General features: G+C 38.3%; 4 protein-coding genes and 1 pseudogene across 14 annotated transcripts; 3 read left to right on the plus strand and 2 right to left on the minus strand.

The window, feature by feature from the left end:
- Positions 1-19,895: 19,895 nt before the first annotated feature.
- On the minus strand, positions 19,896-88,987 carry SOSTDC1 (sclerostin domain containing 1). 4 transcript variants are annotated; one of them, XM_019825544.3, is made up of 4 exons: positions 88,864-88,987; positions 86,579-86,724; positions 23,850-23,930; positions 19,896-21,344 (listed from the first exon to the last, which is right to left on the minus strand). In XM_019825544.3, the coding sequence occupies exons 2-4, from the start codon at positions 86,580-86,582 to the stop codon at positions 20,929-20,931; spliced, it is 501 nt and encodes a 166-aa protein (XP_019681103.1). In that variant the 5' UTR covers positions 86,583-86,724; positions 88,864-88,987; the 3' UTR covers positions 19,896-20,928. The 4 variants fall into 4 exon arrangements, with proteins under 4 accessions (XP_019681103.1, XP_006929291.1, XP_006929290.1 ...); XM_006929229.5 differs by lacking the exon at positions 88,864-88,987 and adding an exon at positions 87,099-87,219; XM_006929228.5 differs by lacking the exon at positions 88,864-88,987 and adding an exon at positions 86,949-87,092.
- LRRC72 (leucine rich repeat containing 72) lies at positions 87,266-129,183 on the plus strand. Of its 4 annotated transcripts, none has more exons than XM_006929230.5 (9): positions 87,274-87,431; positions 93,239-93,312; positions 98,002-98,071; positions 108,990-109,071; positions 111,258-111,368; positions 119,957-120,046; positions 120,714-120,866; positions 127,417-127,444; positions 128,953-129,183. In XM_006929230.5, exons 1-9 carry the CDS (start codon positions 87,339-87,341, stop codon positions 129,116-129,118), a joined length of 867 nt encoding a protein of 288 aa, XP_006929292.2. In that variant the 5' UTR covers positions 87,274-87,338; the 3' UTR covers positions 129,119-129,183. The 4 variants fall into 4 exon arrangements, with proteins under 4 accessions (XP_044908379.1, XP_006929292.2, XP_044908377.1 ...); XM_045052442.1 differs by having other exon boundaries at positions 87,275-87,431; positions 93,158-93,312; XM_045052443.1 differs by having other exon boundaries at positions 87,298-87,508; positions 93,158-93,312.
- Positions 129,184-135,402: 6,219 nt separating this feature from the next.
- ANKMY2 (ankyrin repeat and MYND domain containing 2) lies at positions 135,403-175,397 on the minus strand. 3 transcript variants are annotated; one of them, XM_011280417.4, is made up of 10 exons: positions 175,038-175,397; positions 169,484-169,548; positions 162,596-162,734; positions 159,255-159,353; positions 150,086-150,246; positions 145,037-145,251; positions 144,098-144,233; positions 140,108-140,236; positions 138,014-138,143; positions 135,403-136,574 (listed from the first exon to the last, which is right to left on the minus strand). In XM_011280417.4, the coding sequence occupies exons 1-10, from the start codon at positions 175,102-175,104 to the stop codon at positions 136,390-136,392; spliced, it is 1,326 nt and encodes a 441-aa protein (XP_011278719.1). In that variant the 5' UTR covers positions 175,105-175,397; the 3' UTR covers positions 135,403-136,389. The 3 variants fall into 3 exon arrangements, with proteins under 3 accessions (XP_011278719.1, XP_044908381.1, XP_044908382.1); XM_045052446.1 differs by lacking the exon at positions 175,038-175,397 and adding an exon at positions 173,706-175,001; XM_045052447.1 differs by lacking the exons at positions 140,108-140,236; positions 175,038-175,397 and adding an exon at positions 173,706-175,008.
- Positions 141,276-141,455, plus strand: LOC111559668 (annotated as a pseudogene).
- Positions 175,398-175,589: 192 nt separating the features above from the next.
- BZW2 (basic leucine zipper and W2 domains 2) lies at positions 175,590-239,017 on the plus strand. 3 transcript variants are annotated; one of them, XM_045052445.1, is made up of 13 exons: positions 175,590-175,604; positions 175,793-175,830; positions 198,510-198,574; positions 206,794-206,970; positions 211,528-211,631; positions 214,028-214,093; positions 217,660-217,795; positions 220,830-220,939; positions 225,849-226,019; positions 227,887-228,033; positions 229,353-229,491; positions 236,987-237,109; positions 238,562-239,017. In XM_045052445.1, the coding sequence occupies exons 3-13, from the start codon at positions 198,517-198,519 to the stop codon at positions 238,588-238,590; spliced, it is 1,260 nt and encodes a 419-aa protein (XP_044908380.1). In that variant the 5' UTR covers positions 175,590-175,604; positions 175,793-175,830; positions 198,510-198,516; the 3' UTR covers positions 238,591-239,017. The 3 variants fall into 3 exon arrangements, with proteins under 3 accessions (XP_044908380.1, XP_003982869.1, XP_006929293.1); XM_003982820.5 differs by lacking the exon at positions 175,590-175,604 and having other exon boundaries at positions 175,682-175,830; XM_006929231.4 differs by lacking the exons at positions 175,590-175,604; positions 175,793-175,830 and adding an exon at positions 195,632-195,707.
- Positions 239,018-280,081: the final 41,064 nt, after the last annotated feature.

Genomic DNA, 280,081 nt, shown 5'->3' on the forward strand with positions numbered 1-280,081 from the left:
TTAGCACAAGAACGCATGTCAATCTCAACTTTTCCAACTTGTCTTTATATAGTTAAAGACACAGAGGCCTAAATAAACCAAATTAGGTTCCCTAAGCTTAAGAAAACATTCTTGGCATTTATAAATGGACATATGTTTTGTTTCTCTAAAACTTTGGGTTAAATGATTATTTGACATGTATAAAATGTGTTTGGCCAAGAACAGACTGGAGATTTTATTTCATTAGTATAAGATTCATATTTTTACTGTGATTGCCCTCCGAGACCCTTTTCTTTTCGTTACTTAAATAGAAGAAATTATTTTTGTAAAATTGCTTAGATTGTCCTTTGGGATGAGGTTTGCTCTCTTTTTCACATGGTCTGATCAAAATCAGTTTAAGGATTAGTGGGGTTTTTTGGATGAACTTTTTATTTGTCCATTTCTTTTTGCCAAATGTGTCTAACAAATCAAATCATGTTGAAGAATAATAAAGTTTTCAGTCTTTTATCTAAAGAATCGGCACTTCATAGTACATGCAATGAAAATGGAGAGACTCAGTTCCACATTTACTGTGCTCTTCCTCAACAACTATAAATACACTGAGGAGGGTGGAGTCTGAAGGGTTTCAAGTTCTGGGACAAAGACTGAATGTGGATAAAGATACACGTAGTATATTCTACTAATTGCATCAGAACTTTACCCCGTCTAGAGTATCAACACCCTTTGGCATGTTACATGCAGTTTCTTCCAGTAAAGAAACAGAGTATACTTCCCCACTCTTTGACTTCAAATTCAGTTATGTGACTTTCTTTAGAACATGGAATGTTAAGGGACATGAAATTATTTTTTGTAAAATTATTTTTGTAAAATTGCTTAGATTGTCCTTTGGGATGAGGTTTGCTCTCTTTTTCACATGGTCTGATTAAAATCAGTTTAAGGATTAGTGGAGTTTTTTGGATGAACTTTTTATTTGTCCATTTCTTTTTGCCAAATGTGTCTAACAAATCAAATCATGTTGAAGAATAATAAAGTTTTCAGTCTTTCATCTAAAGAATCGGCACTTCATAGTACATGCAATGAAAATGGAGAGAAACTCAGTTCCACATTTACTGTGCTCTTCCTCAACAACTATAAATACACTGAGGAGGGTGGAGTCTGAAGGGTTTCAAGTTCTGGGACAAAGACTGAATGTGGATAAAGATACATGTAGTATATTCTGCATCAGAACTTTACCCCTTCTAGAGTATCAACACCCTTTGGCATGTTACCTGCAGTTTCTTCCAGTAAAGAAACAGAGTATACTTCCCCACTCTTTGACTTTAAATTCAGTTATGTGACTTTCTTTAGAAAATGGAATGTTAAGGGACATGAGTGACCAAATTCTTAAAAAGCACCTCTGCTACTAGGCTCTCTTGAGCCTCTCCTATAAACCTCTCCATGTGAGGGTGGAGGGTGGGGGGGAAGAAAAAACAAACAAACAAACAAAAAACCTCTCCATGAGATACCCTAGCTAGCAGGCCAGTTCTTGCAGGAAAGCAGGAGGCTGAGCTTAACTGCCCCAGCTGAACCTAAACTATATCACCTGAACTCCAGCTGTCCTCCAGATTTATAAATGATTACCCTGATAGCAACCAGGCTAATCCAAAACCCATCCAGATCAAGTGACCCCCAGGAAACCCTTAGACCTATGATCTAAATAAGTACTTATTATTTTATGCCATTGGAATTCTGTGGTTGTTGTAAAGGAGCGGCATTGAAGACAGTTAACTGACACAGTATCATTAGGTAAGCACAGCTTGATTATGACCATGTTTACCAGAAGACGGTAAAAGGCACGGGTGCCACAGCAAGGCAACTTGTCAGTAAGAGGCTTATCTAAGTAGAGAGAATCTTAAAAACGGGACTACAGTTCAGCATATAGAGTTTAGAGGTCACATTCTGTTCTAACAACAAGTAAAAACACTAAACAAACTGAAAAATCAACAACTCTTCTTAGATCTTTCAGAGAAATGAGATCATGAGGCATACCACCAGCCCCAAAGTGATTTTTATAACGTCTTATAGCTCTGAATCCTTTCCACCCATCTAATCTTATTACTAACACATTTTATGTGCCATGTTTGTTTTTCCAGAAACATACTAGATGCTGTGTAAGAGTAAACTACTGACTCACCTTAGGCCATTACTAAGGCCTATTAAATCTCAGGTCTTGACTGTAGTAGAAAAAAACAACTTTTTCAAGAAATAACAAATTGCAAAAAGCAAGGGCTAAAGTGAAGGACTGTCTAAGCTATCCCAAGTTTCATCAAGTTAAAAGAATATGTCAGTACTGACACTTTATTTGATATGGTTTGAAAACAGATTTTTGTATGAACATCCTTAAAAGAAGCTTAGGACTAAGAAAGAAGGAACCAAACAATTAAAATACAACTGACTGATTCAACTAACCCTATTTTGATATAGAAAACCATATCAAAGAGAACATGCATCAGTTAGACTTGCACAAAAACCTACTTTGTTTCATCCGCATTGCTAAGATTTTTCTGTTTTATTAGACAATGATTCTTTGTGTTAAGGGCGGTGCATATACACTGTAATTAGTCATCTGTCTGGGCTTCAAAAATCTGCTTGAGATGCTGATTTCACCTCCCAAAAGGACAGAATTATAGAATCAAGAAATATAGAAGGGAACTGGGAGAGTGGAATAATAAGTTGAAGTAATAAGCCTGGGAAAAGTTGGAAGAAAATAAGAAACATTGGGGAAAACACCATCCACATGAAACAGACTTTCCATCAATCCTTGACAAAGGCTGGATCCAATCTTAGCATTGAACCGCCTCTTCCAGCAAGCCTCACCAGCACTTTTTGTTTTTTGTTTTTTTCTATCGTTAATTTACAGCTGTCTGTAGCATTCATCTGCTCAATGAGATCCCAACCAGCCAGGAATCCGGGATTGTGCAAGGCCTACCATCAACAGGAGGGTGGAGTCTCAGCCCTCATTTCCCATGGCGGGAAGAATATGAGGTGGCAGCTCTGGGCATCTTGCTGTCTCAACAGGGTCTCAACAGCCTCTGCCTGTCTCATAGCAACAGTCAGTCCCAACTCCCTCATCCACTAAGGGATTCTCTGGTTTGGGAAAAACTAAGGAAATTGTTCCTCCCCAGGAGGCTACCAACTTGTTACGTAAGAGCTACACAAATGATACAAAACATCGCTTACCTCTCTAAGAGACTTCAGTCTAATTGAAGGGTAAAAAAACGATGTACACAAAACCTGTGCGACGAAGTGGTTGATTACATGGTTGCAAAAAATGAGACAGACATCTGATAATATTATTTCTGTTTCCATTTCAAAAGAATTTGATTGTTATTCCAAGGTTTAGGTGTTATAGGGTAATCGAAATAGCTTACTAGTCATAGCTGCTATACCTTGTATGTAATTTCTAGTTTCCCCTATGGAAAGCAAATACCAAACAGGAGGGGAAAAAAGTGATTAATAGCCAACTACTATTTCAAAATTACCAAGTCATACTCTATTTCTAGTATAGAATAATTAAAACATGAAGTTTTTTTCATCTATAGAAATGAAAATTCTAATGTTCCTAGTGTTCCTTCCTTTTCTAATGTAAAAGACACCAATGGAGAGTTAATATCCATATTAAATGAAGGCATTAATTAGGAATGTAAGGTTTCTAAAAGATATAAAACAAATTTGCCAAGTATATTAAGGTTATACTGGTATAAAAAAGTTTCATCACTTTCTTTATGCCAATAAACTATGTTGAAAGAATCTTTAGTAACAAAGCCTCTATTGATACCTTCTAAATATCTTCTTGTGAGGCCAAGGATAAGATATACTTCCAGATACAGCAGGCACATTAACCTGGAATTTTGCCATTACTTTTTAGAATGATGTTAAATATTTTACTTCTATTTATGTCATTGTCTTCTGGATTTCTCTTCATAAAATCATCTTGGAATATAAAAGAAAATATATATGACACAGAAATTAGTAAATAAGGGAAAGATTAATCAGGGTGTCAAAGAAGACTATAATTTATTTGTAAGGCATAACTACTGATAGCATAGAGCATTTTAAGGAGGTTATAATAGAAGACTGAGAAATGTGCAAGAAATACTTAGAAGTGTAGTTTAAATAAACTATAAAATCTTGCACAAGTTTTCCAAAATTATATGACGTTTACTATTTTCAGAGAATATACTCAAGTTCATGTGTTATTGTCTTATTTTGCATTATTAATTATTGTTAATGTTATTAAGCTTTAATGATCCATTGGAATACAGGAAAAATAATTTGTATTCATTTTAACTCATTTTATTCTATTCCTGTTTTTAAATTTATTTCATAATGTATATAACACATTAATATGGTTATATAATTTGTAAGTAAATAAATAAATGTGTATTGGAAAAAGGTAATCATAGTTTGCTATTTTTTCTTGTGGAGAATATGCTCAAAAAATTTAGAGAATGACTTTAGAGGGTTATTAGCCATCAGTCAACACAGATTATAAAAAGAAAAAATAGACTAAAGCAATAGTTTGAACATTTAAAATTAGATTGATACATTGCATTGGAATTATGAAAAAGCAGAAATGAAGCGAGAAACTACTATTTCTGTTGTTGAAGAAATGAATAATAAAGTGTGAGCCTTTGGTGACCTATTGGTAAAGTAAACAAATAGAATAGTTTTCAGGATTAAGTATAGGGGTGAAAGGAGCATAAATGCATGAAAATACTTCCTACCTCAATTTTTGTATCACAAGATACATGAAATAAATAGGAAATGACAACATAGCCAAGAAAAACAAACTTAGGATGATTCAAAAAGGCAATGGATAAAGGCATTAACTGTGTGTGTGTGTGTGTGTGTGTGTGTGAGAGAGAGAGAGAGAGAGAGAGAGAGAGAGAGAGAGAGAGAGGAGATCTCCTTCCTTGAAAGATGCCAAAGCTTTTCATTTTTATTTTAAATTAAATAAGATCAGCCCAGGGGTGCCTGGGTGGCTCAGCTGGCTAAGCATCTGACTTTGACTCAGGTCATGATCTCACAGTTTGTGTGTTTGAGCTGTCAGCACACAGCCTGCTCCAGATCCTCTGTCTCCCTCTCTCTCTGCCATCCTCTATTCGCATGCTCTCTTTCTCATTCTCTCTCTCTCTCTCTCTCTCAAAAAAAAAAATTAATAAAATAAAATAAAATAATAAAATAAAAGAAAATAAAATAATAAAAGAAAATAAAAGAAAATCAGTTCAGAATATCTTCCAAAAATATTTCTGTCCTCCATCTTGCATTCTCCTATCTTGCTAACTCTTCCTTCTTTAATGTGCTTCTCCCCTTCTTCCTCCTAGTCTACTTTCTGGATCAAGAGCTTGGAGAAGAAATCCCTACCCAAGTCTACATTCTCCCCCACTCAGCTAGCTGGTCTTAACAAAGAAACATAATAATAACAATAACAATAGCAGTAACCACTAACACTGTCAGCGCTTACATTCAGAATCTCGTTTAAGCCACATATAATTACCCCATTTTATAGATGAGGAAATTGAGGTACATGTTGTTCAAACAGTACCTAAGCACAAGGCCAGGATTCATACCCAGGTATTATAGCTCCAGTACGTGTACTCTTGACTACTATTCAATACTAACAGTATGCCACATAAAATACAAGTGGTTTGAATAGATTCCACATTTAATCTTTTCCTTGTCTTCCCATTCCTAGGATCTTAACATTTTAGAACCTTTGTTTGATCAAGTAATATTATCATTAGTGGATTAAGCCCAACATATGGCCTTTCAAGTATAAGGGAATGGAAGAGGAGGAACAGGGAACTATTCCACTTACAGATGTTATTGCTATGCATTCAGATGTAGGTAAAGAAGAAATTGCAAAGTTGGCAGTACTTCTTATCCTTTGTACATCTAAAGGCTCTGCTCGGCAGTGTAACCACTAAGCAAAGCCTGGCACAGCTGTTCATTCTTTCTCCTCGTCTTTTATCTATGTAGTGCTTCCTCTTAAAGTGAGTCTTTGAAATTCTGAAAGCCGAGTGCTTCATTTCCCATCATTCCACACCTAAGCCAACTTTCAAAATTGGCTTTGATGTGTATTTAAAGTGTCTTGGCATTCCTCTGCCATCATTCCCTGGATCCGTCCCACTCTGTGAAACTGTGATATGATCGTCCCAGTCCCAAATGAAGAAGCCAGCTGCATGTGGAACCATGATGATAATCTATAACTTCGTGTAGGTCGTGGGTTACACTGATGAGTGCTGCAGAGTATAGCGTGAATGGGTAAGGGTTACATGTTTTGAAATCATGCAGGAGTAATGTAGCCACCCTTCTTTTAATCTGGAGACCTTCAACCTTGTGGTTTTAGATCTTAAGTTTCCTTCTCACCATAGATCACGACAGCTACCAAGCTTAAATGCTGCCTGATTCAAATGCTTTATTTTCTAAGGTTGTGGAACAACCCTAACATAGTATATATTTGTATTCTAGATAATGCCTTTTAGTGAGCATTATCATATGTGGTGAATTGTTCTCATTTGATTTCCAGGGAATTTATGGAACAGATGGTTCCTTCTTCTTCCAATGAATAGACTATTTCAGAGTTTGAATGGCCTTCATGAAATAAACTTTCAAATAGAAATTGATTTGTAGTTAGTCATTCACCTGTGACTGCTTGTTCTAATGACATGGTTGTTATTAAAATATGTAACAACAATAATAGCAAAAATAAACACCCAACTACTACCTCCTACATAGAATGTAAGTGTATAAAAATTTCTCAGAGGCTATAGGAGTCTACAGTATACATGGCCCACTTTTTCAAGCTACATGAGATATTGCTCAAAATATTATCTCAGATTTTGTCTTTTTGGCCGGTTTCTTGAATCACATGATATCGAACCTTAAGGCAGGGCATCTAAAACTCTCAGAATTTCTCCCAAATGTCTCTTTCAGATTTTTGCCTCGAGTATAAAATAATGAAGTGGGGAAGACTAATGAGGGAAGGGAACTTGGAGAGCATCTTAGTACAGTAAAACCTTGGCTTGAGAGCATAATTCATTCCGGAAACATGTTTGTAATCCAAAGCACTTGTATATCAAAGCAAATTTCCCCATAAGAAATCATGGAAGGTCAGATGATTTGTTCCACAATCCAAAAATATTCATATAAAAATGACTACAATACTGTAATCTAATACAAAATAATAAAGAAAATATGAAATATAGAGAAAAATAAACAAATTAACCTGCACTTACCTTTAAAACCCTTTGTGGCTGGTTTGAGGGAGAAGAGATACAGGGGGGTTATTGTGTAGGACGACTTTCACCATCACTAACAGAATCACTGCTATCTATGGGTTCAATGGAATCTTTTTCTTTTCGTGCAACTTTAACAAGGAACCTATCCAATAACACTTACTTTTGCCTTCTTTTGAGGATTTCAGGGAAATGGGACATTGCATTGTCATTAAACAGACTTGCCCCTTTCACTGCTACTGCCTTATTTGGGTGGTGCTTTTCTACACAATTTTGCATTGTTTCCTACATTTTACACATCTGCCTAATCTCATTTGAACTAAGTGATTCCTCCACCTTTTTCTCTTCTTCCTCTGCAGACGAGATTTCCTCCATAACCTCTTGCTGTTGCTCCCAATGCAGATCCATCAGTTTGTCAGTGGTCACCTCAGCCTGAGGCCTGAGGCGGAGCACAGGAGATGATCACCCACAATCCTGTAGCACGTGAGAGAGAACCATTGGCTCAGCTGTGATCATGTGACATTCGGCATCACGTGCTACTTGTATGGCAAAACGTTGCTCGTTTATCAAGTTAAGTTTTTTAAAACGTTTGTTCGTCTTGCAGAACACTGGCAGAACAAGTTCCTTACAATCCAAAGTTTTACTGTATCTATATTCTAGGAATTAAAAACAAAGAAAGATTCTATAACAACTCAGTGCCTACTTAATGTAACACACTGTTCCAGACGTTGTAAAGAAAAGTATGCTAGAGGAGATTGTGCCAGACAACTTAGGTTTTGCTCTCCATATCCACCCTCTACTCTTCACCCTCCCCTAAGATTAATCTATATGGATTACATCCACCACTCCCAAGCCCACAGCCTCTGGTGGGGACTGCCAACGGAGAGACCGGCCAGGGGATCAATCAGAGGAGGAAGGAGAAAGGAAAGTGAGGAGGCTATTATTCTCTTGGTTCCCTTGATTTGCAGGTTCCTCTAAATGACTCCTCAAATCGACCATAGCCCTCTGCTCCTCTTCCTGGGTCTCCTTGCCTGCCAAAGTCCCATACCTCATCCTTCCCTCTTTTCTTATGGTCTCAGGCTGTGACAGCTTTGCTGTGCTCCTCTGCTGCTCCTCCACCATTGTCTTGTGCTTTCCTGACATGCCCACCCCCACCCCAGACTTGTATAGTTAATCCCCCTGTAAATAAATCCTCCTTAACTTATTCTGAGTGTGTTGTCTGTTTTCTTTTGGGGATGCTAACTAATACAGAGATGTCAACTCAGATCTCGAGAGGTTTATACTTTAGCTGAATTTTCTAAAGCCATTCAGAAACAGTAGACTTGAGATTGGAATTAAGGTCTCCTAACTCCTGAGGGAGAAATCGTTTAAGTAGCCACATGTGGCCCACAGACCAGTTTGGCCTAATTTTAAACAGCTTTAAAAACTTAAACCCAATAAGTAGATTGGTATGCAGAGTTCAGCAGGTACAGGGCTGTTGTTGTTGTTGTTTTTAAGTCTAATATTTAAAAATTAGGAAAGTTCATACAAAGTATTTGGACTTTTGGTGGAATTTTTGCTACTGTATGGCAGAGCACTCTGTTATGCAGGGTTTTTTTTTTTTTCTATCATCCTCATCATTTTCCCTTGTCTTACTTCTAAGCTACTGGTGCTAGTAGCCACTGACTTTGCAAACCTTCCCTTCGTGTACTTTCTCTTCCAGACACGTTTGTATTTGAGAGGAATCAAAAATGTTAAAAAATGGAAATGACCTAGTGTAGGATACTAGGTCTCAGTAGTTAAAAAAGGGCTGGAGAGAGGATTTTTGTTTGTTCATATTTGTTTTGTTTGTTTGTTGTTTTCACCAGGGAAGGAGAGGAGCAGGTCATCTCATGGCCTTGAAATTGAACAGCATCTGAAAATTCCTCTTCTGGGCAGCAGTCCTGAGAGACTGTGGCTTTTCGGAACTCATTCCAAAGCTGTGTTATGGTGTTGATTGTATGCCCTTACAAGCCTTTTTCCCCTGTCATCAGCGTTTTCCAGCTCTTCATTTCAACTTAACACACAGCTCTTCTGGTACTGTGGTCATCCTCCCATTGAATACACTTATCACGACTACTGGTAATAAAAGAGACAATAAAACAAAACAGAAAATCCTTAACCCAGAAGGTCCAGAAAGCACACCTGTTTCAGTTTAATAATATTACTGAATCATAAATGTCTTAACTCCAAAGGAACACAATGATCAAAAAAGAGCCTTCTTCCAGTTCCAACATCTGCTAGAGGCATTCTCTTGGCTTTTCTTTCCCATTATGTGGATTGAAGAATGGGGATATGATATAAATTTACACAAATGCATGTCACGTCTTTAAAAAAGTAGTATCCTCAAACATAAGTTAATGACTGAGAACCAACTTAAGTTACGCAAAGCAGTATGGTTTGCACGGTATCACTGCGACCTACTGCTGTAATCTATAAACATCTCCACATTTGGGGAGATTACTTTGCTGGGAGTTTACCCTACTCAGCCAGCCAGATCACCCCACGACTCCTCTCCCGAGCAAATTGATTGCCATGACATTATTTCTAAAGTGTACAATTATTTTAAAATATCTATGCAAATGTTGGATACAAGCAATATTTGGTGCCCTAGATGAACAAATACCTAAATATTTTGTTTGCTAAGGTGCCTGGGTGGCTCAGTCAGTTAAGCGTCTGACTTTGGCTCAGGTCATAATCTCATGGCTCATGAGTTCAAGCCCAGAGTCCAGGCTCTGTGCTGACAGCTGAAGCCTGGAGCCAGCTTCGGATTCTGTGTCCCCCTCTCTCTCTGCTCCTCCCCCGCTTGCACTCTGTCTCTCTCTCTCTCTCAAAAATAAACAGTGAATTTTTTAAAATAAATAAATAAATAAATAAATAAATAAATAAATAAATAAATATTTTGCTGAAATTGTCTATAGCCATTGCCTTTAGTCATGCTATCATCAGCAAAATAAAATGATTCCATTTAATATATGGAAGCTATTAAGAAACAGGAATTTTTATATTTAATATTGTTCAGAAAAAAGATGGTCTTTTAAAAAACAATTTATTAGGATATCTAAATAAGGAGAAAATTCTGTATAAAATTGATAACAACTTTGTACAAAAAGATAGGTTCTTTTCAGGAAGTTAGTGCTAAGATTATGTCTGCTTGAAAACAAAGGCTTCAGCTCAATTTGGCCGACCTAAAAATCATAAGGAAAAAACAAACTTTTTTTCCAGTATACATTTATTGTTTGTTATAGTCTACCTCAAATTTTTATGACAATGTTAGTGTTCCCTTTTTAAATATTTTTTTTTCCGTTCTAAGTCCAGATAGTGCAATTTAGATAATGGATCATAGCAATGATGTCCTATGAATCTTGCTCAAAAACGAGATTATATGTAATTACTTTTGCATTTTGCAGGAGGGCATTTTTTTATCTTCTTAATTGGATTACCATTTGTTTACCAATATGTTCTTAGAACCTAGTAGACACAGACTAGATTTTCAACAAATATTAAACAAATGAATAGATTAATGAATGAATTCCAAATATCACAAAATATTTTGACCACTTACATAATAATATGTATTTATATTTAAGGTTTTCAAAATGAAAACTGTCAACAGAACATAACATTATTTTCCAATAAAACCCATTGCTCTGTATTAGATTATAGCTGCTTTCTCTTATTATTTTTCTAGAAATGAGTAGGCAATAGAGTAGCAATACTATTTTTTATAGAGAAAATTTCTAGTCTGTTTTGTGCAAAGTTGCCTCACCTTTCCCTGGTCTTTAACATGTTCCTGGTGTTTGCTCAAGTGTAGACAAAATGTGAGAGATGTCCAGTAACAGGCTATAGTTTCAGCCCTCCTGGAGCTGGGTCTCCAATTTTGTTTTATATTGCCTACCTTAACAAGGTATTGATTATGATGAAGTATGTCAATTCCATAACAAGTCTGACCAAAATCTTACTCTGAAATTTCACAATTGAATGAACTGGAAACATCATCAGAACCAGAGAGTAGCATTAGTCAATTCTGCCTTTGTGGGTGTCAGTGAGGTTGAAAATATGGCCTAATTTTGGAGGATAACAGAATGTGAATATTTTAGGATAACAGAATGTGTGTTATCACATTATGTGATAACAGAATGTGAACATTAGACATTATCTGGTCCACGTCGCTTATTTTATAGATAAAGTAATTGAGCATTAGGAACATTAAGACACAAATATAATTTCACACCACTGACTAGCAGCAGCAGAGTTTAAACTATATCCCAGATCTTCTGTTTACAAGTTTACGTCAGCATTTTTCACAGAGTTAGAAAAAACAAACATAAATTTATATGGAACCACAAAAGAACCCAAATAGCCAAAGAAATCTTGAAAAAGAAGAGCAAAGCTGGAGACATCACAATTCCCAACTTCATTAATCCCTGACAAAGGAAGCAAGGATATACAATGGGGAAAAGACAGGCTCTGCAGCAAATCGTGTTGAGAAAACTGGACAGCAACATGCAAAAGAATGAAACTGGACCACTTTCTTAAATGATACATAAAAATAAATCCAAAATGGATGCAAGACCTAAATGTGAAACCTGCAACTATAAAAATCCTAGAAGAGAACACAGGCAGTAACCTCTTTGACATCGACCATAGCAACATTTTTCTAGAAATGTCTGTTGAGGTAAGGGAAACGAAAGCAAAAATAAACTATTGGGACTACATGAAAATAAAAAGCTTCTGCACAACAAAGGAAACAATCAACAAAACTAAAAGGCAACCTATGGAATGAGAGAAAATATTTGCAAATGATATATCTCATAAAAGACTAGTATCCAAATATATTAAGTATGTATGGGTGCCTGGGTAACTCAGTTAAACAAACATCTGACTCTTGATCTCAGCTTAGGTCTTGGTCTCAGGGTCATGAGTTCAATCCCCATGTCAGGCTCTGCTTTGGGCTCTGCATTGATCTCCACATTGGACATGAAGCCTACTTAAAGAAAAAGAAAAACTTGTAAAACTCAGCACCCAAAAAACAAATAATCCAACTAAAAATGGGCAGAAGACATCAATAGACATTTTTCCAAAGAAGACTATAGATGGCCAAGAGACACGATCATCAGGTAAATGCAAATAAAAAGTATAATGAGATATCACTTCACACTTGTCAGAATGGCTAAAATCAACAACACAAGAAACAAGAGGTGTTGGCGAGGATGTGAAGAAAGGGAAACCCTCCTGCACTGTTGATGGGAACACAAATGGTACAGCCACTCTGGAAAACAGTGTGGAGGCTCTTCAAAAAAGTTAAAAATAGAACTACTCTGTGATCCAGCAATCCACTACTAGGTATTTACCCAAAAAAATACAAAAATACCCATTCAAATACTCACACACCTCAATGTTTATAGAAGCATTATTTACAGTAGCCAAATCATGGAAATAGCCCGTGTCCACCAACTAATGAATGGATAAAGAAGATGTGATATGTGTGTGTGGTGTGTAGTGTGTGGTGTGTGTGTGTGTGTGTGTGTGTGTGTGTGTAGCCATTAAAAGAATGAAATCTAACCATTTGCAAGTACATGGATGGAGCTAGAGAGTATTAAGCTAAGCAAAATAAATCAGAGAACTACAAATTATTTCACTCATATGTGGAATTTAAGAAGCAAAACATATGAGCAAAGGGAAAAAAAAGAGAGAGGTAAACTAAGAAACAGACTCCTAACTACAGAGAACAAACTGATGTTTACCAGAGGAGAGGTGGGTGGGGCGAATGGGTTAAATAGGGAAGGGGATTTAGGTAGGCACTCCTGGTGATGAGCACCGGGTGTTGTATGGAAGTATTGAATCACTATATTGTACACTTGAAACTAATATTACACTGTATGTTAACTAACTGAAATTTAAACAAAAACTTAGAAACAAACAAGTTTGCATGTCTTGAAGTCACTTGTATAAAAAGACTACATAAAAAAGCTGCAGGGGGGCCTGCGTGGCTCAGTTAAAAGTCCGACTCTTGATTTCCTCTCAGGTCATGATCTCACAGTTTCATGAGTTCGAGCCCTGCATGAGACTTCGCACTGACAGTGCAGAGCCTGCTTGGGATTCTCTGTTTCCCTCTCTCTCTGCCCCTCCTTAACACTATCTCTGTCTCTCTCAAAATAAATAAATGTAAAAAAAAATTTTTTTTAAGCTGCAAATAAGTTAAATTGAAAACTTCATTGTTTATTACTTTTTTAGAATGTCAAATTAAGGGGTACCTGGGTGGCTCAGTTGGTTAAGCATCCAACTTCGGCTCAGGTCATGATCTCACAGTTTGTGGGTTCGGGCCCTGCGTCGGGCTCTGTGCTGACAGCTAGGAGCCTGGAGCCTGCTTCAGATTCTGTATCTCCCTCTCCCTTGGCCCCTCCCCCACCCATGCTCTGTCTCTCTCTCACTCTCTCTCTCTCTAAAATAAACATTAAGGTCAAACTAAGTCACAGATTAAATGTAAAACACTTCTTAATCAGTATACAAACTTGTCAAAATTAACCAATTCTTAGGAAAGACAGTATTGAACAAGCAAAATGGAACTTCATTTGATAATTAAATGAATCTGGCACGTTTTATCTTTGGATTGCAACAAAGAAATTCATAGCAAGGAAGAGTTGGTTATTTTTTTTACTTTAAACTTGAGGAATTAAAAAAACTTGAAATATTTTATAACATATAAGCTACATATGAGAAGAAAGAGAGGAAACAAAGCAAACAAATATATTGAAAGCTCTAGCTGGTAAAGATTGTCAGTCAAAGCTGACCCTTGAACAACATGGAGGTTAGGAATACCAACCTCTTTTTTTTTTTTAATGTTTTTTTATTATTTATTTTTGAGAGAGAGAGAGAGAGACAGAGAGAGTGAGTGGGGGAGGGGCAGAGAGAGAGGGAGACACAGAATCCAAAGCAGGCTCGAGGCTCTGAGCTGTCAGCACAGAACCTGATGTGGGGCTTGAACCCATGGATGCCAGATCACTACCTAAGCTGAAGTTTGATGCTCAAACGACTGAGCCACCCAGGAGCCCCTAGTGATACCAACCTCTTGCAGTCAAAAATTCATGTATAACTTGTGACTCCCTCCAAATTTAACTACTGATAGCTACTGTTGACCAGAAGCCTTATCAATAACAAAAACAGTTAACACACATTTTTATGTTATATATATTATATGCTATATTTTTAAAATAAAGTAAGCTAGAGAAAAAATGTTAAGAAAATCGTAAGAGAAAGGCAACTGACAGAATGGGAGAAGATATTTGCAAATGACATATCAGATAAAGGGTTAGTATCCAAAATCTATAAAGAACTTATCAAACTTAACAGCCAAAAAACAAAGAATCCAGTGAAGAAATGGGCAAAAGACATGAATAGACATTTCTCCAAAGAAGACATCCAGATGGCCAACCGACACATGACAAAATGCTCAACTTCACTCATCATCAGGGAAATACAAATCAAAACCACAATGAGATGTCACCTTACACCTGTCAGAATGGCTAACATGAATAACTCAGGCAACAACAATGTTGGTAAGGATCTGGAGAAAGAGGATCTCTTTTGCATTGTTGGTGGGAAGGCAAGCTGGTGCAGCCACTCTGGAAAACAGTATGGAGTTTCCTCAAAAAACTAAAAATAGAACTACCCTATGACCCAACAATTGCATTACTAGGTACACTTTATCCACAAGATACAGGTGTGCTATTTCAAAGGGACACATGCACCCCAATGTTTATAGCAGCACTATCCACAATAGCCAAAGTATGGAAAGAGCACAAATGTCCATCAATGGATGAATGGATAAGAAGATGTGATATATATATATATATACACACACACACACACACACACACACACACACACACACACAATGGAGTATTACTTGGCAGTCAAAAAGAATGAAATCTTGCCATTTGCAACTACGTGGATGGAACTGGAGGGTATTATGCTAAGTGAAATTAGTCAGAGAAAGACAAGTATCCTATGACTTCACTCATATGAGGACTTTAAGAGACAAAACAGATGAACATAAGGGAAAGGAAACAAAAATAATACAAAAACAGGGAGGGGAACAAAACAGAAGAGACTCATAAATATGGAGAACAAACAGAGGGCTACGGGAGGGGGTGTGGGTGGGGGATGGGCTAAATGGGTAAAGGGCACTAGGGAATCTACTTGTGAAATCATTGTTGCACTATATGCTAATTAATTTGGATGTAATTTTTTTACAAAATTAAAAATTAAAACAACAACAAAAAAAATCGTAAAAGAAAATACATTTATAGTACTGTACCACAACAAATCCATGTGTTACTGGATCGACACCTTCCAACCCATGTTGTTCAAGGGTCAACGGTATAGACATAGAGTGCAAATTAAAGATTGCATGGATTGTCAAAAAATTCTGGTTACTAGACTGCTGGGTTCTGTGTTTTAGTCTGTCTCTCAATGCCAAATTTAGATCAACACCTCAATGAATAAGAGGACTCAAATGGTCACTGTGTGAAAATTAACCAAGATTGCAATGTAAAAGAGTTTTAAATTTGTGTGAATTTAATAACAAATTCCCGAAAAAAGGCATTTATTCCTACTGAAAAAAAAGTGATAGTTATAGTTTTAACAGTGAATAAATAAATATCTTTAAGCCTATCAAACCCTTGATCCGTTTTAATAACAATGAATTTGGGTTGAATATATTTATATCACTGATGATATCATTCAATTTAGACACTGTGCCTCAGATTCAAGGGCCTAATCCAATTGCTAAAAAAATGAAATCACTAATATAAGGTAATCCTTAGTGTGTAGTTACTAAAATTCAAAGGAAAACATTAAGGTTTCTTCATAAATCTCCCAAACTGTTTCATTCTTCTTTGTTTGTGACAGAAAACAAATCCTTCAGCAAGCAAGCCTGCCAATGTGGAGGATGAACACTCAGTCTAATTTGCACTGGAAATAATTATGCAGTCAGTTTGGCATTCATTTTAAACAATTCTTGAACCAGGAAGCTAAAACATCCTTCCATTGGGATTTCTGCGGTACTTGCCATCCTGTAGCTCTTCAAGACAATTTACAAACTATGCAGGTAAAGGCACCAAATGCAACGTTAGATAAAGAGTCAGGAATAATAGATAAACCAATGGAATTGAAAATGATACTAACAAGGAGAATGCCTTTTGCAGTATCTATTCTAGAAGGTCTCCCTTTGTGAATGTAATAATAGTGGCCAAATGTCGACTTAGTTCACAAGTCTCGACTCATTTAACACAACACAGAGCTATATTTTAATAGGTTTCAATAGGACCAAGATGGAAGTCACCGGTCTACACTTAAGGGAAGTAAACATCCTAACAAGAGAATGCACTCTAGCACTGAGGATCCTAAATCATTTTCCCTCTGAATTCCTTCTGAGTGTCTCCAAGGATTTCATCAAAGATTTTCCATGCATTTCACTTTCCATTAAAACTGTATGACTACAGGAAGTATATAAATGCCGAATTTAAGGTATGCAATGAGTTGCCACTTTAGTGCTAAAAAAATTTTCAAGAGTTACATCAAATTCAAATAATGTTTTAAATCCAACTATAATGAATTTGATTTTGATACCTAAATTTCATAGTGATTGCAAAAAAAAGGGTATTTCACATGGCAAATTTAAATGTTCAAAGACTTTATTCAGCTGTTAGGAAGTTTCCTGGTTTTGCTTTGACAGAGTGCTATTCTTTCCACCATAACTACCTAGTTTAACCATTCTATTCAATACCTATTCAAGTAAATATCATGCTAAATAGATATATCAGGTTATGTAATTAAAAAATAATAATTCTAGTAGCAGATAGAATGATATAGCAAGACCTTCTAGTAAAACCTTATTAATTTGATATTGAGCTGGAATAGATTAAGTTTCTTTTTAATATTAAAAAAAAAAAGCGGGTCACCTGGATGGCTCAGTCAGTTAAGAGTCCGACTTTGGCTTAGGTCGTGATCTCACCATTTGTGTGTTCGAGACCCACATCGGGCTCTGTGCTGACAGCTCAGAGCCTGGAGCCTGCTTCAGATTCTGTGTCTCCCTCTCTCTCTGTCCTTCCCCCGCTCACTCTCTCTCTCTCTCTCTCTCTCTCTCTCAAAATTTCACACACTCTCCCTCTCTCTCTCTCAAAATTAAATTTTTGAAAGCAACTTAATTTTCATTGCTTTTCAAAAAAATACACAGTAAAATAAACATGGCTGATAGAATATTGCCAATTAGCAATTATTTGTAATTAATGTAAATGAATAAATATAAGTAATTTGTAGAAAAATGTTAATTCTTTTGTAAGTAGGTATTTCCAAAGGTTCTATGTGCATGTTTAACTAGGGTATAGCACACTACCTGTATTATTTATTTGTATATGTGCTATTAACTTTTCTTTCATTTTTGTTATTAATATACACATCTATCTATATATCTAATGTATGTATAAATATCAATATTAGTATCTATATTCTATCTACGAAGCCTCTTGAAAAAGTCCTTGTTCACAGCAACAAAAATAAATTTGACAAACAAATCCTTAATGGATAGATATTATGAATGTGAACTAGAGGTCAGAATCTGCTGAAATTATCACAATTCACCATTTTGAAATGATAGCTACTAAGGTGAGAGGACAATTACGCATAGTTTAATCAGAAAAAAAAACAACACTGAAATAAAATCAGCAATTCAGATGCAAGTGCTTTTTCGCCTTTTTAAATAACTGTAAAGCTACTCTTTCTGTTGACTTTTAATTTGCACTCTTCTCTGGGAGCTTGATTGTATCCTAGGCCTTTCTTATTGATTGCTGACCTTTTCCTCTCATTTGATGTCAAATACCACACAATGGATGTATCATCAATGTAACACCGCCAGAAACAGATCAGTAAATTAAATGTGACCATGAGAAATCGATCTAATTCTTGACTTAGCAGAGACGAGAGAGGTCTTATAATCTTTTTACTCCATTTCATTTTTCCTAGTACATTTGTTTACTAATTCACATTAGCAATCAAATCAGTGATGATTTTAGCATTTCATTATCACCCAAACTTATGTTTCAACATTTTCTTACTAAAAGGTAAACAACAAGGGCATCTGGATGCCTCAGTGGGTAAATCAACTCTTGATTTCAGCTCAGGTCATGACCTCACAGTTTGTGAGATCAAGCCCTGTGGCCCTGTGTCAGGCTCTGCGCTGACAGCTGGGAACCTGCTCCGGACTCTCCTCTGTCTCTCTCTCTCTCTGTCTCTCTCTCTCTCTCTCTCAAAAGTAAATAAATAAACTTTTTTTTTTCAAGGCAACAGCAGAATCTTCTTGATTATGAAAAGCCATTGTCAGGTCAAGTCCTTTTTATGCCTCAGATCTTGGAACACACTAATTTTTAAGATTAACTCTAAGGCTATTAAAAGTGCCTTCTTGTTGAGACAGAAGAAATGGCTACAGTATCTTAAATGTCTGTTATATGAAATATCCCACATTGAGCAATGTTAAACCACTGAAATAGACATATGAAACAATACATTTTTGGTATATTCAACCTGTGATACAATTATTGTAAGTGTCTCAAGTATTAAAATATGATATAATATGACATAGTTTAATATCTAGTTAGTAAGACTGGAAGATAAATCAATAGTGGACTATGAATTGTTACATTATCTGATGGTATAATAGCATTATTATAAAATCTAGAGAGGTTTTCTGTCTTCATATACATTGAGACTCTCCAACCTCTCATAGGAAAGGGACAAAATGTCCTTATTTAATTTATAATGCCATGTATGATATGCATGTGACGTTTAAATTCACAATTACAAAAGCACGACCTGCTACAGAAGAGGACCAAAGACCCCTTTGTGTTCAAAATCCAAAAGGGAAAACCCAGAAGATCTTATCAGCCCATAACCAAGCCCCTTTGGTTTTCATGTGGAGCGATGGGCTCAATTATTTGATTGAATTGGCACATCAGTTATATAACCGTACAATCTGGCTTAAGACTGGGGCTAGGTTGCTTAATGTTTCAACATGTCAGACTCGAAAATACTGAAAAATTAGTTTTTGTTTCCTTTGTTGTTTTTATTTGGTTTTATTTGTTGTTTGGGGGTGGGGGAGGGGCACACAGTAGTATTCAAAATTCCCCTAACAGATGATAGTAGTTTTTTCACAAGTCCTTTCTCAAACTTAGCTGCATGCTGGAATCACCTGGAAAACCTTAAAATCTGCTGATATCTGAGTTCTACCCCCAGAAAGTATGATGTAATTTGGATGCCAGCCTGGATATTGGGTCTTAAATTATCTCCTCCAGGTGATTATAATGGGCAGCAGACTTGGCATCCCAGGTGTATATACATATGATATTCTCATTACAACTCACTACAACTGGATTGTCACCCAACTTTTTAAATCATCCCTTTACTGAAAAGATTGTCTTTCTTTCTCTCCTCTGTTACTGAAGAACTTTTTTTTTTTCAAAACTTGAATGTGCCTTATCAAAGAAATCAATTATTCTGATACATAAATTCTAATTTTGGTATACGTGCACCTTTTTCATACATGTTAAAGGCAAGGACAACAACTTTTAGCAGTGTTTATTTTTGTTAAAAGAAACTGATGGAATTGAAGGTTAAATCACCTTCGGATTGCACAGATTAAACAAAAAGGTATTACATATTTCAGTTTTACAAAGCATCTTATTGATTTAAAAGGATCCATACTATTGATAAAGTTCATGATAAAACATATATGTAAAAAGGAGACTAAAATATTTATTTTACATATCTACATGTATTCTCATATTTCTAGATCAACCACAAATCATACAGGAAAATATTTAGGTACATGGAAAAGCTTCAAAACATAAAAAATTAACAGTTTGAAAAAAATCACATGTGAAAGCTCATTAAATAATAACATTGACAAATAAATAGTTCATCAGTTTTACTTATTAGCTGCTGCCATGCATTTCTGGCATTCCATTGTAAGCAAGGGTCAGCATGCAGGGTATAATTTCATACTATGAGACTGTAAAAAGCTACAGGGCTTATTTTTGAAGTGAAATGTCACAATATCTTTCACTTTTTCAAAGGAGATCACTCATGGCTGCTAAACTTCCCATGAAAATTACCAAAAAAAAAAAAAAAAAAAAAAAAAAAAGCACCTTTCTGAAGTGTTACTGTGAAGATTCATGGCAACAATTTTTTTTAACTCTTTAATTATGAAAGGGTTTTGCTGGGGATGGTGTGGGGTGGGGGATGGGCTGGGGAGTGGAGGATAACCAAGAAGCCCTTTTCTGCTTTAAAAAGTAATGATTCAGTGATGTATATAGTATCACCAGTCTTTCGAGAACCATGGGGAATTAAAACTACAGGTTGCATGGAATTTAAATGCAAATTGCACTCAAGGATATGCATACATCTTGAAAAACTTGAAAAAGAAAAGCTATTCCCAGAGAAGGTCCTGATACTTAGGACAGCTTGGTGGGTTTGATCAAAGCACAAAGCATCTATTTTCAAGTAAGAAAATAGCAATGGCAGGCTTGAGTCTTCCAAGCAATCAGATCTGTAAAGCAGATGGTTACTAGCCAGTCTGGTGTCGAAAGTCTGAGTTCTAACTCAGGCTGTGCTTGCTGGATTTGCTGGCTCTTTTCCGCTCTCTGTGATGCTGGGCTGGCTTGGCAGGCGACATGCTCTCAAAGTTATGACTGGACTCATTGTGCTGCCGAGTGTACCTCTTGCACTTGCAGGCGGTGACCACTGTGATTTTGTAGGTGCGCGTGCTGCCATCTTGGCACTGAAGCTGGATTCTCTGGGTACGTGTTTTGTCATTGACACACCTCCATTCCTGGGAGCTCCTCCTGCTCCAGTACTTGGTTCCATAGCCTCCCCCTATCCAGTTGGGCAGCACCGGCAGGGGCAAGCACTCACCAGCACACACCAGCTCTTTCAGGGGGCTGATGCTGGTGCACTGGCCATCAGAGATGTATTTGGTGGAACGCAGCTCCCGGCAACCCACTTGAACTCGACCTACAGGAAACGGAAGAGCGTGCATTAAAGAGAAGAAGCAAATGAAGCTTCAAAAACAACAACAAAGGCATCTGCAATGGCAAAAACTGTATCCAAATGATAGCAAATTGTTAAATAGAAAGGGAACATCTATTTCATTTTCACAATGCAAAAATCTGCCTGGATGAGTGTAGAGATAACTTCCGTGAAAATGATCAGTTCACATGGCTGTACATTTTTGAAATAAAATGAACTAGGCCTGATTTTTGTTTTCATGGATAACATTAATTAATTGCTTACTGAAGTGTTTGAAAATCCCATTGTTTTTTAGTCTTACTCCCCAGTAAGGGTTAAACAGTTCTTACACTTGTGTAAATATTCCTTCTTCAGTGAGCTAAGAGACTATAATGTTCTTTTTCTCACAGGTCATATCAGTTAATATCTGCAAGTGCTTTTAATTAGGTTTTTAAAAAAATCTCCTGGGAAAATGTGAAAAGTATTTAAATATTGTGTACAATGTGTATGCTCTCCCTATATTTTGTTTCAATTATAAAATTCAGCTGCAGAGAATCATACATACATGTGTGTACAAAGTCTGACATTTTGCATATCAACCTTAATAACTACGTTTTAAACCTAAATTCCCAAGCTATCTTTTAAAAACAAATATTAAAATGTTTGAAAGGCAAAATGTCACTACAACTCAAAATTTGAAGAATATAAAAGCCCCTAAATCAGGAACGTATGGTTGCCATAACAACTTGGCTACATTTCCATGAATTTTATGGCAGAAAAATGCCTAACATGTCTGATTTACAACTGCAAAAGGAACCATGGTGTTCGTTTCCTGAAGGCTGGTCATGGCAAACTTTTTGTTTAGTTATTTGAATCTGTTAAGTATGTTCTCTAATCAGCTGTTTCTTGTTACATGCCTTATGCAATTAAAGCAAAAATTAATCTTGAAATGTTTGAGTGTTCCTTTCCATTGCTTTGTTACCCAAACTTGAGGAAAATTGCCTGTAACAATCTCGAAAAGAAATCAAAGTTTGTTAACCAGAAAAAAAAAAATGTTTATAAGGATAGACTGCTGAAATTTAAAAAATAAAAATGCTAAGGACCGGTGAAGTAGTCTTGCCTTGAAGTGGAATCCTGAAGGCTAATTTGAAGTAGATCCTGAATGAGGAGGTGGACTTTGTCTCTCGGCCTCAGTAGCTCTGAGGTGGGAGACATAGCCTAAAGGGATGCAGTAGCTGTAAAACAATTTATGTAGACACACATACATCCGTACAGAGCGTGGGATTAAAGTGAAAGGGTAAACTAGCTGACTGGTCAGTGTGCTCTGCCTGTCTCATTCTGATTCCAGCTTCCCTTCCTGCATCTGCCTTAGGAATGCACCTGGAAAGAGCCGGAGATGGATTTGACTTGCCTACCTTTTTGTTCTCCAAGTATATACCGACTTGGCATTTTTGCAGTGACAGCTCATTGACCATGAATACCCACCACATTGCTCAGTAATCTAATAATAATCAGATACCGCCTTTGTACATAAGAGCAACTATCCTCAAGAAAGTGAAAACACCTTGGTTTTCTTAGAAAGACATTAGTAGCCCTATTTGCTTGGACTTCTCAAAGGTCAAAATTACTTCTAGCAGTTGAATGGAATTGAGGTGGAGCAAAAGATTTGTGTAAGATTTCCCGTGCACTGTTTTTCTGTGTCTCTATGAAAACCTGTTTGTTAGCATGTGAACTTTTCTTGAAAGGAGTGAAGCAAAAGTTAGGAGAAGAAATTTGAATCCCTCTAAGTAATGTTTGATTAGTGTGTCAATTCAGCAAACAGAAAAGAAAACAAATACTCCCTGTACAAAATATTATTGTACTGCTATTATTTTAAATCTCTAAAGTTATAAAAGTTTCCCCACTCTTTCACAGAAGTATACAATTAGCCCAATTTGGATCTGGTTAATAAGTAATTATGTTGGAAAAATTGGATTCTCCAATATTTTTAGTTACATCTCTCTTTTACATTGGTCATCATCAAAACTTTCAACCATTTCACTAGACATATTTTAGAAATCCTTGTGAGCCATTTTTTTTTCCCGGAAAGCTTGTGATTTCCTATACATACTTTGGTTAGTCACGTTTATGCACTTTACCACAATTGTACATGTCCTGAAATACACAGAAAACAACCCGAATGTACACTACGTAGAAGAACACTTTTTTTAAAAAAACTCTCGTTTTGCATGATTTTTTAAAAAGCAACAGTTTAATTCCTAGAAACATTTTCTTTTTTGGATGTTTGATAGAACTTAAGTCCTCGCCTGCATTATCAAATCACTGTTTTAGTTACATTAACTTTGTAGGGAAGAATGCCAATCTACACATGCAGTAGATTACTCCCAGATTGTTTAGCAAAATATACATGGTTCAGGTTAGTTAGCAATGAAACGATTCTATAGGAATGTGAGCTAATGCTACCAAAAGAGAAAAAAAAAACCAAAATCCATGCAAGTAAAACACACTTACTGTTCCGATCCAGTCCAGTGTTACTGAAATGCCTGCCTCCATTTCTGGCTTGATTCATCGTGCTGTTGCTGCTGGGGTGTGCTGGAACAGGTTTAACCACATGTGAATAAAGGATTTCTGTGGCATCATTTTTAAAAGCCAAACAGCTTTTCATTAGGATGCATGCAAAGGGAATGAGATAGAAATGAATGGCAGGAGGAAGCATGGTGAGGAGAGGATTTGCTTGGCTGGAGAGCTGGTTAATTCCTTTCCCTCTGCTTCTGCACTGTAACTGTGAAATTCCTCTTCAAGGTTCCCTTTATATATCCAGTGAGGTTTGGCGTTCATTCAGGTGTAAAGTTGTATAGAGCTTCAGAGTGAAAACACAGAGAAGGGGTGGGATCCCTACATGACCCTGCAAAAGAATTTTACCAATAGAAGAGAAGACTACAGAAAAGGAGGAGCTTGGTATACAAATGGCCTGAAATTTCAGAGTTGCGCTTCATCAGTTGTCTGGGAGCTAAAGCAGCCAGGCACATTCTATAGCAACTCCAGACTATCTCCCTCTCTGCCATTTCCTTTCCTGAATCTAGTTCACATTCGGGTTTAATTTAAATGAAAATACACTGCTGTTCATTTGAAGAGATTTACATTCCCACAATTGTTCCGCACTCCCCCCAGATTTTAGAGTATTTAGGGTAGGGAGCGGGTTCTTCCCAGATAATAGGAAGGAGTTCGGGTGAGTTTTGCTAGACTTGCAGTAAGCACCTATTAAACATATTTTGTTTCTCAAGAAGCAAACCGATATATTTTTTTTTTTCCTTTAAAGTATAAGGCATATGGAGCTAAAATCTGCCCCCTGGACACACTTAAATAATGCAGCTTTGATCTGCATGAACTGCTGCTCCGCTAGGTAAATTATTGCCAGGGGTTCTGTGTGGAGAATAATGAGCATAGCTCTTTCTGCAGTAAAGAAATACTATCAATTTTCATCTTAAAAATATGTCACAATTGTGAAAATTCATAGCATTTAGCATTAAAAAAAGCCATTCCTGACAAATCATTGTTTAGCAAATTCAAAATAATTTTTTCTAGGATTTTCATTAGCTGCCCAACACATGTTCTATCTGTATTTACTAAGCATTTTGTTCATTGCTGCCTTTGACTCTGCTGCACACATAAGAAACATACTTTCCTGACCTTCTTTATCCACACCTGCAACAGATGTTCCATGAATATTACTTACCATTCTCCATTCTTTTAAAAAAAGTCACGAAATTTCCTCTGGTTTATGGGATATTTTGATTGGAATAATTACACACTCTGAATCATCTTTTCAATTTTAGATCTATTTTTGCCTTCTGTGCGGTTACTGACATGACCTGATAGCACAGATCTTTTGTATCTCTCCCCTTTATAAACTTGGGTCTGTTATAGCTGCTATTCCAATCTATCTACCTACCTACCTGCCCACCTACCTACGTATCTATTCAACTATCTATCCATCTATCCATCTATGTTTCTCCAAATGGCACTATTGACACTTGGAAATAGATAATTCCTTATTATGGAGGGCTGTTCTGTGTATTTAGCAGCATACCTGGCTGGCTTCTACACACTAGATGCCAGTACTATATCCCCACCCCCTCCATTATAACCAAAAATGTCTCCAGACTTTTCCAAATATCTCCTGCAGGCCAAAATCATCTATCCATCTATCTCTCTCAATATAAAAAGAAAGTAAAATTAAGAATAAAGACTAATTATTTAATAATACGAAGAAATTACTGAGTTTTTCAAGAAGGAAAGTATTATTATGGTTTTGTTTAGAATCAGCATCTACTTCTCTGTTAGAGGTATATGCTGAAATATTCTTAGACAAAATGATAGGATGTCTGGAATAAACTTCAAAAATAATTTGGGAGGAGGTTAGTTAGAGGTGTAGGTGGGGCAAGACTGGTCATGGGTTAAGGGTTCAAATGTTCAAAATTCTACATAATCACAATTATAAAAATTAAAGTAAAAAAATTCAATTTAATGTGTATGTCTGCTTCATAACAATCAGATCCCTATCCTAAGGTTGTATGTAGTCATTTATTCTAACATCCTTCCTGAAAAACAATACATCAGTTTACTGTATGGGCATGGAGATTATATACTAGGCATCCTCTTAAAATACTAACTGAAGAAGTTTTTATCCTGCTTATCAGAGTACTTGATATTAATTACATGAAGGATGTTACTATTAACCATTTACCAGTAGACCCAATGCCTAAATGAAGCAAGGGGGTCAAAAGAATCTCATCTCTTCACCATTACTCTGTTGTGTGTCTGTGTGTCACAGTAAAATAAGATATTTTAATTTGCAGTTTAATTCCTTTTTTTCTGATTTTTTAAAGTTTACTTATTCATTTTGAGACAGACAGAGAGAGAGAGAGCACTAGTGGGGGAGGGATACAGACAGAGGGAGACACAGAATACAAAGCAGGCTCACACTGTCAGCACAGAGCCTGACACGGGGCTCAAACTCACAAACCATGAGATCATGACCTGAGCCGAAGTCAGATGCTTAACCAACGGAGACACCCAGGCTCCCCTTGCAGTTTAATTATTACGGTGGATTAATCAGATTGACCAAATTTATTTATAATTGTTAACTCTGTTTTGCACCTGGTATTCTGCAGACTCAGCCTTAGGATATTACCTCAGGCAGAAGCAAAATTGCCAGGATGAGGGCAATATGGTTGGTGCATGTGGACAGGAAAAATTTAGAGTTCTTAGATCCAATACGTCATACAGGATCAAATTAGAAAACTACTTTGATAAAATAGAAATCATCACAAATTTGCTATTTAACAGTTCTTCTGAGCAGTTTAACAGTACTTCATTAAGAATAACCACAAACTCTAAGGTTATGGGTCTAAATGTTTGACATAATTGATTAAGAAAGTATTCCCCTGAACAAGCTATGTTCTTTCTCATCTGCAAAACTTCATATGCACATGGTTCTCCTTCTATTTGGAAAATCTCCCTCTATCACTTTCCTCATTCCCTTCCTCATTGGCTAATACATATCTTTCCTCCAAGACTCACTTTAGATAGAACTAGGAGTAAGGAAAGTCCCTTGCCCTCTACCTCCTCAAGTCTGGAGTCAGCACCCCATCCATTGTATCAGAGTGGCCAATTGTCTGATGGCTTTGAAAGCCTTGTGATACAAGAATGATTTTTATCTTACGAATAATGTTCAACAAGTGGATAAATTATTTAAGAAATATAGAAAAACTGTCCTTTCACATATTCAAAAATTGGTTAATATTTATGGTGGGCAATCAGAAAGATGGCCCCTAATAACCTTCAACTCATGATATTCACACCCCTGAGGCAATCTGCTTCTCTTCAGTGTACATTGGACCTAGAGACTAACTTCTAATGAATATAATATCGTGATGAGATGTGAATTTCATGCTTAGGTTATACCAAAAGACTGTGACTTCTGTCTTCCTTACCTGCTGTAGCTCCCTCCACTTGCTTTGCTAGAAACCAGCTGCCATGTTATAAGTTTTCCTATGGAGAGTTGGCCCAAGTGGCAAGGAATGGATGTCTCTTGCCAACAAGGAAGGGGAGCCTTCCACTAAACAAACCATGAGGACCTGAATTCTATCAACAACCACATGGATAAGTTTGAAAGCAAATCTCACAGCCCATCTTTCACGTGAGGCCTGCAGCCCCAGCTTATACCTTGTGGCCCTTATGAAAGACCTTAAGCCAGAGCCATCTCAGCAGCTATGAGATAGTAAATGTTGTTCTAACTAAGATTTGGGGTAATTTGTTACACATCCATAGATAATTAAGGCAATATTATGTTTGAAAGTGAAGATACAGTAATTAAGCTATTAATTTTGTGAATAATGCTAGAACCTTGAAAGCATTAGATGCGGCACCATTCAATATGGTGGTTGGGCAACTTCTGTTTTTAGGCTTTGAAATCTATTCTCTGGTCCTCCGTTGAGTCATCGATGTTGTTCTATTATTAATAATCAAATAATGGTATAGAATTACCACTATTACTCTGATGTGCAAAAGCTGGAATTTAAATGCTCTAATAGTATTGTTGATCATGTGACTCCTAGCACTGGAATCAGAAATTCTGAATTTGAATCTTATTTCTGGCATTTGTAATCTGTATGAACTGGTTATATTTCCTGAAACTAACTTAGTTGCTTCATGTGTAAAACATCACCGAACTTACCTATCTCAATAAGAAATTAAAAAAAAAAAAAAAATGAAAGTGTCTAGCACAAAACCAGGCCCAAAAGAAGTGGAAAAAATAGTCATTGAATATGAGTTTAAAAGTCCTGTTTCTCATTAGAGTCTTTGAATTTAAAAATGCTTTTTCAAAGATTAGAGAAGTCTCCAACAAACACAATTATTCAATTTAAGATGGAGAACAAAAGTTAAAAGGAAAGAGATTGTTTAGTTTGATTAAACACTAAAGAATGTGTAAATGTTCTTTCGTTAAAAATAATTAGACTGACCAATTGTTTTTTATCTCTGACAGGGGAAGAACCAGAATAAATATAAACAAAATATGTTTACTGAATGCAATAATGAGCTATATCTCGTTCTCTATGGACTTAAACTATGTTCAGAGTGTTCCAATTAATAATAGAACTTATGGCATTGACCACTGTTAGTTTAGAAGAGAAAGAAAACTACTATAGAATCTTCATGCATAAAAATCCTTAAAAGAGGATGGATTAACATCTTTCATTCATTTCATGTCAATATGTGTCGAGTCCAGTATTTGTCAAAGACGCTGCAGTTCAGGGTCTGCAAAGCTGAATGAGGCACAGCGCTTACCCTCTTGCCTTTTCCCTAAAGCTCCTGTTTAGAATTCCACTAAAGGAATTCCCCTTAACTTGATCCTTCTGTAGGATTTTCTTCCTCCCTCACCACCGTTATTAGTTGTCTCTTTACTTTTATTTTGTTTAAATGTTTTTTGGTTTTATTTGTAGAATAAATGTGTTTTTGTTGTTGTTATAAGCATCCCCAACACAGATAATGTTGATTTACATAGTGCTGTTTATAAGGCGCTGTGTAGCCTGACACAAGACCCAAGTGGAAATTCAAAATCCAGTGGGTACATCTCTAGATATGGTTCTCAATCTTGGCACTAGCGACATTCTGGGCCAGATCATTGTTATGGGACCTGTCCTGTGTATTGTAGGGGGTTTAGCGGCAACCCTGGGCTTTCTCCGCCAGATGCCACTTGTACCTCCCTCACCCAGCTGTGAACAACAAAAATATTTTCTTCAGACATTGTCAAATGTCCCCGATGTGAAAAACGGTCCTGGGTTATAAACCACCAGCCTAGGCAAATTCTCCAGGAAACTTCCTAAAAATGCCAGCAAGCTGCTATTAAGGAAAACCTTATATGCAAGCTCTAGGGAACATGTCAAGACAGTAAGAAGAGGGCTTCCATATGGTTGTAAAAATTAGGGAGACTAGTAAGTTGTCCTTCTCACTGGCGTTTGCTACCTTGCACAGTAAGAACTGATCTCTTCACCATACATGCAGCTCACACAAGTCCCTGAACTCAGTGTAAGCATGGTTGGTAGCATATTAAATATCCTGTCCCCAATAACGGGAGCTAGAATTCGTTTTGTTCCACACAACCCTGGTAGTTCTTCTAAAACCGTATTTTAGGGGCACCTGGTAACTCAGTTGGTTAAGTGGCCGACTTCGGTTCAGGTGGTGATCTCGCAGTCCATGGATTTGAGCCCCACATCCGACTCTGTGCTGACAGCTCAGCCTGGACCCTGCTTCAGATTCTGTGTCTCCATCTCTCTCTGCCCCTCCCCACTCATGCTCTCTCTCTTTCTCTCTCTCAAAAGTAATTAAGCTTTAAAAAAGGTCCTCAGACCTTGAATCAGAACCCCCTGGGGTAGAATCCAGGAACCTGTGTTCTAACAACTCTCCCAGTCCTTGTTCTGCACGCTAAGGTGTGAGATGCACGACAGTAGACTGCGCACATGCCCTGTCCCCATAGTCTCCATCGCAGTTACCTCATCTGTTTAACTAGGACTCTGCTCCAGACTCTTCCAGTTTGTACAGTCAGATGGAAGCCCTGTCCTAAAGCTCAGCTCAGTTGGCCAAAACCCGAACCCATTTCTTTTTCCTGTATTTATTTCTCCCTAGGGCCTGGGTATTCTTGGTGTCTTCCAGTGACTGATTAATGCTTTGTTCCACAGAGAGGGACACAACAATTACCACCTACGGTGATACCATTGCTCACTAGAAATTTTGGCAGCCATATCTGATTCTCACAGCTATCAATGTTGACCCAGATTTTGGCAAAATACTTTGATCATTGTGGTTTTGATTGTTGTCCACCAACCTCAGGAGCATTCCACAGCCAAGTCAGGCTCCTAGCCCCGGCAGCATGCAGTCTCGTTTCACTCTTTCCTGAGGAATCTCTTATTCAAGTACCAATGGGTTTCCTGGCCAAGCCTAAACCTATTAGGACCTTACCTCACGAGTAGTAGAGGCCTAACAGTCTGTAGTTCCCTGGTATGTCAGAAAACTGGAGGACAAAAAGAACGTAGCAGAGAATCTGGCCCAATACCACTACAGCTTTTCTGGGAAATAAAGTTGCTGCAGAAACTTCCTAATTTCAATTCTGGTATGTTTTAATGAAGTAATTTGCTTCCAAGTTCTGTGTAGATGGGAGGTGTGGTGTAGGGGTCCCACAGCTACTATGTAGCTGGAATGAAGGATATGTGCTAGGGAACATGGAAAACAATTGTGTCTACATTGATTGGAAAGGCAGATTGGAGCAGATCATTAACTACAGTCCTGCTTTGCAGGTTTAAAAGTTTGGAGATAATTTGGTAAACAGTGAAGAGTCACTGAAGGATGTGAATGTGAATATATGTGTTTGTTTTTTATTTTCACAAAGTAAAAACACCATGTAACTTACATACAGGTAAAGTGATAGAAAATTTCCAGTACCCCAAAGTTTCTCTCCTGTCCCCTTTCCTAGTAACCACTTTCTTCCTCCTCCCTAAAATAAAATTACTATTCTGATTTCTGACACCAGTTATTAATTTTGCCTGTTTTAGAATTTGATATAAGAATGACTTTTTTCATTGTTGTATACTATTGAATTGCATTGACATCCACAATTCATTTATCCAGTCTAGATTGGATTGGTTCTACCTTGTGGCTATTATGAATAAAGTTGTTATAAACATTCTAGTGCCTGTCTTTTGATGCATCTATAGATATATATTTTTGTTAAATATAAATCTAGTTGTGAAGTGGATGAAATAGAGAATTTGTATATTCAACTTTAGTAGATAATAACAAAGTTTTCCAAAGCAATCTCATTAAATGAAATGTTCACTCGCCCTGACAGATTATAAGCAGGGGAAGGTCAAGAGCACACGGTTTCAGAACACTGATTCTAGATGCAATGCGTGATATGGGTAAGGCAGAGTTACACTCCAACATAGGAAGGAGGCACATTATTTCGAGAACTCAGGTGAAAAAAAAAAAAAAAATCCTGAACTTGAAAGAGAGAGGGAAGGCTAGGACAAAGATCAGAGACACTGAGAATAGGTTGGCAGTTGATTGGAAATGAAGGCAAAGGTGAAAATAAAGTTGTAAAGCTGGGTGACTAGGGAAATGGTGGGGTCAGGGGAACCAGGCTGGAAGAGTTTAAAGTTTAATAATGAGTTTAGACTGCATTACGATGTGGTTACGGTGCTGGTGGAAATCCAAGAGAAATTGTCTAACAGACAGCTAGAATCAAAGCTCAAGAAACCTATCCAGCGACGGGCAGCAAATTTAGTCGGATGCTTTCTTAGAGTAGAACCCTAGAACTTGGTTTAGAAACCTTTTGTCAAGTAACACAAACACTTTCATTTACATACCTACTGTCATGTAATCCTGCCCCTAGATTTTTTAAACCTAATTCCCTACTTTCAGGAATTCTCAAGTAGTATAAACTATAAGCTTATAAAACTTATGCCCTGTGTTTTTTGCAAAACCATAAATAATAAACATCTCTCAACATCCCTTCTTTTTTTATTACCCAGATAGCAACTGGCTTAGTTCAAGTTTTCATCATTATTTGCCTGGGCTACTGTCATTAACTACTTAACTGATCTCTCATCTTACAGGCTCATCACCTTAAAATGCACTCTCCAGAATAAGATACAGCAGGATCTTTTATTTATTAAAAATTTTTTTAATGTTTATTTATTATTGAGAGACAGAGACACAGAGCATGAGCATGGGAGGGGTAGAGAGAGGGGAGACACAGAATCTGAAGTAGGCTCCAGGCTCTGAGCTGTCAGCACAGAGTCTGACCTGGGGCTTGAACTCATGAACTGTGAGACCATGACCTAAGCCAAAGTTGGTCGCCTAACCAACTAAGCCACCCAGGTGCTCAACAGCAGGATCTTTTAAAAATGGATATCAGAGCATTTCATTTAAAAATGTTAGTCGAGGCGCTCCTGGGTGGCTCAATGGGTTAAGCGTCTGATTCTTGATGTGAGCTCAGGTCATCATCTCCATGCTCACAGCACACAGTACGGAGCCTGCTTGGGATTCTCTCTCTCCCTCTCTCTGGGCCCCTCCCCTGCTTGCGTGCTCTCTCTCTCTCTCTCTCTCTCTCTTTCTCTCTAGAAAAAAAAGTCAGTTAGATCCTTTTACTTGCAGAACAAACATCTTCATGAGCCAGCTATCCTCCTTTCTTTCCATTCCTTAGACTTATGTTTCTATAGTAGTTTTTCATGCTCACCATTCAATTTAATGCCCTTATGCCTTTCATTCCTGCAAATGCTCTTTTCATTATTCAAAATTCTGTTCTTGGAAGCCTTTATTGAAAATATAGGACTAAATTAACAAATGGTGAAATACAAAGGAAAGGACAATTGGGGGCAAAGGAAGAATATTTGGGAGATGGGTCTCTGAGGATTAGGTATTACAATTTAGAATAATATAAAGACATTTATTTTTTTTATTTTTTTATATTTATTTAATTTATTTTTTTTAATTTACATCCAAGTTAGCATATAGTGCAACAATGATTTCAGGAGTAGATTCCTCAGTTCCCCTTACCCATTTAGCCCATCCCCCTCCCACAACCCCTCCAGTAACCCTCTGTTTCTTCTCCATATTTAAGAGTCTCTTATGTTTTTGTCCCCCTCCCTGTTTTTATATTATTTTTGCTTCCTTTCCCTTATGTTCATCTGTTTTGTATCTTAAAGTCCTCATATGACAAAGACATTTATTTTAATCTCAGTAAAATCAGGTGATTTACATTTCCAATCCTAATATACAGCACAATGTATTTAAGATCAGTAAAATTATTTAAAATATAATTATTAAAATAGAGAAAAGGATATATGCAGATTTTCAGCACAGAATATTTTATTTATGAACCTTGAAAGAGAATACTGCTTTATATTTTTAAATTTTCTAAACAAGTGTCCTCTTTAAGGCTCTCATACGATTAACAAGAAAATTAAGCTGATTACTTCATAATATTTAAGCTTATTGTATTATGGAAAAGAGTTGCATCATCAGATTTCTACCTTTTTAAGAAATAGGATTATAAAATTATGAAAAGGATACATGCATGTTATAAACTGTGTCAATAGTTCATTAAGTAGGATAAAGTCATGTCTTCCCATTTCTCCTCCAACCCCACCACCCAGAAATAATCAGTTAGGAGTACCTTGTGATGTTTTCCAACATTTTCTGCATTTATAAGCTAATTTAAATATGATTTGCATATACATACACATATATATTTTTAACTTTTGTCATAAAGACAGGAACATGCTATACATAGGATTTCTCAAATTACATATTTAATGACCTATCTTGGACATTTTCCTGTATCAGAACATACAGGTTTGCCTCATTCTTTTCAACCTTAGCATTGGATGGGCTACATGGATCTTATATAAACTATCCATTAATTCTCTTCTGATAAAATATTTAGATTGTTTTTAGATGATCTCCTTTATATATGTTGCAGGATATTTGTTCTAGACAATCACTTAGCGTCCATTTTTTTCCTTTGCCTTCATCCAGGAAGTTGAGGAGGAGGTAGAATTGGGAGGGAAGGACTGGGGTTGGGTATATGTTCTTCATGAAAGACCAGAGGCCAAGCCCTACTCCCTGACAGTGTCCCAGACAGGTGGCTAATATTCAGAAAGGCACAATAACCACCTTCATTAAAGTTCCAGTAGGATATGTAATTCCAGAGCCTCTGTGGTAGAGGCTAAAGTCTGGGATTGTGATGCCTCCTGCTTTGGTCTTCTTCTTCAAAATTACTTTGGCTATTTGGGGCCTTTTGTGGTTCCATACAAATTTTAGGATTGCTTGTTCTAGCTTCAAGAAGAATGCTGGTGCAATTTTGATTGGGATTGCATTGAATGTGCAGATAGCTTTGGGTAGTATTGACATTTTAACAATATTTATTCCTCCAATCCATGAGCGTGGAATGTTTTTCCATTTCTTTATAACTTCTTCAATTTCCTTCATAAGCTTTCTATAGTTTTCAGCATACAGATCTTTTACATCTTTGGTTAGGTTTAATCCTAGGTATTTTATGCTTCTTGGTGCAATTGTGAATGGGATCAGTTTCTTTATTTGTCTTTCTGTTGCTTCATTATTAGTGTATAAAAATGCAACTGATTTCTGGACATTGATTTTGTATCCTGTGACTCTGCTGAATTCATGTATCAGTTCTAGCAGACTTTTGGTGGAGTCTATCGGGTTTTCCATGTATAATATCATGTCTTCTGCAAAAAGTGATAGCTTGACTTCATCTTTGCCAATTTTGATGCCTTTGATTTCCTTTTGTTGTCTGATTGCTGATGCTAGAACTTCCAACACTATGTTAAACAACAGGGGTGAGAGTGGACATCCCTGTAGTGTTCCTGATCTCAGGAAAAAAGCTCTCAGTTTTTCCCCATTGAGGATGATGTTAGCTGTGGGCTTTTCATAAATGGCTTTTATGATGTTTAAGTATGTTCCTTCTATCCCGCCTTTCTTGAGGGTTTTTATTAAGAAAGGATGCTGAATTTTGGCAAATGCTTTTTCTGCATCGATTGACAGGATCATATGGTTCTGTTCTTTTCTTTTATTAACGTCATGTATCAAATTGATTGATTTGCAAATGTTGAACCAGCCCTGCATCCCAGGAATGAATCCCACTTGATCATGGTGAATAATTCTTTTTATATGCTGTTGAATTCGATTTGCTAGTATCTTAGTGAGAATTTTTGCATCCATATTCATCAGGGATATAGCCTGTAGTTCTCTTTTTTTGCTGGGTCTCTGTCTGGTTTAGGAATCAAAGTAATGCTGGCTTCATAGAATGAATCTGGAAGTTTTCCTTCCCTTTCTATTTTTTTGAACAGCTTGAGAAGGATAGGTATTATCTCTGCTTTAAATGCCTGGTAGAATTCCCCTGGGAAGCCATCTGGTCCTAGACTCTTATTTGTTGGGAGATTTTTGATAACTGATTCAATTTCTTTGCTGGTTATGGGTCTGTTCAAGTTTTTTATTTCCTCCTGTTTCAGTTTTGGAAGTGTGTGGGTGCTTAGGAATTTGTCCATTTCTTCCAGGTTGTCCAGTTTGTTGGCATATAATTTTTCTTAGTCCCTGATAATTGCTTGTATTTCTGAGGGATTGGTTGTAATAATTCCATTTTCATTCATGATTTTATCTATTTGGGTCATCTCCCTTTTCTTTTTGAGAAAGCCTGGCTAGAGGTTTACCCATTTTGTTTATTTTTTTCAAAAAACCAACTCTTGGTTTCATTGATCTGCTCTACAGTTTTTTTTAGATTCTATATTGTTTATTTCTGCTCTGATCTTTATTATTTCTCTTCTTCTGCTGGATTTGCGGTGTCTTTGCTGTTTTGTTTATTTCCTTTAGGTGTGCTGTTAGATTTTGTATTTGGGATTTTTCTTGTTTCTTGAGATAGGCCTAGATTGCAATGTATTTTCCTCTCAGGACTGCCTTCGCTGCATCTCAAAGTGTTTGGATTGTTGTATTTTCATTTTCATTTGTTTCCACATATTTCTTAATTTCTTCTCTAATTGCCTGGTTGACCCATTCACTCTTTAGTAGGGTGTTCTTTAACCTCCATGCTTTTGGAGGTTTTCCAGACTTTTTCCTGTGGTTGATTTCAGGCTTCATAGCATTGTGGTCTGAAAGTATGCATGGTATGATCTCAATTCTTTTATACTTATATAAAAGGCTGCTTTGTGACCCAGTATGTGATCTATCTTGGAGAAAGTTCCATGTGCACTCAAGAAGAAAGTATATTCTGTTGCTTTGGGATGCAGAGTTCTAAATATATCTGTCAACTCCATCTGATCCAATGTTTCATTCAGGGCCCTTGTTTCTTTATTGATTCTGTGTCTAGATGATCTATCCATTGTTGTAAGTGGAGTGTTGAAGTCCCCTGCAATTACCACATTCTTATCAATAATGTTGCTTATGTTTGTGATTGTTTTATATATTTGGGGGCTCCCATATTTGGTGCATAGACATTTATAATTGTTAGCTTTTCCTGATGGATAGACCCTGTAATTATTATATAATGCCCTTCTGCATCTCTTGTTACAACCTTTAATTAATTAATTAATTTATTTATTTATTTAAAAAATTTTTTTAATGTCTATTTATTTTTGAAACAGAGAGAGACAGAACATGAACGGGGGAGGGGCAGAGAGAGAGGGAGACACAGAATCGGAAACAGGCTCCAGGCTCTGAGCCGTCAGCACAGGGCCCGACGCGGGGCTCGAACTCCCGGACCGCGAGATCGTGACCTGGCTGAAGTCGGACGCTTAACTGACTGTGCCACCCAGGCGCCCCAAGAGACTCATTTTAGACCTGAGAACACCTTCAGACTGAAAGTGAGGGGATGGAGAACTATCTATCATGCTACTGGAACTCACAAGAAAGCTGGAGTAGCCCTACTCATATCAGATAAACTAGACTTTAAATTAAAGGTTGTAGGGGCACCTGGGTGGCTCATTCAGTTGAGTGTCCGACTGCAGCTCAGGGCATGATCTCACACTCTGTGAGTTTGAGCTCCACGTCGGGCCCTGTGCTGACGGCTCAGAGCCTGGAGCCTGCTTCGGATTCTGTGTCTCCCTCTCTCTCTGACCCTCCCCTGTTCATGTTCTGTCTCTCTCTGTCCCAAAAATAAATAAACGTTGAAAAAAAAATTTTTAAATGAGTCTCTTGTAGACAGCAAATGTATGGGTCTTGTTTTTTATCCATTTTGATACCCTATGCCTTTTGGTTGGAGCATTTAGGCCATTTGTATTCAGTGTTATTATAGAAAGATATGGGTTTAGAGTCATTGTGATGTCTGTAGGTTTCATGCTTGTAGTGATGTCTCTGGTACTTTGTGGTCCTTGCAACATTTCACTCACAGAATCCCCCTTAGGATCTCTTGTAGGGCTGGTTTAGTGGTGATGAATTCCTTCAGTTTCTGTTTGTTTGGGAAGACCTTTATCTCTTCTTCTATTCTGAATGACAGACTTGCTGGATAAAGGATTCTCAGCTGCATATTTTTTCTGTTCATCACATTGAAGATTTCCTGCCATTCCTTTCTGGCCTGCCAAGTTTCAGTAGATAGGTCTGCCACTAGTCTTATTGGTTTCCCTTTATATGTTAGAGCATGTTTTTCCCTAGCTTCTTTCAGAATGTTCTCTTTATTCTTGTATTTTGCCAGTTTCACTATGATACATTATGCATAAGATCAATTCAAGTTATGTCTGAAGGGAGTTCTCTGTGCCTCTTGGATTTCAATGCCTTTTTCCTTCCCCAGATCAGGGAAGTTCTCAGCTATGATTTGTTCAAGTACACCTTCAGCCCCTTTCTCTCTCTCTTCCTCTTCTGGAATTCCTATTATACGGATATTGTTCCATTTCATTGCATCACCTAGTTCTCTAATTCTCCCCTCAAACTCCTGGATTTTTTTATCTCTCTTTTTCTCAGCTTCCACTTTTTCCATAATTTTATCTTCTAATTCACCTATTCTCTCCTCTGCCTCTTCAATCCAAACTGTGGTTGCCTCCATTTTATTTTGTACCTCATTTATAGCATTTTTTAGCTCCTCCTGACTATTTCTTAGTCCCTTGATCTCTGTAGCAATAGATTTTCAGCTGTCCTCTATACTTTTTTCAAGTCCAGCGATTCATTTTATGACTGGAGTTTCTTTTGAGGAGAATTCTTCCGTTTTGTCATTTTGGGTAGTCCCTGTGGTGGCTCCAAACTGTAGGGCACTCCCCTGTGCTGTCTGGAGTAACGTGTTGATGGGCGGGGCTGCAGTCAGATCTGATGTCTGCCCTCAGCCCACCGCTGGGGCCACAGTCAGACTGGTGTGTACCTTATCTTCCCCTCTCCCAGGGGCAGGACTCACTGTGGAGTGGTGCGGCCTCTGTCTGGGCTACTTGCACATTTCCAGGCTTGTGGTGCTGCTTTGATGGGATCTGGCATACTAGCCGGGGTGGATCTGCAAGGTGCACAGGGGCAGGAGGGGCAGGCTTAGCTCCCTTTGCCATCGGTGGTCCCCTGTGGGAGGGGTCCTGCAGCACCAGGAGGGAGGCAGGCAGACCCGTTGGAGGGATGGATCCACAGAAACACAGTGTTGGGTGTTTGAGCCGTGCAAGCAAGTTCAGTGTGGGGAACGGGTTCCCTTTGGGATTTCAGCTGGGGGATGGGAGAGGGAGATGGCACTGCCCAGAGCCTTTGTTCCCCACCCAGCTGAGCTCTGTCTTCCAGGGCTCAACCCCTCTCCCTCCCATTGTCCTCTCACCCTCCCGCTCTCTGAGCAGAGCTGTTGGCTTATAACATCCCAGATGTTAAGTCCCACTGGCTGTCAGAACTCATGCAGTCCAGGGGCGCCTGGGTGGCGCAGTCGGTTAAGCGTCCGACTTCAGCCAGGTCACGATCTCGCGGTCCATGAGTTCGAGCCCCGCGTCAGGCTCTGGGCTGATGGCTCAGAGCCTGGAGCCTGTTTCTGATTCTGTGTCTCCCTCTCTCTCTGCCCCTCCCCCGTTCATGCTCTGTCTCTCTCTGTCCCAAAAAATAAATAAACGTTAAAAAAAAAAAAAAAAGAACTCATGCAGTCCGGCCTCTCCACTTTTGCAAGTCAGACTCGGGGGCTCTGCCTTGCTGGGTGGGCTGCCCTTCCACCACCCTGGCTCCCTCCCACCAGTCCCTGTAGCACCCACCACCTCTCTGCCCTTCCTACCCTCTTCCGTGGGCCTCTCGTCTACGCTTGGCTCCAGAGAGTCTGTTCGGCTAGTCTTCTGGCAGTTTTCTGGGTTATTTAGGCAGATGTGGGTGGAATCTAAGTGATCAGCGGGACCCAGTGAGCCCAGCATCCTCCTATGCCGCCATCTTCCCCCCAAAAAAATGAAATTCCATAGCCTCTGAACCTGAAGGGAACATGTAGCCTAGAAATGGGTATCCAGTAGGGAATGACTGCTGATGACCACCAGTGCCTAGAGGAACCTTCCCAGTGCCTTAGCCTTACGGAGAAAACTCTGCAAAGCCCTTGATGAGGGGCAAGGGAAGGAGCGAAAGGAAAATGAGGGCCAGGTTTTTAAATTAAATTGATTTAAAAATATAAAGAAATGCATACATGTATATATGCATTATATACATATGCATACATATATACATACATATATATCACAATATATATATATTTATATCTAAGCTTCTACACCAGAATTCATACCATCTTCATAAACATTTGCAATTTCCAAAATACCAAGTTATTTTATCTATCTTGATATTTTAAAGTTGCATGTCAATTTTCGAGACTTTTTATCCATAAGAAGATAGTTCTTTTACGTTGATTAATGAAACAATCCCCACTTAAAATAGTGTTCCTTTATCTCGACATAGTTACATGTGGAATTTTCTGACATCCATTTGCTCTCTTAAAATATAATTCCAACAAAAATAAACCATGCCTTTGCTACTTTAAGGATTTATTATATCACTTTGATTTCATACTGACATCAAGCATGGCTTGGAACACATAATATGAAGAGAAAAGATTTAATAGTTTATTTTGAAGAGAAAAAAATAATTTCTTTATGGAAAATCCATGTCTGCATTATGATCATTAATTTTTTTTTGTTTGCCATTGCTTTTACCTTTAATTGGTACTTTTGCAATCTTTATTGAAGGCTTTAGCTTCGTTTAAGGTTGGCAAAAGATTAAGTCAATTAAAAATCTCATGGAAACAATTTAACCATTATTCTCTGATTAAGAAGCATTGATTAAAATTGCTTTCAACAAGGAAAGACAGAGAGGATCCTTAAAACGTCTTATGGCTTAGAATTTTATTATGTCAACTAACAGTTTAGATTGCCTTCGGGCCTAACTCTCCAGCCTGTTTATATAGCAGTTGGGGCTGTTGGCCTGACGGTGGTCGGGGAGACAAGGCTCTTCTGACAAACAGCCAAAGAAGAAGTTAAAACAGACTGGGGAAAGTCCGCTCCTGCCAGGACATTGCAAGCTGTTTAGTGACCATCGAAATGTTCTGCTGGTTTTGTTGCCATACTTGGTAGTCCTGGGAATCTTGCTAGTCTCAGAAGTTGAGCAAAACAAAATACAACTGTGCACAGCCACGCCCTAGGGTGACTGTCTCCAAATACCATACAAGTCCGAGGCTGAAGCACTTGAAAGGCTTGCGTCCCTCCAGATGAAATCTTCATAAGATTGAGCCTTTAAAGACAACCCTTAAGCACATAAATGTTGTCATTTACGGCACGATCTCAATGCTATTTTCCCTTTCCAATTATAAAGGTGGCTAATGCACTTGATAATTACAGTTCCTTAAAATTTATTCACTCTGGAGTAGATCAGCTCAGAAATGTTGGCACTGTTTCAGTGTTCCTTAACAACTGCTTGCCAAACCACTCTTTGATCCAGTGAAATCATCATATGATTCAAAACAAGGCCTACAGCCTTTCAAGAATTCACATCTTAAATCCTCATCTTCATTGCTCAACCTCTCCACGTTGAACCTAAAAATTGATTTTTCCTTATCAATGCCAAAGGGATACATTTTTTTCACTGTGGGATTTACAATATGCTTTCTTTGTTGCCCTTCATTTATTTACCACTACAGCTAACACATACTGAGTACTTAGTATGTACGAGAGATTGTGGCTTGCCCTGCAGTGATAGAATAAACTACCTCCCCTAAATTCACTGCACAAGATTAAGACAGTCAGTTAAACAGATAATTACAGTATAGGGCTAGAAGTCAGGGCAGGAGAGAATCAAAGAATTGATCTAGAGCTCAAAGTCACTGGTGAGGACCAGAAAGATTTCCAGGGGGTGTGAATTCCGAGCACAGTATTCAGGATAAACAGAAGGAGGCAGATTAAAAAGCAAGTAAGTCGCAGTATTCTAGACAGAAGAAATAGTATGTGCTCAAAGATCTGGCAGTGACAGAAAGCACAGCAAACTTTAGAAACTAAACCCGTCTTGCTTGCCTTGAAATGCCTCCCATGGAGTAATTAGAAGAGGCCAGAGAAATAAGCACTGGAAGAATCTGAACAACATTTTCTCAGCCTAAGGAGTTTTAATTTGATTCTTTATTTTGTTTATTTTTTGTTTGAGAGAGAGACAGGGTGCAAGGGAGTGAGGGGCAAACAGAGAGTGGGAGAGAAAGAGAGAATCCCACAAGGGGCAGAGGAAGAGACAGAGAGAGAGAGAAAGAGAGAGAGAGAGAGAGAGAAGCAGGGCTCACCTGAAGCAGGGCTCCGAATCACGAACTGTGAGATCATGACCTGAGCCAAAGTCAGATGCTTAACTGACTGAGCCAGCCAGGCGCCCTTTGAATTTTACTCTAAAATCAACGTGAACTCCTAGAATTTTGAGCAAAGAAGTGACATGAGTAGTTTGGGGTTTTGGACAGATAACTCTGAGGGGTTGTAGAAGAAATTTAAATTTCAGAAATATTTAGCATAGGGTGAGCATAACTCTAATCAAATGGAGGACTGAGGAGAAAATCCAGGCCTGAAAACAGGGCTGGGCTAAAAGCTGAGGGTTGAACCATCACCTCTGTAGGTCAGGAGTATCATTAAGAAAGAAAAACTAGGGGCGCCTGGGTGGCGCAGTCGGTTGGGCGTCCGACTTCAGCCAGGTCACGATCTCGCGGTCCGTGAGTTCGAGCCCCGCGTCAGGCTCTGGGCTGATGGCTCGGAGCCTAGAGCCTGTTTCCGATTCTGTGTCTCCCTCTCTCTCTCTGCCCCTCCCCGTTCATGCTCTGTCTCTCTCTGTCCCCAAAATAAATAAAAACGTTGAAAAAAAATTTAAAAGAAAGAAAAACTAAAGAGGGAAAACTGAAAAGGACGGGGGGGGAAGGGAAAATGAGGGGACTGACGAACTGGAGAGAGGAGAAAAGAAAAAGAGGGAGGGAAAGTGGAGGTGATTTGGAACAAACTCTGGCTGCATAAATCATAGCTCTCCTACTGGCGACAGACAAGGGGCTGGGAGGGCAGAGTCAGGATATTCCAACGGTGTTCTATGTCTTCAAAAAGACACAAATTATTTTCTTTTAGAAAAAAACACTTTATTGAGGTACGATTGACATATAAAAAGCTGTACATACAGAATGTACACAACTTGGTGATTTGAAGATAGATGCACACTGTGAAACTATCACCCCAATCAAGGCCATAAACTTATCTAATCACCTCCAAAGGTTTGCTCCCACTTCCTTGATTTTTTCTTAAGTTTTTGTCCGTGTGTTCTGTTTATTTCTGTCCTTTATTCAGGTTTTGTAGTTTTATTTGTATCTGTCTATACATTTTTTAAGTTTAATCAGAAGCATATTTTATGTTTTAGGCTGCTGTTGAAATGAGAGTCTCTTACATCATATTTTCTAAATGTTCATTGAAAAGCTACAGAATTGGATAATTGATCTTGTAACTGACCACAGTACTAATGCTGTTTAATACATTTTTAGTTAACTATCTCAGTATTTCCTGATAATCACATCATCTGGCAATAATGATAACTCTGTTCCTGTCTTTTCACTATTTTGTGCTTTTTTTTCTCATCCAATGTTGTTATTTATGCCTCTGGTTAAAACTTTCCACCGATGTTAATTTAAAGCAGCGATGATGGGTAGGCAATCTTAGATTGTTCCTGACTTAACATGGAAAGATTCTAATATTTCATCCTTAGGTTTCATGTGGATAGATATTTCAAAGTGTCTGCATTTCAAACAGACACTTTTTAGTTGTCTCGAATTACTTGACAATTCAAATATACTGAAGAAAACATCTTTGTGCATCAATATTTGTATCTCTTATCATTTCCTTAAAATGGGCTCCATAATGTTTGGTTCCGGATACCCAATTGTTTCCAATGCTTCATGTACAAACTTACCTACACTGTAGACGTCCCATCTTTATAAGCATTTAGGATTGTCAATTTTTAATATTCTCGTGATTTAATTGATAAAGAATATTTTTAAATTAAATAGGTAATAAACACTATAAGTTTTCATTTCTTTGCTCATTATTGCATTGGTTCTTTTTTCATTTATTAATTGGCAATTTTAACTACTCTGAAAATTAATCCATATTTTTATGTAGTTTAAGTTCTGAAAACTATAGTAAAAAAAATGATTCCTTGATTATTCTGTGCGCTCACTTTAGCCTATTTGTGAATAATGCCAAGTTGCTCTTCAAAAATATTCTATTGAATAATCATCAGCCATAAGTGAAAGGGCCCATTTCTTTCGATCCACCCTAAACCTGAGAAGAATAATTTTTTTATTGAATTGCCAATTTAATGGGTGAAAATTGTGTATGTTGAATATTTCACTTCATCTCTAAAATTGTTCATGAATGGGACCATTTTTCATGTCTGCCATCAGGTTTTTTCTTCCTTTAGAACTTGCCTCTTCATCTTTAAATTGTATTTACTTTATTCTTTCCATGTATTTGTAAGAGGTCTTTACCTATGAAGTTATTACAAATGCTTTATCATAAATAGACAGTGTTTTGTTTTGTCTGTTTGGTTTTTTTTTCAACTTAATCATGCTGGTGGTCTTCCTTGTTTGTAGCATTGAGCATTTCGTGGGCACCGTCTCAGGCTCCAGCCTCCTCTCCTATTCCCAGCACTGTTGTGAAGGGCATTTCCCTGCTGGCTTCACCCAGCTTCCTTTGGGTGCAGCCTGAGAACACTCACCTGAAGACCTTGTCCCTGAACCTCTTGCTTCCTGCTCTGGGCTGTCTTTGCCCTGATAGTAGCACACCCCCAGGAACTCATTTGTGCTCAGTTTTGCAACGTGAAAACATGGCAGAATCAATACTCTCTGGTTACTGCCACCGTGGACTAAGAAGGTCTACGGGCAGTGAAACTTCTTCCTTGTGCCTCCAAGTACAAGGATATTTGTAGTGTTCTCAGAACATCTCTAGGTACAGAGTAATTTAACACACGAAGAGGAGCAAACTGAATGATGTATCCTTGTATTGACTTTTTCTGCTTCTGTCACTCACTGCTGCCATCTGGGATCACATTTCTAAAAAAAACCCACACATGAATCTTTGTCTTAGACTGCTTAGAGGCTAAATCATATATGGTTTTTACATATAAGACTTAGTCTATGTCTGCGCGTGGCATGGGTATATATGATGACATATATAATTCATTTATTTTATAGTTTCTGATTATATCTTCATGTTTACAAAAGCTTTCCCTATCACCAGGGTCAGGTATACATATATGCACATTTTACTTCTTTGTGATTCACAGACTTTATTATATAACATTTATTTGATAGGGTGCAAGGTAGCGAGCTTATTTGTTATGCTTGCCCCCCAAATTTTTAAGTAAATTTTTAAATAATGTCTTACTGAACATCTAAACCTTTCCCACTGATTTTATCCATTAACATTTCAGACTTACACAGAGTTACAGATTAACAAGAAGAAACTAAGCCTCTCATGCCTACTCTACTTCATAATACTAGAATTATGATTTAATTAGCCAAATATACATAAATGCAAAGATCCACACAACTGGAGCAGATGTACTATATCTTGGTGCTTTTTCTTGGTTTCCACAGTGGACTCACAGCTGCTGGTGACCTACCACACAGACGCTTGTCACAGCAGAGTAAACAGCCGACTTACAGCTTTCTGTGTCTTAAACATTTGGGGTTTATATCCTCAACTAAGAAGATCTTACATCAACAACCTAATTACCTCCATTTATGGACATTTTTATGAACGTGAAATTATTGGGGTTTTCTTTTTTTTTTAAAGAAACCTGATTATCAGCAAGGCCACTACAACATGGAGGTCGACAATAAGAAATGGACAGTACCCTGATATTCATGATATACATCATTGCCTTAATCTGAGTATCTCAAAAAAAAATAGCTAAAAATAAAACAAACAAAAAATGAACTGCTGTCCCACAATCACTCACTAAATATTCTGGTGCAGGTGGTTGTTTTTGGCCTTCAGATCTGTGTCACTGAGGTTTCAGTCTATTCCTATGACAAGGATTACTGAGGATTTTAAAATATGTTTTAATACCTGAGAGAGCAAATCCTTTCTCACTCTTCTCCTTTTTCCAAAACTTGTTGGGTCTTCTGGTTTGCTTATGCTTCCAGTTGAGATTTAAAATTACTTTGTCAAGTTCTCTTAACAATGTGGCAGATGCAGAGGTGCAACCCTCCACCCTGATGCCCTTTCAAGGAAGGGCTTGTTGCCCATCTGTGGAGACTGCATAGACACCTTCCGGATGTCAGCAACTCTTCCATTGGCCACTTCCAATGAGTAACTGGGAGAAGTACTAGTTGTCAGAAGTTCAGAAACAGTCACAGTGAAACCGATGAAGCACCAAAGTAGTAATTAGTGAAATTTTATTGTGCACACACCAAAAAAAAACAGTTTGCAAGTGAGAAGCACTCAAACCAAAATGTCGAATGAGGCTCAGGGGTATTTTGTTATAAAGCAGCTTATATAATGAGAAACCAGTGACTTTATTCTTCACAGTGATTGGTCATAATAGTAGAATTTTCTTAAATGATAGGGAACTGGTCAGGGGTTACCTCATATCAACCTTGAGAAACAGTTTAAGTTTTGCTTTTGATTTTCAGAGGCATAAGCAAGAAATAGCCCAGGTCAAGTCAGTCTTGCAAAATATGTTAAATTAAGCTTTGCTTGAAAGACTAAACCGGTTTTGTCTGCTCAGGGAATTTTCAAAGTCAGTCTCTGTTTTTTATTTTAACAATTCTCCCCTGTTGGCAGGCTGAGAATATGACCAACCAGAAGAGCATTAATAGTTCTTCTCGGTTAGCACCGTTGATGTAGTCAGACTGAAGAATCACACATTCGCTGTTTCCATTAGTTGAGTCATCAGGCTGGAGGGTCATGTAGTCACCGTCTTCATCATTTATGTGGTTATTGTTGATTTCATCCAGTTGTTCAATCCTGATGGACACCATTTGGTGCATGAGCAGCTGACGAGAGGCATGTAAAACCCTCAAGAGTATACAACACACCAGAGAGGTTAATATGAGGACTATAAAAACAACAGCCAAGGATTAAAAATTGCCCAGAGTAGAGATTCCCAGGAGCCAAGATTTAAACAAACAACTCAGATGAATTATAATTTTTAAAAGTTTTTGTCTTACATTGGCATAACATGATATATTAGCAATCATATATGCCCATGATTATTTAGGACAGAATAAATGGGAGGGTATTTTATTTTGGGAGATGGTAGTGCATAGATTAGGCCTCTATGTGATGTGAGCAGTCAAGTACTTTAATAAGATGCCTTCCTACAGAAACAAAAAGAAAACAAATGTTCATAGTTTGAACAAATTATACATTCAGTTTCTGAGTATGGACAGCAATCAGTTGAGAAAATTTCTAGATGTCGGTTCAAAGCATGTTCAGATAGAGTGAGGGCAGACAGGAACAATCAGACAGACTTCCCTAGTTTGCGGTGTCAACGTCTCTGGTGCTCTAAGTGGTCACAGAGCAACAAGGCATGGAGACTGTCCACACATAAGCTGTTGTGATTTCCCTAAAGTGTATATCAAGCTGTCTAGCTTTACCTTGCCTGGATTCAGGGGAATGGCAGTTTTAGTCTTTTGTGATTCCAAGTCAAAAGAGTAGGAGAAATTTGGAAATGCTATTTTGGAGAGTTCTAGGCAGATACTGGAGGAAATCAGAAGAATTAGGATTCGGTCCATTTTATGGATGGAAAACAAAACCTCAAAGATAACTAATAGCCCTAGATCTGGTATCCACAAAGGAGTATTGCTAAAACATATGTTTTTTCTGTTTGTAATCATCTCCTTTCTATCAAAGATAACCATAGTAAAAGTAATTTGTTTGCAAATCAATTCTAGTTTCCAGTTTCAATAAACTTGGCCTGAACACATAAACACAGAACAAAACAGGGTAGGGGCAGAGAGAGAGAGAGAGAGAGAGAGAGCGAGAGAGAATACTAAGCAGGCTCCACACTGTCAGTGAGGAACCCTACAGGGGGTTGTATCTCACAAAGTGTGAGATCATGACCTGAACCGAAATCAAGAGTCAGTCGCTTAAGTGATTAAGCCACACAGGCACCCCAATGTTTATTCATTTTTTGAGAGAGACAGGGAGGGAGAGAGAGAGATGGACAGAGAGAGAGAAAGCATGCACATGGGTTCTCACACAGGAGTCTGGGAGGGGCGTAGAGAGGAGGACAGAGCACGAGAAGGGGACAGGGAGGGGCAGAGAGAGGGGGACAGAGAATCTGGAGCAGGCTCTGTGCTGACAGCAGAGAGCCCAGTGTAGGGCTCAAACTCACCAACCCTGAGATCATGACCTGAGCCGAAGTTGGAAGCTTAACCAACTGAGACACCCAGGCACCCCTCATATAGGTTCTTTTAAATATTTCTTGCTGGAACTTTTAATAAGGAATCTCAGATGGGACTTTCAAAAGCCTCTTTAGGCTAGGAAGCCAAGCCAAGGACTTGTTCAATTGTGTCTTGTTACAAGAAAAACAGATTCTTATTGAACATATGTAACATACATACATTGTCATGATAAATAAGAATATTTAATAAGACTTTCTGAATTCTGGAAGAATCAGGTAGGGAAAAAAAAGATAAATACTTTCTTTTTTTTTTTTTATGTTTATTTATTTTTGAGAGAGAGCACAAGCAGGGGAGGGGCAGAGAGAGAAGGAGACACAGAATCCAAAACAGGCTCCAAGCTCAGAGCTGTCAGCACAGAGCCTGACACGGGGCTCAAATTCACTAACCACAAGATCATTACCTGTGCTGAAGTCGGACGTTTAACTGACTGAGCCACCCAGGCACCCCTAAATACTTTAGCTTTAAAGTATTTAAATACTTTACCAAACTACATTAAGTTGCAGACAGCTTAAAAGAGAATAGAAAAAGCAGTACTTTAAATCTATAAAACAACACATTAAGAACCAGCAATGTTTTAAATGAAGTCATATTTCCTTGTGTCTTCTTCAATTTCCTTCATAAGCTTTTTATAGTTTTCAGCATATAGACCTTTTACATCTTTGGTTAGGTTTGTTCCTAGGTATTTTATGGCAAAAACATCCCATGCTCATGGATTGGAAGAATAAATATTATTAGAATGTCAATACTACCCAAAGCGATCTACACCTTCAGTACAATCCCAATCAAAATTGCACCGGCATTCTTCTCAAAGGTAGAACAAACAATCCTAAAATTTGTATGGAACCACAAAAGACCCCAATAGCCAAAATAATATTGAAGAAGAAAACCAAAGCAGGAGGCATCACAGTCCCAGACTTTAGCCTCTACTACAAAGCTGTAATCATCAAAACGGTATGGTATTTGGCACAAAAACAGACACACAGACCAGTGGAATAGAATAGAGAACCCAGAATTGGACCCACAAATGTATGGTCAACTAATTTTCTACAAAGCAGGAAAGAGTATCCAATGGAAAAAAAGACAGTCTCTTTAACAAATGGTTCTGGGAGAGCTGGACTGCAACATGCAGAAGAATGAATCTAGACCACTTTCTTACACCATACATAAAAATAAACTCAAAATGTATGAAAGACCTAAATGTGAGATAGGAATCCATCAAAACCCTAGAGGAGAAAGCAGGCAACAACCTCTCTGACCTCAGCCACAGCAACTTCTTACTCGACACATCTCCAAAGGCAAGGGAATAAAATGCAAAAATGAACTATTGGGACCTCATGAAGATAAAAAGCTTCTGCACTGCAAAGGAAACAATCAACAAAACTAAAAGGCAACTGACAGAACAGGAAAAGATATTTGCAAATGGATAAAGGGCTAGTATCCAAAATCTAAAAAGAACTCACCAAACTCCACACCCGAAAAACAAATAACCCAGTGAAGAAATGGGCAGAAGACATGAATAGACACTTTTCCAAAGAGGACATCCAGGTGGCCAACAAACTCATGAAACGATGCTTCAATGTCACTCATCATCAGGGAAATACAAATTAAAGCCACACTGAGATACCACCTCACGCCAGTCAGAGTAGCTAAAATGAACAAATCAGGAAACTATAGATGCTGGCAAGGATGTGGAGAAATGGGAACCCTCTTGCACTGTTGATGGGAATACAAACTGGTGCAGCTGCTCTGGAAAACAGTGCGGAGGTTCCTCAAAAAGTTAAAAATAGAAATACCCTAGGACCCAGCAATAGAACTGCTAGGAATTTACCCAAGGGATACAGGGGTGGTGATGCATAGGGACACATGTACCCCAATGTTTATATCAGCACTTTCAACAATAGCCAGATTATGGAAAGAGCATAAATGTCCATCAACTGATGAATGGATAAAGAAGATGTGGTTTATGTATACAATGGAAAACTATTTGGCAATGAGAAAGAATTAAATCATGCCATGTGCAGCAACGTGGATGGAACTGGAGGGTATTATGCTAAGTGAGATAAGTCAGTCAGATACCATATGTTTTCAATCATATGTGGATCTTGAGAAGCTTAACAGAAGACCACAGGGGAGGGGAAGGGGAAAAAAAGTTACAAACAGAGAGGGAGGGAGGCAAACCATAAGAGACTGAGGCTCAGCCTCTGATGGAGGCTGAGGGAGAGGGGAAAGTGGGTGATGGGCAATGAGGAGGGCACTTGCTGGGATGAGCACTGGGTGTTGTACGGAAACCAATGTGACAAAAAATTATATCTAAATACATAAAAATAAATAAATGAAGTCATAAAAATTATAATAATTTTTATAGTTCATTCATCTTATGTATATAATTCTTGTTTTGTTTCATCTTGGGTTAACAGCTTTACGAATCAATCAGTTTTCCATTGGAGTTTTAGAAACTCTTACTCAGTTTAATGTTATAATCTTAAAGTTATCAGAAACCTGTATTTTAGAGTATATGTCAGGGTCTTTTCCATGAATCTCTTTGAAGATGAAACATTTTTTCAGGAGCACTTTTGCAAAAGCATCAGAGTAAAACAACTGTAAATGGCAAAAGGCAAATAGCTGTGCTTGGGATCTGCTGAAAGTTTATACACACATACAAAAATGATGCAATTGACAAACATTTTTATGACATATTATTAAATTATATCCGATAATGTTATACTAGAACTCATCAGATTTTTAGGAATTTTATATAATTTGTGATATTTTAATTATCTTAAATTAATCTTAAAATTATTTAAGTTATTGGTTTAATTTATTTTAATAATGAATCGTAATTATTTGTTAATTAATTTAGTTGTTAGCTTTAATAATTAATTTTAATAATAATTAATTTTAACCCATATATATGATCTAAGATGATTAAACATTACTTTTTATTTGATCTTCCTTAGATAGGGTTGACAGGGTTTAGAGTCTTTTTGGTTCCCTTGTGTTTGCTGCTATTACTGATTTCTTTATTATGAAGAGAACTTTTTCATTTTATCTTCTATGTGATACATAAAATTATAAACTAATTTTATTTTTTTAAACATTTATACATTTTTGAGAGACAGAGAGAGAAACAGAGTGCAAGTGGGGGAGGTGCAGAGAGAGAGAGAGGGAGACACAGAATCTGAAGCAGGCTCCAGGCTCTGAGCTGTCAGCCCAGAGCCCAACGCGGGGCTTGAACTCACGGACTGTGAGATCATGACCTGAGCCGAAGTCGGATGCTTAACTGACTGACCCACTCAGGCGTTCCCTAAATTAATTTACAAATAGCATCATATATATTATAAAGCATTTTTAAAATTTTTTTTAATGTTTCCTTATTTTTGAGAGACAGAGAGAGAGAGAGAGAGAGAGAGAGAGAGAGAGAGAGAGAGAGAGAAAGAGACAAAGTATGAGTGGAAGAGGGGCAGAGAAAGAGAGGGAGACACAGAATCTGAAACAGGCTCCAGGCTCTGAGCTGTCAGCAAGGAGCCCAATGAGGGGTTCGAACTCACAAACTGCAAGATCATGACCTCAGCCAAAGTCAGATGCTTAACTGACTGAGCCACCCAGGTGCCCTGTTATAAAACATTTTTAATTGTAACTTTACTGAATTCATTTACGAAGTATGCTTATTTAAAACATTGCCTACATTTTTCCTGTCAAGCTCTGTCTTTCCCTACATCATAATTTTTTTTCCTGGCTTAATGAAATTATAACTATGATGTATCAAAAAGGTTTAATTTCAGTTTTTCACACTTAAGAATAATCTCAGTAATAATAGCATCCACGGACTGCCTCTAATGTACCAGTCGATGGTGCATGAATGATCTGGTGATATTACCTATAATACTAACAGCCAGTCTGCAAGGTTACATTATAAACTATGCTTTTCAAATAATGCATTTAACTCACCCATTAGCTGTTTCCAGCAAATTATTGAATGAGGAGTCAAACCAGGGATGATTTTACTATGAAGTAAAAAAATCTAAAATCTTTTTCCACAGGCAATATAGTTAAACTAAACCTTCTTGAGTTTGCTTTTACTTCTATCATATATAAATATATAAATATTTAATAAGTAATATGATATATATTTAACTTTGATGATACATATTTTTATTTCACTATACACATACATATAAATAGAAACTCCCCGAGTAATTTCTAAATGCATATTCATTATATAGTATTCAAACAAACGAAGCACAGGGACTAAAAAATTATGTATCGCCTTCACCTAACTCCCTTCCCAATGCTTGCTCTTCCACAGAGGTAACTACTATTAACAATTCTCCATATACTGTTAAAAACAGTTTCTATTAATTTATACATTCACATGCATACACACACCCACACATACATACACTCATATGAGTTGGCATATATGCATGCCAAGCTATACATAAATGTATTTTGTACTTGTTATTCTACTGGATTTATACTTTATGCATTATTTTGTAACTTGCTTTTCTCACTTAACATTGTCTCTAAGTCTTTCATGTAAGTATAGGAAATCAACTTTATTTTTTTTTAGCTCTTCAGGACCACCTTACAGGCACTCAATCTCCTCGAAAGGCCAGACGGAGATGGTCCAAGCAAGTATTTGATGAAAACTGGAGCTCCAAAATCAAGAGAATTATGGCAAATTATTTGGAAGATAAATATTTAATTATTATAACTAGCATATACATACACATACACATATGCATGTATATATATAGGTCAACGATTCCCACCTTACATTAATTTGTTCACTGAAAAATTAATGAGTTCTTACCATATTTTTGTCCAAAAACATTCTATCTTGGGCATTGCATTATTTAGAACCAAAATTTGGTTGTATGTACTATAAATCCCAAATCACAGGCACTTTTCTACGATTAATTTTTAATCTTCTACTTTTAACAGTGCAATCTGAATCGTATATGTCACTTCTGCTCATATCTTATTGGTCTTAAAATCTAGTCACATGGCCACATCTAGCATCAAGAGTGTCTGGGAAATTTAACATGGGTCATCATGAGCTCAGCTAAATTTTTTTTTTTTTTCTTTTTTACTGAGGATTAAGGTAGAGCTGGTGGAGTATCAGTGTTGTGCTCAATAACTTCATAATTCCGTTTACAAAAGCACCCACACAACCACTTTTCCAGAAAAGTTTCTTACTTGTTTTCTTTAAATTCTTGATCTAACCCCTTTTAAAAAATTGTTTTAAATGTAATTGAAAATGCTAGTAATGCAAAATGAGAAAGCTAATTTTGTGAAGTTTCTTCACCTAAATCTATTATCCATTCTGAGGTGAATTAACATCTTCATGAGAATGCTCATAAGTTACTCACAGAGTCATCTGTCCTAACAAATATTTATTGAGCAATAAGTTATGTCAGTTCTGAAAAACACGCCAAAAATAAAGTAACAAAGTAGGCTCCCAGTGTGCCGTGTGTGTGTGTGTGTGTGTGTATGTATCTGTATTATATATTTTCATCCAAATCATCAGAATTGATAAATTTTAGTCACGAAATGGAAGCCATTTTATCTACAGAAAAAAAGAATTGTGTATTTCTGACTTAACATTTTGTTACAGCACGCAGAATGTAAGGTCTTTAGAGTAGTAAAATAAAACAAAAAGGAAGATTTAATATTCCAACAATCTTATAGCCAAGAAATTCTTTACAAAATCTGAGTAATACATCTGATGGAGTGAAATATGCAACACATCAAAATTAACGTGTCTTAAAATGAAAAAAAAAAACAACAAATTTTAATTGAAAGGATAATAGAAGTTTAAAAAAGAATGAAAAATGAGTTTGAAAATGAATTTCAAGAATTCAGGACACCCTACCATGATGACTTTACACATTCAACTCCAGTTATTAGAGGGAAGGCATTTCTTTTATTTGAGTTCAGCTCATCAATATTGAGGGTACATATTGATGACAGGTCACAAGAGAAGATCCTTGGGAACTGAGTGAGAGTATATCTCTGTATCAAACCGACTTTATGAGATAACACAGGTAGCTTAAGCTACTGTACATTTTTCCAATAGGGATTTGTTTTTTTTTTTTAATTCTGGATCATAAATCTGACTCTGTCAGATGACATTTGTCATTAAGTTCTCTGCACCTAACAGGACAATGATGAATTTATACACACATTTCTTCTGCTTAGTCTCATGTAGCCTGATGTGCGTTCCTTTAAGTAGCATTTACTTTCTTGGAAAAGAATATTCAGACAGTAAAGTATATGCCTTCCTAAATTAAAAATAAAATCTTCAGGGAATACCCCAACCAGGTTATGCTAAATGTAACAATTTGCACAGTATTTGTGTCTGACCTAATTCCTTACCGCCCATCTGCATATAGCATTTAGTGACCTGTAAGAGCAGTATTCCATAGACCCGCGATGTGTAGGAGCCCAGCAAGGTTCAAAGCAAGGACAAAACAAATGTGTTCATGTCTGCTACGGAGTGACAGGTGTGGGGGTGGGAAGCGCCGACAGCCCTGAGAAGCCACACTTCCCCATTCGAACCAGATCTTGCTTCCAAAACAGAAAAAAGACAATGTCGTTCCAAGAAACACAAACAACCAAGGAACCTTCTCCTAGGTCTTCTCACTCATGTTATTCCTCTGCAGTAGCCAACTGACAGAACTGTGACAGAAGAAAAGGGACAGATGGGGCAACCCAAGTCTCCTTTTCTTATCAGTCCTTCCTGCTTATCAGGATGCCTCACAGAGTGAGTTTTGGTAGAATGCCCACATATCAAGAAGTCAAATAAAAAGTTAATTTGGGGCAATGTTTGTACTCCTCTGGTAAGAATGAAATACATATGCAGGTACAGATATAATAGATGAATTGAGATTTCAGTAATTCTGCATATAAGCTAAATGCTCCTATATCTGCATTTAAGATTGACATGGTACAACATGAAGATGAATAAAACTCATAGTAATTTTTTTTTAAATTTCACTTTGCTTTGAACAACGTGAAATAGCAAATAAAAAAACAACAACAACAACAAAAAAAAAAAAACAAAAAAAAACACCATGACAGGTGGTGAGGGAGCCTGCAGGAAAAAGGAGAGAGCTCTCTATTTCAGTGCCTTTAAATGGAAATTTTCCTACTTTTTAAACAAGCGGCCTCATATTTTCACTTTGCATTGTGCTCCACGATTTATGTAACTCCTGTGTGAGCTCCAGTATATATGCCCCTTGGCAGCCTCGTCAGAATGACTTAGGCATTGCCTGTTTCGTATCACTTCCAAGTCAGATTCTCCACTGGAGTGGAAGTACCTTCCACTTCCAAAATGTATGAGCCATTTGGTCTCCTTTAATACATTTTTTTCCTAGAAAATAAATATATAAATACATCTTCTCTTTAATCTAGCTGGGGTGGGTTCTTCTTCTTCCTTTTTTTTTTCTTTTTTTTTTTTTTTTTTTTTGCAGCTAAGCAAGCACACTAGTTAATAAGAATGAAAACAATAGCTAAAATTTCTAGCTTCTTACTTTATGGCCAGCATATTTTTGCATAATAATAAGATAAACACTAATATCCATATTATACAGATGAGAAAATTGAGGGTTAAAAATCAAGTAAGTTGTCTGAATTTCACCATCTAATACACCCAGGGTCAGGATTTAAACCCAAGTAGTCTGATCCCAACCCTGTGTGGAGCCACATTTATATTACCATTTGTCCTTTTAAATATTGTTGATCCCTATGGCAAGAAGTTGACTAAGTTTTAAATAGGCACTGTGCCACCTAAACAAATAGCCATTGTTAGAAGCAAAGACAGTAAATGTTTAAATCAAGTCTTATTGCTGAACTCATAATTCATAGGGACGATCCAATAAACTGTCTTTTCTGAGAATCACATTGGTGGTGATTAAGAATGTTCTATGACTTTTATGTTTCTGGGGTTCACTGTCTCTGGATTTTATTTCCCTAGATTTTACAAGATTTTATGAGCATATGATTACTGATTAGGAAAGACAGACAATGTGAGGAATTTGGATGGCTTTAAATAGAACTATTCACCTCTTCTGTTAATCAGAGGTGTTAAAATAGCTTTCTCAGTAAGTTGTTTTCATGCTGATGGTGATATTTTTGCTTTTATTGAGGTTCATGCAGACATCCTGGCAGAATATAAAATTACGCAATTACAACTGATTCTTGGAAGGTTCTGCACAAATAAATGAGGGACAAAAAGGTTGAAATGTTTAGAATTTGGAAGCTTACACAACACCTGCCTGTATGAAGTTTACCATTCTACCATGGCCCCCCCCCCCATCTGAAAATTAAATCACCCTACCTTAGGACACAGGTCATTTCAGTTTTTAGATGTCTCTAATTTTTGCTGATACAAGGGAACACAGGCATGGCGTTTTTTAAAAAGGTATGTAACTTACTGTTAAAAAAAAAAAAAGACATGTAATGTGGGCTAACCTGTGCAAGTTAAAACACTACAAACCACAAAAGTGAGGATCATAGGACAAATATTTCTTTACCAGCTATGGGTGGGATGGTGTCTTTATGATTTATTCTAAAATAACAAAACAATCTGAAACAATGAAGTGTTTCTCTGGGCCTCATGAATATATATGAATTCAGTTCATGACAGAACAAGTCATTGGCTGTCTCTGCCAAACAGCCAACAGGGGATGATTGATTGTTTTATGCACAACCTCGCACAGTCTAAAAGTACTGGAAAACTGTGATGAAGTGCAAAACAGTGCCAAAAATGAATGTAACTCTTCAATAGTAACACAATATTTATACTGATAACCAGAAGTACTTGAGAGCTAATAATCGCAAACTTCCCAAACCCTCTACAGACACCCATACAAACTGTTTTTTATCACTTCTTTAAACAAAACTCATATTGCCTTCAAAGTGCATATATTAGAAAATGGATTTGCTTAACTTCACTTGCTCCCTTTTTACATACTTGTGGGTTACTGTTTTCATGAGAATTTTTTTTTGACCATAAATTAATGTGTGGTTTATTTTATTTACAGCCAAATAAGGAAAATGGTCTTCCTGAAAGGCAAATTGCCTTATTTTTTCTTTACTAGAATCTAAAATTATATCTTCATATAATTAGGTGACCATCTATTTATGCAAACTCATTTTTCAGCTTTATGAGTGCTTGGAATTATTTTTGGGAAAAGGGATTGCATATACTTGCCTAATGCATAATTACGTTGTCTTAATTTAGATCCCTCCAAATGCAGATCCTAAGACATGGAATTATATTTGTCAGAAGGACAATCACAGGAAGCAGGAGAGGTGAAGCAGGGGGAATAAGAAGGCAAGGAGATGCCAGTATAGGCTTGTGTTACTGAGATTGCTGCTGTAGGAAACAGAGACTCGATATTGCAGGGACATCAGAAACAGACACAACGCTCACTTCTCCTTTGGAAGGACAGGTTGCTCAGTATTGATCCCTTAGCTTCCGTTCTCCATTAGTTGAGGGTTACTCCTGGGACATTAAATCCATTTCACGGTCAGGCTGCATCGGTTCAGGGTGAGAGAGCTCCCATGGCCTCAAAAAAAGCTCCAAGACAGAAAAGTGGAGACCTTCCTGGCTAGGAGTGCCAGTAAGATACAAGATTCCAGGTACATTAGGACTTCAGATAAATAGTAAATATTTTGTCAATACATATATTACATGAGACATATTTACACTAAAAATTATTCATTATTTATCTGAAATTCAAATTTAATTGAGTGTCCTGGATTCCTCTTCTTCCTCTCCTTCTCCTTCTTTATTTTCTAAATCTGGTAACTCTTCGCCTGGCATGTGCTTGAGGTAGGATGCTGTCGTCACAAGTCTGAGTCTGTCCAGAATTGTCCACACCTGCCACAGCTAAAATCAGAAATGGGCCGAGGGCAAGATAAAGCAGGGCACCAAAAACATCTGCTATATGTGAGTATTCTTTATTTTAGATGACTAAATGTACCTAACTTTATCAGACAGACCACGTACCCCCATCCTTACATATCATCATTTTTTTTTGATCAACAATTCTATTGTTAATAGGGTTCCTCTTAACTTCCCCATAAATAATCTTTGATTTGTTTCTAAGCACAGCATGAGTTTTGCTTAACCAAAATTATACAATGTGTTTCTTATCTTTTGAATCCTCCCCAAGTCCTTTTAGGCTTGCTCATGATATCTTCTCGTCACATTGTCACCATAGATGCTTCATGTGCTACCACTACGAGCCAGTCCATGCCTTCTAAGGAGCAGATGCCAAGACAGAACTAAATATGCAGGAGATAAATTTGAGGCAACCACACCTGTGAGAGGCCTAAGGAGAGGGAAGGGGGAAAGGGGTGCTTTTTAGACCGTTATGCATGTCCAACCTCAGGTGAATGAGAGAGGCAAGGAGACAGGATGGGTAGGAGAGTATGAGACTGCAGTGTAGTCGTGAGAGATTTTGGCAGGACCATCTGGCATCAGCCTTCAGAGGAGCCCTGCATCCCACAGAACAGGAATGTATTGCTGACCCTGCCAACTCAATCACTGGCCAGGAATGGCTCATGGGAAATAGGAATTCAGTGCAGACAGGGATGGATGGAGGAGCACAGCAGCTGGCACCCTCGTTCCGCTGGGCTCCCTGGAATCGCAGACCTGTATGCCTCGCTTTCCCGGGCAAGGGCCACACACCCGTTTTCCCAAGAAGGGGTACGAAACACATCTGCTAAACATATATCCATGAAGTGACCAACTACCCTGTTAAGAGATTATTTTGAAAAACATTTAAGGCTCGTACTTATGAAATAGAAGTAACTGTGATGTGTGATTTGTACAGATATTTGGGGGCAGAAAAGTCATAGAGCATTTTTCTTAAAAACTCACAACTACTTAGACATCAGCTTACTTTGCCAGCTCCTTAGAGCTGTCTTGCAGTAAACTGGAAAATAAGAATAATAGCTACCTCTTAGGGCTATTAGGAGGATTATATGACGATAACTCAGGCAGAACTCTTAGCATAATGCTGCCACACAGTAAAAGTTCAATTAATATTAGCTATTAAAGAATGATAATTAAAAGCCAGTGTGACATGGGAAAAAATATGACATGGATCCATGTAAGATCACCATGCTTTCTACATGATCTCTAGCTTCCATTCCTGAGGAAGAACAAAACATCTTTATCCCCATTGCCAAAGAAACTGGGAGGGTAAATCAGTCAATGGATGTGTTAACTCTTACTGTGGCCATAGTTTCACAATATGTACATATATCAAATCATCATGTTGTACACCTTAATATTACATAATACTATATCAATTATATCTCATTAAAGCTGGGGAAATTTCTCTTTTTTAATTAATTAATTAATTAATTTGTTTTTAATTTAAAAAAATTTTTTTAACATTTTTATTCATTTTTGAGAAACAGCACGAGCAGCGGAGGGGCAGAGAGGGAGACACAGAATCCGAAGCAGGCTCCAGGCTCTGAACTGTCAGCACAGAGCCCGACTTGGGGCTCAAACCCACGAACAGTGAGATCATGACCTGAGCCTAACTCGGATGCTTAACCGACTGAACCACCCAGGTGCTCCAAGTTTATTTATTTTTGAGAGACAGAGAGAAAGAGAGCGCAAGTGTGCGCACAAGTGGGGGAGGGGCAGAAAGAGGAGGCAGAAGCCCAAGCAAGCACCACGCTGTCAGCACAGAGCCCAATGTGAAGCTCGAACTCACAAACCACGAGATCATGACCTGAGCCAAGGTCAAGAGTCAGGCACTTAACGGACTGTGCCACCTGGCACTCCAGAAAATGTTGTTTAAAAGGGAAACTGAGAGGAATGGGTCACCAGGATTGATTGTTCTACTCCTTTTAAGTAATAGACGCCTGCAGTTGTGGATTTACAGCTCTAAATCCACCAGCTTTACTTGTCAAATTATCTATTGCTGCCCAGCGAATCTCCTCTAAAACTCAGTGGTTTAAAACAATACTAAGCATTTATTACACATCAGGTTTCCATTGGTTAAGACCTCAGGTCTTTTGTGGGCAGAGCTCACCTGAAGTCTCTCATTCAGTTTTAGTCAGCTGTTGGCTGGTCCCATAGGCATTTGAAGGGTTGGTTGGAACTGGAGGATACATTTTCAAGATGGCTCACTCATCAGAGTGGCAGGTTAGTTTGGGCTGTTGGTTGGGGGCTTCATGTCTTTCACACAGGGCTGTTTGAGGTTCCTCACTGCACAGCTGCAGCTTCCTCCAGAGCGAGTGATTTAAGAGACAGAGGGAAAGCTGCTCATGACTTATATGACTTAGCACTGGAAGGTATGCATCCTCATCTCCAATGTATCCTTCTACTCACAGAGGCCTAGCACATAAGGGCATGAACACCAGGAGACAAGGGCATGGAAGGCCATCTTGGGGCTGATGCATACATTAAAATCTCCTGCAGAAGATATGAAATCTAGACAAACATCTTTCACCAGAGTTAAACTAAGACTTGGGTATTCCACTGTATGCACAGGCAAATACAACCTTATTAACATGTTCTACCCTGGTAGGAAGGCCTATAGCAAGGATGGAAGTGGGCAGCTCATAAGCAGAATTCACCCCAAAGTCTTCATTGGCATGGCCTCACCAGTACATAAAATGACGATGCAATTAAATGCCTTCGGAGGAGCACTGACTCTCCACTTTGCCACCACTCCCTACAATCTCAAATCCGGTAAGTTATGTATTATCCACCTAACCCCTAAGGCATTGCAATCTTTGCCTTAAAAGATGGAAATTGTGAGTGTAGAAAAAAGGAGGCCAAGGGGAACAGAGGTACAAAGATCTCCTGAAGACAGTCGTCTGCCTGCCTTCCCTTAGAGGAAATTATACGAACAAAATCTTGGCAGTACCATGAAAGATTTAACACAGGCGAAAGAGCAGTATTCTTGAGCGTGAAGCCTGTCAAATACTAAAGTAAGGAAATGGAAACTCCTTCTCAGGAGGTCTTTGGAAATAAGAAAGATTCTAATCTGTCTGGAAGAAGTTAGGTGTGGTTTTTCTTAGGGGTAAATGGGTTGGTTTACATAACTCACAAAATTTTTTCTATGTTTTTTTTTTTTTACTCCCTTCTATGACTTTTTAAAAAGTCATTCCCCTTCCCCTCCACCTTCCCCCCTACACAGAGGACTTTTTGGTGCAGAGTACATCATGACTATCATGAAACTCAGTGATTCTCTCTTCTGGGAAATGGGAGACCACCCAGGCAAGCAATGATAGGCTACTGCCGAAAATCTATGTATTTGGCATGCTGTAAATTCTCTGTCATTTTATTCTTCCATTGGTAGAATAACTGTCAGAGTCTGGTCATTGGTATTGTTAACAAAATGTTCCCATTATTTTGTATCTTTTTTTTTTTTCTCAAAAGTATTCCCTATGCAAAAATATTCTGATTTTTAGTATTCCCAATAATATATGCATATTTTTTAAAGCTCAACACTTCTAAGAAAAAAAAGAGTCTGTAATTTATGCTTTATCCAAGCCTCATCATTTTCAATGTGTGTGTTCTCATGTGAAGAAATCCAATGCTTCCAACATATTCTTTGAATGTTATGTTTTCTTTTCTAAACAAACAATGTGATGATCAATTTCAACCTTATGCCCAGGCTTCTATACAAGTATGTTTCCCATTAAACTTCATCATAACTTTTCAAAATGTGTTTCTCAAATAAATCAAGATTCTTTTATCCCTACACAGCTCAATAGTCTTGATTTAATTTGAGAAAAATTTCACATATCAGAGGTCAACAGACATTGTAGATGTCTGAGTGCCACTGTTCGAAATTTCAATGCACTAATGGAAACACATACATCTCCCTTTATACTCAAAATCTAAAAACACTTTCACTCGTTTTTTTCTTGTGTTATGCTATAATTTTCAATGTGTTCACTAAAGGATGCTTTTTTCACCTTTATTGAGGTATGGTTGATAAACACAATTGTACAATATTTAAAGTGCACATCATAACAATTTGACATACATATATATTTTGAAAGGATTCTCCCCATCAACTTAATTAACAAAGCCATCACCTCACATATTTACCTATTTTGTGGCAGTGGAAGGGCAGAGAAAATCTAAGCATTCTACTCTTTTAGCAAATTTCAGTTATACAATACAGTGTTATCAACTATAGTCACCATGTTATACATTAGATTCTCAGACCTTACTCATCTTACAGCTGAAAGGTGGTACCCTTTTACCAACATCTCCCTATTTCCCTCACCTCCCAGCCCCTGGTAACTACTTTTCTACTCTCCGTTTCTATGAGATTCCACATATAAGCAATACCATGAAGTATTTGTCTCTCTCTGTGTGGCTTATTTCACTTAGCATAATGCCCTCAAGGTCCATCCATGTTGTCACAAATGCCAGGATTTCCTTTTTCCTTGTGGCTGGATAATATTCCTCATCTTCTTTACCCACTTATCTGTTGACAAACCCTTAGGTTGTTTATATATCTTTGTGATTGTGAATAATGCTGCAATGAACATGGGAGTGCAGGTATCCCTTCGAAATCCTGTTTTTATTTCCTTTGGATACATACCCAGAAATGGGACTGCTGGATCATATCGTAGTTCTATTTTTAATTTATTGAATAACCTCCATACTGCTTTTCTGTAGTGGCTGCACCAATTTACATTCCCACCAACAGTGTACAAGAGTTACCTTTTTTTCATATCCTCACCCACACTTGATATCTCTTATCTTTTTGATGACAGCCATTCTAACAGGTGTGAGGTGAATCCTCATTGTGGTTTGGATTTGCATTTCCCTGATGATTAGTGCTGTTGAGCACCTTTTGATGTACCTGTTGGCCATCTGTTTGTCTTCTTTGGAAACGTGTCTATTCAGCTCCTCAGCCTATTTTTAAATTGGATTATTTGGCTTTCTTGCTATTGAGTTGTGTGAATTCTTTAAATTTTTTTCATATTCACCCCTTATCAGATATATGAGTTGCAAACATTTTTGCCCATTCTATAGGTTGCCTTTTCATTTGTTGATGGTTTCCTTTCCTGTGCAGAAGCTTTTTAGCTTGATGTAGCCCAACTTGTTTATTTCAGAGAGTCTTAACTTAATATCCAAGTTCTTTATTTTTTTTTTACCTGTGAAAAATTTCAAACTTACAACAAAGCTGAAAGAATTTTATGGTGAATACGCATATATCCACAACTTTTTATCAAAACCTTATCATTGGTCTTTTACCATACACACACCAATTTTCATAAACATAAAACAACTATCAATTCTTACTCATCAGAGTCTGACACACAGGTCACCTTAAGAATTTCTGCTCTGTCATCTGTCTATGCCCACCAGATAAGAAAATTTGGAAAACCTTAATATTCTGTTATTTGAACTACAATGGCAGTAGATGAAAAAAGTAATAATGACTATGGTGGATTGAAACACATGAAAATCCATGAATTCATATTAAAACTTTAACAAAAATTCATTGGTCATCCTTGAACATTTCTAATACCAATCCACCATTCTGAAAATGAATCAATACACTGAAAAAAATAAAGCACTTGTTCTGTTGTGCCTGTACAAACTGTATTTCTGGGTAATAAATTGCTGACAAGAGAAAGTTCTTTATGGAGAATCGACGGCTAATAAATACAGAGAGACTGCAAGAAAAGTCACCATTTTGCAACCCCTAATGAAATAAAGGAATTCAACAATATTAAAGGCTGCTACACCTTTAGCTAAAAAGTGGATAAGAATGTTACAATGTGATAACCTGGCTGGTATCTCCTGAATCTGTGGATCCCTCTTAGTATCACCAAAAACAGGACAGAAGACCTTGTGGGTCCCTTCAATATTGTAACAAGACATACAAAATGCCATCTATAATGTATTTCTCCCTAAAAAAAAAAAAAAGAGAGAGAGAAAGAAAAGCACCAAAATTTACTCAATCCTCTGAAAAGCTCCAGCTCCTATTTATAGGAAAAAAGAGCTGACAGAAGCATAAGATAAATACTATCATTTAGGGAGCAAACAAGTGCAGAAGACGAGCTATTACCAGGACCAGCGAGTTAGCTTATCCAACAAGTAGAAAATATTAAAGTGGGGGGACGCCTGGGCGGGCTCAGTCGGTAAAGCATCTGACTTGGTTTCGGTTCAGGTCATGATCTTGCGCATTTGTGAGTTCAGACCCCGCATCAGGCTCTGTACTGGCAGTGTGGAGACTGCTTGGGATTCTCTGTCTTCCTCTCTCTCTGTATTCCTCCTCCATTCATACTGTCTCCTTCTCTCTCAAAATAAATAAATTGTAAATTAAATTAAATTAAATTAATTAAATTAAATTAAAAAGTGGGGAGGGTGGTAAGTGAAGGTAGCTTGAAGAGACCAAACAAACACATTAACTAAATTCTAACTGAGGACTTTACTTGGATCCTGATTGAAACAAATCAATCATAAAAGGCTGTTTTTGAGAGAGCTGAGGAAATCCAAAAATGACATGAATATTAGATGACATTAAGCAAGGATTTAAATTATTTAGTTGTTTTAACCACATTTGTACCTAAATAATTTAAATCCTTGCTTAATGTCATCTAATATTCATTTCACATTTAAAAGTCCTTACCTCTTACAGTTACCAAATTTTACCAAAGGTAAAATGATATATTTGGGATTTGTTTTCAAATACTCTTTAAAAATATATAGAGATAGATAAAACAAGATTGGCAAGATATTCTCTCTACAGGTATGTTTGAAATGTTTTGTTAAAAGAAGTTGGGGGATGCCGGGGAGGCTCAGTTGGTTGAGTAACTGACTCTTGATTTCAGCTCAGGTCATGATCTCTCAGTTCATGAGATAGAGCCCTGCATCAGACTCTGCATTGAGCATTGAGCCTGCTAAAGATTCTCTCTTTGCCCTTTCCCCACTCATGGATGCACACACATGCTCTCTGTCTCACACACACACACAAGAAAAAACAAAACAAAACAAAAAAACATTTAAAGAAGTTGAGAAAGAACAGAAAAAAAAATGTCACCAGTAGTGATGATAAAGGAATGCCATAAGGGAAAAAGAATAGAGCCAGGATTCATTAGTTTAAAAATATATGTTATGCTTTAAAAAATTTAAGTCAGTACATAGGAATACGCTGGAAAATTATATTAAGGGCATATTGAATATGTGAGATGTGGAAGTTCTTTAATAGGACATTAAGAATTTAATGATCTAATTTGTAACAAATGTGAACCAAATAAGGAATTTTACACTGAGCAGTAAAAAAATTGACCCTATTATGAGAAAAAAAAAAAAAAAGATTCCTTTAAAAATGTTTGCAGTTAACCAATATAAAGTCACTGGAGCATAATTTTTAAAAAAGCAACACTTTTTGTTTCTTATAAAAATATACAATAATCTTATAATAGTGGAAAAGTTTTTAAATTATTTCCCGCCCCCAGAGATTCTGAGATGTTCTGTACTTTTTCTCTCCTACCCCACTTTTCCCCCTTAATGAAGTTAAAAATCTCCATTTAGGGGCGCCCGGGTTGCTCAGTTGGTTAATTGCCCAATTCTTGATTTTGGCTCAGGTCATGATCTCGTGGTTCATGGGATCGAGCCCCCTGTTGGCCTCTGCCCCTCCCTGGCTTGCGTGCATGTACGTGCATACACTCTCTATTTCTCTCTCTCAAAATAAATAAACATTAAGAAGAAATTCCATTTAATGGCAGAGGTCAGGGAGATAGTAGACAGAGCAGAGAGGCAAGTGGTCCCAGGCATCAAAGAGTAAGACACAGAGGCAGAATGAACGTGGGAACTACCACCAACATCCTCTACACGAAACCTCATCATTTTTCTCACTACAAAATATAGAAACAAAGCATCCAGGAAATCATGCCCAGACAGACTTCTGGCAGTCTTCCTTTGGTTGGAACAGACAGAACAAGGAGATGTTCTACTAGATCCAAAGCAAGAATATCAAGGAGAGGACATAATGACACTCTCAACTGAGGGTTGCAGACTTCAGGTTCAGGGGGCATTCGGCCACTCAGGTAGGCCTCCTCAGCTTTCTCTACACATGGAGGGCTCAGGTGACTCATTTCTCGGGAATGCTAAACAAAGCTTCACTGGGTACGTTACTGCACATAGTCCTGGAGAGATTTAGCTGAGCTTCAGGCTTCTCAGGGAGCTCAAGGAAGCAGCAGAGAAATGAAGTCACACAGTTTAGAAAAAGCCTCCTGACAGAGACAAGAATTTGAGATTAGAGAACAGACACAAGAGGCAAGAAAGGATGGTACTGATGAAAGGAAATACCAGAACACAAGGGAGGGCAAGAACCTCCCAGGGCGTTGATCTGATGGGTGGAGTCACTGTGGCAGGCAGGGGATCTCCTAAGTGCAGAAGGCTAGAAAAAGATGAGAAAAAGAGAGAGAGAGAATGTTGGAAAAGGATGTTAGAAGGAGAAGGGAAAAGCACGTAAGCAAGGAAGTGGGTGCCAACCCAGCCTACAGAGTATCTTTCTATACCTTTAAAGTGTAAAACACTTACCCCTAACCCACCCTAGTAGAATTATATTGAGGTACAAGATCTAGGTGAACACAGGTTACTTTCTGTCTAAAATGTGTCATTTATATGAGACATTCAGCTGCTGGAGGTTTTTCCTCATAAATGAATGATTTTCTTTGCCTAAAAAAATGTTAATATAGCCCTATTCTATTATTCAAGAAGAATAAATATAGAAACAATTTTGCTAAAGTCAGTTTTTATTACTTGCTAAGGATTGGCTTCTATTTCAAAATATGCCACATGCCATCTGCTCTTTCTTCCCTGCCTAGGCTCACTGTGCTCTTTGAAGGTGGCTGGCCCAACAATGGAGCTAGGGTCCCTAGCCTCATTGTACCATTGCGTGTAAAAATCCACCCTTCCTTCTCACCTTTGCTCAACCTCCTGACTCCATTCTGGTGTCTTCCCAATTTTTTTTTTTTTTAATCCTTTAGGCGTTGCCTCTCTCTTAATGGACTTTGCAATATGATTCTATTCGCCTAGATTTGCCTTTTAAATATTTGCTACCCTAGGAGTAGCTTTTCAAGCTCTGGCTGGAGGAGAAGAGAGAAGGAGAAGCCGGCACAAAATACAGAATCCTGGTAGACATCAAGTGTGTCTAAGCCCAACTTTTTTTTTTTTTTTAATTTTATTTTTTCAACGTTTATTTATTTTGGGGACAGAGAGAGACAGAGCATGTACGGGGGAGGGGCAGAGAGAGAGGGAGACACAGAATCGGAAACAGGCTCCAGGCTCTGAGCCATCAGCCCAGAGCCCGACGCGGGGCTCGAACTCACGGACCGTGAGATCGTGACCTGGCTGAAGTCGGACGCTTAACCGACTGCGCCACCCAGGCGCCCCTAAGCCCAACTTTGATGCACGTCAGGAATAAGATGTATAGCATGTCAGTATTCACTGGGAGGCCCTGCAAGACTTTATCTCCTAGTCCTCATTCTCCTCTGTGTCCTTCTGCAGCTAGTTTCCTTGGCTACCTGTCCTCACCTGATGCAGCACTGATGTCTACAAGAGTGACTCTCAACTTCAACTGCATATTGGAATCAACAGGAGGGGAGAGGGGGTTAAAAAATACTGATGCCAAAGTCCCGGCACAGTCATTCCATTGCAATTGGTCTGGAGTGCTGCCTGGGTCTGGAGTCTTTTAGAGCTCTTAATTCTATCAGAGAACCAATGTTGAACAATACTGCCCTAGCAACATATCCCACAGTTCTAGTTGCCTAAGTGGTTCTCCAATATTACCAATCCTCATTCATTTAAATTGGGGAGGAAAATGGAATGGACATAAGAGAACCAAAATGTCATTTACTAATAAAGTAATAATGATGAAAATAAGAAAGTCCGCCTAAGTGTATCAACATGCAATGGAACAACTGCATCATTACCTTGGCCCTCTCAAATAAATTAGCATATCAGCCAGACCGAATGACCTATTAGGCTGCAAAGAAGATGTTCATGTTTGTACTTGGCACAATGTAGAGTATCGAATGACTGAAACCAGAAATATGTGGTATCCATAATAAAAGGTCAACGCCAGCTCCAATTCAACAGCATCAGAGAGTGTATGAAGAGAAGGTGCCAGGCACTAAATAGGGAATGAACCAGAGCTGCGAGCATGGAATGTGGGGCCAGTGACCAGAAACAGGAAAATGGAAAAGACAACGAGAGGCAGTTAGTAGAGGATTCCCATGGATTCTAGTGGAAGGAATATTGTACGAAACCTGATCTATATCTGCCTACTTGTGCGGTACAAGTATAATTTGGCACCTTACTGCTCACAAATCCTAATATAACATGTTTCATTTTGCTTTCCTTTAAACGTGTTATATCAGTGAGCACAGGCTGAGCTATCCTGCAGGAACAAACAATGTGTCCCCCACAAAATCTCAGAGGATCAATATTCACAAACTGTCTCAGTCATTCAGGAGCCCAGGCTGATGAAGCAGCCACCATCTCCTATGTTGCCCACCCTCAGATCAGAGCACAAGAAGTGTCCCAGATTATCTTACACTGGCATTTCAATGCTCCCACCCAGAAGTGCCCCAAATTATCCTTATTTACAACTCATAAGTAATAATTAGTTATCTGGCCCCACTCAATCAAAAGAGATCAAGGAAGGGCAACTTAACCACGTGCTGGGAAGTGGGAGAGGCCAGAAATATGACACATAGTTCAAATTAAATACATCTTCATCGAGCGTCAACTTTTTCCTATTTTCATGGACACATCTCTGGCCAAAGATACATCATGTTGTATAACTGAGTTGTACTCACTAAAACGCAATCTTAATAAGGGCAAAAGATTTTGATTTTTAATTTTTCCTGGTTAAGTCCCTAGGGCTTAAAACAGTGCTTATAAAATAGGAGACTTTAAGCAAATACATTCGGGTAAATAAAACTCTTGTGAGGAGTAAGAACAGACAGAAAGAAGAGAGCTAATAGTAATGTTAGAATATTTAATGTTAAAAATGAAATATTAAATGTTAAAAGTGTTAAAAATATTTAATAGAATCACTATGGCTAACTTGCTATTCATTATATCAAAAATCACTAAGGAAGAACCTTCCACAGTCAAGCGATTCACCGAAGATATTGGAATAATGCTGTCACCACTTCCTCATGCTGCTCCTGAAGGCTTACTCCAAGATCAAGTACAAATTCTGTCACAGACCATGCCCAGTATCACATATCTAACCAAAAATAGCCAAGTCAGGGGGCACCTAGGTGGCTCAGTCAGTTAAGCATCCAACTTCAGCTCAGATCACAATCCCATGGTCTCTGAGTTCGAGCCCCGCGTGAGGCTCTGTGCTGACAGCTCAGAGCCTGGAGTCTGCTTCAGATTCTGTGTCTCCCCCTCTCTCTGCTCCTCTCCCACTTGTGTTCTCTCTCTCTCTCTCTGTCTGTCTCAAAAATAAACATTTAAATTTTTTTTTTGAAATAGCCAAGTCAGCCTTAAAAAAAAACAAAACAAAACAAAACAAAAAAAAAACAGAAAAGAAAGCAAAAAAAAGATGATCTTGCCCTCTCAGATACCAATCTCAAATCAAGTAAGATTTCATGCTCCTGCACCTGTATTGGAAATCTTAATAATTTATAATGATCTGTATTTTCCCTAAATTAATCTATAAATTTAGTGAAATCCCAGTTGAAACTCCAGTTGGACTTTTTTCTCCATAAAATTATTTCCATTTTAATTTCATCAAGTTCCTAACTTCCACAGGTCCCCAAATGTTACCCAAAATGTCTCTGACATTTGCTAAACAGAGAGCTCCAATACCCTTGAAACTGCAGTGAATTTGTAAGAAATGAAACCATATGCGGATAACCACCATGCCATCTTGGGAGAAGCCTTGGAGCCCTATCCTCTCCCATCCTAGGGCCACCTTCAGAGTGTAGCAATGGAGACATCAAGCATGGGGACCTTCCCCCTTTATGAGGCCCCAGGACTCTCTCAACTACCCAGTGGACCTTGTGACTAGTTAGAGGGAGCCAGCCAGAGGGGCCAGGCTGAGTCTTCCCTCTCTGATCCTGGGTTCAGGATCTGGGCTGCATGGAAAGATCTGCCATTGTGGAGTTTAACTCCAGCAGGGAAGCCCAGTGTTACTCATATGTTGACAAGTAACATCATGCAGTGACAGGTATGAAAACAGAAGAAGCCACTATGACAGAAGGGCTCCAAGTCTCCTGGCCTTACCCATTTGGCCTGACATTCTAGAAGTGGGTCCTTACTCACTGTCAAAAAGAAAACCACTCCAATGGAATGACACAAGATTCACAGGCAACAGACTGGCAAATTAACCCTGGCCACTCACCTCCCCAGGCCAAGAACTGAGTCTCATTACTGTGTGTAGCTCCCCTACCCTGCACCAGCCACGTGTTCAGAACATGATGGAGGTTCCTGAACTTCCCGTGAAGGGAGTTAAACAGAAGCCAGGTCAGGATATTCTGAGTAGACCATTCATGAGTAAGAGCTACTCAATCCCCAACAGAGGCTCCAAAAGGGACACCTGAGTCTCCTGGACCCATCTGAGCTTTTTTTGTCTCGTGAGGGACCCTCCATGAACCCAAGCTCTTTGCAGCATTTACCTGAAAGACACTGGTAGGCACAGAGTGCCTGTTAGCCCTGAAAAGATGAAGGATCTAGTTGAGCACTCCTGGCCTACATATGTCTGACATCACCCTGGAGCTGGTCTGGGCAGGTGATGTCCCTGCATGAAACTGAGAGAGGACAAGCCCTTGCCTCCAGCCTGTGGGGTCCACCCCCACCTCTGGACAGTGTAACCCTCTTGAGCATTCCTCTACCTCAGGGGATGTGTTTGACCTTTCCTTCCTGCATCATGTTGATATACCTCTACCCCCTGAGATTCCTCTTCTCACATCCCAGATCCTGCTCTTCTCCCAACTGACCCTGAGGACAATTTGCCTGGAATCTTTCCATCCTGCTTTGGGCATTTATAGGTTTACACAACTACTCTCCCTATAATCTATAGATGGTCTTACTCAGTGTTTACAGTAAACATTGGGTGATAAACTAAACACCTTTGCTTGTCAATAAATGTGACTTGGTTGCATCATTCTTTAACAGCTGTTTAATTTCCACAGAACAGATGATTCATTAACCTTTTCTCTTCTATAGTTACTTCCAAGCTTTCTCCTATTAAAGATAATACCGCAGTTGGGTATTTTTCCCACAGGTCAGCAGTCGCTACAGAGAAGGGCACAGCAGCCAGGCTGCATGGGAGTGGGTCCTGCCTGTTCCGCTTGCCTGCTGTGTGACCCTGGACTGCGTACTTAACGCTCCATGCCTCGGGCTTCTCATCTGTAAAATGAATATGCTGTGGAAATCTTGCAGCTAAGATAGCAACATAAAAGGTTTATTTTATTGCCACTCAAAGTTGCCTTCTTGCAATGCAGCTGTGCTGGGGACTACTAAGTACCATGACATCAACTCTTAAAAAGCAACTATTTTATTTTAAATTCATTTCTGGGAGAAATAGGGCCAGGTTCTTATTCTTATTTTTCTAACTGTCAAGGGTTGCTACACAGTTTTAAACATTAAAATGTTATTTGAGGCGCACCTGGGTGGCTCAGTCAGTAGAGCATCCGACTTCAGCTTGGGTCATGATCTCACGGTTCATGGGTTTGAGCCCTGCATCTGTCTGGCTCTGTGCTGACAGCTGAGAGCCGGGAGCCTGCTTCGGATTCTGTGTCTCCATCTCCCTGCCCCTTCCCCACTCACACTCTGCTTGTCCCCTCACCACCCCCCCCAAAAGAAAATAAACATTTAAAAAATTTTTAACAATAAAGAAAAGTTCAAATGTCATTTTAAATTGCTATTCTCTGTATCTCATCTGCAACATGAGATACTGCTGATGGGTTGGAGGGAATAGTTATAATGTTCTTATTCTATGAACACCATATGTATTAGCTGTATGTCTTATAGCAACAGTATACATGCACTATCACAGCTTTCCATTCTGACAACTCCTTTTTTTTTCTGTGAGTGGAAAAATCTCATTGCTTTCTTTTATTTTTACTTTGTACATAGCTATTTGCCATTCTTTAAATAGATAGCTATTTGTTATTCTTTAAATAGACTTCTATAAAAATTGCATCTGAGCATAGTTTAACTCTTTCTGGAACAGAACACGGCTGGGCAAGCAGTCAAATCTCATTGGTATGAAGGAGGTCACAGGCGTCACAGCCCAAGCAGATGAGGAAGGCGTCCATGCACACAGTGCGTCCATACAGGGAACTCAGCCTCAGCACACTGGCAGAGCAGCTCCCCAAGAGTAGGGAGAGCATAGATGGATAGACAAGTGGATATAGTGTCAGAGTTCAAGCCACATGAGGATCATGTCCTTGGGGAAGGAGGACACTCCATTGGGTGGTGTAGAACTCTAGCAGGTGGAGGAGGGCATCTATGTGGGAGTTCAGGTGGATGAGTGCAAACTATCATCTTCCCAGTTCAGTGAAGGGTGAGTCCCCCTGGCAGATAGCACATCAGAGAGGATCTTGATTGTCTACCAATCATAGCAATACCACTCTCCTTGCCAGTGATTTGATTTGATTTTTTTTTAGAGAATGAGAGAAAGAGAGAGCCAGGGAAAGGGGCAGAAAGAGAGAGAGAGAGAGAGAGAGAGAGAGAGAGAGAGAGAGAGAAACTTAAGCAGGCTCCATGCTTAGCACAGAGCCTGATGGGGGCTCAATCCCTTGACTCTGGGATCATGACCTGAGCCAAAATCAAGAGTCAGACACTCAACCAAGCCACCAAGGCACCGAGGCACCCCACCAGTAACTGATTTTAGGTGGGCATGTAACTCCATTCTGGCCAAGGATACATGGAAGGGAAGCATTTAGGGAAATGTTTCCCCTTCCATAAGGTGATAAGAGAAAGTAAGCACTCTTCTCAATCGTGGCATATCAGAAGTAAAACCTGGAGCTGCTAATACTGTTTTGGGATGGGAAAGGCTAACTGAAAACCTGAAAAGAAAATCAACTTAGAGGAGTATAGGACTTAAAGTTAGCAGAGGGGTGTCTGGGTGACTCAGGAGGTCTCTTGACTTCAGTCTCTTGATTTCAGCTCGGGTCATGATCCCAGGTCGTCAGGTCTGCACTGAGCATAGAGCCTACTTAGGATGCACTGTCTCTCCCTTTCTCTGTCCCTCTGCTCCTCTCCCCTGTTTGTGCTCTCTTTCCCTTTAAAAAATTAAAAGATAAATCAACAAGTAAAAATAAATAAAAATTAAAAAATAGAGTTAGCAGAGATCTAGAGAAAACTGGGTGGCTCAGTGGGCTAAGCATCTGATTCTCGATTTCAGCTCTGGTCATGATCTCGTGGTTCATGAATTTGAGCGCTGCATCAGGCTCTGCGCTGACAGTGCAGAGCCTTGATGGGATTCTCTCTCTCCCCCTCTCTCTCTGCCCCCACCCCCATACTCTCTCTTTCAAAATAAATAAATAAACTTAAAAAAATTAAAAATAAAACTAGCAGAGATCTAGAGCTCTGACCCTGAGAACTGATCGCCCTTTGGATTTCTTATTAATGGACACAAGATACTTCTTTACTGTTCTTTACTGTGTAAACAAGTAAAGCTTAGTGTCCTGATATTATAATGAAAATTCCGTAACTTAGGACAACCCCTTTACTCCAAAGTTAGCACCTATCACTGACAATGAATCAGTTAGTGACTCTGTACATGATAAATCACAGGGACTTATACTCAGGGTTGTTGGAAACAACAACCGAGATCATTTATAGATAAACAGAATATGATCCAGGTTATAAAAGCCACTGTAGGAAAAAGCCGTAGCCAGACTGTGTGATTTTCCAATGGGTCTCCTCCAATGGAGCTCCAGACAAGAGCCTCAGGATCATTCTACCAGTTACAGAAAGTGTCTTAAATTATCTTAAGTAATACAAAGTGTTAAGTTATCATAGCTATACAGTTTAAGTATAATCCATATCTAAGCAACAAAACGAAGTTAATAAAAAAGTTTATCCAAACCACAATAGTATATGAAGAAAATCATGCGAGAGGAAAAAATAGCTGTAGGGTAAGAAGTTAAGCTATGGAAGCTAGAATTTGTTAGCAAAGAAACTGTCAAGTTTACCAATCCAGTAACGTTCTTAGTAAATTTTCTTGTCAAGGGATTTCCGACAAGCAATTCCTGACTTCTAAAGAAAACATAACCAAAAAATACCAAGAGATCAAGTCAAAGAACAAAATAATTTTGATAGCAGAAATAATTTTCAGCATGGGCCACACCAAGATAAACAATTATGGGAGTGCACATGTAATACTTTGAGTCACTAATTTGTAAATGACAAAGATCGGAAACAAGGGATTTTCTTCACCCAACGACATCCTAGTTACCAAAGCTATGGTACAAAATATAAGAAAAGTCAACAAAAGGGAATTGAAAAAAGAATGTATAGAGACAGGATGCAGGACATTTTTCACCACCTAATATTACAATAGGTAGATGGATTAACTATACAATCTGACTTCAAAAATATAGAAAAGATTATTTAAAATAATGTTATATAAAGGGCTTAGTTGACTTCCTTTTGTTGAATGGTATTCACACTTCAGTGACAGAATTTTTAAAGTTTATGGGTAAAATTAGGAATGCAGTAAAATAGTCTTTAGACCACCTACATTTAGCATACATTAAATTACACAACACATTCCTTTTAGTAAATGCTCTTTCTATAACATTCATTCTAGTTACTGATAGAAACTGCAAACAGGATTATGATATTTAATTAATTCAAAAATGCAGCTGTACTTCAAGCTCTTGGCAGCTATCCAACTACAGTAATGTAAATTTTTAAAGAGAAAGAAAAAAGATACAATTCTACCAGAAATATTTTCACATTTTCTTATTAGTTCTTAATTTGGTGGAGGGGAGGGGCAGGGATATCAGTAGACAGAAGTTCTGGCAAGCATTATACTAGAAATTAGGGTCAGTTTGGGCCAGATATAGACCCAAGACACGACACATGCATGTGAAAATGCCAGGGTATTAAGAAGGTCACCTCAAGATAATATTACCACATCAACTAACTTGGTCAGACTTTTGATTTAAAGTAGAGAAATCTAATGTCAAGTGGCTTGAACCAAAAGGAAACTATATTAACTTCCATAACCAAACTGCAGTGAAGTAAAGCAGGAGTAGAACTAGCTAGAAGGAAGAACTAACACCATTAAACTTGACCTGCTCTTGCTCTGTATGTTACTTTCATTTTCTTCTATTTTAAGTCCACCTTCTAGGTAGAAACGTGGCTAACAGCAGCTTCTAAGATCATACACTAACAGTTTAATGATAAGACAATGGAAAGATTCTAGGCAAAAACTGATTGTACTAGCTTCTGTGACTGACCAATAGTTGTGGCTAGGGTTGTGAAATCCAGTTACATTTAGGCTGCCACATTTAGAGAATAATTTGATGGCACCTCCAACAGTTAACCAGAATTGGCATATAACCCAGTAATTCCACTCTTAGGCATATACCTTAAAAAACTGAAGACAAGTGTTCTAACAAATAACAAAGCGTTCCAATAAATTTACCTAGCAGCACTATTCACAACAGCTAAAAGACAGAAACAACCCAAGTATCTATCAACAGATGAAAGAATAAACAAACTGTGGTACTTTGATACAAAGGTTCACTATTTAGCCTTAAAAAGAATGAATTGCTGAAGCATGCTGAAACATGGATGAACCTCCAAAACATTCTGCTAAGTGAAAGAAGCTAGACGTATATTCCATTCATATGGAACATCCAGAACAAGGCCGTTCATAAAGATAGAGAGTAGATTAGTGTTTGCCAGGGTTGGGGTGGGGGAGGTTTGGGTGGAGGGAGAAATGGGGATAGGGATGGGATCTCCTCTGAGCATGGTGAAAGTGCTTTAGAACCAGATAAAGGTGATGGTTGCATTGTAACTGTACTAAATGCCACTGAATTGTTCATTTTTAAATGTTTTCTATGGGATGTCTGGGTGGCTCAGTTGGTCAACCATCCCACTCTTGGTTTCGGCTCCGGTCATGATCTCGTGGTTTGTGTGATCAAGCCCTGGTCAGACTCCACAGGGACAGCCCAGGGCCTGCTTGGGATTCTCTCTCACTCTGTCTCTGCTCTTCCCTGCTTGTGCTCTCTCTCTCTCTCACTCTCTAAATAAAGAAACTTAAAAAAAATCAAAACAATGCTTTCTATGTGACTTTCACCTCAGTGAGAAAAAAATTTTTCTAATGTTCATCAGCATATAAACTTTAAGATTCCTTCATTTTCTAGACAGAAAACTGTGGGCCTTCAAGAAAGAACTTCAGTGCTTTCAAATATAAATCCTGATAAGTAATATTCTAATTTCTTTATACTTGACTTTCCACATGGGGTGATATCTTCCTTATCCCACTATAGAATATACCTTATGTGTCTGGAGATATTTTTCCCTGTTCATGATATTGGACTATAAGCAGCCTTCTACACCTGTTATATATCTTCTCATTCTACAAGAACTGTACAGGTCACACAGTTAGGTACTTAGTAAATAAAAGGCCATTAACTTCCATTCAAATGAAGGCAACCAAATATTGACTTCACTGATTCACAGTGAGGTGACTGTAGCTGGTTCTCGATTCTGACTCACCATGTACAACTTTTCTTTCTTTACTTTTCCTTCTTTCCCCTCTTTCCCCTGGCTGCCTACATCCATCTAAACTCTTGGACACCATTGAAAGAACCCCTCATCAAGCGATAAGAAGTTAAAAAAAAAAAAAAAAAGTGGAAAACTGCTGGAAAGGCAGGACCTCAGTGGTGACTAGAGCCAGGAATTCTAAATCAGCCAGTGTCCCCCTCCCATTTTCTCCCAGTTCTGCCACTCTTCGTGAGCTACCTTTTCATTCTCAGCCCAGCTACTATCCATGGCCGGAAACATGCCCAGCAGCCCCCAGTTTATATCACAGCTTGTTTTAATTGCCTTCTCTTCAAATTATTGGTAAGGGCAGGATCTTCACCCCAGGCTCACAGGGATGACCAAATGCACAACACCTGACTCTGGAGAGATACGACGGGTAGCAGTCTATTAGTGCCCTACTCTCACAGCCAGGGGAGGACGCTGCTGCATAACATGCAAGACCACACAGGGGGGTGTGCTCTGGAACAGAGTGAATAGCCAGGGCCTGTGGGAGGCAGACTCTGTAGTGACAAGAGAGTGAGATGCCTTCGTTCCCACACAAGGATGTGATTGGATTGTTTGAATCATTGTTTGGGCTGGCAAGGAAGTGAAACCTGCCACTCAGGGACAGGCAGCAATTGTATTCATTCCGTTGGATAAGGAGGGTTGCTTGGCTAGGACACTCACTCTGCCTGTGGGAAGAGAGTGAGGAGGGGGACATGCACTTAGGTCATTCTAGGCCCTCCCAGGTTTGGATATTAAGGCAGTACGTGTAATATTAACGTATTACACCACATAGCTTCTTACACCACATAGCTTCACCACCAAGAATAGACACCCCCCCCCTCTTTCCCCTTAGTTACAACTAGAAAAATCTAGGAGTGATTATTCTACTTAGCCTATCTTGGATTATGTGCCCATTCCTGATGCCAGGAGTTTAGAGAGCTGTAGTTACCAGCCTCCCTGGGCCATGAGATCCAGAATGAAGTAATGCCTCTCTTTTCAAATGGTGAGGGTGATCAAGAGACAGTATAATTCCTGATCATCTTTCCTTTCTCTCTCTCCTGTTTCTCTAGATTTCTGCTCTCTTTTTTCTTGTCTTGACTCTGTCTCCTCTCTTCTCTTCACTCCCTTTCCCTTATGTTTTTCTCTCCTTTTGTTCTCTCTCCTTTGTTTTATTCGCTCACTCTCCTTCCCATATTTCCCCACCTGTTTTTAATAATCTATGCCTGCAAAAGTGACATGAAGCCATCACCTATACAAATGGTAGGGATCTGGTGGCCTTTAGCTTGATTTCTGCTTCTTCCTGCATAGTCCAGATCACTAGGGAAAGGCTAAATTGGACAGAGCCTAAATGAGCTGTTTGTCTATCTTTTCTATCCGAATATAAGGAAAATTGCCAAGCATCTTAGAAACCATTCCCCAATGTGGAAACACATTTTCTTTCTTCGTTATAACCTAAAAAGGATTCATGAAACAAAAATTATTTTCTAAAACTTTAGAAGCATTAAACTTGAAATGCAAAAAACCTCTCAATGTCTTTGTACTTCTTCTGAAAAAGATTTCTTCTGAACTACTTTCCAAAATGTAGTGTCTATAATTAAAATGATTATTGAACCTTTGTCTCCTACTTGCTTTGTGTGAAAAGTTGGTAATGAAAGCATCTTTAATAAGAACCTTACAGCTGAATAAAGGCAATAAAGAGCACACAGTTATTACAGTCAATAAGACAGTTTGGAATTATGTACAAGGGTAATTGAAACACTTCAGGCTCTGAGAAAATAATAGTAACATCTTTAATAATCTATTTGAATACCAGCCAATATCAAGCAGAACCAAACATAATTAAAGTATGTTTAGAGCTATGGGTACTAATACTATTTGCTTCATAACTCCTTTTCTTTGGAGAGTGCCTTATTCACATTCTCCAGTCCTTGGCAGAGTATCTGATTGATGGTAGGGATTCAGTCAATTTCAATGCCTGACTGAATGAATGAGTGCATAAAGGAAGGATGTTGGGTCATCTCAGGCAGAAAGAAGACTCCTTTAAGTGGCTTGATGGCCCAAGCTGGCCACACACGGTAACCTAGGCTTCCTGGAGCTAGTTTGGGAGTCTCTCCCTGTCACTTTAGTATGGAAGGAAATAAGAGCAACAAATAATCTGTCCCCAAGAATCCTGGATGCCACTACTAACAATGATCTTATTATGCAAAACTAATCCAAGCCATAAAGGAAAATGACTTCCAAGCTGAGTCTTCATTCTGAAATTTACTTTAAAATCTATGGGACTATAGAGAAGAAAATCTTAGCAGTTTCGGATCCCTGAGCCACTGAGATGGGGCGCCTGAGTGCCTCACTCAGTTGAGTGTTCGACTCTTGATTTTCTCTCAGGTCATGATCCCAGGGTTGTGGGATTGAGCCCTGCATTGGGCTCCACTCTGAGTATGGAGCCTGCTTAGGATTCTCTCTCTCTCTCTCTCTCTCTCTCTCTCTCTCTCTCTTTCTCTTCCTCTGCCCCTCTCCCCCCACTCTTTCTCTCTTAAATAAAGGGAAAAAAAAAAACTTTAAAAAAGAGTTTCGGAGAAAACAATGTATTGAGACATAAAACATCCCCAATATAATACCCAAAATTTGACAAAACAATAGTACTCTATTCTGTCCCATTTTTAAAAAATATATATTGCATTTAAAACGTTTTCATAAAAAGATCTTAAAAAATTGTTTATTGACTTGCCACTAGTATTATTTGGATAATGATTTTTTTTAAGTCAACACAATTTAGATTAAGTTGTAGTTTAATAAAAAAATTTTTGAAGTTATCCTTAAATTAAATTACATTATGATAAAAGAGTCAAATTTATTTTTACATCTAAACATGTGGTTGCATGTAGCTAACATTCCAAGAGTAAATTTATCTTTCCAGATTTAAATATTAATCTGGAAATTGTCAGGATGAGAAATTTTGTCAAATATTTACTACATATGGTAACAGGGACAAGGATTCTTTTGAAAATAACTGAATTGACTAGAGAAATGTGACTTTTTGGCCTTCCTTTTACTTGTAATTTAAATTCATACATACATATAATACAATAATACACATATAAATGCATTAGTTATCTATTGCTGCATAACAAATTACTTCAAAATTTAGCAGCTTCAAATAGTAAACATTTATTATTTCCATTTTGAGTGTCAGGACTCTGAGTGTGGCTCACCTGAGTGCCTCTGGGTCAGAATCTCTCAGAAGGCAGCAAGCCAGGCCAGGGCTATAGTTATCTCAAAGCTTCAGTAGAGGGGCATCTACTCCCAAACTGACTCACACAGCTATTGGCAGACTTCAGGTCCTCCCTCCGGCTGTTGGCCAGAGACAACAATACCTTGTCATGTGGGTCTATAGGTCAGCTCACAACATCATGCAAGTTTACCTCAGACCAGGCCACAGAACAAGACAGAGGGTGCTCAAGACAGAAATTACAGTCCTTTTATAACCTAATTTCAGAAGTGATATCCCATCCTCCTGCCACATTCTATTTACTAGAAGTGAGTCCATAAATCCAGCCCATGTGCAAGGGGAGAGGATTACACAAGGATATGAAAACCAGGAGAGAGAGATCGTTGGGGGCATTGAAATGTTGTCTACTAGTAAGGTGTGTGTGTGTGTGTGTGTGCACGTATGTGTGTGAATGTATATGTATAAATACATACATGCATGCATGTATATACTCCCACACATGTATAGAGAGAGAACTTATGCTTCAGATGTCTGATTGTTAAATCATATATGTGACAAAATACAGTATTCTGACTAGCATTTATAAGACTTCTCTGCCAATTTAGGATAAATTTCTCTGTATCAATAACTCACGAAGTCTAAATTGAACAAAGTAAGGGAAGAATTAGTTATTTTAATGACATCACACAATGAAATCCTATAATGGAAATTCATTTTAAAGAACCATATGACTTCTCTACCCAGTTACCATGCTAATTTCAGGTAGGAGGTCTTCTGTTCCAGGCTCCATGATTTAAAATCCCCTGCTCTCAGGATGCCTGGGTGGCTCAGTTGGTTAAACAATTTACTTTTGATCTCAGCTCAGGTCTTGATCTCAGGGTCGTGAGTTCAAGCCCCATATTGGGCTTCATGCTAGGCATGGGCCTACTTAAAAAACTAAATTAAATTAAATTAAATTAAAAGATAAAGAGGAGCGCCTGGGTGGCGCAGTCGGTTAAGCGTCCGACTTCAGCCAGGTCACAATCTCGTGGTCCGTGAGTTCGAGCCCCACGTCAGGTTCTGGGCTGATGGCTCAGAGCCTGGAGCCTGTTTCCGATTCTGTGTCTCCCTCTCTCTCTGCCCCTCCCCCGTTCATGCTCTGTCTCTCTCTCTGTCCCAAAAAAAATAAATAAAAACGTTGAAAAAAAAATTTGGGGCGCCTGGGTGGCGCAGTCGGTTGAGCGTCCGACTTCAGCCAGGTCACGATCTCCCATTCCGGGAGTTCGAGCCCCGCGTCAGGCTCTGGGCTAATGGCTCAGAGCCTGGAGCCTGTTTCCAATTCTGTGTCTCCCTCTCTCTCTGCCCCTCCCCCGTTCATGCTCTGTCTCTCTCTGTCCGAAAAATAAATAAAAAAACGTTGAAAAAAAATAAAAAAAATAAAAAAAAATAAAAGATAAAAGCTCCTGCTCAGGTCTTCCTCTGGCCTCCCCACCCCCTGATCTTGCCCACCCCATGGTACAAGTGGATGAGCTCACCAGGAGTTCTTGTCCCCTCATCTTTTCCACACTCTACACCTAGAACCCTGATGGGCATGTTCTCCTCTATTCACAAGGGATAGTCAAAGGGTGGCTTTGTGAGGGCATAGATAGAGAGTAGACATGGGGCCCACTGATCTTGGGAGAAAATGTAAAATCACACTGAAGCCAGCACAGGTTTAGAATTGAAAATTATATTATTTGGTTAAGCTGGAGTTCTGTCTAGAGGTTTTTTAGCTGTCCTAGGTAGTCTAGGAATGTTTCCAAACTTGAACCACCTCCTGTTCCTATTAAGGTAGCTATTTGGAGGATTGTGTGTGAATTTTGGGAGAAAATGGGTTTATGTAAGTAAGCACTAGAAATGACTCTTTTCCTGAGAGACGTCAAGAAAAATACATATGGGCAATGTTCCTTTAGAACCATGATGACAAATGTGTCACAGGGTTGGCAAGAGACTGATGCTTCTCTATTTGCTCAGAACCCACAATAACTCTGACAATTTAAACAATGGCAACACTTAGAACATCAGGTGATAGCATCTTGGGCATAGATTCTGGGGATCAGTGAAGGGGTACTTTGAGGACAGAGAAATAGTTTATCTCAGCAGTCTGCTAGGCAGCAGGCATTAGCCAGGAAGAGGAAAGCAAGGGAAGACAGTTGTACAGGATGCTACAAGATGACCTGAATCACTGGGTGACTTTAAGAAATAACTGGGGTCGGGGGGGGGGGGGGGGGCAGAGAGGCCTGGGTGGCTCAGTCGGTTGAGCATCTGACTTCGGTTCAGGTCATGATCTTGTGGTTTGTGGGTTCGAGCCCCGCGTCAGGCTTTGTGCTGACAGCTCAGGGCTTGGGGCCTGCTTCGGATTCTGTGTCTCCCTCTCTCTCTGCTCCTCCTCTGCTCACACTCTGTCTCTCTCTTAAAAATAAATAAAGTTTAAAAAAAATTTTTTTTTAAAAAGAAAGAACTGGGAAGCTCTATAGATCTAGCTTGTAGGGCTTAAGTCATTTCCATCTGCATGTTAAAAGTTAAACAACTAACATGAAATGAAGATTCACAGAAATGAAAGACCTAAGCATGAGAAAGGAAGCCATCAAAATCCCAGAGATGAAAGCAGGCCAAAACCTCTTTGACCTCGGCCACAGAAACTTCTTATTCAACACATCTGCAGAGAAAAGGGAAATAAAACCAAAAATGAACTATTGGGACCTCATCAAAATAAAAATCTTCTGCACAGTGAAGGAAACAATCAGCAAAACTAAAAGGAAACCGAAGGAATGGGAGAAGTTATTTGCAAATGACATATCAGATAAAGGGTTAGTATTCAACATCTATAAAGAACTTATCAAACTCAACACCCAATAAACAAACAATCCAGTGAAGAAATGGGCAAAGACATGAATAGACACTTTTCCAAAGAAGACAACCAGATGGCTAACAGATACATGAAAAAAATGCTCAACATCACTCATCGTCAGTGAAATACAAATCAAAACCACATGAGATACCACCTCACACCAGTCAGAAAGGCTAAAATTAACAGCTCAGGCAACAACAGATACTGGCGAGGATGTGGAGAAAGGGGAACTCTTTTGCACTGCTGGTGGGAATGCAAACTGGTGCAGCTACTCTGGAAAACAGTATGGAGGTTACTCAAAAAACTAAAAATAGAACTACTCTATGACCCAGCAATTGCACTACTAGGTATTTATCCAGAGGATACAGGTATGCTGTTTTGAAGGATCACATGTACCCCAATGTTTATAAACGTGCTGTTGACAATAGCCAAAGTATGAAAAGAGCCTAGATGTCCATGGACATACGAATGGATAAAGGAGATGTGGTATATATATATATACATATATATATATATGTATATATATATATATATAATACATACATACAATGGAGTATTACTCGGCAATCAAAAAAAAAAAAAAAAAAGAAATCTTCCCATTTGTAACAACGTGGATGGAACTAGAGGCTATTATGCTAAGTGAAATTAGCCAGTTAGAGAAAGACAAAAATCATATGACTTCTCTCATATGATGGAATTTAAGATACAAAACAGATTAACATAAGGGAAGGGAAGCAAAAATAATATAAAAACAGGGAGGAGAACAAAACATAAGAGACTCTTAAATACAGAGAACAATCTGAGGGTTGCTGGAGGGGTTATGGGTGGTGGGATGGCTAAATGGGCAATGGGCATTAAGGAAGGTGCTTGTTGGGATGAGCACTGGGTGTTATACATAGGGGATGAATCACCAGATTCTAGGCCTGAAATCATTATTACACTATATTCTAACTTACTTGGATGTAAATTAAAAAAGAAAAAGAAAAAGAAAAAAGAAAAAATCAAAGAAAAAATATACAGATAACTAATAGGCATTTCAAAGCTACTCATCTTCACTAAACAAATTAAAGCACTGAGATAAAATTTTTCTCCAATTAGTTTAGCAAAATTCAATAAAATGTCATCCTATAGAGATAGGAACATTCCTAGATATGACTCATTAATACCATCAAGGAATTTCACCTGATGTAACATCCAGAAGCATTTATTACAGCATTGATTATCACAGCAAAAAAGAAAAAAAAATGGCCCAACATAAAAGTCCATCAATATAGTAATGAATAAATAAACCATAAGAATAATCACAATGGAATATAATACAAAAATTCAATTCAGTAGTTGAGTTTAAAAGACGGAAGTTCATGAGATGGTAAAGAGAAATACGAAGGCTGAATAAATTATATGGACACTTTTCATTAAAAGGAAAAAACCTACACAGGCAGAAGCAAGTGAGTGAGCCACAGTTTCATAGAGGCTGGAAGATGATATGAGAGTTCTGGGTCAGAGACTAGGGACAGTTTAGTATTCACAGTAACAAGCACAACCAGAGTATGCGTATTTGCACCAATTCCTCCAGCCACAATTTCCAGAGACCTGAGAATCAGGCCAGATGATGTGGTCACATATAATGGGTTGTGTTGGAGGAGAGGAACCCTGAACTTAGAAAACCCAAATATTTTATACTAGGCAGTAAAAGCCTGCCTGGTCTCATCTTTATCATAAGGGAGACATTACATTTATTATGCTGCTTAGTAAAAAACCAAAAATACACCTACTCTTTGCTCAGGAGGCAGACACTAGATCTTCCAAGGCTATTCATTATAAAAATTTTAAATATAGTCCTGAATAAAAGCAGTCAGTGCCTCTTCCTGTAAGACTTGCAGTAACATGAAAGACTCACGGAGAATTCCATGAATTCTCAATATTCTATTTCATTCTCATTTTGTGTCAACAAACAAAAAAATTGTAGCTGTCAATTAAAATGATATATCATTTTACCAAAACTTAAAACAATGAAAATGTTGATACTCTACTTATCAAATATCATAAAAAGATATATTTATACATATAAGAATATGCTTTGATTGTGGGTGATTATGTTGCTCATTCTCTGTACATTCTTTACAGTAGAAAATGACAGATAATGATGATTTTATATAATAAATATTTTTTACTCACTTGGAAAAATAGCATCCAGACTTATTACTGCCCTAATTACTCAGGGCAAAATTAGAAAGATAATATTTAAAAAAATTATTTAGCTTTAAAGATAACCATCACATGCATATTTTTTTCTCACATATATTCCACTGAAAAATGGTTCTTAAAAAACAATTATATGTCAACAACTCAACAAGAATCTTTCATTCTGAGAATAACACACATTACCTGTCTAGAAGAATGTAATTAAATAATAGATTTTTGTGCTAAACTTTCAACTTCTTCGTTTTACTATTAAAGGAACACTTAATGCGCAGAGACATTAAGTGACCTGACAGTGGCCAACAACTAGTTAATGTCAGAGCTGAGACCAAACCCCACATGCCCTGACTTGGAGCAGAGGCTCTTTCTTCTTATCCAAAGCCACATACATGATATGATAGAGCTTTCAAACTGGGGTATGCATACCCCTGCAGGCAATGGCAGCGTGCCAGGGAGGTAAAGCCACAGGATAAACACAGGGTGTCTTGCCTCAATGTAAATATTACTCAAAGATTTGAGGGAAGTTAGGGGGAGCAACTTTATTTTTATACTAAAACAAGATTGACTGTAAAGCAGAATGTACATTTTACATGGATTTTTCAAAATTCAAGCTGAATTCCTCAGGCTAGACTCCCATCTCATGGAGGTAAAAAAAAACCTCTCTGCTCACTCTGCTAAGGATGCTTCTTTTATAAAAACGTGATACCACCCATGTGAGGATTTCTGTGATGTTCCTTTACCAAAAAAGTACTTCACTAACCTCCATCTTTGACATTCCATAATTAAATTTGCATTATTTTAGTCCTCATGATCAGTTAAATGGTGAATTTTTCTCCAAGAGAGAACACATTAAGACCCTATAATAAATGAGTTCCTGAGTTCCTTTACTAAAATAGATTTTTTTTTAATTTCTTTTTTCTTCTTAATCAACATTAAGTAAAAAGATTTTTTAAATAAGGATAAAATTTTTCAATGTAATCTTAGTAGAAATTATCTGCTTAGTAGTTTACTTATGTAAGATGCTCCATAAAAGTATTTTGCATATGATTCTAATACTCGCATGTGTATAATGTACAAAAGCGAGCAAATAGTATGTACTCCCATTTTTTCATGTAGCATCTAAATGAATGATAATCTGAAATTATATAACTCATATTAACAGCAAAAAGGGACCAATAAATTATTTTATGCATTTTCTCAGTGGATCATTCCTCTCAACTGATTTTTACTTCCGGGATAAAAACCACTTCAACAAACACTCTCAGATAATTACTCCTGTGATAACTTGGTAGACGCTTACCCACCCACCTCCACCAGACCCAAATACTTTCAAGAAGTACTAAAAGAGTGTGTGCTTGATTTCTCTACCGAGACAGTTTTGAATGCTCTATCCCAACACCAGCATTTTTTTTTAATGCAAGTAGCCTGACTTATTTCTAAAAGCTACATTTAATTTTTAGATTTCAAGTTCAAATTTGGACCCACGCAACCAACTCATACAATTGAACCAACGTTTACTGAATGCAGTGTACTCGGCCTTGGCAGAAAATAGTGATGGCACAGACAGATCTCAAGCATCCCAAGCTAGAGGGAAACAAAACTCACATGAACAAGATCACATGACAGCCTATGCAAGAGGTTCCAGTGGAACTAGGAGATCCAACAAGGAAAAAAAAAAAAAAAAGCCTTAGAGATTGGAAGAGACTTGCAAAACAGCGACTCAACTTACCCATTTTCTGTCAGAGGGAGGACTTCTCAGCTACTCAGCCACCATGCTCTTCACAATAAGATCCGCCAAGAGTTCCATTTTTCTGTGTACCTGGAATCGTGGGACTCCTCCATAATGCCACCTCCGTGCCCATCCTAAGACTAGGTCTAGGATTAAGCAAGTTAGACATTGGCCTTAGTTCAAAAACGTAAGGTATTCAAAGTCAGCAATCAAAATAAATGTCTTAGGCAATATTTTTTCTTAGAAATTCAAAATTAATACAGCAGCATTCATGAGAGGCGGAATGTCAAAATTTTAAATAAAGGCAGGATTAGCGGTACTGATTTTTTCCTTTTTCCTATAAGCTCCACTAGGGTTCTGCGGGGTGTACCTTCATCCCCAGCCTCCTCGTGGTGGTCAGTGGTACATCTAATTTTCAGAGAGCTGCGTTGATACTTAGAGCTCAAATCAATGACATTATTATTACTGGGAGACTGCCTTTGGGGTGCTCTCTCGCACTCTGGTATATATAGCTGATCACCTGCTCTCTGGCATCCACAGCACGCTTCCCCGCACCCCAGGGAAACAGGAGTGTGTCCAGGGTGTAACGTGATGGACGCTGCAGGGCCACACGTCACAGAAGTCAGCGACTGCCTTCAAATCTTCCCTAGTTTGGATTGGTTTTTAGTTGCCAAGTTTGCGGTAACTGTTGGTAACAGAACAATGAGCTGCGGGCTGGGCTGGCTGGATAGGAGGTGCTGCTGGCCTCCTGGGTGGCCGGATGGCCTGGGCCCCTAACCATCTGGCCCGTGCCTTCACACACTCAACGCGCGTAGTCAGTGTTCCGGAAACTGCACTGGAGATTAGCCTCAGGGTGAGCGGCGTCCTCTTCTCCAGGCCACGAACCCTTGGATCCCTGCGCCAAAGCCCCAGTCAGTTGGAGGCCGCCAGGTGGGGTCAGGCCGGAGAGGGTGCAACCACGGCAAACCCCAGGCCCTGCGCTGGGGCTCGGGGTCCGTAATCTCCAGGGTAGGGTTTGGGGGTGCCTCTGGTCCACACTAGTGGACCTTTTCCGGCTTGCCATCTGCCGCATATATAACAATGGCGGTTTAGGGAGTAGGCGAGAAAGACATAATCTTGCAGTCTTGACTCTCCAACAAATATATATAACCCGGAAATGCCATTCCCTGAAATGGCATTTCTTCTTTGATGGACAGTACAAGCAGAGTTGAGGGCAGTTAAGATAAAGGCTTAAAGAATGTTTGAGTGGGGAAAAAAATGTCAGAAGTGTCAGACATAGGAGCTAGCCAAGTGTTGAAGGGTTCTTGGATTTGCCTGGAAAGGCTTGGGGCTACCATGGAAATCAAGGCTGGGGTTCTGTAAGGAACTGAAGCTCCTGACAGTAAATCCTAACTAAGCTATGGTGCATGTGAGTTGCATGTGGCTATAGGAGTTTATCTATCATCAGAATACATAAATCATCAAAGAGAATCTTTCTTCTATAGATTCTGATATAGACTTCATTCTTCTGGGATTTAACAATTCCACAATTATCAAACATTTTTTTTTTCTGTTTTATCTAGATCCTAAGGCATCAGGGCAGTGGAGGAAGCTTGCTGCTATCTTCCCTGTGCCAGAACTGCCCACACCCCAATTCCATGTTGGATTGCTTTTATTTCCCTGGTTTGTTAACCAGTTAATTGGAAATCTGTTCCCACTCATCAGACAACTGACATTGTTGTCCAGATTCAACACCTTTTCTGAGTAATACCCTCTACCTACTACCTTACATAACACTGCAGATTCAAATTCTATTTTCTTGAGGGGCACCAGGGTGGCTCAGTCAGTTAAGCATCCAACTCTTGGTTTCCACTTAGGTCATGATCTTCCGGTTCCTGAGTTCAAGCTCTGCATCAGGCTCTCTGCAGACAGTATAGAACCTGCTTCATATCCTCTGTCCCCCCCCCACCCCCACCTGCTCCTCCATTGCTCTCTATCTCGCTCTCTCTCAAAAGTAAAATTAAATTAAATTAAATTAAATTAAATTAAATTAAATTAAATTAAATTAAATTAAATTAAAAAACATTAAAAAAAATAACAAATTCTACCTTCTTCAAATTTGCTTTCTTGGCTCCCACTCTGCTCTTGTTTCTCCGAACTTTGTGAGCATTCTCCCAAACCCCCTTCCTTCCGCTCTCCCAGCCCAATTCCCTCCTCCCTATAAATGGAGACACCTGCCGACCATCTAACCTGGGTCCCGCTCCCTCCTCTGTAGGGACCTGACTCACCATGCTGTGCATACCCACCCTGACATCTCTGGTGAGATCCACACTTCCACCTGCAGCTTTCTGGTGGATGTCTCGACCCGTGTGTCCCAGCCGCCAGCGCCACAATTTCAGCATTTCCAGCTGAATTCACTTTCCCTTCCAAGACACCTCCTCCTCTTCACGTCCTCACATGATCATCACCACCTGTGACTTTGCTCGCCCTCGTTCTCAACCTTCTTATTTGCCAGTTGCCATCCGTTCTCTCCGCACACCCTCTGTCCTGTCTGTTTGGCACTCATTCCCGCTTGCGACTCTCCTGGGGCCTCGCCCTGATTTGCCAGTGGCAGCCGTGCCTCCTACCTGCTGTTGTCTCTGCGCCTCAGCCGATCGTACCTGTTCCGCCTGCTAGAGTCTTCTTCCTGAGGCCTTGCTTTGTCACAACTTTTCTGCAGTTTAAACATCCCTTAATTCCTATTGCCCCAGAATGGAGTCCAGTGCTGAATTAATCACTCCAGAGTTCTCAAACCCCTTGTTTTAGAGTACCAGCACAGCAAGGGCACCAAAAGAGATGGAAGAAAAATGTCTTTCAAATAACTTGATATTGGAGAGTGTTTAAAAGCATGGATGTAGTTATGACGGGAAAAAAGAGAACTTTGTTGGACTCTCTTGCGCTGACTTTATCATGTTGCTAAAATATGTATTTCATATATATCTTATAAAATGAAATTGATTTTAAGTTACAGATTACATACAACATGTGATTTTAAGTTTGAGTTCTTCGGGCCTATAAAAGTTTTGTTTGCACAGTGAGTAAGTGCACACTTCCGAGCACAGATAATATGACGCCAATCCACCTTTCTTAGTATATTTCTCACAATTACCTTCCACAGGCCTTTCACTGCATTCAAAGACCACAAACCATACATGTGTCATACTTTCTTTCCTTGCTTCTTCTCCATTGTGTATTTGCTCCCTTCTGATTAGAAGCACGCTCATCAATATTCTGTTTTTAATTTCTCATTACCCTTTCAGGTCCAGCCTAACTGTCACTCATGCCCTGAAATGTTCGTGGAGTTCCTAGGCTGACAGTAATTTCTTCTCCCTCTGTATTCATCAGAGCATATCCTCATTGTCCCATATCCCTTAACACCTGTAACCTTCCTTTACAGCTCTGTGTGTCCTGTGCTCTCTGAGTAAAAGCTTTGCTCACAGACAGCGGACACCTTACCTGATTCATCACTACATTTATTCGCTAGTCTAATAAACTAACTAGTCACCACCTGAACTAAGCACTCGGGGGTCTGTGGTTCAGCAAATGATGGAACCACTATTTTAAAAATGGTCCATCTTAGAGAATGCTGTTTTCTGCAGCTGCTACGGAAATGGTATGGTGTTTTCTCAAAAAATTGCACATAGGATTACCATATGACCCAGCAATCCCACTTCTGAGTATATTACACTCAAAGGAAGTGAAAACCGGGACTCAAATTGATGTTTGTACACCCATGTTCACAGTGGCGTTATTGGCAAAAACCAAAAGATGGCTGCAACCCAAGTGTCCGTAGACTGAGAAATGGAACAACAAAATGTAGTAAACACCTATGAAAAAATATTATTCAGCCTTAAGAAAGAAGGAAACTCTGACACACACTACGACATGGATGGACCCTGGAGACATTATGCTAAGTGAAATTAACCAGGCATAAAAGGACAGATATTGTCTGATTCTGCTTAGGTGAGGTACCTGGAGTAGTCAAATCCATAGAGAGAGAGAACTGAAGGATGGTTGCCGGAGGGCTGGAGGAAGGGGGAAAGTGGGCAGTTAGTGTTTAACGGGTACAGAGTTTCATCTGGGGAAGAACAAAAACTTCTGGAGATGGGTGGTGGCCACGGTTGCACTACCATGTAAATGCACTCAATGCCACAGCACTGTACCATTAAAATAGTAAATTCCATGTTATATATATTTTACCACAATAGAAACAGAGTTCAGGGAATGAATGCTTGTTGTGCTTCTTTAGATGAAAGGGATATGCTGCTCGTGAAGTTGTGTGTTGATTGGGACCTGGAACTGCTCCACCACGGATGCTCTGAAACTTGAAACTTCTTGGCACGTTTTCGTGTTCTTTGGCACTTTGACATTAATACTTGTTACTAGATTCATACCAAATTTTTGGTTGGAAAGAAACATACCATGATTAAAAGCTGTGTAAATAATTACACCAGCGATTTGCATATTATGCTGATTGTTTCAATTTCCCTTTTCATCTCTTCATTTTCAAAATTTGACTCAAATCCTTACAATATTTATTCTAAATTTTCAAAGTTTGTGTCAATTTCCAATTACTGAATTAATATGTACTTCTTAAAACATCCAAAAATTATTTTCAAATGTACAGGTTAGAAAATGAAAGTCCCCCATGATCTCAAGTGATAACTTTTGTTACCAACTTGGAGTGTGTGCAAATGCACACATGTGTGTGTATACATGTCATTGGTAACAAAAATGGTATTAGCACATGTTATACTGCCAATGGCATTTTTACTTTTGGATATCTTTATATGTTTAGATATCTGTCTCTATATATTTTTAAGCTACTACACTATATTCTTGTGAAGTTACATGTTAATGTAACCTATATTCCAATAAAGGGGGCATATTTCACAAATATAGAAAATGTATGCTGAGATGAACAATGAACTTCACATTGTGTGTGTGTGTGTGTGTGTGTGTGTGTGTGTGTGCAGGTACACGCACATATGCAGACTAGTATATTTTTGAGCGCTAGGTGTAGAATGGTAGAATTGAGTTAAAAGCCCGTTTAAAACTTTCACGGAGAGCTGCGAATTGTTAATTCTACTTTGGCTGGATTTTAACATCCCAAACACTTTAACACACTTGCAATTGGCTGTTTATAGTAGAAGCTGATAGTTTAGATGGTTAAGTTAAAATATCCAGATCCAGATGCCTAAGCCTGATCCAGTGGGTTTATCCAAGCCCCCAATTCAGCTTGCTCTTTATAGAGTCACAAAATGCCCTGATGGAAATGCCTCCACCTGAGCCAATGAGTTCTCTAAGCCCCAAGATCCACCTTGTATAACAAGGTAACAAAGGAAGTTTGGGAAATACATTAACAATGACTCTCAATCCCTGGTATATCTGTCTTCCTCTCTTCTTTCAATATTTGTTCATTCCATTAAATCTAACTCTTCTTAACGTCCTCTACTAAATAACAAAGCTGTTGTCAAAATTTCATAAATCGCTGACAACACAACCTCACAACCCACGACAAATCCCAGCTGAAATTTAGTGATTGTTTTGACTCTGATAATTACAATGTTTATAAGATTCCAGTAGTGCAACAATTATACTTTCCACTTTTGTTGTGTCTTGTTAGCTTTACTCCTTCATGGCAAATTATAGATGGGCTTTAATTTTTCCGTATCATTTTAGGCCATGTGGCTTGTAAATGTTATTTTGTAATTTAGCAAAGGCTCTTAAAAAGAAAAAGCAAAGCACTTAAATTGCTGTTGTTGGATTTGTATTTTCAAAACAAAGCCTATGGGAATAAAAATTACTTCTTTCCCATCAAAAATTCCCACGGTGCAAGTATGTTAGTAACTCGTGAAAAATGAAGATACTGTTCCTTTGCAAATAAAGGGAAATGATATCTATTCACTTATTCATTGGTCTGACGTTTATTGAGAAGTTACAATGTGAAACACCTGTACAATAATATGTATTGTATCCTACTCTACCTGCAATGGTGATACCAAGGATCTTCTGTAAGCTTTATGAAAAAGCTACCAAATATGAATTCTTCATGTTTGAAAGAACATTTAAGAATATTTAAAGGCCAAATCATTCTGCCTCATAGAAAATCAAAAACTTGCTTTTGGGAGCACCTGGGTGGCTCAGTAGATTAAGCGTCCAACTTAAGCTCAGGTCATGATCTCATGGTTCATGGGTTTGAGCCCTGCATCGGGCTCTGTGCTGATAGCTCAGAGCCTGGAGCCTGTTTCAGATTCTCTGTCTCCCTCTCTCTCAGGCTCTCCCCTGTTCACATTCTCTCTCTCTCTCTCTCTCTTTCTCTCTCTCTCTCTCTCTCAAAAATAAATAAAAAATTTTAAAAAAAAACCTTGCTTTTGGTTAGTATGTACACATACAAACTTTTTTCTTTTTGATTAAAAATTATTTACACATCTGTGCCCAGGATTAAGGATAATGAAATTCAACCACAAAAATGATTAAATAATATATAATTGTAGTGTTGAAATTTATTAGTTTAGAGTGGTTGCCTCCTTATTCACCTTTCTTTTGATCTTCTTGTAGACGTTATTGTTATTGACTGAAAATGTCTCTGTATTTTTGCTCAGTGGAATGTGGCTTGACAGATTAATTATATGTTATCAGGCAGTTGAAGATCAGCTAAAGATATGTGGCCACAAGAGGGATGCTGATGTCTTTGAGCTGTTCCTTTCTCAAAAGTAAGTGTCCTTTATATAAGAATTAGAAGAGCATCATATTATAATGTTTCACAGATTCACATGTTCTTTTCCATTGTTTTCCCCAAGGACTGGCTAGGCAAGTACCAACTTCTAATTACTTTACCATTCCCTGGCGTCTCTATTAGAAAGGCAAAATTAAAATGCATAAAAACAAAGATTATGGAGCCAGGCTGAGTGTGAATCCCAGCTCTGTCTCTTCCAGCTGTGTAATCTTGGGCATGTCATAAAACTTAGGGTTGTCAGATTTAGCAAATAAACATATAGCAAGTCCAGTTATATGTGAGTTTCAGATAAACAGATGAACATAATTTTTCTTTAGTATTAAGTATGTCTTACACTTCCTTGGGTTTCTCTGAAATTCACATGTAAATGGGACTCGTATTTTACCTACCATGGCTCCTGCCTGAGTATAACAATGCTATCTGCCTCACAGGGTTGTAGGGTGAAGATTAGGTGTGATAGTAGAAAGTAAAAGGCCTGGTTGACAGTAAGCACTCAGTGAGCATTGAAACAGTTAATATTATTACTGTTATTGCAGAATGGCGGCTCATTATACCTCTGTACTATAATAATAATCCTATTATATTATACCCCTAGCCAACAACCCCTATACTAATTTTACAGGTAAGTAAGAAAACCTCTTCCTGTAACAACCCCCTTTCATTCCCCTCCAACTCCCCAAGGTGGGAGAGGCAATGTCAGCTCTTCTACAGAGCAGTCACAATGCCTGAGATAGAACCTCATGTGTAGGAGGAAGATGAAGTTATGGGTTGGACTGGACCACAGTTTTTACTAGCCAACAAGTGACATCTGTGCGGCTATACTTTGAATTTAATAACAATGACCCTACTCCTACTCTTCTTTCCCCCTTTCATGCTTTTCAATCTCTATGAATTCTATGTATTATTTTAAAATAGGCTAGACATATTTCGACTCATGTAATCTTTGGAACTCAGCTACTTTTTAAAGCAAATGTCCCACTCTATCTATCATTGAAGTCAGTCACTTTATTGCTGGTGATTTGTGGAAATCCTTTATTAATAAACATATTTCTTTTGTGATGTATAATTTTTTTGGATTATAAGTGCAGAGAAAAATATTTATCTTGATAATGTTTCTAAATCTCTTGATAGTAACAAAAAAAAGAGCTGGCCAATTTAAGATTTTTAAAAATGGATATTTTAGAATGGAACAGATATAGTAGATAATTCTGACACACTTAAAGTCATACTTTGAATCTCTCTATAGATCAACTAGCTTTATAATAATAATACATATTTTATGTGGCCAAAGATCTCATCTCTAAGCCTTTCATGATTTTAACATCTGTGTAGTACAAGGGTATGCAGATAACAATAAGAAAAGCTTTGAAACACTAGAAAAAAATAGAAATATTGATCCTCTGACAGTGAGTAATTACTGGTCTTCTCAACTAAAGGACAATACATTTTATATCCTAAGAATACTAAGTTATTATTTAATACATCTGGGTACAAAAACTATATGTATTTCTCTGCCCGGATACCATTAAACTGGGTAAACTAGGCTATTTGTTGGAGTCTCTGTTGCCAAACAGGAAAACAAAACAAAATAAAACAACAACAAAATCAATTATTTCCTTGAGTAATCATGGAGAATGCATACTGTGACAACAGAGCTAACATGTTATTGTTGCCATAAGTCATTGCCATCATTAGTCGTAGGATTTCCTCTCTTTGTCTTCCACTGGCATCACCCCGAAATAAAGGGCAACAGCCCTTTATTGATTTCTAACAGGTTTATGTGCAGAATTTATCCTTCTGACTTGAATGAAAGTCCTTTTAAAAGGGAATCAACTTTATTACCTTACATAATACAACTAGTACAAGAAAATTAATGACATTAATTTGACACAATTGATATTTCAAAGTATTAATGTATTAAAATAACTTTTCTGGGAAATCCTTGGGGAAATCCTCTAAGTGGGGCTTGAGTTTCTCTCCTACCACATAATGATTGTTTTATTTCTCATGGGAACGGATGAAGTTAATGTATTATCATTATTGCCCAGTGCAATAATTTAGGTGTACCAGGATCCAAATTCTTCTTCCCAGAAATAGGCTGCATATCTACAGTGGAGGAGAATGCATTATGCATATAAGTCTCCTATTAGGAGTTGATTTGAGGAGTCTGGAATATTTTGTGTACCTGAGAAGTGTTCAACGACCAAGAGTGCATGTCTAAAGGACATGTACTCTGCTTGAAGTCTTTTGTTTGGGATACTCTGAGAATTAAAAAACAAAACAACAACGGAAAAGGTTTAAGAAAAAACTCTTCAAATACAAGTAAGGTGTGGAAGAGAATGACTGAAAGAAAGAAAGGGCAGGGGTGGATGTTCTTTCCAAGTTTTTACTGAAATTCTACTTGGTTAACATGCAGTGTAGTATTAGTTTCAGGTGTAGAATTTAGTGATTCGTCACTTACATATAACATCTGGTGCTGCTCACAAGTGCCCTCCTTGATACCCATCTTAACAGAATACCAGCTAATAAGTGTAAAAAGAATGAAAGCATCAGAAAAATCAGCATTTTATAATCCCAAATCTTCTGATTCACTAAGTATCATCAACCGAAGCTAAATCCATTGAATAAGTTATTGGGGGACAAGACATACACACAGTCGTTAGAGTTTTGCCCCACACATAACTGCTCAATGACAACATTCATATACTTTTACAATGGAGAAACTTGGCAGATGCAGCCTGAACCCCATGACTGAACTTCCTTCACCAAGAGTGGGGCAAAGTGGCATCACTTGCTTCATAATGTGATGCGGCAGTCATTACCTTTGTAACTGAAAAATGGCCCTCCTTGAATTTAATCATGAGGAAGCCATCAGACAAATCAGGAATGTGAGACATTCTCTCAGAAAAATGTCCTGGGCTCTTCACAAAGTCAGTGTGAAGGTAACAAAAGGAGACGGAGTGACTATTCTAAATTTAACAAAACTAAGGCATTATACCAACTAAAAATGCAGTGCTTGAATACTGATGGGATTCTGGATTGAAACAAAGATGTGCAGGAGCAACAGGGACGACTTGAATATGAAAAGCATGGTAGACGATATTATTGAATTCAATTTAATTTTTAGGGGTGATAATGGTATTGTGCCTCTGCAGGAGAATGTCCCTATTTGAGGGATACGCATGCTCAAGTGTTTAAGAGCAAGAGCCCTACGATGATAAGTCTGCAATTTATGTTGAAATGGTTCACCAAGAAAACTATCAAACAATAAGGACATATATAGATTGGAGATAGCGAGCAGAGGTGTGGCAAAATATTAAAAATTGCGAGGGCTATCCAAGCTTTCAATGTACTATTCCTTCAACTTTTCTGAATTTTGAAATCTCTCCATATGAAAAGTTGGTGAGAAAGTTTCTTTTGTTTAGAAATGTTGTTTGCATGATTTAGAAAACACGTTTTCACAAAAAATAGGAAAATACTAGTCCCTCAGTGTCGCAAAGCCAAAAAAAAAAAAAACACAAAAAAAAATTTGTGAAAGGATGTTACCACAAATGAGTTAATGTATATAACATTAATTAACATTAAGAATTTTTAATGGCTTAGAAAAGTGCCTGCCACAGAGTGTGTGCTCTATGCCAGTGTTTGATAGAGACATATATGTGTACGTACCCAGCCTGGGCACACAGTTTCTGCCATTAGAAATAAAAGAGATCTGAATATTTGAGCCCATAGCAGTCAAGGGCTGACTATTCTCAGGATTTTGCCCACTTCACTGATAATCCCCCCTCTCCACCCCAGGCCTGTCCCTTTGCTGAGTGAGCCACATAGCAACAGGACTCAGGACCACCTGTATGATTCAAAAAGGATGGTGATATTTTGATCCCATATTTAATAAACAACAAAGGAAGAATAAAACACTACCTAGTCTCTGTCTTTTGACATACTGCCATTTCCACGTCTTAAGTACAATGTGGCCAAGATCTGGACAACCCAAAGTAAGAACCTCAAAGACACTGTGGAAGTAGGAGCTGATGGTATTTTCCACATTTATGTGCAAGTCCAAGGTCTTCCACACTCACTTTTCCCCCTCTGCCCTGTACCCAGTAAAACCTTTTTTTTGAATATTTATTTTTGAAAGAGAGAGAGAGAGAAAGTGCAAACGAGTGAGTGGGGTAGGGACAGAAAGGAAGGGAAACACAGATACTGAAGCAGCTTCCAGGCTCTGAGCTCTCAGCACAGAGTCCAAAGCGGGGCTCAAACTGACAAACTGTGAGATCGTGACCTGAACTGAAGTCGGACACTCAACCAACTGAGCCACCCAGGTGCCCCCAAATCTCCTTTTTTAATTGTGGTGCCAATAAATGTAATCACAATGAGATGTAAATTTCTAGGAATGTGATCAAATGTTTTCCTTAAGTATTTTCTTTAACTGGCTGACAAAATCTTAATTCAAATGAATGAAGTGTAACGATGGTATTTTGGAAATTAGTAGAGAGGTGTGCCAACAACTTTGAAAGAACAAAGAGAGAGGCCTTTACAGTTATTCCAAAGACCTACTATATAACCCACCTTACCCATGAATAAATTAATTGTTGCTAATTAATTGTTAAATTAAATTAAATTAAATTAATTGTTGCTAATGTTAATTTTTTTCTTTCCTTTCCAGGGAACTGACAGAAGTCATTGATCTCTCTAGGTTTAAAAAATTAAAATACTTATGGCTACATCACAATAAGGTAGTTCTATGTTATCTTTAAATAGCTCTATAATTAAATCACAATCTTAATTTCATGTTTTTGTTGAAGCTAATCTTTAAAAGTATTAATATTCTATACTCCTAGTTTAAGTAAGAAACAAAATTCTTACGTGATCTGTACCCTCTGGTACTAACAGGTGTGTAAAGTCAACTTTTTTTCTTTTAATGGATTATTCCAAAGTAGGTTTTTTCAAGTCTAATTCCTCTTCGTTGGCCTCTCCCAACTCCTCCTCCCCTTTTATCCCAGTGGTACCTGAAACTGACAGTTTCTGGGCTGTGGCAAACTACTCCCTTGGGCAGGATCCCTTATAAAGTACCCCAGATCAATATTCCTTCAGTGGTCTGGCATGCACTTCCCAGCACTCACACACCTTTGTCCTGCTGTCAGAAGCTAAGCGGGTGGTCACCTCCCAGTGACCTAAGCCGATCTACTTTCTCAGGAAGTGGCAGACAGTAAGCCACCATGTCCCCAACTCCAGGGAAGTTCACTGAGTATGGCCCTTAAAGGTTCTCTTGGAGGCTAGAGTTTGGGAGGCAGTGCCCTCCCACTGCCTCCCCCATAGTGGGTGCCTGGCTGGGGCTCCAAGTTCTTTCCAAGGCAAAGAGCAGAACTGAACTAAAATGCGAGCTTAGACAATCATCGGTTAGTCGGTTATTCTCAACTTTCAAAAATTTGACTTCCCAACAGCTTGTGTTTTGTTCATTATGAACTCATGATCCAATCTTAACATTCTGAATTTCGACTTTCAAATACCAGCTGATTAAAAAGAAATAATTTCAGTTTTCAGCAGTAGTCTGCTTGTCAACAGTAGTCCCGACTCAAAGCACAGAATCCCTAAGCAGCCATGTTTATACAAGCATTTCAATATTACATGGCATTTTCAGTCTTCTCTTTTTTTTTTCTTAACTAACTAAGTGGGAAATGGAAAATGAAAGTGCTTCTCATATTAAGTGTAAGTATAAGTCTCATGAGCTTGAAATGATTTCTGAGAGAACAAACAAATCACCTTCAAGGCCCAGGCGACTAGCAACTGAAATGGAAAGTGTACGCACCACTTAAGGGCACACAAGTTTAAAACTCTTTTAATCACTCTGCCAAAAATGATCCTGGGTCACAGTGTACGCCCTCTGATTAGAAAAAGATGGAAATCATCAGAAGCATGGCCAGACTGACTTATCTTTGTTTCTCACGTGTGCCTCTTGTGGTGTTCAGCTCTGAAGGAAAGAACGTGTACAAATATCAGCAATGTGTCTACAGGGAAAGATATAATTAGGGATTCTTAAATATCTTTTAGCTTTGTGTTAGTGGACACTATCCCATTTCCAGTCATTGAATTTTCACACAATTGACTTGAGACACATTATACACATAGGAAAGGATGGTACACGCGCTCAACTATGTTACTTTCTTTTGTTTCTGAAGGGCAGTGGGTGGGGAAGGAATGGAGGAGGCTGATTTCTCTTCATGTGCCTGGTTATTTACATTCAACAAACTCACTATATTATTTCCAAAATCATCATCATTTAACTTTGTTCTTTTAAAAAATAGACTTACTTAGTTCATATAGCAATGAAAAGATACCTTATCCAAAAATCCGGTGTTCATTCGATAAATAAATGAGCTCCTGTAAGTTTTCCTATTGGTCAATAATTGGCTGGTTGCTAAGCTGCTGAATACTTATAGTCCATGAAAAATTAAAGCCTTAATTTAGGGGGCACCTGGGTGACTCAGTTGGTTAAACATTTGGCTTCTGCTTAGGTCATGATCTCACGGACAGTGAGTTGAGGCCCCACTTTGGGTGAGCTCAAGCCCTGCTCTGGGCTCTTCACTCTCTCCCTCTCTTTATCTCCCTCTGCACCTCATGGGATTGCCTCTCTCTCTGCCCCTTGCTCACTCCTGTGCTCTTTCTCTCTCTCTCTCTCAAAAATTAATTAATTTAAAAAAATGAAGTATTATTCAGGATCCCAAACTCCAATGAACATACTAGCTATGATAGTACTTCAACAAAATCCATATGTAAAATTTTGATTATTACTTTTCTTTATTTTTTATTTAATTTTAATTTTTTTAATGTTTATTTATTTCTGAGAGAGAGAGAGAGAGAGACAGAGCGTGAACGGGGGAGGGGCAGAGACAGAGGGAGACACAGAATCTGAAGCAGGCTCCAGGTTCTGGGCTGTCAGCATAAAGCCTGCTGCGGGCTCGAACCCACTAACCATGAGATCATGACCTGAGCCGAAGTCAGACCCTTAATCGACTGAGCCACCCAGGAGCCCCACGATTATTACTTTTCTTTAAAATCTAGATAGCACTAGGATGACCGCAAAGAAGTTAATACACCAGCATTGAAATGATGTGTAAAAATACAGTGAAAAACATCAACACTGACACAGGAATGTAAATATTTAGAATTGCAACATTTTGTTAACAATGACCAGAATCTGTGACTGGCATTGTTCTTACATTAGAGAGTATCTTGAACTACCCTCTATTTAGGAAAAACCAAGGCACAAAGTGGTAAAGTAAAATGAACACATCTTTGTTGTTTACTCTTTTATACTCAAGAATTTTGTTGAGGAATGTGTGTTGGATATTATTGGTTGTCCATCCAATATCCATTCTCTCTTTTTACCTAAACAGCAGAATCTGAATTTAGGTTTTGGTACATACTTCTCTTTTTTTAATTTTTTTTTTTTTCTCAACGTTTTTATTTATTTTTGGGACAGAGAGAGACAGAGCATGAACGGGGGAGGGGCAGAGAGAGAGGGAGACACAGAATCGGAAACAGGCTCCGGGCTCCGAGCCATCAGCCCAGAGCCTGACGCGGGGCTCGAACTCACAGACTGCGAGATCGTGACCTGGCTGAAGTCAGACGCTTAACCGACTGCGCCACCCAGGCGCCCCCATACTTCTCTTTTTTAATCAGGTAGATGACCCCATCACCAGTTGCAGGGAATGGATCCTATACTGTCTAAGCCAATCGGGATAATCCCATCCTCCTTGTGAGTGGCTAGTCAATGAATGGGCACATAACCCAATTATGGTAATAGAGACAGAGGAGGCATCTGCTAGGAGGCTTCAGTGAGACGTTTCCTCAGTCCTAAAAGGGAGCACTAGAAGAGAGGTCCCTTGGTTCCTCGATAATTTCTTGCCTAGATATGAAGCCAGGAACCATCCTCTCAGCATGAGAATGTAAGCAACATTTAGAGAAAAGTACAGCCCAGGGACTCATTGTGATACTAGGACTGAGGCTCTCATAGCCTCTGGACTTCTTGGTATGTGGGGTAATAAATGTTCTCATCTATGTGCCAGTTTGAGTTTAGCTCAGAAGTTACCTGAAGCCAAAACATCCTATCTGATGTGGCTCATTCTGTACTTACGGTTAGGCTACTGACAGAATGTAACAATAAATGTGATGGTACCTGCTCTAATGATAAAATTAAGAAGGGCAGAGGGAGTGGCTCTCTCTACTCATGGTAAGGGCATGGCATTTGCAAACTATCTGGAATGGAATATGAGAAAGTTATACTCTTGGGAGGCAATGAATGTAGTTTGCTGTATTTGGAACCTAACATGGCTAGAAGCAGGTGTATGTTTCCTCATCATTCTCTAGTGGGTGATTAAAACTGGAGCATCTAATCTGACCCTGGACTTGCAGATTCAATAGGTATAAGTTGCTTCCAATTCCCCAGCTTTCCTAGGTTTGCTCAGGCAACTCTGGTTCCTTTATTACGCTCTCTGAGGGCCTATTTCTTCCTCATACCGAATAGATATTCACTAATTCTGCAGCACCTCCATTTCTGGGTCACCTTTTCTCATCTCTCCTCATGTAATTAGTGGGAGGTCGCTGCTCTTAGATGCACATTAACCGAGGCCTTTTAAATACTCCCTTCTTTGTCTCATCTTCTAGAATGCCTGACCGAGGGAATTTTAGGTCCACAGCTAATCCTTTCCAACCTTCCATGAGAAGTTGAGTGATTTGCATTTTATACTACAATTTCAAGTGGTCTATACTTTTGATCATTTTGTGTTTGGGCTCATCACCTCAAAAATTGTTTTTTAATTCATTCAATAATGAACTCTTTTTAAAAAAATTTTTTTTTACATTTATTTATTTTTGAGGAACAGAGTGAGACAAAGCGTGAGTGGGGGAGGGGCAGAGAGAGAAGGAGACACAGAATCCGAAGCAGGCTCCAGGCTCTGAGCAAGCGGTCAGCACAGAACCAGATGCAGGGCTCGAACCCACGAACTGTGAGATCATGACCTGAGCTGAAGTCGGACACACAACGGACTGAGCCACCCAGGTGCCCCAATAATGAACTCTTAATATTGGTGCCACAATGCTAGTATCCTTTTATTTCTGGAAGAACGGCCAGTACTTGGGTATATTTCATTTGTCTCAGATTAGAAGAAGCACTTGATGAAAAACCTGTATGTTGCTTCACCAAGCAACTGTCAAAATGGAATCTGAGTTTCTGCCATGTAGCAAAGACCAAATAGGTGACATATTTTACAAACTAAATCTAAATAAAAGTACCTCTTCTGGCAAAGGTATTGTTTATAAACTTCATCATGTAAAAAACAATTGAAATACTTATTTATAATAACATATTCCATACTAACTAGCCAGAGAATGGTCAGATTAAAATAAGCAAAATTGCTTTGAGAAAGATACTGGACTCTGGGACACCTGGGTGGCTCACTCGGTCGAGCATCCAACTTTGGCTCAGGCCATGATATCAAGATTTGTGAGTTCAAGCCCCACAATGGGCTCTGTGCTGACAGCGTGGAGCCTGGAGCCTGCTTCTGATTCTGTGTCTCCCTCTCTCTCTGCCCCTCCCCTGTTCATGTTCTGTCTCTCTTTTTTTCTCTCTCTCTCAAAAATAAATAAACATTAAAAAAAAAAGGAAGAAAGAAAGATCCTGGACTCATTCTTCTACACCATTAAGATATGTTACTCTTTCCTATCTCCCAAGCATTCAGCACATATTGAGAATTTTGTAAATAGCACATTTTGATTATTTTAGGAAGGGACATTGATGCTCAAAATTAGCAATTCACAATTTGAAAAAAGAAATAATTATTTTTAATGTGCTGTTTAAAATATTTGTAAAGAGTTCTTGAATTACTACTTTTTTTCAAGTAGCTTTACAACATGTATCATGGAATTTTAGTTGGTTCTTTCAATAAGGTTGGGGTATATATATTTATATATTCATTTATATATAACATACCTTGTTCTGAAAAACAAATTTAGAGCAGCACAAATCCCATAGCAGAGCATAAAAACTGTTAAGGAATAAAATGAACTAGCATGCATTCCATATAATTTGGGCTGTTACATGTTTCTGTTGCCTCAGGTCAACATTAATTCTATCCTTTATGTCAACTTTGTTGAGAGAATTATGTTTTGCCAAATATTTAAAACCTCTTCAAAAAAGTAAATCAACATAAATAACCTAAATAAGGCTTCACTGAATGGTTATGAAATTCATAGATATCTACACTGTGTATCTAGTTATGATTTAAAATGATTTAACCAAAAAATGTAACCTATTTTGTAAAAGGGCATATACAAAAATTTCAATAACATGGAATACAGAGGGGAAAACATGAGAATAAAAGTCTTTGTATTGGATAAATATAGTTGTTCCTGAATATTTTTAACGTATAGATTTTATTTTCACATATTGTACATATTTTGAACTAAGATACAAATGAATGCATTGTTTTCATGTCTTCTACAATAGCACCAAAAAAATGAACTTAGGAATCCTGGAAGTATATTGACTTTTTTCTTTTCTTCTCCTACATAATTCAATACGTATTATTAAAACTTTACCCAACTAATACTTAGACATTTATGTAAATTTAGGAGATATTGTGATTTCTGTCATCAAACATACAACAATATACCCTTTTAAGTAACACATAATTATAGAATTTCATCATCTTTTAAAATTTTTTAACACTTTATTTTTTGAGAGACAGAGAGAGAGAGAGAGAGGGAGACAGAACACGAGCAGGGGAGGGGCAGAGAGATAGGGAGACACAGAATCCAAAGCAGGCTCCAGGCTCTGAGCTGTCTGTCAGCACAGAACCCGATGTGGGGCTCAAACCCATAGGCGTGAGATCATGACCTGAACGGAAGTTGGACACTCAACCAACTGAGCCACCCAGGCGCTGCCCCCCCCCCCCCCCCCCGCCCATCGTGTTTTTTAATCACTGGCCTACGGTGATTTGCCCCTAGGTTTTTGAAACTTGGTAGGTTGTAGGTCAGCCAGGTGCAAGCAATTTTTGAGAGATACCCATATTACCCAAGAGATCAACATTAGATCAAGTGAATGGGGCAAGTCAAGCCAGTGACTCAAGCTGAGCCTGGAAATGAGCTTGACTGACAGCTCAGCTTCCTACTCTGGATGGTAATGAAGTGCAGTGGTTCCCAGCAAGGACGCTGGAGCCTGAGTCAACCTCAGTTCTGCCATATGCTAGCTGTGTAATCTTGGACAAGTTACTCAACAGTTCTGTACCTCAGTTTCACTTCTTAAAATAAGGTAATGATAGTACTCTTACCTTAAGAGTTTATCATGAAGATTAAATAAATTGATATACGTATCATCCAGAAGACATTAATTTGAAAATATTTTGAATAGAAAATACTCTTAGTTTGAGTAATGGAAACTTTTAGATTGAGTGATGAAAAATATTCCATAAGCCAATATATACTTTAATTGGTTCTTTCAATAAGGTTTGGGTATAAATATATTTATTTATTCATTTATGTAAAACATACCTTGTTCTAAAAACGGCTTAGAGCATTTGAAAAATGAAATAATAATATTTAATGTGCTATTTTAAATATTGGTAAAGAATTCTTTGGATTACTACCTTTTTTTCAAGTAGCTTTACAATATACATCATGGAATTTTAGTTGGCTCAGTATATACTGGACATATATGTTTAGAGATTAATTCTCTTCTATTTTTTGTTAGTTTCACACCAAATATTTTTGGGTATATTTTAAATATGATTTTTGGTGAAAAACATTGCTGATATAGTAGAAAAATAATTTATAGAGTATTTTCCATTACTTAAACTGATAATATTTTCTATTACTTCAAAGTATGTATGTTCAAATTAATGTCTTCTAGTTACTTTATATAGAGGTTCCTCTTTTTTAAGGAACCAAATTATGGTGTACTATAGGCCAGTTTTTGATCCAAGAGTCAGACAGACTTGGATTTTAATCCTTGCTCTGTTGTTACCTTGAGAAAGTTGGTTAACTTCACGGAGCCTCAGTTTCCTCCTAGATAAATAAGGGATAAAACAAATAACAAAGGGCTATTGTAAGCATCACACTAGATAATGTCTGTGAAAACATCTAGCTCAGGGGCCAACTAATAGTTAGCATTTAATAAATATGACTCTTCCCTCTCCCCTTGACTCTAAATCAGCAGTTATCAACCAGCAGTGACTGCACACAGCCCCCCACCCCCATTCTTTCCCCTGCAAGGGGACATGTGGCACTCTCTGGAGACATTTTTGACTGTCACAAGTGGAGTGTGTGTGTGCTACTGGCATCTAGTGGGTAGAGACTAGATTTGCTGTTAAACATACTACAATGCACAGGACAGCCCTCCCAACCCCAACAAAGAATATTCTGGCCCAAAATGTCAGTAGTTGTAGAGGTGGAGAAGCCCTGTTCTAAAAGAATGCCTCCATGGGGCTCCTGGGTGACTCGGTTAAGTGTCCAAGTCTTGATTTTGGCTCAGGTCGTGATCTCAGTTTGTGGGATCATGCCCCACATCTGGTTCTGTGCTGACAGTGTGGAGCCTGCTTGCTATTCTCTCTCTCTTCCTCTCTCTCTGCTTTCTCCCAGCTTGTGCTTCCTCTCTCTCTCTCTCTCTCTCTCCCCCCCCCAAAAGAAATAAACATTTAAAAATAAATAAATGAATGCCTCTTCAATTCTAAATTCATGCTGGCATATTTTTTTCTCCACTAGTACTTCAGTGGTTACCTGTAAGTGCTTTAAGTACTCTCAACTCTCTCTCTATAAAAAAAAATAATAATAATGGTGAAATAATAATAGCTGTGGTTTATTGAGCATTTGTTATGTGCCAAGTCTTGAGCTAAAATAAATGATTTGTGAAATGTCACATCCAATATAAATCCTAAGGCGATCCTTAGAATTAATAGTGTAGACTTTTCTAAATGGATAATTATAATAACGTTTTACTTTAACACTGTCAGTATGAATGTCAGAACAATCAGCATGTGTCCAATTCTCATGCCTAGATCTTGCCTTCAACAACTTACTACATTGCAATGCCTATTCAGTCTTGTGAATTCTACCTTAGAGCTGTCTCTCTCTCAATACCCTCTACCTCTCTTCTCCCTGTCATTACTTTACTCTGGGCCACCATATATTCTTCTGAATTAGCATAACACCCTTTCTTTTTCAACTCCTCCCATTATACTTCCTATCCTTTCTAAACCATTTTCTTCTCTGCCATTTTCTTTCTAAAATAAAATTGAATAGTAACACTCCTGTGCACAAAATCTTGTAATAGCTCCCAGGGTCCTCATGATCTGGCTTTATCTCTTTCCACCCCATTCTCCTATGCATCTCACCCCAACAAACAGTGCAGTCTTAAAATCCCAGTAATCATGGTACAATGACATTAATGCTCTTGTGAAAACTGTGATGCTATAATCAAGATGAAATTATGGAGTTTATTAGTATTCTTTCTGTGTTAATAAGTAATGCAAGAGAAATTAAAGCCCTGACTAATTAGAAATGTTCTGTCAATGTGTGGTCGGGCAGGCAACTGGAAAGAAGAGAAGACAAAGTCATGCTTTCCAATGGGGTTTGTTTTCTATATTTATGTCGGGTGTGGCTATCATTAGATCAGGGAGTGGTAAGGGGAAGGAAGGCAGTGAGTTGCTGTCAGGAGGCCAGAAGGAAGAGTAGAAAGGGATAGGAAGCCAACTGGGATCCGCCCCTCATTGTGTTGCTAGGTCTCCTACCTGGGAAGAACACAGCCCCTCTTATGACCTAACAAAAGCTGTGGTGAAATTACTGGTGGTCCTCCTGCATGGGCGCTGACATAATTTGGTGCAGATGAATCTGTGAAATGATGAGATAAACAGCACATGTGCCTTTTATAGCTTCATAATTTGCAAATGTTGCAAATATAACAACAACAGAAAAATAAAAAACAATTCATTAAAGAAATCAGTTGTGCAACTTGGGACACAAATCTAACATAGCTTTTCTGAGCTATGAGAGGGCGTGACTAAAATTCGCAATGAATCCTCACTTCATCACACGGTTGGCATCTATCTGAATCAATCCATCAAAGGCCAAAAACATTTCACTGATAACAATAATTCCTATGATAAGCTTTAATAAACACTTAAAACTAATGTATAATCATGAGCATATACTTTTGTATTTATAAAATACGAAGCACTTGGTCAATAATTATTAATGGGAATAGTCTCCCTGATAAATCCTGTACTAAGTAGACAGATAGCCTTATATTTCACTTACCTGCAGCTTTTAGAAGATACCGCCCTGCCTCTGACTCATCCGTCCTCACAACTCAAACAAATTGTTAAATTTTACCCAAGTTATAGAGTCAAATTTTTTCTTTTTAATGGAGTTTTGAGAGTAACAGAGCCACTTCTGGCATTCAGTTTAGAGTGGAATACCCCATTTCCTGGGTATAGTACTTAATGGTTCATTTGAGGAATTTCAAGAGTGCTTTTGACTCTTTGCAGTTCATATAACTAAATTTCAAAACTGATCTTAAAAATAAGATGTGACTTCACCATATTGTTAGGAAAATGGGGGAGGGGGTGGAGGCAATAAGATACCGAAGAAATATGGTTTTCCTTTCCTTAATGAAGACATAAAACTAGCAAGCAAGTGATTAATTGTAGAAGTCAAATGAAGTGTGGGAATGGTCAAGACAATGGAGGTTCATGGGCGTGGAGGTTGTCAAGAAAGTCCTTGTTTAAAAAGATGGGCTGTTAAGCCACAGGGTGACGTTGTGCCTTGCCCTTTCCTTGCCCTAAGAGTTGTGGCTGGTCAGGCTGTTAGCACTGGGCCTGCCCTCCTGTGTGCATTCAGATTACACCATTCTCTGCTAAACTGAGATCTGCTTACAGAAGGACAGTGAGCCAGAGGAGCAGAGATGGTTCATAGACTCCAAGAGCAGGTGCAAGTTTCATGAAACAAAAAGTGGGTCAAAACAGGGTGAGAAGAAAACAGTAGTGAGATGCCAGGAGATCAAAGGATGGTTTCAGCAAATCCCCTGAGGAGGGGACACCTCCTATGGAGGTCCACTCAAGGATGGTTTGATTCGCTCTGCCAGCCAATGGCTGATCCTTAAGAATTATGGGAAATGTACCAGAGAGAAAAGTCAAGCAGGCTAAAGAGAAGGCGTGACTCACACACAGCTGCAGAGATGACTTCACCGTTGAGGACAGAGCCCGCGGCACACACTAGTCACTAAATAATGTGTGATGGTGAATCAGTGGATACTTGGGACCACCTCCAATGAGACTGCAGGAGGCAGAACTGGGAGGGAACAAGGTTAGATAGAGCAAAGGGGCTAGGCCAGATTACAGGGGCCTCGAAAACCATGCAAAGAAGTTTGGTCAAGACATTATGAAAGGTTTGTCTTCAATGATCTGGACACATCCTTTTCATCACAAAGTCCTCAGACAGTCCAGATGTGAAAGCATGGCCCAAACCAATAGGTGACAAATAATAATAACAGCAAACATCAAACTTCTATGATCTTATTATAACTTTATACATATATGTATATACATACACATTTATATATATAATTACTATAGAAAATATATTATTATCTCTCATTTTCAGCTCCATGGAATAACATTTCTAACTAGAAACTATTGTCTGACAGAACTATATCTAAACAACAATGCCATATTCGAGATAGAAGGTATGTCTTACATTTTTTCTGCTGTTTGAATAGATTTTCAATTGAGTAATAACTGGTAACTATCATATAGCTAATGGCAGGCAATAATCTGTTTTAATATTTCTGTTGGTAATATGTAGTGAAATCTATTTTTTTTAATGCTCTTATGGGGATGCCCGTGTGGATCAGTCATTTAAGCATCCGATTACCAGTCAAGTCATGATCTCACAGTTTGTGAGTTCAAGACCCACATTGGGCTCTGTGCTGACAGGTCAGAACCTGGAGCCTGCTTTGGATTCTGTGTCTCCTTCTCTTTCTGTCCCTTCCCCACTCGCGTGCGCTCTCTTTCTCTCTCTGAAAAATGAATAAACATTAAAAAAATAAATACATAAAAATAAAATGCTCTCATATACATTTCATTTTAAGAAATGTGCTTTAGGGGTTCCTGAGTGGCTCAGTTAATTAAGTGCCGAGTTTGGCTCATGATCTCACAGTTCCTGGGTTTGAGTCCCAGGTCGGGCTCTTTGCTGACAAGCCTGGAGCCTGCTTTGGATTCTGTGTCTCCCTCTCTCTCTGCCCCTCCCCTGCTCGTACTCTGTCTCTCAAAAAATAAATAAATGTTAAAAAAAAAAAAAAGAAAGAAATGTGCTTTAGACTACAGTTTTAGTGAAATATTGTCATATACCTTATTCAAAATGTAAAAGAATGTTTTAAATAGAAATTTTGGGGGCGCCTGGGTGGCTCAGTTGGTTGGGCGGCCGACTTCGGCTCAGGTCATGATCTCACAATCCGTGAGTTCTAGCCCCGCGTCGGGCTCTGTGCTAACAGCTCAGAGCCTGGAGCCTGCCTCAGATTCTGTGTCTCCCTCTCTCTGACCCTCCCCTGTTCATACCCTGTCTCTCCCTGTCTCAAAAATAAATAAACGTTAAAAAAAATTTTTAAATAGAAATTTTGCCACTCAAACTTTATAAACTTTATGAAGATTTTATAAATACTCTTAATGATTTTAGTGGCTATAATTTTTGCCAGACAAATTCCTCTTTCACTCTGAATTAATTTTACGTATCTAAGCTGGCAGTTTCAAGTCAGATATAAAAGTACATGATGTACTATGATCATGAAATACAAAAGGTACAGCACAAAACATTTTTTTAATATCATGTATCATAGGATCAAAATACCATAAATTAAAAAAAATTTTTTTTTTAACATTTATTTATTTTTGAGACAGAGAGAGACAGAGCATGAACAGGGGAGGGTCAGAGAGAGAGAGACACAGAATCCGAAACAGTCTCCAGGCTCTGAGCTGTCAGCACAGAGCCCGACGCGGGGCTCGAACTCACAGCCCTCACGGCCCGCGAGATCATGACCTGAGACGAAGTCGGCCGCCCAACCGACTGAGCCACCCAGGCACCCAAAAATACCATAAACTTTAAGATCCACCGTGAGTTCGGGGCACCTGGGTGGCTCAGTCCATTAGGCATCCGACTCTTGATTTCTGCTCAGGTCATGATCTCACAGTTTGCACGATGGAGCCCTGCTTCTGTCTCTGCACTGACAGTGCAGAGCCTGCTTGGGATCTCCCTCTCTGCCCCTCCCCTGCTTGCACACAGACACTCTCAGAATAAATAAATAAACATTAAAAAAAAAAAAAAAAGATCCACCGTGATTTCATGTACTGTGAAGAAAGAAAATCTTCCAATTCAACTATGATGTGGCTATAGTAAAGACACAACCCACTTTCATTTATGCTAAAAATGCGGGGAAATGTGAAACTTAGAATCAACAAAAGTAATGTGAATATTCTTCCTATTGTGTGAAGAAAATATTTAGCTGCGCAATTTCGGGGAAAGTACCAATTCAAATGAGTAATTATTCCCTTGATTGGCCTTATAAATCTGAGTAACAGTGACAAAACAAAACAATAAGAAGAAGAGTAAAGAAAATAACCTCTCTGAAATCAAACAGAAAAATGATAGCTACAGGAAAAAACGTAAAACAATAACAGTGGGAAGAAATTGACTCTACATTCCCACATCACACTCAATCATTCAAATTCTTATGTTTTGTTGTATTCTCAATGACAATTCACATCATTAGTAGTGACTCCTTTTACCAGCTGAAATGTATTCTTTGCTTTTGTTTAATTGGCATGTTTAATTAGCATTAAAAGCATTTAAAATGTTGTACAAAATAATGTTTTTCAGGCCTGCACTCTCTACCTTCATTGCATATCCTTCTGCTACACCACAATGAGCTAACGGACATTGACGCAACAGTGAAGGAATTAAAGGGAATGCTCAATCTGAAGAGCCTAAGTATTCATTTGTATATTTATATGGCCATAAGTTAAAATAGTAGTAACACAGGAAAGGTTGCATTTTTTAAGTTTCAATTAGATCAGTGGTATAACTAAATACTTAAATATTCCTGAAAAGAAGACTAAATCTTATTCGTTTTAAAAATATGTTTTTGAAAGAATAACAGGTGGAAAACATTTTTTGGAGAATTGAGATGGCATGTCAAAGGGAAATGATGAAAGTGACAAAAGATTTACATGTTTACACCTGTACGTTTGGTTTTATTTAAAATATAAATGTTTGCACATATTATGTGATTCCATTTATATGATGTGTCCAGAATACATACATCTATTGTGATAACAACACTGAGAGTTTCACTATTTTTAAATAGATTTCTGTTTGTCCACTGCTGGGAGGGAAAGGGGGGACTGGGGAGTGATAGCTAAAGAATTAGGGGTTCTTTTGGGAGTGATGAAATGTTTTAAAATCAACTGTGATGATGGTTGCACAACTCTTTGAATATACTAAAAAACATGAATTGAATACTTAACAATGAGTGGTATGTGGTATGCAAATTATATTAATAAAGCTGACACCAAAAAAATTAAAAATTTTTAAAGCTTTCCAGTGGGTGAACAGAAAATTTCATTCATGTATACTGAATCACCCCCAGGAAGACAGTGTGAAATGGGTTGGAAAAATAAATAATACATAGTTCTTGCTCAATAAGCTCATACTATTTTTTTTAATTTTATTTTTTTAAATTTACATCCAAATTAGTTAGCATATAGTGCAACAATGATTTTGGGAGTAGATTCCTTAATGCCCCTTATCCATTTAGCCCTACCCCCCTCCCACAACCCCTCCAGTAACCCTCAGTTTGTTCTCCATATTTGAGTCTCTTCTGTTTTGTCCCCCTCCCTGTTTATATATTATTTTTGTTTCCCTTCCCTTATGTTCACCTGTTTTGTCTCTTAAAGTCCTCATATGAGTGAAGTCATACGATATTTTTCTTTCTCTGACTAATTTCACTTAGCATAATATCCTCCAGTTCCATCCATGTAGTTACAAATGGCAATATTTCATTCTTTTCGATTGCCGAGTAATACTCCAGTGTGTGTGTGTGTGTGTGTGTATACATACCACATCTTCTTTATCCATTCATCTGTCAATGGACATTTGGGCTCTTTCCATACTTTGGCTGTTGTGGACAGTGCTGCTATAAATATGGGGGTGCATGTGTCCCTTCAAAACAGCATCCTTGTGTTCCTTGGATAAATACCTAGTAGTGCAGTTGCTGGGTCGTAGGTAGTTCTATTTTTAGTTTTTTGAGGAACCTCCATACTGTTTTCCAGAGTGGCTGCACCGGCTTGCATTCCTAATAAGCTTATACTCTTGAAGGATAAATAACCTGTACACAGGTAGAACAGAAGACAAATTATTTTGGGTGTACCAAGGGAAAAGACACTCAGCCCAATGAGTGGGCTTTCAAACTTTAGAGTTTGGAGACTTGTTTACATAATGTCGTGAAGTTGATGTGTTTTTTTCCTATTTATTTTCTATTTATTTCTCAGACTTGCCTGAAACAGTGTTTTGAGTATGTGTAAAATGGTGTTGATGGTGGAGATTCTGATCAGATCAATTCATAGAGTAATTAAAGTTTTCATATATTTTCAGTGCTAATCAGTTACACCTACCGTATTGGAGAAAAATGACTTAGGTTCTCATAGGTAGGTTGTTCAAACCCCAATGTTAAAATGACACCAAGTTCATGTGAGCTCTATGTTTTGTTGTTGTTGTCATTGTTAATCTAAAATCTTGTTGATTTTCCCTTTGGAAAGAAGTTGAAGACAGATGTTTAGGAAACAAACAGTAATATAAGTTGACTCCTACACCCCATCCCTCCCCTCAGCACACCAACTCGGGCCACAAACTGGGCAGTTGGTCAAGACCATTTGCCCTCCCTTATTATCCTCACCCACTCACTAGTTAGTACATATCTATCACCACCCTTTCTTTTCTGCTTCCTCTATTTAGGTTTTCATCATCTTTGGTTACTTCCTGTCTTGTTCTTCTCAGAGCTCTTGCACAGCACAGGTCCAAGGGGCACATTGATATTGCCTACACACTGAATGCTGTCCCCTGGAGCTGGCAACATGGCAGTCTTGCCCCCTCAGACATCTTTTAACATGCAAATAACTCCAGGCTTATTTATGAAATGTGATAAGGTCTGTGAAATAGTCAGGATTGGCCTGCATATTGGAATTATCTGGCCCTTTTGTGAGGAACAAATGTTTCTGGGATTAAATGACTGATCTGGAACTCTCACTTACCTTCATTTTTCCGTAAAATGGGCTAATAGCTAGCCCTTAAGATTGTCTGAAATAGTAAGCTAACTCTGTCAGACATGTTTTGAAAAAGGATTTCTTGACATCAATGTTATTTTGAAGCAGCAATAAAAACAAAAATGGTATTACTGTGGTTTATGTAAATTACATAATGAATTGAGATGCATGCAGTCTAGAAAATTCTGCTAAGTTGTAAATAGATTTGAAAAACAACTTGGGGCACCTGGGTGGCTCAGTCAGTTAAGCACCCAACTTCTTGATCTCAGCTCAGGTCTTAATCTCAGGATCTTGAGTTCAAGACCTGCTTTAGGCTCTGCGCTGGACAGGAAGCCTACTTTTTTTAAAAAAAATGACATTTTAAATAATAATCATTATAATCACAACATATTTGAATGTCTTTCCTGTTGAGAATATGCTTTCTTATCATGGTCTCATTTAAATCTTCACAGAAATCCTATGATCTGATTAGAATGATTTCCCCTTTAATGGTGGGCACACAGGTCTCAGAGACTTAACCAAACTACTAAGAAATGTTAACATTTAAACTCATGCCTTGTTTCTTTGTTTAGCATCAATCCATTCACTTGTTTAATAAATATCATTTATTTATTCATTCATTCATTCAATAAATATTTATCATGCATTCACTATATGACCCTCTGCTACACGGAAACACAAAAGTAAACAAAAAAGACCCCGTCTGGAGCTTATTGTTTTATAACTTTCAGCCTAAATATTTCTTAGAGAGCGGAAGGAACTTGATGTGCAACTAAATGGACAATTTGCTAAATGTAAGAACTCAATAATTTAAGCAGATTTATTTTACAAGACAGGATTTGGAAGTTACCAATCAAGGTTGTCCTATCGGAGTCAACAGGTTTATGCCCTAAACAAAGTGCTTGGTGCAGAAGTGAGTGGAGTCTGAAATCCAGCTTTTGTCTCCCTTGTTAAGCAAGTACGTGAGCATAGAGTTGTGTCAGCCCTGAGGTGGGGTTGCCTTTTCTAGTTCTTTAGGTTGGCCAGCCTGGTCATATAATGTCCTTATCATTTCCTGTCACAACAGTTGAAGCGACCTCTACTTACAGTCATGGCCATCTAATTCAAGTTACACGACTACAATTGTTCCAAATGAGAATCTTGTAGTGGGATCATTTCTTGAAAGGGAGAGAATGCTATGTCCAATTACCCAAAAATAAAACATTTGTAGAAAAGCTTTGGTAGCAAATATGCTCACTTTGAACACTTGCCCCATTTTGGTTGAAGATATTATATGGGAAAAAGTCTCACACGTACTAGACTACTAATTGCATTTGTGCAGTAATGTGCTCAGATTAAGTTTCTCTGAGCCTCATTTGCAATCACAGATTAGATTCAGCTCATTAATTAAAATGAGAGATCCATATATTTTCAAGTGTTAACATTTTTGCCTTTTCAAGTTGTAAAACCGTATAAAATGCTAAAGTGTTGTTATTATTCCACTCCAGTTACAAGTTCTTCAGAGGGTGAGAAAATAGCCTGGAGGGGAAACTTCTAATCCATTTCGGCATTTTCCCCTCCTTTGGCGTTTAAGAGGAGGATTGCCAAGAGATGGCCCAGGAGACACAGGGCCCGGAGCTTCAGGGAGGCCTACCCCAGCTGCCAAGTGTGAGGTCCTGGAAACTGGAATTCCTGACTTCCAGGCTGAGTCAGGAGGGCCCCACCTCTTCTCTCCAGGCGGTCTACCTTTCCACACCCTCCCTCTCCAGCTCCATGTTCCTCTTCCCTCCCTTTCTGTGAACTCTTTCTAAATCAGGAGCTACGTGTTTCAAAGACCCATTTTCTGGCTAATGATGTTCCCTGACCTTCAGTCCCCCTGCCTCTCTCCCAGCACACAGCAGGAAAACACCACCAGCAGCAGCCACAAAATACTTACATTCTGCTGTTCCTAAACTTTCACTCTCCTCATTTCTCTCAAATTTTTTGTTTCGTTAAGCTCCACTATTGGGAAGTACATTCAGACACCTGCATTGCATAAGTTTCTAAATACTTTTTTTATTAATGTTTATTTATTTTTGGGAGAGAGACAGAGACAGAGAGAGACAGAGCATGAGCAGGGGAAGGGCAGAGAGAGGGAGACAGAATCAGAAGCAGACTCCAGGCTCTGAACTGTCAGCACAGGGGGCTCGAACTCATGAACCTAAACTGAAGTCAGACCCTTAACCCGTCTGAGCCACCCAGGCTCCCCAGCATTGCATAATTTTTAAGATTTGCTTCCCAGAAGCCCTTTATGGATTCACCATTAGAGACAGAGTGACCCTTTCAAGAGACGGTCTCCATTTTCTTCAGACTCCATCTTCAACGTTTTCTATCCTTTTCCACTTGGCCCCTGCAGATGGCAAATAGACAGGGGCTGAAGAGGGACACTGAGATCAGGGTGGGGCTATGATCTTGATGGCCTCTGCCTTCGAGCCTCTATCTGAAATGGCTCAAGTGGGACTGATGAGGGAGTGTCAGGCAAGCTGACACCACCTACACCACCTGGGCCCCCAGGTGGGATGTGACATTCCCCAGGCACTCCCAGCTGCCCAAGAACAAAGGAAAGGGCAGAAAACAAACAGTTACACTAACAGTCTCCATCAGTTTACAAATATCTTAGTAAATTCAAAAAAAAAAAAAAAAAAGCAATCTTATCGATAGCCTTCTCCAGGAACTCCCTACTGTCTCAATGACTAAGCTTTGCTAGAGGAAAAAACGACCTCAGCTTGACAAAAGCTAGGCCTCCAGTAAATGAACCTTCTTTAGCATATGGAAACCCTTTAAGAAACTTCCTCCTGACTTCATCTCTCCCAACTCCACGGTCTATAAGCAGTCACTCTTCACAACCCCAGTGCAGCTCTTTCTGCCCACAGGTCCTGTCCCCGAGCTTTGATAAAAATCACCTTTTTGCACCAAAAATGTCTTCAAAAATTCTTTCTTGGCCATCAGCTCCGAACGCCTGCCACCCCTCCAAACCCCATCAGGACCACCCCCCCCCCAAACAACAAAACAAAACAATCCACCCAATAACAAGAGCCAACTGGGTCTTTGCTGTTTGTCTTGAAGAAGAGAATATTCTGACCCCTCTACTGTCTTCATCCCCTGCTTTAGTCCAGGTTTGCCTTTTAATAATCAGAGATGATTTCCATATTCAGTATGAGCATGTGGTGTGCAGTGGCCCACAGATCTTGTTAAAGTAAGACAGTGGGAAACAACGGAGATGCTGCCCTTGCTAAGTAACCTTGAGCCAGAACCTCAGAATCTTAGTGTGTGACCATTGCCAGCTGAACTCGCTTCTGCAGGCTGTTCTGCACAGACACAGAACATAACTGCTTTTAACTTCCCTGTATCATTTTCCCCATCTATTAAGCGAACATGTTGGTACATTATTAATCACATCAACTTTCTTCAAAGGGGGTCTTAAAACCCTTAATGTTCATTTAAATGATGGTTTTCAATTTAGCTTTAAAAGTTTTAAAAAATTAACTGAAGCCAATTATTTAGATAACTTTTTTCTCTTCTGTTTCAAGGAGTAGCTTCGTACATGTGACTCATGTAATTCAAGCGTGCAGTAAGGTAGTAAAGACATTTTGATATATTATTGGATAGATGTAAATTGCTGAGACTCAGAATCCCAAATTAAGATAAGCAAGACAGTGCTGGCGCCACCGAGGTGTACTCTATAAGTAGCCTAGAGGGAAAGTGGATTAAATAGTATTAACCTATTGAAAGTGAAAGTGTAAGCAATTTTGCTTCATAGTTTCTAAAGGAATGTACCCATACATCATGGAAGGCTTTCAGAACTTTCAGACACAGGAAACTGATTTCATATCTTAGAAACTTAATTTATGGTAATTTTACAGCATCAATCCAAAACTCATAAATCCAAAATGTTGAGTGTTTAATAGTATGGAGGGGGGAAAAAGAGTTTGGAAATAAGATTGCTTCTTTCTAAAACTTAACAGCAAGGAAAAACAAAGTGAAAAATCGTAAAGATGAAATGCCTCTCAAACGATTTAATTCTATTTTTTAAAGTTAATTTAAGCAGAGGCTGGGCTAAGAGCCCAGCGTTCTGACTTGCTGTCACCTAGATTTTACTTTAGAATGAGATAAATGGTGAGCCACAATGAACGCATCAAGTCTTCAGTATTGAGGCACCTTCTTTATAAGTAATCTAACAGCAGTAAATCTAAATTGTATGTTTTGTTGAGCTGAAGCTTGGTTTTCAATTTACATAAAGAAGTTACTTAACTGAAGGCTAGGAAAAAAAGCCAAAAGAAATGAAATAGGAATGTTCTCAGAGGGAAAAGAGAATGGGAAGGGTGTACCAAGAGGAAACGTCATAGCTACATTTTCAATTTACATCACAGGCGACGGCAGACTACCCCCCCACACACACACTTTAATGTACGATAGGGTTATGAAGCATCAGATGTGATTCTCCAACACGCTAACCAAAGAATAGCCTTCCGCACTGAAGCATCTGTGACTTATTCTTCCTCCTAAACTCTCATTAAAAACAATTGTGTTTTGCTTTTACATCCTTGAAAGATGTTCTTTTCTCTTTCTGGCTCCAATGCATGATCCCTGTGGATCTTTTAAAACCTGTCCTTATTACTGGTTTAATATACATCTGTCCTATTCCCTGTTCAGTAGTAATAATTATTTGTTACCACTTCAAATTCCTTTCAAGTTAACAATTTAAACCATTTTTGTCACTCAAGAAATCTTGAAAATTTTCCGTTTCATTTTTTCCTCTTATTTCCCCCAATGCATACATATTTCCTTTCTTTTAAATTCTTTGTTGCTCCTGGATCTACATTTTTTTTTATGCCTTCCTCATTCTGATTGCTTCTGTTTATTATGTACCAGGTGTCTTCCATTGCCTACTTTAAGTCCCTGTAAAGCTCAAGTTTTTCACAGGGAATAGCTACATGTAATGGTTTCATTAGCCAGAAAAGTTTGTGTTTATATGATAAATATCAAAATGTTTTATGACCTACAGGGAAAACATCCAGATGATCAACTTTTTCAGTTTTTATCAAAATAGTTCATTGTCTTTGAAGCACTCCCCCACCTTCTTCATGTTGCCAACTGTTCTTTCCTGGGCTTATGATGCTTAAGGTTTTCATGCTTTTATCAAGCGTCTCTGTATTTTACAGTCCAATGCTAGAGCACTACTCCTAAATTTAACATGTACAGTACATGAGCCCCATTTTGTGATAGCGATGTAGTCGCACAACGGCTGGAACTCTTTCTACTACTGCCACCTAGTGGTTCTCCTCACCAGATATATCTTCCCGAAGTGTTTTTCTAGAAATTGCACGTTGGCAGAATCCAGTAGCTAAAGATATTCAAGTGGAAATCATGAAAGCTTTCTTTCACGTTGTATTAAAGTAACCCTGTTTCACACACCTAGGGAAGAAGAGGGAAGATACTTCACTCTTTCCACGAAAATAAAACTCTCACAACTTTAGTTGAAAAATTTTTTAAATGCACCTGCACGCTGATGTCTAAAGTATGTGACGTCAGAAACGCCAGGAGCTCTTCCACATGCGCTTGCCTCCCACCTCCGGCCACTGTACTAGACAGCGTGATTCATTAGGTATCACAGCACCTGCATAAAGGAAATCAGAAGCACGTGCTTCTGGCCAGAGGTAAACAAGACGCAAGAGCAGCACCTGTTCAGCTCTGCTCCTGCTGAGCTCTGAAGACGCCACTGGTATTTATGTAATCTGAACTGCGTGCAATTGTTTAAAGTGGAGGAAGAACACGATATTAGATCAGTGTACTGCATCTCTGCCCGTCTCCACACAGCCACCTTTGTGACCTTTGAGACTAGAAGAGAACGGAGGGAACAAATACTTCAGCAGACAGCAGCATTAAGGCCTCCGCAGAGCTGATACCTTGTCGTTTCTTTACTAATTAACTTATGGCCATGTTAAAATTTTCATCATTTGTGGTAGATGGGGTAGACGCTATGTCCCCAGCACCTAGGGCCATTCTTAGTATACAGTAAGCACTCAGGAAATATTTGTTGGATGAGTGTATTTAACAAATGGAAAAAAAAAGGGCCGCTCTGAAAAGTGAGTTTTAGTGGGGCCATTGGTTTGGTCCAGGGAGCAGAGTTTTACATGTTCTTATGTTTCGTATTAATTCTGCAATTTCCCATATTTTAGCAAGTGATACATGAAACCTGTTTTGAAATCTGACATCTTAACTTGGATTCTCTCTTTGCAGGTCTCTACCAAAACCCTTTGTGCCAATATAACCTGTACCGTTTATATATAATCTACCACCTTCCAGGAGTAGAGTTGCTTGATCGAAATCGTAAGGACACCTCTTGCAGAGAAATAAGTGAAAGGCAGTCTTCTAGCTCACTAGCTTAAAAATGCTGAAAGTCTTTGAAAATAATTTTCTTTATAAATGGACTTTCAATTATTTATTTCCAAAATGTTTGCTCTGAAATTTTCCCTAGCTTAGGAATTATTTCTCTTGATCACTGTATTGAAAAGACCATCTAACTGAGCATAAGGATTGGTCTCCTTGCCCTGATTTTGACATAAATGTGTTGGATGCCAAATCATTTATCTCCAGCATTTTAGTGTTTTATCTCAAAAATGAGAGAAATGGACTAAATCTCTTAAGGCCTATTTAAGTTCTAAAAATCGTTTTCTTTGAAATCCTGTAAATATATATATTAAGACATATATAATCAATGATAATTTCTTTGTGAATACACCTTTAGACATTGTAGATGAACTAGTATGTCCATTTATATGAACCACAAAAATAACCTCACCATGTTACATTTTACCCTTTAGGGGGCCTCTTTTACCTCCAAGGAAATAACTGTGATAGCCCTTCGCAGTTCTGACAGGATGTTCACATATGACATAGTTCAGATAAACACATTTTTCCAAGTGCTCAATTATTTTCTGAATCTCTCTGCTTCTCTATAATGCTACGAAGTAACATTACTATTTGCATTTGTCAGAAGTTACAGAGAAGGAAAGAAGATCAATGATCACCATTTTTAATCACAAAAAGGCTCATATTGTTCAATCAATAGCATTCAGAGGAAAAGTAGATGCCTCCTGGAATCCTAGATCACCGTTTAAGCAAAAAACAGCTCAGAGAATACCTCCAGGTATTTTGAAAACAGAAGAAAAATGAAATTAAAATTCCTCAGACTTTTGGTTACTTTGATTATAATAATAATGGCTGCAATTGACAATAAGCTAAGCCCCTACATGGTGAATAAATATTCTCCAATTTTATTAGTCCAATTAAAGTGATATGCAATTTTATCTGTTGATGTATATTAAATTAAATGAGGTAATGTGATAATAATGAGATATTAACTTGAAATTCTTCCTTTAGGGTCTAGTGAGTATAAAAGTCTCAGTAAATAAGCTTTGTTTATTATTATTACCACTATCACTGGACAATTTCACCAATTAAAGCTATAAGTTGTTGATTATATGGCAAAAATATTAAGAAGAAATAAAGATCATCTACAATTCCTTCACCCAGAAATAATCACTGTTACTATTTAGGTTGGATTCATATACACACACTCATTATACAAAAGTAGAATTTGAATATTTTCAGTGATGTTTCATTAGAAATTAATTTCTTACATGTAACAGCAATCCAACTTCACTGACTTAAGCAAATAGAGACTTTTCTCACACAGCAAATAGTACAAAGAGAGGGTGTTTAGGGTTAGTGCAAAGTTCAATGATATCATCAGTATTTAAGAATACATCTATCTTTTGTTCTATTCATAGTGTGATTTATGGTTACAAGGTGACTGCTATACAGCCAGGCCTCACAAGGAGGTACAAAAAAAGATGCAAAGACAAAACCCTTTTACTCATGACACTGTGCCAAAGAGATGACATAGATTTGCAAAACCACGAGCAAAAAAAAAAAGAAAAAAAATTTCTAGAAATGAAGGAAAAAAATATTAAAATGGAAAAAGATTTTGAAGAAATTACCCAGAATGTAGTATAGAGAAAGCAAGAGATAGAAAATATTAATTAGCTGTTGAGACAAGGAGACATTAGAAACAGAAGGTCCAGCATCAGTTTAGTAATCCTGAAGGAAAACAATAGAGAAATTGGGCATAAGTTGATGTTTGAGGTGATAACAACTGAGGATTTTCCAAATTTCACAAATGATATGAACCTTTAGATTTACCATAGAAAATTAATCCAAAGACATAAATAACATATAACAATGTCAAAAATCCACACCAAAGGCAAAATGATCTAAAAATAGAATGAAAATGTAGATTACCTATAACATAATAAGTTATAGATTCACAATAAACTTCCCAACTGCAATTATGGAAGTCAGAAGACAGTGATCCAATGCCTTTAAAAAAGAAAAATTTTTTTTAATGTTTATTTATTTTTGAGAGCCAGAGAGTGACAGAGCATGAGCGCGGGAGGGGCTGAGAGCAAGGGAGTCAGAATCTCAAGCAGGCTCTAGGCTCTGAGCTGTCAGCACAGAGCCCAACACGGGGCTTGAACTCATGGACCACGAGATCATGACCTGAGCCGAAGTCACATGCTTAACTGACTGAGCCACCCAGGTGCCCCAGATCCAATGCTTTTAAAATGCTGAGGAAAAGTAATTGTCAACCAAAAATTCTACAACTAGCTAAGCTAGTCAAAAATGAGCAAGAGGGATACCTGAGTGGCTCAGTCAGCTAAGCATCCAACTTCAACTCAGGTCATGATCTCACAGTTCCCTGGTTCGACGACCCCTGCATCCATCTCTCTTCTGTCAGCACAGAGCTGGCCTCAGATCCTCTGTCTCCCTCTCTCTCTCTCTCTCCCCCTCCCCCACTCATGCTTGCACGCGCTATCAAAAATAAAACATTTTTTTTAAATGAGCAAGAGGAAAAGAATGGCAAAATTAAGACTTTCCTATCAACTTTTTAATGTGAAAATTTCAAAACATAGGAAAAGTTGAAAGAATGTCACTTGAAAATTTCAAAACATAGGAAAAGTTGAAAGAATGTCACTTACATATTCAATAATTGTTAATATTCTGTCGGATTCACCACCCTTCATAAATGAGGCTTTGCCTTTTTATTCAAGAACGACCTCCTCAGAAGCTTCTACTTACATCTGATTGGCCATCCCCAATCTCCATGTTAACTGGAAAGCCTCAAAATACCACTGAACCATTTAGATGTTTCAGTAACAGGTATCACGACTCTTCACTTCTAAATAATTTAGCCTCTAAGTTTAAAAATAAGGGCATTCTTCTATATAGCCCCAATGACATTATCATACCTAAAAAACTAACTATGAGTGTACTCATACTATTTAATACATAACAATACATATTCAAATGTTCCCAGTTGTTCCAAGATGGCTGCTATAGCTGCTCTTTCAAACCAGAATCCAATTAAATTTCCTAACAACATGTGGTTGTTATGGACCTTTACTCTTTTTAAATTTAAAAATTTTGCAATTTGTTTCCACGACTCTTTTAGGGACCAGGCCAGTTAAATTGTAGAATGCATCAATTTGTATGACTGTTTCCACAAGATGTCATTAAACTTGTCCCTTTACCCACTGCATGTCCCAGAGAATGGAAGAAATGTCCATAGGACATGTTCTAGATGCAGTAGAGTGTAGAGCAGTGGTTCTCAAAGTGTGGTTACTAAACCAGTAACAGCAACATCGCATAAGAACTTGTGACCAATACAAATTCTTGTCCCAAAAGAGATCAACTAAATTAGAAACTCAAAGATGGGACCCAGAAAGCTGTTTTAACAAGCCTTTCAGGTGACTCTGATATACACCCCAGTTAGAGAACAACTAGCATAGAGGCAAGAACACAAGATTTGGGATCAGATTCCCCCTAGGTTTGAATACCAGCTGTGCTAGTAAGTAGAAGTTTTATTAATCTTGACCCTAATTTGTTTCAGCTTTCTGATTTATAAAACTAGGGACAGACAATATCTTCCTCTGGCTGTCACGACTCTTATACACACACTCATTATATACACACACTGCCACCACCTGATCTGACACATATGAAGGACGTGATAAAAACTGAACTGTTCTATTAGTCTCCTCCTAGGTTTTTTCTTTCACTTCATGTAAGATACCCAAACTGAATGTTATCAGATTAGTGCAAGTGAGCCATGCTATGGCAGGATGTGAATCTCTGGATAGAAAATCTCCACTCTTAAAAATAGGTAACACACTCTTAAAAACAATGTAAGACATTCCATCTGTTTTTCAGCGCTACTGTTATTACAAGTATGAGGAAGACGGTTGAACACTACCTTTAGCACTTTACCTTTCTTTAGTGCAACGAGATTGCAGAAAAAAACTATTATCCTTTTGTTCTCTTTATTACTTTTCATATTAAACCTCAAAAAATGAAATCAGAGGAAGAAAGAATACGGAGAGTGTTTCACTGCACCTGAGAGTTGTTCTTCTGAATTCATAGCTATGTTATCTATAGCCCTCCTAAAACTTAGGATGACCCTAATCTACTCATTTCCTACAAAATGCCAATATATCAGAGCAACTAAATAGTATTTTTAGCCCAATACTTTAGCCTGGCTTACTTTAGCTTATCTTAATAACTGAACATGTACAATGAAACTAATAAAACCCACTATGTAAGTTTTTTAAAATATGTCTTACAGTTTTATAGTTTCTATATTTGTTTTGATATAAATCTCATCTTGCTCTGACATGCACATTTAGGACTCTGAATTCTTTAACTGGGAAGAAACCATACTTAAAATTGTTCATAAGGTAATTTTAACACCACGTTTTGATTTCATTATCTTTAACCTTATACTGGGAAAGAAACCAATTATATTCTAACAGCTTGAGAAGTAAGGTCAACTTGTAGTTTCTTCAAATGCCACCTATCCATCCTTGTAAAATGGGTAGAAGACATGCACCGATTTCCATTAATTATCATGCTTATTGCACGATCACCAATAACTTCAGAATCAAAACGCTGTGGGCTTTTATACGGCTTTAAGGAAGTAGACATTGGGGGATTTCCCACCAACTACCTAAGTAGGGATAGACATTGAGGGAGATTAAAATAAATGAAAATATCAATAACATTTTTAAATGACTAGTAGTGGTCTAAGTAAAACTGCTGGATTTCTGTATTTGCTCTTCTGCCCCAAACAAGATGGAACTGCAGGGCTAAGGATGATGTCCCAGAGCCTAGGCCTAGCAGCTGAGGCGTGTTACTCAGGAAGAGAGAAGAAAACAACAACAACAACAACAAAATTCATGTAGACTATTTAGCAAATGGATAGTTCACCAGAGTGGGTGAATCCAGATATAAGACAGGGAGGCCAGAATCCAGACAAAAGTAAAAATTAAAACTTTTGAGCTGGGGGATCGAAGCCTTGGGCATCCAGGCCTTAAAAACATCTCTGACTCTGAGTAGCAACGACATGAGGCACATCCAGGAAAGCAAATGCCAAGTGCTATTTGTGCATGAAGCCTCAGAGAGGTACCAGGGGTCAGTGTGAGGACTCGAGATTGGTTGGCAATTGAGAAAACTGCAGAGTCAGAAGAATTTGTGAAGGCAAAAATCAACAGTCAGCAGAGCAGGTTTTGGAAGCCATGACTGGGGGACACTGGAGTTGTGCCACAGAGCAGTCCTGTGCCAAAGAAATAAACAAAAACCATTTTCTTCAGGAGACATCATAAGGAAAAATAAATTCCAGAGAGATTAAATATCTAAATATAAATGAGTTGAAAAGTACATGGGGGAAAAAAAAACAACTTTTATAATCCCAAGGAGACAAAGTACAATCAAAGCTTTGCACAAAACTCAGGGCCATAAAAATGAAAAGTTGACAGATTTAAACTACATAAAAATGACAACCATTATATGATATAGGAACAAAATTAAAATAAAATCTTTGCAATATATACAACAGGCAAAGGCTAATTCCTATTATAGTAAAGGATTCCTATAAATCAATTTGTAAACTCCAAATTTAAAAAAAAGTGACAAAAGCTATGACCAAGACATTTAGAGAAGGAAATAAATGTGATGTCTCATAATCAGCCTTACTAGTGAGCAAATAAATGGAAAATAAAACAATGAGATATCAATTTCGTCCTGCAGATATGCAAACATTGAGAAGGTTAGTAAAGATTAAGGGAGAAAAAAGCACAACTTATAAATTATTGGTGGGAGTATAAATTAGTTCAACCTTCTTGGCCATATGGCAGCATCCACCAACATATAAAATGTGCAAACCATTCAAAACAGCATTTAAATTTGAAGCCTCTTTTGCAAAAGTATTTGCACATAAAAACAAAGATTTATGTATAAAGCTGCTCAATGAAACATTCTAAGTAAAAGAAAAAATAATGAAAACACCGAATCGTCCTTCATAGAAGAATATTAAGTGATGGAACATTCCTACAACATGAACCATTGCACTTTAGAATTATTCCATGGGGTATTGAGTATAAGAAAAATACATCATGGACTAATAAAATGCAGAGTATGACAAAATTGGAACTGAGTTCACATATGTGAGTACACATGTGTATGCACATAGGAGGCTGGAAATCTATATACAAAACTCTTAATAGTGATCCCTCTGGTAAGAGGAATGAGAAAGATCAAAGGGAGATTTCACTTTCTACTATTTTCTAGTTTATATTCATTATCAGCAAAATGAACATTTTATAATTAAAACATATAGAAGGGGTGCCTGGCTGGCTCAGTCAGAAGAGCACAGGACTCTTGATCACAGGGTCGTGAGTTCGAGCCCCACGATGGGTATAGAGATTACTTATAAATAAATAAATAAATAAATAAATAAATAAATAAATAAATAAATAAAGTAAGTAAGTAAGTAAGTTAGTAAGTAAGTAAGTAAGTAAAATGTAAATTCTTAAAAAAATGCAGCAAGAGAGACTGGGGAAATCAGAAATGGAATGATCAGCCATTTGTGAAGGGAACAATTCCATGAACTCCTCTAAGGCAGGGGCTATGTGCTCCCTGCTGCTTGTGGTATTGTGGGCTTTGGTGGCCCAACAGGTGCTGGTACATTCCACGTCTGGCCTGGCACCAGGCCTCTGGAGAGGAATGAACAAAGCAATGACAGTCTCTGGAAGATACCATAAGAAATCCCGGCTTTGTGGACTAGCCTTTGAGCTCCAAAGCTAGGGAAGATGGAGATTCTTGTGATCTAGGATTTGTTTATTCTATTTCTTTGAAGTTAATGCCAAGAATTCAAAAGGTTTAAACTGCCCTAAATAGTTCTCCTCATTTGGTCTGGTAATCCATTTATAGATTCATGTGTCTATCTGAGAAAAAGGATCACTTTCTGCACATGAGACTCAATATCATAATTACAAAAATCCCCACTTGGATTTCACTGGTAACTTAATTGATTAAGCATTCTGTTCTCAGAGTTTTGAGAACTGTATTGAATTAAAGAACTTGCTTCAAACCTAAGGCAAACCTAAGGCACTATAACTAAGAGAAAAGTTCAATTTGAGCTTAAGCGTCAAGGCATTTTTGATGGATTGAATTATTTACCTAAATGGTCATTCAAAAATCAGAGAGTTGTGCTCTAGACTTTTCCTTTATAGCACAGTTTTACTGTTTTAAAAAGCTGAATAATTATTTGAAAAATACTAACTTTGAAATGTATTTTTTTATAGATTTTTCATTTGCGAATAATGTAGACAAGTAAGTAATTTTTTAACTTTACTTTTACTATCAAATTATTTTATAATTGTATTGACTTTAAATTATCTTCATTTCCCAAATAGATTTTAATGAGTTAAAAAACGACTAACTCTTCAATAGATGAGAAAAACTGCTGTCTTTCTGTGATAAATAAGCTCAAGCTATTTATTCATATTTTACATATTTAGGTTTTTAATATTATTATAACCAGAAATAAATGAACAGCTGATTTGGTGCATAAAAAATAAAACTTAAGAATTATTAGCAAATTACAAATGTTTAATGTTCCTCTAAATATGTTCAGTGAAAGCAGATATGTAGATTAACATTTTATATTCATGGGAATTTATATTTTCAAAAGTAAATACTTCATTAAACTATGAAAAACATTTCAAATTCAAGAACATTGATGAATTTTAAAGTCATTAATTCTTTTTAAATTTTACACTTAGGTATTTTTTTTTTTCCTTTGGATTCAGGGTTGAAAAATATTATTGCCAAGAACACATAAAATATAGCATAATGTACGGGCAGCTGGATGGCTCAGTCAGTTAAGAATCCGGCTTCAGTTCAGGTCATGATCTCACAGTACGTGAGTTCAAGCCCCATGTTGGGCTCTCTGCTGTCAGCACAGAGCCCACTTTGGACCCTCTTCTTCCCCCCCCCACCTCTACACCTTTCCCCCTCACTCTCTCAAAAATAATAAAAAAAATTTTTTTAACAAAAATTTAAAAAATAACAAAATATAGCATAATGTAGAGAAATAGCAACTTTCTAATAAAATGTAGTTAAGATACTAATAAGCATATGACATCTACAAATAGTTTAATAATCTCATTTAACACTGGTTTTAAATCATGAACATATGAATGTGGAATAGCCAATCCCAAATATATTTAAAAACTGTATTTTAAAAGTAAACAATATATACAATAAAAATTGCATTCCTTAGTCTGAAAGTCATTTATCAGCAGAAGCCAAGAGTTGTTAGTGGTACTATGCTACCAATAACACAGAAAAATATGGCATTTATTTGGGGGGGAGGGGTTGTTTCCTTATTTATTTTTTAATTTAAATCCAACTTAGTTAACGTATAGTATAATAAAGGTTTCAGAGTAGAATTTACTGATTCATCATTTACATATAACACCCAGTGCTCATCCCAACCAATGCCCTCCTTAATGCCCATTTAGCCCATCTCCCCACCCAACTTCTCTCCAACGACCCTCAGTTTGTTCTCTATAGTTAAGAGTCCCTTATGGTTTGCCTCCCTGTCCATTTTTATCTTATTTTTCCTTCCCTTCCCCTATGTTCATGTTTTGTTTCTTAAACTCCACATATGAGTGAAATTCTGTATTTGTCTTTCTTGAACTAACATTTCACTTAGCGTAATACATTCTAGTTCCATCCATGTTGTTGCAAATGGTAAGATTTCATTTATTTGTTTAAATCAAAATTTCACTTTGGCTTAATGACTTTTTTGTCTGACATTACTGCCATTTTTGCAGAACTGTGTTTGATGACCCAGAAGATGCTGTATTTGTAAGGTCCATGAAGAGATCAGCTATGGCTATTACCTGCCTCAACTGGGACACAGTTCCAACACGAGAGGAAAAATACCTTGATGAAAAAGGCACAGAATCTGCTCAAATGCTCACCATTACATTGAGATAAACCCTGGTATCTGTAGAAAGCCTAGTGGTTTCCAGTTCTTCATTAAACTTCTCTGTGATTAAGTATATTGTATGTTTAGTATATTATTTGAAATATGTAAATGTAAACAGAAACACCAATAATACAATTCCTACACATTTTAAATTTTTGCTGAAGTAATACACGTATATGGAAATGTACACAAATCATTAAATGTTCAGCTCAACAGTTTTCAAAAAATGAACATGTTCGGGTAACAGCAGTCCTAGAACAAGAAATAGACTATCACCAGCACGTGAAGTTCCTCCTCACTCCCGTTACCACTCTTATTACCTATTACCTAGCCACTGTTATGATATCTAAACCATAAATTAATTGTGTGTGTCTTTGAAAGGCATATAAATGGAATCACAAAAGTTGAATTACTTTGTGTCTGGCTTCCCTTACTCAACAGCCCTATCATTCTCATTGCTGTACGGTATTCCATTGTATGATCATCCCACAACTTATTTTATCCAGTCTATTGTCGTTTTATCTCACCTTTGAAAGCATTTGCCAGTTCTGCGTGTGGGCTAGTGGTCTGAGCTGTGCCTATCCTGAAACCTGCTGCTGGAGGAAAGAGGAACCAGAAAAGCTTTTAGCAGTTGCCTGGTACTGAGAGACAAAATGCATTGCTGGTTTTCCCCAGCTAAGCTAAAGAGCTAGATCAAAGCTTACAAAGAGCAGAGTGACATTTCCTCCTATCTGGTGATGCTGAGACACCACCACAGTGTGGGCACTATAGGTGGGGCTGAAATCAAAATAGGCAAGGGACAAAAGCCCTAGAGGGAATAGTGAACCGTCCTTGAGAATCTGTAACCTCCTTTCACCTGTGGGCACTTAGGATTCTGTACAAAGCCAGAATCTGGAAATTCAGCCATGATCCTTGGCAGAGGGTTATACTTGGGGGAAAGAAAAACCAGAGATTTGGGCATTGATGTAGACAAGTGGTGCAAGACAAAAGTTACAGTGCGTGGCTTACAAGATTTGGTTGTGGTAAGAGCTGAAATGTTCTCTTGTTGTCTCTCCTGGATCACTTCTGCAAGAAGCCAGCTACCACGTCATGAGGACACTTACACAATCCTCTGGAGAGGCTCAATGGTGAGGAACTGAGGTCAACTTCAAAAAGCCAGTGAGAGACTGAGTTCTATTGTCAACAACCATAAGAAAGAGCCATCCTGAGAGCAGATTCTCCAGATCTAATTAAACCTTCAGATGACTGCAGCCCTGGCCAAGAGCTGCACCACACCCTCCTGAGAAACCCCAAGCCAGAACCACTCAGTTAAGCTGCTCCTGGGTTTCCAGCCTACAGAAACTATATGAGATAATGATTATTAATGCTTCCAGCTGATCGATTTCAGTGTAATTTAAGCGTCCTTGATACAGCAACAGATAACAGAATAACTTGGTATAATCCATGGTGCTAAAAGTATTTATGGTAGGTAAGGATGATTTGTGAAGTCTGGCAAACTCTAAGAAAGGCACAGTGCAGCCTCAAAAGGTTCTTGAATAAGGCCATACCACCTTCAGCAGAGAGCTAGTAATTGTTCAAATAGCAGTTTTAGGCATGCTATTGCATCCATCCTAGTACAAAGAATCTGATCAAAGAACATCAGGCAACTCTGACTAATGTTACTCATCAGAAGTGGAGCACTATCAGACCCACTAAGCAATAATGTTGAGCAGGCAGAACAGCAACCTATTTCATGATGAAAATGGTACATTTGGGATCCAATTTAAGCTGGCCCATAAATTGCATAAGCAGTATTAATTTTGAATAGATTGCAGTAACTTTAAGATGAGATATTGTAATCTCCGGGTTAACTACTGAAAGAATTGTAAAAAAAAATATGGAGCCTGATATTTTATTTTCAATCCCACAAGCAACTGAAAAGGATGAAAAAATTATTCCAATTACAAAAATATGGCTAGAAAATTTTACTTAATCTCCTTTTTAAGGAACTAATGGAAAGATGTCTCATTTGTATGAAGAAAAAGATTTGCTTTAAAATGCACTCCTCAATGTTTTTTATTCAGTAATGAAGGGCTACGGAGTGGACGTGATTGTAATAAAACACCATTTAGGCAGAAACACAAAATAAAAGACATGATCCTTATTGAGGTAACCTAAAACTCTACCAAAATGGAACACATAGTGGAGAGGGTATTAAATTCTTTGTTTTAAGCAAAAGAGAACATGCAAGCTGATGCGGGTCAAAAGTATATTAGGATCCATCAGGAGCTCTCATGACCAGGAAAGAGAAAATATTACATAGATGTAGATAGGGTAGCGGCTAAAAGCTGCAGCTCTGGAATCAGACTCAGTTTAGCTCTTCCACTTAATAGTCGTCATTTGGACAAGTTAGCTAACTTCTGTAAGCTTTCATTTCCTCTTATTTAAAATGGCAATCATAGTTAACTCATTAAATCTCAAGGATTAAGTTACATAAATGGATGTAAGGTGTTAGGTAGAGTGGCTTTCTCAAAGTCAGTGCTTGATCTAATGGTTATTCTTATCCCGGGAGCAGCTGTGTCCTTTATGAACTCTATCTGATGTCAGAGTGAATGTTTGTGTCCACACCTTCCCCCCACCCCCTCATTTGTATATTGAAACCTACCCCTCAACATGATGGTATCCGGAGACGGGGCCTTTGGGAGGTAGTTTGGTCATGAGAGTAGAGCCCTTATGAAGGGGACTAGTGCCCTTTTAAGAGGACAGAGAGGTGGCTACCCTATTTCCACCATGTGAGGACAGAGTAAGAAGATGGCCCTCTGTAGACCAGGAAGAGGGTACTCACCCAAAACTTGACCAAGCTGGCACTCTGATCTCTTCTGGCCTCCAGAACTGTGAGAAATACATGTTTATTGTTTAAGCCGCCATAGTTTACCATAATTTGTTATATAACTGCCCAAAGTAAGACACCTGGTGCATTAGGGCTCTCCAAAGAAACTTTCCACAGAAACTGTATGTATATATATCCTATATATATCTATATCCTATATATATCTTATATATATATATTGTGAGAGAGAGAGAGAGAGAGAGAGAGAGAGAGAGAGAGAGAGAGAGAAGGGGGGAGAGAGATAGAGAGATTCAAGGACTTGGTTCATGCCATTTTAGGAGCTGACAAATCCAAAATTTGTAGGGCAGGCCTAGGTAGACTAGAAATTCAAGAATGAGTTGATGTTGTAGTCTTGAGTCACAAATCTACAAGGCAGGCCAGCAGGCCTTTTTAGGGACTTTTTATTTTTAGTGTTGGCATTTCTATGTTGCCAGCTTCTTCAGCATCACAACTGGGATATATGAGGCAAAAAACAAAAAAAACAAAAAAAACAAAAACAAAAATCTCAAGAGAACAAACTGAATGTCACTGCCTGGCTCTTGAGGTCCCCAGCCAGTCTGCCTTCTTTCTCCACCTTATGGAGAAGTCTTCTTATTTATGTTTGATGTATCATATCTAGGGATTTTAGTTTTACTTAGCAGAAGGAATAGAGAAAAGTATATCTACTCTACCTCTCCAGAAGCAGAAGTGTTCAGGTTATTTTTTAAGTGTAGCTGTATTTGTTTCCTTTTACGGCTTCTGGGTTTAGGATCCTATTTACGAAGGCCTCCTTCCAGGCAAAGTCATTAAGAATTTTCTCATGGTTTTTTTCAGAGAATGATCATTTTTTTTCACATTTAAATCTTACCCATGTCAACTCATCCTGGAATTAAGTGGTTCCATATTAGTTTATGAATTATCTAGATACATTGCCTTGAATTGGTCAGTTATGTAGCTACCTGATTCATTCTAGACAAATTATGATTTGGCTTTTATTCAAAAGATGCCTTCATGTATTCATGAAAGTCCTTAAAGGATTCCAAAAAACAGCCCTATAAACTAGGCCAGAATTACCTTTTAGAGGAAAAGAAATCTCCTATTTATCTGCTGAAGGAATTATGAGAAGAAGAAATTTGTTTTTTACTAAATTAAGATGTTGCTTTTTATCTATGTAAATAATGCTTTAGTATTATCACAATTTATACAAATATGCACTAATTTCGATACAATTTCAAGCAAATGAGTTTTTCTAGAAAAAACATTCATAAAGAAAAACACCTTGCATTGGTGGTTTCCTTTCCAACCAAAATGATAACCATGATTTAATTCCAAACTTGAACTGCTAAGAAAACAAAAAACAAAAAACAAAAACCTTGAACTGCTATTGTATGTTCTTTCTAAGAGCATATAAATTTCAAAATTTTAAGTTATATGACTTCATTTTCCTTTTAGTTCTATTTATATGCACTTAACTTTAAAAATTTGGTCCCATTTGTCTTCCACTTGTCACAAATGTATTAATAAGAATTCTTTGGTTTTAAATTATGGATATCCAAATGGGAAATTTGCTCATGTCACCAAACGATGTAAGCCCAGTGTAGACTGCCAGAACTCAGTGGATTCAACAGCTCAAACAGCATTCCCTCCCTCTATCCCTTGCCTGCTTGGGTGTGTTCAATGGCTGTATTCTCTCAGGTGCCTCCACATGTCAGCACAGCTCTGGAACTGAATCCCTGTATTTAATTACTGTTGTAAGAGAGAAACAAAATACAAAAAAAAAAGCCTCCCCTCTTCAGCTTCAGGAATGTAAAACCTCTAGGAAGTGCTCTGATTGGCCCGGGTGTGGTCAAGGAAGCAGGTCATGGCTACCAGTAGCAACCATAAAAACACCTGGATTGGAAGATGTACAAGCTCCCACTCAAGAAGGGCACTCATTGGCTTCAGATGCAGGTGAGATGGGATCCTGAGAAGATAAAAACACTGCAAGAATACCTACTTAGAAAAAAAAAAAAAAAAAGGAATATCTACTTGAAGAATTTCTATGAAGTACAGTACCCAGTAATATTAAAATTCAAGTAAACCCATGTACGCGATAGATGACTAAAATCAGTCATCTTTTAAAGATCCTGGAAAATATTCATTAAATCCTGTAAAAGAATGGCCTGCCTTCAGAGCTCTATTATCTTATATCTGCAGAGATACTACAGCAAAGGTAACATAGTAAAAGTATATAATGTAGTGGTCAGAACTGGAGATCTGGATGAGTTCCAGCTCTGTTCTGGATAAGTTAATTGACCTCTTCCTTGTCTGTGCTATGGGGCTTAAAATAAAGTCTAATTTACAGGCTTGTTATAAAGATTAAAAACGATAACTTCAGGGATATAGTAACTTTCAGTGTTAACTACTGTTATCACCTACTGAATCAAAAAGCAAAATCCAATTTCCTAGTAAACCCGCTGACCAATATTCTATTACATCAGCTCTAGGTATGAAACATATTGGAATAATAAGACTATCTTAATCCTTTAGGTCATATTTTTGTTTGAGAAGTTTCTTGATAGCATATTAAAAGTAATTCAACATGGTTTAAAAAAAATGAACTGGATGACCACCTATCTTAATGGAAACATCACTCTGAGATTGAAGTATGACAAAGGAAGGGATTATAATCAGAACCAACCCCATTGTGTCTTAAACTCCATCTTCTGACCACCTCGTCCCTGAATCACATCTATGGAAAATTTTCACGTTGACATGGATTATACCTGGAGTCTTCTTTGTCCACTGGGGGTTGTAGCGGTGTTAGAGTTGATTCATGTTAGCATTCACTTCAACGAAGGGAAAAGTTACCTCTACAACGCCACATCTCTCGATTTTCCTATTTCCTCCTGCTTTTTCATAACCCTCCATGTTATCCGAAGACAGGCATCGTAATGGTAACACAAAATGACAATAACACACACGAAAAAACAATCAGATCACACAGGTATAAAACAGATTGGTGGAAGAACAGAGCCTAGGAGGACTATCGCACTAGTCAAAGCGGAATGTTTGTCAGTGCGCAGACGAGGTGCCTTGACAAGGGAAGGGAGGCTTGTCATGACTGACAATTTTAGGTGCAGTCTGCCTGAATTCCCAACCAGTTAACCCTTCACACTGAATTTGCCCCCAAGAAGTCCTCCGGGAACAGCATGGTAGCGGGAGTGCAGGTGTAGTACTGGGACTGGGAGAAAAGTCATTCAGTGTAAGAGGAGAACCAGCAAGAAAGAAGAATGTGATCAGTGAAGTGAGGTGGGAATTTTAGTCACTGTGATTTGCATTTGTGCACATTAAAATACTTATTACGTTGTTCTCTAGTATTTGCCGAAATTCCTAAAATTAAGTCCTCTATTATTTCTTTAATATTTGCCACCCCTTGACAGCAATAAACCAGGAAACAAGGTGTAGAGTTGGTTATACAGTAGGCACAATTTATTTTACAATCATCACAAGAAACTCTGAAACACAGCACTGTCTTTGGCTATCACACCTTAGCCTGCTTCGGTACTGTGTAAGCTAAAAACTGGTGCCGGGACATTCTAAAAGTGACAGTTACAAATCAGTTTCTGGACAGGAAGAGCCACATGAAAAGCTTACGGGAAGATAAAAGCCTTTCAAGTGGAATATGGCACGTGAATTAGTTTCATAACTGTGGACACACTATGTTTAGCCATTATTGAATCAAACATTTCATGAAATATCCTTTTTAAAGCACATGCTAACTGTGGCTATGCCTTCGTTCCTTCTGGGAGATTTGACATTTCTGAAGGTACAAATACTGTATATACAACGTCACCGCAGGAACTATATAAAGTTCAGACTGCTCAGGATAATTTCTATATAAAACTACAATGGGCTGAACCGGGACAGATCCTGTAACATACAACTTTTCTTCATTTCATTGCATCTTAATAAGCAGGGCTTCAATATTGTAAATGCTATTTATATTCATCTTACTCGCATACAAATTATGATTCATTTAACTACCCGTCTCAGTGGCTAAAAAACCCTTCCTTCATGAAAATCTCTCTCCTACACCTATTCTGCGGGTCCTTTGTTCCCCACAGCCTATATTTTATTCCTTCTTTAAGGGATGTATTTTGCTTTGAGAACAATTGCAGGGAAGCTGGCCTCAGAAAGGGAATAAAAATGTTTCTTCTATAGTTTGAAATAAAAATTTTTCCCTTGTGTATCTGTCCAATGACAGTACAGAGAGCATGAGGAAATTAGGGCATGGTAGACAGAGCTTTGCTTGAAAGCGTCTATTCTAGGAAACATGGAATCCTGCCATGGTGCCATGCAGGTATCACGAGGCAGTGAGGATACAGTCGCATGAGCTTTCCAGCTACCTGCCAGGGTACGAACCATCCACACTGGTGCTGGCTCTGGCTTTTACTCCTCAGATGCCTGTGGACCTGCAGGAGCATCCTGTAAGCCTTCCAACCCAGCTTCACTCTGAGGACGTTCTTCCTCCCCTTCTACAGACTCTTTGGGGTTACAATCCTCTCGGGAAGTTCCCGTTTCGGCCTCTGGCTGCTCTTCATTAACACAATTAGAATTGACATCAAGTTTGCCATCTGACCAAAACAAAAAAAAAAAGTCATTTTGTTGTTCCTACCACATGTCAGTCACTCTCCTAAGTGCTTTCCGTGTATTAAATTATTGAGTCCTCCCAATAGCCATGTGAGGTAAATTATCTCTATTATCATTATTATCATGACTTTTACAAATGGGGAAACTGAGAAGAGAAGGGTTTGGCCACTCAGAGTGAAAGAGCAAACCAGAATTTGGACGCGGGCCTCTGGCTCCACAGCCGCTGGGCCTTGAAATCTAAATGGTTGTCTGGCATCTGATAAAATCTGCATTTAAATACAGCTTTGCCGTGAATTACCTTGATGTCTTTGGGTAGGTGATGGCCGGTAGGAGGTTGTTTCCTCATCTGTAAAGTGGGGGATAATAAAGGCTATCCTACCCTGGTGGGAAGTAGAGGTGCGTGAGACATTTAGAAAAGCATATGGCACCTGCTGATGCTTCGCAACTGGGAATTCCCATGCTTCCTGACAGTCTTACTCTCTCGCTCGTCTGGTACGAGACCAGCTGCTATCCTCCGCCCTCCACACAGAGCATACAGACATTTGGTCCAGAAGACACGAGAAGGCGTGGCAGAAAGCCTGGCTGTTCTCGTAACAATTTATTTATATAAATTAAATTTCATTTTGTGCACAGCATTCAATCCTACTAATAGTGTTTCTCAAGCAAGTGATAAAGGCAGTACAGCTTTTAAAGGGGTGGAGGGGGAAGTGTTTTGTATCCGAGTCACCTGGGCCACCTTTTCAAACTAGATGCGCTCCCCAGAACGTATGATATATTTTCAGGGGTGGGGCATAGAGTGGACATTGTTTTCCACCACGGTCTGTGAACCATTGCTGAAGCAACTCACTGTTTCTGATGAAAATGAGTCATATACTTCACGAGGGAGGGAGAGAAAAAATAATAGGGAACTCTATGCCCAGACACTTATAGAAACCTAATCTGTACAAGTAGGTCTGCGATGTAATCTGTAATTTATAAATTTGCTCTGTAATTTCACCTACAGCTTTGTAATTTAATTTAAATAATTAAAGGTTCCAAACCTTAAAATCTGTGGGTAGCCATTAGGGGAAATCTAATTATTTCCTTAGTCGAAGACCTTAAAATCCTTCGTGAGTAGAGGATAAGTGAATACTCACTTAAAGTCCTGCTGTTGCAGGGTACTCTCCTGAGTCCAAATGTAGAATATGGAATAAACCCTATTCCTTAAAATTCTATACCTCTTTGTTTTCCAGGGACTTCTAGGCTAATCATATTCTAGACATTATCCCAGCAACCCGAAGTAGGGACAAATTTAAGTGTGATTTTTATGCTGGTCAACTCCAAGTTTCCTCAGTCCCCAGAGAATACTCCATCCCTTGGTGCCCTGTGTTAATATTAATAATATCATTCCTCTTCTCCATGAGCTTGCTTTTTATATACGTACTGTTTTCCTCTTCACTCTTTTCTTTGGCAGCTTCCAATTGTTGTTTTTCATAAATGTCCTTTAGATTCTTACAGATTTTCTTATGTGCAAACCAGTGTGTTTTCTGACAGGTTTGATCGCAGTATATTACCTGAAAACAATTGTTAAGTTTATTTCATTTCAAGAGCTGTGACTGCATGATATTCCAACTATAACACTAAACCAACAACTATGCTGTAAAAATGCTGTTTGGTATGCTTTCTTTTAAAACCATAAGGTACATTAATTTAGATTTGTGATTTTTAGCTCATGCTTTATAACAATAATGGATATACAACGAACAGTCTACCAAAGACTCCAACAAGTGATTTACTAAGAACCTACTATGTGGGGACACCTGGGTGGCTCAGTCAGTGAAGCGTCCGACTCCTGGTTTCAGCTCAGGTCACGATCTCACGGTTTGTGAGTTCAAGCCCCGCGTTCAAGCCTGTTGGGGACTCTGTCTCCCTCTCTCTCTGCCTCTCCCCTGCTTGCTCTCTACTTCTTTCTCTCTCAAAAATAAATAAACAATTGAAAAATTTGTTTTAAAAAAGAACCTACTATGTGTCAGAAGTGATACAGTACTATGACAAGGGAGATATAGTTATCTCAGAAGAAGGTAGGTTGAGAAAGAGCTGGATGGGGCAGCGTGGAGGAAGGCAGACACTCAACAACATGATTTATATCCTAGTAAGTGTAGTAATAGCAACAGGAGCACAGAGGAAGCAGTGACTCCCTCTAAATGAAGGAAGTCAGTCAACAGAGGAATGGGAAAGAAGCATTCCAGGCAGAGATTATCTTGTACAAAAATGGAGGAAGGGAAACGAATTATATGCTCAAGGAACAGCAAGAAGTTTGTGCAAATGGACCTTAGAGTTTTGTAAGATTCTATGCCAAGCACTGTGTGAGGCCCTTATAAATAGATGACACATACTGGAGACTGTTTCACTGGTCCCAATTCTTAATTTTTCCCTGCATGTTTACATTTTCCCATGAGACTTCAAAGTTCTTTTTACTGAAGGGAAGAACTGAGCTTACAATTTGGCCATGTGACTTGCTTTGGCCAAAGGAATGAGAGAGCATGACAATTTCAAGGCTAGACTTCAGGAGACCTCATATGTTTTCACCTGCCCACTTTTACTTCTGCCATCATTATGAGATGGCTCAGGCCGCCTGCTGGTCTAAGGAGGATAAGAGACACATGGAGAAAAAGTGCCCCAGGCCCTCTCAGCCCATCTCAGCCAACCGCCAACATGGGAAATTAGCAAATTACTGCATTTTAAGTACTGAATTTTGGAGGGTTTTATATGCAGCAACAGTTAACCAATATAGATGGTCTCAATAAATTCTTACAACGCTAACCCCATTTCACATACAAAGAAACCAAGGTTCAAAGAAGTAAGTAATTAAAAGAGATGAAGCGCAGAAGTAGGTTAAAGCAAAATGTGACGAATGTTATTAATACGTTGAAGAATTTCAACCTTAAAAACAATAGGAACTTGATTTAATGGATAGGGTAAAGTGAATGCACAGATGAATGCTTGCAGATAGTATCTGTGAGGAGAAGAACCCAATTAGATATGCCCTTTCAAAGTTCATTCTGACAGAAGTGGGTAATGCAGTCCAGAGAGCTTAAAGATCGGTGGCAGTAAGAAAGGAGTTGTACTTTTACATAGAAGACATGATGGAGAGATTGCAGTTAAGCCACCATCAGAAGAGTCGAGACTGCATATGTATGAACTGTCCTACTTTAGGTTCTCAGGTCTGCACCAGCCTCAATCCCTTATGGATTATCTCTTTTGTATTCACTTTCTTGCATTCTTTTTCTTGGAGGTGGTCAGCACTGAAGCTGTGGCAATATGGAAGTTTGAGAGAAGATAAAGCACAGAACTACGTTTCTCCCATACTTTTCTCCCAGAACTACTTTTAAGGATTACATGCATAGAATTTATACCATATTAGAGTCTATTAGAAAACTAATGTCAATCACTGTATTTAGAATATTAAAACTCAGTCTATCAACTCGGATATGAAACCTAAACCAAATCAGTGAACTTCAAAGAACTTCATTCTTACCATCTTGCATACAGAACATCTTTTACTTGCTCCCTTTTCTCCACAGGTTGTGCAAAATTCAACATCCACAAAACCCACCTGACCAGTGATGGCTTGGGTAAGTACAGAGAATGCGGTGGGATCAGAACCCTAGAGTAGGCATGAAGAAGAGAAAAATACACTTTAAAATCACCATGGAGGGGTGCCTGGGAAGCTCGGCTGGTTACCCATCTGACTCTTGGTTTCAGCTCAGGTCATGACCTCACGGTTCATGATATCGAGCCCCACCTTGGGCTCTGTGCTGACGGAGTGGAGCCTGTTTGGGTTTTCTCTCCCTCTCTCGCTGCACCTCGCCAACTTTAAATAAATCAAATCAAATAAGATCAAATCAACATGGGAAGACTACGGAGGCGATACTCCATAAACAATGTTGTCCAGAAGCAGGCACACAAGAGACAAAGTCAATAAGGCTATACGTGACACAGACTTTACCTATGTTACAAGAGCACAGCTATTAGTGTGAATTATTGCTTGAGAAAAAAATTGATGGTACAACTAGACAACGTCACGGAACCTTTCTTGTCACTGCTGGGGGGACAGGAACTTTGTTATACACAACCTTGTCATCCACTTTGTTAAGTACAAATTTGTTTAGGTACCAGAGTTCATCTCATGGAAAGATATTCAACTTAAAAACAAACACTCAACACAGCCTGTAAGAACTGAGACATTAGCTAGTCTTCCAGAAGTTAAAATATATTTTGTCCATTACAAAAGCCAAACTTCTTTAAAAGTATACTCTGTTACAATGTGGACTCAACACTTCTTAAATGTAGGTATGCCTCAAACTTCCTGCTGGGATTTGTGACAGGAAGAAGCCAAGAGCCACAGGAGGCAGAGGGAATGAAAACCTCTGCAGGAGGGCTCAGGCACCCACGTGGGCAGAAAGTGCCATAGGTGACGTGGCAGGCAACCCTGAGAGTTACCGTTGTACAGGAAAAGATTAGCATTGCTTCAGAGGCTTGTAAACTTGCCAGTTTTACAAAACCCCTTAGGTAGTGAACAGTGGCTACGCGGGACATTCACAACTACCAGCATTCTAGATAAATATAGTTTCCCAGAGAGAATATATAATTCTGGAAGAACAAACATTTTTAAAGAGAAAAATGTTTTAAAATGCATTTCATATATCGCTTCTCGGCCTTTCGGCTAAGATCAAGTGTAAAATGCATTTCATACTATCTTATTTTTATTTTTCAAGTCTGTTTATTTATTTTGAGGTGGGGAGAAGGAGCAGAGAGAGAGGGACAGAAGGAACCCCAAGCAAGCTCTGTGCTGTCAGTGGAGAGCCCAACGCAGGGCTCCAACTCATGAACCATGAGATCATGACCTGAGCTGAAGTCAAGAGTTGGATCCTTAACCGACTGAGCCACCCAGGTGCCCCACTATCTTTATTAATAAACCTTTTCTCAATAACCCTTTTCTTAATAACTCAGATCGCTAGGATATACATTAATAACTGTATTGCATAAACTCTAACATTATTACACGATACAGAACTACAATGAATTGTTGAACCCCACGTTGGTCTGCTTTGACTTTTTTTTTTTTTTAATTTTTTTTTTCAACATTTATTTATTTTTGGGACAGAGAGAGACACAGCATGAACGGGGGAGGGGCAGAGAGAGAGGGAGACACAGAATCGGAAACAGGCTCCAGGCTCTGAGCCATCAGCCCAGAGCCCGACCCGGGGCTCGAAATCCCGGACCGCGAGATCGTGACCTGGCTGAAGTCGGACGCTTAACCGACTGCGCCACCCAGGCGCCCCTGCTTTGACTTTTTTTAAAGTACTCTCGGCTCCTGTTAGTTTTGCCGTTTTCCCCTTTGAACGTGTAATGTCGTCTACCACTTGTTAATGTTGAAAACACCACATGGCAGGCAGTGCTAGTAGCTTCTCTGATATCCATTCCCCCAACTTCTTCACTAAGAGAAGCAAAATTTTGTTCAGAGCAGCAGGGTTTAGATCAGCTAAAACCACTCATTTCCCCAGACAACCTGTGAACCTAAGAGTGGTCACATCGCACAGGCAGTGGGTTTCTGGGACACCTTGTTTTCTAGCTACAGACCCCTTTCCTCTTCCTGCCTTAATGGGATAAAAACGTGAGCTTGGCGGAACAGCAACTGATGCCTTGCGACCCTGAGGTCATAAGCATGTGTACGATAATCTCTATGGCTAAAGAATATTGGGTGGAGGGGCACCTGGGTGGCTCAGTTGGTGAAGCATCTGACTTCAGCTCAGGTCATGACATCACAGTTTGTAGGTTCGAGCCCCTCATCAGGCTCTGTGCTGACAGCTCAGAGCTTGGAGCCTACTTTGGATTCTGTGTGTCCCTCTCTCTGCCCCTTCCTGGCTTGTGCTCTGTCTCTCTCTCTCAAAAAAAAATAAAATAAAGGTTAAAAAACATTAAAGGATATTGGGTTGAAAATGGGAATCCATTTTTGAGCCACTGTGACATATCAGGTCTGCCTCCCTGATATGGTTCTGAGTATATGCAAATAAATAAACCCTATCAATTTAATTAATGGTTAGGTGGAGTTTAATATGTGAACAAAAGCACATTCATAATTGATGAACCACCCCCATAATTTGCTAACTTTAATCTTCCAAAAGTCTGAATACCAAATAACCACATATATTAAAAAGTAAAGGTAAAAATTATCTACATGAAATCATGGAGATCAGGGATAAATCAATGCATGAACTTCATGAAATCATCTGGTCTCTTCAGATCTTTCCTATCTTATGGTTCTGAATACATGAATTCCTAATGTATAAAGGAGCACCTGGTACCCTTATAAATAAGCACCTTGACTTGTCCTTATTTTTCACATTGAGAAGGCTGGGACAGACTAGAGAAGGCGGAAGAGAACCAACATTGCCAGAGGGAGGGACAAAGCCATGGATGTGACCAGTGTCAGGACCAATTTCTTACAAAGTAGACAAAGACTGATGAGGCTTTGATTGAAATATATAAAAGCATGACTACTGCAGATATGGTGAACAGAAATCTGTTCACAATAAGGAAGCCAGGGAGTGTCTTATGAAATACGTAAATAAATATATAACAAAAGGGCAATAAATAATTTAAAGAACAGATAATGGGGCATCTGGGTGGCTCAACTGGTTGAGCGTCCATTTCTTGATTTCAGCTCAGGTCATGATTTCACGGTTCATGAGATCGAGCCCTGCATCGGGCTCAGCACTGACAGTGAGGAGCCTACTTGGGATTCTCTCTCACTCCCTCTTTCTCTACCCCTCTCCTCCTCATGCTCTTTCTCTCTCTCTCTCTCAAAATAAATAAACTTTAAAAAATAAATACATAAAAAAACAGACAATGAAGTTAAATTTTACTTCCTACAGCTGGGAAGTAAAAATAGAATTTTGTTAAGTATGGAAAATTTATAATCAGAGGCATTAAGGTAGAATCTCAGAAGCTGGGACACACTTTGAGATTGTTTATGAAGACATACAACAAGCTTCCCCGTGACCATCCCTTCACATCCCCCACGACCAGAAACCATCCACCTAGACAATCAGTTCCTCCTTTCATCTAGTGTGGGACTTTGTACTGGTTTTTCACAAGCTGCAAGTGCACATGTGTGTGTCTGTATTACAGAACAGGTGTGAACCCACCTTTACAGGTTTCACAGAGGTCTTTAAAATGTTAAGTTTCCATACAGCCGTCTCAATTCTGACAGAGGGGAATACTATTTACTAAACGACGAGTTATATAAAAATGACAGAAGAGGATCAAGAAGGGGAGGCATATGAACAGAAACAAGGTTAACAGGCAAATCGATCACCACGTCTGTTCCTGAAAACTGTCCATAGTAATTATTTATCTATTAAATAAATAAACTAATGCTAAAGAGAACTTGCCTTTAATTGCTCAAAATACAGTAATTAGGTCTTACTGGTAGAGTTAACTAAGTGATCGTGAGGAGCCTTACAATTTCAACAGGAGCAATACTTCGCACCAGTTGCTGGAGGAGTGTCGCTTCACAGTAAGGAAATTTTCGGATACTTTCTCTTATGATCTTTTCTTGATATACCGGAAAGCCATCAGAAGCTCGGCCTTTTAGCAAGCTGTAAGATATTTTTTAAAAAAAATAACTGGAGTTTGATCCCTAAGCATTTCCTCACAGCCAAACCCATGAACTTTTAGTAGTTTCTTCTTTTCTACTTCAGATTTTCGTTGTCTCTTCAAGTCGTGATGACAGACTTAATTCAAATTGCTCTTCTAGCTGCATGCTAAGCTAGGCCTTATCAGGTTTACGGCCCCGAGCTGTATTTATAAAAGCAACCCCTGCCATAAAACACACTAACTGCCATGATCAGATTAGCTAGTTACTCATTACCATGCCAGTTATTTGTACAAAGAGCGAGAATTCTCATTAAGTTACACCCTTCTGACACAGTTCACTTTTCTCAGTGTGACTGTAAGGGAATTTGATCCCTGGTGGTTCAGAGAACAAGGATAACACACAGATCTCGCGGATTCAGTAATGGAGGTACACTGAGGGCCACGACGAATCCGGACCAGGAACCTACGGCACGGTGTACCCATCGTCAAAGCTGGACTTGGGCTACCTTCTACATCTTACACACACTACTTAACTTCTCCGAACTTCAGCTTCCTCACCTATAAACTGGGGATAACAAAAGCATCACTGTAGAAAGTACAGAACTGAATAACCACTCAGTCTAAACGTAACATCGTCTTTCGTTTCTTACAGACTAAGTGTGAGCCCAATAGTAACAACTGCTGCTAAATTGCTTAATGTTTTAATCCATAATGAGGCTTCACATAATAATTCATTATCCATTTGAGCATGTTCTACATAAGACATGGTAAAAAAAAAAAAACAAAAAAAACAAAAAAACAGTACCTTTTGATGAGAGTGTCCAGTTTATTCTCTCCATCTTTCAAAAAGTTAATGCATTTCTGAAAGATACAGCTGATGTAGTGCATTTTCATAGCCAGCACTTCATTCATGTCTCTCTGCTTCATACATTTCTCACAAATCAAATCCATCACCTTGTAGCATTTATTCAGAGCTGTTTCTTCTGCCAGTAGAGGATTCTCATTTATAAGCATCACGATCTAGAAGAAATTACAGTGAGCTTAGAAATTCCATGAGAAAAAAAAAAAAAAAAAAAAGAAATTCCATGAGAGATTTTTCCATGTACAAATTAGGCAGTCAGTTTGGGTTGATTTCAATAGATTACCAAATAATGTCTTTCTCAGGGTCATATGTTTACTACGTTAATTCAAATTAGAATGCCAACTGCCAATGATCAAAGTTATGAAACTAATACAGAGGACCGTAGCATCGTGACATCTCTTGAGCTCTTTATATCTAAGTTATCACTTGATCTGCCATCCAGCTAAACCAGGGTGTTAGTATGCCACGCAGATGATTTTAGATTCTCGGTTAAAAGCACTTCTACCAAAGATAAAAGTGGCATATTCACATATCCCTTATATACAGAATCAAATCACCAAGTAATCACTACTTTTAGCTAACATTACTGAGCTTTAGAATTTCATGGTTAGGAGTACTATAATTCTCATTAATTCTTATTAATTATAAAGAAATGAGATTTTCACAAGAAGCAGTCTAAAAATAAAAAGTGTATTACTTTCCAATTAACTACATTTCTCTGTGGAAATTTTTATGATATGCTTCTAATCTTCTATGGTAATGAGAATAGGTCAAAGCAATAATAGCTTTAAAAGGAGAAATACTAGAGAGTTATCAAATTTGATGCATTATGAGTCCCATACTTCTCATATATGTATATAGATTAAGTCCAAAATCAGTGTAATGTGGAGTTTGTTTTTTTTTTCTAATTTTTTTTTTTACTGGCTTTGTTATAGGCTAGATTACCTGAAGTAGGTCTGCACAGGACAGATGTAAACATCCGTGGGGACATAACAGTAATGAAAACACATGTGTAACACGGGCACAATTATACACACATAGCAAAAAGTCAGTATTTGCTAACCTTTGTGTTACAACTAAATACCTATCTTGGGTAATGTAAATATCAGGTAATCACAGAAAGCAGATTTCATGTATTAGATCCTTTTCTTCAGATATGAAGATAATTTGTTAACTTACATAAATCCCATGCCTAGCCTAACTAGAAATTTAACATAGATTAAGTGTTCTTGTGAAATTAAAATATGATTTGAACTTATTTTTGACACTACTAGATTGGTATATAATATAATATTTTACTTAAAATATAGCACTCAATAATAAAAGTTCATGAAATAAGTATAAGGAGAAGTCCGGTTGGTAAATTTGCTGACAACTTACATAATAACATGTATCAAAAATTAACTTTTGGCAGAGAAGGCTGGTTAATTACATGTATTTCTACTGTCAAGTGCAATCACTTGAAACTGTTGTATATTTTTGCATGAAGCGTTTATAATCAAAACATAGGATCTTAAACTTATAAATATAACCTTGTTTAAAAATTCTTAGAACCCAGATTCATTTTTTCCTTTTATGAAAATATTAGGCTTTATTTACTTTGTAATATATACCACTGTACTCAAAAAAAAAAAAAAAAAAGACATATAACCATTGCTTTATGAGCTTACTGAAACATTTTATAAACACAAAAAAATATTATTTGAACTAGTTTCCTTCCTTTAATCTTTTGAGCATTATAAAGTAATCCATTATAAAGAAAATCTCATTATTAATTATTGAGGAGGAATAAATATATTCCATTAAGCATAAAAGCCAGATATATCTCATCTCCCAAAGAATGTAAGAATATGTTTACACAGTGACATTCTGAATTCTTTTTATTTTTCTTTTAAAAAAATTACCAAACCAACAATTCTGGCCTTAAAAAGTTATGTACATCTGTCTCCTGACCACTTAGACACTCTGCTCAATTCTGTTGTCATTTTTCCTGTGATTCTGTTTTTCTCCTGTATACCTCTGTATTCTGAGCATCAGCACAATTCTCCAAGTCCCTGTTGAAAACAAACATCCATATCGCTACAGGAGCCACTTAACCTTGACGCACAGGCAGCTATGTTAAGTGCACCGCAGTGAAAGGGTGAATTGTGTATCAAGGAGGCTCTCTGTGATTTTAAAAGGTCTGTGACTCTATACAATGGCTGTTAGTTACCTTTTTATAATACGCTTCAAGAAGACCCCTGCTGACTTGAAAAGGGGAAAGCAATGAAAATAAGCCACCACAATAGCAACTGCACAACTTTTATCCAAAGTGGGCGGGGAGGTTTCCAAGTGAATAGATCATTTATAGCTACAAAAAGCAAGGTGTGGTTTGAAGGAAGGTACTATAATTACAGAATAATCTCTTTTAAGACCAAATGTACTAAAAAATATATAACGTAGGCTATTTCAGTTCATATATGTTTACAATTTATTGCCTGTATAAATATACCCTTACTCTAATTTACTCAAATATGTGCTTTTGTATTTATTTAGTTTTTAAAAAAAAATATTTTGAGAGAGAGTGCACACGGTGTCAGTGTGGAGCCTGCTTAAGATTCTCTCTCCCCCTCTCTCTGCCTCTCCCGTGCTCGTGTGCACGGGCATGCACTCTCTTTCTCAAAAAAAAAAAAAGAAGAAGAAGAAGAAGAAGAAGAAGAAGAAGAAGAAAAAATTTAAAAAAAGAAAAAGTAATAAAGATCATTAAAGAACAGTAATTACTAAAACATTTAACCCAAAGAGACTGGGTTACATATAAATATCAAAAATTACTCCACAGGGGCGCCTGGGTGGCTCAGTCGGTTAAGCGTCTGACTTCGGCTCAGGTCATGATCTCACAGTTTGTGAGTTCGAGCCCTGCATCAAGCTCTGTGCTGACAGCTCGGAGCCTGGAGCCTGCTTCAGATTCTGTGTCTCCCTCTGTCGCTGCCCCATCCCCAGTCATGCTCTGTCTCTCTCTCTCTCTCTCAAAAATAAACACTAAAAAAAAATTACTCCACAGACTCAATTATTCCCATTTATTGAGATTATTGCAGTCTCAAGGGGTAGAAACAGATATAAAAGACAGTGAATCAGAAAAATACAGGGAACTTCTTCAAATCAGTCTAAACCAGAAGATCCCATAATGCTCAGGCTGGAGGGCCTTGTAAAACCACACACATTCTCCATGTGGAGAAATGCTATATCCTAGGAAAAATCCTGTCTTCCTACCCTAGCCTGCACCACTGCTAAGAAAAAGAGCGCCACGGACAAGGAGGAGCTCCTACATGGGACTTATCTCTTTGCCTGCGTGTGCTGGGAGGGAAAAAATCCATCGTTACAGAAGGGCTACGTATTTTCTAAAAGTTAAATTCTAAGTTCCACTTAATCTCCACCATAAATACAAACATATGATTCGTGGCTGAATTTCTGTTTTTGCCCACTTAGGATCACAAGTGTTACCTCCTGGGGTTCTTTCAGAATATTAAGTACAACAATTGAAGAGGAAAGGCAGATGGCAGGTATGTTTTGTAAGTTTGTTTCTTGAGCTTCAAAGTCTGTATGCAAAGGGAAACATCAATAAAGTAATAATATTACATATAATTTGGAACTTATATCTTCAAGTAAGTGTCAGTCTTTAAAAGAGTTACTTTATGCAAACTGCCCGCTTATTTTAATGGTGTTCAGTATGTTCCACAGATTCACCAAAATAGACTTAAAGGACATCTAATTCACTGCATTTATAATAACATTTTGTACTAATGTTATTAATTTTTTATCCAATTTGTCATCTTGCTCACCAAACAGTTCTGAATTACTATCAAATCTATACGCTATGAATGAAGATACAGATCACTGAAATTTGAAAAAGGACAGCATCACTGTGGCACACACAGAGTTTTCTATAATGATTCACTGAGAAAATTATGCTCATGTAGATTGATTTATGAAAAAATAAATTAATTAAATTTAAAAATGCATTTTTTAAACAAATAAAAAAGTCTGTATGTAAACTATGAAGAAAATATTAGAGACAGTAGTTCAGAATGGCTCTTAAAGTTTCTCAGGTAAGCCATGTGAACTTCTGGGTTGTTCTAAAGAGTCTGAAAATCTATTGTGATTTAACTAATTCTGGAAGAACTATATTATTTAAAGGCATCAAATAGCTACTTGCATTAAAATATGTGGTCATGACTGAGGCGCCTGGGTGGCTCAGTCGGTTAAGCGTCCGACTTCAGCTCAGGTCATGATCTCACAGTTCGTAAGTTTAAGCCCTGTGTCAGGCTCTGTGCTGACAGCTCAGAGCCTGGAGCCTGCTTGGGATTCTGTGTCTCCCTCTCTCTCTGCCCCTCCCCAACTCACACTCTGTCTCTCTCTCTCAAAAATAAAATAAAAATATTTTTTTAAAAAATGTGCTCATGATTATATTTCAGAACATTTCCTGGAAGGATCTTTACTGTAATAGATGCTGTTGGTGCCCCACTGAGGTCCTCTTAGCAGCCTGTGTACTAAGCCTCAGTTCCTGGGAGTGCTGGCTACGATGGGCTCAGAGCTGCCTCCTTCTCCAGGGAACTGCCTTCATCCATAGGAAGCCATTGTCCTTGGCAGTAGCTGGGAGGCTGTCCTTTCCCTCTGGGAACAAGTTTCCGGCACTGGCAACTGAGTGATACAAAAGCCTGACTCCCTTGCCCCTCTGGAACCATTAACAGTCCAGAGCTGCCGTGAGATGAGGTGGAAAGTATGCTTCAGCTGAACCCACCTCTTTGCCTAGCTTCTCCTCCTGCCCTAGCCTGTGTCCCTCACTCTCAGGTTTAAACCAAGAACACTCCTTCACTGTACCAACTGAACAACAGAGCTCCATCTCAAGCTCTACACTGGCAAAGCCCAACCAAGATGATCTTACATAACCAAGAGCAGTTTCAACTCCGAAGCAATATTTAAATGAAAAGCGAAGATAAAAAAACACTATGCTACCTTGACAGGATGAAGATTTGTCGTGGTGATAATTTTGTGCAGTGGGCCTGCCAATTTTGGAGGCAGTTTTGGCTCTTTATCCAGTCCCTGGGGTTTCGTGTAATAATCCAGTCTCTCTCGGGGAAAGAAATTGTTGATTATAGTCACACAATCATGTTGACCTTTTAACAGAAAAATAGGAAATCTGTTATTTTATTATTCAAAATAGGACATTTTCCAATTTTTTATTAAGTATGTTGCTGTGTTCTTGTGAAGTAACCATGCATTAACGTCTTTCATTTTCAAGAGAAGAGAGTAGAAGAGGAGAAGGAGAGGTAAAATGTTTTGAGGAACATTTATAAGCATGTTTTGTGAGGTCAAGACATAATCTCCTTATAAAGACACAATGCACAGTACATAGGAAGATTATGGAGACTACAAAAAAAAAAGGGGGGGGGAGTTCAATTTATAATTGACCCTAAATATTTTTTAAAAGTTGTTTTGGGGGCAACCGGGTGTTGCATGATCTCGCAGTTCGTGAGTTCAAGGCCTGCATCTGGCTCTGAGCTGACCACTCGGAGTCTGGAGCCTGGTTCAGATTCTGTGTCTCCCTTTCTCTCTCTATCCCTCCCCTGCTTGTGCTCTCTCTCTCTCTCAAAAACAAATAAATAAAACATAAAAAAAAAAAAAAAAGATTAAAAGTTGTTTGTTTTTTATTCTATTTGTCTCTTCTTCCACCCCTACAGAAATGATGGTCATTCTTCCCTAATCACATCTGGCTTTCTTCACACAGAATGTAAATTCACTCTATATAGATTATTGTTGTTGTTGTTGTTGTTGTTGTTGTTGTTGTTGTTATCTCCCCTTCCCTTGAATTTGAGAAAAGCTTGGCCTCTTTGTGAATATAATTAGAGGAAAAGATTTTGCCGGCGCAGCCTGGAATCCACTTTACAGCTTCTTATAGATCCCTATGCCACTTCTCTAAGCCATCTCTAGAGGTAAAACTGGTTCTATGAAACCAAAACTGTCCCTGGAGAAGTTGGTAGCCTGAATGTGTGTTCCTGTTGCCTCCCCTTCCCAGACTCCTTCACCACTAACTCTCTGGGGTGGGGAAGAGGCCACTCTGGGCAAGCAGCCAGAACCTCGCAGGGCACAGCTGTAGGTGCAGACTCTTCCGGGATCTCTGGAGGAGAGACTTCTTCCTCTTCTCTGCCTGCCGAGGTGGGAGGGACCAGCAGCAGAAAGTCCTGGGAAGTGGGCCCACGGCACCAGGGCTCCGGGAGAGTGGTCTGGGTGGCCCCTGCCCAGCTTATGCATGGTCCTGGCAGCGTCTGCTTGAGTGAGGACAAAATATCTTCCAGTTTGTTGACCCTGGGCCCACGGGTATAGAGATAGTGGCCCTTCTCTTCACTGCTCCACAACCCTCCAGCTTTACCTCGCTGCCTAGGGGATACAGAGCAAAGTTCCTGCAGGGATCCAGCAACATGAAGACTATGTGCTGCCTCCACCAGATGGCTTCTTTCGTGGGAAGTGCACTTACAACCACGACCACTGACCCAAACCAGCACCAAACCATACTCTTAATCACCAAACGAGAACACTCAAATCAAGCAGATCGAGTACAAAATGTGAAGTCTTGCGGATTGCAGAAAGATTCAAACCTTTAAAATTAACACACAAACTCAAACAGGTAACCCAGTATAGCAGTGAGGACTAAAATAGTAATGCAGAAGATGAAGTAGATGAAATGTCTCCAAACAGGAAAATTAGGAAATGGTAATCATTATGGAAGAGATGAGAGCTGAAGGGCAGATCGAGAAACGTAGTAGTGAAAAATAACACAAGTCCCAGAAAGAAAAAGGGAAATGGATCGAGACTTAAAGGTTAAACAAATGATAGAAGAACATGTCCCTGATTTGAAGGGAAATTTTAGTAGTGACCACAATCTCCTTTTTGGTATTCAGGGCTGTTCTTAAGTACCCAAACACCAGGGTTTGTTTGTTTGTGTGTTTGTTTGTTTCTTTGTCTCTCTCTCCCTCTTTCTTTCTTTTATTCAGAAAGCTCCAATCTATGTACCTTGAGGGGATGTCAAACAGTAATAGGATATATTAGAAACATGAGGTGCTCTGTTTAGCAAATGATCATCTCTACATCCACAATATTCACGGAGGGAAAGACAGAAACAGTCAATCAAGCAAATGTACAAGCAGGACATGAACATGTCGGCATCAAAATTAACACTGGTCACCGCATGTAGGAATTTACAACTGTGCAGAAAGAAACCAGACAAGATGAAGACAAACTACAATCCTTCCTTAAAATGCAGTCTATATCCAGCTTCAATAAAAAGATGGGTATTGCTACTTAAAAAAACAAAGTTCTAAAATTACCTCCTTAAAACCTTAAAATCAACAGAGAAAAAGTTGAAGAGAAAACAGTCGGGTAAATAGAGAATTAGCTTGTTACTATGTGTTCTCATGAGCCTCTCAACTAATAGAGTCAGGACAGTCCCTGTGAGCAGTGGCAATATTGGTACATTAAAAATACCAGCTATGTATCAATGACACAGTCACAGGAAGAGAGAGGCTTCTTAAGATTCCATCTTTGTAAGAAGGACAAAATAATAATATTTTCAGCATTAATCTTTTTTACATTTTAGGTAGTGCTTACATTATTTTGATATTTTATTTTAAATAATCAGCTAATAATTTATATTAGACTGATGTATATACTTATAACCAAAACAAATATTTAGTTTTACTGGTATTTAATTTATGAATTCTGAGTAAATACAAATAAAACAGTACTATCACTGCAGAAAATATATGCTGGGGGCGGGCAGCGGGGGGTGGGGGGCAGTGTATAATCTGGGGCCAGAATTGCTATCACTAGACTTAAGTCTTCCTGATTGAATAGGGTCACTGAGTCAGTCTTAGGAAGGATTACTGAGAACACACACACACACACACACACAACTAAACACATCTTAGTAAAATGTTTTATTTTCTAGGATAGGCTGAAATTTCAAAACACACTTCCAGAATGATATATGGAAAGTTTACTAAGGAAAATAAATTCTCATTTATAAATACGTAGGAAAGTGTGAAGGAGGTTCTACAAATGACTGAGGGAAAAGCACAGTGATACAAGAACTATGAAACTACCCAGGGATGACTCACATTTCAAAGAGAAAGAGAATTTCTGTTATGATATGTTTCAAACCAGATTCAACCTACAAACCATCCCAGAAGGTCCTGTAGCCCAAACCTAAATGAGAACACAGAGAGCTCCAGATGGAGCTAGGGGGGAGGGGAGAGGAGTGGAGAACGCCTGGTAGCAGAGATGGCTAGTCTGAAAAATGGGTGGAGGCAACATGAGTTGACTATGAGGATTACTGGAAGAGAAGTAACACACTTTGAATGACACTCTAATTACATATCGGGACTAAAAATACTAAACTCCCTCAGCAAAGTCCACAGCTGGTGGCAGTGGTGGAGGAGGAAAGGAAAGTCCCAGGCCTGATAAGGCAAAACAAGAGAAATGTAGAGAAATCAATGAGTTTATTTATTTATTTATTTATTTATTTATTTATTTATTTATTTATAAAATTTTTTTTTTCAACGTTTATTTATTTTTGGGACAGAGAGAGACGGAGCACGAACGGGGGAGGGGCAGAGAGAGAGGGAGACACAGAATCGGAAACAGGCTCCAGGCTCTGAGCCATCAGCCCAGAGCCCGACGCGGGGCTCGAACTCCCGGACCGCGAGATCGTGACCTGGCTGAAGTCGGACGCTTAACCGACTGCGCCACCCAGGCGCCCCCAATGAGTTTAGAAGTATTTTCTCATGTTCGAATTGCTAAATGGGCAAATACAGTTCCTTGGGGGTGGGACACAGAGGAGAATTTTGTTCTTGTTTTTTGTTTTTTTTCCTTGCCTGGTTCTTTTTTTTTAATTCTATTTTTTATTTTTTAAAATTTGCATCCAAATTAGTTAGCATAGAGTGCAACAATGATTTCTGGAGTAGATTCCCTAATGCCCCTTATCCATGTAGCCCATCTCCCCTCCCACAACCCCTCCAGTAATCCTCAGTTTGTTCTCCATATTTATGAGTCTCTTCTATTTTGTCCCCCTCCCTGTTTTTATATTATTTTTGTTTCCCTTCCCTTTTGTTCATCTGTTTTGTCTCTTAAAGTCCTCATATGAGTGAAGTCATATGATTTTTGTCTTTCTCTGACTGACTAATTTCACTTAGCATAATACCCTTCAGTTCCATCCGCATAGTTTCAAATGGCAAGATTTCATTCTTTTTGATTGCCGAGTAATACTCCATTGTGTGTGTGTGTGTGTGTGTGTGTGTGTGTGTGTATATACATATATATATATATATATATATATATATATATATATATATATATGCATGCCACATCTTCTTTATCCATTCATCCATCGATGGACATTTGGGCTCTTTCCATACTTTCGCTATTGTTGATAGTGCTGCTATAAACATGGGGGTGCATGTGTCCCTTCGAAACAGCACACCTGTATCCTAGGATAAATGCCTAGTAGTGAAATTGCTGGGTCGTAGAGTAGTTCTATTTTTAGTTTTTTGAGGAACCTCCATACTGTTTTCCAGAGTGGCTGCACCAGCTTGCATTCCCATGTTCTTGTTTTTAAATAACCAACAAATATAGGTTTGACTGGGAGTGTCGTGAATAGGAAAGTAAGCTTTAGTGGAATGGGAAAGCATTCTTGATCTTTCGAGTTAATAAAAGAAGAAATAAGTGTACTCTAACATGACCAGGCCAGTCACATTAAGCACACACACACACACACAAACACACGCACACGCACACAAAACCACCAAGTAAAACAAAGTGTAAAAATGTGGTAAAAGAGGAGGTACGTAGTCAAGTTTATCAATAACCACAAATATGCATAAGCTGAATACCTGTTAAAAGAAAGAATATCTCATTCTGGGTTAGAGAACAGAGCACACCTACATGGGTTTATAAACATACAGGTATAGAAGTAGTTACACTATTAAAATGAAATAATAAAGATGGAAAATTAAGAGATCAGCAAAGAGGTTATTGACAAAGGCAAAAAACCAAAAAGGAATCAAGAATCGTTATAATTTATGAAAAAGTATATTAGTAGATTCTGTACCAATAAAACCACTAGCAATTTCATAAAAAGGGAAGAGCTAAAAATATTACCATTAAAAACAGGAAAAAAAACCTAGACATGTCGATTTTCACTACTATTGTTGCTTCTTACTTTGAAGCCTGAAGCAAATTCAAACAGAAAATAAATGCAATTGAACAGCTATAAAACCCAGGAGACTCTAATAAGAATGACAAGAAAAATACAGAAATCAATGGCTTTCTCCTTATTACCCATAACCAGCTAGAAATGACACAGTGTGGCAGTCAGTGGTAGTGGGAATTCTCCTTACAATATGGGCAATAACTACAAATTACCTAGAAGTAAATTTTAAAAGAATGGAGTTTCATTTAAAAGAAAGAACTGATCTGAGGGAATATAATGAATATTATTAAGGTACCAAAAATAAGTTCTAAACCACACACACATACACAAAAATCAATATATCAGCATACCATGCGATTGAATAGCATGTCTTATCATACAGTGGTCAATTCTCTTAAAATAATTATATAACTATTTAATAAAAGTCCAACAAGAACCAAAAAAATGGGGGGACAGAGGAAGGTATTCAAACGGGAAGACCTGAAGGGAACATGCTGTTTAAAGTCAATGTGATCAAACAATATGGTATTGATACAGAGAGTGACAAGCAGGCCTGTAGAAGAGAATATGGGGCCCAGAAATAGATACCAGTATATAAGAGAAATTAACTCACCACAAAAGAGGTATTACAATTTAGTGGGAAAATGCTGGGTGGTTTAGTAAGTGGTGCTATCACAATTAACTACATATCCAGGGGGAAATAAACTCTAAAAAATTAAATTTTGAAAGTACAAAAAAAAATAAAATAAAATTGAAGGGCAATTAGGAGAATCCTCAATTAACCCATATTTAAGAACTCTTCTGACAAGACAAGAACCACAGAAACTATAAAAGAAAAACTATGATTACTTAAAAATAAATTTTCTATGGCAAAAGTTCCCATAAAGTCAAAATAAGGAAATATAACTATTTGAAATACACTTGATAGAAAAAGGGTTAGCAACCATAATACACATAAAACTCCTCAAAACAGTAAGAAAAAGACAACCCAAAGGATAAATAATGAGTATGAGCGTCCACAGAAAAGAGAAATAGAAATGACCAACAGCAGAAAATAACTTAATTTCGTGAATAATGAGGGGAATATAAATTTACAATATACCATCTTTTCAACTACCAGATTGGCAAAAAAGTGAAAGCACCCAGTTCTGATGAAGATGTTCCTAAGAATGTGAATTGTGTGTGTGTGGTGCGTCGGGGGGCGGGTGCATCTGGGTGGCTCAGTTGGTTAAGCGTCCAACTGTGGCTCAGGTCATGATCTCGCAGTTCATGAGTTCGAGCCCTGCATCAGGCTCTGGGCTGACAGCTCTGAGCCTGGAGTTGGCTTCAGATTCTGTGTCTCCCTCTCTCTGCCCCACCCATGCTCGCACTCTGTCTGTCTGAAAAATAAACAAACTTTAAAGAAAAAAAAAAAAAAAAAGAATGTGAATCATGGGGCACCTGGGTGGCTCAGTCAGTTAAGCGTACAAGTCTTGATTTTGGCTTAGGTCATGATCTCACAGTTTGTTCGAGCCCCACTCTGTGCTGACAGCTTGCTCAGAGCCTGGAGTGTACTTTGGATTCTGTGTCTCCTTCTCTCTCTCTGCCCCTCCTCCAAATGCACTCTATGTCTCTCAAAAATTAATAAATGTAAATTTTAAAAAATTAATTTTTTTTAATTTTTTAATAAAAAAAATAAGAATGTGAACTGTTATGCCCTTCTTTAAAAGACAATCTAGACTTACACTGAAATTAAAAATACATACCCTGTGTCTCAGCCCTTTTACTTCTGAGAGTATGTGTTACAGGGATTATAGCACTGTCGTGTAAAAATATATGACCGAGGATCATTATTACATCATTTGTAGTGAAATGATTTTTAAAAACTATCAGTAGGGGAGAGCCAAATGCACTGTGGTACGTCTGAATCATATGGAATATGACACAAATTCAGTGGAAATAACTGAATTTATATCCACTGAGATGAGAGGGACTTCCATGGCATACTAGTAAGTGAAGGAAATAAGTTATAAGAAATATATTTGTAAGATAAATCTTTTTTAAAAGATAAAAATCTTTTTTAAAAGATAAAAATCATTCATATGCGTGCACATATTGATACAAACCATTCCGCTTGAGGGCAGTAAGAGGGGGTGGATGACTTTTTAAAAAGACTACCTATAATGGAAAATATCGTGTAGACCAAAAGGGTTTAATTTTCATCTGTGAGATTCAAACGGAATGCAAACAATTCTCTTATTTTAGGATGGGACTGGGGACAATTTCTACCTTAGATTTCTATGGATCGAGTGGTGTTAAGAGAAAGGAAAGTAAAAGAGCATCGTATTCATGTGTGAAAAAAGAGGCCTCTCCACTTCCAGCCCTGTGACCTGAGGAAAGTTACTGAACCTCTGTCTGCGCTCTCATTTGCTACATCGTGGACGTGATGAAAACTGGGAGTTCAGTAGAACCTCATTTCATCTAACTGCTAGTCCTCAGGGCACAGATCAGAAAACTGAGTCCTGCAGAGAAGAGATGTGCCCACGATCTTGTAATGAATTAGCAGCAGATGTGAACTAAAATATGAGAACCAAGCTTCCTGGATGAATCTTATTTCCCCTTTGTACTGACACCCTCAAAATGAGCCTAGTGGTAAGCTGGGGGCAACCAGGGAGACTCTAACTGTGAGAGATAAATATTTCTCTGAAGTTTGTACTGCAAGACCATACTTAAATCCTCCTGAAATTGAGATAAAATAAGGATATTCGCTCTCACAGAGCTGACTCAGTGACTATCTGACTTAATCACTGGTAGCTACTATTAGTGTTTTGAGATAATTTAGTAACAAAATTTAACAAAACATACAGTTATTGCCCTCCTGTACGAGACTAATTTCCATGGCTTAAATGTAATTTCTCTCAAAACTTCCTTGGAAGAGGATACAAGATCCCTCTATTTGATGTATTTCTATGAAACCCTTAAGCTGTGCCTTGAAGTATATTTTCACAATGGTTGTCATTGCTATTAGCCTCCAACTGCCTGAACACATGAAGAGCCTCTGTTTCATTCACCACTGTATCCAAAGCACCTACAGTGATGCTTGGTATATAGGTTGCAAACAATAACTATTTGTTTAATGACTTATCAGTCCTAAAAAGTCACTTGCTGCATCCCCAATAAATCAGAGGTTTATATATTTGCTTGTCTATTTTTGGACTTTCCTTAACTGCTAACTCAGTGGGACTAAAACACCAACGACCAAATATTCACGCCACTCTCTTCCAAAACCCTCATATTATGTCCAGTAACAGGATTAATATACCAAGAAATACTGGGCACAACACAATAAAAGTTTGTGCTTGATGAGGATGAAAATGAAACAGCTATATATTACACTATTATTAATGCTCCTTTCTATGAAAAAACTGCATTGTTGCAATTTTTATTAGCAACAGTAACTGATGACACCTATTTAGTGCTACCCCTAAAGCTCCGGAAGTCAACATCTCATTTAATCCTTTCAATAACCAGGAACCATGTTACAATGGATAAAGTAAAGGTCAGAATAATTAAGTAACCTGCTACTGACTGGCACAGCCAGGATTTCAATTGAGGACTGTTGACTTCACAGTTCATGTTCTTGACTTTAGGTTAAACTACTTCCTTAGAGAAATAAGATACAGTCATCAAAGCATTTAACTACAACTAAAATGGCCCCACTATTCTTTGTATCTCACAAGGTGGAAATTCAAGATAGCTTGCTCATTTTCTCCAAAGGGTCACTGGACGTTTCATTAAGTTAGACAAAACCCAGCAAAGTGTAAACATTTTGCTTCTTTAAAACTAAACATGACACTATTTGTACTCTGAGAAGCGAAGTGCTATTTCTTCACGGAGGACATTTTGGATACAACCTAATTAAAAAATGCCGTAAAAACTCACCCACAAAGGCTGCCATCTGAGCTGCTGTTCTTCCTACAGAGTTGACAACATCTGTCTCAGCACCAGCTTCCAACATTACCCACGTGATGTCTTTGTTACCTGACGTTAGAAGGGAACGTATCTGTTAATATTAAGGAAATGCCCAACTGAAAACACCTCCTTCAAATGATCTGTACCTTTTTTCCTCATTTAGTTTTAGGTTTCTATCTTGTGAATATTTTCATTTTCTCTGAAATGTAAATCATAACCAGAGTAAAGAGTAAAATAATACAAAAACCCATATAGAGATTAACCTCATTTTGGGGGAAAAACATCAGGCAATACAAAGACGGTATGGAACTGAGTATCACTTTTTTTTTTAACAAAATGTATTTTTTTACTGATGACGTATAAAGTGAAAAGAACAAAAAATATCAACAACAAAGAGTGATAAAATGAAAAATCTCCCCTTAATATCTACTACTAATCCATCCCAATCCTCACATCCGCAGGCCCTGGAATAACGATACAACAGGTGACGGTCTATCATTTGCTTTTATTCTATTTGCATTCTATTGCTAATGTAATCATTACAGATATTTTGCTATTATGAACTATACTTAGTGACCAGCATTTTCCATTAATTTCTGCAGGATGGAACAGTTCCTGGAAAACACTGCAGAATCAAATTTATGCCTATTTTAAAGGCATTTTGCCAGGCTGACTACTAGCAGGCTGGGCAGATGTGCATATGCCAAAACAGTGCAGAGAAGTCCCTATGCTGACGCTGGACATGATCGCTCTTCCTTAACCTCTGCCAATACAGTGAGTGACAAATGATCATTTATTTTTCCAACTGCATTTCTTTGCTAATTGGTGAAAATATTTTATATCCTTATGGGCCAGCTCTATGTCTTCTGTTCTCTGTTCAATTTTCTGTCCAATTTTCTATTGCAGTACTTTTCTGTATGATTTATGAGAGCTCCTGCTACATAATAATATGACCCTTTAAGCTATGTAATGAATATTTTCCTCAGTTTTTCATTTGTACTTTATACATTGGTATATTCTATATTTGGAAATGTTAAGATTATATATAACCAAGTTGGTCAATGTTGTCCTTTTTATATTCTATATTTTATATATCACACTTAGAAAGGCTTTCCTTCTTTTTTTCCCTCCAAGTTTTTATTTAAATTCAAGCTAGTTAACATACAATGCAATATTAGTTTCAGGTATAGAATTTGGTGATTCATCACTTTCATACAACACCCACTGCTCATCACATCAAGGGCATTCCTTAATCCCCATCATCTATTTAAGCTATCCCCAACCCTTCTCCAGAAATGCTTTCCTCTTCCAGGATTATAAAAATATAGATTACTGTTTTTAAGGTATGAGAGTATTATATCTTCCTTTTCTTAAAAAAAAAAAAAAACAAAAAATGGCACAAAAACAGACACATAGACCAATGGAATAGAATAGAAACGCCAGAACTAGACCCACAAACGTATGGCCAACTCATCTTTGACAAAGCAGGAAAGAACATCCAATGGAAAAAAGACAGCCTCTTTAACAAATGGTGCTGGGAGAACTGGACAGCAACATGCAGAAGGTTGAAACTAGACCACTTTCTCACACCATTCACAAAAATAAACTCAAAATGGATAAAGGACCTAAATGTGAGACAGGAAACCATCAAAACCTTAGAGGAGAAAGCAGGAAAAGACCTCTCTGACCTCAGCCATAGCAATCTCTTACTCGACACATCCCCAAAGGCAAGGGAATTAAAAGCAAAAGTGAATTACTGGGACCTTATGAAGATAAAAAGCTTCTGCACAGCAAAGGAAACAACCAACAAAACTAAAAGGCAACCAACGGAATGGGAAAAGATATTCGCAAATGACATATCGGACAAAGGGCTAGTATCCAAAATCTATAAAGAGCTCACCAAACTCCACACCCGAAAAACAAATAACCCAGTGAAGAAATGGGCAGAAAACATGAATAGACACTTCTCTAAAGAAGACATCCAGATGGCCAACAGGCACATGAAAAGATGTTCAGCGTCGCTCCTTATCAGGGAAATACAAATCAAAACCACACTCAGGTATCACCTCACGCCAGACAGAGTGGCCAAAATGAACAAATCAGGAGACTATAGATGCTGGCGAGGATGTGGAGAAATGGGAACCCTCTGGCACTGTTGGTGGGAATGCAAATTGGTGCAGCTGCTCTGGAAAGCAGTGTGGAGGTTCCTCAGAAAATTAAAAATAGACCTACCCTATGACCCAGCAATAGCACTGCTAGGAATTTATCCAAGGGATACAGGAGTACTGATGCATAGGGCCACTTGTACCCCAATGTTCATAGCAGCACTCTCAACAATAGCCAAATTATGGAAAGAGCCTAAATGTCCATCAACTGATGAATGGATAAAGAAATTGTGGTTTATATACACAATGGAATACTACGTGGCAATGAGAAAAAATGAAATATGGCCTTTTGTAGCAACGTGGATGGAACTGGAGAGTGTGATGCTAAGTGAAATAAGCCATACAGAGAAAGACAGATACCATATGGTTTCACTCTTATGTGGATCCTGAGAAACTTAACAGGAACCCATGGGGGAGGGGAAGGAAAAAAAAAAAAAAAACAGGTTAGAGTGGGAGAGAGCCAAAGCATAAGAGACTCTTAAAAACTGAGAACAAACTGAGGGTTGATGGGGGGTGGGAGGGAGGAGAGGGTGGGTGATGGGTATTGAGGTGGGCACCTTTTGGGATGAGCACTGGGTGTTGTATGGAAACCAATTTGTCAATAAATTTCATATAGAAAAAACAAACAAACAAACAAAAAAACCTACAAATACTACAAATACAGATGACTCCACTTAATTGTAAATATTTCCCAATTCCCAATTGTCTTTATTCACAAATCAGAGTAAGTTTCTAACTGGATCAGCATATTTAGGACATAAATGTCAGTGAAGCAGACAGCTCTAACATAGCAGCTATTTCTTCAAGAGACCAAAGAAGTTTTCATATTACTTCAACATACAAAGACACAGAACGTTAATGGAACTCACTTGAAAGAATAATGATCCAACTCCTTAACTCTACACAAAATATATTGTCCATACAATCAGCTGATTTAAATAAGCAAAGAAACATATCACCAAATTAACTATATAACATACTTTATACATTACAACCTTTCAAGAACCAATTCCCACCTTTCCTGTAAGAATTGACCTTAAACTTACTATAATAAAAAAGCATGTAATTTAAAAGTATCTATGTACTTATAAAAATTTTGCATAGGTGACTGATAATGATACATTAGAATAAATTCTAAAACGTCACCAGAAAGTGCAGCAAACATGAGGGCTGTGTATCCATGTTCATGCTGATGACAATTTACATCAGCTCCATGTCGCAGAAGTAATCTGCACATATCAAGTTTTCCTTTATATGCAGCGTGCATTAGAGGAGTCATTCCATTCTGTAACAAAAAGGGAAAAAGTATTAATTATATTTATTTACCTTTTCTCCTATGAACAACTCCTGAAATTAAACTAAAAACATAAAAGAAACATGAATTAATAAACTCATAAAGTACTTTTATGTTGACTTTCTCACTTGGATCTTTCATAAACTACTGAGGAAAAATAAGTTTTGTTATCTGATAATTTTTTTTTAAATTTTTTTTTCAACGTTTATTTACTTTTGGGACAGAGAGAGACAGAGCATGAACGGGGGAGGGGCAGAGAGAGAGGGAGACACAGAATCGGAAACAGGCTCCAGGCTCCGACCCATCAGCCCAGAGCCCGACGTGGGGCTCAAACTCCCGGACCGCGAGATCGTGACCTGGCTGAAGTCGGACGCTCAACCAACTGCGCCACCCAGGCGCCCCTGTTATCTGATAATTTTTTATTAGCAAATAGTTTCTTTTTAAATTTTTGTTTTTTTTTAACGTTTTATTTATTTTTGAGACAGGGAGAGACAGAGCATGAACAGGGGAGGACTGCGAGATCATGACCTGAGCCGAAGTCGGACGCCTAACCGACTGAGCCACCCAGGCGCCCCAGCAAATAGTTTCAAAGAAGATTTGCTCAACCTCACAGAGCCAGTAAAATGTCCAGGGAGGCACAAGAACCTAGATCATCAGGGTTCACATCTCTACCACACATACTTAGCTACTGGAGAAACAAATAAACTAACGGATACAAATGCATAAACATGAAAACAAAAACATCTCAAACAATCAGAATGCCTATCAATGAGAAAGTTGAATAAAGCATGTTGTATCCACTTGTAAATCATAACCACGAAAAGAGTAATCGTGAACCTCTTGACTGAATGCATCTGTATCTAACGAATTGGAGAAATTTCCATGAATTACTGCCAATGAGAAAAACAAGATGCAGGAAATGTATATTATAATAGTATCATTTTTAAAATGATACCCCAAACCACATTTACATTTTGATTATATATATGATTTGATCATATATACAATATAAATATCAAGTAATGATTGGTCACATTCACACTATATTGTTTAGTCTGCATGTTTTGTGCATATCCAGCAAAACATCCAACTTATTTGTTCTGAGTATCTGATGCTACGTGGTAGATAAATGAGCAAGGTGTTCTCTAAGTGGATTTTCAAAGCAAACCAGGAAAACTCTTTAAGTGCTGGAATTTCAAAGTGGTTTTGGCTGAAGACTTCTCTAAAATGTAGAATCTGGGGGTGCCTGGGTTGCTCAGTCGGTTAAGCGTCTGACTTCGGCTCAGGTCACGATCTCACGGTTCGTGGGTTCGAGCCCCGCATTGGGCTCTGTGCTGACAGCTCAGAGCCTGGAGCCTGTTTCAGATTCTGTGTCTCCTTCTCTCTCTCTGCCCCTCCCCCACTCATGCTCTGTCTCCCTGTCTCAAAAATAAACATTAAAATGTAGAATGTTACTGTAGTAAATCTTAGAATGTCAACATAATTTGAATCGTTCTTTATGAGTCCACACTAGGATTATGAACACAAGCCATCAATATTCTAGAAGTGTTACTGATATAAGAATTATACGAAGGCTGAGACCTTTCAAGGGGCTGTACAAGAGACATCTTAGTAAGAGTAGCCAATGTTTCTTGAGAACAATAAAAAACTGGTAAGATTATAATGTTAAGACTCCCTTTGTTGGGAGTATCTACAAGGACGAGGTATTTAAAGGTTGGGAGTGGTTCGGCTGGGCATGGGTAATCAGGATCTCACTACACAGAGGCAGCTCTGAGGAAGTGGGGATGAATTATATGGTTATTACCTTTCGAATAAGACAAAAATGCATTCAAAGCAAGACTAGGGTGGTAGCCTCGTAGGATGCTATAACCTAGACATAAGAAGCTAGGTGCAGCCTGGGGGAAAAGAAGGACACAATACAGGCAGGTAGGCAATTTATCACACAGCAATCCCATTGTATAAGTAAAGGTTATAAGTCTGACACTGCAGAATTGTCCTATATATTTAAAATAAATAAATACATAACCCTAAAGCAGCTTTCAACACAGTGTGAAAAGATGTTTAAGAACAAAGGAGATGTGCAGTTTTTGAATCTTACATTGCAATTGCAAAGTGTCTTCACTTTTTTTATGTCTGCTTTGTTTTAACTGTCCTTTCTGTTGATCACTTCTGTCCATTTACCTGACTGCCTTCCTGTTTCCTGATACTCCTTTTCTGCTCGCTCTCTCTCTCTCTCTCTCTCTCTCTCTCTCCCTTTTAATTTTTCTTTATTTTTGCTCTTTCTTATTTATCATTGGTCTTCGTAACAGGGATTGGTTTTCAGAACTAATCAATGAGAGCTTTTTTTCAAAGAGGTAATGAGCAAACCCAAACATATCATTTGCTGTGCAATCTCTGAACCTGTTATCCTTGTCATGTCTGTAATACAGTGTATGCTTTTCCCATATCAAATTTCAGTGCTGGCCTGGACAACCCTAGGTAAGAGAAGCCAAACATGTTAAGTGATAATTTATACTAAGCTTTTCTTTCTTTTTACTAAGGGTTATAATAACTTAGAACAAAAAATTATAAACTTTGAATGCAATGATTACTACGTATTATCTTTACTGAGTGCTTAATATATGTCAGACACAGATTTATGCACTGTGGATAGCAATGAACAAATTCCATGCTCCTCCAGTCTAAGTCCCTGACATTTAAATTTTAGTTGAGGTGATAAGGCAGGGGTAATATAAGTGCTACAGGGAAAGAACATTGACTAAGAGGGAAACAGAATGACAGAGAGAAAGAGATTATTATTTTTAAATACAAGGACAGTTAAGAAATGTCCGCCTAAGGAGGTGGCATTTGAACAAAACCTTCCTGAGGGAGTGAAGACACAAAGAATTTAAATAACTAGGGGAAGACTGCTCCAGGTAAAGGGAATGCAAGTCGGAAACTTTGAGAGCAAAGGGTATTGCCTTCCAGGAACACCGAGGAGGCCTAATCGGTCTGCAGTTCGCTCACAGAATCTTCAGGAATCTCCTTGTCCTGATTCTCATGCTTCTAGGGTTTTACCATTAAATATGAAAGTGTGTCTAATGTTTTAACATTAAGCAGGATGCTACTGTTTGGGAAAGGTTTCCACAAATCTTTTATCAAGTTACCAAAAAGACCTATTCTATCCTAATCTGTTAAGAGCTTTTACCATCAATGGACACTAAATGTTATCAAAGGGATTATAGCATCCATTGAGATAAACATAGGTGATTCTTTTATTCTGTAATATAATGGATAATATTGAAAGATTCTCTTAAATTGAACCATCCTATCACTTTTGGAGAAACCTTACTTGGTTATTATTTAATTATTATTTTGACATACTCCTGGATCAATTTGCTAGTATCTTAGAGTTTTCGTATCTGAGTTATAAACTGAATTGGGCCCAAGGTTTTCTTGGTCTTTTTCCTATTTTGGCATCAGTGTTAGGCTAGTCTTATCAAATGAGTTGGGTATCTTCCCATCTTTTTATGAACTAACTGCAATCTGTGTAAAATGAGAAGTCCTTGAACATTTTGTAAAGCATACTCAGGTTTGCAGCTTTAGGAAGTGGTTGGCATTTAAATATATTTACACAAATTTTCCTTAATTATTCTAGTTTTTCTACTTCTATATGAGATGAATATATTCATTTTTATTTTTCTATAAGGTTACTGTTATATGGGTTTTCATATATATTGGTTTCAACACAAAAACTTATGAAAATTTCCTTTATAACTGCAGTTATACTCTCTCTTACTTTCTTGGTACTTATATACATCATTTTCTGGCTCATACTTTCCAGACTCTGTCTAATATTTTGGTCTTACGCTGAGAACTTTGTTTTTTTTCTATTCTTTTTAAACAGCTTTATTGAGATATATAATTCACATACCATAAAATTCACCATTTAATACATATAATCAAATAGTTTTCAGTATATTTGCAGGGTTGTACAAGGATCACCACAATCAATTTTAGGATATTTTTATTTCCTCCACAAGGAACCACCTATCCATTATCAGGGACCCCCCCCCCCCACCCGCCCCACCACCTTCCTACCCAGCCTTAGGCAACCACTAATTTACTTTCTGTCCCTATGGATTTGCTTATTTTGGACAACTACAAATGGAATCATAATATTTAGTATTCTGCGACGGGCTTCTTTGACTTGGCAAATGTTTTCAAGGTTCATCCATGTTGTAGCATTTACCAGTCCTTCACTCCTTTTTATGAAGGACTGTTCCACTGTACAGATATACTACATTTTGTTTATCTGCTCATCAGCTGATGGACATTTGGGTTGTTTCTAACTTTGGCTATTAAGAATAATGCTGCTGGGGCGCCTGGGTGGCACAGTCGGTTAAGCGTCCGACTTCAGCCAGGTCACGATCTTGCGGTCCGTGAGTTCGAGCCCCGCGTCGGGCTCTGGGCTGATGGCTCAGAACCTGGCGCCTGTTTCAGATTCTGTGTCTCTCTCTCTCGGCCCCTCCCCCGTTCATGCTCTGTCTCTCTCTGTCCCAAAAATAAATAAAAAACATTGAAAAAAAAATTAAAAAAAAAAAAAAAGAATAATGCTATAAACGTTCATGAGCAAGTTTTTGTGTCGGCATATGCTTTATTTTTCTTAGGAAAATACACCTAGGATTGCTGGGCCATATGAAAACTCTATGTTTAATCAAGGGAGGAACGGTCAACCTGTTTTCTAGACTGGCTGTGCCATTTACCCACCAACAATCAATGAGGATTCCCATTTCTTCACAACCTCACCAATGCTTATCATTATTTATCTTTTTTATTATAGCCATCCCAGAAGGTGTCCCATGGTATCTCACTGCAGTTTTGATTTGCAGTTCCCTGGCAGCTCATACTGAGCATTTTTTCATGTGCACATTGGTCATTTGAGTATCTTTTAGAACAATATCTATTTAGATCCTTAGTCCAGTTTTTAATAGTGTTGTCTTTTTTACTGTTGAGTTGTAGGAGTTCATAATAGCTTCTAGTTACAATTCCCTTATCAGATAGGATTTGTAGAACCATTCTGTGGGATTATCTTCTCACTGTTTAATGGTATACCTTGAAGCACAAACCTTTTTATTTTAACTTTTTTCTTTTGTTGCTTGTGCCTGATGGCTTTTTAAAATGTTTATTTCTATTTTAATTCATTCATTCACTCCTTTTATTCTCTGAGCATACCCTAATCTTTTAAAACAATTTTTAGCTGAAAGCTCAGAATACCACACAAGTTGAAAGTACAATAAATGCTGCAAAATAATAATAATAATAATAATAATAATAATAGCAATGATGATAAATGTGACAAATGCAAATTTTCGCTGAATATCACTTTGCCACATACCACAGCTTTTGATAAATAGTAGCTTTTGATAAATGTTCTCAGTTTTAAATAGTAGACAATTCCTACTTCTATTTCTTCTTTTAACCAAGAACTACTGACAGTTAAAATTAATTTTTCAAGTTGCTTTATTATTCAGATATTTTTATTTGTAATGTCTGCATTAGGTAAACTTCTTTGAAATTAGCTAAAATTTCCTTTGTAAGATAGTGTAACACAGACTAATTTTTATCAATGTTCCAGGTAAAAGAAAATGTACTATTGTTTTTCCTATCTTAGTACACTGTCAATTAGTTATCCAAATTTTCTGTTCCCTGTATTACTTTTTTTCTACTTAATCTAGTGGTTTGTCAAAGTGTTTCGGCAGTTTTACAAATTGCTCCTTTGAATTCTATCTTTTTCTCTATGAATCTCAAAGTCATAGCTTTTAAGTGAACACCTAAGGCTAGTATGTTCTTGGTGGATTACTAATTTAACCTATGAGAGTCTTCATCTTTTTAAAAATTTTTAAAATTTTTTGCTTGAAACTTTAATTCGTCTGACATTAATTTTGCTACCTATGTCTGGGGAAAGGATCAATAAAACCCCTTCCCCTTCTGCACGAGCAAGTGATGTAAACTTTTCGGCACTAGAACCACACTGAATAATCAAGTAGCCACTAGCCACCCATGGCTAATGGCTGGTATCAGACAGCTCAGAACAGACATCGCCTTCATTGCAGAAAGTTATTTTGGAAAGCAACTATACTAGAAAGTTGAGGTTAGGTTCAGTTAACTTTCCCTACAAGTAGAATTGCTGTATCAAAAGTATGTACATTTAAAAATGGCACATATTCTAAAATGTTCTCCAGAATGTGATGCCAATTTATACCTAATCCATTAGTATGTAAAAAGTCCAATGTTTCCCACACTTTACAAGAAATAATATGATTTGGTTTCATTTGGACTTATTTGATTATTAATAAAATTAAACATGTTTTTACATGCTTATTTGTATTTTGTAAACTGCCTGCTTACACTTGGTTTAGAGATCAGTATAACTTAATCACAAATGCTGGATAAGAACTCCTACTACTGCATTTTATATATTATCCATTCTCATAGAAAATAAAACACTTTATTCAGCTTTTTAAATTTTACCTAACCTCGGGCGCCTGGGTGGCTCAGTTGGTTAAGCGTCTGACTTTGGTTCAAGTCATGATCTCCAGGTCTGTGAGTTCGAGTCTGGCATCGGGCTCTTTGCTGACAGCTCAGAGCCTGGAGCCTGCTTTGGATTCTGTGTCTCCCTCTCTCTTTGCACCTCCTCCACTCATACTTTGTTTCTCTCTCAAAAATAAATAAAACTTAAAAAAAAATTTAAATTTTACCTCATCCAAACAGTTGACACGGACATTCTTGCTGGCTAACAGTGTTCCTGCTTCTTGAACAGTACCTTTAAAAAAAGAAAAAAAGAAAAGACTGAAGAAGAAAATGTAAACTAAAGTTATTTATCATTATAACAGAAAAAATCTAGCACCACGGAAACAAATTTTAAAGGGTTATGTGTAAAACTAAAACTAGTCTGGTTAGATTGTTAAGAAACAAAGCATCAACACATAGTATTTTTCCCACAAAGTAATTACCCAGAACAGAGTTATAGTAACTAAAATAGCCCCATCTTGTTTTTACTTCCACTGACCTTAGAGTATATTAAATTGGCCATATTTTCTTTTTGGCAGTGATACAGTAACCACAAAGCATAAATAAAACTCTTAATACTGAAATCTTAAAGGGCATCTAGTCCAGCCCACCATCTAAAGCTTAAATTCCAGTCAATGTAATAATTGGAGTTCAAAATAGTCAGTATTTATATTCTCTGTCATCACTAGGCCCTGTGAATTGATGGCAACATACTTATAATAGAATTCTTGGTTTAGAAATGCTTAAGTAAACATATCTTTAAAGCCTGGTTCCATATAAAAGTGCTTTTTGGTTAATAATCAGGCTCTCATACTGAAAGTCCTCTAACTTAAACCTGAAGGTTAGTCCTTTGTACATTTGGAAATAAGCCATAATTGGGCCACAACTGTCAGGTTTTTCCAGTCTTCTGTAAGGCATACTGACAGAAGCAAGTAGTTGCAAGAGAGAATGTTGCTATTATCATCATTAATAACAGTCAGCCACTCGTTCTGCCAAAAAATTTCTGGTTTGACAGGGACGAGACAAATGAAATTGAATGTTCTCAGGAAGAAAGGTTGAGATAAGCCTCTCCTCCAGAAAGGACATAAAAGGAGAATCCCACAATGAGGAGTTATTTCTGTCTTTTAACTGAAAATTACAGTTCAAGAAGATGCTAAATTCTGCTAGTTTTCCAGAGTTAAATGTGGAATGCAGAATAAAGATCAGCCTGCTTCCTTCTCCCTGACCTGCTCTGCAGGCAGGTCATCTGGTTGTCTGACACCAACAGGGGACAGGCAGAGAAATGTCTCTTAGATCGACAGAGAAATAGCTCTGCTGGGGAAATGTGTCAGGCGAATGATCTACAAGTCTCTGGATTACAACAGCAGCTACCTCGTAAACAGTGCATTTTTCCCACCCTGGACTCCATCTGAGGACAGTTAGTACTACTGGATGAGGGGCTACAGAATGAATGAGGAAGGCCTTCAAGCATGTGAGCAAGTTCTACATGGGACATTAGCCATACCTGGGCTTCTCATCAGAGACTTTCTGTCACATCTTTAGAAAGGAATTAAACCAGAACAAAACTCCGGCACCCTAATTTCACTTAAGAAAGATGCTTCAATTGATTTCCATTAGCCAGTGAAAAATAATTGAAATTATTTTCCATCTGATCAGGAGATGTTTGCTCAGTAAATGGAGAGCACCATAGGGACTGTGAGCCTGTCAAAGCATGCTACATGTTAGGGGGAAATCTGGGGATTACGGCTCACATGAGAGAACAGGTCAATAATTGTATAAAATGCTTAGCCCAGTGGCCAACAATCTAAGTTATATCTGCCCCGTCAGTGAGAAATTTAAAATAAGTAAATAAAAGATGAGGTATATACACACATATCACTAAGTACCAGTTAGCCTTCTGAAATGCAAGGAATGGGATGAAAAATTTTTTTCAAACTGTTTGGGCTTCCAGATTTTGGAAAATAGATGAGCAAAATACCCCAAGAGGAAAACCTTGTGATGATTTCTAATTTGATCTTCCTTACTTAATAACATCAGCAGGAAAATATAGAAGGTCTGGAATATACTTTAAATATGCACCATTGATTGTTCTTTCATTATACTTCAATATCGTTGGTGAAATACACCTTATTGTCCAAGACTATTACATAACCCCTTTTATGCAAACAGTGAAAGAAAAAAAAAGTAGTAAATACATTCCTTTCTTGTTAAGTACCAAACAAGATAAGTGATTGAAGATCTTCTGGTTTATACCCTTAAAGGAAGATTTTATTTATTTTGAAATAGTGCTTCCTCAGTGCTTAACAAAAAAGATATCAGAACTTAGAAAAACGGGCCAATCTACACCTAATATAAGCCCATTAAATGTGCTTCTGTGATTTCAATTTTCTCTTCTTCAAAGTTGTAAAATGGATGCCATCGTTAACTGAAATATATAAATGGTATATACCAAACAGCTTCCCGGTTTTATCTGGAACTTCTTCTGGGTGTTCTAATAAATAGGTAACCTGTAAATGACCTACCAAGTGAATTCACTTTAAGAAGAAATTGTTCTAAAGGTGTCCAGAAGCAACACACAGTACTCTCTGGATTTTAAGTCTCACTTGCAGTCTGCTTAACTTCTAGAGGGCCTAAAAGGGATACTCAAAAATGTGCTGAGTTTATTTGAGATTGGCCAACATGGCAGGTCACACTTGGCTGAAAATTTATTGTCAGTTCCAAGTACTAGTGCTGACTAATCTAGTACTTCTCCAGGTTGAGAAATGTATCAAAGGGAAAACATAGACAAAAGCAAAAACCTTAAGAACGCTACCAACCCACTTAAAAAAAAAATGATTCTTATGAGTACAAACATAAACTTTGTTTATGAACTCTATTTAACTATAAACCAAAAGTTATTTCTCAAATTAAATGCACACAAAACTATGGAATCAGTAACATTTAAAACTAAAATTAATTGGGGCGCCTGGGTGGCGCAGTCGGTTAAGCGTCCGACTTCAGCCAGGTCACGATCTCGCGGTCCGTGAGTTCGAGCCCCGCGTCGGGCTCTGGGCTGATGGCTCAGAGCCTGGAGCCTGTTTCCTATTCTGTGTCTCCCTCTCTCTCTGCCCCTCCCCCGTTCATGCTCTGTCTCTCTCTGTCCCAAAAATAAATAAATGTTGAAAAAAAAATTTAAAAAAAAAAATAAAATAAAAAAAAAATAAAACTAAAATTAATTTAACTTGACAGATGATAATGTTTTGTTGAAATTAAATTGTCTCTAGAAGTGAATATGGTAAGGACTGCTGTGGTATTGGTATCATTTTTTGTTTGGTCTGTTTTCAACTCCAGCGTATTTCTAGGACTATGGGCCAAATGATCTCTCTGTTCTATCACTTATTTCCTGTGTGACACTGGGCAACTTATCCAACTTGTGGATTCATTTATCGTAATAACAGACAACACAAACAGCATTTTAAATGCTTTACAGACGCTAACTCGTTGCATTCTTCTAGCAATGTTGTGGGGTAGGTACCATGTAGAACCAGAAGCTCAGAAAAAGCAATGTGTCCAAGGCCACATCACCAGCAAATGATTGTGGTAGGATTCCTAGCTCATGACGCCTCGGTGGATCAGTCAGTTAAGCGTCGGACTTCGTTCGGCTCAGGTCATGATCTCACAGTTTGTGAGTTCAAGCCCCAGGTCTGGCTCTGTGCTGACAGCTCAGCGCCTGGAGCCTGCTTGGGATTCTGTGTCTCTGCCTCTCTCTCTGCCCCTCCCCAACTCACACACTCTGTGTGTGTGTGTGTGTGTGTGTGTGTGTGTGTGTGTGTGTGTCTCAAAAATAAACAAAAAATAATAACAGTTCCTAGCTCATCAAGATTAAATGGATCGATACTTGTAAAGTGCTAAGAATTACGCTAGCTCATACCAACATTCAATAAAGGCTGACTATAGTTGGTATTTTCTCATATGTCCCATTATTTTTCTTTGAGAGTACAGAGATGTCCCATGGACCTTCCCTTGATAAGAATGTGTCACAGACTAAGTCCATCTCAGTTATTCTCATGGGTTGGGCCAATGAAATTGGTGAACCACATTGTCTGTGAACCAATGCAACCTGATGCACCATTTGGGCCCAGAAACATCACAGCGCTAACCAGACTAAACTTAATTAATTCTCTTTCATACCACCTTTAAAATAAAAACTGGTGTACACCTAGGAATATGTTCCAAGGATTCCACCCCCGCCCCACCCCCCACCCCCCGCCCCTTCCAGAAACCCACCTTACAAAACTGTTCATTTGTTTACACTTTTGAAAAACTGATAGCTCTGACTGTTTAAAAGCAGAATGTGCATCCCTGGTGGATTTTGAGTGGATCCTGTTTCCTTTTGCCTACCAAAGTACCTGGCACACAGCTGGGGCTTACATGTTTGCTGACTGGAATCCCAGAGCCTCAGGAAAAACAGAAAGAGTGCAGTGTCAAAAAGGTCGGCCAGTACCATGCAGAAGAAACAATAAAAGCAGCAACTACACGACCCACAGTTCTAGGCAAAGAACTCTTGGCATGAGGAATGTAGATGTGACTGACTTGAAATTGTTGACATCAGATGAGGTGGGATCCGTTCATCAGCACCTGTTGGGTTCAAATTCGATTTTTCTTTTACATTTAGACTTGCCTTGTCAGCATGAAAAATAAATCTGCCATGGTCTCTGGGGGATCCAGATTTGACCCTGGCTGCTTAACAGAAACAAGACTGGACACTGGGAAGCCTTTATGCTGTCGTAAGTGGCCTCTCTGCCATTCCAGGTCAGATGTGGCTATCTCACTCTTGAGCTTCAATCAACCACATTAACTATGTCCGCAGTCCCATGCATCTCCATCCCGGAGCCGTGACCGTGCAGGAGAAGCCACGTAGTCACACTCTTGTCACCTGCCGGGTAACGGAACTCAGCAGGGAGCTCCTCTGGGGCGTCCACTCGGGGACTGAGGGCTTCAGGCTTGTCCCCGCGGCCTGCATCTCCCGCCCCAGCACCCGGAGCGGCGGAAGTGGGACAGGCGTTGGGGGAGTGGAAGGGAAAGCACAGAAGAACTCGCTGAGAAGATCCATGCTGTGCTAAGTGCGCCGACGGCCATGGACGCCTAGGCAACCTCTTCGCTTCCCTGCGGGTTCCTGCGGGGGCCGGGAGCTTCTGGAAGGAAGCCGGGGAGGCCAGGATGTAGAACCCTCAATGAAGCGATTTACCGACCTACTTCTGTGCCCTTATAAAGAACCCTTCTTAGGAGCTCCCTCCACCCCCCAGGCGGGGGCGGGGACAGCTAAAGGATCCAGATCTTTCGGCCTCCGGAAGTCGAAACGGCCCTTTAGACACCCTTCTAAGAACCTGAGGCCACTGTTGCCCGGACTGACGGTGGTCAAAATCACCTTGAGAGTTTTGAAGAATGTGCATCCAGGAACCCACACACCGAGGTCGCTCATTACAATGTGAGCTGGGGCCTGGAAACGTGTACGTTTTCAAAAGCTGATTTGGGAGACGGACCTCTGCAACCTCAGCTGGAGTCCCAGCAGTGCTTCCCGCTCCGCGCCTCTCCGCCCACGCAACCGGTCCGAGACCATCGAGAGAAACGCTATTGCCCGGTGCGAGGCAGCCAACCTCGCTGAAAAGCAGCGGAGGGTCAGTCCGGCCAGGGGCGCCTCCAGGGCTCCGCCACGCCCCCAGACCAGGCAGGCAGAGCCCGGTCGCAGCCCAGCACCCATACCTTTCCCGATGACTTCCAGCAGCTCCTTTTCCTCCTGGGTCAGCTCGCCTTTCGTTATATGAACCATTGCTCCCGCCAGCTTGAAGATGATTCTGTTTCTTTGAAAGTATTAAGAAGAAACGATATGTGTGCGCGCGTTAGGAACGCCAGCCGCACTGGGGCAGCTCGAAACCCAGGACCCCGAATAGCCAACCACGGAAGCGTTCGAATTCTCTCCTCCCTCCCACCGGCGGGCGAGCGGCGGGCGAGCAGCGGGCGAGCTCGGGCGAGCCGAGCGGTCGGTCGCCGCTAGCCCAGCGACAGTCACCGCCCCCTGCGCGTCATTGGCCGGGCCGGGAGGAGGAGCTACAGGAGGCAGCAGCGAGAGGCTCCCATTGGAGCAGCCGGGCCAGGAAAAACCCAACGGAGAAAATCAGAGGGGGAGATGAAACTCCTCTTCCACGTTTCCCACCCCCATACTGCCACCATGTTCACATATTTAGACATATGCAACATTTAAATTCTCTTTCAGATGATCTTTGTCCGGCCGCGGCTGCTCGGGGCGTACAGACCTCCCTGTCTGTCTCTGTAAGCCCCCACCATTTCCCCGGGAGGGGTGCAGCCCGGGCCGGGGGCGGGCTGGGAGGCGGGGCGGCGCGGGAGGCGGGGCTGCGCCGGGCTCCGTGGGTCGATGTCAATGTGTCTGTCCTTCACTCCTCCATTGTCTGCCGCCGCCACTGCCGCGGGTGCCACCGCCGCTGCCGGGATCGCCGCAGCCTGCAGCCTCGCGCGTCGCCGCTACCTCCTCGGACAGGTGAGAAGCAACCCGGGTGGGACACGGGAAGCCGGGAGGGCTGCGGGAACCGCGGGCGCCGCCCCGCGCGGGGGGCTTCCATCCGGGCCGGAGCTGGTGGGGAGGAAGCATGTGCCTGCTGGGGCGGCTTCCTGCCCCCCGGTGGGCAAGCCTGCCCTCCACCCGACTGCCATCGCATATATCGCATATCCGCACCCGGGACTGAAGACTCGCCGCTCGCCCCATTTGGCCGCCCCGGGAGACCCTGGGACAGGGAGCCGGCGGGGGCGGGCCACGCGGTGAGAAGCGGCGGGTGCTTACGGTCTCGTGCGTGGCACGGCCAGATGCGGCTCCCCGGAGGCCGGCGCTGGGGCTTTGGGCTAGGGGCGGGATGGCGAGGAGAGCTCCCCAGGACGCGCGAGGGGAACGCATCGTGAGAATAGTGTCTGAAGAAGATAGTTCTCTTCTGGCAAGCCTTAACACCCTCCCCCCCTACCCCCCCCCCCCCAACACACACACTACTTGTCATCTCCTCTGGCCTCTGTGGAAGCTGTGGAAGAAAACCGGATCTGATCGCCCTGTGGTGCCTGTTAAGGATGTTTGGAAGCAATTTACACTTAAACTAATACTTCGTTTATGAGAGACGGCCTGGGGGAAGGGGGGAAGGAAGGGCCTCTGCTCTGCCAGAGTTCCCAGTCTTTGTAACTCTGATCTTGAGATTTATGGAAATAGGGAGGGGAGGGGAAGGGGGCGGAGATTAAATTGGTGTTGCTGCCTATATATAGCCTTAGATTAGCCTCTTAATCCAACCTTCATTCAACTGTAATATGTTGCCTCGAGCTTTGAGCTACCACCGTAGGTAGCTAGGGGGTAAATAGAAGTGTGTACCACCTCCTGTGGCTCAGAAGCAAGACTTGCTTGCTAATTCGAAGTCAGTCATTCCTCCAGGGCGCGCATCCCTAACATATTTATGGCATCATTGAAAGCTTCTTTTAGAAATTAGTGTTTACGTGTCACTGTTGCTTCTCTGCGGACTAGTATTGATGTTTCTTCCTAGACCCATCTGCTTCAAAGAGAAATATTTGAATAATTATCTAGACCTTTTTTGTTAAGCATCCCTACTACCGCGCTTTCTCCCCACAGTGCCATATATGAAATGAAATTCATTTTCCTCTGGCCGTATGCCTTTGATCTTTTTCTTTTTCTTTTTTTATATTTTATTTTATTTTATTTTATCTTATTTTATTTATTTTGAAGCATTCACTAACACTTATGAAATCCTGGAAGATGTTCATCATTATTTCTTGCATTTAACAAAATCTTTTCTAAACTCCAGCTGTTTTCTTTTTAAGGCTTCATCTGTGCATGCTGGGGCAGATCTGAGCCCTAACATCTCACATGAAAATACTTTGAAATTATTCATCTCAGTGTATAACAAAGAAACTGTTGTTTGATGATGCTTTAATAATGATGTGGCTGTTCAAACAACAAGTAGTAAGGCTTTTGAGAGTGACCAATCTTTTGTAACACTTAAAATGCTGTTACTGCCACAGTTACAATTTATTTAGAACATAGTATCATGCAGAAGAAACCCACAAACCTAAGAAAATGGTCGCAGAGGAGCCTCCCCCAACTGGTGACAACATCTTACAGTGGATGTGTGTCCAGAATTGGGTACTTCATTACCAGTATTTCCATCTCTTATGCCAAATTGGGGCCATGGTTACTTGAAGGTCACACCTGTTTGTCTCCCTGAGGTTGTCAGTTCCTCAAGGATAACAACTTATTACCTATTTTCTTGGTGTTTTATGGCATCTGATTGGTATTTAGGCCTCTGAATACATGGCTTCAGTAAATTTAGAGTCAATGCCATTTAAAGACAAAAACTAACATCTACCAAGAAATACAGATAAATAATATGTTAAGTTCCTAGAAACAGATAATGTAATGGATAGTGTTCATTGGATTGATTACATTAATCATTTTGTACAGAATAAATATTTAATGTAGGAATAAGATTAGCTAATGAGCACACCTTAAACTAGATCTCGGAACTTTTTTTGTACTAAGAAAGTGTTCATGTCAAACAAGTTTCATTAATAGTAAAACAGTGACCACCCACTTAGGGAGTATTTACTTTGTTTCAGATATTCTAGCAGATGCTTTGTATAGGATTATCTTAACTATTGTTACAGTGACCCAGGAATTAGCCAGTATTATCTGTATTCGGCAGATGAGAGGACAGAAACTAGAAGAACTTAATTAATTTGCCCACGGCCCCACAGTTAGGGAGTGCCAGAGCCAGAACTGGAACCCAGATCTGTCTCCAGAACTTTTTTTCCTACTATTTTCTGCCTATGTGGCTGGCAGTAAGGGGAATGGGGAAATTATACATTCTTTCAACTAGCTAGTAGATAACAGATTCATGTAGTTCAGTATACCAAAGTAGAAGTCTCCTTCCTACCTCTTTTCCTAGTCCTTTCTTCATGACCTATAACCATTGGTATCTGTTTCTCTCATACCCTCACTGAAATATTTTATGTTTGTAACTTACATATATATTCCCACTTTTGACAGAAATTGGAGCATACAATAGACTGTTCCACACTGCATAATAAAGTTTGCATGATGCTTTGGTCTCTCTTCTGTTTCTTTCATCACCTTTTTAAAAATAATGTTTTCTAAAATGTCTGATATTTTGGGGTCTCCTCCTCTCTTTTCTGTTAGTGCCACCCTAGACCTCTCCTGGCCTGTCCACAGTGGATTGCTACGTAGCCTGCTTCTCTCTCGCCTCACTCCATCCAGCTGGTAGTTCGAGGCACCACCAGTTCAATAAACCTTGAGCACCATCATCCACCCAAGGATGAAACATATATTGTGTAAAAGGCCCAGTTGGTCCACTTAAAACGTGTCAATAGCTTTTCACTGGCCGTAGAACAGAGGCCCAGTTCTTGCTTGCTAGTTCCAACTTCTGGTCCCAGCCGGCATTTCCAGTCAGCCAGCCCCTCCCACACACTCAGAGGTCACCACACTGCTGGTTCCCTCACATGCCAGTAATTTCCACCCCTTTGTTCCTGCTTTTCTCTTCCTGGAATGCCCTCCCTTCCCTCACCGCTAAGTCTCTTGTCTCCTCCTCATATCTGCTGGACCGCTCAACTTTCGAAATACTACTTACATGTAAATTCTTCTCTCTGGCTTTCGTGATCACTTCATCCACTGAGGGCATCAGAGATGATAATAAACACATTTCTTCGTGCCCCTCAGCTAGGGGAATGAGTAAAATCTTTACACAGGAGTTGCTGGTACCATTATTGGCATTCTCGAATTCTCACCTATCTTCTTGTGAGCCCTAGTGCTCCCCCACCCCCCATCATCGCCACTTCATCTGGATCCCCATGAAAATACCTGAAGCAGGTACCTTTTTCATGACGTTGTATTATAGTTCTTATTAATCTGTTTGACCCCTTCTCCTTCTCAACTTTGAATTAACGAGGACTAATTTACCCTTGTTTCTCAAAATCCATAATCCAGTGTCTGGCACCTAGTATATGCTCAGTGCTTGCTGAATTGAGTTCAGTTGCATCTCTAAGTTATTTTAGGTGGATATGTTTACCTACTTGACTAATCCCTCCTGGCATCATGAGGTGATGTGGCACTGAACACACCTGCCATAACCAAGGGCAGAAGTTCTTTAAATGTTTGGGTGTTGAGCTTCTTGACATTCTGATTGATGAATGCTGTCAACCGAGAAAAAAAAATGTTGATATGCACGTGGTTACAGATTTTGCATACCATTCCTGGATTTTCCAATTAAAAGAACTATTGTGGTTGTATTTTTTTTAAAAATCCCTTATCTTTAGAGATAAGTACTGAATTATTTAAGGAGGGAATGTTATGACATCTGAGACTTGCTTCAGTGTAATTCTGTGACCATGGGGGACAGGGACTGAGAGTAAGAATATTAATGAGAAAACTGACTGGTTAACAATTGAAGCGGGTGATGTATGCAGTGACTTCATTATACTGTTCTGTCTACTTTGGGGTATGTTTGAAATTTTCCATAATGAAGTTTTTTAAAAGGAGAAGTTGGAAGTATTATAGTTTCTAAAAATTGTCGTTGTTGAACAAAACAGAAGACTAATATGAATGCAAATGTTCTTTCTCTATACTTGGAGTTCAGCTTATGCAGTTACTCGTTTCCATGTTCAAACAGTTACACCTTAGTTTGCAAAGGACCGTCTTGCAAACAATGCATTTCCATAAACTATTCACCTCACATTTTAACTTCTCCACAAAACTCAAAGGTAGGTGGCATTACTCAATGCTTGTGTCACAGGCTTATGAATATCGTACCGAAAGCTAATTTTCATCCTTTTTGGAAAATGACAAAGTAATTTGCAGATAAGTCTGAACGAGGGGTGCAGATACATTTAATTTAACCAAAAAAAGCAAGCTGTGAATGAAGCGGAGACACTGATTTCTTCTATGTCTCATAAACCGTTTCCGAAAAAGAAGGGTCAAACTGTTGTGAGTGGCATTGTTCGGAGAAGTGTACTCGTGTAAGCTTTTAAGGGCCACACTCAGAACGCGTGCCCGCAAGACTTCTACTCAGCATTTGCTTATTTTCATACTTACACTTCCCTGGATATTTGCAACTTTATAACTTGTGTTTCCTGACCTTTATGTTTCTTTTATTATGTTATGGACTTTTTAAATGTTGATGGTTCCCAAAGTCAACAAGGAAATTTGTTGTATCATTTTTAAAACGTCTTCCCAGACTTTGAAGATTTTAAAGAAGTTTTAATTAAGCTTCAAAGCCAAGTCTTCACACTAAGGGCAATGTAGCCAATCCAGTATCACTGCCAGATATTGTTGAAGCATACATTAGTATATCGTCAACGCATATTTATATGAACTGTATCACTGTGGAATTTAAACTTCTCGGTCGGTGCCTCTTATCATAGTAAAACAAAACTGCTCCACGAATGAAAAGTAGAAAGCTATTTCAGCCTCAGAAGGAAAAAGTTAGTATTTACTTTCCCAATTAATACATTTAGGGAAGAAAATTGGCAGTTTTGTCTCTTGTCACTTGTCAATTGTGGGATTGTGTTAAACCCAGAAGATAAAGCAGCCCTTTAAATTACATTGATCACCCTCTGAGCAGAAGAATCTCTTCCTGGTCTGTTGATTGTGGAGTAAAGCAGGCCCATTAAGTAGCCTCTTCTGATCTGATAGGAAATGATTATGGATGGTCTCTGGGAGACAGCCAAGCACAACCATAGCCCTGGGAATTGGAGAAAACCATGGCTCCAGCTTCCGGGATGAGATGTATTTTCCAAGGCAATCTTCCTTGCTTGCAGTTTCTTCATATATATATATATATATATATATATATATATATATATATATATATATACCAAACTTGCAGGGTGACTTTGATGATGCTCTGTACTGTAAAATGTTATAAAAAAGCAAGTTGTTATTTTTAGGGTCAATCCTGTCTATTTACAGTTGAGAAGAACACAATTACAGGCCTAGTTGAAGAAACATTTCAGTGTAAAATTGTATTGGCATTAGTTTTGCTATATGCTCATCTTCCTAGATTTGGGAAGATAAAAATTATTTTTAAAGAGATACTCAAAAAGTATGCCAATAATTATATCTCATTAATAAGAAAGATCTTGGTGTGCATCTGGTATGACCAATGAGTCATAGAGATTAAGACATGAGGGGTGACTGGGTGGCTCAGTTGGTCAAATGTCAGACTCTTGGTGTCAGCTCAGGTCATGATCTCACAGTTTGTGAGTTCAAGCCCTGCGTGTGTGTGTTTCTCTCTCTCTCTCTCTGTCTCTCTCTCTGTCTCTCAGTAAATAAATAAGCTTAAAAACAAAAAAGGAAGGAATAAGACATGATCTTTATCTTCAAGAGGCTTGTGCTGTCCTCCAGGAGATAGATCAGCCCCTGAACCAATAGGGACTGAATGATGAAATTATCCTAAAGCTCTCTTCTGCTTATGTCAGCTCATAGGTTTGCTTAGGTTCTGCTTATGTCAGCTCCTACCTTTGAGAGCCCTTTGTGGGTTCGAGTGGCTTCTCTGGTGGTGCCTGCCAATCTTCCAGCTCTACTTGGAACAATGTTGTTACTCCTCTACCCACCCACCGGCTTCCTGCTCCTAGAATGCCTTCCTCCACCCATTTCTGCATATCAAATTTTACTCAAATCCTTCTCAGCTCAAATGACCCCACCTCCCCACAGCCTTCTCCAATCCCCAACCAGAGCAGTACAGACACAAAGGTGAATTCCAGAATGGGTGGAGCTCAGTGGGAGGGCTAATTCCTGGAGAAAGTGAGATTTTGAACCAAGTCTGGAAGGGCTGATGAATTTGGCAAACCAGAAAATGGACAGCATTCCAGGGAGGACAACCCCCAAGAAAAACAATTACATAAAATATTATAACATCATAAATATTTATAAAATAAATATTGGCTGCAGTGTTTCAGCCAACTATACTGGAACTAGCAATGATTTCATTCAAAGGTATGTTTTCCTCAATATGTCTACTTTTTAAGATCATGAGAGTAGTAGATTATATTTTAAAGCACACTTTGATCGTATGTTCTTGCTCTCGAGTAGTTTATAAAATGTGACGTCACATGTTTAAGACTACGTCCAAAAGTACAAACCACTATCTTCAGCATTGGTGGTAGCAGGAAGCTGATAATAGACATGAAAACAAACAATGGAAGAGAAAAGGCCACCTATTGGAATATTTGTCCTTGATTACAATATGCTTTGAAATTTTCCAAAATAATTAAAATATAAATACCTAGACAATAAGCAGGAAATTCTTTCTGAAGTTTAGTTTTTAAATATTTCTGAATCTCTGATCCATGAAATTCTTAAAATCTATACCTTAAAGGAATTTTAGGAGTTTTTATTCTCTCACTTTGACTTCTTTTCAGTTGGACTGTTCTGATATATTTTTTTCCTACTTTTATTCAGTGGATTAGAGATGTTGCTGAAACAGTTACACCTGAGAGATAAAACAGGGATGTAATAATCAGATTAATGTGAACCATTTTAATGCAGGATTGTGGTTGTCATTAGGAGTTTCTGCAGTATCTTCCCTCTGCATCTACTAGGGAATAAAACACATGACTTAGAATAATTTCTGATTTTGTAATATAACATGTACTGATGTGAGCAGAGTATGCGCAAAAGTACTTCTCATTCTTAGCTCACTCTAATGTTGATGCTGATGCCATGGGTCTCTTCAGCAAGTGTGTTTTTGGGGCAGTTAAATGCCAAGTGGAATGATTTGGCCTATGTTGAGCAAAGTGTTTGAAAGATGTAGAATTATATTTTGTCTATTCATATTTCAGATTTTATGTCAGATGAGGACTTTCAAAAAACAATGGTTAGATGTACTATTATCTTTGAGGACTTTTAAATAAATATCAAGAAAACCACCAGGCAGAGGTGAGTAATCAGAAGGAATACAAACTGTTACACACTGCAGAGAATATATCCTAAGCCACTGTTGGGTGAGCAGTTTTAGAATATTCTACTGTCCTCCTGTTCTTGTTCATTTGCACAGAGGACCTTACTTCTTTTCAAACTAACTTCGACAGCTTCCTGGATTTATTTATTTTTTTTTATTTTATTTTTTTTTGTGATCGTTTCTAAGAAAAAAAAATGGCACGTGTTTTTCTCAGTACACGAGGTAATAGAATGAGGTTATTATAAACAGGAAGGAGAACCCCACGTTGCACGGACAGAGGAAACTGCTGCCTAGGGGAACGGTGTCTGGCTTTGGTATTGAGGAGTGTGAAGATTGTGCTTTTGTTAGAGGTGAGCCTCTGCAGGAAACGATGTGATAACCAGCTCCTGTGATACTAGAAACCATGTTGCCATAGATTTCTTATTTACATGTCTCTCAGAAGCAGGACTTTTATTAAATCCTCTCACTAAAGATACATGTTTCCGTAACGGAACTCCGTGGAAAACCACTTGGCATTTGGGAGGTAGCCTGTGCCAGTTCAATTTATCCAAGTGCTGAACTTGAATAGCCTTGAAAATTAATATTTATGCTTTACTCTATCTAATTCTAAACCGTAAAGTCTATGAGGCAAATAATGAAAAAACTGCCTTCGAGTATCATGTAAATAATTGCCCTAGCCCATGCTACAACTTTGGTTGGCTTTTTGGAAAGTGCACTGAATGGAAACCAGGTTGATCAGGTTCTGGCCCTGACTGGTCCCAGTATGGAAGCCCCTGATGGGAAGGCATTTTTTGCTTTTTATCTCTGCTTTATCACCAATGTTAGAATGGAATGCATGACCTCAAGCAAGTGGTTTGACACATCAGCACTTTATTGGATTATTAGATGAAGATCTGGGTTTTGGGTCCCTGGTTTTCAAAGGGTTCTATGCTTCATGGCTATCACTTGTGAGTTAAAAAGTAAAAACAAAACAAAACAGAACAAAAAAAATCATGGCACTTAGGTGGCTCAGTTGGTTAAGCATCCGACTCTTTGTTTCAGCTCAGGTCATGATCTCATGGTTTTGTGACTTTGAGCCCTGTCTTGGGCTCTGTGCTGTCACCACGGAGCTTTAGGGTTTATCTCTCTCTCTCTCTCTCTCTCTCTCTCTCTCTCTCTCTCTCTCTCTCTGCCCCTCTCCTACTGATGATGTCTCTGTCTCTCTCAAATCCATAAACTTAAAAAAAAAAAAAAGTAAAACATATTTAATTGTTAAAACATTAATAAACGCAACCACAGCTCAAATGTATCATGGGATTATTTTAACATACTGGAGACTATTAATTCTTGTTAACTCGCACTCCCCAGGTTTTTGTGCAGTGCTTGGGTTAAACCTCCACTTGGTAGAAAACTAGCACTGTGCAACCTGTCTGATTAACCCCTGTTGAATTCCTGTCGACTAGTACCAGTCGTATGTTTGATAAATAAATACAAACAAGCTATTCTCTATATGTTTGAACCTTAAAAAAAAAAATGTACTTGAGAATTTATAGGTCTATGCTACTTTTTGTTCAGTGTTTGGGGATTTTGTCTTTTTACATTTGAATTTATGTAGTCCACTGCTATAAAATTATTCCAAGGAATACAGTCCCATATCATCAGTGTGCTGTATACCACCAAGTCCGGGGCTTGGCTTTGACATTTCTGTTCAGTTCGTGCTTTGGCAATTGTGAAATACTCGTGTGGATGGTAAGTGATTTTTGTGCCACCCTTCAAATAAGGCTTCATCTGCCAGACAGGCCTGGGCAGGTCCCCTTCTGGGCAGGGTGAGGGGGGTGGGGGGAATGGTTGCAGGCTTGGTTGAGAGAACTCATAAATGTGGAAATGTTTGGATGCCTGCCCACAACCACCTTTGAGTTTCCTGAAAATCCATGATCATGTTTTTTAAGCAAATGCTCCAAAGCAAAATTCTCCCACTGGTTACTAGTCAGGGGTATAATCCTTTTTCTAGAAGATTCTCTTTTCCTCTCCTTGGTTAAGAGAAGAATGGAATATACTTCAATCCCCATTTCTGTAACTTTATCTTCTAACTTCCCACTTGAACAAGTAGTCATATAGACTCCTACCAGTTTTGCATCTGACACAAAATCAACTTTAGTAAAATGATTTGCTCTCTGGAATTTGGCACTACTCCTTGCTGATTCTTTTTTTTTTTTTTTTTTTTTTTTTAAGACTACTTTTTTAGAGCAGTTTTGGGTTTATACTAGATTAAGGGGAAGGTGCAGAGATTTCTGGTATATCTGCTATTTCCATACATACCTAGCCTTTGCCATCGTCCTCATCTCCCCTCGGAGTAGTACACATGGTACAACGGATGAATTTATGGATCGTTTGATAGCACATGGTCTGGCATATCTTGGGTGCTCATCGTAAATGTTCAACCCATTTTCTATACACACACGTATGTGAATTTGTTGACATATACGCATAGACATTTTTTGAAAGGATACAAGTCAGACAATCTTAAAGGTTTAAATTTGTTATTGTTTACATGGAGTGGAATGCTACTCCTTGGACATAAGATTATGGGTGAAAGTTGGAAAGTGGTCTTTATTTTTCACTTTTATGCCCTTTTATACTATTAATTTTTATGCCATCAGTGTGTTAGTGGTACTTTACAGTTTAACAGAGTCCAATAAAATAAAATGATTCTGATTTTCCTAAAGTGATGCATTGGAACACATAGCTTTTAATTTTTTTAAGTTTATTTATATTGAGAGAGAGAGAGAGAGAGAGAGAGAGAGAGAGAGAGAGAGAGAGAGAGAATCCCAAGCAGGCTCCACGCTGTCAGTACAGAGCTCCATGAGGGGCTGGATCCCACAAACTGCAAGATCATGACTTGAGCCAAAATCAAGAGCTGGATGGTTAACTGTCTGAGCCCCTGGAGCCCCCTTAGAACACATAGGTTTTAAAATAAAGATCCTGTGGGGCGTCTGGGTGGTTCAAGTGCAGAGCCTGCTTGGAATTCTGTCTCTCCCTCTCTCTGTCCCTCCCCGCTTGCTCTCTGTCTCTCTCTCTCTCTCTCAAAAATAAGCGAATAAACTTTAAAAAATAAACAAAATAAAATAAAGATCCTAGAGGATGTCATTGAATCAAATCTTGTAACTGCAAGTTCTAATGCAAGGACATTTTTTAGGTTATTCATTGCTGTAATGTTAGAAAAGGTGATAGAATTGGATTTAAATATTTTCTGTATGTAGGTACCAACCTAATAGAGAATTATGCAGTATGTTAAAATGTATACAGTGGCCATTACTTAAAGTTAGATTTATAGATATTTTATCTCCATCTGTTTTCCTTATTTTCTCTAAATGTACCACCATGGGTATATGATGAACTGATCTTATTATCAATTTTTAAGGAATTATTTTCTCTATAAAAAGTATTTTTTCACACCTTATTCAAGTAATCGAGTGGTATGCATTATAATATGAATGGTATGACCATATGTTAATAAGGTAAACAAACGGTAACATAAAATCATATCTTGATAGATATAGCCCTTCCAAATCATCAACTTGTGAGATTTTATTTTTATTCTGTTGATAATTCAGTTGATTGATACATTTTTTTAAAATATTTATTTATTTTTGAAAGAGAGAGCACAAGCCGGGGGGGGGGGGGGGGGGGGGGTGGGAAGAGAGAGGGAGACACAGAATCTGAAGGAGGCTCCAGGCTCTGAGCTGTCAGCACAGATCCCGAAGCGGACTTAAACTCACAAACCATGAGATCATGACCTGAGCCGAAGTTGGACGCTTAACCAACTGAGCCACTCAGGTGCCCCTCAATAAATTGTTCTAAGTTTATTTAAATATTTATATTTAAGTAATCTCTACACACAATGTGGGACTTGAACTCACAATCCTGATATGAAGAGTCACACATTCTACCAAATGAGCCAGCCAGGCACCCCATCAATAAGTGTTTTAAATTGCTTTTTGAAAAATATTTTCATTGCCTGTATTGAAGGAAAAAAGTAATTTGATAGGAAAATTCTGGAATATATCTTTTTTTAATCAGTTTTTTTTAAATGTTTGTTTATTTTGATAGAGAGAGTGTATGTACCTACAAGCAGGGGAGAAGCAGAGACAGAGGGAGAGAGAATTCCAAGCAGGCTCCACACTGTCGGCACAGATTCCAACACGAGGCTGCCATGGGACTGGATTCCAAGAAGTGTGAGATCATGACCTGAGCCAAAATCAAGAGTCAGATGGTTAACCAACTGAGCCACTCAGGCACCCCTTAATCAGTTATTATGTAGTATTTTGTACTTAGGTGTTTTTTGCTTAGATAAATATTTTCTAGATATATAGAAAAAATAATGGCCTGTTTTATTTAAAAATTTTAGAAGCCTTTTCTGTTTAGGAACCATAATTTTGCCTTTAGGTATTTGTTTTGAATTACTCAAAGCTGGAACTTCTTAGCTTTAAGAACCTCACATCTGGGGCACCCTGGTGGCTCAGTCGGTTAGGCACCCAACTTCGGCTCAGGTCATGATCTCACGGTTCGTGGGTTCAAACCCCCGCCTTGGGCTTTGTGCTGACAACTCAGAGCCTGGATCCTTCTTCAGATTCTGTATCTCCCTCTCTCTTTGCCCCTCCCCCACTTGTACTCTGTCTCTCTCTTTGTCTCAAAAATAAATAAAACACTTAAAAAAAACCCTCACATATTTTGCATACATACACATTTTTTTTAATGCTGACTTTACTCTTTCTATGATGGTAATCCTTAATAATAGTTTCTTTCATATCATCCTTCTGAATATCTCCTCAATTAGGACTGTAATATAGAATATTTACTTCCATGGCAGGAATAACATACGTAGTGCAGGGCATTGCTAAGCAGGTCATATAGCTTGCTATGCCAAGGATTTTGTGTAGTCTGTATGTGCAGCAGTATAAAGAACCCTCATTATGATGTTACAGTAAAACCGTTTGGGTGTAATACTGTACATGGGACAAATAGAAAGAAATACATTAACCAGAGTAATGTATTCTAAGGATCTTCAAATCTAGAGTTGGGTTTTATTTTGTTTGTTTGTTTGCTTTTTTACTGGAGTGTGCAATCAATACAGCAGGGTAATTTCCTATATCACAGCTGACCAAATTCTGAAGGATCTGGGAATTTAGAGTAACTCTCTCTATGGCAAGCTTTATTTCTAAGCAGTCCCAAAAAATACAAAATCCCTGTGTTTTTTAGGTTCTTGGGCTTTTTCAGCTCCCTGAATTACTCTTGTTGCCCACCCTCATTCGCTAAAGCATGTATGTCTTCCAATGTTTGCCTTTGCTCCTTGGTTCTATAATTACAGTCACTTTATTTCTGATCCATGTAAAAGGAGGTTGTATACACTTTTTCCCCTTTTTTCATCAGAGCATATTTCTTTACAAGATATTTCTCTTAAAGAACCACAGTACAATAGTAAAATTCAATGAATTTATAATAGATACCATACTTACGGCCATAGTCTACACTCCAGTTTCATCAATTACCCCCAGTACTATCCTAAATACATTACGTGTGTGTGTATAGACACACACACACACACACACACACATAATATGTATATAATTCCTCACAGTACAGCATGCGCTCAAGGATTACATGCTGCATTTAGTAATGCCCTTTTGATTCTCCTTTAATTTGCTATAGTTCTTTGATTTTTGTTTTTATTTTGTTTTTGTTTTTGTTTTTGAGACATTAACATTTTTGAAGAATACAGGCCAGTTGTTTTGGAGAATGTCCCTAGATGTGCCTTTGTTTCCTCATCATTAGATTCAGATCATGCGTTTTTGTTTGGAATGCCACGCAGATAATATCCTGTTCTAACCGTAAACTGTCTGGAGTCATGTGATGTCTGTTGTCCCTGGGTTAAGGTGTTATCTTGTTCCTGCACTGCAGAGTTAACATTTTCTTTTTGTAACTGATGTGAAGATGCTTTGAGGCTTTTCGAATATCCTGTTGATCATCAAGCACCTCTACATATGCGCATGCACACACACACACAGTGTGTCAGGGCACTTTTACCATCCATTGATGATCCTTGCAAGAATCAGTTTTTGGCACAATGATTTTCTAACTCCATGTTTCCTTCTGTATGTATCCATTGGCATTCTACTGAAAAGAAAACTTACATTTATGTCTAATTACTTCTCTTTCCCTTGTGCACTGATCTGTTTCTTTTAGCTAAAATAAATGAGTCTGGACCTCCAGATTCTTATTTTACTCACTGAGTTATTCTTCATGCTGTTGTTAATTATTTTTGTGGCCACATTGTCTCAGGTGATGTCAGTAGATTGTCCTCAGGATAGTTTTTATGTAGTTTGATCTATTTTTATCTTTCTTTGTTAAAAGCCATTCAGTACTTTCTGACACATGACTTCTGAGTATCATATTGAATCTTCCCTGCTCTAACCTTGGAATCAGTCATTTATCCAAGAGACCTTTGTTCTTTAGTAGGAAATGATATTTAGAGCCTGGGTCATATTTCTCCTTATGCACAGATAATATTATTGCCACACTTTGGGGATTGCTTTAAACTTCAAAAGAGGTTAAAGAGTTTCCATTTAAACATGCAATTTTTCTAATTAAAAAGGCTATGCATTCTTACATTATAGAAAATACAGACAAATAACGGAACAGGAATAAAATGCTCCCTGAACTCTATGCGCTCTCTTGACCACGTGTGTTTTGTGTAGCTTAGATTGTATCATGTATATAGAATTTGGTGGGCGTTTAGGTTTTTTTCTGTTTCTACTTAACACATCATTGTTTTCTCCAAGTCCAAAAAATTAAACAGTTGCAGTTTTCAGTCATATACTTTTTATCTTTTCCTTGTGGTCTTTTTATCTCAGTGCTGTGATATCCGTAAGTAGGGAAAGTTTGTTCGCTCGCCCTCCGCATTTTCTGCCTCCCTCTTCAATCCCACATTGTTACCTACCCTCCGTCTTCCGCCTGATCGTCAGAGGATGCACAATTATCCATGTGGAAAGACAGCAATTAGTATTAAAGACTGTGGCAAGCATTTATTTTGTATACTGATTGCACTTTTGATTTTAGTTATGACAAGCTACTCAGTGATAAATGTGTTTTCTCTAAAATTAACATCAATGTTTGGCAAACAGAAATAAGTCACTCAAGGAAATATCTGCCTGGTTACTGCTCTGGTATGTTTAGATGTATGTGCACAGCTTTTAACTCTGGAGAGCATAGGCTGTCTCTGGTTTTGCTCACAATTTTTTTTTTTCCTTTTTAGTGTCGGATTTTCCAACCTTGGCACAATTAAGATTTTGGACCAGATAACCCTTTGTTGGTGGGGGGGGGGGGGCTCTCCTGTGCATTGTCCATTATTAGCAGCACCTATATCCTCTACCTGCTAGATTTCAGTAGCATCCGCACTTCCCCAGCATGACAAAAGAATATCTACAGACATTGCCACATGTTCCCTTGCAGGGCACATAATTACCCCAGAATGAGATCACTGCTCTAGAATAATGCTTAACACATAATAAGCACCCCCCGAAAATACAAATTAATATATATTTAAACCACAGCTGCCCAATCTTTGGGCATTTACTTATTTTATGCCACCATTTCTTCTAAATTCTTAGAATTTGTAGTTTGAAATATTGTAGGTATGCAGTCATCACAATACTTTTGCTTGTAGGCAAAAGTTCTAAGTGTTTTAACTTACCTAGAACAGAGGTTTTGGGGCGTTTTGCTATTAAAATACTTTGAAACATTATTTTTGAGAACCTGGTTTTCTAAAAGCCAAAGTGTGCTCTTACAAATGTCTGGTGTGTGTGTGTGTGTGTGTGTGTGTGTGTGTGTGTGTGTGTGTGTGTGTTTCAAAGTGTTGAGAGACTTTAAGAATCACATCAGTAAGATTAGACTATCTGTGAAGTTGAATGAATATGCCTGGCTAGTTGTTAAGGGAAGAAGGGAAGGATCTGGGGAAAGGAGAAGGGCCCAGAGAAGGGAATATGCATGCCCTGAACTACTTCTTACAATCTACATTAAGCAGAGGACATGAATTGATAGAGTGAAAGCATTTTAGGGTTTTATTCAACTTCCTAAAAGTTTTATAAAATAACTTCACTTAAGAGGAAATAAGTGACATTGCACATTGTCTTTTTTTTTTTTTTAATTTTTTAAATTTACATCCAAATTAGTTAGCATATAGTGCACCAATGATTTCAGGAGTAGATTCCTTAGTGCCCCTTACCCATTTAGCCCATCCCCTGTCCCACAACCCCTCCAGCAACCCTCAGTTTGTTCTCCATATTTATGAGTCGCTTCTGTTTTGTCCCCTCCCTGTTTTTATATTATTTTTATTTCCCTTCCCTTATGTTCATTTGTTTTGTCTCCTAAAGTCCTCATGTGAGTGAAGTCATATGATATTTGTCTTTCTCTGACTCATTTCACTTAGCATAATACCCTCCAGTTCCATCCACGTAGTTGCAAATGACAAGATTTCATTCTTTTTCATTGCCAAGTAATACTCCATTGTGTATATATACCACATCTTCTTTACCCATTCATCCCTCGATGGACATTTCAGCTCTTTCCATACTTTGGCTGTTATTGATGACACTGCTATAAATATGGGGGTGCATGTGTCCCTTCGAAACAGCACACCTGTATCCTGTGGATAAATGCCTAGTAGTGCAATTGCTCGGTCGTAGAGTAGTTCTATTTTTAGTTTTTTGAGGAACCTCCATACTGTTTTCCAGAGTGGCTGCACCAGCTTGCATTCCCAGACATTACACATTGTCTTAATTTATTTCTCTGAAGAAGTTGTACATTGATACTTAAAATGTGATTTTTAGAATATTTCTATTTTTGCTAAAAGGAAAGCAAAGTATCACCATTCAGAACCAAGGTAGATATGCTAATAAGTGTAAGGCGTGAAATTGTTCTGGAAATATGATAATGAAAATTTTATCATGATGCCTCTATATCATAAAAAGATTTAGATGAGTAGTAAGCTCTTAGTGCTTTTTTTCCACAGCACAATTCCTTTGGGTTTTGGTCACTCTTTCCTTGTAAGGTGGTTGCTTAGCACAGTTTAAATTTCCACCATTAATGTCCCTCTGGAGATGGTTGTAAGTTTTTGAGGGGAGAACTATTATTAAGTTTGGTACTCTTTAAGAAAGATTATTTTTGTTCTTTCATACCATTAAGGATAAGAGGAAATGGGACATGAATATAATAGTGATATTTAATTTTTTTTTTTTTTACCGTTTATTCATTTTTGAGAGACAGAGAGACAGGTGTGAGTGGGGGAGGGGCAGAGAGAGAGGGAGATACAGAATCTGAAACATGAAACAGGCTCCAGGCTCTGAGCTGTCAGCACAGAGCCTGACATGGGCTCCAACTCACAGACCACGAGATCATGATCTGAGCCGATGTCAGATGCTTAACCAACTGAGCCACCCAGGTGACCTTGGCCTATATTTCTTTAACGTACTATTTTAGATTTTAGAGGGAAAATGTTTTTGCCATTCACTGTGTAAGAAGACTCAGTACCATGTTTATATGTATGTAACCTGAACCAGTATTAAGTAGAGTGGCATTTGAGTGACTAATATTTTTGTACTAAAGAAGGGAATATCTGATTTTATTTAGAAACTTTTTTTTTTATAGATAGGCTACTATTTGAAATTTCTTTTTTTTTTTCTTTTTTCCAATTATTATAAAAACTAAAGCTTACATAGAATGTGCCTGGAGATATAATGAAGAATTCTGTAGAGGCTGGGGATGATTTTGAGTATAGAGGCTGTTTGGTACAAAATCATAAGGACATTTAAAAAGATAATGTTGTTCTTGGCAACAAACTGTAGTGTTATTGTAGGCATTTATCTGGTCTATTGCTTTAGAATGTTAGTAATTTACACTTTTAGAGAGCAACTTAATTATTTTTGTTTCTTCTGAGATCATTTTTATGAACCCGAATGACTCCTGGACACAACTTTCAGTGAAGGATTTTATGATGTATGTTCCTAGAGTTTTAGCTTTAATGGAAAGGAGAAGAGTTTATAACTTTGGGAAATTTTTAGTTCATTCTTCTTATGGTACATTATTTCGCTCATTTGGAGTATAGAATAAAAGGTAGTTCTTGAACGTTCCTCCTGAGCACAAAGTGCTTCATGGGAATGTTGCTGTGAAGTGGCAATCACATTGCCAGTTTTGTGTGCTGGTGTTACTGTGCCGTTCCCAAACACTTTATACTTTGGAGATGATGTTGCTGCCTGGTAACTTTTATTATCTTAGAACGGAAAGTCTTTTTTTTTTTTTTTTTTTTTTTTTTTCCCTTCATACTGTCTCTAGGGTTATTTACTACCCAGAGAGAGTTTCACATGGAAGTTTGATGGGTTCTTCTTTTCTCACAATAGCCACCAGGTTTTGAAATTTGGGCAAAACGCTCCTCCAAGCCACTTTATTTAAAAACTTCATATTCTTTGTATGTATTTTCACCTTTTTATTAAATTGAAGTGTGTTAGGCTATAATGAATGCTTTAGAACTGGGTTGCCCACCGTAACGACTGGCCACATTGGCTATTTTCATTGTAATTCATGAAAATTAAATTTTAATTCCTCAGTTACACCAGCCACATTTCAAGGGCTCAACAGCTACATGTGTCTAGTAGTTGCCGTATTAGACAGTACAGATCTAGAACATTTCCACCACCACAGACACTCCTGTTGGACGCACTGCATTAGAATGGGGGATGGCAGACTGCAATCCCAGGCTGGGAGCCCAGCCTGATCTACCACTTGTTTTCTGTAAATAAAGTTCTATTGCCATACAGTCACGACCTCCTGTTTACATATTGTCTGTGGCTGCTTTCAGGCTATAACAGCAGAATTGAGTAGTTGAAACAGACCATGTGGCTCACAGAGCCGAAACAATTTTCTTTTATCCCTTTGCAGAAGATTTCCACCCCACTGTCCTGTGTGCATACTCATGATTCTTAAAGGTCAAGTTGTTTTCCCAAACGACTTTTTTTTTTTTAATGTTTATTTGTTTATATTTGAGAGAGAGGGGGAGACACAGAATCCAAAGCAGGTTCCAGGCTCTGAGCTGTCAGCACAGAGCCACTCGTGGGGCTCAAACCCACGAATCGTGAGATCATGACCTGAGCCGAAGTCAGATGCTCACCCAACTGAGCCACCGAGGCACCCCCTGTGTATGCGTATTCCTAAAGTTGAGGTTGTTTGGATAGCATACTTATATGTGCATATTAGCAGTGTAACGTATTACATAAGGCAGATTATCACACTCCAAATATTATCCAGACCAGAAGAACAATCGTCCCCTTTTAGGAACAGTAAGAAGTCCTTCTCTGGCAGATCACATTCTTTCCAAAATGAAGGGAATGAAAGAAGGAGAGCACCAGCAAGAGCACATACAACAGGGCAGTCTACTCACGGTGTGCTGGACAACTGGTGGAATTAGTGCACTGTTGGCAAGAGGCCAGTCCATCTGAGTGCTGGCCCATCATCACACTTGGGCCCTGAGTCCTGTTGGGAGTAAGGGATGGAATCTGCGAAGGACCCAGGACAGCTAGAATATTAATAGAGGGAGGTGGGTGAAATTCATCTATTATGTTAAACCTAAAACTCTTTCCATTTAGACTTAAATAGGAATGTATTCAAAAAATGTTTATTTCATGAATAGGGTGCTTAGTTTTGAATTTTGGTTGATTGAATCATTTTAATACTTCACTGTCTTTTTTACCTTGTGGAATATCCAAGAAATTTAGTCTCTTAGATGGCAGGTGAAATATTTAAATCCATTTTGTTTTACCATTTTGCATACAGTTTTCTTGAATAATACTATTTTAAACCCTGGAGCTTTTCCATTTGGGGGGACAGCATGAGCTTATTTTTATTTTGTCTGTGTGTTTGGCTTATAGTTTTATATGCATACATATATGCATGCATAGGTTGTATCCCACATAAGTTTTGTCTCTGAGGATTCTGTAAAACTGATTTTAAAATAAATACACATAGACACATACACACAAGTATGCATTTCTCGTTGTTGTCAAGTTGTAAATTGTAATGCAACCCAATAAAAATAAGCTTTTGATGTTGGCCTAATAGAGCTGTCTTTGTTACTTTTTGTTACTTTCCCAGGTTTAAACTAGCACAGTTTCTTATTCAAAGTGCCCTTGCTTCTCTTTTGCCACAGCTTCAGTGAGTGCCTTATAAAGCCTGGCCCTCACTGGAGCAGATTATAATGTAGCATGGATTGCTAAATTTAGAGAGAAGCCAGACCTCTGCTCTAAATAGTAACAGCTAAGCGATAGAGACTTGCTGCGCAGAATATCTTCATTTAGTCTTTCAATACCAGTAGGTGAGTTTCTGTTTGTGTTTGTTTTAATATTTGCTGTTGTGTTCGTCAAGATCTCTGTATGCTTTTTTGTTTGCATGTTTATTATGTTATCTTCCACATATAGCATATGGAGAGTGTGAATGGTAAGCCCAGGAAACTAGACCACGAAGAAACAAACTTGTGTTTAGAACTGAACAAAGTATAAATATAAATGGAGCTAAAGATTTTTAAAATAGAGTAACTCTGTCATTGGTAGGCTGGGTTTTGTGGTGATTCCTCATTAGCAGAAAAAGAGCAACAAAATGCAAAGGTAGAGGTAGAGAATTCTGTGAGTTTGTCTTCTGGACCTTAAAATAAAACTCTTAGTGAAGGCTCACACTTCAAAAGTATTTTTTATTGATTCCAAAATAGAGACATCTTTGGCAAAGAGTAACTCGTTCCTGCATGTTCATCTGCTGGAAAAGCTTCTGGCTACCTGGGGTCTATTTTTCTTATATCTCAGTATGAGCCCTAAACTCTTTACCAGGTGTTTTTCTTTGCTGGCACAAGAAAACATTGATATTTGTAATGTTTGGGGAGGGGGGTAGACACTATAAACATGTATGCGCGCGCCCATTTATCACATGTACCCCCGGTGACCTGTTTGCTAATCTAGAGTGAATCTGCTGAAAATGCCAACAAGGAACTTTCTGAATGAGTTTTGTGGTGAATGTAAATAATGCATGAGAAGCTCTGTTTCTGACTTGTATCAAACAGAGTTTATTGCATTTGTAATTATTTCAGTATGTAGCAGCTGCCCCAAACACCAAGAGCCATCACTCTCTCTGAGCTTGTTCTAGGTTGTACTTGTGTTGAGTTGTAAATGTTTGTGGATTTTACCTCCCCTAGGCATGCTCCTTGAGGGCACGGAATCTGGCTTAGTCACCTTTATATCACAAAGCATGATATATTAAGTTCACACTATAGTATTAATAAAAATTATCTGTACTGAAACTATAGAAGAAATTTTTGTGTTTGTTACTTTATTTTTTAATCAGTTCCACTTAAATTATGATTAAAGTTTTGAGTGATAAGCAGATTGCTTTCTATATGAAGATAGGAGATTTTCTTCTTTTGTTTGTGGAAAGAAGGTTTTGGTGTATAAAGTGAATAATTTTTCCATGTTATTGAAGATTTTTTTTTAAACTTTGAGACATAAATAATTCGCTTAAATACTGCAAATTTTCTTGATTGTTTAATAGTGACTTAATCAGAAAAAATCTGAACATTTTCAAATCACAATTTAAAGAAGACCCTTGAAAGGTAATTAAATCATTTGCTTGACATTCTCTTAAATTGTTTGGTCTTCATAATTTAGGCAACTTGGATATATCTTCAGGTTATAATATTAATGCCAGCAAGGTTATTCTTAATTTGTAAAAGATCTTATGGAGCAGGGTTTTTTTTTTTTTTTTTTTACTTTTTTTTAAAGATAATTGATTCTTTTTAAAATTTTCCTTGCAGAGAAAAGCAAAAATTGCATATACTCTCTTTGTAACCAAAAAGTTATGCTTCACACTTTTATTTAACTTGCTTTTTTCCATTAACACTGTACCTTGAACATCTTTCCATGTCTGCAACAGCTTATTTAACAAGTATTTACTAAATGCTCACTCTTTACTTACCATTGTGTTAGATGCTAAAGATACTGCTTTTAGTAGAACGGACAAAGTCCCTACTCACCTAGAGGTTTCACCCTCATGGGAGAAGTAGACCGCAGGCAAACAGATAACAGTGGAATGTCAGGTGCTGCTAAAGGCTGTGAAGCGAAGTAAAGCTAGGTAAAAGGAGAAAGAACAGACACCAGTAGTGGGGATGTACAGGTAAGGCCTCTCTGAAAAGGAGGCCCTTGAGTGTGTCAGTGAGGGAGCCACCTCAAGGGTTGGGGAGAGATCTTCCCAGAGGAGAGGAAACCTTCTCTGGCACATTAGAAGAAGAAAGAGGGCAGTCTGGCTGGAGCACAGTGAGTGATGGGGAGAGATGCAGGTGTGGGAAACATAATCAGAGAGGTAGCCAGAGCAAGAAATGCAGTACATTTAGATTTAACTCATTCTTCTGTATAGCTTCATAACATTCCACTTAATGGCTTATGATAACTTATCTAACCAGATGACTGTTTATGAGCATTTAACTTTGCATGTTTTTATGCATTCAACAATGCTGCAGCTAAACCTTTATACACACACACACACACACACACACACACACATAAAATGCATATTTGTGCAGGTAAAATGGTAAATTTCTAGGAAAAGGAATGCTAGACCACACGTTATAACATGTAAATATTTATATTCACCAAATGCTTCCCAAAAGTATTGTGTGGAATTTATTCCCTATGCCAGAGTTTATGTCTGTGGTTTTCCCTATGTCTTTTGTCAACACTAGGTATTATTAAACTTTAAAAATTTTTGCCAGTTCGACAGTTAAAACTATACCTTGCTTTGGGGTGCCTGGGTGGTTCAGTTGGTTGAACATATGACTTCAGCTCAGGTCATGATCTCATGGTTCCCTAGTTTGAACCCCATGTCAGGCTCTGTACTGACAGCTCAGAGCTTGGAGCCTGCTTCAGATTCTGTGTATCTCCCTCTCTCTCTCTGCCCCACCCCTGCTCACATTCTGTCTCTCTCAAAAATAAATAAACATTAAAAAATTTTTTTTAATTACACCTTGCTTTTTAAAAGTGTATTCAGTATAGGTGAGGTTGAACATATGCTTATTAGCCATACATTTTTTTATGAACTGCTTATTTGAAATATATAATCTTTTTTTCTTTGTTTTCAGAAATTTTATGAATAAGCATCAGAAGCCAGTGCTAACAGGCCAGCGGTTCAAAACTCGGAAAAGGGGTAGGTTGTGCTGCCTATTTGTGGGACTGGGGGGCTGAGAGAGTAGGTGAAGTTCTCAGCAAGACAGGAGTTTGGGGAAGGATTAGAATTATCCTTGTTCACACCTAAGCTCACTAGTTCTACTCTCCTGGGCTCTGAATGTAGAATCTGAAGTTCTGCCTCCAAGCCTCTGAAAGGTTACTTAGGTGTCTGACCTCAGACAAGTCATTTAACTTGTCTAAACTTTGTGTCTATCTACAAAATGAGGATGATTCTGTCTGTTCAGGTTTCCTCACTCTCCTGTGAGGCTATGAAGACACTAGATAAACTTCACTATTTTTGACATCAGCATTTATATTTGAGTTTTGCTTTCTTTGTTGTTTTTAAGGAAATGTTGAAAGCAAAGATGGTAAAACTTAGGAGAGAGGTAATCTAGGGAAGGAGATATTGAGGAGTTTTTACTCTTGAGAATTTAAGAGGTCACATTAAATTTATTGCCTAAGTATCTTGAAAACTCAGTATTTTCAAGTGTCTTTTATTGTGGAAAGGTAGTGTTGAACCTGTTTGATGACTGGGAAAATTTCTGTTTGTGTGAATGACTTATTTTTAGGTCATGTTCATCTCCCTACCCTTTCTGCATAAAGAATGGTTTTAAATTTTAAGTGTTTAATCAGTTTGGCATTCTTATACAGAAGTCCTCTTGGACTTAAAAAAAAAAAAAAAAATAGCTGAGCCATAACCTGATTAGGAAACTTTTTAAAAGGAAACATGGTACAAGATTATTATGTTGACTAACACTAAGATAGTAACTGAAACGTATTTAAGGAAATATCATGTAGAAAGCTAAATGATGGTGGGATATCTCTCTGAAGGCCTCACTACTGATTATGAAACATAATGGCATGTAATGGTATCATGTGCTACATTGTTGAATTGATGACCCATATGTTACGGCTTTGGCATTTCCAGTGTTGAGGTGGCCCCTGAACCTTCCGCTGTCTTGCGTAAGGATGGTGTCTGCATAAGTAGCAAGTCTAGCCTTGCAGAAGAAAAAGAAGTCTCCATGCAATCAATGGAGTGGAAGAGTTCATGAGAGTAGCTAGATAGCCACGAGGCTGGATTTCTTTGTAGATGCTGCTTGCAAGGAATTCACATTCGTACTGAAACAATGAAACTAAGAAACTGTAAACTAAGCAAAAGGTGGTTATTTTGTACAGTAATTTTTGTCTTGTGCTTTCCCGTTTTCTTTTTTTTTTTTTTTTCCATCCCTGGCTCATCCCTACAAACTAATACACATATGACCTCAGCCATCTCCTTCTGCTTAGTCCCATCTTTGTCATATAAACTGTGTCTCCATGATATTTCCCCATTGAAATCTGGACCCTGATATTAACACAAGGTGTTACAGTCAGTGTGCCTTCCTTCTCTCATTGTTTAAAGCAGTCAATGAGGGGAAAATGATGTGGATGATTTCAGAAGCATTTCATCAGTAAGGAACGATATAGTTCAGAAAGCTAATTATAGTTAAGGTATTGTTGGGCCTGGTAATGTGATAATAGCTAATATATGTCCAACTGTGAGGTGCAGAAAGGTTTGCCATCGCCTGCCCACTGGGGGAACATGTTAATCTCAGACCTGGATCTCCAGCTTTATTCGTGGGACGCTGATTCACGGTAACTGAGCTTAAAAGCCAAGAGAGGGCCCAAGGGTGTATTGCACAACAGCAGGCGTGATTCAACAAGTCAACTGGCCCTTAGAGTCAGTCTACAGTTTTAAGCCAAAAAGGTTTTCTCTAAATCTGAGCTGGTTTATCTCTGATTCATTTAGTGGGCAAGATTGTGCCTGTGTCTTACCGCTGCTGGAATACTCAGAGCTACCCAGAAATATATATTATTTGCCATTGATGTGGATTCATATAACTCAGATCTATTGGGGATTTAAGCACTTGAGCTATTTTGTGCCTGCTGGTTGGAAATTAAAAAAAAAAAAAAAATGGAGTCAACCTCAATTTCTGCTCTTCATAATAGCGAATTGCATCCTGATGATTTATCGTGCTTTGGCTTTTCTTTTGCTCTTATGATAGGGCTGACTTCAGATAAATGGCTGGCAGTTTTGTAGAGGTAAGGAAAAAAATCTAGTGAGGATATCTCAAGGTCATTTTGCTAGGCTGTCTTCTGAAGGTCTGTCTTCAATTTGAAATTGTTTTCTAACAAAGCTAATAATGCTCTTCCATGCCAAGTCAGGGAAACAAAACTATTTTTATTGCCTAAGATCAAAATTAAACATTATGACGCGACACATCATTTAGAAATCCGTTCAGACTCTTTTCCTTTATAAAATATGCACATCTTGTTTATGATACTTTCTTCAAAGAGATTATGTTTTCTAGTATGACTTGTGGGAATTTGAAATGATGGAATTTCTCCCCTGAGCCATTGTTATGCTTAGCTAAATGAAATAGTTAATGACTGAACTCTCCTCTTTATAAATTTTGTAGAGAAATTGGATTAAAATTACTGAAAATAGGAGAGAAAAAAAAATAACCAACTACAGGCAACCAGAGTGACCACATACTCCATTTCATCTGTGTTGACAGTTTTAAATACTCTTAGATTTTCAGTAAGTGTTAGCGACTAAGCTGGTAAATGTTCAAATGTTGAACTCTGTGTGTGTGTGTGTGTTTGTGTGTGTGTGTGTGTGTGTGTATGCACATAGGTAGAAAACCCATGATAGTTCTTACTCATTTATTATAACTAAGTGACATTCAAAAAGGGATGTAAGTTATGCTATTTATCACTTAATTAACAGGTAGGAAAAGTGTTATATTAACCAGTTACCATGGTATCCAGTGAAAGCATTGTGTTTAGATAACTTACGGACATATTTGAGCATCAGAAATAGACCTGTTTCTCAGTGTCAGTACAAGGGCCAGCATGACTAACTCTGTAGTGTCACACTTCTGATTCACCAGCACAGTATAAATTTGAGACCCTAATTATATACTTCCCGCTTCTAGGGAGGTTTGACCTGTCAAATGGAAACTCAAAGAGTAATAGCATATTTTCATTAGGATTTTGTTAGTTTTTTTTGCCAGACTTTCCTCATGTGAAGTACAAATTACACGTAATGTTGTTTCAGATAAAAAAGAACCTTTGGGTAAAATGTCATGTTTCTCCAAACGTTCGTCAGGGTTGTGGCCATTTTCTTGTTGGGGAATTTTGCATTCCACTGGGTGGGCATTTTATCTCAGCAGATGGGAGTTGCTTTTCAGCCTACAAAAGAATGATTAATCCTTTCATGCCATCACGATTTCTTTAGATTCCCGAGCTACAAGGGATCATCTTGACCTACTGCGTTATTGCTCACTGTTTTGAAGTATCTTCGGCCGTGACCTGCTGTCTCCCTCCTTTTACTTTCCTCTTCCTTGGCAAATCTCTTAGGAAAATAAAACCGAAATGAAGGGCTTTGTGCAGACACAAGTTTTTAAGTTGTCTCTTAGTTTCAAAACAAAGCCCTCTGCATGAATTCTTAGCATAGTCTAGATTTTTACCTGTGTACCAGCTTTCATTTTCCACTGCTTCAAATTAATAATTTTCAAATCATCAAAGTCTGTTCTACCACCTGAGTCAACATCCAAATGTGTCGCAGTGCCATTGCAGGAATGGCGTCAGTTGATTTTGAAAGCTGGTTACAAGACAGTAAACAACTTGTGGAGTCTTTTCTTCTCATGTTCTCATATTACAAGGAAAGAAAACTTTCTCTCCCAAGTGGAAAGGAGAATTACCTTTTGGTAAATCTGAACCCTGAGTGGGGGGTGAAGTTTCCCTTGCTTGCCAGTGAGTTCCTCGTGTGCAGTCATGATTACCCCCTCTAACAGCCTCTCATAATCTATTCCTGTGGAGTTCCCATTCTCTTCCTCCCCCTCTACAAAACAAGACCTTAATTATATATATATATATATATATATATATATATTTTTTTTTTTTTTTTTGCATTCAACATTTGCATGTTCTGGGCTGCTTAATATTTTGCTTATGGCATCAAAAGGACTTTTATCTCTTGTTCATGAAAAATAGTGTTCAATTTACATCTGTCTTTATGGCATGTTATGCTGTGTGACTCTGACTGGTACTGGGAATGCCATTCTTCTCTGGTTCTTGTGCTGTGGTGTTAACCCCTTACAACTCATCCCTTCTACTAGATCAGGATAAACAGTGAGTCTATACAAACCAGGCAGGTGCTGTCTGGTTTTCAAGTAGTTTTTAATTGTATCACAGTCACGCGTTTTAAATAGTCAAAAGAATTCTGCAAGACATATGATAGAGACAGCAAATCTGATCCCCAGAGAAATGCCTTCTGCTTTTTACATGCTTGTTTTAATTTTTACATTCATGTAACCAAATACCATCCTTACATGGTTTTTTCCTGACTTTCCTGTTTGTACTCTGGAAGATGAAGATTTAGCTCTCTTTCACGTGCAGACCTCTTCTCAATTCTTTCTCTGTGACACAGTTTTAGCTTAGCCACTATTTAGGGTTTATATTATTGGGACTTTATACCTGCTATTCATAGCTCAACTGTTATGCGGTTGGTTTGATCTATCTGAACATCATTTTACCTCTGGAGTTAATGTTTCATAATTTATCTTCCCTTTTTTGATGAGTTTTCTGTGCCTTAACACTAGTCAGTACTAACCTTTCCCTTTGTTTTGTAAACCTTCCAATACAAAAACTTTAGGAATTCTTATCCTCCATCATGTTAGACTCATAGTGAAAAGCTCCCCTGGTCAGTTTGCTCCCTGGGCCTGCAGTACAGCTGTCAACATGAAATGTTTGAAATGTCTTTTCACCGGTGTCCTGGAGAATCCTATTTCCTGGCTCATGTTCTTTTTTCCTCCTTTTTCCTGGGATCTCCTGACTTAAGATCACGAGTTATTCTCCCATTTTTGGCCGAGCGTCTGCTTCAGTAGCTCTTTTAAAAAAGATTGTATGAGAAACATCATTTTTGAGGCCTCAGGTGTCTCAAAATACATTTATCCAGCTTTTGTGCTGAGTTAACAGTTACGCTGAACACTGAATTGTGGTTTCAAAATCGTTGTCCCTCAGAATTTTGAAGACATTTCATCTGGTTTCTGATATTTCTGTGGAGCAATTTAATGACATTCTGGTTTTTTGGTAGTTTGTATGTGATTTGGGTTTTTACCCCTGAAACTTCCAATAGCTGCCTTATTCCCAGTGTTGAGATTTCTCGATAATGTGTGAGCCTTGTTGTGGGCCCACTTGGAATCCTTGTGCTGGTGTCTAGACAGTTCTTTATTGGGAAACTCATGTCCTTCAACTCTGTAACACTTTCTTGAAATTTTTAAATCATTTCTTTCCTTTTTGAAAAAAGAATTCTGAGGGCATCCAGCTGCTCGCTTGGTGGAGCGGGTAACTCTTGATCTTGGGGTTGTGAGTTTGAGCCCCGCCTTGGGTGTAGAGATTGCTTTAAAAAAATTCTCATTATGCTCATTATTTAAACATTTCACTTGTCTGCTCTTTTTCTTATTTTTTTGCACTTATTTTCTAGGTCTTTTTTTCTTGACTTTTTAAATCTAGTTTCTAAGAGATAGTCTCAGCTTTGTCTTTCAGCTCTTACTATTGAGTTTTTAACTTATTTTGTCATACATTCCATTTCCAAGAACTCTTTTATTCATGAAATGTTTCTTTTCTTTATATAATATAGTCTTCTTCCTCTCCTTTCCCTCTTCCCTTCTTAGAGTTGCAGTATCCACTTATCTCCCTAAAGGTATTTATGGTAAGATTTTTGTGAAGTCTCTGTTTCATCTTTTGCCCCTCCCTTTCCACACCCAACTCATTCTCCCTAAAGGGAAGGTAAAGGTGAAGAAGTCCTTTGAATTGAATCTTACTTTTACCTTTAATTTAGCTTTTTTTTTTTTTTTCTGCCTCTTCTGACCTCCTCCAATTTATCATCTTCACTTCTTTTCAACAGTGTATGATCCTTGCTTTGTTTAAGATCAGGTTTGTTTAAGGGGTGCTTGACTGGCTCAAGCAACTCTTGATAACTCTGGATATGCAGGTCATGAGTTCGAGTACCGCAGTGGGTGTAGAGATTACTAAAAAATAAAAATTAAAAAAAAAAAAAAAGATCTGACTCCAAATGACCTTCCACAAGAAGTCTCTGAGGATAGAAAGCTACATGTATTTTTATTCCCAAATCCTCTGAAGCCCTTTCAGGGCTTCTACAAATTCAAAAATATTGTCATTATAATGCTAGGATATTATTTGCCTCTTTTACATGTTTACTCTGGTTTATGGTGGTTTCCCAGAGGCTACATGATGTGTGATATTACAGTGGATATGGGACTCCATCTGTCTGCTATTAAGCCAGGTGTTAAAGAGATTCAAGAAAGCCTGGTTCACACTAATTTTTTTTTATTTGATAAATATTTTTTAATTTTCTGGTTTAATTTCTATAAAGTAAGTATCCAGAGATATAACCTCCTTACAGAAAAATGCTCTTTGGAATCCTCAATACTTTTTTTTTTTAGTAATTTTATTTTGTAGCTTTTTTTTAATGTTTATTTTTAAGACAGAGACAAACAGAGTGTGATACAGGGAAGGGGCAGAGAGAGAAGGAGACACAGAATTTGAAGCAGGCTCCAGGCTCTGAGCTGTCAGCACAGAGTCCAACATGGGGCTCAAACCTATGAACAGAGATCATGACCTGAGCCGAAGTCGAACGCTTAACCGACTGAGCCACCCAGGCGCCCCTGAATCCTCAGTACTTTTTGTAAAGGGTGGCAAAGGGTCATGAGACCAAAAAGACTGAGAGCGTCTGCTCTGAAGCTATAAATATACACATCTAGCTCATGATATATATTAAATATTTTAAGTGCCCTGGAATAACTTACCTTGTAAAAAGAGACGTCCCTCCAAGAAATAACAAGTGTTAATGTAGATGTGGAGAAAAGGAAATCCTCATGAAATGTTGGTGGGAATATAAAGTGGCACAGTCACTATGGAAAACAGGTTGGGAGTTCCTCAAAAAATTTAGAACTGAAGAAAACTGAACTAAAAAAATTTTATCTGAAGAAAATGAAAACAGTAATTCAAAAAGATATATGCGCCCCCATGTTCATTGCAGTATTATTTACAATAGGCAAGATCTGGAAGCACCCTAAGTGTTTATTGATGGATGAATGGATTAAACAATGTGGTATATACATATGTAATAGAATATTATTGAGCCATAAAGAGAGGGAAATCTTGCCATTGGAAACAACATGGATAGACCTGACGGCATTATGATAAATGAAACAAGTCAGAAAAAGACAAATACCATATGATCTTACTTAGGTGGGGAGTCTTTCAAAACAAAACAAAAAACCCCAAACTCGTAGAAAACAGATGGGTGGTTGCTGGAGGCAGAGAGGGAGGGGTGGGCACAATGAGTGAAGGTAGTCAAAAGGAACAGACTTCCAGTTATAAAATAAGTAAGTCCCAGGGATGTAATGTACAGTAGTTAATGATACAGTATGGTATAAGAGAAAGTTGTTAGGAGAGTAGATCTTACAAGTTCTCATCGTAAGAAAAAAAGATCTAGCGATGCATGGTGGTGGATATTAACTAGACTTATTGTGGTAATCATTTTGCAAAATATATAAAATTGAATCATTATGTTGTATATCTGAAAGTAGTATGTCAATTATAGAATTGATATATTGATGATTGAAACTAATGTTATATGTTAATAATAAAAATAATTTTAAAAAGATATGTCCCTCTTTGTTTCCTCCCTCCTAACCTTTGTTTATTTATATATTCTCCTTTATTCTTAGGCAGTTGTCCCTGGATCATTTTCTTTATCTCAGATGAAACAAAATTTTAAGTTTTGATTGTTCTACTTTATTTTTTTTCGGATGGTTAAGATTAATAGATTACATTGACCTATTCTCTGAATGACATAAATGATCAGTTATTAATTCTATTATGTATTAGATAGAATTAATGTGTTTTTTGGCACCTCTAAATAGAAAGTAAATTACTTGATTTAATAAATGTTTAAACAAGGGGTTTAGAACATCGAAATCTAGTAGAAGAACTTAGTTGTCTTCAAACTTTTAAATAATTACACTGTCAAATAAAGAACAATAAACCAAAGAAATGCATAGTTGCTTTTGGGATAGAATGTGTTTAAAAAAAATAAATAAAAAAAATAATTTGTAACATTTATTTTAGATGAAAAAGAGAAATTCGAACCCACGGTCTTCAGGGATACACTTGTCCAGGGGCTTAATGAAGCTGGTGATGACCTTGAAGCTGTAGCCAAGTTTCTGGATTCCACAGGCTCAAGATTAGATTATCGCCGCTATGCAGACACACTCTTTGATATCCTGGTGGCCGGCAGTATGCTTGGTAAGCCATGCATTATAGCTTCTTCTTTAGTACTTTAAATTCCATTGAAATAGTTTCTTACAAGATAAAATCTTTATAAATTTACATTTATGAGAGTTGGTAAAAAAAAATGCAAATGGGAGTCTCTATGATTTTTACCTTGTTTACCATTTGGGATGGTAATGTGGCTGTAGAAACAGTTATTTGGTAAGAGAGGCACAGAAATGATGGTTTTTGTTAATGTTACAACACAGCTACTTTGCTTTATAGCTAAAGGACAGCTTCCCCATGTGTCCCTAATTCAAAATGTTTCTGGAACAAAGTCTGCTTTTGTATGTCACTAGTTTCTTCCAGTATATTTAATTAACCCCCAAATGCCCTAGCACCCTTTCCCTTAAAGCCCACCCTTTTTCCATGCAGTGAAATGTAACCCTCCGTTTTTCCTTAAATTCTGATGAATCCAAAAAAATGTCAGAAATATAGTTTAAATCTGGTTTTTTAAAATATGTAATTGTGAGTATATAGCTAAAAGGATTAAAGGTAGAAGTTTGAAAATTATTAAAGTTAGTTTCTTTTTCTTTTTTTCTTTTTTTTTTTAATATGAAATTTATTGTCAAATTGGTTTCCATACAACACCCAGTGCTCATCCCAAAAGGTGCCCTCCTCAGTACGCATCACCCACCCTCCCCGCCCTCCCACCCCCCATCAACCCTCAGTTTGTTCTCAGTTTGTAAGAGTCTCTTATGCTTTGGCTCTCTCCCACTCTAACCTCTTTTTTTTTTTCCTTCCCCTCCACCATGGACTTCTGCTAAGTTTCTCAGGATCCACATAAGAGTGAAAACATATGGTATCTGTCTTTCTCTCTATGACTTATTTCACTTAGCATCACACTCTCCAGTTCCTTCCACATTGCTACAAAAGTTAAAGTTAGTTTAAAAGCAAAATAAAAATAATAGAGCAGGGGCATCAAAGTAGAAGGCTTTTCTAAGTGACATGGTGTATTGATCTAAATGTTGATTAGGTATCATAATGACCCATTGTTCCTCTCATGTTTATTCTTAGAACTTAGTTTGTGTAATCAGTTTGTGTGGTAACCATAAATCACTAGAAGTGGTCCAATCCTCTAGGCCAGTGATTTGCAACTACTGAGGGGACATTTGCAAATGTGTGAAAGTGTTTGGTTGCTATAAAGACTTGGTAGTGGAGGCATACATGCCACCTACTTTGCAAGGGGAATTCAGTACAATGAAAATTTGCCCTACCCAGTGCGCTATCAGTGCCTTTCATTGAGAAACACTGTGTAAGCCAGCCTACTTTAGGACAAAGTGTGTACTTTCATCCATTTTGAGGTATAGCCACATTTTAATTCCTCCTTCTGAGAAATCTTTCCATTTTGGTATGCGGGCTCTAATTACTACCAGGCTCCCTTTTGATCTGTATTGCTGCTTTATTTTTTTGTTGTTACTATTTGTAAAGATCTCACATCATCACTGTGGATCATTCAAATCCAAGCATAAGAACTATATGTATTAGGGGCGCCTGGGTGGCTCAGTCGGTTAAGCGTCCGACTTCGGCTCAGGTCACGATCTCGCGGTATGTGGGTTCGAGCCCCGCGTCGGGCTCTGTGCTGACTGCTCAGAGCCTGGAGCCTGTTTCAGATTCTGTGTCTCCCTCTCTCTCTGACCCTCCCCCGTTCATGCTCTGTCTCTCTCTGTCTCAAAAATAATAAATAAATGTTAAAACAAAATTTTTTTAAAGAACTATATGTATTGTGTTCAAATCCCATTACCTAGAGACAACTGTTATTAATATTTTGGTTAATTCCATTCTAGAAATCTCTTTACCTACATATGCTAATTTTTGAGAATGGGATGATATTATACAAATAAGATACTCTGTATGACTGTTTTGTATTTATTCAGCAATACGTTGTTGCCTTTCATACTTATGAGTGTTACCTTGAATGATTTCGAAAAGAACCAAAATCATACTGATTTTGAATCATATTTAATTTGTTCCTAGTTTCATTGTAAGCACAATATATAATCAGTATCTCTATACACATAGCTTTGTACCTTTATCTAATTATGTCTTTATATATTTAGCAAGGGATAAATGAATTGAAGAATAGAGATATCTATGTCTATCTTTGTCTACCTGTCTATCAGAGAGGCACCAGCCCTCAAAAAGAAGATTCTAATTAACATTGTATCGAAAATGGTGTTCTGTTTATCTACACCTTTAGCAACATTAGGTACTCTTATGCTTTTCAGTTTTTTAGGTGTTTGCCAATTAGGTAAGTGATATTTACATTCAAAATTTTTAAGTTAATAGTGAAGTTGAATATTTTCTGATGCAATGATTGGCTTTTGTATTTCATAAATTACGATATACTTTCATTGGTGCACTGCTAAATTCTGTGCAAGTCTTCATTGAGTTTTGGTACTTGCCAAAGTCACATGTGACTGTATAAGTCAATCCTATAGACCTTTTTCAGTTCTTCGTGCCCTCCTGGCCGTACTGCTGACCCTCCTGTCATTCTTGAAATGTTTACTTTCTTCCCCTACATGAGACCATGTGTTTCTCTGAATGCCTCTTACCTGACTCTTGGGTTTCCATATTACTGCCCCCATATATCTGTTAAATTATCTGTATACTTTGCTTTGATGATCTCAAAGCGTCATTGACCATCTATATAAGGATGATCTACCTCCATACATCTAAGAAGGTAAGGCCAAAGGTACGGTAAGACTTAGGAGCACAGCCGGTAAAACCCCCAGGTACCTACCAAGGCCAGACCTTTGATATAATGAATAAACCCAGCCAGGCACATTCTTTTTATATAAATATTTTGTTTACTTATTGAGTATGGGAATTTTCTTAACACCTACCCCAAAATTTACCTTCTTCCATTGTTCTTAAAACAATAGTCATCTTGGCTTTTCAGTTGTGTTTTTTGAAGAGTAGATACAAGAAATATTTTTCTTTTCTTTTAACTTACATTTTGAGGAAAATAGCAGGCTCACCAAAATTTTAGAAAGGGCAATTAATTCTTATTCCCAATATCAGAGGGAAAAAATTTTAATGCAAGCTGTAGCAATATTATTCATGTATAACATGTTTTGTATAAGAATACAATTTTTAAAACTTACCTCTAAGAGAAAAGACTATAGATTTAATTTCAATTATATAACTAACTTCTGTCAGATAGGAGTCATTAGCCTGGAGTTTTTAGAAGATTATCACCTTAATAAAATTTTGTTCCAGGTGGTTGTTTTCATTACAGAGGGCTAATTAAATCTTATGCATAAATTAATTGCATGAAAATAGATTCCTGAAGGAGCTCACTTTTCTAAAAAGTAATTTGCTTATGAAATGGTATGCTGGGATCTGAAAAAGTTTGGCTAGGTGTAGCACTTTTCATCCAAAGATCTGAAATCACGAGTTAAATAAAGGCAGTTACATAAATGCATAAAGGAAGTAGCTGGTACAAGTATATATTCTCCAAATATGTGTTGAGTATATGGAAGACATTAGTCTAACTTGGCTTATTCAAACCTTCTAGAATCCTACCCTAATTATAATGAAGTACAATCAGAAAACAAAAATACCTAGTATGGCTTCTGTTCTTCTCATCAGCCAGTGTTTCTAATGGCCATGATTGAAACTTACAGGAGGAGCCTTTGAATGTAGAAAGTTGAGTCATAGGAAAAAAATGCATTCTTTTATGCTAGTCCATTTATTCCATGATATTGTATAGGCCAAAGGGGAAAAAGACGATAGAGAATAAAATACACTTTCCTAGCCAACACAGCTGCCTGATGACCAAATGCAAATGGCGAGCGGTCGAAGTGTATACTGTTCAACCCTGCATGGATAATTGGGCTAGTGGAGGAGGGAACAGTTTTAATACCTACTCAAGTAGAAACCAACAAGGTCTAAGGGAGCCTGAGTAGCTCAGTCAGGTAAGCATCCGACTCTGGCTCAGGTCATGATCTTGTGGTTCATGGGTTCGAGCCCCATGTTGGGCTCTGTGCTGACAGCTCAGAGCCTGGAGCCCACTTTGGAATCTGTGTGTCCGTCTCTCCCACACTTGCACGCTCTCTCTCTCTCTCTCTCTCAAAAATAAACAGACATTAAAAAAAAAGTTAAGAAACTAACGAGGTCTACAAGAGCCAGGTTCTGGCCGGTCTCACTGTTGGTGAAGTGGAGTCTGGCAAAATATTATCAAACCTAAAAAGTGAACCATGTCCTGATGTCAGAAACACCAGGAACTACATTGAGAATAAATGAGTCCAGACTTAGAATGTTAGGAGCCTGGTGAAGTCAAGGATCTAGAACAATAATCTCACACACTATGGTAGTAGTGTGAAATGGAACAACTAGTTTGCATTAGATTAGAAACATAAACATAACAACATATGTATCTACATGTACACCTCATACTATCAATTTTTATGTGATTCTTAGATTTTACCCACTTTTACTGTTTTCCTTGAGGTGCAGGAATTCATCTGCTCTGTAAATGTTCCTCTCATTTCAGTATTGTCTTAACTGTAATTACCTTTGTCTTTTCAGCCCCTGGAGGAACACGCATAGATGACGGAGACAAGACCAAGATGACCAACCACTGTGTGTTTTCAGCAAATGAAGATCATGAAACCATCCGAAATTATGCTCAGGTAAAGCCCATCACTGAGAGATTGTTGTGTGAGGAGGGAGACATCTGAACAGGATTTAGGGAAACCTTAGGTTCAGAAATTCTACAGGCCACTTTTTTCGGTAGAAATGTTAGAAAACTCTTGCACATATGAAAAGATACTCAATTGCATTCTTAGTAAGCAGTGGATATTAAAAGTTAGCTAAGGTAGATTTATATATATATGTATGTATATATATATATATATATATATATATATATATATATATATTATATATTTTCTTTTTTGCCTCTCATCTGTACAGAACACAAGGAATCAGAGGCTCACATAAATTCTGGTGAGAGTATAAATTGGTCCAAACTTCAGGGAGAGCACTTTGGCACTATCTTTCCAAACTAAAACTGCACATTCCCTTTGACCTAGCAACTCCACGTCTAGGACTTCACTCTCAGATGTGCTTGCATGTGTGTAGAATGACACATACACATACGATGGAGTTATCAGTGATGCTTGTAATAGTATCAAAGGTTGGAAACAGCATAGAAGTCTATCAGTAGAGTACTCATTAAAATTTTCTAATTCATATTAGATATGAATGTAGCTATTCATAGCTATATTAGCTATATTAGACTATCATGTAGCTATTAACAAGAAAGAGACAAGAAGATATTTGTAATTTGTAATATCTATGAGGGATTCATATCAGGATTAAATAAAAAAAAATGCAAGTCACTAGAGAAGAAGACAAGCTGCCTATTAGGAAGAGACGTAGGCATTTCAAAGAAGAGGAAACACAAGGCTCCCCCAAATCAGATGAAGACATAATCAAACCTACTAGTAATTCGGGAAATGGAAGTAAAATCATGATATTGTTTTGCATTTATTAGATCGGTAAAAAAATAAAATTAGAAGTCTTTAGGCCCTAATGAAGGTCTGGACGTTGCAGGACTGTAGAATGGAGCAACCTAGTAAACGTTAACACTATAGAGCTGAACGTACATGCATCATGAGTAGCTGGTTCCTGTTCTATCACAGACCTGTGTTAACAGCCAGTTGCTCTCAGCTAGACTACAAGGGCAAGTACTAGGACTCGAGTGATGGTGTAAACTGGAAATCAAATTTATTGGATCTCAATACCATTTATTCTTTTTCCTTATTGCATACTACTGCCCTGCCTGGGCTACTATTTCCTCATAAAGGGCAGCACTGTAATCTTTACTCTTGTACCCCATCTTGATCACATTAGGGGATAATCTAAACTAAAAGTTTTAGATGACAGTGTATTATGTGTATAGAAGAAAAAGGAATTAGGGGCACCTAAGTGGCTCAGTCAATTAAGCATCTGACTTTGGCTCAGGTCATGATCTCGCCTTTCATGAGTTTGAGCCCCCACGTTGGGCTCTGTGCTAACAGCTCAGAGCCTGGAGCCTGCTTCAAATTCTGTGTCTCCCTGTCTCTCAGTCCTTCCCCCACTCACACACTCTCCCTCTCAACAATAAATAAACATTAAAAAAAAGAGAGAGAAAGGAATTAGATTCAGAAATCGTTTTCAATTATAAAAATAATATTTATGAAAATCTCTATTTAAATAAGAACACTTATTATTCTATTCAGGCTACCTTGACAAAATACCATAGACTGGGATTTCTATAAAACAATAGAATTTCATTATTCACAGTTCAGAAGGCTGGGAAGTGTACATTTAAGGTGCCAGCCAATTTGGTTCCTGGTATAGTCTCTCTTATGGCTCTTATAAGGCCATCAGTTCTATCAGGTTAGGGCCCTACCCTTATGACCTCATTTAACCACCTCCTAAAGTCTCTACTTGCATATAGTCACATTGGAAGTTAAGTCTTCAACATATGAATTTGAATACATTCAAATTCATGTGGGAATACAAACGTTCATTTCACTTAAATAAACAGCCTAGAATTCCACTGACACACAAACCCTGTTTGTGGGTTCTAACTAGATGGGGTGGGGGGGAGGCAGTAATCCTTTATTACTATGAAGTTATACCAAGTTTTGCTTGTCTTCTAAAGACGTCTTTGTGTCCTCCCAGAGTACAATGTGTCTGAGGTCTTCTCTCTCCATCGTATCCATGGTCTCTGTGATTATATGTCACCCCCTTCATTTCCTATTGCCTTTCTCTGCATCTCGCAGGTTTAACATTATTGTGTTTTTATCAGTGTTATTTTTGGTTTCTCACATGTTATACTTTTGGTTGAATTTCTTTTATTGTTATGTACACATTGATCACATTTCCCCCCTTGTTATAAGTCCTTTGAAATGCTTACAGTTCTTTTACAGTTATCTTTTTACTATAGGGCCATGTTGTGATGATGGTGACTTTCTACACTTCCTATTGTCTTTTAAACTTGTTTACATAATATTGAATGGTTCTGTTTTATGTTTAGGTCTTCAATAAACTCATCAGGAGATATAAGTATTTGGAAAAAGCATTTGAGGATGAAATGAAGAAGGTAAAAATTCAAATGTAATGCCTTACCTGTTTAAAGTAATGAAAGGGAGAGGGATGAAAATAGTTCATTTACACCGATAGTGCAGAAGTGCCAGGGACATAGTAAGTTTTTTAAAAATGTTTGTTGAATGAATGAGTACAACAGGTCATTAGCTAATTGCTATAGGGGAAAATACACGATTAGCCTAGATTTTGTTCATTCATCTTTATGTAAGACCACATACTTTGCTCTATAGGAGTGGTTTTATAGCATCTGATCCTTGACCTTGCAGAGCTTAAAAATAAAAACTAGAGTTTCCAAATATGCAAGAAAAATAAATATATCAAGGGGGAAATCTAGATGTGGTGATTTAAGCAATTAAAGCATGTGAAGGAGTATATGGCACAACAGCTAATACGCAGTAAAATTCTTTAATTTTCACAAATACAGTCTGGCAAAGAGGATAAAAGCACATCTTTGGAGATAATCTGTGGGTGTAAGTCTCAGTGGTGTTTCTCACTGTAAAAAGCTGCAGTAAGATGCCATACCTTAGGATTGCTGTAGGAATCAATGAGATCACATATAAGGTACTTAATAGAGTAAGTGGCCTCTAGTAAGTAGCAAAATAAATAGTAGCACCTCATTAAAGAAGACCTCCTTTCTGTCATTGCAACATGTTCCCTCTTGAAATTTGTAACTCTTGTGTGTGTGTATGTATGTAGCACTCACTACATTAACTTGTTACAGATTTGCATGTTGCTTAATGATTATTTCCAATTTTAGATAATCTGCTAAATTATAAACCAAGGGAATAAAGGAACCATAGCATCTACTTTACTACTTATTCGCTTCCCCATGTTCAACGCAGATCCATACATCATAAACATTTGACAGTAAAATCCCTTTTTAAAACAATTTGCATTCTCTGTGACTCCATTTTCCCGTTTCTTAAGAATAGTTCAGCATGGATACATAAAACTGTATAAAGATGTTTAGGGGCGCCTGGGTGGCGCAGTCGGTTAAGCGTCCGACTTCAGCCAGGTCACGATCTCGCGGTGCGTGAGTTCGAGCCCCGCGTCAGGCTCTGGGCTGATGGCTCGGAGCCTGGAGCCTGTTTCCGATTCTGTGTCTCCCTTTCTCTCTGCCCCTCCCCCGTTCATGCTCTGTCTCTCTCTGTCCCAAAAATAAATAAAAACGTTGAAAAAAAAAATTAAAAAAAAAAAAAAAAGATGTTTATCACAGTTTGGAGAAATAAGCAAAGTGTGCATTAATGGGAGACTGATTAATTAAATTCTGGTCTGTCCCTACCGTGGAATACTGTACAGTCATGTAAACAATGGAGGGTAACCACATGAATTGATTGGGGAAAATGTCCATGATAAATTGTTACGTGAAATAGGTGCGGAGCAGCCATTTGGTAGTTTAACTTCAGGCAAATTACTTCATTTCTATCTGCCTCAGTTTACTTTTCTGTAAAGTGAAGATCAAGGCTGGTGTAGATTTCAATACACAGAAAGTATTCAGAAAAATAGCTGGTACCCTTGGCAAGTTTCAGCTGTCATCAATGAATAATTCAATAAAAACAATACATGTTCACACATATAGTTATTTATATAATATATAGAGGTGTATAAGTACATTTAAAAATCTGGAAGGACACATCAAATAGTTATTAATGAACACAATAACAGTTATTAATTCTAAGGAAGCGGGATTAGAGAGGAAATCACATTTTTATATTATTCTGTAGTGATAGATATTATTCTACTAGCATGTATTACTTTTATAAATATGAAAAAAAATTAAATGGAAAAAAATGTCCATTAGATTGCTAGGTGTCTAGAAAATAACAAGCACCTGATTAAACAGAGAAATGGATGTAACAGGGAGGGAGAATGTAAAGCTTTAAATGGCATTTTACCACTTTTGTCTAATAATACCACTTATGCTTTTCTTAGCTCATTTGTAGCTTGAAAATTTCCCTACTATTTTATTCACGTGATGTATATGTATGCTTCAAGAATGATTTATTTTTCATAGTATATCCATTTTAAAGGGAATATTCTGAAATACAGGCAGCATCTGATTTTAATGTTGATTAATATAATTGATCAATGAGAATATGAATTTAAGAAAAAGATGTAACTTTTGCACTATTTTAATGAATGAGAGTATACTGATGGGCTTAAAAGGTAGTGTTTAATATTTTATTTTGGGAGCCATTTTTCATTGTTCACTTGAATCTGAATCATCTTTTCAATCAGAGGGAAAGGCCAGATTGATACAAAGTGTCTATGATTTTGTCAGTTCTTTTACTGTGTCCCATTCCTGGTATTCCCTGGAGCTTTACACACTGATACTCTCATTCCCTCCATGTTTTTTATGAACTTTGAAGGTGGCTTTGTTTTTAATTCACTGACACTTGAATAGGCATAACCTGGGAGTGAAATGGACTAGTTTGATTCCAGTTCTGCCACTTACTCATTACTCATAATACAAATATTTAGACTCACATAACTTCTCTGTAATGTAATAATCCTTTAACTGTCAAGGATAGTAAGTTAATATTGCCCTACCCACTGTACAGAGTTAATGGCATTTCATTGGTGCAAAGTAATGAGAAAGTGAGCAAGGCCCCAGTAGTGATATTGAGCCCTGGGGATCTCAGTAACATGCCTAAGAACTGATGAACTAGAGAAAATAGCCTGGAATAGAGTCAGAGCAATGTGGGGGGGTGAGTAGCCTTAAGAAAGAGGAGGGTACTCCACATGACTGAGAACTCATAGAATGAAAAATGGGAAACAGGGTATAATCACCTTTGCTTTGGTTCTCCTTTAACCATCCTGAGGTTGCTACTTTCTCAATTGCCCCCTCTGAAATTGCTCTTTCCAACTTACATCAGAGGGCTTTTCTTTCTTAAGAGGCTTTGTCATATCCTCCATTACCTCATCACCAGGGCTGCTAAGACTGCATGCTCTAAGAAATACCGAGTTTGAATCTTGTTATTTTAGAAAGAGCAGCAGAAACTTAGAAAACCCCTTTCTCACGCAAGTCTTGTTTTAAAGAATATTATATGCTCTGAACTCAGAAAAATATACGCTGATGTCAAAGCTTAGTGACTTTCCCTGTTTTTTGTGTGTGGAACGATGTAACAAACCCCAAGAAAATGGGTAGCTATAGTATGGGGACAAGGGCACCCCCAACACTGAAAAATATGAAGGACAATAATATATTTCAGTAAATGTTCTGCTCATTATGTAAAACTTACCCTTTCTTCTGTACAAAGTCCAATGTAAATTTTTTATGTAACCTATTCACACCATTCTCCATATGTCTCTTTTTGTTCCCGTGGATGTTATCTACAGCTACGCGTAAGTGAACTTGGAAGCAAGGAACTGTGCCTGAGAAAGTCACTTTCCTTAGCATCCAGTTTATAAGTGAGCACGCGCATGTGTTTCTGATGGGTAATACTTACGCTGTGCGTACGACCGACTCGTCTGCCATTCAGCCATGCATGTACCTTGTCTGTTATTTTCCTACCTTAGTCCTTTGCTTTATAGACCTGGTTTCTTTTGTTTGACCCACAGCTTCTCCTCTTCCTTAAAGCCTTTTCCGAAACAGAGCAGACAAAGTTGGCAATGCTGTCGGGGATCCTGCTGGGCAACGGCACCCTTCCCGCCACCATCCTCACCAGTCTGTTCACCGACAGCTTAGTCAAAGAAGGTAATGACGCTTGCGTTTTCTTACCTGTCATGTGTAAAAAGACAAGTAAAGCCACAGATGATTAGAAAAGTCCCGGCAACTCCTCTTAGTGTTCTCTCCTACCCACCCATCATCCGTATGAGCGAATGTGTGTATGTCTTTAAACAATAAGAATTGTACATGTTTACTGGAGGAAACTGGAAGAAAAAATATGCACACTTGTACAACACAAAAACTATTAATGAACTGAATTTCAGGGTGTAAGGCTTAATGCCTGGATCAAATACCCTGAAGTGGATGTCGTCCAAACTGTTTCTCTCAATGTAGTTGCCACTGGCATATTTTGTTGGGAGAATGCTTCATTGTACTTTGTGGGGCACTTAAACTGCCAGGCTCTAGCACCCACCTCTATTTAGTGTAATGAAAAAAGGCCCCTTCATGTTCCCAAATGCCCCCCCACCAGACTGTTATTTCGCTGGTTAGGACCGTTCTTCTAAACCGTTACCTCTCAAAGTCTTGTGTTCGATGTTCATTTTGATCCCATTTTTAAGATATTCATTATCTCAGTTTTAGAAAGAAGTCCAGATGGTGGCATCGAAGTCTCGCTTTAATTTTAAGGCAGTAAGAGTTTGATAGGCGTATATACAATCACTTGGTTATGGAATAAAACAAAAGTGGGCTCTTGGAGGAGGATAATGATATTCGAGTTATAATGCAACACAAAACAAAGAGTTATTTTTTCCTTAAAAATAAAAGAGCTTTTGTGAACACATCTGTTTCTTCTTAGAACTTAGTTTCTCTCCTACAAATGTTGAAGTCCCAGCCTCGTTCATGCCTGCAGTAAAATGGATTGTAGTTTTCTTGTAGCTGAGAAAAGAATAGTAAATTGAGAGTCGAGTGATCTTAGAGATTTTCTATAGTTTTGGGCTTAATATAGCTCAGATTTATGACAGTTCAGATTCTGTAATTGTCATTAGTGTGTTGTTCATATTGTGACATTTTAAAGTGTTTTCCTGAAGAGGATTTGATACTCCACATCTTATTTATGATGTGAGCCATTTTACCCTCAGAAAAACACAAGATAAAATGTAAACAGTAAATGTTAATTATGTTAGATTTCCCTAGCCTTCATAACAGAAAATAATTGTCTTTCTGCTTGTATTAAAATCCTAAGTGATTTCTACAAATTCCTCAAATAATTTGATGGACAATGATGAAGCAAATATTAAATATTAATGGTTATAAAATTTAGATAGTGGGTGTAAGTAACTAACAGTGTTTACAGTTCGAAACACCTGTTTTATTGTCCTACCCATAGTGGGTTTTGGGGGTTTTTTTTGTGGGGGGTGTGGGGGGTGTGTGTGTATGTGTTTGTTTTGTGTGTGTGTGTGGTTTTTTTTGTTTTGTTTTTTTTTACTCATTCCTCTGCTCATTCGAGTGAAGAAATTTGGGCAAAGTTTGTGTTTGTATAAATGGTATATTGATTGAATGCTCTTACTTGCAACTAACTAGAAGATGGAACTCAAATTGCTGTGTAAGAAATTTTGTTCCATATAAGAACCTTTATTTCTTATGTCCAAAACAATAATATTCACGTCTTGGATATTTTCTCCTGTTATTTCTCACTACCAATCATAGCATTATCAACTTTATTCCAAGTATGGTTTCCCTGGTCATTATACGATGTCTGCTGGTACAGTTATGGGACATCCTTTCTTGTTTAGATTCAGTGGGAGAGTACTTCTCAACATAGAATAATTTATCATGCCTTCAGCTGATTGGCCACCATAGGCCACATGACTAGTTTTGGCCCAGTAGCAGTTGCCAGGGAGGCGCCCTGGGCAGATGGGCTTAAAGCGAGGACTCTCGACTAATCATTGCAGAAGGAAATGGTACCAGGACTTAGACTTGAAGTCACCTGGCCTATGCAAAATGGAAATTCTCTTAGGAAAAAAAGGGGGTGTGAGGGATTGAGGCTGCAACAGTGAAGACTTCAGAAAAAATCAGTTTAATATTTCAGCTGCATTTTAACTTGGAAATTTAATAAATGTAACATTAACTTGGAAATTTGTAGTGTTCACAGAGGAACTGTCTTCTAGCTATCTAATTACTTATATTTGGAAATAAATCCTAATGTCAATATGGATATGTAATTGAGTGGTTTTCTGATTAACATTAGCTCTTTTAGTAATCTCTTTTAAAATATCCAGAAAAGACTTCAGTTTGAAACAGCATCAGTATTTTTATAGCTTGACTCATGAGGTTTTTTTTTTTTTAATTTTTTTTTTTTTAACATTTATTCATTTTTGAGAGTGAGAGAGACAGAGCATGAGCAGAGGAGGGTCAGAGAGAGAGGAAGACACAGAATCAGAAGCAGGCTCCAGGCTCTGAGCTGTCAGCCCAGAGCCCAACACGGGGCTTGAACTCACGGACTGTGAGATCATGACCTGAGCTGAAGTCGGACGCCCAACCGACTGAGCTACCCAGGCACCCCATTTTTTTTAATGCTTTTTACAAGAAATAAACTTACAAAGTAAATATTGCCTGTTCATCTATAGCTTTATTTATATCTTTCACTATTAATGCATTTTGCCTGGTATCATTTATCAGCACGTTAATTAACGTGCTGCCATTTCATTTTTATGTCTCAAGATTTAGTTGTTATACTTCAGGATCACTGTTACAGACATGAAATACTGGTGAACCACAGGTGAAAGAGAAGCAAAAACAAAACAAATAAAAAAAACTAGAAAATACTGGGTTTTCAATCTGTTTTGAACCAAGGTAAAAATAAAGACACCGTTACTCCAGGTTGGAATTAGGGAGTCTCACTTTGAAAAACGTTTTAACTGTTTTTCCTTTTCTTTTGAGTAATGGAAACAGAACTGTGCCTAAAGAGCTATCCATTTTTCCTCTGTACCAAATCATGTCTTTGAGCAGCAGACTCCGTTCGGGAAACCGAGTGAGCAGCTTGGCCCTGTCTGTCAATTACCGGTGTTTTTGCTTATTAAAAGAATTCAACTCTCACTGTTTCTTTTTCTGTTTCTTTAAACAGGCATTGCAGCCTCATTTGCGGTCAAGCTTTTTAAAGCGTGGATGGCAGAAAAAGATGCCAACTCTGTTACCTCTTCTTTGAGAAAAGCCAACTTAGATAAGAGGCTGCTTGTAAGTGTTGTCTGGATAAGGGGTTGATGTTTCTGTCGTGGCTTTGGCAATGCATGACTGAAATGCTTGGGTCTGTGTTAAATCAGAGCATGGTCCCTTTTATTTCTGTATTACTGGCAGAGGGAAATTCATTCCATTTTAACATTTATCATATAAATGAATGGAATCAGAAAATTAAAGAGTCATAAGGGACTATTGTGATTTTCGGATCTGGATATTTGTTGAGATTATGTTAACATTGATCAGAATTAACCTTTTTTTTTTTTTTTTGTAACTAGTAAGTATGCAGATTTAACGTTGCAATATGATAAAGTGCCATCAGTCTAATTAAACATTTCTCACGTGTTAGTTTGGAGATGGGTGATACTAATCTCACATACGTATTAATGTGTTAACAGAATAAGAGTTTAAACAGAATTCCTTGTTTATACCAAGACACCATGGAAATGACTTAGCTATTTAAGAAAGCAAACAAATTTGTTATGGTTGATTTGAAGCTCCCACTATCACAGTTGCTTGATTATGTTTTTTATTTCTCTTTCTTTGTGGTTTTCGAAAACAAATGAGGAGAAATATTTTGTTCTTAATATTTCTATCCACTCCCTACAATTTCTTTCTGTTAGAAGTCACACATGTGCAAAAGACAGAGATTTCTCCAAGTGACATTGCTCTTCTAGTCTAGGACAAAGTCTAAAATTGAAAGACGCCCCTTGGGGCGCCTGCCTGGGTGGCTCAGTCGGTTGAGCGTCCGACTTCGGCTCAGGTCATGATCTCGCAGTTCATGGGTTTGAGCCCTGCTTTGGGTCCTGTGCTGACAGCTCAGAACCTGGAGCCCACTTCCGATTCTGTGTCCCCCTCTCTCTCTGCCCCTCCCTGTCTTGCACTCGGTTTCTCTCTCTCTCAAAAATAAATAAACATTAAAAAAATTAAAAAAAAAAAAGAAAGAAAGAAAGACACCCTTGCCATCTTCTCTTCACCTTTTCTCTCCTCGGTTTTCACTTCCACTGTGTTTTAGTGTGCAATTCTGTCTGTCAGTCCAAGGGATTACTGTAAAATGGGCTCCTCCCCTCAGAAAATCCGAGAATAATTTTAACTGTAAATGCTTTTATTCTCTATCTCTTCAAGTTCCTTTGTCTCTTGAAATTTACCTTCAAATAGCCCTTTGGGTATTTCAAGTCTTTAGACTATGATAAAGACCAACGATTAACTAGATGATCATCTAGTTGATTTCTGCCGATAATTATTTTCATTCAGCCTATGTTTCTGTGCCAGACATGCTCCAAGAAGCTATGGAGCCAAGAGAGAACAGGAAGGAAAAGTTCCCTGCCCTCATAGCAACTTACTTTCTCCTGGACTTAGGGCACTGCCTTGTGTACAGAAAGAGGAATCATAAAAGATAAGTGAATAGGTTGCCAAGCAGGGTGGAAGTTCATATGAAGGCAACATATTCTCGTCCCTGAGTCTGTGGATTAACTCTATCTGGGCTAGATCCCTCCGTGATCTATACACCTTTTCATTCCGGGACCTAACCTGCAGGAACATTTCCCATGCAAGCCATTCTGTCCTTATGGGTAAGGGCAGAAACACAGGAGACTGAAGTAAACCCCTCCAGTGCAGTCAAAGCTTACCTTCTGCTGGCCAAAAGTCAGAGTGAAGCCTGGCACTGGGGTAGGAAAGTTCATTCTGTCACAGCTTACTGTTCCACCCTTGCAGCCAGACACAGCAAGGAGGGACTTTAATACTCATTTAAAGAGAGGGGGCACATGACTGGTAATAAAGGTACAGTCTGTTATGGTTTGCCACAAAAGACTCAGGTTTATTTGTTTGTTTGTTTTTAAGTTTATTTTGAAAGAGAGAAAGGGAAAAGAAGGGGAGGGGCAGAGAGGATCTGAAGCAGGCTCCGTGCTGATAGCAGAGAGCCCAAACTCACGAACGGCGAGATCACGACCTGAGCCAAAGTCAGACACTTAGCCAACTAAGCAACCCAGGTGCCCGAGACACAATTATCTCTTAAGGCATCGTTCCTCAAAGATGCCCGTAGGCAGAGCTTGGTTAACTTAATTAGGTTACCTCATAGATTTATTCTTAAAGTGTCTTTCCTTTTTGAGGAATACATCATTTAACTGTTCCTACTTGGTTTCTATGTCTGCATATATTTTGGGTATGAGAAGCACAGGTAGAAATTTCTAGCAGAAACACTGTAAGCTCCATGAGGACAAGGTAATCCTCTGTGGAGCCTACCTGCTTGATATTTGCTAACTCAGTAAATGAACGAGAAGCTAGAGGGTCAATTTCACCATCAAGGAGGAAATTTTTATTTATTTAACACATACAACAAAATTCTCTCTGGCCGTACTAGTACATTTTAGGGGAAAAGAAGCATATCTCAAAGTTTGCAGTTACCCATTTCTGTAATACAGAAGCAAGAAAAACAGCAAATCTGAAAAGAGGGGATGGGAGGCAACAGACTAAATCAACCATTGATTAGGAAACCATTAAGTAGGAAAATTCTAAGGAATATCAGAGTAGGAGGCAGTTTTCAGTGGCAGAGGAAGATCTCTCTGATAAGGTGACTTTTTTTTTAACTGTTTTATTTATTTTGGAGAGCACAAGCTGGGGAGGGGCAGAGAGAGAGGGGGACAGATGATCTGAAGCAGGCTCTGCCCTGACAGCAGCAACCCCAATGCGGGGCTCGAACTCATGAACCATGAGATTATGGCCTGAGCCAAAGCCAGACACTTAACTGACTGAGCCACCCAGCTGCCCCAAGGTGACATTTGTGTAAAGACTTGAAGGAGTTGAGGAGTGAGCTTTATAGATATCTCCAGAAGAGTTTTCCAGGCAAAGGGAACAGAATGCAAAGACTTTGGGGGCATGCCATGTTGGGGACAGCAGTGGGGAGTGTTTGGTAAGAACAAAAGTATAGATCAGCTTGGAGACATAGCAGGTCCCATATCATCTAGGAACTTTGGCTTTTATTCTCAGTAAAATGGAAAGCTTTGTGGAAATTGGAAAACTCTGGCTTTGCTTTGAATAGACTCAGAAGCAAGAGCAGAAGCAGGGAGACCTTAATCTAGGGATGAGGTGATGGAGATTTGTGCCTGGGTAGGGTTTTTCTGACTAATGCAAACCATGCTCCAAGCCAGTAAATATCATGATAGGATTTAGACTGACTTTACTTCAGCTTAATCTGAATAATAATCCTCACTGTCTTAAATGTGTCATTTATAAGGACTTTGAATACAGTTCATAAATAAACCCCCAGGAATATGTTTGATATATTCCTCTGAACATAACTTTAGATCAAACTTTGCAGTCGCATTCTTCCTAAATTGAATACTCAATGTTGGCACGGAGTAACGGAATAATTACCGGCTATGGGCATAGTCTGCTATGTCCTTAAATATACCTGACTACATAATTTGGGTCAAGCTGTTTAGCCTTGTTGAGACTTAATTTATCCTCTATAAGAGTTTTTACTTTATGTAATTTTCAGGAAAATAGCCACATTTTGATTCCTAGAAGATAATCAAAATTAAATTTGTTCCCCAAATCTCAAATTTGTTAGACCTTTTCAATGCTAGAACAAATGTCAGTGACTAAATTTCAGTCTGATGTGAAATGTTTGTTTTACCATGAATGCGTTTAATAGCTGCTCCCACCAACTCTTCTGACATTTTGAAACTCCTAACTCAACAGGGGAAGTTATGATACAGAGACTGTTGAAATTTGAGTCGTGTCATACAAGCCTTTGGCTATGTCCCTCTACATGGTAGCAAAACTATTAGAGATTTTTCTACTGAGATTTTTACTAGAGGCATATAGCTATGGGCCATATATGTGCAAATCTAACCACCATAAAAATTTGGATCTACTTTTTAGACTGCAGCAGTCTGAAAAATGTGAAAGCTTTGAAAATTGCCTTAATATCTTAGCTGGGTGTTGAAGTCACACAGGATTAGAATATGACTAAGTGTTACTGGGACTTTTCCAAGCTGTGTAAGGTAAAATGGAAATGAGGTAAAAATATGCAAGCAGCCATGGTGTATTGCTCTTTAAAAATTTCCAACAGAATTATGTAATGAACTGAAGAGTTGGGAGGGTGGGTTTAGATTAGATCTTGCTGTTGCTTAATTTAGAGCCACCATCATTAACAGATATCACAAAAATTCTCTTTAGCTCCAAGCTAGTATTAGACTAATAGCAGCATTTTCTCAGATTGTGAATAGAAGTTCTTGAGATAATAGTCAGTACTGTTTCCTAATATTACCTCACGTCATCTCAGCATTATTAAAACTGACTTTTGGGGCACCTGGGTGGCTCAGGCCATGATCCTAGGGTCATGAGATTCAGTCCTGCATCAGGCTCTGCGCTGAACGTGGAGTTTGCTTAAGATTCTCTCTCTTTCACTCTCTCTCTCTCTCTCTCTCCCCCCCCCCCCAACTCCTGCACTCTCTCCCAAATGTATATATACTATACATACATACATATTACATATATATATGTATGTATGTATAGTATATATATCAGAAAAACCTGACTTTTGTCCATTAACTTGTAAGTTACGTTATTTGCATTTAATTTAGCAAGTTCACTTCTGTATTCAGAAGCTATACTTTAAGTAAAGTGAAAGAAAAAGTAAATAATGCTTCAAAATAGGTGAAGCTAGCTTATATAAGTTGATTAGCATTTTTTTCTTTCTCTGTAAACCTGTCCGATTTAGAAGGTGCTTAGCAAATGCTCCAGAAAGATACCCAAGATTCATTCATTTGAAAATCATTCTTTGTTCTGTTCTTCCCAGTGTGTGAGATATTCTAAGTGCCATTCTAATATGAAAAGTTTGCCCTTTATTGCTTGCTGACATTTGAATAGTTTGTTGTGTAACGGTCTTTTTCCTTTTGTCTTCAAGGAACTCTTTCCAGTTAACAGGCAGAGCGTGGATCATTTTGCTAAATACTTCACTGACGCAGGCCTGAAGGAGCTTTCCGACTTCCTCCGAGTCCAGCAGTCCCTGGGCACCAGGAAGGAACTGCAGAAGGAGCTCCAGGAGCGTCTTTCTCAGGAATGCCCAATCAAGGAGGTGGGGACCTGGACTTATTAGATCACTGCAGAACACACGAATGAGAGGATTAACATCGAAGAGCATAGGCTCGACCTTCCTTAAGAAGACCCACCTTTGTTTACTGCTGGGAACTTAATGTACCTGTTCATACCATCTCAGTTGCGAAGTGTTGATTCAGAATCCCCTGGCATATTCCAGAAATTAGTGGTTATTTCCACACAAGTGATTTGTTTTATCACACTACTGTGATTAACAAAATATTTCCATCTGTCGAATAGATTTACCACCTACTGTCAGTTATGCACCATTATATGGTGGTTTTTCCATTTAATCACAGATAATATAATATGGTTAAGTATATGATTAGTGTTTGAAATCAACACTATGTATTGCGTGCATCACTGGGTATGAATATGTAGTTTTTTTGTTTTTTTTTTTAATTTTAAGACAAAAATTTTTGATGGTTTTTGAATTCGTAGCATGGGAAAAGACCACTTGAACTAATGACTTGTTTGATCATAGTCACAATAACTGCATATCCCTATAATATAAATACTACATTTTTTATAATAATAGTTCATGTAGCTATCGCTGTATCTTTTTAAATTTTTAAAAAATTCCTGCCTGAAGAAAACTTCCCATGTGAACTTTAACAACTTTTATGTGAGAATCCAAAAATTAAACAAAGTCCTTTCCTTTTGCCATTTACTTCTGAGTCCCAAACCCTTACCACTCTATGTGCCCTAAGCCCCACATGGGACCTTACATGGCTTAAGACTAGAGAGTTTCAGACCAATGCTATCCAGCAGATGGAGGTGTTGGAACAAAAAATATTTCTAAGTCTCATGGCAGTAAGGTCAGCATTATAGTCAGTAACATTTCTGCAAGCAAGACCTTGTGATTTTCCATGAGGTGGAAAAAAAAAGCAAACCCAAAAAATGCTGTGATGCTTCTAGATGCAGAGATGTTGCCTGTCTTTGCATCTTTCTCTGGCCAGCGCAGTCTCTGGGAATTAACCAGAGCTTCTTAACCCATTCCTGATACCTGTGCAACCCAGGCCAACAGGAGAGAAAAGAATGTATTTTCACTAAAAAGGGGCAATGAGGGGAGTGGTAGTTGTGTTATTCACCAAGTCGTAGTGTACTTGAGGTATAGATTATGGTGTTTTATCACTTTTGAGGACGTAACCTCAATTTGCGGTTGTATTTCAAAAGGAAAAGTTTTTTTCCTGACAAGTGTGATATAAAATACATTAGGCTAGACAGACCTTTTATTCCATACTGTCAGATTTGAGGATAAATTTGCATATCAAACATAATTTTAAGGGGAAAATAACCTGTCCAGTGTTGCTGCATTAATATGTATCATATAAAAAATGGCTTTGGCACTTTACAGCTTATTTTCATGGCTCATGAGAGTCTAAAGTAATGATTAAGAATGAATTGTGGTAAATCGACTTGTACAAACCCAACACGTTATTCATCTAGAGGTTTAAAGTTGTGAGTTGGAGGTAAAGATTCACAGCTCCGTGAGCTAATTTCAAACCCAGAGAGTCAAACCAGCTCAAGTCGTCTGTTCTGCTGGACCCAAAGGGGTGCTGCATGTAAAAGAATAACTTCTAAGAAACAAAGATTCCCTCTCACTTCCTATTATCCAGCAGCTCCTGGCCAGAGATAAGCCTATTAATTTTGGAACTAAAAATAAATCTGCTTTGAGAACAAATCATTGTGTTTTTCCTCCCTCTTGTAATCTGAGAGTATGTACTGGGAAGGGAGGGGCTGAGCAGAATATTTATCCACCCAAAGCCTTTTACTGACCAGGCATGGTGACAGGGAAACTGCCATCTGCCTGTTAACTCTCTGACCCCTTTTTCCATGAAATGTAGGTGGTGCTCTATGTTAAGGAAGAAATGAAGAGGAATGATCTTCCGGAAACAGCAGTGATTGGACTTCTGTGGACCTGTATAATGAATGCTGTTGAATGGAACAAGAAGGAAGAACTCGTTGCAGAGCAGGCCCTTAAGCATCTGAAGGTACGGGATCAACAGGAAACTGTCTTGGCCACAGACCAATTGTAGCTCTTAACTGTATGATACGTGGGTTCTAACTGCCATTCACCCAGGTTTGGGCCAAAGGCATTATTTCCCATCTAAGAGTAAAGTCTTACTAAACACAGTGTCAGAAAACACACAGAATAATTAAAGTTAAAGAGAAATATGGTCTAACTGTATTGGTTTCCTTTTACATGACAAAAATTCCTGGTAATATTTTTGTTTAAGTAAACTACAAATTGGTATTAGAATTTGAAAAGTATCTACTCCTGAAACCAGTATTGTACTGTATGTTAACTAAATAGCATTTAAATAAAAATTCCAAAACATTTGAAAAGTATCTGAGTGATAGAAGAGATCAACCGATTGTGTAAATAGCATGTTTTTGAGCAAGGATAAATGTTTTTGCTTTCATTAATTGTCTTCTCCCTATAAAACTATATTAAGATGAGTGAAAGACATATCTTCCTTCAGAGTTTACATTTGAATTGGGAAGTCAAAGACTACCTAGTAGAGGGGCACCTGGTTAGCTCAGTCGGTTGAGCATCCATCTCTTGATTTCACCTCAGGTCATGATCTCACGGTTCATGGGATCAAGCCCCACCTCGGGCTCTGCACTGACAGCACAGAGTCTGCTTGGGATTCTCTCTCTCCCTCTCTCTTTGCCCCTCCCCTACTCACATGCGCACACTCTTTCCTTCTCTCAAGATATAAATAAATGTAAAATAAAAAGACTGCCTAGTGGAAACTAGGTAGCATACAAATTAAAGATAATCCCCTGTGTTTAGAACAGAGGAGTGAGTGAAATCTGCAGGTTAAGTTGATCAGGGAAAGCTCCTTGGAGGAGATTTGTGTTGAAATGAGAAAACGTTGGCTCAACATCAGTGACTAGAAGCCAAGGACAATTAGGACAAAGGGAACAATAGGAACTAAGCCATAAAGATGACCTGTGAGGGTGTCTGGGATGTCTAGGGAAAGAACTCCACACTCCACCAGTACTAAATGTGGCTACCCCAAGACCTCACTCTACCTCCTTTTCATAGTGCCCTTTAAACAGTAGCATAAGTTACCTTTAATAGTGTCAGAATTTTATTTGGTCTCTTTTAGTGGGTACATTGAGAGAAATCTGATAAGATGCTGGGCTAAAAAATTAATTTTGATTGGACACAATGTTCTAATGAGATAACCCTTAAAGTGAAAGCTTCCTAAAGAAATCTCCAGATTTCTGTTGTGTTTCAAGTATTGTCTCTGTACCTCCCAAGAAAGTTAATGGTTGGTTTTACTCCCCACTTGTATTTCAGCAATACGCTCCACTCCTGGCTGTGTTCAGCTCCCAAGGCCAGTCAGAGCTGATCCTCCTCCAGAAGGTTCAAGAATACTGTTATGACAACATCCATTTCATGAAAGCTTTTCAGAAGATCGTGGTTCTCTTTTATAAAGGTATCTATCCATATTGCCCTACCGCTCTGTTTCCCGGTTTTGTTGAAGATCTTTGAGGGCCAGCGCAAGGGCTAAGGCAGAGGGAGACATGGGATTCATGCTAAACTTTGTAAGTTTTAGTGAGACAGCCGTATTATGTTAGAAGAGAGAAAGTGTATATGCCACATATTCATGGTCTCAAGAACCAGCCTGATGAAGCCCCTGGGCACATTGCCAGAAGACTACTGATAAACCGGTTATTATTTTGTGGGAGGGTGGGGGGGGGGGGGTTGAAAAAGACTGTAATAACAGAAAGTAATTAGGTCTATTTTTGAATTGTAAGAATTAGCTCTAATAACTATAATTACCAAAGTCTGCCTATAGTATATTGAGATCTTCTCAGATGCCATAAAGCTGACTAAAATTATTGAAATAATTAGCTTTTTACTTTGTATTTTAATTATTTGGACCAACCATTCTCCTGTTTTTCAAGGAAATGACTATTTTTAGATTTCCCTTTACTGTCTTTTCATTATATTTGTAAGGATTAGGTTGTCATGGCAACTGGCACTGCCTTCAATAAATGAATGCTATTAGGGTTTTAACTGATCTCCATCTCTATACCTACAGTATATAAAAAATAATCCTGGACTATTCTTTGGTCTGAGTTCATGTAGTTTTATGGGGGAGGAGGGAAGAACACTTAGGAAATAACACATTTTGAACATTGTAAAATGTTTGCTAGAAGGTATGGCAATCTTAAATGGCAATTTAATATAGAAAGGAAAAGTAAAGTACAAATTAACATCAGCCAAATCTTTCTTTTCCTTTTGATGTGTTCTTAAATTTGTCTACTTTTTTAATGTGTATTTTGAGAGAGAGAGAGCGAACAAGCAAATTGGGGAGGGCAGGAGAGAGAGGGACACAGAGGATCCAAAGTAGGCTCTCTGCTGTCAGCAGGGCTCAACCTCGTGAACTGTGAGATCATGACCTGAGCCAAAGTCCAGTGCTCAACCAACTGAGCCACCGAGGCACCTCTTACATTTGTCTATCTTGGATGATCATTTGGGCAAATTAGTATAAAAATTTTACATCATTTATTAATGACTACTTTATAGATGTTAATGGCACTTCACAGACTCTTAACTGGCAGTCAAGATTCTTCAGATGGATATATATCTTGCCCCAGGTGTTTGGGTGATAATTTACTTTCTCAGCATTAAGGTATTCGGCACAATCTTTATTATATCAGTAGGAGAAAGTACTGACTGCTAAGTCTCATTTGAAGTAATTTGGGTTTTCCTCCGGCCAGATCCAAGTTAGGTCCTCTTGGACATGGTCATGAGAGTCAACATCCTAAAACTAGGGCATAAATGGTTTCCATGGTTACCCATCAGAACCAAATCTGCAGATCATATTGCCAGCCCACCTTCTTTAGCAGCCAAGGAGAAGCCATGCCCATCTAGCCTATGGCCATTCTGTCCACATGCACCATGGCAGACTCCACTGTAAACAGGTAGAGAAACCTCTGAAATTTGTTTCCCATTTGCTTTGTGAGTGGCTAGTATTTTCCACTACAGAAAAGCGAACTGTTTATAAACTAGTGCCTAAGCCCACAATTTGCTTTCTTGTCATTTAATAGCTAACCCAACCAGTGTCTCTAACCAAATCTTTTTGTAAGTGAAACATATGTGTTGGAACTTTATCTGTAGAAGCACCTCATTTTATTATTGAACTTATTCTCCAAAACAAACAAAAAAAACCCTACTTTTTTGTCAGTAATGGCATCTATTAAAACACTTTTCCAAATTTCTCATTTTAACCATCAGTGTCAACATCCTTCCCCATTGACCTCCTTTTAAAAACTACTGACAAAACCAGTTGCTTTCAGGTATTTCCTCTTGTTCGGCCCCATATGCTAAGGAACAGTGACCAGAAATGATAAAATAACCAAGAAATGGGTACCAAAAAGTAAAAAAGGAGAAGAATAAACTCTTCCTCAGGCCATTGATAGCTAGGTGGTCACTTTTTAAATAACCAAAAGTTATTAAGGTCTGTGGAAAGTATGAGCAGACCCATGGGAACATAGGAAGGTGACAGCGTCAATTTTATTCTGGCCTAGTTCTTTTTGTAAATGAAATCAGGAAACTGTAAAGTGAATACCGAAAATAAATCATTGAGAAGTTAAAACTAAGTGTTATTTTCTAGGTAATTTCATAATTTTGCACAAAATTGTATATCTAGTCTTTTTCTGAAAGAAGTAATTATATATATTTTTTTTTCTTGGAAACATGGAATCCCCGAGGAGCGATTATTCCATCCCATTTTTTTTTTTAATTTTTTTTTTTAACGTTTATTTATTTTTGAGACAGAGACAGAGCATGAACGGCGGAGGGTCAGAGAGAGGGTGACACAGAATTTGAAACAGGCTCCAGGCTCTGAGCTGTCAGCACAGAGCCCGACGCGGGGCTCGAACTCACGGACCGCGAGATCATGACCTGAGCCGAAGTCGGCCGCTTAACCGACTGAGCCACCCGGGCGCCCCTCCATCCCATTTTTTAAGAGAGTTATGGTGTTTATCTTCTTACCTTTTTTGGATAGTGGTCTTTTATTTGACCTAATTTTATCCAACAAATATCTGGGCACCAGGAGACATATGTTATTTGTTTTTACAAGGATTTGGATGTCCTTGTTCTGTATTTAATACACCTGGAAAGGCTTGATGAACAGTGTTATGTATTAAAGCCCTCTTTTCCCAGCGCTATAACACATATGAATCACCTGGAGAGCTTGTTAAAACACGGATTCCCCAAGGATTTGGGTTCTTTTTAATTTTTTAATGTTTATTTTTGAGAGAGAGAGAGAGAGAGCATGAGCAGGGGAGAGGCAGAGAGAGAGGGAGACACAGAATCTGAAGCAGGCTCCAGGCTCTGAGCTGGCAGCATGTAGCCCGATACAGGGCTCGAACCCATGAACCAGGAGATCATGACCTGAGCCGAAGTCAGACACTTAACTGACTGAGCCAACCTTTGGGGATTCAGGTTCTGAAGGTGGGTCCAGGGTTGGGCCCACAAATTTGCATTTTGAGAAATTTCCAGGTGATGCTGTGACTGTTGGTCAGGACCACTTGTCTGATGGGTCATTAAATGCCAGAAATGACAAATTCCATGAACTATGGTAACATGTTTCAAGATTATACTTCTCATTAATTCCACGTACACATACACATTCAACAAATATCAAATAGTATCTTGTTTGTGTCTTTTATGTAATGATGTGGATTCCTTTTATTTACTATAAGGAACACTTTGCTTTATAGCAGGGTGTTTTTTTTTTTAATAGAAAGAATTTCTTCTTTCCCATTTAATCTATTATGTACGCACACATCTTCTCTGTATTTCTAGAACTTGAGGATGACAGAAACTTGGGAATGTGATTCCCCATGTCTCTGACAAACCTATTTTTTTTTAACAAATGCCATTATTGAAAGATTTTTTTAAACATATAAATAACAGGGAAATAAAAGTGAATAAACTGTAAATAATAATACTTTTCACTAATGAACTAAAAAAGTGGTGATTTGTCATTTAGTAAAGATTCTCTTTCTGATTTAAATCTAGATTTTTGTATTTCTGTGCAGTAGGAAAAATAAATCCATCACTAACCTTCAATCATCACATTATTCATTGTTGAAATAATTTCTTTCTCTTCCTTTCTAAAGCCAAGTACCATACTTTCAGTATGTCCATCTGAGAGAAATATAAACCTGTCAGGTACTGGCACTATCTGTGTCATGGGTTTATTGTTTGCAGATACTTCTTAGGTTAATTTCTGTCCCTTGTGGATATTTTTCTGAAAGAAACTTCCTGTTCTCATTCTAAAAAAAAAAAAAAAAAAGGTGAGTGGCCTTCTCACCATACATTATCAATATTCTTAGGGTAAATTATTTTTCACTTAATGTCCCTGTGTGATGCCTGTAATGAATTTTTTAGTTCATTAAAAAATAATGAATTTCCTAAGTTCCAAGTCATAGTTTTTAACTTAAATATGTAAGTAATGTTCTCGAAAGCTTTGCCATTCTCAAACCACTCGTACAGTAATTCCTCTTTGATCATCACAAAAACCTAACATTTAAATTCTAGCTCTGCAAATTGAGAAATATGTAGTTGTTCTCATCGAGTTAATTAATCTGTCCATCATACATTTATTGAATGCATAGGAGATGGCAGGCCTTCCATTAAATGCTGGAAGTGAGTTAATGAACAGAATAGTTCCTGAGTTCCTGGATTTCAGAGTGTAGAAGAAAACCAAGGATTACAGTCCTCGTTTCATTTCTAAAATGAGGCTCACACAGAGGGTGATACTGAGGAAGGGCACACAGCATTCCACCAGACGTGATGAGGAAGTTGGCCAGACAGGATAGAGAAAATTATTTTTTAATCTGAGGGAGTTCTACATGCAATTGTAGGATGTCTGCTTTTCTTATGGGACTTGCACTGATATTCTGTATTCCTAGTAGGATTTCTCTGGGAGATCCCAGCAAACACTTTGCTGCTTCTCTCTATTAATGAGAACTCTCCCCACTTTTCCTTAGTGGAGAGAAAAAAAAGTTCTCTCTATTTCTCAAGAAGTTCTTTCCTCTTTAGATTAGACTTTTCACTAAACAAAAGTTGAGTGTCTTTTTAAGCTTTTCGATGTTTGTGCTTTGCCCCCTAAGTTGCCCTGGGTGGTTGCTTTTGTCCCTTTGTTATTATTTATTCCCCCCTCTACGAGGAGAACGGTCTTGCAGGCAGAATTCATTACAAAATTAGGCTTTTCTAAGAACTCAGCTTTGCACCTGGTCTCCTTTTCTGCTAACAGTGTATCTGATAAGTTTTACCTAATGATCTAATATCTGTGGTTGACAAGATTTTAGTAGCTGCATGCCCTCTTTCAGCCTCTGTGGGGCAATAAAACACATGAATGAGTTCTCCATCTTCAGAAGAGAAACCTGAGAAAAAATAATAACCTTAAAGTGCAGCCTCAATCAGCTTTCCACCATGAGCATGGTATCACCACAGTTCATTAAAGTGGGGAGTTAACATAGCATTTCCCTATGTGTTTGTCACATTTTAAATTCCATTTGTTTTATAATAATAATAGTTCTGTAGTACTTGCGTATAATTTATAAGCTGAAAAGCTACATATGTTGGTTGTATGTGCTCAAAATTGTCCCATTAGGGGAGCATGATCAAAAAAGTTTGGAACGAAAGCTGTCTAAATCACAAACATCTTAAAAATGTTACAAAGACAAAATATTAAAAAGGGCATTTATTTATTTAAAGTTTATTTATTTTTGGGAGAGAGAGAGCGAGCACACAAAAGTGGGTTAGGAGCAGAGAGGGAGAGAGAATCCCAAGCAGGCTCCACACTGTCAGCACAGAGCCCGATGCTGGGATCAAACCCACAAACCATGAGATCGTGGCCTGAGGCAAAGCCTGGCACTTGACTGACTGAGCCACCCAGGAGCCCTAAATAGGACCTTTAAGCTCCATGTTGGAGGGGCACCTAGATGGCTCAGTCAGTTACTAGTCCAACTTCGGCTCAGGTCATGATCTCACGGTTTGTGAGTTCGAGTCCCACATGGGCTCTGCGCTGACAGCTCAGGACCTGGAACCTGCTTCAGATTCTGTGTCTCCCATTTCTCCGCTCTTCCCCCACTCCACACACACATACTCTCTCTCTCTCTGTCTCTTTCTCTCTCAAAAATAAATAAACTTTAAAGTAAATAAATAAATAGCATAAAATCCATGTCGGAGCTAATAAGTGTTCTCAAAGTCTGCGCAAAGCAGCCTTGCACAAGAACAAGTCACTTCCTCAGGCTGGGAAGTATTTGCTCCTCGCCTCAACTAACACTGGGATTCGGTGGCAGTTTTTCATCGTTGTGAGTGCAGGGTGTGAGTTGGAAGTGGAAGCTAAAAGCTAACAATAATTCTCTAGGACAACTGATTCTGATTTTTACACCGAATTCTTATAGATGAGTAAATCCAGACTTTTTTCTCCCTTTACACTTTGTAGTGTATTTCATAATAAAAACAAACAAAACAAACTTGATATTTTCTAAAACCAGTCCTGTGCATTTTTCGTCAGTTCATTCTCTTCCATTGAATCCAAGCCAGTTATTAATTTTGAAAAAAAAAAAACTTCAGGTTTTGGTTATGAAAACATCAGTGGTGTTTTCAATGAAAACAATAGTGGTGTTTTCATTGAAAACAATCTCACTATTCTCATTTTTTGTAAGTTAAAATTCTCTTTCAACTGCACAAACATCATTAGCATGATTTATCGGCATTTTTGGTGGATTGCACAGGCATTGAGGACAATAATATCCTTTTTATCTGCATCCCATCTCGTTTCTTACTCTGAAATCTGAAAAGACAACCCATTGGAACATTGGCAAAATATGTAGACTATCATTTTCATATTTTCCTTCCTAAACATTAAATGGTCTAAATTAATGGTAACTTGAGGGTTTCAAGGCACATTTCTGGAGTTTAGAATTTAAGGTAACGAGTATTAGTAGATAATTCATTTTGCTGGAAACCTGTAAGAAGTCTACCTAATGTCTCTTTTTCTCTTAATGGAGTACAAGGAAAACATTACTCTTGTGACTTAAGATATTATGCTATAAGAGATTCATGACTTAGCAGTAGAATAAACAGGGGCACCTGGGTGGCTTGGTCAGCTAAGCATCTGACACTTGATTTCAGCTCAGGTCCATGATCTCATGGTTTGTGAGATTCAGCTCCACCAAGACCTCTGCACTGAGAGCATGGAGCCAGCTTGAGATTCTCTCTCTCTCTCTCTCTCTCTCTCTCTCTCTCTCTCTCTGTGCCCCTTCCCCCACTCACACTCTTAATATAAACTTAAAAAAAAAGAGAGAGTAATATAGGATTTTGAGCGTGTTGGTCCTGTGATACACCCAGAAAGCTGATCTTCATATTTAATTGTAAATAGCGTTATTACATTCTAGTTATGTGTTTTTATTTGCCATTTTTTTTTCCTCCTAAAAGAGTAAATCGCCTTAAAAGACCAGTCATTTGAGGTTGCTATTTAATCAAGACGTGTTTGGAGTTGGCAGGACACATAGTGTTCTGAATCGCTGGAATTGCTGATTCATTTGCAAAATTACAAAATAACCCAGTTTCCTACCAGCAAATTAGCACTGAGAAAGACTTCCAAGTCCCAGTAGTGACTCACAGATAAGCTTGCAATATATCATACCTGATGAGATGTATATCGTCGTCATCACTAAAGTATTTGCCAAGCTAACTCCCAAAATACAGCACTGTGCTATATTGGAAATGAGCTTGGTTCCTGTTTCTTGATAAGTGTCAGATATGGAGTTCTTTTATAACAGCACTTTTAATATTTAAAGTCATTGCTTTCTATTAAATTATGAGACATAAAGTTGCTTTTTTTTACAAAAACATCATATTTATGTAGTAACTTGGAAATCTTTGCTTTGAAATTGCAGCTGATGTACTGAGTGAAGAAGCAATATTGAAATGGTACAAAGAAGCACATGTTGCCAAAGGCAAAAGTGTTTTTCTTGACCAGATGAAGAAATTCGTTGAGTGGCTACAAAACGCAGAAGAAGGTATGATTCCATTTAACGACTTTGGTGGTCGTTAGCAAATACTTTCTCATTATAATTTAAGGTATCTACCTCTTGCACAGATTTTTGTTGTTGTAGTTGCTTCTCTAAAACTGAAGGTCTTAGGGTGTCTTCCATATCAAGCATCTTGCCTATAATCTTAGCCTTCCTTTCTGAAATCAAAGCAATGAAAAGTGCTATGTGTTAAAAAACAAGAGACAACCTTTTCAATTATCCACCGTATAGGAGACAAGGGGGAAGAAATCATCAGCAGTTGTGAAAGGAGGAAAAAAAGTTTTTGGCTTAATTACACATTATGGGATTATTATTAACCAGTTGACTGGTGCTAAAAATGGGAACACAAGGTGGAAGAATAATAATGGATGAGAATGAATCCCACTAAGCCTGAGAAGTTTATTTTAGATGACCCAGAAGGATAAAAGTAATTACAGTCTTCAATAATATTTATGAGCATGCTGCATTATTAGAAAGGCAAAGTTCAACTACTAGGTATTTATCCAGGAGATACAGGTATGCTGTTTCGAAGGGGCACACGCACCCCAATGTTTACAGCAGCATTATCAATAATAGCCAAAGTATGGAAAAAGCCAAAATGTCCATTGATGGATGAATGGGTAAAGAAGAGATAAATATATACAATGGAGTATTACTCGGCAATCAAAAAGAATGAAATCTTGCCATTTGCAACTACGTGGATGGAACTGGAGGGTATTATGCTAAGTGAAATTAGTCAGTCAGAGAAAGACAAATATATGAATTCACTCATGAGGACTTTAAGAGACAAAACAGATGAACATAAAGGAAGGGAAACAAAAATAATATAAAAACAGGGAGGGGGACAAAACAGAAGAGACTCATAAATATGGAGAACAAACTGAGGGTTACTGGATGGGTTGTGGGAGGCGGGATGGGCTAAATGGGTAAGGGGCTTAAGGAATCTACTCCTGAAATCATTATTGCACTATAGGCTAACTAACTTGGATGTAAATTAAAAAAAAAAAAAAAAAAAAAATCCACATCTTAAACTCACCAAGTTGTGCATGTTAAATATGTATAGCTTTTTGTATATCAGTCATAGGTCAATGAAATGGTTTAAAAAAATAAACAAATAAAATAAAAATTAAAAAATGGAAAGGCAAAGTTCATTTAAAAGCAAAAAAGAATGAATGTTTGACTGTTTTTCCTAGTCAATGCATGACCAGGGCAAAAAACAATGCCTTTTGGGGTTGGGGTAGGTAGCATATTGGAAACTCTTTCATGACTCTAAAGGAGTCTTTGGGGGCCCCTGGCTGGCTCAGTTGAGAAAGTCTTCAACTCTCCATCTCAGGGTTGAAAGTTCGAGCCCCATGTTGGGCATAAAGTTTACTTAATAAACATTTTACAAAAGGAATCTCTGAATAAAAAACCTGACTTTTTCTCTCTCATCTCTCCTAGAATCTGAGTCAGAAGGTGAAGAAAATTAGATGGCTCAAGAAGCACAACAGGCCACCACACAACACTTTTACTGGGAATGCTGAACCATTTGAGAAGAGAAAACTTGGCTTCCGTTTTCACAAAGGAAAAAAAAATAGGATAGGCTGCCCTTGTGCGAAGGGGAAATGGTTTTTGTTTTCGTTTTGTTTTTAAATGGAGCCCTGAGGCATCAGCTATTATACTTGGGACTCTACCTCTCACTCACTATATGCTAACTTAAAGCCATTCAACAAGGAGTCCAGTAGGTATCTGAAATTCAATACTCAACAGACTCCTCTTTTTTAGCTGTATTTTTCAGGTACTGTGTGGTGAACGCCCCACTGGTGTCTATTACAGGGCCACTTTGGTAGTTGTGTATCTGCTCGTGTATGTGATTTGACAAACCAGTTTTTTAAAATAAATGGCTTTTTAAAAATCTGGGCTTATATTCTCAGAGCTTTTATTTCTTCAGAGCACACGGCTTCTTCCACAGACGACATTTCAGCGTTAGGCTTTTTTTCTCCGTCCAGAATTTTGAAAGGTTCCTCTCTTGTCATCTATAAAAACAACTCTGTTCCTTTTGCCATGATAAGTACCACATCTCAGTTGTCTTCATACCGAAATGGAAATTGACCCAAAATACATGCACGTTAGCACAAACACCAGGAAGTGATCGTATTAACAGTTTTTAGGTATGGGTATGTAAATACATTGTTCCACACTTCTTGTGTTTACCCTCAGCGCAATTTCCTCCCTGTTTGAAGGAGAGCTAGTGTACATATGTAAATAGATCTTTGTTTATATTTATAACTAGGGGATTTTAGTCTTTAAAATATCTTGTTCTCAGTAGTAGCAGTGGGAGGCATTTTACTGTTGGGTCAAGCTCTTCGTTTTATGACACAGTTCTTTCTTAACTCTTGGAAAACTTAAGGGTTGCTGTTAGGGTAATGGTAATCTCCAAGACAAACATTTTAAGTAAGAGTTGAAATGGAGAGGATCCATTGGAAACAACAGTCACCAAGTTAAGTATATGAAGAGCTTTATCACTACCGTGTCACCATCCTGTATCAAAAGATAGTTTTCTAGTTTCCTGTTTGTCCTCAGGAAGAAAAGGAAATCTTTTCCCTAGGACTAGACCACACACGTAAATCTGTAACATGATGGATTCCGCCTGTCTTTTAAGTAATCGGCCTTTGATAACTTTCTGTCTTCCCATAGAGCACTCTCAGGTTCACTGTCCCAACAGAGAAATATCGATTTGAATAGATCTTTTTGAAAAATCATCTATATGTGAGAATGTCATTTTCATAACATGAGAAATAATAATGACAGGAATGATGGGAAGTCAGAATAAAGAGCCTTACAGCACCTTGAAGTGATTAGAATACCCCTAATGTATGTATATGTATTCTTAAAATTCTGAGAAATGCCCGTTTCCCAGTCTGCCCTTCTATTTTGTACAAGAAAGTATGAACTCATCCATCCCATTATGGTACACTGCTTTGAAGATGAAAATCACCTGGAAATAAACAAAGGGACAATTCTAGAATGCGTTGTCTTATAGGACAATCCTTTGAGAGAAAAGCAGGAAGGAACCTGACATGAGAGGTGTCTGATACCTTCTGGGCCATTGATTCATCACAAGTCTCCATTATCTACCCTACATCCATCTAAAAATTAGAATTATGAAGTGATAGTCACATCCTAGAGTACATACTAAAAGTGTTTATGTGAATTGAAAAAGAAGTGAAAAATTTTAATGGAAAAATAAATGTGGCCATCTCATTCGATAAGTGCTGACTGCCAGTTGGGATACATGGCATATTTCACAAGTAGAGTAAGTTAAATCTGCATCTGATATTTTGACAAAAAGATCTATGAAAGGTGGAACTTTGAGAATTAGATGCAGTTGGTAATAAATTCATGTCAATGTTTATCTTTTATTCTATATATGTCATATTGCATTTTATATGTCAATGTGTAAGAGGCTTTTCCCTTCATTTTAGGGGATCACAAATAAAAAGTGTGTTAGAGGCTATTTGACTTCTCTCCCACTATATCAAAGGTAGCCACACTGAGATCTACAGAAGCACAGAGCTGTCCAGGGCCTTAGAGTTAGTGACCAAAATGGAACTAGAAGGTCCCATCTTCTGAGTCCCACACTTATACTTTTTCTCCCCTATGTTCCACAGGCAAATTATTTATAATGACTTATGTCTCTACAGTTGAAACAAATGTTTTTGTTTTTAAGAAGCACTTTTTTTATTAGGGAGTACTCATGGACAGGGGAAAGACAGAGGGAGAGAGAATCTTAAGCAGGCTCCTCACTCAGCCTGAAGCCCCATGGGAAGCTCAGTCTCATGACCCTGAGATGGTAACTTGAGCTGAAAACAAGAGCTAGACGCTTAACCGACTGAGCCACCAAGGGGCCTGCCCCTAAACTACCACTTTCAATGAATAAACATCTGGAGATATCCAGAAAATCAATTTTCTAAACTATAAAATGTAACAATTATAGAATACTAAATAGTCCATGTTTTCTAGCACAGATGTTTTTCCCAAACAATTTGAGTTGGTGACTCTAAAGAAAGCCAGCATGGAGGGGGGAAATGCTCAAATAGCAAGGACTTATTTAATAAATTCTCAAACCAAAGTCCTTTCTTTTTCTGAAGGACAGGTGTCTCTTTTCTTAGAAAAATAAAACCTGTCCTAATTATGAAAGTAGTTGCTTTAGTTATCTATTGCTGCATAACAGATTGTCCCCAAAATTTTCAACTTTAAATAACAATTACATCATGGTTTCTGTGGATCAGGACCCAGGAGCAGCTTAGCTAGGTGGCCATAACTCAGGGTCTCTCACAAGTTGTAGGCAAGATGTTGGCTAAAACTACAGTCATCTGAAGGTTATAGGATCTACTTCCAAGTTGACAGTGGGGCTTGGTGGGTCTCAGTTCTTTCCTATTAGCCAGAGACTAGTTCCTCACCACAAGGTCCTCTGCTTAGTCTGCCTGAGTCTTCATGACATAACAGCTGCCCCCTGGCCCTGTTCAAAATGAGTAATCTGAGAGAAAGGGAGCGCTAGAAGGAAGCCATTTTTTTTTTTTTTTTAATGTTTATTTTTTGAAAGAGAGAGAGAGTATGAGCTGGGGAGGGGCAGAGAATGACGGAGACACATAATCTGAAGCCCACTCCAGGCTCTGAACTGTCACCACCGAGCCTGACACAGGGCTCAAACTCAAGAGCTGTGAGATCATGACCTGAGCCAAAATCAAGAGTTGGGTGCTTAACCAACTGAGCCATCCAGGTGCCCCAGAAAGCCATCTTTAACAACCTAATATTGGAAATGACAAAGCATCTCTTCTACAACATTCTATTGGTCACACAGACAACCATGGTACAATGTAGAATGCTGCTGCATGAGGTATGAATACCAGTTAATGGGGTTAATTGAAGGCCATCTTGGTGGCTGCCTACCGCAGTAGTACATACCCACATACTAAAATAGTTTCTGCATCAATAGAAAAATGGATAAAGAGAAGATATTGTATATATATATATATATATATATATATATATATACACCCTTGACATTTGTGACAACATGGATGTACCTAGAGAGTATTATGCTAAGTGAAGTAAGTCAGAGAAGACAAATATCATACGATTTCACTAATATGTAATATCTAAGAAAAGAACAAACAAAAAGCAAAAACAGACCAATAAATACAAAGAACAAACATGGTTGCCAAGAGGGGGTGGGTGATGGGCAAAATGGTGAAGGTGAGTGGGAGACACAGGCTTCCAGTTATAGATTGAGTAAGTCATGGGAATAAAAGGTACAACATAGGGAATACAGTGAAAGGTATTGTAATAGCGATGTATGGTGGTAGATGGTAACCACACGTGTGGTGAGCATAACATAACAAATTGAGTTGAATCACTATGTTGTACACCTGAAACTGATGTAATATTGTGTGTCAACTACTTAAAAAAAAAAAAAAAAAAAAAAAAGGAAGAAAAACATCCAAAGAATTCTTCCAAAGTTTTAGAGTGCCTAGGTGTCTCAGTCAGTTAAGCGTTCAACTCTTGATTTTGGCTCAGGTCATGATTTTATGGTTCAGTTTGTGAGTTCCAGCACCACAATGGGCTCTGTGCTTACAGTGCCAAGCCTGTTTAGGATTCTGTCTCTGTCTCTCTCTCTCTCTCTCTCTGCCACTCCCTCACTCATGCTCTCGTGCATGCTCTATCAAAAATAAACAAAAAAATAAAAAAATGAAATAAAAAGCCAATTCATGTTAAAAAAAATTTTTAAGTTTAAAAATTTTAAAAATTTAAAGAAGTTTTAAAATGTTTCTGGATAGATTTAAATTCTTCATTTAATGTTAAAACCGTAAAAGTACTAAAAAAGTGTAGGAAATACCTTTATAACTGAGGCACGGAAAAAACATTAACACAAAAGCCAAAAAAAATCTGATTATAAAATGTCAATACTTTTTCCATATTTAAACATATGTGATTAAAAATGTATAAGGTATCAGTAGAGTTTCAACAGATTGGAAGAAAAAATTTTTGATACAAATGAAGAATTAACAACAATACGACAAAAAGAGCATCTATAAATCAATAAGAAATTGAGAAAATGTAAAATGAGTATGAAAAGTCAATTAAAATGAGCAACATGGAAAGATGTTCAATCCTATTGTTAACCAGTATGTGTAAAATAATAAGATAAAATAACTTACGGTGTTGAAAAAAATTCCTAAAACCAATACTAAATGGTCGTGTGTATGGGAAAAATGGGTTCTTTGCTTTTGCACACAGCCATTAGAGTTGTAATTTGGAAATAAATATTAACACTTAAAAATAAATATTAACTCATATTCTTTGACTCAGCACTTTCATTCTAGAATTCACTCCATAGTTGTACCCCCAGATTTACATGTAGTGATCATTCTGTTAGTAATGAAACGGGAACAAACTGAGACATTCTTAAAATGTCAGTGTCCATAATGTCTGAGAAGAGGACTAGCAGAATAAATTAATAGAAACTCTTATCAGAGAATGAGGTAGACTCAAAAAGTTGTTCAAAATATATCATTAAAGGAAAATGCAAGTTAAAAACAATATTTTTCCCACTAAGGAAAGCTGTGTTTATATAATATACCTTTATAAGTACATAGAAAGGGAATAATATTTTCTAATATTTGCTATTCCTGTGTAAGTCTTGGGCAGAGCTGGGAGGAGAGAAGGGAAAGGAGAATTTTTCTCTTTTTACTCTGTGCACTTGAATTTCTTTAGAAAGAACATGCACTATCTTTTTTTAACTTTTTTTAAATTAAAAAAATTAATTTACAACCAAATTAGTTAGCATATAGCACAATAATGATTTAAGGAGTAGAATCCAGTGATTCATCCCCTACATATAACACCCCGCTCATCCCAACAAGTACCCTCCTCAATGTCCCTTGACCATTTAGCCCATCCCCCCACTCCATATCCCTCCAGCAACCCTGTTTGTTCTCTGTACTTAAGAGTCTCATGGTTTGTCCCCTCCCCATTTTTATATTATTTTTGCTTCACTTGCCTTATGTTCATCTGTTTTGTATCTTAAATTCCATATATAAGTGAAGCCATATGATATTTGTCTTTCTCTGACGGACTAATTTCACTTAGCATAATACCCTCCAGGTCCATCCCCGTAGTTGCAAATGGCAAGAGTTCATTCTTTTTGATTGCCAAGTAATACTCCATTGTATATATAGACCACATCTTCTTTATCCATTCATCCATTGATGGATATTTGGGCTCTTTCCATACTTCGGTTACTATTGATAGTGCTGCTATAAACATGGGGTGCATGTGCCTCTTTGAAACAGCCCTCTAATATCCTTTGGATAAATACCTAGTAATACAATTGCTGGGTCGTAGGGTAGTTCTATTTTTACTTTTTTGAGGAACCTCCATACCGTTTTCCACAGTGGCTGCACCAGTTTGCATTTCCACCAGCAGAAACATGCACTATCTTTATGATTTAAAAGGTCAATGCATGTTTATTTTGGAAAATGTAAAAAAGCTTTTGGAAGAAACTACCACATAGTTTTCTGCCACAGAGATGAGCCCTTCCAATATTTTTATATTTTTAAAAATATGGCTTTCCCTAATTATTTAAACAATAAGTCCATTGTGTAACAATTTTATGCCTTGCTTTCTGTTAAATATTATTCTACAACATTTTACCATATCAATAACTCTTCTTCAAAACCATGATTTTCAAATATGTACAATTGTTCTCACTATGGATGGAGCATATTTATCACTCTATGTTCAATACAAAGCACTTTATAATTTTGCCTTTAAAAATAACCATTTAAGATACTTTTACATAAATCTTTGTTTATCCATGGTTATTTAGAAAAATAGAAATGGATTTTGGGTTAAAGAATTTGAATATTTTTAACACAATGTGATCTTATTTCTCAATTTGCATTTATACATTTGAATACGTTTTACTCCCATTTTGGGAATAGTTCAAGGCAGTATCATTTTAGTCACAAATTTTACAACTTTCTTTTTTTTTAAAATACATGAAATTTATTGTCAAATTGGTTTCCATACAACACCCAGTGTTCATCCCAAAAGATGCCCGCTTCGATACCCATCACCCCCCTCCCCTCCCTCCTACCCCCATCAGCCCTCAGTTTGTTCTCAAAAACTATTTTTAAGAGTCTCTTATGCTTTGGCGCTCTCCACTCTAACCTCTCTTTTTTTTTTTTTTCCCTTCCCCTCCCCCATGGGCTCCTGTTAAGTTTCTCAGGATCCACGTAAGAATGAAACCATATGGTACCTGTCTTTCTCTGTATGGCTTATTTCACTTAGCATCACACTCTCCAGTTCCATCCACGTTGCTACAAAGGACCATATTTCATTCTTTCTCATTGCCACGTAGTACTCCATTGTGTATATAAACCATATCTTCTTTATACATTCATCAGTTGATGGACATTTAGGCTCTTTCCACAATTTGGCTATAGTTGAAAGTGTTGCTATAAACATTGGGGTACAAGTGCCCCTATGCATCAGTACTCCTGTATCCCTTGGGTAAATTCCTAGCAGTGCTATTGCTGGGTCTAGGGTAGGTCTATTTTTAATTTTCTGAGGAACCTCCACACTGTTTTCCAGACTGGCTGCACCAATTTGCATTCCCACCAACAGTGCGAGAGGGTTCTCGTTTCTCCACATCCTCTCCAGCATCTATAGTCTCCTGATTTGTTCATTTTGGCCACTCTGACTGGCGTGAGGTGATATCTGAGTGTGGTTTTGATTTGTATCTCCCCGATGAGGAGCGACGTTGAGCATCTTTTCATGTGCCTGTTGGCCATCCGGATGTCTTCTTTAGAGAAGTGTCTATTCATGTTTTCTGCCCATTTCTTCACTGGATTATTTGTTTTTCGGGTGTGGAGTTTGGTGAGCTCTTTATAGATTTTGGATACTAGCCCTTTGTCTGATATGTCATTTACAACTTTCTATTTGTCTCTAAAAATATGAAAGTTTATACTTCTGAAATTCAGCAGATTGAATTTGTAAAATCATAGGAATATGGGAAAGTAAAATATTTCATTTTCAAGCCAAGAAAACCAGTAGTCTGGAAAGACCTCAGGTGTTGCCTGGCTATAGAATCATCGGATTTGAGCCAATGTGGTGTCCTCAGCTCAGCTGACTCAGCATCTCTGACATCACCTTCTCTGAGCTAATGGCAATTACTTCTTTCCACTCTGTACTTTTGAAAGACAGTAGGATTCAAGGTCCCTCTGGATAGGTGCTTCTACACTGCCATGGCCCTCTTCTTAGAGACTAGATTTGAGTAAGACATTTCTTTCATGAAAAAGACATTTTTGGAGCTATTCTTTACACATTTAAAATCTCTATACCTTGGTTTTGTGTGTTTCAATTATATATCGATAAATAAATAAAAAATGCATAATCTATGGCTTAAATAGAAACAGCACACCTGTGTAATCAGCCGTCAGATGAGACAGTGAACATGAGCAGAGTCCCGTATGCCTCTCCCAAACTCCACCTTCACGTCTTCCTCGAGGTAATCATTGTCCTGTGTTCTGACAGCATAGATTCACTTTGTCTGTCTTTAAAGTGGATGCGGATGGTGATATTGCGTTTATGCCTCCTTTTGTTCAACTTTGCTTTACCTCTTTTGTGGTTGTCCTTTGCGTTTAGTTCCTTTCTCGTATGTAATTAAGCGAACACAGGCTCTCTACCAACAGTAATACCCAGCTCTTTCAGCAAGGACACGCGTAACGTGGGAACGTTATTTTTTAATGAGCCAAAATGTTGTGCTATTTTATTTTGGCACAGAGAATAATTCCTAGGCACGTATCTGTTTTTCAGAGATAGTTTTGGAACACGTGCATTTCCTCCTGTAGCCATTACAAAAAGAAAATGATCCCTCCCTTCTCTGAAGGAGGATTCCCATTTTATGTGGGCAGATCGATTTTTAAAGACTCAAATCATAGATTACTGTGGCTTCAATGACACGTACTGCCTCCCATACTGTGCTCTTGCTGCTCCTGCTACTGGAGGATAGAAATTCATTTGGAATTGTTTGGCTTAAGCTTGGAGGCCGCATCCTGCCATTAATTAGCTGTTTAACCAATTAGCAAGTCACTTAACTCTTAGTATTTACTGTGTTTAATTGTAAAATAAGGGTCTGTTCAAAATTATCCCTTAAACTGGGACTTCACAGTTCACACCACCCAAAGTTTTATGCGAGACTCTGTTTTCTGCAGATTCTCCGAGTGGTCTGTGACCTAGGAAAGGTCAAATATAGTTAGGCTAGGTTGATGGTTCTCAAACCTCAGCATGCATCAACATCACCCAAAAGGCTTAACCTCAATTTCTGGCAGCACCTCCCCTACCCCTGCCCCGGGAGTTTCTGACTCAGTAGGTCATCTGGGGCAACTGGGGCAAGGTCTATGGACAAGTTTTGGGTGATCACTGATCTTCCTGGTGTCAGGACCGTACAGACACCGGGCCAGATGGTTAGTAGGGCCTGTTCCAGTATAGATTTCTGCAGTCTATTATGTCTCCAACAAAGGAGGTGGGTTGTATTTTGCTCAACTGTGTATCTTTGATTGCCATTCAGCACAATGCATGACTTGGCAAGAAGTTGTTGTTCAGTGAACGTTTGAATGGATGAATAAATGAGTGAATGTGCCTTAAAATTCCTTTTTTTTTCAATATATGAAGTTTATTGTCAAATTGGTTTCCATACAACACCCAGTGCTCATCCCAAAAGGTGCCCTCCTCAATACCCATCACCCACCCTCCCCTCCCTCCCACCCCCCTTCAACCCTCAGTTTGTTCTTAGTTTTTAAGAGTCTCTTAAGAATTCCCTTTTAAAGGGTTGATCATCAATTCAGTCTAATGTTTCCCTATACCTTCTTTTAAAAGTTCAGCATTGGGACCACAGCCTAACTGCTACTTAGTAAGAGTTTGGATTATTGCACTATACAGAAATGCATCATTATTGATTGTGCCTTCTCTAAAACAGAGCCAATAAAATGTGGGCCCATAACTTACAAAATGATCCTGACACTTTCCCTTATCTGTTTCCGAAAGAAGCAAAAATACTTTCCTGAGTATTGTCTAGCCATATTCTGTAAGTGTGCATTGTGGGTGTTGACAACACAGTGCTGAACAACTGTGACCCCTCAGCCCACGCCCCCCCCCCCATTCCTAGAACGGATCTAAGAAAGGTAAAATATCCCTGGGCTAGATCCCTAGCTCTCAGACTAATGCATTAGTGCATTTGAATCACCGGGAGGGCTTGTTAATTAAGGTTGCTGAACTATAACCCACCCCCTCCCCCCAGAGTTTCTGACTCATACACCTGAGGTGGGGCCTGAGGATTTGCATTTCTTAACAAGTTCCCAGGTCTTGCTCCTGCTGCTGCTGCTGGTCCAGTGACCACACACTGAGAACCATTGGGCCAGATGGTTTCTAATCCCTCGGTCACTGGGATGCGGAAGCAACCCAATTCCATGAACTGGAACCTTGAGTTAGACTAGCTTGAAAGCTTTTGAAGTTCTATAATTTCTTCCCTAGCTCTCTCAAACTTCTGTCTCGTCTGAAATTCTAAAGTATTCTCAAGATGTGTGAAAGGATTTGAAGCATCACAATTCAGTCTTGATGTCTCACAAGAGAAAAAAAAATCTGTTGAGTAAATACTGTCTTAGCATTCCTCTTTCCCTTTAAACAGGAAAGTCCTAGACCAACAGCATCAGCATCACCTGGAGGCTAGAAATGGATATTGTCAGAATCTCCTCCAGATATGCTAAATCAGAAATTCTAGGGGGTAGACACTGCAATCTATTTTAACAAGCACTCTGAGTGATCCTGATGCATGCTTAGTTATAAGAGCCACTGGCCAGATGTAAACTTTAAGTGACCACCTTGGAAAACATCCCTAAAGACATAAGAGTAGGAAGACAGTTACAATAGAAGCTGGACCAGGATTTCGCACAAGATCAGAGGTTAGTGAAGTGATAGATACGCTTTTTTTGAAGGTTGATCAGAGACTGAAAAATATCTCTCGAGACAAGGTGACCAGGCATACTTCAGTGATATAAGAGGATAGACGATGTCAACGCCCTGTAGCTATATGACATAGATCAAACTATGGAAGTAGCTGGCAGCTATGAACTCAGCTTGTAACAAGAGATTGTTAAGTTCTGATGCTGCATTAATGCTGGGGATAAAATAACAGATGAAATATGTGATCATTTATCTTCTTTTGGCCAAACTTTAAAGTTTTCCAGGGATCTTAGAAAAGCTGTTTACTTTGTCCATAAAAGTCTCTACTCATTTGTTCATATCAAAACACATTTCGCATCATAGAATGTGGCTTCTGAAATATTATGAACAATGGCAATGGCCCATGGACTGTTTACAAGTGCATTTTAAAATTTCCAGGGGCGCCTGGGTGGCGCAGTCGGTTAAGCGTCCGACTTCAGCCAGGTCACATTCTCGCGGTCCCTGAGTTCAAGCTCCGCATCGGGCTCTGGGCTGACCGCTCAGAGCCTGGAGCCTGTTTCCGATTCTGTGTCTCCCTCTCTCTCTGCCCCTCCCCCGTTCATGCTCTGTCTCTCTCTGTCCCAAAAATAAATAAACGTTGAAAAAAAAAATTAAAATTTCCAGATATTGGGGCACCTGGCTGGGGATTACTTAAAAATAAAATCTTAAAGGACGCCTTGATGGCTCAGTTGGTTAAACATCGGACTCTTGATTTCAACTCAGGTCAAGATCCCATGAGTTCTGGGACTGAACTCACGTCGAGCCCACATTGAACCTGGAACTTGCTTGAGATTCTCTCTCCCTCTTCCTCTGCCCATCCTCTGTTCACACTGGAGGCCCTATCTCTCTCTCTTTCATTAAAAAAAAAAAAAAAAAAAAAAATCTTAAAAAAAAAAAACCTCTTAAATAAATATATAAATAAATAAATAAAATTTCCAGATATTTGTTTTTCTAACATTACTGGTTTCTACTGTAATTTCATTATGGTCAGAAAAGATACATATTCTATATGATTTCGGAGTTTTTATGTTTATTGAGACTTGTTTTAGAGCCCAGCACATGGTCTATCTTGATAAATGTATCATGTGCATTTGAGAATAATGTGCAATCTGCAGTTGTTGGAGGGAACATTCTATGAATATATGTAAGATCATGGTGGTTGATGGAATTGTTCAGAGATTCTGTCTTCAATGATTTCTTTGTCTGGTAGTTATATTAATTGCTGAAACAGGGGTATTAAAATCAACCTCGATTGTAAATTATCTGTCTATTTAATTTGATCAATTATTGCTTCATGTACCTAGAAGTTCTGTTATTAGATGCATACACATTTATGATTGCTATGGCTTTCTCATGAATTGGCCAATTTTTCCTTAAGAAATGTTCCTCTTTACCTCCAATGACAATCTTTGTCTTGTGAAGTCCACTTTATCGGATAGTATAGTCCCTCCACCCTTTTTAGGCTTCCATTTGTATAGCATATCTTTTTTTTATCCGTGCTATCTGTGCCTTTGTATTTAAAGGTAGACTCTTGTACACAGCAGGTAACTGAGTCTTGCTTTAAAAAAAAAAAAAAAACAGGGGCGCCTGGGTGGCGCAGTCGGTTAAGCGTCCGACTTCAGCCAGGTCACGATCTCGCGGTCCGTGAGTTCGAGCCCCGCGTCAGGCTCTGGGCTGATGGCTCAGAGCCTGGAGCTTGTTTCCGATTCTGTGTCTCCCTCTCTCTCTGCCCCTCCCCCGTTCATGCTCTGTCTCTCCCTGTCCCAAAAATAAATAAATGTTGAAAAAAAAATTAAAAAAAAAAAAATTAAAAAAAAAAAAAACAAAAAACAAAAAAAAACAAAACCTGATAATCGTTGCCTTTTTAAATGGAGTGTTTGGTCCATTATTGATATCATTAAATTTAAATGTACAATTTTACAATTTTTTCCTACTTCTCCCCTCTGGTTTTTACTCCTTTGTCTTTTGTTTCCTGCCTACTTTTATAATTAATTGAATGTTTGTTAGAATTCCGTTTGAATCTGTTGCCTTCTAACTATACTACTTTATGTTATCTTTTAGTGGTTGCCCTAGGGATTATAATGAACAAATGTTATTGTTCAAAATTATAATGAAAAAGTTTCAGTCTAGTTAGAGTTAATGCTGTAACACTTTACATAAAATATAAGTATATTGTAACAGTACAGATCTCTTTACCCTCTCCTCATTCTTTCTTATAAAACTTGTTGTACATACTGCATCTATAAAAATTAAACCCTCCAGAAAACAATAACCTCTTGTTTTAACAGGTCCATGTGTTTTTTTAATTTAAGACAAAATTTTTTAATTTAAGACAAAATTTTTTAAGTCAAAAATTTAAGACAAAATGGATATGCCTATCCATTTATGTACCATTTCCGGGGCTTCTTTTCTGCGGTCTGAGTTTTCACCTTATATCATATTTCTTAAGGATAAAATCAAAACCAAAAAGCCCCATTTTTAGAATTTCTAAACGTATAGATCTGCTGACAAATTATCTTAATTTACTTTTACTTGAAAATGTCTTTATTTTGCTTTTATTATTAAATAATATTTTACTGGATATAATGTTCTGAAATAGTAATTATTTTTTAATGTTTATTTTTGAGAGAGAGGAGACACAGAGAGAGAGTGCAAGGGGGGTTGCAGAGAGAGAGGTAGACACAGAATCTGAAGCAGGCTCCAGGCTCTGAGCTGTCAGCACAGAGCCCGACACAGGACTTGAACCCACCAACCATGAGACTATGACCTGAGCCAGAGTTGGATGTTTTACCAACTAAGCCACCCAGGTGCCCCTGGTATTGCGATTTTTATCTTTCAGTGCTTAAAAAAGCCTGTTTCACTGCATTTTGGCCTCCACTTTTTTGGATGAGAGGTTGGCAGTGAGGAGATTCGAATCAGTGTTCCAGAACTGCCCCCACGTGCAAAGCTTTTACACACGCACACACTTTTTTAAAAGTATGGAGGAGACATACCCCACCCAGTGCTCTTCTCTTCTTCTAAGTGTCAACTCCTCCCATTGTTTGTCCCCCAAGTAGCGTCTGCCTGATTTCTTGTCATTCTCCAGTGCCTTCACATAATTGTTTCTTTTACTTTGTTTGGAGTTCATAGTTGTTACCTATGGAGAGTTTGATCTCATAGACACTACTTGGTCATTAGCAGAAGCAGAAACTTGAGCAATGAATTCTTTTAGGAATCTTATTGACGAGCCCAACATTCCAGTTTATAGCTATAGACATACAATGCCCACACCTCTCCTTGTTCAGGTATACATTTATTACATGTAAGCTTTTTTCAACTCTGTTACATTTGTCTCATTTAAAAACCTGGGGGGGATAAAAAAAAACCTGGGGGTTCCACATCTGGAGAACTAACACTAGAAGCAATTTATCATATTATTGTTAATGGCCTAGAGTGGGATTCCCCTTACCCCAAAAGTCAAGAGGTACCGAAGAGATAACAAAGAAGAGCCTATGTCAGGAACTCACTGCAGAGTTGTGACTTTAAAAACTCAGGTAATAGACTTGAATTGTTCAAAACAACAGTGAACTAAGGAGTAGGGCCCATGAGTGTTCATTTTGGAAGGCAGCTGTGCTTACCACTCTACTGACATTCTTCATACTAGCGTCTGACACACACTCAGACACTCACATACACGCTATCTCTGAGGTTATTATCTCAGAGGGTAAATGAGGGAGGAGATGAAAAAGCAAGAATAAAAACCGAGAAGAATAAAAGGAGTCAGGCTCACACTCTTAATTTTACGTGGAAGCAGAAGTAAGCCGTAGAAAATCTGGGCTCTGAACCAAATAGGAAAGAAGATAATCAGAGGAAACCTCAAAGATCGATATTTAATTAAAGAGAATAAAAGTATTGCAGTTGGGAAACATTTTTCGTATCAGTGTGGTCTGATTGTTCCAGACTTATCTCAGAACAATAAAGGTTCAAGATGAATATATTCTACTCAAATTTACAGGAAACTCAAATCAGATTAAGCAGTGACGAAGAGCAGTTGAAATTTACTGATTAGAGTCACTAATTGGGTTCAGGTATTGCCATTTCCTTGAATGGTCCTCTAAGTTGTCTATCTTATTTAAAATTAATTTGTTAGTGTTTTTATTATAGTGAATAGCTTTCTAATCTGTATCTTGGGTGGGGACACGGAAGAGAAACCCAGCTATTTAGTATAAGGCAGTTTAGGCAGCCCCATTCACCTTGGGTTTCAACCACTTTTTAGGCCACTAACTGGAGGTGCTCCCTAGAGCATTACTGACCTCATAAACACACCTAAAAGCAACACCACAAGCAACATATTCAGATCCCATAAAGGGATGAGTAAAAGCTGCTTGCAGACCATTGTTGTCCTAATTTCCTCCCAGCCCTGTAGCAAATCACCACTAATGCAATGGCCTACAAACACACAAATTTATTACCTTCCCATTCTGGAGGTCAGAAGTCTAAAAGGGGTCATCAGAACTGTGTTCCTTGTGTAGGCTCCAGAGAAAAGTCCTGGCCTTTGTCAGCTTCTAGCAGCTGTCTGTCTTCCTCTGCTAGTGGCCCCTTCCTCCAGCTTCACAGCCAGCAGCATAGCCTCTGGCTATGTGCATCTCCCTCTTACAGGACTCTTGTGATTCTATGGTAATTCCATCACACTTGGATAATACACACGACAATCTCCCCATCTCAAAATCCTTAATTTAACCTTATCTGCAAAATCCACTTGCCCTATAAAGAAACATACTCACAGGTTCTGGAGATTAGGACATGGGTCTCTTTGGTAGGGAGTGGGTCACATTATATAACCTGCAACAATTGTCAAAATGCCAACAGGATATAAAGAAACTTGGTCCTAATGCTCATTCACAATGAACTATTATAAGAGGAAAAACAAACGATTAGCCCAGGATACTTTAATTCAACCTTGATTAAGCTAAAGGAAAAGAGTCAATGTAGGTAAAGATTCCTAAAATGTAACCTGAAAGGAAAAATAAAACAGTAGTGAAACAATTAACTCCAAGGATTGAAAGTACCAGGTCAGCCATTACTGTATGTTTAGAGAGATAAGGAAAAATTATGAAGAACAAAGAATATTTGGCCTTTATTTGCCATGTATTCTGTTCCTTATCATCCTAAAGCCTTTAGCCTGTTTACTAAAAGAAGTGAAATTTCCCCTAACATTTCAATTTTTTATTTGTTTTTTGTATTGATATTTAATACGTTTTTATTAAGTATTCTCTAAGCACTGTTGACCTTAGAACTACTTTGACCTTAGAACTACTTTTTAACGGGAAGCAGTGTTTGTGAAAATACTCGTTCTGGAGAATTGTTTGTTCACTTAAAGTTGTAAACAATGTTTGTCTTAGGAGGTTGAATTGACCCACCAGCCCTAATAATTTCCGTGACTTAATTGATCCTGTTAGAAGCAACTCAGCCAATAAGAAAATAAAAGTTTAGGCATTTCAATGAGGAGAGTGTCCCATAGCCTTCTTATTTGTAAAACTTGATTTTGTAAATAAATACTTTGTTGATTTTAAAAACAGTTGTTTTTAGGGGCACTTGAGTGGCTCAGTTGGTTAAGTGTCTGACTTTGGATCAGGTTATGATCTCACGGTTCATGAAATTGAGCCCCTCATCGGGCTCTGTCCTGTCAGGGAGGAGCCTGCTTGGGATTCTCTCCATTCTTTATTCTCTCTGCCTCTCCCCTGCTTGCTCTCTCTCTCTCTCTCAAAATAAATATATAAATATTTTTTTAAAAATGTAACTTTTTAAAATCAGTGACACTGTATTTTTATGAGTCTTCTGACCCAACAAGTCCTTCAATAGCATGCAATTGAATCTTAAATGTGGATATCCAAGCGTCCCAGCAGCTCTCTTCCTTATACATTTGAAACTTTTCGTATTTCAAAGTGAAAAAATATATATATTTTTACACCTATTCTAAAATATACACCTAAACTTTTATTTTATTATTATTATTATTATTATTATTTAGAGTGGGAGAGTGCGAGCAGGGGAGAAGAGCAGAGGGAGAGAGAGAATCCTCGGAACACCTGGGTGGCTGAGTTGGTTAAGTGTCTGAGCCTTGATTTCTGCTCAGGTCATGATCTCACAGTTTTGAAGACTGAGCCCCTCACTAAGAATGAAGAGCCTGTTTAGAGTCCTCTCTTCCCCTCTCTCTGCCCGTTCCCTGCTTGTGCACACATACATGCACTCTCTCTCTCTGTCTCTCTCTCTTAGAATAAATAAATAAACGTTAAAAGAGAGAGAGAGAGAGAGAGAGAAGGAATGAGAGAGAGAGAGAGAGAGAATCCTTAGCAGGCTCAGTGGGGAGCCTGACATGGAACTTGATTCCACGATCCCAGGATCATGACCTGAGCCAAAATCAAGAGTCGGATATCCAACTGATTCAGCCACCCAGGTGCCCCTCAACTTTTAGAATTTTGAAGCTGTACCTGGTGAGAGCTCACACAGAGCCTCTGGGCTTTGAGCCCCCAAGCAGCCACACCTGGGACTACTTGCCTTCTTCCATGTGGAATATAATACCTACGGCTCCTCCCTGGGCTGTGTCGATGATGGGCAGTGTCACCCGTAGCCAGATGACAGAACACCTCTTGGGCATCACCAAGGTATCAGAGGAGCGGTGAGTACCTCTGTCATTCATTTTGCTTATTGTTTTGGAGACCATGACATGCCCTTAAACTCCTCTCACTTCAAGAGCCCCTGAGGTAACTGACTGGGGCTAGAGGTCAGCAGACTGAGACCTCCCACAGCCCCAGAGCCTGCCTGGTCACCAAAGAGCTGCAGATGCCCTGTTGCATTAGATAGCAGAGTCTTCTTTCTGTTGGTGTTAATCTTACTTAACTCTTAACAATTTTTTTTTTATCAGGGCACCTGACTCAGTTGGTAGAGCACACAACTCTTGGTCTTGGGATCGTGAGTTAGAGCCCCACCTTGGGCGTGGAGCCTACTTTAAAAAAATTGTTTGTATTATCAGTATCATTGTCTGCAAGCTGGTGAAAACTTTTGAGAACCAACTTGCTCTAGACTATTGAGTATTCAGAATACTTGCAGCATCTTTTTGGCTCTGTTAGAGACTGCATTGGGTAGTGGCTGTGTCTAAAGGCTAATAAATACAAACACATAGAAGGAAAGTCATAATAGTATTTTAAATTTACTGTGGGTTATTGTGTGCCACTGGGCCCAAATCTGTAAAATGTGACTTGCTAGTTCCTTCTGAATCATTTGAAAACCCAGAGTGGTACATAAATAATTGAATAGTGACTTTTAATTAAGGCTCTGTAGTGGAAGCTGCTTTATGCAAAATTAAATGCTTTTTAATAGCTAATTTAGAAATCACGTTTAAACACTGGAAGTACCATACAAGGAAACTCAGCAAATTACTAATTAGATTTGGCAAAGTGTTCTCAGATGACACTTAGGATTCAATTTCTTTTTGTAAATGAGCGTTTCCTTTCATTCACAAAGCTCAGAATTTTATTTCAATTGCCTATACTTCTCAAAGAAGAGAAGACATCAAATGAGAAAACAGAGACCACATAATATATTAAATAATATTTTATCTTAATGTGAAAAACTAATATGGCCTATGAATACATGGGAACTAAATAAGGTTTCCTATCCTTGTCTAAGTTTTATACTTTTAGAGGTAACTAGGCATTATGGATTGAATTGTAGCCCCCATTCGTATGTTGGTGTCCTAGCCCCTAATACCTTACAATGTGAATCTATCCAGAAGTAGGACCACCGCAGATGTATTTAGTTAAGATGAGGTTATTCTAGAGCAGGGTCGGCTCCTAACCCAATGACTGGTGTCCTTATGGCCTGGGGAGAATTGGACACAGAGACACTCAGGGAGAACATTGTGTGAAGATGAGGGCAGAGATCAGATTGATGCAGCAGAAGCAATGCCAGAGCTTGCCAGCAAACTAGCAGCAGCCAAGAAAGTGGCATGGAAGAGGTTCTCCTGCATAACGCTGAGCAGGAACCAGCCCTACTGACATTGATTTTAGACTCTCAGCCTCCACACCTGGAAGACAATAAGTTTCTACTGTTTATACCACCCAGTTTGTCGTACTTTGTCATGACAGCCCTAGAAATGTTATGGACTGAGTGTTTTCATCCTTCAAAATTCATATGGTGAGGTCCTAACTCCCCATGTGATGGTACTTAAAAGTAGGGTTTTTAGGGGGTTAAATGAGGTTTAGATGAGATCGTGCTGGTAGGTTCTCCATAATTGTATTAGTGTTCTTATAAAAAGAGACATCGGAGAGCTTGCACTGTGTATCTCTCTGTCCTGTGAAGACACAGTGAAAAGGTGGCCATCTGCAAGCCAAGAAGAGAGCTCTCACCAGAATCCAAGCATGCTACCATGGCATCCTGATCTTGAACTTCCCAGCCTCAGAACTGTGAAATATAAATGTGTGTCGTGTCAGCCACCCAGTCTATGGTGGTTTGTTAGAGCAAGCAGCCTAAGCTGACCAAGACACCAACTAATACACGAGGTGATGTGTGTGGAACTCTGAGATGCAGCACCAGTAGGTCTGCTGGCTCTCCCAAATCAAGCTGACATAAAATTTCTTCTAAAGTATTAGATGTAATTATGATCAAAAGCCAAATTTTCAAGCATCCTAACATCGATCAGAAATTGCTTTTAGAAACAGATGAATATAACAAATATCATTAAATATGCAGTATAATACCATTTTCTAAAATTCTGCAACATTGGGAATTTTATCACCCAGAGCTAATTTAAACATTTGCTAAATTAAAACATATGGTAACCAAACATGGTTTCCATAAATGTGACTAAGGCAAATAAAGTGTTCATTTCAGTAATTATACTTCATTTCCTAAGGCCAAATAATTATATTATCTTTTAATCTTCAAAGCAGCGCTGTAGGATAAAGCTAGTATTAATCTGACTGTACAGTTGATGAACCAGCTTAGCAAAGCGAAGTTACTCATCCAAATTTTTACAGAAAACAAGTCATGGAAATCTGATTTTACTTTCTTTGACTTAGTTTTGCCTTCCCACACATGTTCCTCCAAACCTCCCTTTATTAATGTTATTATAGTCCCTATTAAAAAGTTTATTAACTCCTCATAGGGTCGCAGCTGAATGAGATGAAAGTTATTTCATAGTACAATATCTCATATATAAAGAGTATATATCTCATATATAAAGTTATTCAAATTACTTAGCCTCTAATTGTAGTCACAATTAGGTGAAATAATATATATAACATGCTTAGCGCATTGTCAGGCCCCCAGTAAGCACTGACTACATATCACCTGTTAATAGCAACAAAATTCTTTTAATAATGGATGAAGAGATTTATGTTACAATAATGGGTCATTATTAGATTATATGTATACATATACACTGATAATAAAAGAATGGTGAAAAAGGGAAATAAATCTTTTGCCTATGCTCAATAAACTTAAAACTATGTAATTTTTTGTCTTTTCTTTATACCTGTACACTTTTGTACTTTTACCTGTTTATCTGTAGGGATGACCCAGAAAGTTGAACCAAGAGACCCAGATTGCTCATGGGGGCCTGGACTGCTGTTGTACTTGGTCTCTACAGGTGTTTTATGACTTGTCTCATTCATTCTCCAGGGCTGCCCTGAGACCAGAAAACAGGTCTACAAGCCGTGGATGACTCTATTAGTTGACTGCCCTGAGATTGCTTCCCATTATTTGCTGTCAGGAGGTGCTCAATATATTGAAATTTGTAGCTCCTCATGCAGATGACTGAGCTCATGATATCAGATATCTGGAAGGATGAAGATTACGCATGATGCATTCTTCTGCTGGGTAATACTTTCAGGAGTTCCAGCAATTTCTTAGTCCCAGAACCTGGTTAACTCTGTCATTGTCAAGTAGCTGAAGCCAGATGTATAGGTAATTATGCCTGTGCTATCTTCTTACATAGTTCTAGGTACTAGAGTCTTTCTTTCTTTACACTTACTATTTGCCAGATGTATAAGTAATTATATCTTACAGAGTTCTAGATACTACAATCTCACTTATTTTTTACACTTATTATTTTCTGTAAAAAAGTAGACTGTTTTTCCATTGGTGATTAAATTATTAGATGACTGACAAAAAAGAATAGATTACTCTTCGATTGTTTTAATGCTGTTGGGCCAGAACAAAATTTGCATAAGCATTTTATATTTCTGTGAGTAGCTTCTGAAATAGAAATGATTCAACCAATCTTATTGAATAGAAACTCTAGTTACATAGCTGATATAATAGTGGAGGAACTTTAGAAATGTCCATGTGGTAAAAGGTTAAGGATGATTCTAGACTGTATAGCTCCTCAAGAAGAGATACATTAATAATGTCGCTGGAGCAGGGGATGGAATCACTAAAGTATGTTAATGGTTGGAAATCTCTTGTTCCCCTGGTGTCCCTGGGTGATTCGAGTGGTATTCCTAGCTGTCATACCTCCCCCACAGCTCATGTTTTATGAGCTACATCACATCTTGCCTGACAGATCTCTGCTTTAAAATAATACTCAACAGTAATCCACCAGACCCTTTGGGCAAACAGGCACATGGTTTTATCCAGGAAGATAATCTTTCAAACCATAGACTGGCTTTAAAGAGCACAGATTACGAGGAAGCTTCAGTGTTATACCTAACCAGTTAGGATCGTAAAGTCTCTTACAATCTTGATTTCCTCATCTTCAGCTCCTCCCTGTGAGAGCCAACCTAGGAATAATGAGTACTCCTCAATCTTCCAGTCAAGAGAATCCCATGGATATTGATACAACAAAAAGAGGAAGCTCCAATTTTAATCATTTGTTTAACAAATATTTAGTGTTTGAGGACTAGGAGACCCGTACGGTGATCCTTCGTGGGCATTTAGCACCAATGAGACAGAACTAGTCTATGACTTCGTGGAACACAAGTTTTCCTGGGAAAGAAAAATATATAAACACAAAAATAAATGCTTAATTGCGATTATTGGAAATGCTTTCAAGGAAGAATACAAGGTGTTAGTGCATTTATTAAGTGGACCTGATTTAGAATGAGGGTAACATTTAACTTGAGAAACCCAAGGTGCCCAGAATTTGGTCAGGCCAGCATGACAGGGAAGTGGTATGGGGAATAGGGATGTGGGACTGGGGAGAAAAGATGTGAGGACGGGTGCTTCAGGCAAAATGAACAATGGTCCCGTATGAAGGCCGCACAGGAGACCAGATTTGATGCGGCCTAGAAATAAAAAAAGAAAAAAAAGTCGGTGAAGACATAGAACAGGGTGAGTTAGGGGTGGGGGTTGAGAAATTAGCCTGTAAAAGTGGACTGGGCCAAGTAGGTCAAATTAAACAAGTTGAATTTTATTCTTAGAGCAAAAGAAATATCTTTTTTTATTCTGGGTTTATTGAGATATAATTGACATATAATGTTGTGTAGGTTTACAATGTATAACCTATTGACACGACGCATTTATATATCGCAAGAGGATTACCACTGTAGCATTAGTCAACACCTCCGTCCTATCACATAATTGCCATTTTGTTTTTGTGGCGAGGACATTTAAGTTCTATTCTCTTAGCAACTTTTAAATATATAATACAGTAATGTTAGCTATAATCACAATGCTGCACAAAGAGCCCCAGAACTTGCTAATGTTATAACTGCAAATTTGTACCCTTAGACCAGTACCTCCCTACTTCCTCCATCTCGACCCTGGTAACCATCAGTCTGAGAAAGATCTTGAATGATCTTCAGCAAGAGTGAGTCATAACCAAATGTATGTGGAGGATGAATTGTAGGAAAACAAGAGTAGAAGAGAAGCTGGTTCAAAGACGATCCTAGTAACCCAGGTGCATGTGAGTGGGGACTGGAGCCCTCTGAACACAGGAGACACACGGGGAAATAGGTAGATTTTCCAAAAGTAAAGTCAGCAGGACTTGATGACTGAATGTGGGGGGTGTGAGGTACAGCAAGATGTCAGGCGGTTTTTCCCACCAGTCAGGGGTGATGATGCTTGTTTGAAGTGATAAAGATACCTGGGAGGAGAGGGCAGACACAAGAAGAATGAAGGTGAGTTTTGGGGAGATGTGTATAAAAATCAAGAGTTAAGTTTGGAGTGAAACAACATGTGTAGTTACAAGTGTAACTGTGGTCACATGGATAGTAGTCCTTATAGCAGGAGACTAGCAGATCACCTAGGGCAGAGGTACTCAATTCTGGATTTTCAATAAGATCACCTGGAGGTGTGTGTGTGTGTGTGTGTGTGTGTGTGTGTGTGTGTTTAGTATGGATGTCCAAGACCCAGTCTGACGGAATTGAATCAAAATACGTGGAACTGAAGCCAAGAAACCAGTATGTTTAAAAGCTTCCTCGGGCAATTCTTGTAGGTCACCAAAATGAAGAATTACTGGCTAAGATGAGGGAAAAGCTAACATTAAGTTGCTTCTCACCTCATGTTCAAATTTTCATATATTCTTGTGCATCTTAGGACTAACATCACCTAACTGATGATAACCTCATTTGCTCACACACCATTTCTTTTGCGTCTACTCTCATCCTGGACCTGGGTTCTTGCTCTTCCCTATTGCCTGGATTAAATCTCCTGGGTCTAACAAGAACAACACAATTTTACAGTGGACAAAATCAAAAGTGGAGACATCATCCATGGGACAATTTGAAGGTTTAAGGATCTTCTGAAAAATTAATATTTGGAGGTCTCCTTAGAGAGTGAATGCCTGTGGATAACATTGCCACACACAAAGAATCCAGAGGCAAACAACAATGCTCTTGCCAAGCTGTGTAACATCTCTTTTCAAATGCAAACATCTCAGAGGCTGGGGTATCTTTTACTCATTCTAAAGAAAAGGTGGATACCCTCAGACCTCGGCAGGACTTCACCCCATCAGCTCAGCTCTTCAGTCACTGTCAGTGCAACTAAAAGAATAATTTCCTGCCTGGTGAGCTGCTGTGGCTTGAAAATTTAAGTATAAATAACAAGTGTCAGAAAGTCTTTAATCAGTGAATTAGCATTTCAAAGATCAAAGATAATAGACCTTGAAGTCTCTGCCTGCTCTATAGAGCTGTCACTAAGCTAATAGTTTAGACACTCCTGTCTCCTTCCTTCCTGTCTCTTTATAGCCCTTCTGTGGCCTAGAGTGTGGCACCCCCCTCCAGTTTCAGGAATGTGCTGGTCACTCCTTCTCCCTTTGTGGTTTTTCTATGAATGTCTTTTTCTATTTCCTGTGCTTGTCCAGCTCTTCTTCCGCCTGTATCTTTCATTACACAAATACTTACTGAGTTTTCAGTTAGTTTTATGCTCTGTGCTAAATTCTGGATAGTTAACAAAAAAATAAAACAAATATGATCCTTGCCCACATATGCATATTTCCTGTTTGCCTTTTCCTTTTCCTTCAGTTTGTCTACTTCGTTCTTTTTCTTTCTACTTTGTTAAGAAGAAAACCACAGACCTCAAATGGCATCATTTAGGTTAAAGGCCCCAAAATCAGTAAACCAAGACTTAATACCTAACCTAACTGTAGTTTCAACCCCCTAGAAATAGAACCTTTAACCGGAGGACATGGGAATTTCCTGGTCAGCACTAGGAAATTTATCGATAGTCCCCTTCTTTTTTCTTCAGAAGGGTGACCTTGCCTAAAACAATGGATTCTTTGCTAATGATTTCCTTTTTTTCACTCCCTCTCTACCTTTAGAAACCTTTCCTTTTCTGTAGTCCTTTGGAGCTCCCCTCTGCTTACTAAGTGGGACGCTGCCTGCCTGATTCATGAATCAATTAATAAAGCCAGTTAGATATTTAAAATTTACTCAGTTGAAATTCTGTTATTTAACATCTTACATCTCCATTAACTGGCTATAACGTGGAATTAAGTTTTTTAGAAATGCAATTTATGCATATTGAATCTAATCCCCCTTCTTTTCACTGTGCCATGTTTTAATGCTTTTTTCCTTCAAAAATTAAAGTAAAACAGTCACTAAAGCTAACTGAGCAGAGTCTGGGATATTATCTGGTATTCAAACACATTAGTAATTCTCAGTAAAATGTATTAAAATTATTCACATCAAGTGGAATAAATAAAAGACTGTGCTTAGTCTCATGTCATTTTAGGTCAAGTTTTGCTAAAAAAAAAAAGAAAACAAACAAAAAAAGAATCTCTGCGCCAAACTTATAAAAACTTTATAATTTTCAGAGCCTTATAGATTTTAGAATAAGGATGAAGATTTTGGACTTGTCTAGCACATGCCTGCCCACAGTAGGTGTCCTTAGAAATATGTGTTCAATTTGCATTGCATCCACGTTATTGTCTGGGACACTAAAATAAAATAAAAATACATGCGTAATGCAAGGATAAATATAAATTAAAAATAAGAGAGACTTGATCTCTCTGTTGAAAATAAAAGATTTTCCTCCCTTTCTTTTTTCAGAAAAGTTGTAATTGGAAGTACTTTCTCCTCCCTTTGAAATGTATATAAATCCTTTTGAGGACTAGATTGGCAGTTGGTCAGTGATAGGACAGAGAATGTGCTTCTCAAGGACCTGATAACCGTCTCTTTGAACCATCTCTTTGAATGTAAGGGAGATAGGACCCTTGTTTCCCAGTTTCTGGGGCGAGGGAGGGGGAGATAATGGCGGCCTAATTTGGTGGGCACCTTGCTCCAAGTTGCAAAACTACTTTCTGTCATAAAGATATGAGAAGTTTGTTTTTCATAATGATAAAGCAAATTAGCTAACATAGGTGGTCACCCAATTGCCAGGTAAAGTTAGGATGAACTATGTGTGACAAATGGTGTTGTCACATCTTCTTACTTGAGGAGTAGTTATCATTTATCTTGCAAGCATGTATATTACGGGTTGTATCTTCTTGGCTATCTAAAGGGGTGTGAGTCCTTTCTGTTTTTGCAGTCACTTAGAGTGTTGCCTGTGATGCGTATGACATCTTGGTTTAATGCTTAATTGGTTAAAAAAATTTTTTTTCTAGGGGAGCCTGGGTGGCTCAGTTGGTTGGGCGTACGACTCTGACTCAGGTCATGATCTTCCCGTCCTTGGGTTGGAGCCCTGCCTCAGGCTCTGTGCTGACAATTTGGAGCTCAGAGCCTGGAGCCTGCTTCAGGCTCTGTGTCTCCCTCTGTCTCTGCACCTGCCTGCTCGCACTCTGTCTCTCTCAGAAATAAATAAACATTAAAAAAAGTTTTTTTTAAGTGTTTCTCAACTACCTTTGTGGAGAGGATTTCTGGGTTGGAAGAAGATTTTGTTTTTAATTTTACTTCTCCAACAATTTATACCATGGTATAGTAGCCACATTTTAAAGATCGTGTTCAGCTAATTTTAATTCCTTCCTACCAAAACTTTTGCTTGCTAATTAATGATAAATATCAGTTAATGTTAAATTAACTCCTTGCATAAAGTATGGGCAGTTGGCAGGTACCACTTGTAAAAGTAATATGTGTACCTCTTAAATATTGCTGCATAAGTCAGAGACTGTTGGGACAGTGAGAAAGGGATGATACTTGAGTAAAATGAGAGAAAAGATAAGGAAATTTTCTAAAGTCTGTCACAAAAGGTAAAGAGAGGAGAGAAAAGGATCAGGGCTGAGTTAGTCTGAGAGATTATTTTATTCAATGAGTGTGAGGGTTAATTTTATGTGTCAACTTGACTGAGCTATGGGATGCCCAGAGATCTGGTAAAACACCATTTCCTGGTGTGTCCCTGAGGGGGTTTTCAGAAGAGATTAGCATTTGGATCAGTAGATGAAGTAAAGAAGATCTACTCTCACCCATGCCAGTGGGTGTCATCCAATTGTGTGAGGGCCTGAATAGAACAAAAAGACAGAGGAAGCTCAAATTTACTCCTTTTGCTTGAGGTCAGACATCCAGCTTCTCTGGGCCTTGAACAGCAGCACTTTGGATTCTCCAGTTTTCAGACTCAGACCTAGACTTATACCATTGTCCCCTTCCCGGTATTGGGGCCTTAGTACTCAGACTTACACCATTGGCTCCCTTGGTTCTCGGGCCTTCAGACTGAAACTGAATTACACAAGTGCTTTTTCTGCTTTTCCAGCCTTTAGACAGTAAATCACGGGACTTCTTGGCCTCCACAATTGGATAAGCCAATTCCTATAAATAAATCTTCTCTCTCCCTCTCTCTCTCCTATTGGTTCTGTTTATTTCTGGACAACTGTGACAAATACAGTGAGACTCATTACAGTGTTCCTGTAGAGTTATCAATTTTTAACTCAATTAGGATCCCAAACACATGCGCTGTCATGTAAACTTAGTTTATTGGTTAGCTCACTGCATGTAATTGGACTTATTGTAAATATTGTAGACCTGCAGATATTTTCAGAATTTAGGTGTTAAATCTGTTATAATATCTTTGGCTGCACAGAGAATACCTGACTCAATGGCCTTTGAAGATTTACGCTAACTCCTCTGACTGCAAGTTTAGAGGAAGGGCGGGACTTCATCATTGACTAAATCCAGGGCTTCAGACTCCATTTCTTTTTTATTCTACTGGTTGTGATTTTGCGTTAGCATGATCCTCAGACTTTATCATGGTATGTTCTGTGCTTTACATCTGCCTAACATGTAAGGAAACTGTTGACCAACTATTTCAAGCAAGACTACTGAGATTCTCCTTAATGGGACCACTTAATTGACATCTCTACATCTGGATGAGAGCTTCTGGACAAGGGAAGGCCATTCATCAAACCATGTAAGATCCATCCTTTAGATAGAGTGAAATTACCTTCCTCTGTTACATGTACTGCTTGGGAAATTAGTGTGTACTTTCATCAAGGAAGAAGGTAGTTGGAATAAATGGACACTGGGGAGATACCCAACACATCATGTATTGTATAGGCCAACACGTGTCTGTTACATTGAATTGTACAATGTACCATCTACCAAGGAACATATGAGTTTGTTTTACTAGGTTCTAGAGGAGACTCAGGGTGTATCTGCTTTGTGTATCTTTTCATACCAGTAATATCATACTAGCAATAAGTCATTACCATGTGACATGCCTGTGGATAAGATGAATAGTGCTGACTACATTTGGCTTTCTGAACAACACCATAGTCTTTTGCAGTAGTTATTTTAGAAAATGAGCCATACAAAGTATCTGGGCCATAAGTTCCTTATGCCACTTTAAGCCTGCCATGCTCCCTCTTCCTGCGCTATGACAACCTTAGAAACCTCATGTTGAGATATTCACATCACTAGGTGATAGAGCCTCCATTAACCCAAACTGGGTGATAATATAGAGCAAAAGGCTCTGCTATCTCTGATGAGACAGGATAGGCCAGAAATAAACCTTACTTCTGTTAATCCATGAGATTTCCAGGTCATATGACCACAACATAACCTAGTCTGTCTTGATTAGATATTATGTCATTATTATATCATATATGGGATTATCTGAGCATTATTATAACTTTCAAGTGTTTTTATCTCATATTTATAAGGTAATATTTATATTAGCAGGTGTTGACTGTGGGCTTATTGAAACATTTTCTCCTTATGGTCCATCTTTGTCTCTTTTAGGGCTATAAATTAGTATATAAAACATGTTTTCCTTACCCAGCCTTCTCATTGCACCTATAGTTTAACAACAAAAGTATGTTACTTTTAGGAGTAAAAATTTTAAGCTTTGAAGTATGAATTTCATACTACATACTACTCTTGTAACTACTATACAAGAGTCCACTTAAGAGCACAATTGAGCTACATTGAAAATGCTGCTTTGTTGCCACTAAGTCGAGAATATACAATAATGTTTTACATTATAATGCTTTCATGTTTTCAAACATCTTTTTTAAGTATGGTTTCTCTCTTTTTCTCTTCACTGTGATTCAATGAGGTATTACAAGAAGAGTATAATTACAGGTTACAGATGAGTACACTGAAGGTCAGATCTAACCAAGGTCTAATCCATGGCTAAAACAAGATTTATAGACTCTCAAATCAGTGGTATTTATATCATGCCACATGTCAAAACCGCTTCTCTAAATAAATGTAATAGTCATATTTCCTATGATTTTCTAAAAAGATGAGGCAATAATTAGTCTTACTTTTAGCAGTATAAACTAATTTACTGCATTTTGCCTTAAGCTAATTGGTTAGAACTGGAAGTTTACTTTATGCTTGCCAACTAACACAGCAATGATTGAAAATTCTCTTATTTAATGCTATTTAGTAAGTAAGCTCCAAGTGTAAAACTATGTATCTCTGAAAATTAGCATTGGCACGTTTTATTATACCAGAGTTAATTATAAAAAGCACTTATTTTCCAACTGGGATCCTAGCCACTAGAAGGAGTCAGAAAGGCTGTTATATGCATGTTGGAGTTTATTATTTATCCAGTGAGAGGATACAGATTAAAATCAGCAAAGGAAAAAGGTGCATGGGGAGAGGCCCAGGAGTCATCAGGTTCAAGTTTTCAGGCATTCCCTCCAAGTGGGGTCTCAAGGGGACACACTTATTCTCCCAGCAATGATGCGTGACAACACATACAAAGTGTCGTGAACTATGGAAGCTCACTTAAGCCTTGATGTCCAGGGTTTTTGTTGGGGGTCTGTCATGTAGGTGTGCAGCCCAGTGACTGACCACAACTCAGACTCCTGTCCTTCCCCTGCTCCCATCCCCTGCTGGAACAAAACAGACATTCACTATAAAAACAGCATACCCCAAGGCCTCGGGCATGCAAACACACTTAGGTAAGCTATTCCAAGGGCTCTGGCCTTCTCTCAGGAACTGGTCCAGGGCAGTCCTAAAGACTGGCTTTTCTTTGGAATGCTCAGGATTTGAGCAATGCAGGCCTGCACAAAATAGTGAACGTTTTTTTTCCCTAGATATAGAATGGGACTTGAAATTAGAACAAAGGAAGTCTGCCATATGACCAATAATGAATCCTTTGTGATCCCTAAACCTCAACTTTGTGATCTCTAAAATGGAGTAAATAACATAAAAAATCATAATGCTCTCACTGGAGTATAATAAAAGCCAAGTAAAGGAATAGACGTAAGTAAGTTTTATAACATACTTTATTCAGGTGATTATGGAAAGTAGGGGCTAGACATCTTGTAAATACATGATAGCATCAATATTTTGTGCATTTATTTATTCATTCAGTAAACACAAATTGAATGCCTAGAATTTGCTGAGACTAGGAGAGAAAAAAAAATATTAAACCATACTAACATGTTTGTTCTCTCACAAAATGTATCATATACTAATAAAAGGTAGAGAGAGAAGTGAAAAGATCTGGGAACATTGTGATAAAGATGGTGATGGGTCTGGTAGGAGCTATGATGGGGTAGCTTAGATGAATAATGTGACTAAGTTAGTGGTGTTCACCAATTACTACAGTAATTTGATACATTCTAGTCAAGCAGAAAGTGCATGGATGCTTTAATAGCAGGTCTGTGTTCTCCAGGGTCTCGGGTCACTGCATGGAGGACAGCCCTTCTGATTTTCACCTCTTCATGTGGGAGGAATAGATGTCTGTATTGCTAGGATTATGAAATTTAATGGTCAAACTATTATTGCAGCTTAGTCTACCTTAGTTGGCTGATAGGGTACCCAACCCGGACCTAGGAGTGAAGAAGACCCAGAGTGAAAGAATACCAGGGAATTAAAATAATTTAATGTGATTGGATTAAAGAGTGCTTGAAGGGCAGTAAGAAGTACTAGGATGAAAGGTAGTTATGGTCCAAGCTTTGAAAAGGCTTGTAAACCATGTTAAGGAATTGGACAAATGGCAAAGAACCACTGAAAATTTTAAGCTAGGGGCACCTAGGTGGCTGAGTCATTTTGACGGCCCTGATTTCTTGATTTAGGCTCAGGTCTTGAGCTCACAGTCATGAGATTGAATCCCATGTTGGGCTCCATGATGAGCATGGAGCCTGCTTTGGATTCATTCGCTCACTCTCCTTCTCTCTCTCTGCCCCTCTCCCCCCTCAAAATAAAGAAATAAACATCTAAAAAGAAAAGTTTAAGCTAGCATGACAATCAGGTCACATTTATGTTTTAGAATGATTACTCTTGTTGCAGGATAGAGAATAGATTTAAGTAGGCCAAAATCTGAGGTAAGGAGGCTCATAGAGGCTAGCGAAGAAAGCCCCAGGAAAGGTATCCTGAATTGATGATGAGACCGGGGTGAAGGGTGGGGGTGGGGTGGAGAAGAATATAAATAAATCTTTCACAGGCTTTGGGAGGGATTCTAGCAATGTGTTCAAATAATTCAATGTTTTTGTAAAATTTGCAAACATAAGATATTTTAACGCTAGTCAGGTGACTGTCTCTACTCCAACTTGCCCTCTGTTAATCTTCTCCGTCTTGTTGAATGGCTTTGTAGAGACTGTGAACACACTTGGGTTCAGTGAGGGGAAGTTGAGTTGGGAACACATTTAGTTTGGGTTTAGTGTGATATAATTATGTAGCCTGCAGCCACTTCCATATGTAGTTAGTTATTCCATATGTATATTGTATGTATAGTTTAGCTAGTCCCATGTAGGAATGGCTTCCAGGAAAATTTATATTGACACTGTGTCAATTCACCCTGTGAAACAAGGTGCGGTGCCAGAAGTCATAATGTGTTATGGATTTATCCTATGGAACCCAGCACAAAAAGAATATGAAAAAGAAAGTTTTGTGATTTATAGGGCCAGAAGGAAGTCTGTAGAATTTTTTCAATCATTAGATATGTAAAATTATAAATGGAAGATTCCATTTCAATCACACTTCATCAAAATGGAAGTTTTCTCATAGCAGATAGAATTACATAAAACTCATGATATTTCACTGCACATGGACATCCATGCAAACTTACTGAGTGTTGTCAATTCAAGAGTATTTAGGATTATGAAAAGCCTTGAATTGGAAGAAATTTGTTAAGTGGTGGCAGCTAGCATCAAAGATAGCCCCAAATGCCTCCTGGTGGCTATGCCCTTGTATATAGTCTCCTCCCCTTAAATCTGGGTTGCCATATCAGGCTTTGACAAATAAAATATGGTAGAAGTAGTATAGGGGAGTTCTGAAGCTAAGTTCCAAGAAGTCTTTCAGCTTCTGCCTGGATCTCTTGGAACACGTACTCCAGGAGCAGCAATACATTGTGTAAGAAGTCCAGTTACCCTGAAATTGCCATGTGAGGAAGCTCATGCTACTCATGCGAAAAGCCTGCATCCTCCACCTGCTTCAGCCATCCCAGCTGAGGCTCCAGACGTGTGGTGAGGAAGCCATCTTGAATATCTGGCCATTTTGAGCCTTCTGATCACTTTAACAGTCTCCAACTGATAGCAACAGAATGAGAAATCTGAAGTGAGAAATGCCAAGCTGAATACACAAAAGACACAGAATCGTAACAGTTGATGACAAATTGTTGTTTAAAAAATTTTTTTTAATGTTTATTTATTTTTGATACAGAGAGAGTGAGAGCGAGCAGGGAGGGGCAGAGAGAAAGGAAGACACAGACTCCAAAGCAGGCTCCAGGCTCTGAGCTGTCAGCACAGAGCCTGACCCGGGCTCGAACTCATGAACTGTGAGATCATCACCTGAGCCGAAGTTGGATGCTTAATGGAATGAGCCATCCAGGTGCCCCACAAATTATTGTTTTAAGCTTTGGTGTTTGAGGGTGGTTTGTTGTATAGCTGATAGGTAACTGAAATAGAATCACTGTGGTATAATTAAAGCCACAAAATCTTTGCCACACTCCCATCAAGAGGGTGGGTCTATTTTCCTTTCCCCTTGAATGTGGCCAGGCCTGTGACGGCTTTGCCCAACAAGTTCTGTGGAGGTGATACTGTGCCAGTTCTGAGTCCCATCTTTGAGAAGATTATTAGTGTCTTCCTTGCTTTTAGAGCACTGAGCCATGTATGTAGTCAATTCACAGACACTGCATGAAGAGGCCTTGAGATGACATGGAGAAGGGGTGTCTCAGGTGAACTCCAGGACGTGAGGATGGACCCTCCAGACCAACTCGGCTGCTACCTGAATATCACCAAACAACCCTGTCTATTCTGTACGGAACAGAAGAATTGGCCAGTCAAGCCCTGCTCAAATTCTTGACCTATAAAATGGTGAGATAAAATAAAATGGTTATTGTTTTAAGCTATTGAATTTAGGAGTAATGTGTTATGTAGAAATAGATAATGATTAGGGGTTTCCCCCAAATTTATATAGCATTACCAATAATGCATTGTGATTGTAAGTTGTAAAGCAGAAAATGTTAAACTAAATTATTGATAATAAAAAATAGATTTCAATCAACCATGCTAGAGGAAACACTGAATTATGTTTCTATCCTTTTTGTGGAAAATACTACAAAATGGTTGTCATGTAAAGAAGAAATCAGAGTAAGAAGACAAAAGAGTAGGGAAAATGTATTCTAGAGTTAGATAAGTGGTTAGTAAAAACAATAGGAGTTTTGTGAGGTTTGTAGAATTTATCGTTTATTTTAAAAATTTATAATTTGCTGTGTTTTCTTTTTCCATTTTAGACAATTACTTTTTGCAACTAAGTTTTTTTTTTTTAATTTTTATTTTTGTACTCTAGTATCCGTTTTCTTAAAGAGCTCCTCCAAGTTTTCAGAACACTGCAGTCAAAGGGAAGGTCTTACAAGCTTCCAAAGAGAGAACAAAAAATATAAATTGTCATAAGCAAAGTATCAGGAATCAGAAAGACTGGATTTTTCAAAAGCACTGCATGATAAAATTTATTAGAGAAAGACCTTCAAACTTATAAAGAGAAACAGATTCCAACCTAGAATTCAATATATTAGGAGCCATTAATAAAATGAAAAAGCAGGATGAAAATATTTTCTGACTAGTGTATGGTCTCAAAAAATTTACCATGCTTCCTATTTCAGGAAAGTTTTAAACGTGTGCCAGTATACTTAAATTTGTGTAAATAGGATATGACTTAACTCTGGCACACATTTATTTCCCAAAACTAGGTCTCTTTGCCCTAAATTGTACCTGCTAGACTTTGCCAAAAATATCTTGGAGACACAATTGGCACTTTATGGTAGCAACAGTTAATATACAAAACCCTCTGATGTGAAATGACAAAGGTCACCTTATCAGCTACATTCCCTAAAAAAACAATTACTGTTCAAAAGAAAAATTTGTGCGAGAAACTAAGTTTGAAAATACACTGATGATTTTTTTGTATTTTTTTCTAGAATAACAATAATATCGTTTATATGATATAAAATTTCAGATTACTCGTACTTCAGGCTGTAAGTTTTTTTCCCCTCCTCCACTCTTCATCAGAGTAATCATCAGAGAGGGATCCTCGAGGAACATGAGGACACTCCAGGAGACCCCCTTTACCCTTTTCGAATCACTGTTTCCACACATACCTCCCCAAACGCATGACTATCCTGACGTTTATGGTTACCCACTCCTTGCTTTTATTTATAGTTTGCCTCTTGAGCGTTCATCTCTGAATACTGCATTAGAATTGATGTTTTTGAGTTTTATATAAATGGAAGGATGCACTATACATTCTTGTATTTCTGGTTTCTTTTAACCCAGTGTCTGTAAGACACATCCATATTATGGAGGTAGCTGTATTTTGTTCAGTTTCAGTTTGGGATACGTTTCCATTATGTGAGTGTACCATGATTTCATTATCTATTTCCAGTACTGATGGATATCTGAGTTGTTTCCAGCTTGAATGATTTCCAGTGTGCCAGGGCCTGCATTATACTATATCAATCTTATTTTAGAACTCATAAACTGTTTATAGGTAAGAGTCAGAAAGATACTTAAAAAAAATTAAGTACATTTGGTCACCCTTATAAATGTCAGATTTCCTTTCATTTTCTCAAACATAATGACAGCTTATTTTAATAAATTCAGTTGACCCCTATAATTGTACCTTTTCCTATTCATTTTTTACCTATTTTTCTCTGATATATGTGTCTTAACGAAGGCAGTATTATTATTATTAGCTTTCAGATATAAAAATTATGTATTTACTGAAGTAGCCACTGGACTAAATAAATGCAATACATACTGATCTACAGTACTCAAAATGGAAAGCCTTAGATTTCCAGAAATTTCTTTCATGTGATGGAACCTTAAAAATATCATCCATTTACTTCCAATTGTACTCTCATTGGTACATCATTAATATAGCACATGAAAAAAAAAAAATGGAAGGGAAGATGTGGAGAAAACAGAGGCAAAGGGTAAGCAGATTATCTCATGCTTAAAGCTGATTGTCCCCCCTCATTACAGGCAGCTGATCAGTGGTCTGGTTGGTTTGTCTGGCCGTCAAGCTGGATTTGCCTGTTAGGCCCTGGAATTCTCTGCAATGCTGTAAAAGCTGAATTTGCTACTACAAATGGTCACAGAAATTTAGAATTGAGATTTTAGTGCCATAGCATATGACAAGATAGTCACATATATGCATATATTTTAGTCCCATTGACATTACATAGAAGGAAATAAGTCGGTAAAAGCGAGAAAAACTTCAAGTTTAATTTGTGGTTGGAAGAAAAACTTTCTCTGAAAATGAATTACCATTTGAAGTCCTTTGGCATTAATGTTGAAACATTCTGCATAGCAAAAGGGAGACAATATTATTGTAGGATGGAGGAATATGTCACATACAATTGCTAAAACCTGGCAAAACATCAAAAAGGATAACAGGGAAAATAGCGGAAGAGGGAGGTTTGGAAGGAGAGAAGTAACAATTGATCAGCTGCTTTGTCTTATTCTTGGCCAAGAAATTCCCTTCTTATGCTTCACTGGATCCAAAAGATTACAAATCATCTCAAATGGAAGATTCTACAGTCCTTTCTTTTATTTGTCCAGGAGACAGAAGAATATCAGAGAATAATGGACCAAAAAAAAATGTGGAATAAAAAATGTATTTGTCATTAGAAATCATTTAGCTGGATCAATTTTAGTTAAAACCATTGACAGACATTTTAGGAATTGGCATTTAATTTATTTAATAGTATTTATTGGTTAAAGCAATATACTGGGGTTTAGCTATAACAAGGTGTACTGTAGTTGAAGTGTTTTAAAATTGCTATATTATTTATGTGGCCATAAAATGTGCATGAACAATTTCATATTCATATTTCTGAGAAGTCTAAAAAGTTTTTTGGTAGAGTAGTTAACAATGTTGTACAAAAGCTTAGGAGTTGTTTTGTTTAAGATTTATTGAAAACAATGAAATCCTTGTATTGAATTATTAAGAGGAAAATGTGGAGGTGCGCTTGGGTGGCTCAGTCTGTTGGGTGTATGGCTTCAGCTCAGGTCATGATCTCACAGTTTGTGAGTTCAAGCCCCGCGTCAGGCTCTTGTGCTGACAGCTCAGAGCCTGAAGCCTGTTTTCGATTCTGTGTCTCCCTCTCTCTCTGCCCCTTCCCTGCTCACACTCTGTCTCTCTCTGTCTCAAAAATAAATACTTAAAAAAATAAAGAAAAATTTAAAAAATATATATATTGACCTTAAACTTGAATGGCAAAAAATAATAAAAAATTAAGGGGCACCTGGGTGGCTCAGTCAATTGAGTGGCTGACTTGATTTTGGCTCAGGTAATGATTTTGGAATCATGGGATGGAGCCCCATGTCAGCCTCTGTGCTGAGCATGGAACTTGCTTAAGATTCTCTGTTGATCTCTTCCTCTGCCCCTCTGCCCTGCTTGTGTGCACACATTCTCTCTCTTTCTCTCTTAACAAAAAAAAAGAAAAGATTAAAATAAAAAAGTTAAGATATTGGGGCGCCTGGCTGGTGCAGTCGGTTAGGCTCCGACTTCAGCCAGGTCATGATCTCGCGGTCTGTGAGTTCGAGCCCCTCGTCGGGCTCTGGGCTGATGGCTCAGAGCCTGGAGCCTGTTTCCGATTCTGTGTCTCCCTCTCTCTCTGCCCCTCGCCCGTTCATGCTCTGTCTCTCTCTGTCCCAAAAATAAATAAACGTTGAAAAAAAAATTAAAAAAAAAAAGTTAAGATAATATCAAGCTAAATCTAAACCATGAAGAATTTAAATTTATTTTTTAATATTAAAAAATTTTTTTAAAACAAATTATTCTCGTTAATTTTTTTAAATCTGTCTTTTAAATGTTTGTTTTTTTGAGAGAGAGAGAGACAGAGCATGAGCAGAGAAGGGGCAGAGAGAGAGGGAGACACACGATCAGAAGCAGGCTCCGGGCTCCAAGCTATCAGCACAGAGCCTAATGTGCCGCTCGAACTCATGAACCATGAGATCGTGATCTGAGCCAAAGTCCGACACTGAATCGACTGAACCACCCAGGCACGCCCCTGTTTAAAACTTTTTAAACAGACTCTTTTTTATTTTTAAGTGAACTCTACACTCAACATGGGGCTCAAATTCACAACCCCAAGATCAAGAGTCACATGCTTTCCCAACTGAGGCAGCCAGGCACCCCCATGAAGAGTTTTTAAATGTTCGTTACAGCCTGAAGTGGATTACCCAAATGAAGTTAGAGAATTTCCTTCCCTGATAAAATGATGAGGACTGAAAAATTCAAAGACGGTTTGAAATGTGACTAGAGAAATATTTTTAGGGGAAAATGTAGTTAGACTTATTTTTCAAGAAAATGGACCTCTCAGATCTATTGCGGAGAGCATAATTGAAGCCAGTCCCAATGTCCATCACTGCATTTGTGCTGATGTTTCTAGCCAGTGACTGAGTGTGGCAGGGATACTGAGGCAGCTGCATTGCAGGAGAGTGTGCTAGATTCTTTGCACATCTGACTCAAAGACTCTTTGCTGGCCTTGCCAAATCTTCTTAAAACTGCCCTGAATTCTAACACCTTCCTCTCTCCCTCCTTCTCTACCTTCTTTCCTTCCCTCTTTACTTTCACAGAAGTCAGACCTCTGTTGCATTCTTTTAGTGCTCACAGCCTTCTGTAGCACCCGGGAAACCTCACAGATGTGTCTTCCAATAAATCTCTTGCATATCTAGTACAGTCTTGGTGTCTGTTTCTCAGAGGATCCGGACTAATGCACAAGAATGCTGTTTCCCTGGTTAAAAAAAAAAAAAGAGAGAGAAAGAAAGCAAGCAAGCAAGCAAGAAAAAAAAAATTAAAACAAAGGAGAGAGGAGTATAGCAATCTCCTAAATTGTTAAAAATTCATTTCACATTCAAGGACCAAGAAATTATATGTAAAACTAATTAATTTAGTTTATCTTTGTTATTTCCATCTAAAACTATTAAAAACAATATGCTTAGGAGACCCAATTTTAATTAATTAATTAACTAATTAATTATTTTAAATACTTATTCATTTTTGAGAGAGAGAGAGAGAGACAGAGTGAAAGTGGAGGAGGGGCAGAGAGAGAGGGAGACAGAATTCAGAGCAGGCTCCAGGCTCTGAGCTGTCAACACAGAGCCTGACATGGGGCTCAAACTCAGACCACGAGATCATGAGCTGAACCGAAGTCAGATGTTTAACCAACTGAGCCACCTAGGTGCCCCAGAAGACCCAACTTTTAAAGAAAGTAAGTTTCAATTATCCATTTTATTGATTTTATGGCCAAAGACAATTTTATTGTACAAATACAAAACTTCCTCTTCCACTTAATAAAATAGTCTCTTAGCTTAGTCTCCATTGAAACTCTCTGAGAACTATAGTCCAATGTTCTATTCTTTTTCTCACATTAAAAAAAAAAAAAGGCAGTTTGTTAACAAAGGGCAATATGGAGGCATTATATGGAAAAAGGACATTACCTATGGCAGATTTTATTTTCCAAAGACACACTGCAGCATTTCCCATATATGTGCTCCTCTGCAATGTGACCTTGCAACCCTCCCGTAATAGGTCTGTGTTCCCTCACCTTAATATGGGCAGGCTCATACTTCTGCGGGCATACCAGTAGGTAGAAGTGACCATTCTTGGATCTGTGAGTTGATATCTCTTACTAACTTTGGAAAATTCCTGACCGTTATTCTCTTTATATATGTCTTTTGTCCCATTTTTTTTGTTTTCTCCTTCTGGAACTGCACACACACTATTCGATTTTGTCCTAAAGGTACCAGAGGCTCTGAACCATTTTTTTCACTTTTTTTTTTAGCATTGTGTTTTAGTCTGAGTAATTTCTATTTATCTCTCTTTCAACTGAATTTTCTCTTCTGTTTTATCCAGTTTTCTTAAATCACATTAAATTTTTTTTTCTGATTGTATTTCTCATTTCATGTACATTTTTTCCAATAATCTTGATCTTTCTGCTGAAATTCTCCATATGTTCCTGCATGTTTTCCACTGAATCTTTAACACATTTATCATGTTTAGTTTTCAGGACCTGTCTGAAAATTTGAACATCAGGATCATCTCTGGGCCTGATTCTATGGATCAGGTTTTCTTTTGACCATACACCAAATTTTTTTGATTATCCACACCTTTCATAATTTTTGATTGTGTGTCACAGAGTGTATATAAAAGAACTGTTGAGAATGTATTAAATGATACAGGCCTTATTCTATCAGGCTGCTATGCTGGGTGCCTACCTCGATAGAAGAAAAAATACAGGTTTAATTAGACTCAGTCAGCATTGGCTTCAAATATTTTGATCAAGACCTTTTTTCTACAAGAAGGAGGTCTGAACGGAGAACGCTTTGTACTTTGTGCTCAGTCACCAGCTTTCTGAGCCTTGGAAGTTCTCTGTTTTATAACCTGGCTGCTGCCATTTTGTCTGCTGTGGAGTGGTCTTTGTTCTCCAGTCATGTTCTCTGCTTTCAGTCATGTCTTTGTAAGATCTCTCCTTATCCTGCTGTTCTATTTCAGGCATGGAGGATTCTTACAATATATCATAGGGGGATTTCTCTCTTCTACCCCCTTAGCCTTGAGTAGCCAATGCCTTGGATTAGGTCAAGAGTCAGATTGCTCCATAGGGGTCTTTCTCGTCTTGCCCATCCTGATCCAGCTGTTAACCACTTTCTTGTATTTGGGGAAGATCTGTGAACCTTGAGATAGTTGGGGAAGGAGTACTCTTCTCTGATCACAGACACTGAAACTTGTAACCCCTGTACTAAGTGAAGGTTCATGGGTTAAACCTGGCAAGCAATCATAGACTCACTCTGTAGCTGGAGCCCCCTGGATTATACACTGTCACACCAGTTCACACATGGGCAATAAAACATGGTTAAAAGATCACCTCATTTCTCTTTGTCCCTCTCTATGCAGTCTTCTTTCTGCAGCCAACCCACAGAAGATAATGGCAACTGTGAACTTTTCTTCCTAAAACTGTCTTATTACTTCCCGGATTTTCGTTCTTTCAGATGTCTTTAGGTCTTCAATTCTCTGACAGTTTTTGTTGTTGTTGTTTTGTTTTAAACTGTGAATTTGTAACATATCTGGCTCATTCTTATTGGGATGGAAATAATTGGTCTTTTATAAATCCTAAGGAGAAATTCATCATGTTCACTACCTCCGACGCTCCTCCCAATTTGCAGTAGTTCCTCGGTTTTCCCCATCAAAGCCCATAAATCCTATGAGGCAATGCTTCTACCACTACAGCTCTTGCCCGGCTTCTGTAATTGTTCCCTAAATTCCCCTTTAGACTTCAGGAAAATCATAACTACCCATTCTTGCTAGAGCTGAGCTGCTCCATTAATTTTTCTTGGCTTCCTTTAACTTTGTCCACGCTTTAAAAAATAGTCTCTTTATTAAACTCTTTTCAATTATGCTATTTGAATGAACCATATCCTTCCTGCTAGACCCCTAACCAATAGGTGGCATTTCGTTGGATAAACAAAGAGATTCAGCCCACAGGGAGATAGTAGAAGATATTATGAAGGAGACAAAAAAAGAGTTGCCATGACTAGGGGGAGCAATGAAGTGGTACAGTATTGGTGGCCTCCAGGAATGAGAAGTGGATGAACCGATCTCCTCGCTCAGACTTCTTTAGTAAGTTTTTGGCTTTTACAGTGGAAGGCTGAGCAGCATTGTATTGTTTGGGTTGGATGGTCATTTTCTAGAGTGATTTTTGGAATACTTCGGGGTGTACAGAAAAGATTAATGTGGAATAGAAAAGCAAAAGAATCAATGGAGCCTTCTTGGTGTGGTGGGATTTGGGGAAGTAAGGAGAGCTTAGAAGACAGAGCAGGAAATTCCAAGAACACTAACTATTTCAACCAATTGCAGTGTTCTACTTAACACATGTTTTAGGGCCACCTGGGTGGTTCAGTGGGTTAAGCGTGGGACTCTTGATTTTGGCTCAGGTCATGATCCCAGCATTCCATTTGTGAGTGCTGACAGCATGGGGCCTGCTTTGGATCCTCTCCCTCTCCCTCTGCTCCCCTCTAATAAATAAATAAACTTTAAAAAATCCATATATTTAGCATTTGCTATCACATAATTTACTCAGTATGAACCTTTAGGTTCCATATAAATATCTGAACATTTCTTTATAAGAACCTGTTTTGGTAGATGGTACTATGAAACAACCAAGCCTTTACTGGCTTAGCTTAGGTGCCTGGAACACAGTAGGCATTAGAAAACTATTAGTCTTGGGGTGGCTGGGTGGCTCAGTCAATTAAGTATCTGACTTCAGATCAGGTCGTTTGTGGGTTCCAGCCCTGCCTCAGGCTCTGTGCTGACAGCTCAGAGCCTGGAGCCTGTTTCAGATTCTGTGTCTCCCTCTCTCTGCACCTCCCCTGCTTGTGCTCTCTCTCTCTCTTTTTTTTTTTTTTAATTTAAAAAAAAAATTTTTTTTAACATTTATTTTTGAGACAGAGAGACAGAGCATGAACAGGGGAGGGGCAGAGAGAGAGGGAGGCACAGAATCTGAAACAGGCTCCGGGCTCTGAGCTGTCAGCACAGAGCCCGACGCGGGGCTTGAACTCACGGACCATGAGATCATGACCTGAGCCGAAGTCGGACGCTTAACAGACCGAGC

This window comes from Felis catus, chromosome A2 (genome assembly GCF_018350175.1).
Source record: "Felis catus isolate Fca126 chromosome A2, F.catus_Fca126_mat1.0, whole genome shotgun sequence".
Classification (NCBI taxonomy): Eukaryota; Metazoa; Chordata; class Mammalia; order Carnivora; family Felidae; genus Felis; species Felis catus.

What these genes read in the sequence shown, in the direction of transcription:
- LRRC72 (XM_045052442.1), top strand. Translation starts at nt 87,339, where the DNA reads ATGGCCTGGGCCCCTAACCATCTGGCCCGTGCCTTCACACACTCAACG. An exon ending in GAGCTGTTCCTTTCTCAAAA is followed by an intron (nt 93,313 to 98,001) that starts GTAAGTGTCCTT and finishes TTTCCTTTCCAG; the next exon opens with GGAACTGACAGAAGTCATTG. An exon ending in AGAGTTGCTTGATCGAAATC is followed by an intron (nt 120,047 to 120,713) that starts GTAAGGACACCT and finishes TGCATTTGTCAG; the next exon opens with AAGTTACAGAGAAGGAAAGA.
- BZW2 (XM_045052445.1), top strand. Translation starts at nt 198,517, where the DNA reads ATGAATAAGCATCAGAAGCCAGTGCTAACAGGCCAGCGGTTCAAAACT. An exon ending in AGGAATGCCCAATCAAGGAG is followed by an intron (nt 226,020 to 227,886) that starts GTGGGGACCTGG and finishes CATGAAATGTAG; the next exon opens with GTGGTGCTCTATGTTAAGGA. An exon ending in AGGCCCTTAAGCATCTGAAG is followed by an intron (nt 228,034 to 229,352) that starts GTACGGGATCAA and finishes CTTGTATTTCAG; the next exon opens with CAATACGCTCCACTCCTGGC.
- SOSTDC1 (XM_003982819.6), bottom strand. Translation starts at nt 24,054, where the DNA reads ATGCTTCCTCCTGCCATTCATTTCTATCTCATTCCCTTTGCATGCATC. An exon ending in CACTGGACTGGATCGGAACA is followed by an intron (nt 21,345 to 23,849) that starts GTAAGTGTGTTT and finishes CGTTTCCTGTAG; the next exon opens with GTCGAGTTCAAGTGGGTTGC.
- ANKMY2 (XM_045052446.1), bottom strand. Translation starts at nt 173,781, where the DNA reads ATGGTACTGGCCGACCTTTTTGACACTGCACTCTTTCTGTTTTTCCTG. An exon ending in GTGTCAACTGTTTGGATGAG is followed by an intron (nt 162,735 to 169,483) that starts GTAAAATTTAAA and finishes TTTTTGTTACAG; the next exon opens with AATGGAATGACTCCTCTAAT. An exon ending in TCAGATGGCAGCCTTTGTGG is followed by an intron (nt 150,247 to 159,254) that starts GTGAGTTTTTAC and finishes TTCTGTTAAAAG; the next exon opens with GTCAACATGATTGTGTGACT.